At 48.9% G+C, this 280,414-nt stretch overlaps 11 protein-coding genes and 5 non-coding genes across 20 annotated transcripts; 11 read left to right on the top strand and 5 right to left on the bottom strand.

Moving 5' to 3' along the window:
- The first annotated feature begins 10,295 nt into the window (after nt 1-10,295).
- LOC121457025 (F-box only protein 47) lies at nt 10,296-37,300 on the top strand. The gene is made up of 12 exons (XM_041665650.1): nt 10,296-10,418; nt 10,700-10,785; nt 14,144-14,348; nt 15,782-15,949; nt 19,181-19,257; nt 22,967-23,044; nt 26,363-26,471; nt 28,973-29,149; nt 32,994-33,140; nt 34,470-34,612; nt 35,325-35,484; nt 36,907-37,300. Exons 3-12 carry the CDS (start codon nt 14,168-14,170, stop codon nt 37,017-37,019), a joined length of 1,353 nt encoding a protein of 450 aa, XP_041521584.1. The 5' UTR covers nt 10,296-10,418; nt 10,700-10,785; nt 14,144-14,167; the 3' UTR covers nt 37,020-37,300.
- A 14,204-nt stretch (nt 37,301-51,504) lies between these two features.
- LOC121456660 (LIM and SH3 domain protein 1-like) lies at nt 51,505-91,715 on the bottom strand. 2 transcript variants are annotated; one of them, XM_041665025.1, is made up of 8 exons: nt 91,575-91,715; nt 90,913-91,128; nt 84,190-84,284; nt 74,928-75,012; nt 65,684-65,791; nt 56,617-56,767; nt 56,148-56,251; nt 51,505-54,084 (listed from the first exon to the last, which is right to left on the bottom strand). In XM_041665025.1, exons 1-8 carry the CDS (start codon nt 91,701-91,703, stop codon nt 53,911-53,913), a joined length of 1,062 nt encoding a protein of 353 aa, XP_041520959.1. In that variant the 5' UTR covers nt 91,704-91,715; the 3' UTR covers nt 51,505-53,910. The 2 variants fall into 2 exon arrangements, with proteins under 2 accessions (XP_041520959.1, XP_041520961.1); XM_041665027.1 differs by lacking the exons at nt 74,928-75,012; nt 90,913-91,128; nt 91,575-91,715 and having other exon boundaries at nt 84,190-84,270.
- A 77-nt stretch (nt 91,716-91,792) lies between these two features.
- Trnac-gca lies at nt 91,793-91,864 on the top strand. The gene has a single exon. It is a non-coding gene; the product is annotated as a tRNA-Cys (tRNA).
- A 1,673-nt stretch (nt 91,865-93,537) lies between these two features.
- Trnac-gca lies at nt 93,538-93,609 on the bottom strand. Its single transcript has one exon. It is a non-coding gene; the product is annotated as a tRNA-Cys (tRNA).
- A 10,206-nt stretch (nt 93,610-103,815) lies between these two features.
- On the top strand, nt 103,816-107,589 carry Rpl23 (ribosomal protein L23). Its single transcript, XM_041664966.1, has 5 exons — nt 103,816-103,892; nt 104,367-104,450; nt 104,775-104,903; nt 107,235-107,348; nt 107,455-107,589. The coding sequence occupies exons 1-5, from the start codon at nt 103,880-103,882 to the stop codon at nt 107,535-107,537; spliced, it is 423 nt and encodes a 140-aa protein (XP_041520900.1). The 5' UTR covers nt 103,816-103,879; the 3' UTR covers nt 107,538-107,589.
- On the top strand, nt 104,483-104,617 carry LOC121457200. Its single transcript, XR_005975699.1, has one exon. It is a non-coding gene; the product is annotated as a small nucleolar RNA SNORA21 (small nucleolar RNA).
- A 3,508-nt stretch (nt 107,590-111,097) lies between the features above and the next one.
- Nucleotides 111,098-115,505, top strand: CUNH17orf98 (chromosome unknown C17orf98 homolog). Its single transcript, XM_041664018.1, has 3 exons — nt 111,098-111,304; nt 114,355-114,454; nt 115,264-115,505. Exons 1-3 carry the CDS (start codon nt 111,098-111,100, stop codon nt 115,422-115,424), a joined length of 468 nt encoding a protein of 155 aa, XP_041519952.1. The 3' UTR covers nt 115,425-115,505.
- Nucleotides 115,506-117,587: 2,082 nt separating this feature from the next.
- Nucleotides 117,588-117,659, top strand: Trnac-gca. Its single transcript has one exon. It is a non-coding gene; the product is annotated as a tRNA-Cys (tRNA).
- Nucleotides 117,660-119,645: 1,986 nt separating this feature from the next.
- Nucleotides 119,646-141,955, top strand: Cwc25 (CWC25 spliceosome associated protein homolog). The gene is made up of 10 exons (XM_041665841.1): nt 119,646-119,785; nt 123,145-123,317; nt 129,293-129,529; nt 131,929-131,998; nt 133,558-133,685; nt 134,360-134,423; nt 135,819-136,021; nt 137,295-137,384; nt 139,386-139,547; nt 140,012-141,955. Exons 1-10 carry the CDS (start codon nt 119,768-119,770, stop codon nt 140,124-140,126), a joined length of 1,260 nt encoding a protein of 419 aa, XP_041521775.1. The 5' UTR covers nt 119,646-119,767; the 3' UTR covers nt 140,127-141,955.
- Nucleotides 141,956-142,804: 849 nt separating this feature from the next.
- Nucleotides 142,805-172,500, top strand: Pip4k2b (phosphatidylinositol-5-phosphate 4-kinase type 2 beta). The gene is made up of 10 exons (XM_041664891.1): nt 142,805-143,121; nt 155,037-155,134; nt 157,450-157,546; nt 160,156-160,308; nt 162,626-162,772; nt 164,078-164,116; nt 164,571-164,684; nt 166,422-166,686; nt 167,088-167,191; nt 168,745-172,500. The coding sequence occupies exons 1-10, from the start codon at nt 142,963-142,965 to the stop codon at nt 168,823-168,825; spliced, it is 1,257 nt and encodes a 418-aa protein (XP_041520825.1). The 5' UTR covers nt 142,805-142,962; the 3' UTR covers nt 168,826-172,500.
- Nucleotides 172,501-174,142: 1,642 nt separating this feature from the next.
- Psmb3 (proteasome 20S subunit beta 3) lies at nt 174,143-182,840 on the bottom strand. Its single transcript, XM_041665149.1, has 6 exons — nt 182,740-182,840; nt 182,292-182,476; nt 179,073-179,180; nt 175,689-175,866; nt 175,140-175,234; nt 174,143-174,255 (listed from the first exon to the last, which is right to left on the bottom strand). The coding sequence occupies exons 1-6, from the start codon at nt 182,740-182,742 to the stop codon at nt 174,207-174,209; spliced, it is 618 nt and encodes a 205-aa protein (XP_041521083.1). The 5' UTR covers nt 182,743-182,840; the 3' UTR covers nt 174,143-174,206.
- Nucleotides 182,841-183,713: 873 nt separating this feature from the next.
- On the top strand, nt 183,714-183,787 carry Trnan-guu. Its single transcript has one exon. It is a non-coding gene; the product is annotated as a tRNA-Asn (tRNA).
- A 2,258-nt stretch (nt 183,788-186,045) lies between these two features.
- Nucleotides 186,046-198,035, top strand: Pcgf2 (polycomb group ring finger 2). 3 transcript variants are annotated; one of them, XM_041665384.1, is made up of 10 exons: nt 186,046-186,341; nt 192,882-193,035; nt 193,505-193,601; nt 193,779-193,834; nt 193,916-193,966; nt 194,198-194,306; nt 194,420-194,474; nt 194,554-194,649; nt 195,673-195,753; nt 196,348-198,035. In XM_041665384.1, exons 2-10 carry the CDS (start codon nt 192,924-192,926, stop codon nt 196,717-196,719), a joined length of 1,029 nt encoding a protein of 342 aa, XP_041521318.1. In that variant the 5' UTR covers nt 186,046-186,341; nt 192,882-192,923; the 3' UTR covers nt 196,720-198,035. The 3 variants fall into 3 exon arrangements, with proteins under 3 accessions (XP_041521318.1, XP_041521315.1, XP_041521317.1); XM_041665381.1 differs by lacking the exon at nt 186,046-186,341 and adding an exon at nt 186,988-187,116; XM_041665383.1 differs by lacking the exon at nt 186,046-186,341 and adding an exon at nt 187,378-187,443.
- Nucleotides 198,036-198,061: 26 nt separating this feature from the next.
- Cisd3 (CDGSH iron sulfur domain 3) lies at nt 198,062-200,788 on the bottom strand. Its single transcript, XM_041665385.1, has 3 exons — nt 200,532-200,788; nt 200,125-200,244; nt 198,062-198,436 (listed from the first exon to the last, which is right to left on the bottom strand). The coding sequence occupies exons 1-3, from the start codon at nt 200,643-200,645 to the stop codon at nt 198,257-198,259; spliced, it is 414 nt and encodes a 137-aa protein (XP_041521319.1). The 5' UTR covers nt 200,646-200,788; the 3' UTR covers nt 198,062-198,256.
- Nucleotides 200,789-203,209: 2,421 nt separating this feature from the next.
- On the bottom strand, nt 203,210-224,684 carry Mllt6 (MLLT6, PHD finger containing). Of its 2 annotated transcripts, none has more exons than XM_041664618.1 (20): nt 224,118-224,684; nt 222,818-222,897; nt 222,335-222,389; nt 222,051-222,160; nt 220,953-221,056; nt 220,482-220,575; nt 217,965-218,186; nt 217,341-217,439; nt 215,290-215,425; nt 213,629-214,243; nt 213,064-213,245; nt 212,824-212,932; nt 211,700-211,766; nt 211,428-211,573; nt 210,626-210,823; nt 210,449-210,537; nt 209,068-209,417; nt 208,645-208,735; nt 206,039-206,395; nt 203,210-205,332 (listed from the first exon to the last, which is right to left on the bottom strand). In XM_041664618.1, the coding sequence occupies exons 1-20, from the start codon at nt 224,224-224,226 to the stop codon at nt 205,291-205,293; spliced, it is 3,255 nt and encodes a 1,084-aa protein (XP_041520552.1). In that variant the 5' UTR covers nt 224,227-224,684; the 3' UTR covers nt 203,210-205,290. The 2 variants fall into 2 exon arrangements, with proteins under 2 accessions (XP_041520552.1, XP_041520551.1); XM_041664617.1 differs by having other exon boundaries at nt 215,206-215,425.
- A 33,539-nt stretch (nt 224,685-258,223) lies between these two features.
- On the top strand, nt 258,224-260,552 carry LOC121456104 (elongin BC and polycomb repressive complex 2 associated protein). Its single transcript, XM_041663935.1, has one exon. It carries the CDS (start codon nt 258,669-258,671, stop codon nt 259,788-259,790), a length of 1,122 nt encoding a protein of 373 aa, XP_041519869.1. The 5' UTR covers nt 258,224-258,668; the 3' UTR covers nt 259,791-260,552.
- The last annotated feature ends 19,862 nt before the right edge of the window (nt 260,553-280,414 follow it).

Genomic DNA, 280,414 nt, shown 5'->3' on the forward strand with positions numbered 1-280,414 from the left:
CCAAGAGGTTGAACTACTTGTATGCCCACGGCACCAAATGACCCTTCCTTTCTCTTTGCACATTCTCCAGCCATTTGTGTTATCAGTGTTAGGGACGTGGCCAGTCTAATGGGTATAGCATTGTATCTTGTAGTACTGTACACTTTCTGTTGCCCCCCCCACTCCCCCACTGTATGTGTGTGTGTGTGTGTGTGCGCGCGTGTGTATGTGTGTGTGTGCGTGCGTGTGTGTGTATGTGTGTGTATGTGTGTGTGTGCGTGTGTGTGTATGTGTGTATGTGTGTGTGTGCGTGTGTATGTGTGTGTATGTGTGTGTGTATGTGTGTGCGTGTGTATGTGTGTGCGTGTGTATGTGTGTGCGTGTGTATGTGTGTGTGTGTGCGTGTGTATGTGTGTGTGTGTGTATGTGTGTGTGGCATCTTTTTGCGGTGGAACGTGTGGAGGTGCTTGTAGAGAATCCCTGTCTCATGTCCACATTGGGTATTGTTCTTCCACTTCTCACAATCTTTTTTTGAGGCAGGGTCTCTCACTGAACCTGAAGCTCATGTGTTGGGCTAGGCTGCGTGGACAACAAACTTCAGAGACTCACCTTTCCCCAAACCCTTGTCCCCAGCACTGAGGATTGCAGTGTGATTTCTAATTGGTCTTACTAATAAAATCCCAGAATCATATATCGGAGCAAATGTTGAGAGATCAGAGAAGTAAAGGACCAGGCACTAGAGAGACTTTTTACCTCTGCCGAATTCTCAGACCGAAAGGGCAAAATCCTGTCTCCACAAATCCTCAGGCTGAATGCAGTCTCTATGAAACCTCAGACTGAATCCTGAGCTCCTATCCCCTCCTGCCTTATATTCCTCTCTCTGCCGAGCCATCTTCCTTCCTGTCTCTACCTCCCTAGTGCTAGGATTAAAGGTGTGAACCACCACTGCTTGGTTCTGTTTCTCTTTCAGACTGATTCAGACTCACTAGCCCAGGGTAGCCTTGAACTCACAAAGATCCATCTGCCTCTGTCTCCCGAGTGCTGGGATTAAAGATGTGTGCCAACAGCGCCTGACCTCTATCCTCTGTCTCCCGAGTGCTGGGATTAAAGATGTGTGCCAACAGCGCCTGACCTCTATGGCTAACTAGTGTGGCTAGCTCCGCACTCTGATCTTCAGGCAAGTTTTATAATTAAGACACAAACAGATTACCACCACTAGAGGCCAGAGCGGCTGCTGTGAGTGTTGGTTCCACTTTCCAACATGGCAGAGGTCTGTTTACCACCAGCTCCGGGAGCCATGTTTACCACCCCAACACTGGGAAGCCTTTGGCTCATGCTGCCATCAAGCAACTTGCAATGTGCTGCCCATAAGCCCCATTCAAGGGCTCCAAAGGAGAACCTCTCCAAAGATTCCCTCTGTGCTGTCAGCAGGAGACAGGAAGTCATTTCTTAAAGAAAAGGCACATCTGTTTGCCTCCAACAAACAGAACCTATCTGAAAAAAAAAATGCGGCTCTCATTTTTGTGAGTCTAGAAGTCCTCTTTTTTTTTTCTTTTTTTAAAGATTTATTTATTATGTATACAACATTCTGCCTCAATGTATGCTTGCATGCCAGAGGAGGGCGCCAGATCTCAGTACAGAGGGTTGTGAGCCACCATGTGGTTGCTGGGAATTGAACTCAGGACCTCTGGAAGAGCAGCCGGTGCTCTTAACCTCTGAGCCATCTCTCCAGCCCTTTTTTTTTTCTTTTTTCTTTTTTTTTTTTTTTTAAGTTTTTTGGTCTTATATGGATCCATGCAAGATGATGGATGCCTTTTGTAAATGGAGATCACTTTTGTTTCCTGGCCGCCCTGATTCAAATAATCACACAGAAACTATATTAATTACAACATTGTTTGGCCAACGACTCAGGTATATTCCTAGCTAGCTTTTATATCTTAACCCATATTTATTATTTTATGTTTTACCATGAAGCTTGTGCTCAGTTACGTCTTGCTTCTTGGGCATCTACTTGGCTCAGCCTTTTTTCTTCTATCTCTGCTTGGACTTCCTGCCTTGCTATATTCTGCCCAACCATAGGCCAAAGCATCTTCTTTATTAGCCAATGGTAACAAAACATATTCACAGCATACAGAGGAGAATCCCACATCACCTGAGTAAGCAGGAAGTACAAGCAAGTAACTTCCCAAATATATGAGATATGACAGAAATGGCTGGCTGCCTGGACAGTCACCCAAGGTTCCTCTGCAGTGTTGGAGCAGCCAGCTTCAGCCTACAGGCTAGCATATCTGACAGGCCTTTCTGTGAAGCAGATACTGGAAAGGGCTGTCCTACCTTGTCTTGGTAAAGTTCAGCAGACCTTTATTTTGTGTTCTGCTTGTCCAATTTGGACAGCATATTGTCAAGGCAAGTATACTTCTTGCCTGTGGCTTACTTTTGCCACAAAGAAAGTAAATTCCATAGGGAGTTTCTTTGATGCCCATCATTTTCTCTGAAGTAGATTGGTGCTGCCAGAAGCAGACATGTCTAATTGTCATAAAAAAAAGAACCTATGTTATCAAAACATCTTAAATGCCATATTCTGTAGATCTCAGAAGTGTTTGATGATTACCTATCTATTTAAAATATATCTCTGTTTGACCTTCAAAACATACCTAATATAACTACAAGTCAATTGTAATAGATGACTAATTACTTACCTGCATTTCCTTATTATTCTAAATAATTGGTAATAATAACTCTCAAGGACTAAAAATTTAAATTAAATTGTTAAATCAGCTATATAGGTAAATAACCTTAAATTTGTATCAGTATACAAAACTCCGTATCAGTGTAAAATATTTAAAACTAGTAGTTGCTTTTTTGGTTTAAAAGTATATTCAACACTCTACCTTTTAGCCTATTTGTATATCCCCCCCTTTTCTTTTCAGGATAGATTCAATAATCTATTGTTATATCCTGTCATAGCTATATCCCCCTTTTTTCTTTTCAAAACAAGAACCCTGAAGCTGAACTCTTCTTAAAGTTACTTCCTGATGTGGGGGGGGGGGGGCACTTTTAGGGGATCTTGAAAAGAAAAATTTGGGTTAATTGTTAACTCCTGGGAGAGGTAGCTGTATCATTTGTTGTTCAGTCTCTACATAATGGGAAAGAACAGGGCTTGTCTCAAGACCTGGCTAGAGTACTCTGTGAGACTGGATCATCTCAGCTAGCCACCTCAAAATTATCCTAGGCAGTTTGTAGTCCAAAGCCAATCTTTAGGTAACATTTGTCAGATTAGTGGTGTTAACACAGTGCTGGTGGAATCATTGTTGTGGGGCCCCATCCTCCTTTAGGAGACTTCAGAGGTTGATGTTAGGCATGATCTTGGTTTACTGCAGAAAACTTCAACATTTTAAATGTCATATGCAGGACTGGAGAGATGGATTAGCCATTAAGGGCTAGACTCACAACCAAAAATATAAATGTCTTATGCAGCAGATCTCAAAGTTGTTAAGGATCATATTTCATTATATATTTCCAATATGCAAAAATTTAATTTCTAGTTACCTGTTACCTGATATAGACTCAAACCTGACATCATGTACAGGAAATTAGATGAAGTTAGATGAGTACTAATTCTAGTTATATGACCATTAATATAATGACAAAAAGTTTAATATATATATATATCTTATAATTTATTTATTTATTTACTTATTATGTATACAATATTCTGTCTGTGTGTATGCTTGATGGCCAGAAGAGGGTGCCAGACCTCTTTACAGCTGGTTGTGAGCCACCATGTTGTTGCTGGGAATTGAACTCAGGACCTTTAGAAGAGCAGGCAATGCTCTTAACCACTGAGCCATCTCTCCAGCCCATATCTTATAAATTTTGAGATAATATTTATACCCCAAGAAAAGCTGTTAGAGAATCAAAATAAAACCAAAGGATTATGAGATTAGAGGCAATAAAATAATATTTTAATTTTGGTTTTTCTTCTGTCTCATATCAGGTGGCTCTTCTGACATGAGACAGAGATTTTGGGTTTTACTTTAACAAGCATGCTTGAGTCTAGAGAAGAGGAGAATCATGCTACAACTCCAAAGCCAGCAAAAAGATAATTTGCATTATGTCTTTGTAGAGAACAACAGAAACAAACATTTGGGAAGATTTATGAAGTCTTATCCTGTTGGAGATGTGATAGAACAATTTATTCATTTTCTTGGCACGTTTTTTCTGGAGAATTTTTCCCTTTTCTTTAGATGTCTCATTTGTCCAGTGGTCTTCAGATTCCTTAGCTGTATGTCTTCATTTTCCTGAAAAAACAGAAAACAAAGCCCTTCCCCAATCCTAATCTTGGAGAGGTTCCTTTCTGGCAAGTTATATCTGATCAAATGAAAAGCATTTGTTAGTTTTATAGGTTAGTTTGAACCTATAAACTATGATTGAACAGCCATGTTGTTTGATGAACTGTCATCTCTTTTAATTAAGAGATCTTTCTTGTTCAAATCAAACCTTTATCAACCTTGATGGTATCCATAGCTTTTCTTCTCCTGTGGAAACAAAAGCAAAACCCCTTCCCCAATGTAACACATGTCCTGGTTTCCATTCTGAGGTCAGTACATCTTTAAACTATATCAGCTGTTTTAATTCCATAGTTTTTTCTATTATCCAATGTCTCTCTGCAGCTTTCCACCTTATTTTCTGAGACAGGGTCTCCGAGAACCTGGAACTCACCATTTGGGCTAGATTGGATGGCCAGCTAGCCCCCAAGATTTGCCTGTCTCTGTCCACTGGCTCAGGGCTTACATAGTGCACTGCCACAGCTGGCTTCTTACATGGGTGTTAGGGACCCAAGCTCAGGTTCTCATGCTTGCACAGAAAGTGCTTTATCGGGGGCTGGAGAGATGGCTCAGAGGTTAAGAGCACTGCCTGCTCTTCCAAAGGTCCTGAGTTCAATTCCTGGCAACCACATGGTGGCTCACAACCATCTGGAATGAGGTCTGGTACCCTCTTCTGGCCTGCGGTCATACACACAGACAGAATATTGTATACATAAGAAAGAAAGAAAGAAAGAAAGAAAGAAAGAAAGAAAGAAAGAAAGAAAGAGCTTTATCCTTTCAGCCAGCTCTCCAGACTCTTGGGCGTTGTTTGTTTTGGGACTGTCTTCAGTAGTCCAACTGTCCTTGAACTCATTAAGTAACAGAATCTGGTCCTGAACTCTGACAGGTATTGACCAACTTTCCCTGACAGAGGCTCATTCTTATTGTAGAGGGATTGTTTTGTCTTTGTTGTTGGGTCTTGTATGCATCCCACTCTGACTTTAAATTCACTGTAGAGTAAGAACGATCTTGAACTCCTGACACTCCTGCCTCTACCTTCCAAAGGCTGAGATTGCAGGCAGGCACCACCACACGCAGCTGGTTGTCCCTAAGGCTTTTTGTTTTGTTTCATTTTATCGTTTTGTTTTTTGAGACATAGTCTCTCTACATACCATACCCAGTTACTATTGCCCCTAATTTTAAAAATAAAACTCCTGCCTGGAGCAATGGCACCTGCCTGTACTCTCAACGCTTTGGAGACAGAGGCAGGGGGACCTTGTGAGCCAGCACAGGTTACACAGTGAGTTCCAGGCCAGCTAAGGCTGCATGATGAGACCCTCTCTCCAAGAGCATACCAATTAACCAACAAACAAAAACATATTCATCCAGAATTCCCACCCACCATAGTGTTAAGATATAAGATGAATGAATGCATGAATGAATGAATGAATGAATGAATGGACTTTCTGAAAGGAGTTTCTGATTCCCATTATCTCAGGATCCAAACCCTATATTTTCTAAAAGTGTGTGTTGGGAAGGGAGCTCTTCTGAGAGGGAGTCTGGAAAAGACCTTGGGAAAGCAGACAACGCCCACGGCCCACTCAAGGCTGTGCTGTTTGCCCCACTGCCCCATGAATTCCCAGACAGCTGTCATTGGCCTGCATATTTTAATATTTCCATTTATTGCAGTTTATGATGACATCCATTTAAAAATATCTCCAAATACTTTCCTCCCCTATCTCTTCCATTTGTGGTAATGTACAACAGAACATAGTTTAAATACTTTTCCTAATAGATAAAACACTATGGGTTTGGGAGCAAGTTTAGAAAACTCAGACATAAAATATAGAAAAACATAAATCTCTCTTAATCTTTTTTTGTTTTTGTTTCCTGAGACAGGGTTTCTCTGTGTAGCCCTGGCTGTCCTGCACCTCACTCTATAGACCAGGCTGGCTTTGAACTCACAGAGATTCCCGCTGCCTCTGCCTCCTGAGTACCAGGATTACCAGCACATTACAACTATAAAATAATATGTAAAGTATTCTACTGCATGGCATAACACTATACATATTATTTTATAGTTGTCTTTTTAAAATATACACTTTCCGTCCAAATTTAATGTGCCCCACATGTAACGAATGAAACTGTTGAAAGTTTTGGGGAAGACATTGACCTTCTTGGAATTTGATGATCTCATCTAAAAAAAAATAAAGACTTTCTAATCATAAAGTCATTTTTTTCTTGGTATGAGCGCTCTGTCTGTATGTAAGCCTGCATGCTAGAAGTGAGCACCAGATCCCATGATAGAGAGTAGTAACCCACCATGTGGGTGCTGGGAATTGAACTCAGGTCCTCTGAAAGAGAGGCCAGTGCTCTTAATCACCGAGCCATCTCCCCAGCTCCCCCATAAAGCTATTTTTATTTATTTTTTTTTAATATTTATTTATTATGTATACAATATTCTTTCTGCCAGAAGAGGGCACCAGACCTCATTACAGATGGTTGTGAGCCACCATGTGGTTGCTGGGAATTGAACTCAGACCTTTGGAAGAGCAGGCAATGCCCTTAACCGCTGAGCCATCTCTCCAGCCCCCTAAAGCTATTTTTATAGCTAAGTCTATTTAAGGATGAAATCTAGTCAACATGATATACTCTAAGACTCTGGGGGGCTGGAGAGATGGCTCAGCGGTTAAGAGCACTGACTGCTCTTCCAGAGGACCCGGGTTCGATTCCCAGCACCCACATGGCAGCTCACAACTGTCTGAAAATGTAGTTCCATGAGATCTGACACCTTCACACCAACGAACATAATAAAGTTAAATAAATAAAAAGTTAAAAAAAAAAAAAAAAAAAAAAAAGACTCTGTCTGCAGCAGCCCCTGGTTCCACACACTCTTCACTTGTATATGTTTATATTTTCACTGTTGTTATTGTTGTTTGTATAAGATCTTATTGACTACAATGGTACCATATATTGTTAAACCCACTGCAAACCAAAAACATAACTGCAGAGTTGGAGAAATGGCTCAGTAGTTTGGTGCACTGGCCGCCCTTCCAGAGGACCTGGGTTCAATTCCCACACTCACCTGGCAGCTCACAGCTGTCCATAACTCCAGTTCCAAGGGATCCAACCTCATCTTTGGCCCATGTGGGCACCAGGCATGCGTGTGGTACACAGGCATACACGCAGGCAAAACACCTATACACATAAAATAGATAAATTAAAATTTTAAAAAAGAAAAGAAAACGGAAGTTTAAAGTTGATTTCAAGGGCTGAAGAGATGCTCAGTGAGTAAAATGTTCACCAGGCAAGCATGAGGCTGAGAGTGGGATCCCACCACACCTCACTGTGTGCTGTGCACTTGTAATCCCAATGCCAAGGATGCAGGGATAGTAGATCTCCGGTGGTCACTGGCTAGCCAGCCTAACCTACTTGCTGAGTTAACAGTCAGAGGGAGACCTGTGTCAAAAAAACAAGGTATATGGTACCTGGGGGATGACCTAAGTGCAAGAACACACATGCTGTAGAATGATCTTTTCGTACACTGTGAAGATGTGTCTTTGCCAAGGCACCCACCGATTGGTTTAATAAATTTCATACCTGAGTAGAACTGTCAAGGGGCAGTTGGTTTTAAAATCTGAATGTTGCGAGAGAAACTCCGAACTAGAGACAAAAATTCAACATGGTGATGTTAGACATGGTGATGCACACCTGTGATCTCAGCACTCGGGACGCTGAGGCAGAAGGATCACAAGCTAGAAGCTAGCCTGAGTTACACAGAGAGAACCTGTCTCTAACTATGAATAGATCTGCTTCCTGAGTGTGAATGCAGTATGATCAGCCAGCAACGGGTTCCTGCCTTGCCACGCTGTTGCCATGGCCATGATAAACTCTATTTGTCTGGAACCATAAACCAAAGTAATAAGCCCTTTATCCATAAATAAATAAATAAAGTCTGCATTAAAAATGCTCCTTCCTCTGTATATGTCAGTAATGTGTTTCATTTCTACTGACTTGCCTGGAATTCATTCCTGTCTTCTTCATCTTCTCTCTGCCAAGCCTGATGACTTGTGTTTGATCCCAAGAAACCATATGCTAGAAAGAGAAACGGGCAGAGCATGATGGCCCATTCCTTGGGTCCTAGCACTCTCAGCTCACACGAGGCAGAGGCAGGAAGATCCCTGTGAGTTTCAGGCCAGTCTGGTCTACAGAGCAAGTTCCAGGACAGACAGAGCTACAAAGACACAGATAAGACACAGATGTCTTAGGATTTCTTTTTGCTGTTGTTTTGGTATTTTTTTTTTGAGACAAGGTTTCTCTGTGTAACAGTCTTGGCTGTTCTGGAACTCACTTTTTAGACCAGGCTGGCCTTGAACCCACTGAGATCCACCTACTTCTGCCTTCCAAGTGCTGGTATTAAAGGCATGTGCCACCATCGCCTGGCTTGTCTTAGGATTTCTGTTGCTGTGAAGAGACACCATGACCATGGCAACTCTTATAAAGGGAAACATTTAATTGGGGTGACTGCTTGCAGTACAGAGGTTCAGTCCATTCTCATGGTGGGACATGGCAGTGTGCAGGCAGACATGGTGCTGGAGAAGTAGCAGCTACATGTTGATATGCAGGCAGCAGGAAGTACACTGAGACACTGGGTGGTATCTTGAGCATATATGAGATCTCAAAGCCTACCTCCATAGTGACACACTTCCTCCAATAAGACCAGACCTACTCCAACAAAGCCACACCTCCTAATAGTGCCACCCCCTTTGAGCTCATGGAGGGCCAGTTATATTCAAACTACCACAACACAGAGACCCTGGGGTGGGGGAGAGAAGAAAAAGAGCTAATAAGAAATCACGGATAGATGTTTGGAATATTGATATGTATGATATGATATTGATATGTATGACAGCATGTCAAATTAATCCAGATTTGTTTGCTAGGGTCTCACATGGCCCAGCTTCAGTCACAGTGTGCCTATGCATGTGCGTGTGTATATAAGCACATGTGTGCGTATTTTGTTTATACATTAAGAACTTTTGGCTTTAATATAAAACTGATCACTCTGAAATAAGAGAATCTTTTCAGTCTTCCTTCAGCCTGTCCCCAATGGGTGCCTTCTCCATCAATTTCTCAAATTAATTATCACCTTCCACAAAGAGACCTTTATAATCCAGTCCATCTCTCCTAGCTCATCCTCCAACACATGTCCGTGTCTGTTGCCTTATTTCCTCTGTAACCCAGCTACTTTGTTCATTCTTTTTACTGCCACAGTTTTTAGTAAACTCCCTTACGGCAGGAAACATATGTATCATTCTCTGTGTCTAAGCTTCCACAGACACTGAATCAATCCCGGAGTGTTGGTATATGCCTATAATCTCAGTACTCTAAATGGCTAGAGTCAGTGTTCAGGCTAACCTAGGCTACCAAAGGAGATCTTGTCTCAAAAGGGGAAAAAAAGTAGACAAGGAGGAGGAAGAGAAGAGGAAGAAGAGGAGGAGGAAGAAGAGGAAGAGGAGGAAGAGAGAGAGAGAAGAAAGAAGAAGAAGAAGAAGAAGAAGAAGAAGAAGAAGAAGAAGAAGAAGAGAGAAAGCCACCACAGGATCTGTAAATACATGAGAACTTAACATTGTTTTGGGGGTACAGGGGTTGAAACAGGCTCTCAGATAGCTCAGGCTGGTTTAGTCCTCCTGCCTCCATCTTCTCTGTGCAGGGATTATAGGGACGTGGCATCCGACAGCCTTTGAGAAAAGCTCTGTGACAAACCCTGTTGACTTGGGGGCGGAGGGAATTGAAAACGGCCTTAAAACCGAGTGGAAAGAACGAAATGGAGGCCGGGTGGTGGTAGCGCAAGCCTCGGGAGGCAGGCGGATCTCAGTGAGTTCGAGGCCAGCCTGGTCTACAGAGCGAGTTCCAGAACATTCAGCTACACGGGGAAACCCTGTCGGGGGGGACGGGGGGAGAAGAAGGAAGTAGAACAAGGAAGTGGAGCGGCGGGCATGTTCCGCTCCCACGTCTGAACTCTTGTTTGACACCTTCGCTCCTCCGGACCATAACGGTCCGCAGCTGGGCGCTGAACCGAGGCGGCAAGGCTAGCGCGTCAGGCGGCGGAGGGCATCATGGGAGCCTCGGGTGAGCGTCCCCGCGGGGCGGGGCCTCCGGGGGTTTCCTGGGAAGGCGGGCCGGCCGAGGTCCCCGCTGTAGGCGAGGGGGCGGGGCCTGCGCCCGCGGGGGCTCCTGGGAGAATTCTAAAACACATTTGAGGCGCCGGGGGCGCCCGAGAGCTGAGAACGCAGCTCTGGAGCGGGGCGGAGCGGAGCGGTGCCGGATCCTCCCCTGTTCTCTGGCGGGAAAAACCCTGAGGAGATTTTCTTTCTTTCTTTTTTTTTTCTTTTTTTTCTTTTCTTTTTAAGTTTTGTGAAATCTGAGAATGGGGAGTGCAGACGACTAAATCCCACTTTCCTGTGATACCGTAGCCGGAAAACTGTCGAGAGCTGTGGTAAAGAGTGTTTTATCTTCCCCGATACTGTCCTGTGGAAATAGTTCCGTGTTCTTCAGCGCCTCCTGTTTGGCTTTCGTATTGGTCAGTTTCCCCTGTGGCCCCTAGATGACCTCTTTAGAGACAGACCTTTAGGGCTGACGTCGGAACGTTCAAACAAATCCCGGTATTTTGCTGGGTTCTTTACCCCCCTCCGGAAGGGAATCGGGGGATAGGGACGAAGTCCAGGCCCTAGACACCCCTCCCCCTCCCCCCCCCCCGCGCCCCTTAGTGGGTGGGACGAGCTGGCCTGTGACCCAGCTCTGCCGAAGGCTGAGTGAGGCAGACAGGAGAGTCAAGAGTTCGACGCCAGCCATCCAAAAGGGGGGAAAAATACCCTACTGTCATTTGAGTTCATGAGCTCCATACCCTAAAAGGCTAAGAGGAAACGAGAAATAGTTTGGTGGATACCGTTAGTGTTTCAGAAAAACCTGCCTTCCTCCATCTCTAAAATAGGTCAGAGTGAGGAAAATAAGAGACTTATGGCTTTTGGGTTTTTTCGAGGCGTCTCTGTATAGCCCTGGCTGGTCTCGAACTCACTGTGTAGACCAGGCTGGCTTTGAACTCACAGACATCCGCCTGCCTCTGCCTCCTGAGTGCTGGGATCAAAAATATGCCATCACCTCCTGATCGAGACTTAAGTTTTGAAATAACTGGGGCCGTTATTTTTAGTCTTTCAGAGATTTAAATGAAAAACTATACATACACATTTGTGTACACCGTTAGCAGATGATAAAGCCCCTTGGGGGGAGGCGGTCAATGTCCCTTTGAAGGGCCCACAAACCCCACCAAGTTCCTGGAAGAGGCACAAATCAGAAACTAAGTCAAATTTATATTTTGTTATAGTGAAAATACTTTAAAATTCTGTTAAAAGTTAAAATTAACCCGGGTGGTGGTGGCACACACCTTTATTTCCAGCACTGGGGAGGCAGAGGCTGACAGATCTTGGTGAATTTGAGGCCAGCCTGGTCGACAGAGCGAATTCAAGGTAAGTTAGGGCTATGTAAAGAAACCCTTCTCAAAAAAATAAAACAAAACAAAAAAGTTAAAATTTAAAAACAACACTGTTGATTAAGTCAATCAGAATTCTTTCATTTGGAATTACATGAAAATACTAAAATACATATTCTTACAGAAAAACATGTATTGGCACGTAATTATAACTGTTACTAACAAATTCTAGAAAGGAGGAAAATGTATTGTTCAGCTCCTGTGTAACCTTATTTTTAAGTATTGCATCTACAGTTATTGGGTATTTTCCACTGATGCAATAAACCAAACCAGCCATGTTTTAAAATCAAGCTGAATTTAATAAACAGAGCAAAGCAATTCCCAGGTAGCTCTCAGAAAGACAGGGGAGAAAAATCACTTGTCGGGGCTGGCAACCAGGTCTTAAATACCCTGTAGGCGTGGTCACGCACAGCCCCTGGGGAGGAGCTAAGCCTTGGTGGGCTGTCTTTGGGCGGGGTCTGGAGAGCTTGGAGCTGCTGAGGGAGCTGTTGGAATGTTTTTCACCCCCACCCCGCAAGCTGGAGATCCCCAGACACTTTTAACTTTAATTTTACACAAGATGCTTGCAGTGGTAATACAACTTTTATCCCAGTACTTGGAAGACTGAAGCAAGAAGTCATCAAATTTGAGAACAACCTGAGCCACATAGTTAGATTCTATTCTCAAATCTCCTTAAAATATAATTGATCCGACCGGCAGTGGTGGCGCACGCCTTTAATCCCAGCACTCGAGAGGCAGAGGCAGGTGGATCTCTGTGAGATCGAGTCCAACCTGGTCTACAGAACGAGTTCCAGGATCGGATCCAGAGCTATCCAGAGAAACCCTGTCTCGAAAAACCAAAATAATAATAATAATTGATCTGAATAGATATTTCCAGAATGTCATTGCTTATCTGTGTATCATTCAGTACAGTTTGTAATAGTATTGCTCCCAGCTTTAATTTGTTAAAGGTGGTACATTCAAATTGCTCTAAAATTAAAATGTCTCTTTTTCTTTGTTTTTACTGCTTGTAACAGAAGACTGTCAGAACACAGTTTTAATGAAACATAAAAATATTTCTTAAAATATTTAAAGCTACATTAATACTTTAATTTTTTTTGTCTATAAAAGTTGTAAAAGTAAGCCAGCCTAATGGCAGAGGCCTTTAATCCCAGCACTCGGGAGACAGAAATAGGCAGATCTCTGAGTTCAAGGCCAGCCTGGTGTACAGAGTGAGTTCCAGGGCTAAGCAGAAAAACTCTGTCTGAGGAGGGAAAAAAACTGTAAAAGTAAACCTGGCCTGATGGTGCATGCCTTTAATTCCAACACTCAGGAAGGAAAAAACTCTCTGTGAGGTCGAGGTCAGCCTGATCCACACAGAGGTTCCAAGACAACCAGTGCTAAGGGAGAGAACTGGTCTCAAAAACAAAACAAAAAGAGTAATAGAAATATATTGATGATAGATGTTACATTATTGGGCTTTGTTGCTTTAATTTTGTAAGGCTGAGATTAACATAGGGGCTGAAATACTCAATGATTACTCAGTCACTGAGCTGTACTCCATCCCCCATAGCTATTGACTATATTTTTGCTGTAATATATTTTATGTCAATTTTTTTCTCTTTCCTCTCCCACCATGTTTCTTCATACTTAACGAAATTCATATTGGACAGTGAATTCAGGTTGCCAAAGGTCTTTTTTGTTTGTTTTACACATAGGGTCTCAACAACCCTGCCTTGCCTTGAATTTGTGATCCGTTAGCCTCCACCTCTGGGGTTATGAACATGTGACTCCACACCTAGTTTTGTTTTTTATTTTTTTGAGACAGAGTTTTTCTGTGTAGTTTTGAAGTCTTCTGGAACTTGCTCTGTAGACGAGGCTGGCCTTGAACTCACAGAGATCCACCTGCCTCTGCCTCCCGAGTGCTGGAATTAAAGATGTGCACCATCACCGCCTGACTAAATGTTTAATTTCTTACTAAAAGTCTTATTCTATCTAAAATTAGATAGGATGCCAAAAGGTGCTAAGGATTTAAAAGTTTTTTCAAATAATGCCAAGATAGATAAGTTGACTCCTGATGAGTGTACCACAGTTACACATCATAGTAAGTATCTTCTAATGTGGACAGGCAGGTGTGCCCATCACAGTGTGCACCTCAGACTGGAGCTGGACCTCACTTGGTAGAGTGCTTGTCTGGCCTGCCTAAGGCTCTGGGTTTGATCAGCAACACAAAGAGGGGGGAGGGGGAGTGTGACTCCCAACCTAAAAAGAAACTACTTCATTGTCTTAATTTTTTTCTTTGTGTCTTGTACTTTATTTTTCTAACCAGGACAAATTCATGGAATAAGAAAAGATGGCGTCTAGAGTAAATACCAGTTTAACTTTGATACCCAACCAGAAATGTAAACGTACTAACCACCAATCCAGCTATTTTTTCAACAACCCTGATTTAGACCCTCAACTCTTATCTACACTTGGAGATTTTAAAGTCTTACCATTGGAAATATTCCACATAATTTTAAGATATTTGTCAGGTGAGATTTGGGGATTAGAAATGTTATATAAGATATTAGAATATTATAATTTCCTTTTTATTTCAGCTACATTAATACCATTTGAGAATGTTGATAACATTCATAATGAGTTTATTTTTCTAAGGGTCCACCACCCACTTCTCTGTCTTTTAGCTAAGTTTACGTGTAAAGTTCCACCATTCTTGCTCCCTCTCCTCTGTCTCTCTCCTCTCTGTTACTTTTTTCTACAGAAAAGTTTACTTAGGAGACTACAAGACACAGCCGGCGTGGTGGTACCATGAGGACTGTCCACAATACTATTCAAATTTTGTAAAAAAAAAAAATCGTAGGCAGGATACAACACTCATCTGTAGTTTCAGCACCAAGAATGCTAAGGCAAGATCACAGTATCAGGCCAGCTTGGGTTACATAACAAGATCCTGTCAAAAAACAGAAGCCTTGCCAGGCATGGTGGTACATGCCTTAAGTCCCAGCACTTGGGAGGCAGAAGCAGGAGTATCTCTTTGAGTGTCAGGCCATTCTGGTCTATATAGGAAGCTTTAGGACAGACAAGACTGACCCAGCCTCAAAAAAAAAAAAATCGACACCCAGCAAGTAGTGGCACATCCTTAAATGAAGCATTTAAGGGCAGAGGCAAGCCTGGGCTACAGAGTGAGTTCCAGAATAGCCAGGACTACACAGAGAGACTATTTCAGGTAAAAAACAACAACAAAAACCCGCCAAAACCCAAAACAACTACTACCACCTCTAAATTATAATGTGGTAGCTCGATTGTTATTTCCCAGCGTGTTTCTAATGAGAACTAGGTTTAAGACAATGTTAAGATCTTTTTAAGCATTAGGTTTCTTTATTTTTTTTATTTTTTATTTATTTATTTATTTATTTATTTATTTATTTATTTATTTTTGATTTTTTGAGACAGGGTTTCTCCGTAGCTTTTGGTTCCTTTCCTGAAACTAGCTCTTGTAGACCAGGCTGGCCTCGAACTCACAGAGATCCGCCTGCCTCTGCCTCCCGAGTGCTGGGATTAAAGGCGTGCGCCACCACCGCCCGGCTATTTTTTTTTTTATTTTTTTAAAACAGGCTTTCACTCATAGCCCAGGCTTATCCTGGAACTTACTCTACGGCTCAGGCTGGCTTCAGACACCTGGCAATTTGTCTCCCTCAGCCTCCCAGGTACTGAAATTACAGTTGTGAGTCAACACACCTGCCACTGGGTTCATTATTAATAAGTTAATATGTAAGTTAATAGACTGTAGTAATGGTGATCTTTTGTATTTAAGTCATTTGTATTATTAGTGAGTTAACCCAAGTTAACAGAGTATTAATAGAGTATACTAACAGTGATTTAGATCATTTACACCCATATTTTATATACATTTATTTGTTTTTCTCTTTGGTTTTGTTTTAAATTTATTTATTTTTTTTGATAGTGAAGGATATTGGCATGTTAAGCATGGTGTCCAAAACAGTCAGCCAGCACATAATTAATTATATCTCAACCTCATCTGGAAGTAGAAGACTTTTAATCCAGAACTTTCATAACCTTGATCTATCTGGCACAGAAGATACTCGTCTACGGGAGCACTACAAAGCTCTAGGTAATTTATGAAATGCAAACTGCAACAAAAAATATGTATATTTTATTATATAATTCTGTAAGAATATTTCCTGGAAATTTTCTTTTTTTCTATAGTATTTTTATTTTCAATGTAAAAGTACTTAACAGTAGTCCTACATACTTTAAACATGAAAGCTGAACACAGTAGCTCACACTTGTAATTCTAGCATTTGAAGAACCAAAACCAAAGAATCATAGTTTGAGCCTAGCCTGTGCCTCATAGTAAGTTCATGTTCTAGGTCAGCCTGGACAAAGGTGTGAGACTCTGCCTCCAAACACCTTTCTACACCTAAGAGCCTAAATTCAGTCTCCAACTGCACCAAAGAACAGGAGGGAGGGAGAGAGGGAGAGAAGGGAGGGAGGGAAGGAAGGAGGGAGGGAGGGAGGGAGAAGGAAGGAAAGAAAATAGTCTGGGCTGGAGAGATGGCTCAGAGGTTAAGAGCACTGACTGTTATTCTGGAGGACTTGGGTTCAGTTCTCAGTACCCACATGGCAGCTCACAACTGTCTGTAGCTCCAGTTCCAGGGAATCCACCACCCTCTTCTAACTGCCTCAGGCGTGTGTGTGTGTGTGTGTGTGTGTGTGTGTGTATGCATATACATATATATGCATACATATACAGGGAAAACATAGACAAATAAGTAAATTTTTTAAAGAAAATAGTCTGAATACAGTGTTGTTGGTTCAGTGTTTAGAAGTAGATTTGGTAAAGCTTGGAATTGAATATGGCAAGTACTTGATGATTGTTTTTTTTAGGTTTGGTCTAAAAGAATTTTTTTTTACTGGCCAAGTCTTAACTGCTTTAGCAAACCCAATGATATTGTCTGGGAATTGAATCCAATGGCAGAGTACTTGCCTAACTTGTAGTCCAAGCTTATTAATCATAACACTGTGGAAATGAAGGCAATAGAGTGAGAAATTCAAGGCCAGTTTCAGCTACATAGTAAATATATGGCCAGCCTGGGCTACCTGAGATGGTCTCAAATAAATAAATAAGGCCCTAGGTTCTAACTTCAGCACCACATTGAAAACAAAAAATAATTACATGGGTAACTCAATTAAAATACATAAACATTGACCTTAATACCTAATCTTCAATAAAGGTTTGATTAATATATTAGCTTTAATTTTCTGTTCAGGTTTTTGTAGATACCTGCTTTATGACTGGTTCTTTTGGTAAATGTTTGACTCACTCAGCATTTTCCCATGCTTTCCTTCTTATTTGATCTGTTCCTGTTTTTAGATATTTAAAATAACATTTTTCAGAATCTTAACTTTGAGGATTATAAATTTAATTTGCATTTTCTACTGAACAGAGCAGTTGGCCAATATGGAAAGAATACTGCATCTGACATTATTTTACTAGGAGAACTTAAAAGAAATTGGTCTCTGAAAAAGAGTACCTGTGTTTAGAAAAAAAGTCAACTAAACAGTAAGGTTTTATGGTAAACCGCAATCCTTAAAAATAGGAAATCTGCAGTAGAAAAGGCAAGCAGTATGCAATTATAGCTTGCAGTCCCCACTATGATATAGCATGAGACACAATGCCAAAACATGAAGGGAAAAGAATGCAGACTAAAGCCAAACACTGAAAATACTTCCTATAAGCAAGAGAGTTTATGTTTAAAGTTCAATTCTGGTCATTGGTGTTACGCAAACATAGCAACTTCTAAAATTAAATGATTCCTATAGATCTTCAAGATTATATAAGCATTGTATTATGTAAAGAGTAAATGTAGAGAAGTGGTGGTTATATTATGTAAGGAGTAAAGCTGGAGGAAGTGGTGAGATTCAAGAGTATCTTCCCCTACCACACATACCATTTTTAGTGAATGCCATTTGTCCTTACAGGAATGTTAACAATGTATTGTCATTTTAAGAAAACAAACCATTTAGGGGAAATAAATTATACACTTCTTGTCACTATAGTTCAAACAGCATCTTACTGAGAATTGGAAGGTTTTTTTAAAAATTGTTTTCAATGTCATGAAACAAAATCCTACACCTTATTAACATACATGCCCTGCGAAATATCTTAGAGAAGGAGAGATAGTTCAGTGACTAAGAGGACCTGGGTTTGGTTCCCGCACCCACATGGTGGTTTGCAAGTCTGTAACTCCAGTTCCAGGGGATCCAATGCCCTGTGCACATAGCATGTGTCAATGAAACACTCATACATAGAAAAGTTAAATAAAGCCAAGTGTGGTAGTGCATACCTTCAATTCCAGTCCCCTGATGCAAAGGCAGGCAAATCTCTATGAGTTCAAGGCTAACCTCATCTACACTGCTAGTTTCATGACAAACAAGGTTACATAGAGAAACTCTGTCAAAAAAAAAAGTATAACTCTTTGGATCTTTGGAGAGAGATAGGTATTTAATCCAATCTGTATTATTTATGTTAGCAAAACTGAAACTGACTTGTAACCTCTGAAATTTTAAATACTTAATGACATTTAAGAGAAAAAATTTTTTGAGACAGAAAATATATAGCTCTAGCTGGCCTGGAACTTAGTATGTAGACCAGGCTGGCCTCAACTCACAGAGATCCTCCTGCCTCTGCCTCCCAAGTGCTGGAATTAAGGGTGTGCACCACCACTACCTGGCCAACATACTTAATTTTAAGGAAATGTTGTACTAGGCTGTTGCAGAATATTACTTTAACTATCTAAAGGTGTGTTACATTTGTTTATACTGCCTTTGTTTAACTATGTAAAGATGTGTTGCTATTTCACCTTGCCTGCCTAAAGTACCTGATTGGTTTAATAAAAAACTGAATGGCCAACACCTAGGCAGTAGAAGGATGGGGGGGGGGGCTGACAGGCAGAGAGAAAAGTAGAAGGAATCTAAGGGAGAAAGAGAGATAAAGAGTGCACATGAGAGAGAAAGAGAGGGAGATGCCCAGGCCCAGTCAGGCAGCTAGCTGCCAGAAGTAAGACAGACAGGAAGAAACAGGAAAGTAGGAAAAAAAGAATGAAAGATAGCTAAAAATCCCTGAGGCAAAATGTAGATGAAGAGAAACAAGTTAAAATAAATTTTAAGAGGTAGTGGGACAAGCATAAGATAAGACCAAACATTCATAACTAATAATAATAGGTCACAGTGTCATGATTTGGGGGCTGGCAGTCCAAGAAAGTCTGCTACACTATGCTGTTGATAAATTTAATTAATTTCAATGTTGTTGTTTTTTTCTTATGTCTCTTTCCTTTCTCAGGTCTACTATTTAAAAGATGCACCTTGCTGCTTCCCACCAAGGACAGACTAAAATACATTCACAAGATACTCTCAGAAGTAAGATCATATACCAGAATTAGTTCACAATCTTGTGTTCTAGTAAAGATAGCTTATCACTAATGTCAAATATTATTTATAAGCCTATCTTTTAAAATTATTATATGTATGAATGTTTTGCATATGCATCATGTGTGTACCTGGTGCCCATGGAAGCCAAAAGAAGGCATCATATCCCCTGAAATTGGATCTACAGGCAGTTGTGAGTCACCATGTCGATGCTGGGAATCAAACCTGGATCCTCTGCAGGAAAAGCAAGTGCTCTTCACTGAGCTATCTCCAGCTCCAAACCTATCTTTTAAAAACAGGATTTATTTTATTTTTTAACTGCATGTAAGTGTGTGTTTCTATTTATGTGTGCCAATGGAAGTCAAAAGATGTCATATTTTTTGTTTGGTTGGTTTTGGTTTTTTGGGGTTTTTTTTTTTTTTGTTGTTGTTGTTTTCAACACAGTATTTCTCTGTGTAGCCCTGGCTGTCCTTGAACTCACTCTGTAGACCAGGCTAGTCTGGAACTCACAGAGATTCTCCTGCCTCTGCCTCCTGAGTGCTTGGATTAAAGGAGTGTGCCACCACTACCCAGCTAAAAAATGTCAGATTTATAAATTAAAGCTTATCATAACTATGTACATTTAGGGAAAACATATGGAGAGATGACTCAGTAGTTAAGAGTGCATACTACTCTTGAAGAGGACTCAACTTTGATTCCCAGTACCGTAGTGGGGTAACTCCCAATATTCTGTAACTCCACTGGCAGGTGATCAAACACCTTTGGTCTGTGCCGGCACCTGTACACACCTACACACACACACATACAGATAATTAAAATGAAGCTGGCCAGTGGCGACTAAGACTTTTAATCCCAGCAGCAGTTTTAGCTGTCCTGGAACTCGCTCTGTAGCCCAGGCTGGCCTCGAACTCACAGAGATCTGCCTGCCTCTGCCTCCCAAGTTCTGGGGTTAAAGATTTGCACCACCACTGCCCGGTTGGCAGTCCTCTTCTTCCCATGGATTCCAAGATTGAGATCAGGTTCTCCTGCGACAAGCACTTTACTCACTGACCTGCCTCTCTCACAGTCACCAAAGTTATTTAAAGTGCTGACTTAGAGGCTGGGTGGTGGTGGTGCATGCAAGAGGCAGGAGGATCTCTGTGAGTGAGTGTGGGGCCAGCCTGGTCTACAAAGCAAGTCCCAGGACAACCAGGGCTACACAGAGAAACACTGCCTCAAACAAAACAAAACAAAAAGGGTGACATCGGGGCTGGTAAAACAGCTCAGTCCATAGAATGTTTGCTTATAATTTGGTCTCTAGCACCTCTTAAACTAGGTACAGTGGCACAGGCCTGTAATCCCAGCAATCAGGAGGCAGAGGCTGAGGATCTGGAACTCACAGTTTCAAGGCCAGGCTAGACTACTAGAGACCTTGTCTCAAAAATAAAGCAAAGCAGTCCTTATGAGCCACCATGGAGTTGGCTGAGGAATCAGATAGGTACAGCTTTTCCTCTTCTATCTCTTTCTCCCAGATGTGGGGCAGAGCCTCAGCAGGCTTTTTGAATCCTGTGGGCTTCCTTTTTTTTTCTCTGAAGCTGGCTGCTCTCCATTGGTTATCTGCATGTGACTGACCTCCATGCCAACTTAAATGGCATGACTTTTCTTCCTTCTCTCCTCTCCTCTCCTCCTCAGTTGCTGAGATTTATAGCTTGCCTGCCCTGGGTGTTTTTCTTTTAAACTTTAATAAGATTTAAAAGGAAAAAAAACCTAAAGATTTAGGTATTTTATTAAAGTGAAATAATTTCTAAATGTTAAAATCTTTATGTAAATGTACTAAACAATAAAGATTTGGGATTTTTGTTTTGTTGTGCTGAGATTAAAACTTGGGCCTCTTGTACTCTTGTGTGCTATATAACTATAACTGAGTTATACCCTTAGGCTGAAATTGTGTGTGTATGGTGTTTGTTGTTGTTGTTGTTGTGTGTATTCATACCTGTATATCAATGTCATGGCCACAGTTGATGTCAGAAAACTTCTTGACATTTTGGGGGGTTTTTTTGTTTTTTTTTTTTTGTTTGTTTTTTTTTTCTGGTTTTTTTGAGACAGGGTTTCTCTGTGGTTTTGGAGCCTGTCCTGGCATTAGCTCTTGTAGACCAGGCTGGTCTCGAACTCACAGAGATCCGCCTGCCTCTGCCTCCCGAGCGCTGGGATTAAAGGCGTGCGCCACCACCGCCCGGCCTTCTTGACATTTTTGTTCTTGTTATTTTTTTTTTAAGATTTATTTATTTATTATGTATACAACATTCCTTCTATGTATGCTTGCATGCCAGAAGAGGGCACCAGATCTCATAATGGATGGCTGTGAGCCATCATGTGGTTGCTGGGAATTGAACTCAGGACCTCTGGAAGAGCAGGCAATGCTCTTAACCGCTGAGCCATCTCTCCAGCCCCTGGTTTGGGTTTTTTATTTCTGAGACAGGGTTTTATTATGTAGCCTTGGGGAGCCTGGAACTCTATGTAGACCAGGCTAGCCTCAAACTTAGGGAGATCAGGCTGTCTCTGCATCTCAAGTGCTGGGATCAAAGGTGTGTGCAACCACACTTGACTCCAGCTTATGTTCTGGGAACATTTGTTGCTGAACCTGGAGCTCCAGCTTGCTGTTTCAGGTAGTCTGGCAGACCTGAAAGCCCTGGGGTCCACCTGTCTCTCTCCAAACCCATCCCTAGCACTGGGTTACAGGCTCGCATTACCATACTCAGCTGTTATTACATGGATGTTGGGAATTCTGCCTTCCTCTACCTCACAAGAACTGGGACAAAGGTTGTGCCCACCATGCCCAGCACTAATTTTTATTAATAATTTTTAAGTTAAAATATAATCATATCATTTCCCCCTTTTTCCTTTACCCCCTCTCATATACCCCCTTCTTTATCTCAAATTCATGCCTTCTTTTTCTTCTTCATACACGCACTCCTAAATATATAAATATATATATAAATATAGCCTTCTCAGTCCATATACTGTTATTTGTATATACATTATTTTAGGGCTGACCACTCGTTATTGGATAACCAGTTGGATGCCTCTTCCCTGGGGAAGGCTATTTCTCTTGCTATTAGCATTCCTTAGTTGCCTTTTTTGTCTAGGTTTGGGGTCCCGTGACATTTCCCCTTTCCCTGTCAGCCTGTCTATTAGTGTCTTCCTTGTTCAGGTCTTACTTAGAGAGCCACGGTGATGAGACTTCATGGGTGTGGCTTCCCTGATATTTCTAGGAAACACTCTCACAGCAGAGTTCCTGTTCCCTTGACTCTCCACAATCTTTCCATCCCTTCTCCCTAGATGATCTCAGATTTGGTGCAGGAATTGTGTTGGAGATACATCATTTGGGGCTGGATACCACAGAATTCCTTGTTGCTCTGCATTTTGATTTGTTGAGATTTTCTGCAATGGTCTCTGTTGCAAAGTTTCTTTCTGTAATAAAAGCTAGACCCTGTCTCAAAGTACCCCCCATTGCCAGGCTTGGTAGTGCACAGACCTTTAATCTCAGCAGAGGGAAGTAGAGGCAGGTGGGTCTTTGAGTTCAAGGTCAGCCTAGTCAGCCAGGGCTACACAGAGAGACTGTGTCTCAAAAAATAAAAACAAAACAACAACAAAAAGGTATCTCCAGTAAACCGACTGTAAAGTTATTGTATAGATCCACTAACAGTCGCTCTCTTTATAGGTTTCCTGTTTTAAATTCAGCGGCTGTTCAGCTCCTTTGCAATGTTTAGGATTACCATGTTATGGCATATTTTTACAGGTACATTGTTTAATGAAAGAATGACTTTGAACTGTTAACAAGAAGAGTATAGAATTCCTATGTACATTAATAGAAGCTCTAGTAATCTTAAAGCAAAATAACATTGTAAAAATTTGTTAAGAGTGCCGGGCGGTGGTGGCGCACGCCTTTAATCCCAGCACTCGGGAGGCAGAGGTAGGCGGATCTCTGTGAGTTCGAGACCAGCCTGGTCTACAGAGCTAGTTCCAGGACAGGCTCCAAAGCCACAGAGAAACCCTGTCTCGAAAAACCAAAAAAAAAAAAAAAAATTTGTTAAGAGTATATTTGACTTTTTTTAACTAGTGAGAATGTTTAGCATTTACTTACTTTATACAAATGTACTTAAATTTTGTTTGGTTGGTTTTTTTTTTGTGTGTGTGTGTGTGTGTGTGTGAGAGAGAGAGAGACACCTGGGAATTGAGCATAGGTCCTTAGGCATAATAGGTAAGCACTTTATCTCTGACCTGCAACCGAAGCCACTAGCCATAGCAGACTAAAGGCACAGATGTGTGCATGTGTTTGTAATTTATTTCCTTAGTCATCGTCTCACTATGTGGCCCTGGCTGTCCTGGAACTCATTATGTAAACCAAAATGGCCTCAAACTCAGAGATTTACTGCCTCTGCCTCCCAAATGCTGGGATTAAAGGAGTCCATCGTTACACCCAGCTTTTTTATGAGTATTTTCAGTTTAAATTTATGGACTAGTTTCCTGGAAAGTGACTTTAGAAATCAGATTATTATTTCAGTAATATTTACTAATCTCTTTTAAACAGATAAAAGTTAAAGGTGTCATTTATTAAGTTTTATACTATGTGCCAGACACTGTCCTAAACAGTCTTCATGAATTATCTAATTAAAACTTATAGTCACCTTAGGCTCTTACCACATCCCTCAGGACTACCTGAAAGTCATATGCTGTATCCCAGGCCGCCAGCACCCAGAGTCTAGGACCCTACTGACAATCTTACAAAACACTTTTTTACTTTTTTCCATTTGTGTTGTACTTTCTATCTTTGGATTAAGTATTAAGATATGCATTCATGTAAAATTCAAAAGGAACAAAATATTTATAAAGTAAAAAGTCTTCCTCCCAGGCCTACCTCACATCCTCTGATTTCCTTTCACCAGAAATAGTCACTGCTTAGCAATTTCTCTCATTCTAGAAGGAATAAAGTTAAATCATGGGGTGCTGGGATTGAAGACTATTTTTGATGTGTGTAGGTCTGGAGAGATGATCAGCAGATACGGGTTGGCTGTTCTTCCAGGTTTAGTTCACAGTATGCATACAGTGATCGATAACCATCCCAGTTCCAGTTGAAGGAGGTCCTACAGCCCTCTTCTGACCTTCTTGGGCATCAGGCCCACACATGGTACATATACATATATGCAAGCAAAACATTTATACACATAAAATAAAATAAATCAGGCCGGGCGGTGGTGGCGCACGCCTTTAATCCCAGCACTCGGGAGGCAGAGGCAGGCGGATCTCTGTAAGTTCGAGACCAGCCTGGTCTACAAGAGCTAGTTCCAGGACAGGCTCCAAAACCACAGAGAAACCCTGTCTCGAAAAACCAAAAAAAAAAAAAAAATAAAATAAAAAAAAAAATAAAATAAATCAAAAATTTTTTAAAATTTGTATTTGTGTCACTGTAAGAGTGACAACTTGTAGGAGCTGTGCTCCCTCCAATGCACTGTACCTGATGAGCCATCTCACTGTCCCAGAAGATTATTTTTTTTAATATTTTATTATTTATTATGTATACAATATTCTGTCTGTGTGTATGCCTGCAAGCCAGAAGACTCCATTACAGATGGTTGTGAGCCACCATGTGGTTGCTGGGAGTTGAACTCAGGACCTTTGGAAGAGCAGGCAACGCTCTTAACCTCTGAGCCATCTCTCTAGCCCCCCAGAAGATTATTTTTTAAACCACTGAAATCCAGTTATTTTAGGATTTATATGGGAGGCTAAACGTGTGGCGAACACCTTTAATCCCAGTACTCAGGCAGAGGTGGAGGCAGAGGCAGAGGCAGAGGCAGAGGCAGAGACAGAGGCTAGTCCAGTCTACCTAATGACTTCTAGGTCAGTCAGGGTTATATAGTGAGACCTTGTAAATAAATAGTAACAAGTAGGTAAACAATAAAGTACATGATTAATGAATGTATATAATTGTATGCTTTTTAAATCTACGTTTTATATGTTTGTATATTTTTATATGTTCCAGACAGTTATTAAATTTTGTCTGTTTTTTCATTTATTGAAAAACAAGCAAGTTATAATTAATTGCCATATTAACATAATATCATGATCAGTTGTAAGCAATATCGAAATGGCAGATGTAAAAGTCTTAGACAGTTACTGTAAAACCAAGCCACAGAGGCTGAAAGATGATCCAGTAGGTGAAAGTAATTGATGTGTAAGTTCGAATCCCCAGCACCCCCATTGTCATGGTGACCTGTAATCTCATCCATGAGGCTTGCTGGCTGCTAGCACAGCCAAAAACTACAAGTTCTACGTTTGGTGAGGGAGTGTCCCAAAAAAATAGGAGCATGTAGAGGAAGACACCTGACACCCTTCTGTGCTGTATGCTCTTTGGTCATACACACACATATACACAAAAATTAATTAATAGTTAGTTTAGAGTGTGATTTAATTTAAGTTTAAAAACTGATTCACAAAACCAGGACAAGAGTCCCATTACTCAAACTTCCTGCAGGCAGAGCTAGGGTTTGAGGCCACTCATAGCACAGTGGAGAGAGAGATACAAACTGAGAGAGCTATAGAGATCGGCTAAGAATACTTGATGTTCTTGCAGAACACCAAAGATTGGTTCCCAGCAGCACAGCAGGGCAGCTCACAATTGTCTGTAGCTCCACTCTTCTTGCTTCCACAAGCACCTTCACTCATGTGACATAACCTCACAGAGACACATACACACATACACATCAATAAAAATAAATTTATAGAAACCTTAAAATTTTTCTGGGTATTTGTGGCACATGAACTCAGGAGAGGCAAGCAGATCTCTGAGTTCGAGGCCAGCCTGATCTACATGGTGAGTTCCAGGATCTTGAAAAAAAAAAAACAATAAGTAAATAAGTAAAACTTTCTTCTAATGAAAAAGAAGCAAGATTTTGGAGAATTTCTAGGTTGTGACTATATAGATTTCTTGTGAATTGAGAGCAAAAATTGCACATCACTTAGATCATATACTACAAACAGCCTGTTTTGCCTAGGAAGTAGGGGCTTACCCTTCCAATCTGTGTCTGAACTTGTGCAATGTTTCTTCTGTTTTCCTCAGATCTTAACAGCAGGTTGGGATGAACTCGAGTGCCACCGTGTTTATAACTTCTTATGTGAGTTGACTAATCTCTCCCGTAAGATGCAGACTGTTGTCTGTAACAAAGCAGGTAAAGAACTTCACTTCAAAGATAATATTGTATAGAAATGAAATGTTAAGAAGAGGTAGCGTTCAAAAGTATACATAAAACAAGTCGTGGAGGGGTGGGCTGTAGCTCAGCTGGTAGTGGGTTCGATCCGATCCCCAGCACCACAGAAACTAGGATAGTCTACTTCCTGTTGGTTATTTCTCTGACAACATAAAAGGGACAGGGACAAACTCTAAATCCAAGATGGTGATTCTTCTGGGGAAAGTGATTGGAATTGATAAACTAAAAATTCAACATTTCTAATATTTATTTATTTTAAAACCCCAAAGCAAACATAGATATGAAACTTTGACTAAATTACTTGATTTGTATACTGTATTTCTCATTCTATTTTTACTTTTCTGTCAACTTGAAACATTTCACTTTTTAAAAAAGTGATGATTCAGGCCGTGTTGGTGCACGGCTTTAATCTCAACACTTGGGAGGCGAAAGCAGGCAAATGTCTGTGAATTCAAGGCCAGCCTAGTCTACAGAGGGAGTTCCAGGACAGCTGAGGCTACACAGAGAGAAACCCTGTCTTGACCCCCCCCCAAAGAAAAGGTGATGGATAAAAAGGCAGATTTATTTATGTCTTTGCCTGTTATGTCTCATGTTTCTTTCCTGCTGAGGATTGAACCTGGGATATTGAATGTGGTACAGTCTACCGTTGGGCAACATTCCTAGCACTAAGAGTTTTCCTAGGGTACTGAATGTGGTGGGGTCTACAATTAGGCTACTTCCCTAGCATCAAGAGTTTCACTATAGGGGCTGGAGAGATGGCTCAGAGGTTAAGAGAACTGACTGCTGTTCCGGAGGTCCTGAGTTCAATTCCCAGCAACCACATGATGGCTCACACCCATCTATAATGAGATCTGGTGCCCAGAACCCTATATACATAATAAATAAATTTAAAAAAAAAAGAGTTTCACTATAGCCGGGCGGTGGTGGCACACGCCTTCAATCCCAGCACTCGGAGGCAGAGGCAGGTGGATCTCTGTGAGTTCGAGGCCAGCCTGGTCTAGAAGAGCTAGTTCCAGGACAGGAACCAAAAAGCTACCGAGAAATCCTGTCTCGAAAATCAAAAAAAAAAAAAGTTTCAGGCCGGGCGATGGTGGCGCACGCCTTCAATCCCAGCACTCGGGAGGCAGAGGCAGGCGGATCTCTGTGAGTTCGAGACCAGCCTGGTCTACAAGAGCTAGTTCCAGGACAGGCTCCAAAACCACAGAGAAACCCTGTCTCGAAAAACCAAAAAAAAAAAAAAAAAAAAAGAGTTTCACTATATAGCACCGGCTGTCCTCCAACTTAATATGTAGGTCATTATAGCCTCAAATTTACAATCCTCCTGCCTTGACTTGATAACACATTTTTGAGTTTTGTTTGTTTGTTTGTTTGGGGGTTTTGTGGGGGTTTTTTGGTTTGGTTTGGTTTGGTTTGGTTTGGTTTGGTTTTTTGAGACAGGGTTTCTCTGTCGCTTTGGAACCTGTCCTAGAACTAACTCTGGATCTGGCTGGCCTCAAACTCACAGAAATCCACCTGCCTCTGCTTCCTGAGTGCTGGGATTAAAGGCATGTGCCACCACTGCCTGATGATAACACAATTTCACATGCATTTCCTCTGATAAAAAACTTCTTCCTAACATATTCAAAATAAAAATCTAAGCTATATAAACTAACCTTCAGATTCTGGTCCCCACCTACTTTCTCAAACTCATTGCACAGACCTTTAATCCCAGCATTCAAGAGGTAGACTCAGTGAATCTCTGTGAGTTTGAGGCCTGGCTGGTCTATGTACTGAGTTCCAGGATAACCAGAGCTACACAGAGAGATTCTGTGTCAAAAATAATCAAACTTCCTGTCCACTGTTTTAGTCTAACTTGAGCATATTGTTCTTTCTGTTCACTGTGTCTCCAATGTCCTTGATGCCTTTGTCGTATCTCACTGGGAACTTTTTTCATTTTCTCATTTTCCTAATACTATTTTTCTATCTCATGCTTTAAGAGTCAATTTGGGGTCTGGACATATAGTTCAGGTGGTGGTAGAATGCTTTCCTAGCCTGCCCCAACACTAAATAAAACTGATCGTGATGATACATGCCTATCACACCTGCACTTTGGAGTGGGAACCAGGTGGGCCAGAAACTCACAGTCATCCTTAGCTATATACCGAGTCCAAGGCCAGCCTGGGATACAGGAGACCCTGTCTAAATACATAAATCTAAAACTATATAAGATTCTGGTAAAATTGAGTATGGATTTGACTTAACCATTATTCAAAGTATTGAAACTAAATAAGGAAAGTAAGCACAAGAAGAAAGCCAAACTCTAAAGTTAGGGCACCTTTTACTTCTTGGTAACTTCCTGTTTATACATTCAGTTTATGATCTCTCTTTTAACCACAGTGGTTAACACCTGGCTCTGATCACTATCCACTATGGAACTTACCTTTCTAAAAAAAAAAAAATGATTTACAACTTTTTATCTATAGGAAGTGCCCGAAAGCTGGAGTTAAGGATTAGACTATTCTGTAGAAATGTCCTCCTTGATCACTGGACACAACGAAGTGATTCTGCATTTTGGTTGACTCGAATATTAAAACCATGGCCAATGGTGAATCAGGCAAGATTGCTATATATTATCTTTGGACCAACATCTCCTCAGGATGGTAAGCACCATTTTTTTTTCAAGGATGTATGTTATATACCTGGTTAATTACTTTTTTTTAAATTTTACTTTTATTTTTATTTATTTTTTGTTGTTGTTGAAAAAAATTGCCGCCTTCTCCCAGCCTCCCATTTCCCTCCCCCTCCCCCCACTCCTCTCCCCCGCCCCCCCAATCCTCTCCCCATGGTTAATTACTTTTACTTTAGAAAGGCTTTTAAAAACTCTACTGGTTGATGCACAGTTTTAGTCCCAGCACTCCTCAGGAGGTAGAGGCAGCAGGTTTCTGTGAGTTCAAGGCCAGGCTATTCTACACATCTTTTTACCACTCTAGAGGCAATGGGACCTGGAAGAATGGAACCTAAAAATGAGGCAGACTAAAATCTCACACAATAGCCAACTTTATTCAGAACATCAGACAATTTCTAACTCTGAGGGTTAAAGAAGAGTCACATGAAGCCAGGCGGTGGTGGTGCAAGGTTTTAATCCCAGAACTCAGGAGGCAGAGGCAGGCAGATCTCTGTAAATTCAAGGCCAGCCTGGTCTACAAAGTGAGTTCCAGGACAGCCAGGGCTGTTACACAGAGAAACCCTGTCTCAAAAAGAAGAAGATTTACATTAGTAAAGTGTTGTATCACAAGGACAAGCCATACATGGTAAAAACATGTTTTTCCACAGAGGCATATAAACAAATAACAGTTTCTATTTGTAATGAATAATCTGAAATAAACTCACTTCTGTTGCTACACCTGGGAAAAGCATGAAAACATATCCCAAGAAAAATTTCATACTTTTGAAGAAACTGAGTCACTCGGCTTGTTTTATTGGAGTTTTCTCACAAGCACTCAGAACTCTTCTCACATGGCTCCATTCTTGGACTGTATTCTGACACATAGAGTTCCAGACCAGTCAGAGATGCATAGTGTCTTAGGGTCTATAGCTGTGTAGGGACACCATGGCCACAGCAACTCTTATAAAGGAAAGCATTTCATTGGGGCTGGCTTACAGTTTCAGAGATTTAGTCCATTATCATCATGGCAGGTGGTATGCAGGCAGACACAGTGTTGGAGAAGGAACTGAGAGTTCTACATCTTGATTCTCAGACAGTAGGATGTGAACTGTGTCACACGTGGACATAGCTTGAACATATAAGACCTCAAAGCCTGCCTCCACAGTTGCACACTTTCTCCAACAAGGCCATACCTCTTAATAGTGCCACTCCCCATGGGCATTCAAACCCATGCATCTCTGGGGGTCATACCTACTCAAACCACCACACAGTAAGACTTTTTCTCAAAAATAAATAATTACCATCTATTTATTATTTTGTATGTGTGTAATGTGCATGTCTGTGGAGATCAGAGGACAACTTGCAGGCATCACTTCTCACTTTTACTGTGGGATTCTGGGATGGCCGTTAGGTCATCAGGTTGACAGCAAGCATATTTACACCTTTACCCACTGGGCCACGTTGCAGACCCTGGGAAGGTCTTTTGTCTTTACTCAGCTTCATCAGTGCTAGTTTAAAATGTGCTTCACAGTTTCAAAACATACCGCATTAACTTGTGCATACCCCAAGCTTCAAGACAGGAATTGTTCTTCTCTGAGTCAAAACCAGGTATATTCCTGTCCTCCCCTCCTTTCTTTTTTTGAGAGAGGGTTTCTCTGTAGCCCTGGCTGTCCTGGGTCTCACTCTGTAGACCAGGCTGGCCTCAGACTCACAGATCTGCCTGCCTCTGCCTTCCAAGTGCTGGGATTAAAGGTGTGGGCCACCATACCTGGCTGCTTTTCCATCTTTTTTTTTTTTTTAAAGATCTATTTATTATGTACACAGTGTTCAGCCTCCACGTATGCCTGCAGGCCAGAAGAGGGCGCCAGATCTCATTATAGATGGCTGTGAACCACCACGTGGGTTGCTGGGAATTGAACTCAGGACCTCTGGAAGAGCAGTCAGTGCTCTTAACCTCTGAGCCATCTCTCCAGCCCCTGCTTTTCCATCTTAAACATTAATGTAACTCAAAGTTATATTTGCAACTTGAAGGGGCTAATGGTACTAAAAAACAAAACAGTGGTCCAAATTGATGATTTACTTAGTGTTAGGTTTTCAGATTCATAACTTTTTAAAAAGTTTATTACCTAGATTGTGCTTACATTAGTATCAAAAATTATCTTACATTTCCTTATTCAACTTTTATCAATAGATAACCAGTTTTAATGCATATTGGTTAGCAGCCAGGACTTTTATTTTAAAATGAAAATGTTGTTGTGTATAAGCTGCAGAGAAGATTGTGAGAGATAAATAAATAGAAGACGACTGAGCTGTTCTGTTGTGATGTAAATGTTTGAAAGATACTAATAGAAGCAAGCACCTTTCTAGAAGGATACCAACAGATTTGACTTGATTTTAGTAAAATTATAGCAGTTGATATTCTAATCTATATTATAGGGTAATATCACTGTTCTTTGAGGCTGGGAGATAGTTCAGTATTTAATGTGCTCTCTGTGCAAACATTAAGAACTGACTTTGGTCCCCAGTACCCAGATAAAAATCTGGGTGTAGGGGCTGGCAAGATGGCTCAGCAGTTAAGAGTACTACTAGCTGCTCATCCAGAGGACCTGGGTTTAATTCCCAGAACCCACATGGCGGCTCACAACTGTCTATGACTCCAGTTTCAGGGGATCCGGCATCCTCACACAGATAAACATGGAGACAAAACACCAGTGCAGCACATAAAATAAAAATAAATTATAAAAAAAATCTGGGTGTAATGGCTTGCGCTAGTAATCCCAGCACTGGGGATGTAGCAATGGGCATATCCCTGGGCCTCCCAGTCATATTAACCTGAGAAGTGAGCCCCAGGTCCCAGTGAAAGACTCTGTCTCAAAAAAACAAAAATAAAAAAGTGAATGATTCTTAAGGAAGGACACCCTAGCCTTCATATACATGGACACTCACACATGAAAAGGACAAAACAAATAATAAATAGATAAAAACACTTTTGTTTTATTTTGTTTTGAAGCAGAATTGGGGCTTAATAAAGATATGTTAAACCGGGCAGTGTTAGCACACTCCTTTAATCCCAGTACTCGGGAGGCAAAGGCAGGTGGATCTCTGTGAATTTGAGGCCAGCCTGATCTACAAGAGCTAGTTACAGGACAGGCTCCAAAGCTACAAAAAAAACCCTGTCTCAAAACAAACAAATAAATATATGTTAATATAAAGGGTTGGAGAGATGACTCAGTGGCTAAGAGCACTGACTGCTCTTTCAGAAGACCTAGGCTTGATTCCCAGCACCCACATGGTAGTTCAAAACTATCTGTAACTTCCATACATACCAGGGGATTCTGACTTCTGCTGGCACTAGGTGTACACATGTTACATAGACATATATGCAGGCAAACATTCATACGCATAAAATAATATAAAGCAAAACCTCTATAATCCCCAAAAACAAAAATTTAAATTAAAAATATATGTTAATATAGGCTTAAGCAGAGACTTTAAGAGAACTCTTTCTTAGAAGAAAGTAACATGGCAACATGGGTGTGGGTTTCTCAGAGAATTGTTGAAAGGAAGACTTACCAGAGCATGGGTACAAGCTCCTCCGGAGAGAGGCACAAACACACTGTTCTTCAAGTTCAAGTTGCTTGGTTTAGAAATTGTTGCTGTGTTTCATCACAGTTAACAAGAAACTCAAATTTATGATGATATTAGAATTTACATTTTAATGGTGAATGTAGTTTATATAAGTAATAGGATTGTGTAATCCTTTCCATTCTAAACAAATCCTGAAGTCTTTTTCACAAAACTATCTATTCTGTCATAGCCTACTTATTGTTTCAATCCAGGGCAGGTGATTTGGCAGGAAATGGTGGAAGGGCCCACAGATGAATCCAGTCTGAAAGGTTTGGCTGATGCCATTAAGCTGCTGTATGAAACAGGTACCAAAGAGTGGACAGCAGATGATGTTATCAGTCTTGTAGATGAACTCTCAGGTAAAATGTGTATTTACTAATATAGAGTAATAGAAACTTATGCTTAGAATACAGCTATAAAATTATATAGAAAATCCCCTAGATAACAATGAAGAGAGTATTAGAAATCACTAATTGCTCAATATGTAGTTTTAAGTATGTTTTGTTACTTACTGCTCTGAAACATTTTCAGTTTTATGTTATGTTTGTGTGTGTATAGTATGTAAATACATGTGGTTTAAGAATGTGTTTATTTCAATTTGCAATTTTTTAAATTAAATTTGTTCTTTGGCAATTTCATGCATTTATATATTCTGATTACTCTTGCTCTTTGCCCTCTTTTAGCTCCCTCCCCCCATAGACTCCCTTCCTCCTCCCTATAAGACTTTCTCTCTATCATGTCTTTTTGTTTTGTGACTCACTAAGTTTAACCAGGTCTGTCCACATGGAACTGTCACTCGGAGCCTGGTAGACTCCCCAGTGGGTACACAACTGAAACAATGTCTCCCATTGCCATAGCATCCATCAAAGCCAACAGTTCCCCAGGAGGGATTCAATTCCCAATTTTATATATAATATAATTAGGTCACTTCATAGTTTAATGAGTTTTCTTGCTCTCATTTACAAGTTCTTACACATACATACCTTCTAGATTATATAAAAGCCCTCTGGTGCTGTATGGGAGGGTTAAGTAGTTACTCTGACGTTTACAAAGACTGTGTCCTTACATGTCTTGTCACTTTGCCTGCTGAAGAATGTGTAGAAAAATTGATTTGACTCAGCTATGGCAGCACAATGGTAAACACCATGCCGGGCGGTGGTGGCACACGCCTGTAATCCCAGCACTCGGGAGGCAGAGGCAGGCAGATCTCTGTGAGTTCGAGGCCAGCCTGGTGTAGGGAGTTCCAGGACAGGCTCCAAAGCTACGGAGAAACCCTGTCTCGTAAAACCAAAAAAAAAACAACAACAACAACAACAAAAAAAAAACCCACAATGATAAACACCATGACGTGGGGTGATCCCTGTCTCTGGCTAAATGCTGTAACTGAAAAACTAAAATATGACAGACATGGTGGCACACACCTCTAATCCAGCACTCATGAGGCAGAGATAGACAGATCTCTGAAGCCAGCCCGATCTACAGCGTAAGTTCCAGGACAGCCAGGAATACACACAGAAACCCTGTCTCAAAAAGGAAAGAAAGAACAAACCTAAAACATTGTTTCTGAGTATTTCCCTTGGCACTAATTACATTTCCAATAAGTAATATAATATTGAATGTGTTTAAAGATGTTTACTACAGCAATTGTGTAATTTATCATTAAATAACTGTTCTTCCTCTGATAAAAGTGGTTCCCAGGGAGTGGCTTCTGGAGAATAATGCACGCCTCCTAATCCTGAGTGGGAACAACATCTGCTTCACGTTCATGGCTAGTAAAGCTGTGAATGGAAGGGCCATTGAGCTGGCAAGGCTCATAGTCTTTTTGGCTTTGGTAAGTAGAAACTAAGGTTTTCTCTGACAAGTTATTTAGCATTCATTTGACCCAGCAATGGAGCTGCTTCCCTGGTGCTTACAAAGCCCCAGCCCCCCCACCCCCTCCCCGCCTCTCATACACACACACACACACACACACACACACACACGCACGCACAGTCTACCAGGAACTGAGATTTAGAGAAAAAAAATATTAAAAAATTAAGTATTGCTGGGCAGTCATGGCATACACCTTTAATCCCAGCACTCAGGAAGCAGAGGCAGGTGGATCTCTGTGAGTTCGAGGCCAGCATGGTATATAAGAACTACTTCCAGGACAGGTTCCAAAGCTATAGAAAAACCCTGTCTCGAAAAACAAAAACAAAAACAAAAACAAAAAAAAAAGGAAGGAAGGAAGAAACTCTGTCTTGAAAAACTAAATAAAATAAAAATATTACATATTAAAGTACATATTTTATTTGTTTGTTTTTGGTTTTTGAGACAGTCTTATATTGCCCAGGCTGGCCCCAAACTCACTACGTAAGCAAAGGTGACCTTGAATTTGAGTGCTGGGATTACAGGCTTTTACTGAGCCTTTCCCTTTGCCGACTCAGTGGGGTATCTTAGTCAGTAAACTGCTACGTTGTAAGCTGTCATTGTCACCACCACTTTAAGCTTTACAGCTTTTTTCACGTGAAGACCGACAGTAGTGCTTTGTGCATGTGACTCAGGTGTGTGAGAAGGAGCTGTACTGCATGGACTGGACAGTGAGGATGATGCAGAAGGTCTGCAAGGTCTTCAGCACTGCAGCAGAGAGAAAGAGCTTCCTGCAGAGTGTGGCCAATGCCTTTGCCTGTATCACCATGGAAATGCTGCAGCCTATCATGTCTGGTAAGTGAGAGTGTAGGCAGCACATAGGAGTGAGTGATAGTGCCTTCAGGTCTCAGCCTCAGATGCAACTAGTGTGGCTTGGTTGTGCACACCTATGGTCCATCTACTTGTGCCTGAGCAAAAGATCTGAGGTTTGAGCCAGCCTGGGCTACATAGTGAAACCGAGCCTGGGAGATTGGGAGATTGATTTTGGTTTTGTGAGATAGGGCGTCTGTCTTTCTGTCTGTCTCTCTGTCTCTCTGTCTCTCTCTCTCTCTCTCTCTGTCTCTCTGTCTCTCTCTCTCTCATCTGGCTGACATGGAATTCGCTATGTAGACCAAGCTAGCCTTGAACTCACAGATAGGTAACTGCCTCTGCCTTCCAAATTCTGAGACTAGAGGCATGAGACTACCACACTGGACCTTTTATAGGTTTTAATAGATACTAATTTAGTTTACTAGGGGACCAGCATGACAATTAACCCTGTTTTTTGTTTGTTTGTTTGCATGGTTGGTTGGTTGTTTTTTGTGGGTTTTATTTATTTGTTTGTTTGTTTTTTGTTTTTCAAGACAGGGTTTCTCTGTAGCTTTGGAGCCTGTCCTGGAACTGGCCTCAGACTCATAGGCACCTGCCTCTGCCTCTCATGTGCTGGGATTAAAGGCTTGCACCACCACTGCCCAGTTTACCCTGTTTTTTAAAACAGCTTTTTTTGGAGCTCATACAAATCCACCTGCCTCTGCCTCCCAAGTGCTGAGATTAAAGTTGTGCACTCTACCACCTGGCTTCTGCTGTTGTCGTTTCATTTTGCCTGCATCTGTGTCTGTTCACCGTGTGCATGTCTGATGTTGGATCCCTTGGGACTTTATAGATGGTTGTGAGTCGCCAAGTGTGTGCTGAGAATTGAACCAGTGTCCTTTGCAATAAGGTACTGGCTAGTGCTTGTTTTGTTTTGTTTTTGTTTTTGTTTTCCAAGACAGGGTTTCTCTGTAGCTTTGAAGCCTGTCCTGGAACTAGCTCTTGTAGACCAGGCTGGCCGCGAACTCATAGAGATCCGCCTGCCTCTGCCACCCGAGTGCTGGGATTAAGGCGTGCGCCACCCCCACCCGGCTCTGGCTGATGCTCTTAACCAATAAGCCATCTCTCCAGCTCCTAATTAGCCCTGTGTTATAGATGAGGAAAAGGAAACACAGAAATAACCTGACTTTCCCAAGGTCATAAATTTAAAGATGCTAAAGCTTAGACAGGTGTCCTTTCCTGTTTTTTCTCTAGTGTCTAATTTCATAGCTTTAGTGATGAAAGTCTGGTTTAGTAAAGACCATCAACAAAAATTCTTCTCTTTAAATATTATTAGAAACACTTAGAACAACTTACATTCCTAAGCCATGTGCTCAGATGTTTAACTCTTTCCTCTCCCTGCTGTCTGTTCCTGTATATATGTCACAGGAGAGCGCGATGACGATGACAGAGGCTTCCTGAATTTGTTCCATCTTCTGCATGCTCAGGCGAACTTCCATAAGGAGGTGCTGTACTTGTCCATGAATACTTCCTCTTCCTAAGTCAAGACCCTCGTCACTTAAAGACTGTGTCACCAGACTAGTCCTTAGGAGAGTGATGATTTTTCACATCCAAGGGTAGCACCTGTTGGACTTTTGACAGTCTAATTAACCAGAAACTCCAGCTGCACAGGATTTTAGCTGTAACTGCTTTACTCTGATTAATGTTATATAACAGCAAACCCAAGAATGTGCTGTGACTCTTCTAGAAAGTAAGCTCTGCCTTCCCAGTCTTGGTAACTCACAACAGGATGTTAAGATGTTCAGAATCTGCAGCCTGCTCAACCTATTCGTGTGACTCTTTGAAACAGGAGCTAATTCTGCTTTATTCAGAACAGATTCACAGTTGCTAACTAGTGCTATCTGTTCATTTTGCTTAGGTTGAGCAAATATGGCGCAAATGTTTGTGAGGATCTATAATGTTTCAGAATGTGCTTTATGTAAGTCACATTCTTCACCACCTTCTCAGCATATGGTTACAAAATAAATCTTATATTTCATTTATAATTTGTATGAACTAACAGAATGCATACATGTATGTATATTTCATACATATAGACACATATACATATATTTTCTGCAAAACAATCATACAAAAGGTCTACAAAGAGAGGATCTTCAGATAATGGAATCATCTTGTAACTTCCCTGGGGATTAGAGCAGAGAATGCAAGCAGGAGATAAACATAATGAAAGTAAATTGCCTGAACATCTTCACAAGTGACTCCCCTTCTTGGTAGGCCTGTCCTCCCTATCCCAGAAAGTAGGGTTTGATGATGGGAGCTGAAAACATACATGCTCAGAGTAGCCAGAGAGCGGAGACAGGCAGAAAGAACTCCAGCCCGTTGAGTAGACCTACCACCTCCCTTCATCTCCACTTCCTAGGAAGGGACCTGTAACGCAGGGACTCTGGAGCTCTTGCTTTCTCTTCCTGCCCCTGGCCTCAGTCTCATGCAAGGCTTTGTATGAATAAAGGAGCACTCTGCCTCTGAACTGGATCCCTAGCCCACCAATACCTTCCGCTGGACTTCTTTTATAAACCTCATTCATTTTCTTCTGCTCAGTTGAGGAAATGATCTGTAGCAATCAGCCTGGGCAGCTTTGGTAACAGCACCTACTAGAATACAAAGTAACACCTCACAGCCCTTCATATTTCCTCTGTCTGTGATATTTCCATAACCACTGTGGAAAGATAACTATTTTGACTTCTGAAGCACTAGTGATTTCAATGTGACCTTATCTTGAAAAGAAAAAAAATCAAATGTTACTATAAACAGTATTTTAAAGATTATACTTATTTATTTTTATTTATTTTTGATTTTGATTTTTTTTTTGACTCAAGAGTTTCTCTACATACCACTAGTTGTCTTGAAACTCACTCTGTAGACCAGGCTCGTCTCAAACTCACAGAGATCCGCCTGCCTCTGCCTCCCGTGTATTGGGATTAAAGGTTTATGCCACCACATCTGCCTCTAAAGATTTTGATAAATAGATTATTTCATTTTCTGGGGCTAAGAGCTGACTGTTCTTACAGAGAACTTGGGTTCAGTCCCCAGCACCCACATAGCTTAAAACCATCTGTAACTCCCATTCCAGGGGATCCATGCCTTCTTCTGGCCTCTGCAGACATACACATGGTGCACATCCACCTATCCATCCATCTAGGCAAAACACCCGTACACACAGGATAAATATAAATCTTTTTCTAAAAGATAATTTTATTTTCTTAGAGACAGAAATGTGTAATTATGACGTTTGCTTTAATTCCTTGAATGACATATAAGTTTTCACCAAAGTCGTTTTTAGAAATTTTATCAAAGAAGCTTTTATTTTTTGGTTTTTTTTTTTTTTTTTGGTTCCTGTCCTGGAACTAGCTCTTGTTGACCAGGCTGGCCTCGAACTCACAGAGATCCACCTGCCTCTGCCTCCCGAGTGCTGAGATTAAAGGCTTGCGCCACCACCGCCCGGCTACAAAGAAGCTTTTTGTTTTGTTTTGTTTTGTTTTTGTTTTTGTTTTTTTGAGACAGGGTTTCTCTGTAGTTTTGGAGCCTGTCCTGGAACTAACTCTTGTAGACCAGGCTGGCCTCGAACTCACAGAGATCCTCCTGCCTCTGCCTCCCAAATGCTGAGATTAAAGGCGTGCGCCACCACTTTTTTTCTCTCTCTCTAAAAAGTAAATTGACAAGTTTTTCATGTAATTGTTAATAGACAAAATAAATTTGGAAACAAATTTGTGATTTCCACAATTGTGATCCAGTTGATTTTGCTGAGTACATTTATCATCAGAACTAAAGTGATTTTGAGTTTTAAAGAGGACGTTAACTGAAGGAAGCATTTGTTCAGGGGGATAAGTAACAGGCCGTCTAATTAACCACAAAATAATGGAGCCTTTGAGAGTGAGGAGCCCAGAGCACTAGGACTGCCTAGACTAGGACGGCCACAAAACACTGCGCCCATTTTCCACCAGAGACACAATGTCTCCCGTCTCTCCCACACCACATCAGTCTCCACGATCACTGGAGACCCAGGGTCCCAGCACGCCTTTCCTTTTCCCAGGGCTCCCCTTGGCTTTGGTTTCTAGAGTGGGCTTTCCTTTTCCATCACAACACTGCTCTTGGTTGTTGGTGGTGCACACACAACATAACTATTTTAGAACTGAAGTTTATATCTTGTGATGACTCTTTTAACCATGTGAACCTATAAATTTCTCTCACACTGTTGTGGATGACACCATCTGTCCCCTCAGTCGTATGTGGCAGTTGGTAGGATCCAGCCAAAGTTCGGCACGGCTCCTCAGCAGCTGCTTCTGAGTTCCTTATCCTGGGCTGACTCCGTGGCCCTTTCAGGACTTTGCTCACTTTTGGAGAGCAGAGCCAGCATGAGGTGCCCAGGAGAAGGTGTAATGGCAGAACAATTTTATGTCTAAGAAATAAACACTACCGTCTTTGTGGGATTATTCTCAAGGTCAGCATCCTTATGTAAATAGTACTCAATCAAATGATTGCAGGTTTGAACATGCCTTTGACAGCCTCTGTGTGTTCTGGAAATCTTATTAGCAGTCCACTAGCCGTGTGCACTGTTATCTCAAAAGAACTGTGTTGTGTTAAATGTTTTTGATACCTAATATTGTATTTGCTAAATTTTATTTAATTCCTTATTCATTTTAATAAAATTAAGTTTAAACTGGAAGTATTTTGATTATGTTCAGAGTTTGTTATTATTCTAGTCATTAACTTTCTTGAAATGTACTTCTTTCTTTAAGCTGTTAATTTTTGTCTCTCTGTTTTTAGACAGGGTCTTACTATGTAGCTCTGGCTGGACTGGAACTATGTAGACCAGGCTGGTCTCAAACTCACAGAGCTCCTCCTCTGCCTCCGGAGTGCTGGAACTAAAGGCTCCTGCCACCACTGCCTGACTAAGCTATCAATTAAACTCTACAGTGATTTTAAAAACTGAATTTTAGAGCTGGTTGTGTGCCTGTAATCCCAGCACTTGGGAGGAAGGGGCAGAGGCAGGAAGATTGCTGCTAATTTGAAGCCAACCTGATGTACACACCAAGTTTTAGTCCAGTCAGAACTGCATCCACAGCAAGACCTTGTCTCAAAACAAAACAAACAGCCCTGTTTTCAAACGCTGGGGTGGGAGCCGAAGCCAGCACCTTGCACATGCTAGGAAAGCTCTGTTCAGGAGCTGAGGAGGGAGCTCAGGGCCTCAGGCGTGCCCGACACCACTCTACTCCTAGGCTACAGTGCAGGCCCCAGGGAAGCAGACAGTTCTAATGTATCTATCTTATCCTTAATAGTATAACATCCAGAGATTAATAACTTCATTTGCTAGCAATTTCTCATGAACTGAGCAGTAATCTGTAAGGAGAACACTGTACACTGTTCTCTTTTAATTCAAAGAAATCTCCAAACATCATTCCAATTGCTACTAAAACAGAGGTATTAGAATTATCAGTTTAACCCACTTCCAAACCCCTAAGTAAATATGGTATGTTACCAGTAACTGCCTGAAACTTCAAGATTTCAGTGTGTGTCTGTATCCCTTCCTTCAGTGGGATGGAGGCAGAGACAAACCAGGACATTGCCCAAGATAGCTAAGTGATCCTTCTGTGTTTTAGTTGGGCATAGTGGTGCAAGCACTTGGGAGGCAGAGGCAGGCGGATCTCTGTGAGTTTGAGGCCAGCCTGGTCTACAGAACAAGTTTCAGGCTAGCCAAGGCTACACAGTTAAATCTGGTTTTAAGAAAAAAATATTTGAAGTATTGATTCTAGGCCTAACAAAAGCCAAGTTCAATAAATAGACAGTTTCCACCTCAGCTCTGCTAAAGTTTCTAAGGGAAAATGTTATTTATAATTTCAAGTTTAAATGATATGTTAAAGGATTTTAAATTTTGAATAATGCTAAATTTAAACAACTTTTTTGAAAAGCAAGGTCTCTTCTGAAATTTAATAAATGTTTTCAGCCCCATTTCAAGTATAAACTTCCAGTTTGAATTCACATACTCAGAAAAATACATTGAAGGTGTCTGGCTTTGCAGCATTTCATTCCTTTATTTAACTTTTTTAGAATTTACCCTTTTAGGGGCTGGAGAGATGGCTCAGCAATTAAGGGCATTGACTGCTCTTCCAGAGGACCAGAGTTCAATTCCCAGCACCCACATGGCAGCTCACAACTGTCTGAAGACCCAGTTCCAGGGGATCTGACACTTCATAGCAATGCACATAAAAACTAAATAAACTATAAGAAATATTTTTTTTAAAAAAAAGAATTTACCCTTTTAATAATGTTCCTAAAATAAATTATATCACTTTCTAGACTTTCATCAAAAAATATTAGTGTAGAGCCAGGTGGTGATGGCACACGCCTTTAATCCCAGCACTCGGGAGGCAGAGACAGGCGGATCTTTGCAAGTTTGAGCCCAGCCTGGGCTATAGCACAAGTCCCAGGACAGGCTCAAAAGCTACAGAGAGGGCTGGAGAGATGGCTCAGAGGTTAAGAGCACTGGCTGCTCTTCCTAGAGGATCTGAGTTCAATTCCCAGCAACCACATGGTGGCTCACAACCATCTATAATGAGATCTGGTGCCCTCTTCTGGAATGCCAGCAGAACAGTGTGTACATTATAAATAAATAAATCTTTAAAAAAAAAAAAAAGCTACAGAGAAACCCTGCCTCAAAAAAAAAAAAACAAAATTAAACAGTTAGTGTAATATTTCTTAGGATTATGTCATCTTAATTTTTTCAGCATAATTTTTAGTGATTTAGATCCGTTTTACCGCATTGGCATGAGCCATATTTAACTCCCATCTTTCTGGACATGATGGCACTGGAACAGAAATCTGTAAAATGTATATAAAATTTTATATTACACAAATAAAAATTTTAGTGTTAGGAGCTGGAGAGATGACTCAGCGGTTAGGAGCACTGGCTGCTCTTCCAGAGGACCTGGGTTCAGTTCCCAGCACCCACATGGCAGCTCACAACCATTTGTAACTCCAGTTCCAGGGGATCTGATAGCCTTCACACCAGTGCACATAAAAAAAAGTTAAATAGCCAGGCAGTGGTGGCTCATACCTTTAATCCCAGCACTCAGGGAGGCAGAGGCAGGCGGATCTCTGTGAGTTTGAGGCCAATCTGGTCTACTAGAGCTAGTTCTAGGACAGGCTGCAAAGCTACAGAGAAACCGTTTTATAAAACCAAAAATAACAACAATAAAAAGTTAAAGAATTCATATAAAGAATTCATATAAAGAATTCATATAAAGAAAAAGAATGTTAATAAAAAATTTCAGTATTTTATGGTGCTTGAGAATGCCAATATACATGTAGTTTAAATATGAAATATAGCATTCTCCAGCTAGACATAGTAGTAGTTTATGCCTGTAATCCCAGTACTTGGGAGTCTGAGGCAAGAGGATTGTCACAAATTCAAGGCCAGCCTAAAGTACATAATGGATTCTAAGACAGCTAGAATTAAAAAAAAAAAGTTTACTTTTTTCTAACTATTGGAGAGGCAAGAAGATGACTTAAACCCAGAAGCTTGAGACTGACCTAGACAGAGTTTGGAAACTATCTTAAAAATAAAATAAAATGTTATCTGGATAGTGGTGGTGCATACCTTTAGCCCCAGCACTCAGGTGGCAGAGGCAGGTGGATAGTCTGTGAGTTTGAGGCCAGCCTGGTGTACAAAATGAATTTCAGGATAGAGAGACCCTGTCTCAAAATATATATATACACAATATATTATTATGTATAATATTATATAATATTTATTATATATTATATTATAAAATATATATAAATTTTATTTATATAAAAATAAGTATATATATAATAAATAAGTATTGTATATAAATAAAATGTTGTTTTGATTTGTGTTTTTGAGATAAGGGTCTCACTATGTGGCCTGGGAATTCACTCTGTAGACCAGGCTGGCCTTAAACTCACAGACCATCCACCTGCCTCTGCTTCTTGCTGATTAAAGGTATGTGCCACTATGGGAAAAATAAATTTATCAGTGCTGGAGAGCTGGCTCAGCAATTAAAAGCAATAGCTGCTCTTGCAGAGGACAGAGTCCAATTCCTAATACCACTTGTCAGCTCACAATTGTCCGTAGCTACATTTCTAGGAGACACTATCTTCTGACCTTTGCTCCATGGGCACCAGGCACACGTGTGGTACACAGACATACACGCAGGCAAAACACCTGTATACATAAGATAACAATATAAGAAATTTTAAAAATAAGTAAATTTATTATAACAAAACAATTTTAGCACTGGGGAGTTTGAAACGGGAAGATGAAGAAGATGAGGCCAGTCTCACTGGGCTATTTAGTGAGACCTTGTCTAAGAAAGAGAGAGAGAGAGAGAGAGAGAGAGAGAGAGAGAGAAAACACAACAAAAACCTATTGTTATTCCTGAGTGTTTTATTGCATGAGTGAGTAGGCACAAAGTAGAAATTCTTTCTCTTTCTTTCTCTCTCTCTCTCTCTCTCTCTCTCTCTCCTTTGGCTTCTAGATATGGTTTCTCTGTGTAGTCTTGGCTGTCTTGGAACTCACTTTGTAGACCAGGATGTCCTCCAACTCACAAAAATCTGATTGCATAGGCCTCCCGAGAGCTGGGATTAAAGGTGTGCACCACCATGCATGGCCGAAGTTTATTTCTTAAAACTATGGAGTAGACTGATGAGACATCTCAGTGGTAAAGGTGCCCGTCTGTCACACCTGACAACCTGTTTGAACCTCTGGACCCACATACTGTCAGGAGAGGACAGACTCCCACATACAGACCGTGGTACCCATGCATACACAGACCCACATACTGTCAGGAGAGCACAGACTCCCACATACAGACCGTGGTACCCATGCACACACAGACAGACCCACATACTGTCAGGAGAGGACAGGCTCCCACATACAGACCGTGGTACCCATGCACACACAGACAGACCCACATACTGTCAGGAGAGGACAGACTCCCACATACAGACCGTGGTACCCGTGCACATACTGTCAGGAGAGGACACACAGACACACACTATTTTTTTCAGCTATGATGTTTTATTTTATAAACAGCATTTGAAAAAAAGGCTAGTCTGGGACTGGAGAGATGGTCCAATGGTTAGGGGCATTTACTGCTCATGCAGAGGACCCAAATTCAGTCAGTTCCCAGCACCCACATAGTGGCTCACAACCATCTGTACTCCAGTTCCAGGGGATCTGACACCCTCTTCTGACCTCCCTGGCTCCAGCAGAACATTGTGCATAGACATACACTCAGGCATGCAACACTTACATACAAGTTAAATTAAAAAAAATTAGAGGATAATCTTTCTGTTCTTATGTTGGGCCCATGTCTAGAGACTTATGTCACCTTGTGTATAACAGAGATCAGCCCTGCCCTCCCACTGAGTTACTGACAAGGTGTTTCAGTTTCATATTGATACAGACTGCAGAACTTCGGTTTCATAAAACTTCAGAGTGAGCTTGATTAGAGACTACACCATAAAAATTTAACCACCGTAATTAACTCTGGACTTTGGATTCCTTCCAATCTTGATACTTGCTTAGGTAAGGATACAGAACTGCTATCTTGGTAGAAAATTGTAGTTTGGGCCGGGCGTGGTAGTACAGACCTGTAATCCCAGCTCTCGGGAGTGGAGGCTGTTAGGATTTCAAGTTTGAAGCCAGCCTGGGCTACATAAGAAGACCCCCCTCCCAACTCCCGTCTCAAGAAAAAGGTTAGGTAAGGAAGGAGAGGGAGGAAGGAAGGAATTGGAGCTTGAAATAATAAAATTATGCTAAAGTCAGAGAAATAGTTGAAAGGGGAAGGTCAAGGTGCCCATGAAGGTCACCCCTAAATATATCAGTGTTTAAGGTCATACTTATTACATTGGTGAATCTGTGGGGTTCTTGTCTCAGATCCACATGGTCACGTAGGTTTGTATTTGGTAATGTGCTAACACCACAGACAAATTATTGGACATAATATTTGCAATAAATAAGTAGATTTCCTCCTCAAATTTATCTTGCAGTTGCATTTTCATTATAAGGTACTGTGTTAAGGTGGGCACACACCTTGTCACTTCAGCACGAGGACTGAGTTTGAGGCCAGCCTGAAACAAAACCATTTGGGGAAGGATGAGAGTCTAGGGACACTGCGCTAGGTGCTCTCATTTCTGAAGATTGTGTAGCCAAAAGTTTTAGATTTGTTTTTTGGGTTTTTTGTTTGTTTGTTGTTTTTTGAGACGGAGTTTCACTGCAGTTTTAGAGCCTGTCCTGGAACTAGCTCTAGACCAGGTTGGCCTTGAACTCACAGAGTTCTACCTGTCTCTGCCTCCTAGTGCTAGGATTAAAAGCTTGCGCCACCACCGCCCATCTATTCTTTGTTCTTTGAAACAGGGTTTTTTTGTGTAACAGTCCTGACTGTCCTGGAACTTGCTTTGTAGACCAGGCTAATTTTGAATTCATAGAGATCCACCTACCTCTGCCTCCCAAGTACTAAAATTCAAGACAAGGTTTCTCTGTGTAACCTTGGCTATCCTGGGACTCACTCCATAGACCAGGCTGGGCTCAACTCAGAGATCTGCCTCCTCTGCCTCCCGGGTGCTGGGACTAGCCATGCAGCTCTGTGAGTTTTAGAATTTTAACATGAGAAAGGATAGAAAATCTTTTCCAGTCTAGGAGTGAACTAAAGCCCTAAAGTTTAAATGTCATATTGAAGGTCAGCAGCGTTTCTTGCCTGCATTTTATCATCATTACTTGTAAGATGTGAGGATCTTGGGCTGAAGTTGGGGGAGTGGTAGAGTGCTTGACTAGAATGGACGAAGCCCTGGGGTCAGACCTGAGCACTGCAAAAGTAAAAAATGGGAAGAGGTGAGGTCTTCCTTTGCTGCTTAAGCGGTCCTCCTGTCTCATCTGGAGGACCACAGGCTTGCTCTCCACCTTGTGCGGTCTTGTCCAGGAAATTATTTAAGATACAAACTTGTGATACAAATTACACAAATTTCAAACCGGGTAGTGGTGATGCACGCCTTTAATCTCGGCACTCGGGAGGCAGAGGCAGGCGGATCTCTGTGAGTTCAAGACCAGCTGGTCCATAAGAGCTAGTTCCAGGACAGGCGCCAGAGCCACAGAGAAACCCTGTCTCGAAAAACAAAACAAAACAAAAAAAATTAAACAAATCTCAATCTCGCTTTCCTTCTCAATTTATTTATTTATTTTGAGACAGGGTTTCCCTGGTTGTCCTGGAACTCACTCTGTAGACCAGGCTGGCCTTGAACTCACAAAGACCTGCCCTCCTCTGTCTCCCGAGAAGGGGGTTAAAGGTGTGAGACACTTTTAAATTTTATGTGCATTTGTGTTTTGCCTGCATATATGTCTGAGTGAGGGTGTCAGATCTTAGAGTTTCAGACAGTTGTGAGCTGCCATGTGGGTGCTGGGAATTGAACCCCAGTCCTCTGGAAGGGCAGGCAGTGCTCTTAACCACTGAGTCATCTTTCCAGTTGTGGGTTTGAGGCCAGCCTGGTCTACAGAGCCAGTTCTAGGACATCCAGAGCTCTACAGAGAAACCCTGTCTCAAAAACCCAAATAAATAAATTCAGCAACTGGACAAAATACTATCACAAGAAATTCTTAATTAATCCTTTTTTCCTTGTTTATTCTTACACTAGAGAAGAAAACCAATATGGAACAATTACGATGGGGTCTCCAAGGGAATAACAGACACCACAGATGGGGGCCAAATCCACTGTTTCCTAAAACATGGGTTTTTTTCCCCAACCCTAACTGGACAAGGAAATATGAAAACAGTTTTGTTTTGTTTTTAAACCAAAAGAACATTTAACAATCAAAAAAAGTTTTAAAACCCCATCCTTAGGGGTAAAACTTATTTTCCTAAATTAGTATAGACATTTGTTTCAATGCTTTATAGGTAACCACAAAGAATAAGAACTACACAACCACGTCTCTCATCAAATAAGAAGCTGGGGACATATGGGGTCAGGAGGGAGGAAATGATAAATCTTAAAAACTGCAAATGATAGGGGTTTTGGGGGGGAAGGCTGGAGATCGAGGGAAACCACACAACCTCAGACTGTACAATCTATAAAGACGCTGATAAGACAGACAAGCTGAATGTGCCCTTGAGTTTACAAGGGAACGCCTGCTCGTGAAGATAGAAAGGACAGAAAATTTTGGCATCGTGTGCAGTTACTGCGTTTAGACCGAAGGAAAGGCTGCCCACATGAAATGTTGGGCAGTTCTCCACTGACTTTACTGGTTCTGCGTTTCAACCTTCCACATTTTCCGTGCACCCTGTCTACAGCTTAAACACACGCAGCAGCTGCCAGTTGTGTCCTTGAACTCCTGATGTCCCCAGGAGCCCCTCTGCCTCACAGAGCCCCTGCTGGCCAAGGGTTAGCCGTCTCCGGATGGACGCACTGGAAGAAGCCAGGACCTCAGCAGTCCTGCTATTGGGCAGAGCCCTCTTGCTGGCCGGAACACCGGAGCTGTGGGAAACCCAGAAAGAAAGTGCTCAGCGGGTCAGGAAACCCCTCCACATCAAATTCCACAGCTGGGAAAAGTGGGCACCTCCCCCAGGCCTTACCCCAAGGAAATGTCATTCGCTATTGTTTCTCGAGTGGGAATGAATCACTAGTGAGTTAATAGTTAATGAAAGCAGTTATGCGGGCAGACTTGGAAACCACCGCGCCCCATCCATAAGGATGTACTGTAGTCATTGCCAGTAGAAAATGTCCGAATGGAAGAGGAACTTAGGACATGCTAGTCCCTCTCTTCCATACACCTCCCTCCCTCCCTCCCTCCCTCAAACCCAGTGCATTGTGAAGTTTATTTTTAATTTTAAGAAATCACAGTTTAAATTGGTTCCCAAAGGAACCTTGCCTTTCTTGTTCTTTTCAGACTGATCCAAGAAATGCTACCTCAACGTGTCTGAGAAATAGATACAAAGACAAGCTCTCTTTTCATTTTGTTTTTGAATCAATACCCGAATAATGCCCAGAAGCAAAACTCCACCGGTGCGTCAGCAAGCAGGATGCTCGGCGCTTCGGCTCCATCCTTCGCCTCGCAGCCCCTGCAGCTCCAGGCCACTAGAGCAGATAGATAATGTAAGACAGAACCACCAGGCCTATGATGGCAAAGAACATGAGGATGAAAATATCCAGCATGGCGCACTACTAAGCAATGGAGCCGCCCGGGTTCCGGGAAAACGGGAGCTGCAAGCGTGGAGGTCGGTCAGCGCAGAGAAATGGCTCCTGTTCCCTCCCCCTTCCTGTTCCCTCCCCCACCTCCCGGGGACCTGAGGTTAAGGGATGCTGCAACTCCATCAGCCGCTTACTCTCCACCTCCATCATCACGGTCAGCCAATCACAAAGCCCACGATGGGTATCCAGGGAACAGCTACTTTTAGACCAGGCAAAACCGGAGAGGTTCAGTTTTTTTTCCCAGGAAGCCAGCCCCGCCCCTTTGCGTGGAACCGCTATCTGTATTTAGATAGAGTTTCCGCACTGAGTGGGCAGCTCGGGGAGCTGAGTGGAGAATCTCTTCAGACCCCTGAGGATCGGATTCTCCTGCCGGCCTTCCTTCTCCCTCTCGCACCTCTGGCAATTTATTTCAAAAACAAATTGTTACCAGTTGTGTGGGCCATCGGCTAGTTCAAAGGACTCACGTGGTCTCAGGGAACATCCCTGGCACCAACACAAGTTTTACACTGTGCCGGGTATTGCACACATGGGGTAATTTCAACCTGTCTGAAGTCTGTATAGCCTGGGCTCAGAGGTGGTCAGGAGTTTAAGATATTTCAGTTTGTCAACAGGGGGCAGGACTCAAAGCAAGGCTCTCATTTCTAAATTTATTTATTATTATTTATTTACTTATGGTTTTTCGAGACAGGGTTTCTCTGTGTAACAGTCCTTGGCTGTCCCGGAACTTGATTTGCAGATCCTCCTGAGTGCTGGTATTAGAGGTATGAGCCACCAGGGCCGCCACCATGGCCTGGCCTAGATCCGTAGTCCCCTCACACTGGCTTGCACTGTTGGCCTGGGAGAGCCGAGAGCCTAGGCTCCTTTGTGTTACATGGCGTTCTGTCATTACCTGTATTTGCTTTCTTTGTCTCTTTAGAGAGGCTAGCCCAGGGTCATCCTCAGAGAAGACCCTGAGAAACCCACACACCCACTCCTGGGTAGTGAGTGTCCAGAAATGCATAGTTAACTGGAGTTTTTTTTCCCATTTTTTTTATTGTTTTGTTTTGAGAAAGTCTCATGTAGCCCAGGCTGGCCTTGATTGGATTTGCCAGCCTCCACCTCTCAATCTCCTGAGTGTTAGATTACAGCCGGCTTTCAAAAATCTTTTTCTGAGGGAGAAAAGATGGTGTCTTATTAAAAATCAGTAGCATCGCCGGGTGGTGGCGGCGCACGCCTTTAATCCCAGCACTCGGGAGGCAGAGGCAGGCGGATCTCTGGGAGTTCGAGGCCAGCCTGGTCTACAGAGCTAGTTCCGGGACCGGCACCAAAGCTACAGAGAAACCCTGTCTCGAAAAACCAAAAAAAAAAAAAAAAAAAATCAGTAGCATCAGAACCAACAAAAGGGCTCAGAGAGCAAAGGTGCCTTGCACAAAGTCTGACGGCCTGAGTTCGATCCCTGTGCCCCACATGGTGGAAAACACAGAACCAACTCCTGTAAATCGTCCTGTGATGTCACCCTGTGGTATAAAGACATACACATTTGCACACACACGTACACTGAAAAAAACCACAAAAAACCCCACACCTCAGTGATATATATTTTGTTGACTTCTGCTGTGTGCACCAACTGTTTATTATTATTTATTATAAAAGGGAAATTTTCCTGTAGGCCACCTCTGAGGCCTACATATTTTATTTGTAGAGCCCAAGCTTTGAGATATTAGTTATCCCTTTTAACAGGAGGCCTCAAGAACGTAGGCCACTCCCAGAAAAGGAGCCTTCCTTGAGCAGGCAGTTCAGCAGGTAACAAGTCAAGCTTCCAGGATGGAACCTGGAGCAGACAGGCACATAGACGCCAGGCGAGCAGGCTGTTCTGCTGCTGTTTGGAACCACAAGCTGACAGCTCCTTGAGGGTTAGCTCAGCACTGCCTGGAGCACTCCCCACCCTTGGAGCACTCCCCACCCCTGGAGCACTCCCCAGACTCCTGTTCTGCTGGGTTCAGTCTGGCCATTCCCCTGATGACATTTAGCTCATTGCCTCTCATCTACTGCTCCCCTGGGGCCAGGGAATCCTGTGTGGCCCCAGTAGAAAATGCCCCTCCCCACAAAGCCTCCGGACAGGTAGCTGATGACCAGGAGCCGGGGTCCAGGAGAGCTGTATCGCCTACCACAGGTCCCTTCCCAGACCCACTGAACAAAGAGGCTGGTTATAGTGCCTGCGGTCAAGCTGGCTGGGGACATCACACGGCTGGGAGAGGAGGTAGGAAAGTGGGAAGACTGCCTTGTGTTGCCTGCCAGGTTTATCCAGGCTCTGCGGCACTGTGCAGTGTCCTAGTTGTTAGCATTTTACACTTCAAATGAGGCGGCGGTACACACTGGGCTAGACTGTGCCTCGCTGGGCTGAGCTCACTGGCTGCCTCGAGTGCTCCTTCCCATAGCCAGACACCAGGAACTCGAACGAGCTCAGCAAAAGACCCTGAGTACCCTGGCTAGGAGGGAGGAAGATGCTTAACAGGGGGGACAGAATGAGGGGTCTCAGAAAGCAGGGAATGCCAGCCAGCCTTGCGCAGGGAAAGCCGGTCTTGGACCGTCTCCCACGGCGTCACTGGCGGAAAACACTGGAGGGCGGGGCCACATCCTCAAGGCGGAGGCAGGCCTGATGAAGAGCCAGCCCTCCTTTAGTTTCTGGGTCAGTCCTCCTCTTTGAGGGGTACCTGGGCTCACTGTCGGGGAGCAGACAGGACACACACAGAAGTTACTTTTAGAGCCAAAGAGAAAGCCCAGTCGCAGGTAAAAATTAGATTTTTATTTGCGTCACCAGGATAAAGATTCCCTTTGTGGTTCAAGTCAATGTTCAGAGTCATTACAGGCCAGAAAGAACTGATCCCGAGCACAAGGCCAGGAGGAAGGGGACCAAACAGACCAAGGAAAGATGACAACCCCATAAAAAAGATGAGTGGGTGGCTTCACACACACACACACACACACACCACGCGCACGCACACACACACACAGATGAAATGTTGGACAGAGGCAAATTTCACAGGGTCACTTGTTTCCTTTTAAATACAGGCTTTGTGGGGTGGTACTTTTTATCTTGTGTCCAGCTATTAACAAAGAAAATGTTCCCTGGAGGGACGTGAGGGCGGAAAACAGGAAGCGGTGTGGGGAGAGTTCAAGTCCCTCACCACAGGGCTTCTCGCATTGCAGGATTGGCCCACAAAAGTTAAGTTCACAGTCTAGCCAAGGTGCCTTTCTTTTCCTGGGTTTTAACTGGCTGAAAAACGTTTCTGAAGAAAGAGACGTGGGTTTGGGGATCCTGTGCTCTTCTAGGGGTGGATGCTTCTGGAAAAAGAATATGGACTCCAGCTGGGGCCCTCAGCACCAATAGATAGTTCTTCTTCCCTCTGCGGGCGTGTTAGAGTCTCCCCCATTTCTAGGGCAATAGAAGAGCAGCTAGCTTGACATGTTGGGAAGGAGGCTCAGCTGACTGGAACCAGGCTGGGGGCACCTCCCAAGCACAGGCCCTCTGAGAGCGAGTCCCTGACCTCTGGTCCCTGGAACCACATTGTGCTTTGAGATCAAGAAGAAATGGAATGGACTGGCTGACGCCTCCCCGGGGGCTCCTGATGCTTCGGCTCACCCAGGTTAGGGTCAGAAGGAAAGGTGACCAGGAAGGAGGGTGGTCACTAGCTCATCTAGCAAGCCCTCGCAGGTTGTCCTGACCACATTGCTGACCTGACCAGTGCCTTCAGGTTCAAACCTCATCTGTAGCAGGGTCTGTGTGCTGTGCAGGGACCGGATACGAGACTCAGAGTGAAGATGAGAGTCAGGAGACCCAGGAGAGATGAATGAAGCCACGTGAGGACTGTCTCAGGTCCCAGGTGCAAAGGAGGAACCTGAGTTTAGCACCGGTCCAGAGATGGTGCTGCCTACCAGTTGTGGAACCCTGGACTCTCCCCCTGGCTCCAAGGACAGGAGAACCTCGAGGGAGATGCCACAGTGTGGGTGACTTGGTCCTACTGTACTCTGTAGCCTCAGACACTAGGACAGGAAAGCCTTCTCACACCTCCCCAGAGAGTGAGAGAAAGGATGGGGCCTCCCGTGTGGCCGGGAGACTGTTTTAACTTTCTGGCTTCGCAGAGCTACAAGCCCAGCCTTGTTTCAGGGATGGAAGGCCACAGGTGACCCAGGGACCTCTTCCCAGGGGAGCAGGAAGGAAGAGCTCAGTTAACTCAAGTCCCAAAGGCATCCCTTGCTCTACCCTTCACAGCATGCTCCTGGCCAGGGAGATAAAGAGAGTTCCTGGAGGCTGGGGGAGGTGGGAAGCAAACAGGCCTTGGGAGAACACCCTGTTCCCTCCTTCCTGCTGCTGCCCCTAGAACTAAGGCAAGAACTTGACCCAAGCTGTGCTTCCCAAGGAGTTCTTTGGCCACCCTAGGTGTGTGTGTGGGCAGGACAGCACACTCAGTGTGTGAAGGAACACACACAGGGTCAGGAGGGCGGACTAGCTGAAAGGTAAACTCACCACATTGGTCCCAACATAAATGAGGCCTAATACCTACCCCCGGGGAATGTGCAGAACCCCATCTGGAGGTATGAGGAATATGGGGCTCATCCCAGCCCTAGGATGTAGGGTGCCAAGGGAGCTAGGCCAGGGGTTCTGAAGGCAGGAAGTGAAGCTGGAAGCTAACCAATCCTCCCCTCCCCCACACAGGGTCTCACCACATAGCTCAGGTCGCCCTGGAACTCAGGATGTAGACCAGACTGGCCTTGAACTCTGAGATCTGGCTGTCTCTGTCCCCCAAGTGCTGGGACTAAAGCTGTATGCCACTATGCCTGCCTAGCCTATCCGATCTCTTTAACGGGTCTCCCATCTCAGCCCACCCTTGTGAGCCCACCCTCCCCAGAACAATCCTGCCCTCCCCAGAGTGCCCAGCCTATTCCATCCAGAGAGAAAAATCAATCAGTCGGTTGGTCCAAGGGAAAATCTGCCGGAGGAAGGAGCCCGAGACAGAGTGGCAGAGCAAGGCTTGGGTTGGCAAAAGAAGCCGGAAGGAGGGGTGGGGATGAGGAAGCAGTTGCAGGTCTTAAGACAGAGACACTGAAGGGTGGGTGGGTCAGGCTCCAGGACAGACGTGATGCCATGGAATGCATTGAAAACAGAGGGTGGGGTAGCACAGGCAGGGCTCAGATGGCCTCCACGTAGTTGGCTGGCAGCATCCCCGTGTCGCCGGTGCGCTCCACGGTCCCGTACATCCAGCCGTCATCGATCTGCTGCACGTTGACGATGGTGTCCCCATCCTGGAAGGAGACCTCGTCCTCGTCGGCGGCACTGTAGTCATACACGGCTCGGTACCGTTTCTGGGGAGCACAGTCAACAGTCAGCCTGGGAATTGGATGGGGGCTCTCCCATACCCAGACCTTCCTTCACCAGAGCCAGGCAAGGGTTCAACCAAGTGGCTCCCAGACCCCTCAAGGACCTCAGGAGAACAATGAACCAGAAGACAGGGCTTGGCTTGGGGATGGCCTCTGCCATGGAGTGCCTTGTACCTGTTTCCACAGGCCAGCAGTAAAGTTCCATAGGCTCAACGCTAAGATAGTGGTTTTAAAATGTGACTAGCCAGCCAGGCAGTGGTGGTGCACACCTTTAATCCCAGAGGCAGGGACAGGCAGATCTCTGTGAGAATGAGTCTACAGAGCAAGTTCCAGGACAGCCAAAGTTACACAGAGAAATCCCGTCTCCAAAATGCAAAACTCAAATAAAATGTGATACGCCACACTGGATGTGGTAACAGAATTTTTAATCTCAGCATTCAAGAGACTGAGGCAGGAGGATCCTGAGTTCAAGGCCAGCCTGGGCTACATAGCTATCTGAAATAAAACCCCTGGTATGCTCGGGTCTTGGGTTTGATTCTCAACACCACAAAACAAAAAGGGGTACAAGTGGCCACTACTATTTGAAGTGTTTTCAGTTGCAATGTTTTCTTTTTGAAAGCATTATTAGTCTGACTTCAGTCCCAAGTAGGGGACAAAAGCATCTCAGAGATTCCTCCTTCCAAACCTATCACGGCAGGCCAACAGATTCTGTCTGTCTATTGACTGTATCCTTCTCTCCAGAGGAGTTGCCTGTTGTAGGGTTAAGTCAGCCCCTTTAGGGGACGGGGTTTTCCTCGGGCATTTGTTGATGGATAAATCGAGGCGCGGAGGCTGCGCCCTCCCTTTTTTCCTGCCTCCTGGGAAACCGGCTCCACACTGGAACCTCGGTTCTGTAAGTTTGTTTATATATTAAAACTATATATATATTCTTTAATATCTGCCTTTGCAATTATTTACGGCGATACAGCCTGTTACAGCCTACGGCTATGCTTCAGCACACCAGCCCCCTCAGGCTGCTACCGCATCTTTCCCCACACAGGCACCAGGGAGAACTTTCTCTTTTCTGTCTTTAAAAAACAAAAACAAAACAAAACAAAACAAAACAAAACAAAACCAAACATACCTTTAATTTAATCCCAGGACTCGGGAGGCAGAGGCAGGAGGATCTCTGTGAGTTCGAGGCCAGCATGGTCTACCAAGCGAGTGCCAGAACAGCCAGGGATACACAGAGAAACCATGTCTTGAAAAAAACCAAAACCAAAAACAAACAAAAATCCTCCCAAAAAAACCAAAATTTTGCCGGGCGGTGGTGGCGCACGCCTTTAATCCCAGCACTCGGGAGGCAGAGGCAGGCGGATCTCTGTGAGTTCAAGACCAGCCTGGTCTACAAGAGCTAGTTCCAGGACAGGCTCCAAAACCAAAGAGAAACCCTGTCTCGAAAAACCAAAAAAAAAAAAAAAAAAAAAAAAAAAAAAACCAAAATTTTGAAATAATACCTAGCTATGTAACCAGGCAAGCCTTGAACTTGCAGTAAGCTTCCTGCCTCATACTCCCAAGTGCTGAGATTACACTCCTATCCAACTCCCAGGGTGATTTTCATGAAGCAAGAGTCAAGCGCACTGGTCACAAAGGCTTCCTTCCCCCTGGCCTGATCTCATCTGCTTCCTTTTCCCCTGTCTCCAAGAACCTGGACCTCCCCAAAGGATACTGGGCCTTTCAAGGATGCTCTGCCACAGGGCCTTTATACCTGCTGCTCCCTGTACCACTTCCTTTCTTGCTCTAATAAGGACTGTCAGGAAACGCTATAGCTTGACTCTGCTGTTTGAGAGCCCTTGCCACGCTGTGTGCGTGCTATAGGTCACTCCCTATCTGAGCCTTCACCCAGCCTCTTGGGGCCACCTATCCCAGGCTAGTTTATTTGGCTTCCACTCCGACATGAACTGCTTTGAATGTCCAAGCGCCCAGCATGGAGATCAGCCTAGAGCACCCTAGAGGGAGGTACCCATGAACATCAAGGTGAGCAAGTTCAAACCCAGACAGATACTCACCCCGCCACCACCTGGGGCACAACGCGATATGGAGACAGGGGCTGCAGGCTCCTTGTAGCCCCCGTAGGACTGGGTCAGCTGCTGCTGCTGGGGCTGCTGGTAAGCTAGAAGATGGAAGAGAGAGGACTCAGGAATTCTGTATCTTCCCCCAGGCCCTAGGAAGCCGAAGGCATGACTTTTCAATCCCACCAGCCTTGTTCAGCAACCCCCTCCCCACAAAGGATTGATGCCTAGGCGCACACACTCATTAGGGTCTTGGACCTTCATGAGAGCTGCATGCCCCTCATATTGGGACCACTTTCCCAGATCCCCTGCACTCACACCCTGAGCAGAGACGGCAATGCGATTCTGAGGAGCAGTCCTACAGGCACAGATGTCTGTGTGTGTGTGTGTGTGCAGCCACTTTTCACTGCCCCACTCCCCTGCCAGAGTCCCCTCAGACTGCCCCAGATCCCAGACTGGCACTCACCAGGGGCACTGGTTGGGATGTGATGTGGCTGTTGCTGTTCAGCTGGCCTCCGGTAGCTGCTGCTGTCCTGGGGTTCTCGGCGCTCTGACTCCACCCCTTCACCTCCACTCGGTCCCATGCGGCTCTTTTCAAACTCCTCATGGTATTTGATCTGCAGTGCAGAAGGAACGGATGAAGGGCTCCATTGCCAGCCAACCAGTCCTCTCCCACTGCCGCTCAAGCTGGGTGTGCTACCTGTCATCCTAGCAACTGAGGCAGGAGGAGGGAGGAGCTGGGAACTAAAGGCCAGTCTGAGCAACATAGTGAGACCCTTACACACCACACACACACACACAAAGAGAGAGAGAGAGAGAGAAAACATAAGAGACTTCTCCTGGAGAGCTACAGACAGACAGAATGCCAGCTGTCTAAGTAACCAAATAACCACGACAAGCCTCAGCTAAACCTCTCTTGTTTTTCTTCCTTCCTTTCTCTCTTCCTTTCTCTCTTCCTTTCTCCCTTCCTCCCTTCCTTCTTTCCTTCCTTCCTTTCGAGGCAAGGTTTCATCACATAGACCAGGCTGCCCTTGAACTCAACAGATGTTCACCTGCTTCCTGGCTTAGCTAGACCTCCTTAAAATGGATCGCGGATGTGTATGCTACAAGTTACTACAGGGGTAACGAGATAAGAGCCAAGTTCATGCAAGGACCAGCTTTGTGTCTTGAGGGCTGGTTCTATAATTCAGGTGATGGAGTGCTTGGTCTATTACAGCATGCACAAAGCCCCACATTCTGCACAAAATCAGCCGTGGTCTATACCTTTAACAGCAGCACCTAGCAGGCAGGGACAGGTGGATCTGAGGGTGAGGCCGGCCTGGTCTACACAGCCAGTTCCGGGATAACTAAGACTGCACAGTGAGACCCGATCTCAAAACGACCAAAAGTTCAAGACCATCCTTGGCTACACAGAGAGAGCAAGAAGGTGAGGGAGGAGGGGGCACGTGGTAGGGGCTGAACCTTTCTAGCTCCCGCTATGGTCAGTCCTAACCACTGGAGTCACGCCTTAGGTTCTCCCTATGGTCAAGCCCTGTGGTACATGCTGGGTTACTATCGCAGCCTGCTCATTTTACAGGATCAGAATGTGACACAATTGTGCCAGCCCCTGTGCCTGACAAAAGACTAGCGGAATACTCCCTCGAGCGACGTTAGCCAATCCTCAAGAGCACATACTCCTTTAAGGATAACACAGAAACAGCACTGTACTGACAGAGTGTATCCTGGAAAATGTGCACAAGCAAAACTATCGACGCGGCAGGTGGGTACAAAGGTTCTAAGTGTGCTTCCCACACCCTTGGGGGACACCTTCCCGCTCACCTTCCCGCTCTCTCTGGTGGGGAGACCACGCAAGGGGACAGGAGAACTCCCGTTGAAGGCACGAGGTAGAGACAAGCTGCTCCTCATCCCGGGGAGAACAGTGCCTGACTGTTGCATCCTAAAGGGGCCTCAGCTCTGCCTTGGAGGCTATTCCTTGCTTGTTTACCAGGACCCTGCCCTGCCCTTTCCTGACTCTGGAGAATGACAGTGGAAAGGAGGAGTAAGGGAGCTGGGCAAAGCCCGTTTATTTTCTTAGGACAGAAAAGAAAGAAGTGGGGCTGGAGAGATGGCTCAGAGGTTAAGATCACCGACTGCTCTTCCAGAGGTTCTGAGCTCAGTTTCCAGCAACCACACGGTGGCTCACAACCATCTGTAATGAGATCCGGTGCCCTCATTCTGGCCTGCAGGCAGAACATTATACACATAATAAATAAACCTTAAAAAGGAAAAAAGAAAAGGAAGAAGCGGAGCCCTGGCTCTGGAGTCCTGGTGAGGGCTGTGACCGTCCACTCCCCACGCGTTCTCTGCTGCCCCCTCTCCTAGCATTCTCTGTGCACAGTTAGCAAGAGGCACGGAGCTGTGGCCAACTGGGATCACCTGGATCACCACCACTGGCTAAATATAATGGTTATTACTGTAGCCCGGGCTGGCCAGGGCAGCAGCTGGCATGGAGTGTGGGAGGGGTGTCAGCTAGAGGCAGGAAGCTGCTCACTCTCAGAGTTTGGGTGGAGACTAAGACCTCTCCTTTTCATGCCCAGATGGTGAGACAGGCTGGGATAAGACAGCCGGCCCGGCTGGATTCAAACTCCACAGGGTAAACCCCTAACACCACCCAGAAGGGCACCCAGGCGTGAGGCCTGCACAGAAGAAGGGTAAAGGGGGAAATCCCTTCAGCTCCAGTTCCTTATTGCTCCATGGCCAAGGAGCGAACAGGTCTGCACCTAAGCCCTGGGTTCCAGCTGGCGGCTGCAGAGCAGTTGGCCCTGCATGAAAACCTTTCCCTGGGTGGGGCTCTGTGTTATCAATGGGGTGAAAGGGAGCTTTAAAATGCATGCAGGAGCCGGGCGGTGGTGGCGCACGCCTTTAGTCCCAGCACTTGGGAGGCAGAGGCAGGTGGATCTCTGTGAGTTCGAGGCCAGCCTGGTCTACAGAGCTAGTTCCAGGACAGCCAGGGGCTGTTACACAGAGAAACCCTGTCTTGGGGAAAATAATAATAATAAACCAAAGAAAGAAAGAGAGAGAGAGAGAGAGAGAGAGAGAGAGAGAAACCACGCATGTGGGGCCCACAGCTCCTCCTCCACAACAAGGGCTCTTGGGGAACACAGGGCTCCATCACTGTCCTATAGGCTCACAGGGTAGTAGGCCCCGCCCACACTCATTCTTGAAAGACTGGTAATCTGCACTGTTTACTACTGCCTTGCGTCTTCACTCATGAGGGAGGCAGCAGTACCACCTACTCCCATGTAGTCCTGGGGATGCCATCAGTGCCTAAGGCAGGTGTGTGGACACCTGTGTTTCCACATTAGCTTCACCCACCGTACTCCTTAGAAGTCATTTCGTGCTGCTAGGCATGGTGACATACGCTTACAAACCTAACACTCAGGAGGTGAATACAGAATGCCACAAACTTTGACGGCCAGTCTGGTCTAAACAGTGAGCTCTGGGCCCGACAGGGCTACATAGAAAGACCCTGTCTTTAAAAAAAAAAAAAAAAAGCTGGGCGGTGGTGGTACACGCCTTTAATCCCAGCACTAGGGAAGCAGAGGCAGGCGGATCTAGACCAGCCTGGTCTACAAGAGCTAGTTCCAGGACAGGCTCCAAAGCTACTAAGAAACCCTGTATCGAAAAACAAAAACAAAAAAAAAAAATGTTTGCCGGGCGGTGGTGGCGCACGCCTTTAATCCCAGCACTCGGGAGGCAGAGGCAGGTGGATCTCTGTGAGTTCGAGACCAGCCTGGTCTACAAGAGCTAGTTCCAGGACAGGCTCCAAAACCACAGAGAAACCTTGTCTCGAAAAACCAAAAAAAAAAAAAAAATGTTTAAGATGTGTATAAGAGCCGGGCGGTGGTGGCGCACGCGTTTAATCCCAGCACTCGGAGGCAGAGGCAGGCGGATCTCTGTGAGTTCGAGGCCAGCCTGGTCTACAAGAGCTAGTTCCAGGACAGGAACCAAAAGCTACGGAGAAACCCTGTCTCGAAAAATCAAAAAAAAAAAAAAAAAAAAGATGTGTATAAGATTAGATCCCAAAAGCTCAGGCACGGTAAATAGTAGCAGCCTGAGCACAAGACGTCTTCATCCTCCCTTGACCCACAGACACCATTTGCCACTGTCAAATCAATAAATATTGGCAAATCAGGCAGTGGTGGCACACATTGGAGGCAGAGGCAGGTGAATCTCCGTGAGACCAGCCTGGTCTACAGAGCGAGTTCCAGGACAGTCAGGGCTACACAGAGAGACAAAACAAAAATATTGCCAACCTTAACGTCTGCACAGCTCTTCACACCAAGGTCATAAAAGCATCCCACGCATTATCTCCCTGGCCCAGACAACAGTCACCCTAAACTATAAGCAGGGGGCTTTTCAAGGTGTCCTCTGACCTCCACAACACACAAGCTAAGTAAGCGATAATTCAAGACGGAGACACACTTTCATTTTCATTTCAGAGAGGAGGGGGAGGGAGAAGGGCTTGGAGAGCTCCATGATGGGATCTCACTGGGACAGTGGACACTGGGGACAAAGTCCCAGGTAGACAGACAGGACTTTGCCTGAGAACAAGCGCAGGGCGGAGCTGACTGCACGCCTACCCATCACCCTCTCTTCTGCCCAAACACTGAGGGTACCTCTAGCCCCCTCAAAATGGGAGGACCTAGATCTGCAAACAAGAAGGGGAAGCATGGGGCAGAATGGCTGAAAAGCGAGACCCTGCTCAGGCTGGCCACTACCTCTACTTTCTCTCCAGCAAAACAGGGAAGCTGCATGACTGCTCCTGGCCCACTTAGAAGTTTCTTTAGCAAACAGGCAAAGCAGCATCCTCCAGACGGGCCTGTGACCGTGACTCACGTGTGACTCTGATCCTTTCGCTTTCCCTAACTCTATTAGTTTATGTGTGTATGTGTTTTGTCACATGTCACATGCTTGGTGCCTTCAGAGGTCAGAAGAGGGCATTGGACCCCCTGCAACTGGAGTTACAGGTGACTGAGAGCCAGCATGTGGGTGCTGGGAACCAAATTAGATTCTCTGCAAGAGTAATTAGTGCTCCCCACAGTTCTGATCCTTTTTGTGTGTGTGGTGGAGGGGTAACCCTGACTGTCCTGGAACTCGCTCTATAGACCAGACTGGCCTCAAACTCAGAGAAAGAGCAAATGAGGACAGACGAAGTCCAGGGCCTCTAGGGAAGGAAGCCAGTCATCTACTGTCCCATGAGGTCTCCACACATGTGGGTTTAGTGACTAGGGCTGAACGACTCTTATTGGGCAAGCCCTTGGTGTGACTAGGTGGGTCCCCTCCAAGGCTGGCTGGCTTATGTTCTGCTTTCTGAAGCACCTGCTTCCTGGCTGCGGTGGAAAAGTCTGACTGGCCATATGTCTGTCCCCACATGACGCTGCGTCATGGCTTAGCCAGTAACATCACGCTGTAAATGGAATAATCGGCTTGCTCTCCTGAGCCTGCCCTTTTGTGAGGGAGGCAGGGTGCAGTCCTACTTTGTGCCCTAATATATTACTCCTCTACTTTTCTCCCCTAGGCCAAGAATAGCATTTCATGACTGTCCTCATTCCACAGATGGGGAAACCAAGGCTGAAGAGACAGGGAAGTTAAACAGGCTACAACAGAACCTACTACTAACCTAAGAGCCTTAGTTCTGAACCACCATGTAATATGGCTTCCGATCAGAGACTCGTGTCCCACCCCACCTGAGACAGGGTTTCTATGTGTAGCCTTTGCTGTCCTAGAACTCACTCTGTAGACCAGGCTGTCCTCAAACTCAGAGACCCACCCACCTCTGCTTCCTGAGTGCTGGGATTAAGGGCGTGCACCATCACCGCCTGGCTTTTTTCTTTATCTTTAAGTGGTACTTAAGATCAGGCCCAAGAGCTCATGTATGGAAGGCAAGTGTTCTACCATGGCTTGACACCCCTAGTCCTTGATTTGCATAGTGAGAGGAGGAGCTGTTTCTGTGCCTGTGACGGTGTGGCTCGGCTCACAAGGGGGTAAAAGACACAAAATCGGGGCTGGAGGTACAGGTGTGTGAACAAGGGAAAGCAAGGCTTCCACAAAAGGCTTCAGCAAAAAGCCATTTCTTATTCATTAAAGTCCTCAGCGAGAGTGGAGAGATGGCTCAGTGGTTAGGAGCACTGGTTGCTCTTCCAGAGGACTCGGGTTTAATTCCCAGCAACCACAGGGCCCCTCACAACTGTCTGTAACTCCAAGATCTGACACCCTTACACAGACATATAGGCAGGAAAAGCACCAATGCACATAAAATAAGAATAAATAAACTATTTGTTTTGGCCCTGTGGAGCCGACACAGGACCTCCAAAAATTGATTAGGATCTTGTTTATAGATACAAATTTATAATAAACTATTTTTTAAAATTAATAAAGTCCTGAGCAATCTGGAGCAAACACGTATGTGAACTTTAAGCTTCTGTACACAGCACAGGGCCAGGGCACACGTCCAAGAAGACAGAATTATAAGAGATATCCAGTTCCCACCCTCCTCTCCCCCGGAGATGCACTCACGGCCTCATACATGCTAACTCCACAGTCTGCCTGAGAGCCGACCACCTTTTCTCAGTGTAGAGGAGCTAGCTCTGCCTCTGAACACCGCACTCAGTATGCCCCCAGCAGTCACGTGACTACTCTTTTACAGAGGAGTAAACTAAAGCTCAGAGCAGTCTAGGGACTGTGAACGGGCAAGACGCGAGCCCTCACGCCAGCCGGCATGCCCACGTCTCCCTCACCCTCTCGCCTTACACAGCAAATATCACCATCCCAGGAGGACAGGCACTGGTTTTCAACCGCTCCATCTATAGGACGGCCTGACCTTTGGGAACCTGTCATTAGGCGCTAATCTGGGAAGGGACGAGCCACACACAGGGATGTCATTTTCGAACCACACTACAGGGTGGCTCTGCACAGCAGCCTTCCCAGAGTTCTGCTGGAGGTTGGCACAACTTAGTCACAGTTCTGCCTGCGGTTTAAAGTTCCCTCAGGGTTCTGGGACACAGCCAGGCCTGGCGTTCTGACTGAGGGGCTGGTGAAACCTTTGGAGTTGAAGTGACAACTCTCTCTCAGTAAGGCTCACAGTAAGCCAGGGGATGTGTTTACAATGCTGAATCTCCGGCTCCAGGCCAGGGGTGCCAAACCAGAATGCTGGGGGAACAGAGAGCCTGCATTTTCACCAAGCGCCCTATGATAGCCGGGGACCCTTTGTGCATACAGGGAGGAAACTGAACCCATGGGTCCTTGTGCATGCTAAGTGCTCTACCACCGAGCTACAGCCCAGCTGACTTGGGGGTGGGGGGCCCTGACAGAGACAGACTTTAAGCAAAGGCTTCTAACGTCCTCCCAGCTCAGGCTCCGTCTGGTGGCTTTGAAAGCCCAGGTCAGGTTCAAGGTACCTCCCCCAGTTCAGAACCAGGACAATCAGCTAATTGCAGCCCTGAGGTGGCTGATAAGATGCTATCTAGCTCCCATGTGGATATCTTGGACACAGCCAGTGTTTTGTTACCAGAGCTTCTCAGGCATTAATGTCTCCACTGTGCGATAGCAGGGTGCAGGAGGGCAGGTGAAACAGACTGGGTGTCAGAAACCTCCCAGCACGGGATGCAGGGAAGACCAGGGCTTCACTTGTCTCACCTGAGTCTCCAAACTCACCGGAAAGAATGCCCCAGAAGTTGGCAGCATCGCCTGGAGGTATCTCAGGACACAAAGCTACAGATTCCAGCCCTGTGAGCCATTTCACGGTTTCCCAATCACCCTAGACCAGACCACTTCCCTTCTTTCCGTCTAGGGAGAGCTCCCTGACACACCCTTTGGCCCTTTGTGTGGTCTGAGCCAGAAAGGAAACTCCAGGGCTGGTGAGTCTGCCCCAGGCTGGAAGAGGGCAACTGTAAGAGGGTTTCTTGCGGGCCAGACCATGCCTGAAACAGTCTGAGGCTCACTCTCCAGCCCAGGAGACGCAGTCCATGTTCTCAGGCCGTTCATTTTAGACTTCAGCTCAACAACTGGGTTGTAAAACTCACTTTTGGTTAGACTGTCCCTGGAGGTTTTTTTTTTATGAAACAAGAACAGAAAGTATCTGAATGAGCACTCCAACTACAAAGCACTTATTCATAACAGTGGTTTCCTTTTTTCCTCTTTTTGGTGCTGAGGAGGGCACTCTGGGCCCGATGCATGTTGGGTGAATGTTTCACCACGAAACTACATCCTCAGTCCTCCTCCAGGAAGTTTTCTTTGTTTCATACAGGCATGGCTTCAGCCTCTTGATCTGTGCCTCAACCTCCAGAGAGGCTTTGAATCCATGACTCTCCCGCCTCAGCCTCCCAAGAGCGGGGATTACAGGCATGTACCACTAAACAAAGGAAATGTTTTTTTTCCTAGACAGAGGGCAGAATTTGAAAGCTATTACTCTGGGCAGAGGCGGTTCTGTCTCAGGGGCGCTGTGTTTATGGAATCTCCCTGACCCTCCACTGTAGCTCACCAGGGGAACATCCCAGCTAGCTTATGAGGGTGGCAGGATGGAGAGGGTTGTGGAACCTAGAGAGTGGGAGCATAGGTGGGCCATCTGAATCTGGATCCTATCCACCCATCCCAGTCCCTCAGCCCAGAGTGACAAGGGCACCTGGTGGACCCTTTCCTGTTACAGACAGAAGGACAACGGCCTGCCTCGTCCTTCATTTATGAGTCTTGCTGCAGCTGACTGGCCATGTTCTAAAGTTCCGTGCCCAGGCACGTGCCCGTACTCTGTGATGTCACTCACGGCAGCACCCGACTCCCACGTACACCAAGTCAGGCCCCTGCAAGCCCAGAGTCACCCCAGCTGCTAGTCTGTGGCTACGCAAAGGAGGAAACTGAGGCCCGTTCTCTAACCCCAGATGCTCTGAGGGACCACACAGAGATTGTCACCACACCACCCACTCTCCACTCCCGCCCATCTAACAGCTGACACCCAACAGACTCCGGTGACCAGCCCCAGCTCCGGCCTGAAAAGGCCAGGAGGCGGGTGTAGGGCCGGCCGGCGGGCAGCGCCAGCTGGGTTTTCACACAGGAAGGAAGAGCAAGCTGAGGTGGGAGGCTGGCGAGGGAGGGCGGAAATGACTGCAGTGTTAGCACCAGAGGCAGACAGGAGGCTCAACCCCCCCAACCCCAGCTTTGACCCTGGTGCTAAAGCAAACATCTGATCTGTACTCTGATCCCCACCATGCCCAGGCGGTGAAGGGAGCCTGCTCTAGAGAGCGGAAGATAACTCCACACACCACACACACACACACACACACACACACACACACGCATGCACACTAAAAGGCCAGTCTCTTTAAGGAGTAAATGCTACTTGGGCAGAATGCCTAGCAAAGAGGGGGAGCAAAGAAAAGGCACTTGGGAGTCTCCACTTCTCCCTTCCCTCTATTCAAACCACCATCGCCCAGGCCCTCCTGGGGAGCAGATGAGAGAGGAGGACAGTTTGGGTAACTTAACAGGGGGCAGAAGCTCACATTGCTGATCTGGTCCTGGGTCTTCTTGATTCTCTGTAGCTCGGGTGTGTCTGCCACCACGCTGAAGCCTTTGCCCTTGTTCTTCTCAAACTCCTCCTTGTAGCGCACCTGGAGGCCAAGAGGGAAGAGAAAAGCCTGAGGTCAGGAAGAATGCGAGATTAGGCAATGCCCAGCCTGAGGCAGAAACCCCCATAGAAAGCAGAAGCCTGAGGCAGAAAGGGTCAGAGCAATGATAACCACCTATCTAGACGGTTCTGAGGGAAGGTCACACACTGAAGGCCTGCCCATAAAGAAGCAACTTCTTGGGGCTAGAGAGATGGCTCGTTAGTTATGAGTACTATCAGCTCTTCCAGAGGACCTGCAGCGAGCACTTAGAACACAAAATAAAGATGGAGGCATTCCTGACATCAGAACATGCTGACACCAGAAAACATCTGGGCATGGTGGTCCATGCCTTTAATCCCAGCACTCGGGAGGCAGAGGTAGGTGGATCTCTGTGAGTTTGAGGCCAGTCTGGTCTATAGAGCGAGTTCCAGGACAGGCTCCAAAGCTACAGAGAAAGCCTGTCTTGAAAACAAAACAAAACAACAACAAAAACAAAAACAAGGAAAATACACACACACACACAAACCCAGAAGTCTGCAAAGATGAACTCCGGGCAGTTTGGGAGACTCTGGTTTCCAGTGTACCTCAGTGCACACAAGCCGTGAACTCTAGTGACAAAGGACCCTTTCAAATGAATGGAGTTCCCACCAGGATCCTGTGCCTCTCTGCCTGGCTCTGACCTTAGTGACTTTGGTGACCCCTGAATGTTAGACTTCCTGGTTGACCTGGCTAAGTATAATTGAGGCCTTGAGCAGCTGTCTTTTCCCCAGCAGGGGACATGGTGGCCTGCTGTGCAATAGGCTTGCACAGGACTTGCAACCTGCTTATACCAACTCTGCTCACTGTGAGTGGATGAATATCCAGATAGCCGTGGATCTACTCACTGTGAGTGGATATCCAGATAGCCGTGGATCTACTCACTGTGAGTGGATATCCAGATAGCCGTGGATCTACTCACTGTGAGTGGATATCCAGATAGCCGTGGATCTACTCACTGTGAGTGGATATCTAGATAGGCGTGGATCTACTCACTGTGAGTGGATATCCAGATGGCCATGGATCTACTCACTGTGAGTGGATATCCAGATGGCCGTGGATCTACTGATAGCCGTGGATCTGCTCACTGTGAGTGGATATCCAGATAGCCGAGGCATCAACCTAGAGCTACAGAGCTAGATTCATTCGCTGGAGTTACTCACTTTCCCTAAAGTGTGACATGTGACCAATAAACCATTCATTCCAAAAAGACACCAAAGTGCCTCTCGGGTACATGTAACCCACGTCCATTCCTAGAACCCACGTGGTGGCTCACAATCATCTGTAACTCCAGCTCCAGGGGCTCCGGGGCCCTCTTCTACTCTGAGGGTACAGGGCACATACATGTTACACAATAGGCAGGCAAAACACCCAGATACATAAAATAATACCTTTTTGTTTGTTTTGTTTTAGAAACAGGGTTTCTCTGTGTAGCCCTAGCTGTCCTGGAACTCACTCTATAGACCAGGCCGGCCTCCAGAGAGCTGGATTAAAGGTGTGTGCCACCACTGCCCAGCAATACATACACATACACACACATATATATGTTTTATAAAAAAAGATCATGTCTCGCTGGGCAATAGTGGCGCACGCCATTAATCCCAGCACTCGGGAGGCAGAGGTAGGTTGATCTCTGTGAGTTAAAACAGGCTCCAAAGCTACAGAGAGAAACCCTGTCTCGAAACACACACCCACACCCACAAAGTCACTTCTCCAGCCTGAGGTCACATGACTTAGCAGCAAAGTCCTGAGGTTCCCGGGACACCTGGCTCCTAACATTCTCCTCTTGCCTAAAGCTATAAGAAAGTCCTTGCCAAATCTGAGGATTCAGCAGCCCACAACCCAGCCACAACGTGGCGGAACCCACGAAGAGCGTGAGGGAGTTTTTCAGCAACCAACTAGGCAAGTTGGCCCAGGAGAGTGACGACCCCATCACCGAGTCAACTTCCTGGAGCCTGCCAAGATGGAGGGAACTACAGGACAGAGAGACAGCTGCACAGGCAGAACCTCAGATCAGATCAGGGATACGAGCTCTGGGGAGAGCCCCACGCCACTGCTGTCCCTTCTCTTAAGAACTCTGTGGAAAACTAGAGGCACTCAGGAGATACTACGGAAAGGACTTCCCCGACACTGAAGGAACAGCTTGTCCTTCCCTGGGGATTTTAGAAAACAGAACAGAGGCTGGGAAACACTTGCAGGACAGAGAACTGTTTCTTGGCTTCGAATATCCACGGTTCCACCTCAGTGTCTGTTCCAGGCAGCACCAGCTGCCTGCATTTCCTCTACAGTGGCTGCACTATCCTGAAATGGGTCAGCCCAGGACAGAGGGGCCAGGATGTTGGGAGTTTCCAGGAAGCCCAGGCAGCTCCCAGGCCTGGAGTCACTGGTCACACACTGAGCTGTCGCACGGAGGATTTACAGCTTGTGTGTTCTGTCCGGTCCTCCACGGTCAGGATCACAATTTTGGTGCATCCTTCCTCTTTTATGCAGATTCAAAAAGAAAAAAAAAAAGGCCTAAACCGGTTTGGTAGCTCAGGCTTGTAATCCAACATTCAACCGGCAAGATTAGGATGTATCTAGAGACCAAAAATATCTGCGGTTTGAGTGCAGTGGGTTCACAGGAGACAAGGAAATAAACCTGGACTGACAGGCTTGGGAGAAACGCCTGAAGCTACAGGAGAAAGGTTCAGACCCAGGCCACCCTCCAAGGAAGGCCTGAAATATCACATGACCACTAGAAGGCCCTTCAGAAAGAGACATCTGGAAAAAGAAGAAAAATGGAGAGCGCAGAGACCAGGAAGGGTCCTACCCAGCCGTAGATTCCTGTAAAAGAGCCATCACAGACACTGGTTAAAACATGAGAGACGTCAGGGATGGCAATACATGCCTATAGTCGCGACTCTCGCAAGGTAGAGGAAGGTAAGAGTTCACGGACATCAGGCAGTGGCGCACAACTTTAAGACTTTAATCCCAGCACTCGGGAGGCAGAGGCAGGTGGATCTCTGTGAGTTCAGGTCAGCCTGGTCTACAGAGTGAGTTCCAAGACAGCTAGGGCTGTTACACAAAGAAACCGTCTAGGAAAGGAAAAAACAAAAAAGAGTTCACGGACAATCTAGGATGTGTGTGTAGATTAGATAGATAGATAGATAGATAGATAGATAGATAGATAGATAGATGAGACATATCAAAGTCAGTTTGAAGCCAGCCTGGTCTATATGAGACCCGTTTCAAAATATGCAGTCACAAGCACGCACACGCATGCACACAGCTGGGTTTGGTGACGCATGCCTGTAACATTATGAATAGAGGGAGAAGCAGGAAGATCATGAGTTTGAGGCCAGCCCAGTTTAGACAATGAGATCAGATTCTCTCTCCTTCATTTCAAAAGACAGGAGATTTTCCTGTCACTAAATATTGGCCCAGAACCAGAACCTGCTGCATAATCTTGGACCGGTGGCTTAACCCCTGAAGTCTCAGGTTCCACATCTGTAAAATGGGCAATTGTCGGTGGCGCCAGTGCTGAGGCAGAAGTGCTGTGTCGCACACCACATGAGGGCAAGTGTGCAGGCGCTCTGTCAACGCCAATGTGTGAACGCCAATGTGCTGACCCAAGGCCAAATCCTGCTCCCTCCAGTTTCCTGGCTCTGCTCTGCAAGGGCCAGGCCCCTAATCCAGGGAACAATTACCATGGCAACACTGCGATGACATCAGCTGGTTCCCAGGCTTAGGAATGGCCTTTCTGCCTCACTGGAAGGATCATCCATTTCGCCCTAACTGGGTGCCACACAGTGTGGCTACAGGTCCCAAGGCAAGCCAGGTCCCCTCTTGAGGTTGGGATGCAGGGAAGGAAAGCTGGCTAGCCAGTCTCTAAGGTCCACTGGTTCTGAAGTCGCTTCTGGCCTTAACGGACTAGAGGTGAGGAAAAGTTCTGAGAGCTTCCTATTGCTAAAAGGGGTAGGCGGTAGAGCCTCGGGGAGACTTTCCCTTCACCCACACAGGAGGGCCTGCATTTCTCTGGATGGCTCGGCAGCTGTGACAAGGAAGCAGGGGACAGAGTCTGCCAGGTCACTCAACCCAGTTGTCAGTTTGGCTACAACCGAGCCTGAACTTCGGCCAGATGACTCCAGCCCTGCTGGTGCTGCCAGGTCCTCCCTCTCTGGAAATTCCCACAACAGCACAGGGCATGACGCCCAGACTGCCGGTGTCCATGAAGCTCTACCTTTCTCAGGCAGGTTTGGTTACCCTCTCATTGATCCCAGCTGAGAGCAGGCACATACCAGTGTTTGCCGGATAAGTAAACAACGAACTGAATCCATCCATATACATCATCCACCATGATCCGGCATAAAGAGCCAGGCCCGATAGCACACAGTAATCCTAGCGAGGCTTGGGCCAAACTGAAAGTTCTAGGCCAGCCTAGCTATGTAGCAAGACACTGTACTGTCTCTCTTTCTCAAAAAAAAAGGGGGGGGAGTGTGGGGACAGGGGCATGTGCACACCTTTAACCCCCAGACAGGGGCAAGTAGTTCTCTCTGAGTTTTAGGGACTCTTGGGCAAGCCCAAGGCCAGCAGGGGAGGGGGTATGTATTAAGAATGTCTTAAAAACACAGACACACTCTACCCACCAATTCCTCCGCACTGCAATGCAATGACCTCATCCTTGTGTTGGACCCACACTACGTAACCCGTTCCCTTCTAACAAAAAAGCAAGTGCATTTTATTTACATCAGACCCACGGCCGGCCGCAAAGAGCTGGGGGTGGGGGTGGGGGTCACAGTCATTGCGTCCATTTCCTCTCCCTTCAGAGAGAACAGTAAAAGGAAACATTTATCAAGCCCTGGCACTGTGCCAAGAGTGGCTGACACCTAACACATACTAACATCCCTACAGCCAACTCCGGGGGAGATGATCCCCACTTTAGACAGGGCGGCCCCGTGGCAGGGTGGTTAAATAACTAGCCCCGAGTCACAGCTAGTGGTAGCGATTTAAGATTCAGCCTGTAGGCTGCGGCCTCTGGTGAGAATGAGGTAAGGTCTCAGTACATAGCCTAGGCTTGTCAATCCTCACCCTCCTTGTGCACCTCCAGGAGGGGCTCCGACTATTAGAGCATCTTTAGAAGATTCATGTACACGTACGCGTGCATGTTCATGCTTGGGTGTGCACACGCGCGCACGCGCACACACGCACACACACACATCCAGCACGCGTGCACACAAGCACCAAGCACAACCTCAGATGCTTCCTCACGGATACCCATCCTCTTCCTTTGAGACAGGGCTTCTTATAGACCCAAAGCTCACCAATCAGGACAGAGTCCCAGGAATCCATGGGTCTTGGGCTCGCAGCAGAGGGATTTCAAGCAAGAACTAACTACTCCGGCATTCTTTATCTGGGTCCCGATTACTTGAGGGGGCAAGGTCTTTACCACTGAAGCTTTCTCCCTAGTCCTTTAGTTGGGGATCACAGATAGGTGCTACCACACTTAGTAAGAGTGACACTCTTCGGGGTGTGACACTTTAGTGCTGGTCATGGGACCCAAGAAGAGTGGCAGGGAAGCACCCGCCACACACTTCCCTCCCCTCAAGGGCATTTCCTGAAACACACTATGAAGGTGACAGGGAAGAAAAAACCCAGAGAGACACTCCCAGCACTTCTGCCTGGGAGAGGGCCTGGACTCAGTCACACACACACACACACACACACACACACACACACACACACACATCCTCTACCCAGCCCCACACCAAAGTTGCTGCCTCCGTTTGGTGGGGTGCAAGTAAGAAGAGGGGGACCTGGGGACAAGTGCCAGCTTTGACAGCACCACTTCGAGTGTCACTACTGGGCAGTTCTGGGGCTGGAGAGGTTACAGATATCCCAAACACCCAAAGTGCCACTTTGGGAACTAATGTAGCCGTGGGGAAACAAAGCTGAAATGGTCTGGGCAACTCCCCAAAGGAAGAAGAACCAACACACTGAAGCCAGGCCAGGAAGGAGCCAGCCCTGGAAGGAGTCCATGACACCCTGCTGGGGTGGGGCAGCACAGGGACAGAAGGCTCCCACTTTTCTTCCAGTCACACAAAGCTCTCAGGAGCCCTACCCCCCAGCAGCCACAGTCCTATAGCCAGGCCAGCCAGGCCAGCCAGGCAGGCCTGTCCCTCCAAGCCTCATAGCAGGCCCCACCCCCAGCGTCTCGGCAAATGGGTCTCTGTTGTCCCCATTTCACCACTAACAGAGGTGGAAAAAAAAACTATGAGGGGGAAAAGGGAAAAAAAAGCCTCAGACGGCACAGATGGTAGGAGGTGGGAGAGGCACACGCTGCAAAAGGGACCAGGCTCTTGGCTTTGCGCATCCTCCTCCAGGTCCCCGGGTCCAGGAATAGAGCTGTGCCCCCAGTGGAGAGGTCAACGCCCTCGCCTCCCACTCTGTTGACTGCCACGGATCCTCCAGTGTGGCACCATCCCAAAGCTCTACCCAGCTCCCACCTAGTCAGCAGCCCAGCAGAGCAAGCTTCCAGAGTGCCCTAGTCTGGGCATGTTGGCACATAACCCTCAGGAGGCTGAGCTTGAAGGATTAACGGGGTTTGAGGCTAGCCTGGGTGAACCTCCCGTAAGCTGGTGCTATGGGAAGTCAGCCCTATAGAGCAGTTCCAGCCGTATACTCTGAGGCCCGACCAGCTAAGCACAAAATCTGCCTGCCTTGGGCCCCTCCCTGGTCAAGTGGTGTTGAGAGACAAGCCATTAGATTCCCCAGTAGGCAGAGAGGGAGCAGGGGCCGTGACTGGATAACAAAGATGCGTCAGCATGACCTCCCCAAACCTCAGTGGCCCCCTTCTTTATAATAGAGACAATCCCTTCTTAGGCTAGGAGTGGCGGCTCGCACCTAAAATCTCAGCACCCAGGAGGCTGAGGCAGAATTCCAGCTTGAACTACATAGGGAATTTCAGACCAGTCAAGGAGAAAGTGAGACCCTGGCTCAAAAAAAAAAAAAAAAAATCTCAACAGTTGGCCGGTCAGTGGTGGCACACGCCTTTAATCTCAGCACTTAGGGAGGTAGAGGCAGGCAAATCTCTGTGAGTTCAAGCAGCCTGATCTACAGAGTTAGTGCCAGGAAAGGCTTCAAAGCTAGAGAAACCTTGTGTCGCAAAAACAAAACAAAACACCAAAAACCAGAGAGGGAGCCCCTCAAAAAGGGAATTTTCCCTTTTTGACATCATGCATGTTTGTGAAGACTGATGCACACAGATTGTGTGTGTGTGTGTGTGTGTGTGTGTGTGTGTGTGCAGGCCTGTCCCTTACCAAGAACCTAAAAGAATGACGCTGTTTCTCTTACCCGCAGGAGTCTACACCAGGCCCCTGATATAGTCTAGAGCATCCAGATCTGTGTTTGGTGAACAGAACAGCCCTCCCAACTGCAACCCCAGCCCTTGGTGCTTACGTAGAGAAGCAGGGGTGGATAAAGGGCAGGGCTGGCTGGTTCCTGATATCGGCCCCACCCAATAGGGGTAAAATTCCAGAAGAAAAAAGGGCTGAGGGTGAGCTTGGGCTCACAAGGGCAAGGGTGCTGAATCTCTCCTTGGAGCCGGACGTAGAAAGGACAAGAGGATAAGAAGTTCAAGGTCACTTTTTCCCCCCTCCTAAGATTGTTATGTACGTTGGTGTTTTGCCAGGGGTGTCGGATCCCCTGGAACTGGAGTTAGACAGTTGTGAGCTGCCACAGGTGCTGGGAATTGAACCCGGGTCTTTTGAAAGAGCAGCCAGTGCTCTTAACCACTGAACCATCTCTCCAGCCCCTCTATGATTTTTTATTTGTTTTTGCTTTTGGTTTTGTTTTGTTTTTTTCTCAAGACAGGGTTTCTCTGTGTAGTCCTGGCTGTCCTGGAACTCATAGAGATTCGTCTGCCTCTGCCTTGGTATTTTTAAGACAGGTTTCTCTGTAGCTTTGGAGCCTGTCCTGGAACTAGCTCTTGTAGTCCAGGCTGGCCTCGAACTCATGGAGATCTGCCTGCCTCTGCCTCCCAAGCGCTGGGATTAAAGGCATGCGCCACTACTCCCCAGCTAAATATCTTTCTTTCTTCTTTTTTTTAATATTCAATTATATGTAGGTGTATGTGTCTCCATGGGGCTACCTGGATGTGAATACAGATGTCTGTGGAGGCCAGAGACTTTGGATCCCCAAGAGCTGGAGTTACACAGGATGTAATGACATGCATTCTGAGCTGTCTTTCCACACACACACACACACACACACACACACACACACACACACCGCCAAAGGCAATTTTTTAAAAAGGGCTACGTGACATAATCATCTCAAAACAACAACCAGAACAAAAGAACCACCAAAAACAGTCCTGCGAAGGACGCCACCTCAATTCTCATGGATGAGGAGTGAGTCCTTGTGGCCCAGCTGGCACCACCCTGGGCACCGTGCCAACCCAGCAAATTCCCCTACTTGTATTCTCATTTAATCTTTTAATCCTTGCTGAGGCAGAGCAGGCTGGTTCCAGGCAGGGTTTGTTAATAAGGTCTCAGGGCTCCAGGCCACCCAGCTCACTGTAGCTCAGTAACCCTAAAGGACAGAATCTTCTCTGAGCCAGGGAAGACGATGTCCCCTTCCGTACTGTAGGAGCCTGTGCCACTCAGAAAAGCCAGGCTAAAGAACACGGGCCTCCTCACACTGTCCTCTCTCCTAGGGATGCAAAAGTCATCCAGACATCTGGTTACAGAGGACAGGCTGTGTAACCCACACTGGCAAGTTTCTGGTTGGCTCCAAGCCCTTCTGTGCCAGGTGTGAACGGAGAGGCAGGCAGAGGACAGCTTCCTGGATAAGGCGGGCTGTAGGAACCCTAGCAAAGTCAAACAGATGCCCACATTTCTCCAACCAACTTCAGGTAGGTAGACAGTATCCATCCCTCCCCACCGCCCCCCACCCCCCACCCCACAGAAGTCAGGAAGTGTGAAGTAACTGAGGAAAGGTGGGGGTGGGAAGTCAGCAGGGCCCAGGATTTCAGCATCTCAGGCCTCACAGAGACCACAGGAGCCCTTGCCCAATCCGGTTACACAGGCCCTCCCCTTCTCCCAGCCACAGAGTGCCCGCCCCTCACCTGACTCTGCAGCTCACTCTGTTGCTTGAGGCGGAGGTTTTCCGGAGTGTCAGCCACCATGGTGAAGGACTGCTTGGGGTAGTGTCTGCCGGACAAAAAAGAAGATCGGACATCACTCACTCTGGGTTTTCCAACCCTTGAACAACCCCTGCCCGCTGAAGGGAGTCAGGAACTTCCCAGACACGGCCTAGGCTAGCTGAGTGGGCAAGACACAGCAGGCCCGAGTGACTGACTGGCCGACTGAACTGTCCAGAGCCACAGGAAGGCTTCTAAGGGTTTCTGATTACCCTTGTTTCAGGTAATCCATGCCTTGGAGTCTCCCATACAGGATCCCAGGGAGAGGTCACCCAGGAGGAGCCTAGTCAGCTGTGCAGATGGGCACAGGATCAGGACTGAAGGAAAAGTGAATACCAAATACCCAGAAGGCTCCCTGTCAGAACTCTCAACTGGTGCGCTAAAAGAATGCAAGTGCCGGGTGGTGGAGACACACGCTTTTAGTCCCAGCACTCGGGAGGCAGAGGCAGGAGGATCTCTGTGAGTTCCAGGCCAGCCTGGTCTACAGAGTGAGTTACAGGACAGCCAGGGCTACACAGAGACCCTGTCTGGAAAACGAGAGAGAGAGAGAGAGAGAGAGAGAGAGAGAGAGAGAGAGAGAGAGAACAGAGAGAGAAACAGAGAGAGAGAGAGAGACAGAGAGAGAGAATACGTGTCCAACATGGTGTTTCAAGGGGTTGATAGCGTCCAAATCACAGGGTAGCTGGGAAGATCGGCTTGTGGCTAGTCACACTCCAGTGACAGGTAACAGCTGTTAATATTGTCCTGCGCTCGGGGCTTATGTGAGTTAGTTTATCAAACTCGCTGTTACTTCATGAACTGCTGTCACTGTCCTCTGACAGAGCAGAGGCTAGAGAGGCTGAACAGTATAGCCCAAACACACAGAAATGGGTCAGAAGTCTGACCCTGAGAAAACGGTCCCTTAGAGGTGGCCCAGAAGCCAGCCTGCAAGAACCTGAAGGAAAATGTCCTTACTGACAGAGGTAACAGTGTGTGGTACTGGTGCTTGCCACTCAGCGGTCTGAGTTCATGCGTTCATCACACCGCCACTCTCTGCTCCAGTTCTCCACGAAGGGAGGACAGGGTTTTTGATCACTTGTCTATTGATTGATCTAAGCTTTCCAGAACAGCGGTTGAAGCTCAACAAATACTCGAAAGAACAAGTGTCACGCCAGGTGTTGAAGCTGGGTCATGACTAGAGAACTCCTCCACAACCTCCTGTGTCACAGTGAGGTGCTGACGGGCCATGATCTGTGTCTGGTGCTGGAATGTGATAGGTAGGGTCCACATGGACCTCACCCATCTCAGGGACTGGTGGGTGGCTGCTCCAAGCAAGAACTGTATTGACAAGTCTGACTTGGACGTATTTAGCTCTGGGTGAGTGCACGTATCACAGCAGTGACCAGTACAGACCCCCTGACTCACAGGCAGCCAAACACCAGGTAAGAAAGGGACAGATGGCCCAGTGGGGCCTTTTTCTAGGTATGACCTATGCAGGCTGGCCGACATGCTCACAGCAGGTCATGAATTACCGCATGCTGGATGCTTTAGCCAAACCCAGCATGTTCTCCAGTCACCTGTACCAAAATATGACATGCCCCTGGGCCACTCTGGATAGAGAGGACAACCAAAGAAGGTGTGTCTAGAAGGGGCACAGTCTAGAAGGGACACAGTGACGGGCTCCGTTTCTAAGTGACCATCTTCACCCCCTTGCTGATGTCACTGTTCTAGGCCTAGGTGATGCCCATGTGGGTCCTGGCCATCCATCCCAGTTAGCCAGAGGAGGGAGATGATGGGAAAAGCAAACACAGGTGCCCACAGCTGGCAGCTGGCATGGCTGTGGATAAAGGCAGGCAAAGGCAAGGTCCCACCCCCAGGTCTGGCCCAGTGCCTTGCAGCCAGGCCACCCACAGCTCAGGAGCCCATCCAAAAATTCCTGCTCCTGCCCAGGGCCAGGAGGATCAAGCAGGATTCTGTTCCTAGAGACGAGACGTGAACAGAAGTGAGCTGTCTGGGTCCTGAGAGCCTGGGAGATAAGACTGCAGAAAGGACCCGCCACACAAACTGGGCCCACTCTGAAGGGAAGTGGGACACAAACCAGGGTGAGTGGGGCATCTGTCAGCAGAGATGCATAGAGCAGAAATAGGGGATCCAGGATCCAGGCAGCTCTGGCCAGCTGGGAGGGGTCAAGTCTGAGAACCAGCTAGCATTCTCTTCCTGCGGGGCAGAGTGGAGGCGGCCTGGAGAGAGAAGGCAGGAACCCAACAAGCACACAGACACAGAAGCCCACCCACAACCCTGCGCATTGTTCTCCTTTGACCACATGCACAGACTTAAGGCAGAAAGCCATCTCCATCGGCCCAGGGATAACCAGACACGTGCAGACAGTCACACCCCCTCCCTAGTTCTGCAGCTTCCCGTACACACAGCAGCCTCCTCGGGAGTGATTAACACATAGGTGTGTCCTCTGAACTGAAAAGCATTTCCTGGACATGGAGCTGGCAGCTGTGGACCCTCCATGTTCACATGGCTCCTCCACTCACCCTGTCCCTCTGCTACACCCTGTACCCCATCAGAAGATCCCAGGAGCCCCTCCAACAAGCACCAAATCCTTCGCTCTGGATGGGATTGGGGGTACTTCATCACCTCTTTGTAGCCACCCCCTAGAGCAGGAATATTAATGGGGGGGCCTACACGTGGATTGCGGAGTGCTAGGGACAGGAAAGGACTTTAACCCTGTATCACTGCTAGCGGATTAAGGAGCTCCAGACAGTCCAGTGGGCGGCTACACCCAACCCCAGGGCTCCACAAGGGTGCCACTGCATCCCTCCTGATGGGTTAGCCCAGTCCCCTCCTCACAGCCCCCAACCCTGGGTGAGACAACCCTGCCTTTCCCTTCTCCTGCTAGCTCCTGTGCTTCAGGTTCCCATGGCAACCTCATCCTCAGCTCCAGGCAGGAGAGCAGAGAAAGGGAGAGAGGAAGGAGGGAGAGAGAGGTCTATGGGGTATGGGGGCAGGGGAAGACAGACGGCAAGAGTATCCTCAACCCAGAAGATGCCCAAGGGGCCTGGGCTGGTTTCTTGTAGACAGCTGTGCTCAGGTTTGTTTCTAGAATGCAGGACACCAGAGCCCCAGCGCAGCCCCTCCCCCAATATGGAGGTCTTTGAAGAGGACTCCAAACGACCTTCCAGAAACCATTGCTAGGATTCTACTTTTCTCCTCCTTCTCCGACCCGGGGTGAAGTCACCTTTCACCTTCAGATTCAGGGAGTAGGGATGAGACAGAAGCACACCAGTGTGGAAGACCACAAGACCCTCCCACCCCAGCCACATCTCCAGGCTACAACAAAAACAAAATGAGAGGCAGTGTAAAGGTACAGAGGCAGAGCTGAGGCCATAGAGCACAGCTGCTTTGTCCCTTCCTGGGCTAGCCCCTTATCAATCATTCCCAGAGACTGTGGTGCCTTCGCGAGCCACAGACCTGTCTTTGCCTATGACAGCTCTGGCGGAGGTGGGAGGTGGGAGAAATGACACATAGAGAGGCCAATAGGACAGGAAGCTGGGTTGGGAGGGACAAGGAAGCTACCTGGCATCCAGGAAGATGAAAGCAGGAAAAGCCTGTGGTATCCAGAAGGTAGTTGGGGAGCTGGGCAGCTTGTTTGGGGGCGGGAATGGGGAGGCATAGACACAGACGCCACAAGTTCACAGCTCAGCTCCTCCACGACAACAAGTTCACAGCTCAGCTCCTCCACGGGCTGTCAGGTGCACAACCCTCCTCAAATACCCAACGAGGCTGGAAAGGGCAGGCATCACCTGGATGACAACTTTGCATACAAACCGAGGCTTGGAGTTGAGGAGAGAGACTTAGTTTGGTGTACTGTCCTCTGCCCTACAGCTGCCTGGCCAGCTGAGGGCATGCAGACCTGTTAGGGCAGATGGTTCTGGTCCGGCTCCAGCTCCCAGAGCTCTGTGAAAGCTATCATAGGCAAGGTGGCTGCCAAACACTGTTTCACCCTTCAGGCCCAGCCTATTTCCCAGTCTGACCTTTGAAACCCTTGAGACGACAACGACCCAAAGCATCAGAAGTGGCCTCCATCTCAGGCAACGAGGACCTAAGACACTCTTCCACGGCAGGAAAACATCGTGAAGCTGCTCCAAGATGACAAGGGGTGTGTGGGACAGCGTGGGCAAGAGTTGTATCCCAGAGACTGAACAAGGACAGGCTACAGACTCTCAATGCCCAGCTCCCCATTTTTGCAGGGAGCATCATCCCTTCTAGGCTGGGACTTCTTCAAAAACCACAGCTTTGTGTTCAAAGAGAGGAGTAAAAAATACATCAGCAGAATACAAGGAACTTTGGTTTCTATCAAAAGGAAGGAGGGGACTGGAGAGATGGCTCAGCGGTTAAGAGCATTGCCTGCTCTTCCAAAGGTCCTGAGTTCAATTCCCAGCAACCACATGGTGGCTCACAACTATCTGTAATGAGGTCTGGTGCCTTCTGGCCTGCAGACATACACACAGACAGAAAATTGTATACATAATGAATAAATAAATATTTTTAAAAAAAAAGGAAGGAGAGAAGAAAATGGCCTTAACATCCGGCCTCTGGCTCCCCACAAAGCCCCTGCTGGGAACACTGCCCATAAGCAGGCAGAGAGGGCGGGTCCCATTAGCCCTGATTCTTACCAGCTACCCTCCCACCCCCACATCCCCACACCCCAGCCTACAGGACTGAAGTGTTAGGGGTAGGAAAGAAACAAGGAGGCATTGTTTGGCCAGAGGGTCCAAGTGAGCAATCAAGAAGATGAGGGGTAGCCTGGAGAAAGAGCTCAGGCTTTGCGGACAGAGTGAAACCCTGCATCCTTTCCATTCTTTTTTCATTCACTAACAACTTTAAACAATGGCCATACTTTTCTCTTAAAGAGAAAAAACTGTGCCAAGCTAAGTAAGGCGTGGACATATTGGGCCTCAAATTCCTTATCAATAAAAACGGGGCTTTGGGAGAGAGAGTGGTCCCCATGATTCCTTAAGGCCCTGACTGTCTACGTGAGGGGGAGTGTGGCAGAGAGTGTGGCTTGATGGCTGCATTTGACACTGTCTCCCTGTTTCTGCCGGCCTCCTTCACCCCCAAATATACCACACACACCCCTCACCCCTGTTTCTCCCAACTCCCCAACATATTTGATTCAATTTTTCCAGTACGAAGCAGATAATTTGGGGGAGGTAGGCAAGCCTGAGATGCCACCAATGCCCCCAACCCAGGGCCATCATAGCGAGGCATAGGACCCCATGCGGAAAGAGAGAACCCACTCCTGCACCCATCAAGCTCTACCCGAGTGCACTGGCATGTGATTGCGGGCACTCAGACCTGCACATCTTCCCCTCTCTCTCTCTCTCTCTCTCTCTCTCTCTCTCTCTCTCTCTCTCTCACACACACACACACACACACACACACACACACACACACAGAGTTCGAGGTCATCCTTGGCTACACAGCTTAAGGCCAGCCTGGGCTACCTGAGACTGTTTCATGCACACTGGGATTGGGATCCGGATGCTAGAATAGAGTGACTGGATTCTACTGCCAGTTTCGACCCTGGAAACGGGTAGAGTCACAGTCCCCAGCAGGAAGGACATCTCCACTCTTCTCAACTTAGCCCCTCACCCCACAGTTCAGGTAAACTGAATCAGGAACCCAGATTTCTGCGGTCACTCTGAGGGGGAAGGTTCTACGGAGGTCTCACTTCCTTTCCTAGCCTACAAGCCGGCCTGCAGGTCCCCAAGGCAATTAGTTCCCATTGTCACCCCAACCCCAGCCCTGACCTCCACACTCTGTGGCTTCTTTGCATAGAACCAGCGGGAGGAAAAAGGTTTGCAGGAGCCAGGGTTCCGATGATAATGATGACAATGATGATCCAATTTACAAAGCAAATAATCCAGGGCATAAATATTTCTCTAGCCAACAAAGCGGGCCCACTCCACCCACCTGGAAGCTTCCTGAAAGAACAGGTGAGCAGGCACCTTGGGCTGCTGTACAGGTAGGAGTGTGCCCCACCCCCACCCCCCAGTGAATAGCTGACTTGCAGGAATCTCAGTGGGAGCCCAGAGGGTGCCCAGCGGAGAGTGCAGGGCCACTCCAGGACAGTGTGTAACTGCATGACTGTGGCTCACCACACCAGGCAGGCTGGTTGCAAGCACTAGCCTGTGTCCATGCCCCTGCCTCGACCTCAAACACATCGCTGCAAGGAGAGAAATAGAGCCCTTTCCACTCTTCAGTCACTTTCTAAGAAAGGCAGAAGGGACGCGCGGCTTTCTTCCCTCATTTCCTCGTCTTCCACAGGAGCCTAAGCTGCCCCCAGGCTGACACTAGCCAGGAATAGGCAGCACACAGAAATTCCCTGCACACCAGATTCAGCCCACACTCCCTGGGTGGCCTAGAGCCTTGGCAAACTGCCAAGAGACGTCACCTGGTCCTGTGTGTCCCCACCCTAGCCAGGCTTAGTCTGGTGGAGGGGAGTAGCACCCTGCAACAGGAGGCCTACCCTGGGGTCCACGGACACACCCAGGACCGAAAGGAGTCCGGCGGCAGCGTGCAGGAGGGAACTAGTCCCCAGAAGCCCTGAGATTCAGGAACCTGAATGTACATGGGCTCAGAGTCAGCTGGAAATGGGAGAGAATAAAGTGACCATTTGACCCAGGGCCTTGCACACAGCAGGAATCTGGTCTAGGGCAGGGGAAGCCCTAGTTCAGACAGGTGCAGGGGCCACCTATCTGTGTTTGGCCAGGGACAAGGAGCTCAGCAGACAGCAGACACAAAGCCAGCAGGGTGCAGCAGCCAAGAGGCTGATGCAGCTGGGATGAAGTGCAGCACAGCTGAGACACACACACAAGCATGCCAGCATGCCAGCACACACACAAGCATGTACGCATGCCAGCACACACACAAGCATGCAGGCATGCCAATACACACACAAGCATGTACGCATGCCAGCACACACACAAACATGCCAGAATGCCAGCACACACACAAGCATGTACGCATGCCAGCACACACACAAGCATGCCAGCATGCCAGCACACACACAAGCATGTACGCATGCCAGCACACACACAAGCATGCAGGCATGCCAACACACACGACTCAGTGCAGGTCCTTTCCAGCAAACACCCACTGGGCCAGAGGTCAAAGGTCACCTGTATAGGGCCAAAGTTAGGAGAGATACCAATCTGTTCCCTAGCCAAATGTCAGGAAGGGGATAGGACTGGTGACTGGCCAAGCAGGGAAGACTTCAGCTCCTGCTTCTCCCAGAACCCCAAAGTCTTCAGGCTCTCCTCCTCTCCTTTTTGCTGCCCGTCTCCCCCAAGAAGACTAAATTAGAACTCCGGTACCAGGGCTACGGACATTCTTATAGAAAGCATTGTCTCTCCAGAGCTCACCGGGCAGCAAGTAAACTCTCTAGAGAAGAGAGCGGAGAGCTACAGCCTGGGCTCACAGAAGCTCAGTCAGACTTCTGGGAAGTGGAGGCCCGCCCAGAAGATGCCCGCAAAGGAGCCTGGCAGACCAGTCTGAAGCAGTCCAGCACCCAAAGAGTTAAGTGCCCTGGTTTTTCTGAACCCCACCCCACTCCCCAAAGGAGGGAGGAAGTGGCAGAGAATCAGGGTTTGTGTGAGCCCTTAAGAATTCAAAGAATGTCCCATTTCCCTTGGGGCTGGGAGGGCTGGGGGGGCTGGGTAGGCCAAGGAGCCATAGAAATCAGGAGAACTAAGGGGCCAAAAAATCTGTGGGCCTTCCTCTACTCAAATCCACCATGGCCTGGGCCTTTAGAAGGAACAATGGTCATGCTGCCTCTTGAGTTTGAGATTTTATCAGAAATCAGGTTCCCAGCACCTGTGACAGGTTGGCATACAGCAGAGGGCAGGCAACAAGTGTCTGGTGAGCGTTCAAGCCCCCAAGGTCTTGGGGCATATGGTCTATCCTCAAAGAGACAAGTCTCCAGTTTCCCTTCGGGTAAACTTTGGCTAAGGAGAATTCAATTAGGAGACCAGCTGGTCATGGTGAAGGGTGTTTAGAAACCCACACATCTGGAGGGGAAGGCGTGGAGGAGTTTAAGGTTATCTATCCTCAGCTACAAATGAGACTAGACTAGCCTGGACTATGTGAGACAAACGAGTACAGAAACTTAATTGATTACGGATCTTGCCACCTACCTCAAAGCCCAGCCCTTGCAAGTGGCCTGAGGTCACCTGAGGTCAGCTACTGCACCCGCTCTGGACCTAACGCCGAGGTTGCATCTGCTACTCATGAGTCCCCTTAGAGACAGATTTTCAACCCTATCTCCTCCTGGATGGTGTCCCTCTAGGGTGGGAGACAGTGGCCTCTCTCCCCAAGCCCTGCATCCAGTTGGCCCACAATACAGGATTCTATATAAGGAACAGAACCCAAGCTAGCAACTCTCAGAATAAAGGACAGTGTCAGGCCACACCCTTCTCCATCTCAATAATGATAAGGGGACTAAAGAGGTGGCTCAGTGTTTAAGATCACTGGCTGCTTTTGCAGAGGGCCTGGGTTCAGTTTGCAGCACCCACATAGAGGCTCACAACCATCTATAACTCCAGTTCCAGAGGATCTAATGCCCTCTTCTGGTCTCCATGTATACCAGGCACACAAGTGGTATCGTACATATATGCAGGTAAAACATTCATATACATAAAATAAATGAACAAATCTTTTATGTTTTTGTATTCTCAAAAACAAAGAAAAGAAGCAAGAGGTCTATAGAACCTTCTAGAAGGGACAATAGAGAAAAGAACCACCCAATGAGAAAAAGCCAAGGGGAGACTCACACTCCCAAGCCTGGATACAATGCAGCAGGCATAGAACAGGCCTCTTAATCCCTGCCGTGCCCTTTGCACAACAGGGTACAATGGAAGCAGCCCACTGGCTTTACAGCCCAGAGGCGGTCTACAAGCCAGCCTCACGTTAGCCTTGCCAGATGATCCTGGGAAAGTCCCCTCCTGCCCCGCGCGCGCCTGTTTTCTCATCCGTAAAATGGGGACAGAACACTCTGCTATGAAGGGACAATGTGATCACAATCTATCAAGTAGGGTGTGCAAGTGCTACAATGTCACCTTGGGCTATCAGAGGGGAAAGGAGAGCTTGGGAGGGAAGTCATGTGCCTGGAAAACGCCTGTGTTCCCCTGAAACTCACGCATTGCAGTAGGGCTTCTTCTCGTAGCCCTTGTAGTTCTTCATGTTCAGGGTCATCTTGCAGATCTCGCAGTGAAAGCATGCTTTATGCCAGAACTGGGCGGGAACAGAAGGGAGACGTGATTGTTAGACAGCAGGACTTCCCTAGGCACTGGGCACTCAAGTTCTCCACCCAGGTAGGACCCATGCCCAAGGCTGTAGGAACACCTGGGGAAGCTGGGTGGGGGTGCGCATCTTTAATCCCCGGGACTCAAGAGGCAGAGGATCTCTGAATTCCAGGCCAGCCTGGTCTACAGAGTGGAAAGTTCCAGAACAGTCTCAGGGCTACACCGAGAAACCCTGCCTTTAAAAAAAACAACAAAAAAGCAAACAAATAAAAAAAAAAAACCAAACACACCACCTGGTGAACAGGGCCATTTCAGGTCACGGGCTCCGGCGGCTGACACGCCCCTCCCCCCATCAGGTCCCACCAGGCAATTACTTAGCTGTCTGGACAGCGAGTAGATCAGATCCGAGAGTAAGGGGCAGGGGTGGGGGGAGAAACCCAGTCATGAAGGAGGTAGCAGCCCCCAGAAAGGCCATCTCCACTTCCCCAGACCACTTCAGGCCAGAATTGGATGGGCCTCATTGATTATGCAAAGCGGCACTCCGTTGCTAAGCAGCACACTGGGAAGGAGCATGTCCTCTGTTACCAAGCCTGGAGAAGAAAGCCCAGGCAGTGGCACAAAGCCCAGACCAGGGCACACCTATCCTCCATCTAAGCGGCTGACCCTCTTAAGCTACCCTCCAGGATGCTCCAGCTCAGCTGGCTCTCACTTCCCAAAAGATCCCAACTAGAGGAGTCCCAAGTGCCACAGCCACACCCACATCCTGTCCAGTGCCGCCTCTCCCACCCCCATCTGGAGAAGGGTGGGAGACACCCTGCAGGGACAGAAGAGAGCTTTGTCTTAAAGTCCTGCAGCTAGACTCCAGGTGTGTCCACGTCACCACCCCACCCAGAGAGCTGGATGACCTTGGCCTCACTCCTGTCCACACCGCACCTGGGAGTCAGATTCTACTTCCTGTCTGCAGAATACGATATAGTCAGTCCTCCTGGGACTGTTAAAGATTCATGAGAAACCACCTGCCCCCAGCAAAGCACCTGGCACCTCCTTCTTCCGTGCAGGTGCTGGACACTGGAGGCGTTCACACAGCCCAACTAGAGCTCATGTGTACGTGGGACAGAGGAGCAAGCCCGGTAGACCCAGAGTTCTAGAACGGAGCCAGTAAGACTAATCCAGGGTGGTTTGGGGGTGGGGGGAACCAAGCAGAGAGACTCCATTCCAGAATCTAGGCTGGCTGGGCATCTGGCTGCTTGTATCTGCCTGTCTCAGCAGTCAATGGAGACACTCCCGATCCCCAAAGGAGGTAACCAGAGGCCAGGGAGGGGCCAGGGAGACCTCAGAAAGTGCCTGAGCGAACGGTAGGTCTGACTCCCAGGCATCTGTCAAAGGACTCCGGCAAAGTCCTTTTTAGAACACGTTTCCCAAACTGTGAGAGTTTCGACACACTTGGAGGAGGGGCCGGAAGAAAGGAAGCTCAGTCGCTGGGACTCCGCCCCCAAACCTCAGCACACTTCATCCAGACACCAGGGTTATTTCTGGGGGCAATCGTCCTCTATTGGGACATTTTTCCTATCAAGGGGACCCAAAGGGGGGAAAAAATCTAACAGGGAATGTTAGCAAGGCAATGTGGGAAACGACTCTTTGGGAAGAAAGCCAGCTGTATGTCTGGAAGTAAAGGGTCGGCTGGTCTGAGCTTGGTCCCACCCCCCACCTGGGTCCACCCTACAGTCACTGTCTCCTTCCCCACCCTCGGTAACTTTCAGAATCTTTACTGTTTGGGGGTTGGTGTCACAGAACCCCAACATAAAAACCCCCAGAAAAATCACAACAGGGTGGTCCTTCCCCCATAGATTCCCCTGACTGGGAGGCATTGGCAGATTGCCCCAGCTCTGTCACCAGCCAGTCTGCGCCTCTGCCTGCAGGCCCCTGCCTGGGCCCCTGCCTCCCCCATCCCCGCAGGGGCCTGCCAGGAAAAACATTCTGCAGAATCCAGACCATGACCCACTTTCACACGGTAGGCAGGAATACACTGTCCTAGGGCTAGGGACCTCCAAGGCCACCTCCTGTCAGACTCTGGATCAGGAAAGAGATCTCTGGCAGATGGCCAGGCCCTCACCCTAAAGCCAAGCCCTGGGAGGAAGAGCAACACCTGGCCTAGGGTTCCCTCAGGAGACTCCAGGCTGCCCCCAAGAGTTTGCTCCCGTTAGCGGTTTACCCCTAGAGATCCTAAGGGATCCAGTGTTCTCAATCTGATACATCAGTCTGGGACAAGGGAGAGTGGTTATCTGTCCTTTGTTGGGCTGCTCAGGAGAAGAGTAAAAGAAACTCTTTTGAGGATCTGCTGGGTGACTCACCAAGGGAGAACTAACTCCACATCTGTAAAGCAGGGACACAACAATTATCTCCCCCAGGGACTGTAGGAGAATCAAAAGGCCACTGCTTTGGGGAGGCAGGAAATGGCCATTCATTCAATAATGCTGATGAACCAACTCCAGAATGAGAGAAACTTCATCCCGTCTCTTGTCGGGTATGGGGGAAGGACGCTAAGAGAAGAAAATGGTACTATCCCAAGAGGGCCTAGGAGCCTTAGTTCACAGCCAGAGTGACCGTTTGCAAGGTTGGGACAGGCTTTGAGCATGCGCTCCCGGGATCTGTGACACACCTGGGGACATAGTGCTCCAAAGGTGTCCCTTGTCACAGGTGATGCTGCTCAGTCAGACCCCAGGCGCCAGGACAACCTCCCTTCCCGTCCTGTCGGAAATGCTGTGTAGGATGGTGATTCCACAGAAAGACAAGCAGGCCAGTGGGGACAGAAGCCCCCACAAGCATCCCACTCTCTGGAGCCAGACTCTGTGGCTCCAAGACTGTAGAGGAGGGCAGAGGAGCTTCATTCAGGTCCCTGTACCTGCAGCCTGTCACCTGTTCCCTAGGGTGACAGTGACTCAGGGCTGGAGTATGAGACTCCTCCCTTCCTGTAGCCTAGAGTTAGGGTCACAACACCAGCAGCACCCAGGCTTGGGCCTCCAGCCTAACTCGGCCCCCAGCTTATAAACCCAAAGCACTTCTACAGTTCCTTTCTAGTTAACCTGAAGCTTCCTGAGCCACAGCCCTCAGGGTCCCAGGACCACCACTCATTCCCCAGACAGGGTTTCACTGCGTAGCTCTGTCTGGCCCAGGAATACACTATGTAGTCCAGACTACTGGCCTCAAAGATAAAATCCTGCATTCACAACTCAGCACTGCAAAAACTGTGTGTGGTGGCAGAATTCATCTGACATCCAGCACCTGGGAGGTAGAAGCAAGAAGAGGTTTGGGAGTTCAAGGATAGCCTGGGCTACATGAGACCCCGTCTTTAAAAAAAAAAAAAAAACTTTGCAAGTCATAGTAACACATGACTATAATCATTTAGGGAGCTGAGATAGGAGGGCTAAAAAATAAAAGATAAAACTTCAGCTAAAAGGAAGGAGACTGACTGTCCATCAGCCTCCTCCCTCTGGGTGGGGAAGGTCATCGGGAAAGTGACAACACAACACAAAACAGTAAACTTGCTTAAAACAGTATGAGAATTTTTTTTTTTTGCAATTTGAGCAACTTCATTGTATATTTCTCTATCAAGAACTTTGTTTTTTTGTTTTTTTGTTTTTTTTTTTGTTTTTTTCGAGACAGGGTTTCTCTGTGGCTTTGGAGCCTGTCCTGGAACTAGCTCTGTAGACCAGGCTGGTCTCGAACTCACAGAGATCCGCCTGCCTCTGCCTCCCGAGTGCTGGGATTAAAGGCGTGCACCACCATCGCCCGGCTATCAAGAACTTTGTAATGACAGTGTCTCGCCCCAATGTCAAAAGGCAGGGCGGGACACACTTGCTCATAGGGCTCATAGCCTATCTATCGGAGCTACCTTCCTCGAACCTCACCCCCATTTGCCTGACAGCCATTTAGGGCAGGAGGCCCTCTCTATTGGGCCATTCCAAAGCAGCTGTCAGTGGGCCAATCCCCTGTCTCCGCTTGTTTTCAGAAGCTGAGGGAGACAGAAAGTGAGAGAAAGATGTGGCAGATTCTCAACAGTGTAGGTCACTGGATACAAAGTAGGTGCTCAATAAATATTTGCTAAATGAATGAGGTCACCCTGGCTCTCCTTCCTGCTCTAATCCCAGACACCCTCCTTCCTCAAACACCACCACGGGTACTACCTATCTATCCAATCTCTGCACCGGTACTACCTATCTATCCAATCTCTGCACCGGTACTACCGGTTGGGGACAGAGTGGCTTTCCTTGGTGAGAAAGTTTACCCACTTCTGCCTTTGAGCGATAAGGCTCAAGGAAGAGAAAGACTGCCATCAAGGACACAGCCCTGCTCCAGTCCTGCTCCAGGAAATCAGGCCAGCCCACCTGACTCTCCCAACTGTGGAGCAGAAAGGAAGCCTTGGGAAGTTGAGTGGCGCCCCGGCCTGTGGGACTGAGCTTTCCCCAAACCCAAGGACTCAGTTCAGCACTCTCTTCCCATCTGTTCTTACTGCCTGGAGGGCACGGAAGGGAGAGAAGGGACAGCAGGATTTTCCAGTGTGTGTGTGTGGGGGGGGGGTTAGGAGAGAGGCAGATGCCTGTCCGGGGTCACTTCCGCTAGGGGAAGTTCTAAAATCGGGAAGGAATCACCCACTCCCACTTCCCAGGGCAACCCCAACTTAAGTATCCTCTTCTAGCTGGGACACATAGGATCCCTGCCCCTTTCCCCGTGACACAGAGCACTGAAGGTCTTTACAAGGAGTGTGGCTGGAGTACTGGGCAGAAAAGAGGAGAGAACAGCCTTGACCACACTCCCTGCACTGCTCACCTCCAAGGCAATGACATCATCAATACACATTTGGTGACAGGGAATACGGAGGCCTGGAACCATTCATAAAGCTCATGGGCACAGACCTGGAGCTAGAACTAAGTCCCCCACTTCCCAGGCTAGCAATCCCTTTCACCGTTCATCGCCTCTTGATGGCCTAGGGAACTGCAAATGCAGGGGTCAAAATACCTGGCCAGGAACGGCAAAGACCTTCATGTAAGGACAGTTTATCTCTGGAGGTTTGGGGTTTTTTTTGGGGGGGGGTCTCAATCTAGTAGTAACAAACTCAAGCCCTACCCTCCAGGGGCTAGTACAGTGACTGAGCAGGTGGGCACCTTCCATAAACTCCTCCAAGCCTCCTGTCTCGCAAACCCCATGTCACTTTCCTCCAGAAAAAAAGTTCAAATGTTTCAGAACAACGAGTCCCCCACACACACACCTCCTAACCTGAACTTGGGGGTCAAAGGTTCCTCAGAATGAACTAATCTTAGCACGGAGAGGAGAGACACAGTATCCAATGAAGTATCCATTTTCAACAAAACTAGATCCCCTCTTTCAGGCGCCGGCCTATAGCCTGTTCAGACATAAAGGTGGGAATAGGTAAACTCCGATTCAGCCTGGGAAGCTAGATACAATGTACCTATGAGGAGCCAAACCACAGAGGTGTCCCTGTAGAAGGGTACACAGAGAAGGAACAAGTTGCCTTAGGCAGAAGGGTCCTACCTCAAACTATACCGGAAACACCCAGATCTGCTCTTCAGTCCCCTTGCAAAAGTGTAATGGCAACCAGATGAACGAGTCCAGCCTGGGCTGGGGACGTGTAAGAGCCCCTAGGGGACAGCTAATTTCCAGAAGGTTACCCTCTCCCCACGCTAAAAAAAAAAAAAAAATCCCCCTTTCCTTGGCTTCCCCAGAAGTCAGCCAATCCCACCCTCCATCGATGAAACCAGCTCTGAAAAGTTAGCTCTTTGTTCTCCAAGCTGGTCTCCAGGCTGAGCACAATTTCAGATTTCGGAGAAGCGTCCTCTCCAACCCTCCCAACCCCAGCACCCAACCCCGCCCAGCTCCTGCTGGGCTGCCCAGCACCCAGAGTGGCTTGCAATTTGAATTGGGGATTGGGAAAGCTACGAAGAAGGTCTGCGGGTTCCCCAACCACGGAACCGGCAAGGGGGGGCAGTCCAGCAGGTCGTTCAAAAGAGGGGGGTCTCAAAATGAGATTCCAGTCCTGCCCCTAAGTCCTTTTCACCACAATTGGCACTCGTTGGCCGATGGACCCGACCCAGCTTCCAGGCCAGGAAGCTGGACTACCAAAGCCCAAGCCCGGAGGGTTGTGCTGGCCCCAGCCTCCGCCCCGCCCCCGCAGCCCCCTCCCCCCCCCCCCCCACCCCAGCGCCCCGCGCTTCCGCCTACTTGGCGCTGGGCGCCGCGGGGAAAGGGAGCGGCCGTCTCCTCTCTCACTCCCGGCCCCGGAGGGGCGGGACTGCACCTCTAACCTCCAGCACACACCCCAACGATCCTGGTTCCCTGATGCCCTCCCGCCCTCCCAGCCCTCTCAGCCCCAATACACAGAGCCCACCCACCCTTCTCCAGCGGTGGCTGCCCACCGCCTCGCTTGGATTTCCCGGGTTCCAGACTGGGGTCTGTGCCCGCACCCCAAGTCACCTCCCACCTTCTTTCCCTGCTCAGAGGATCACAGGGAAAAGCCCACAAGGACCCCGTCCCTCCTTCCTGCCCCGATTAAGAGCTGCACTGGAACTGCCTCGCCCGCGGCGCCGAGTGCCGGAGCTCACCTTATCCAGACAGTTCACCTTCTCCGTGGGATACACGATCTTGCCGCACCGGGCGCAGTTAGGGTTCATGGTTCCGGAGAAAGACTGGGGCGGGGATGCCCGAGATCGTGCGCGTTCCCTTTTCCTTGGGCGAGCAGTTGAGAGGCGGTGGCTGCAACTGTGCAGGCGACGGCGACTGGAACTGGGGAACTGGCCTCCGCCTCCGCCCTCCTTCCCCTAATAAACACGGTGGGGAGGAGGGGCTGCACTGGCTGGGGCGGGGACGCGCCTCGGACGCGGAAAGGGGCGCGCGCGACGAGGCGCGCTCCCCGGGCGACGTGGGGGCTGCGTGGGGGCGGGTTCCGGGGAGGGCTGCAGGACGTGGGTGCTGAAGCCCCTAAGTCCCTGGGTTCCCGCGCCCCTAGGCTCCCCGACTGACTGCAGCCCCTGGCCACGGCCCTTCCTCCGTTGAAGACACGTACGCCACTGCGGCAAAGCCAGATCTCCCGTGAGAGAGCCGACCCCACGCACCAGACAAGGGTGGAGATGATACGGATTCTCCAGATTCGGGGACTTTCTTTATACCAGTGGGTACCCAGGGTGAACCTGCGGGGAACCCCACCTGCCCCGCCCCGTGCCCCAGCTAGTTCCCTTCCCGCCCACGTCTTCTCCTACATTGGTACCTGCCCCTTTCCCTTTGGACTCAGCGCGTCCGGGTGTTCACGCTCGCTACGCCTCTGAACTGCAGCATTCCTGGGGTTCCTAGGATCCAGACATCCTTTACTTTTAGCTTGACCCCTTTGCTCTTTCATTCTTTTCCCTTGCCCTCGTAATATCCGTGTAGCAACGACAACAGTATCTTACTACTGAAAGGAATTTGCTCCAAGCCGTGTTGCGGCGCGGGGGTATAGCTCAGTGGTAGAGCATTTGACTGCAGATCAAGAGGTCCCTGGTTCAAATCCGGGTGCCCCCTCGGAGTCTTTTCCTCACTTTAATAGCCAAACAAAAATATTTATCATTTCAGATGTGGTCTTGATTCAATCCTGGGTTAAAATGTGTAAAGAAGAGATTAATATTATTGTTCATTTTACAGTCTAAGCAGAAAACCTTCATTTTGCCTTGTACGCAGCAGAAGAATGCCGCGTGTTTATGTTCAGCTGTCAGGAACAGAAGTTGCGCGACTTCATTTGACTGGCGCCAGAGTGGTAGTTTCTACCCACGGTAGCCTTGCGGGTTTTGATTGGATGGTTCCACACTTTGGGTTCAGGAGTCAAGGTCACTCCCGAGGTTGGCGTTCTGTGTCCCGTGAGGGTAAGGGTAAGGGGTAGGTCAGAAGAGGGAAACTCACCGACATAGCCCTTCTCCAACCTAAGCTTTCTTTTTTTCCTGTTTCTTTCATCCTGTGCTCTTTATTATTCTATGTTCTTCTCTAGCTTCCTTGTTGTTTGGTGATGTGGACCAAGTAAAAGCGCTTCCAGAACGTGAAACCCGCAAATGCGAACCCATCAGCTCTCTACAGAGCCAAGGAGTAGGATCCCAAAGCCAAGAAATATGAATTAATGCGGTGGTCTTCGAACTCGGGCGTGCTCCAGAATGACCTGGAGGGCTCATTAAAACATCCCCGGTTTCCTATTGTGTAGACCTGGAGTGGTGAGGCCTTGCCAGTTAACTTTGACAGATTTTCCAGGTAAGGCACTCAGGGACCCGAGGACCACTCTGAAGATCACAGGAGTGTTCCTACACAGCCATCGGGTTTAAAATCCTCAAAATGGGGACAGGTGTTCATCCGCCGAGCGTTTGGCTTAAGGTACCTGTGCTGGAAGAAATCTGGGTGAGAAGAGGGGATCAAAGGCAGCCCCCTCGACTAGGTTTTGCCCAAAAAAAGGCAAAAGAGACGTGCAGAGGCGTGCTGCCTGGGTCAGGGTGCGGCTGTGGTATTTTAAACACGGAATCTGGTTGTGTCATCCCAGGACCCCAGGGGAATACTCTCGTGCATTTTTTGCCTCCCAGTTCCCACTGCGGTTCTCTGCTGGGCCGAACAGGAAGGGGGATAGAACAGAGCTGCAGGGCAAAGCCGAGAAATACCTGACTAGTGCTTCTCGCTTCCCAGCTTCCCAGGCACTGGACTCGAAATTGTACTTTTCAGGCCTCAACTTCTCAGTGAAGAAGGTTCTCATTTTTATATCTTTTGATCATGTCTTTTCTTCTCCCCTCCCTACAGATGTCATGGAGCCCAGGCTGGCCTTCATTTTGATATACAGGCCCTGGCTAATCTTATACTCCCTTGAAATCTGATCCTCCTGTCTCTGACTGCCACCAAAGGCTGGGAGTAACAGGCACATACAGCCGCACCTGGCTGTAACACATCTTAAAAAAGTATATAAACATTCTGCATCTGGATTCATCCTTTGTCTTTTGAGTCAGGAGATAAACTAGGTAAAAGTAATACTGCTTTCACACCTCAACACTCTTGTGGCCCCAAAAAAGAAGAGAAAGATGTGACCAGCACTAGCCCACCACGTCAGAAGTGCATGAGGATTGCCGATTCTGGAGTGCCAGGAACATTCTGATGGGGAAATTTTGAAGGGTAGGCGGCATTTTTTGTATTGCAATGGGATTATATAGGAAAAATATCTATCACCTTTAAGGGGGCACCCGGATTTGAACCGGGGACCTCTTGATCTGCAGTCAAATGCTCTACCACTGAGCTATACCCCCTCTGGTGGTGAATGCTTAGAAAATTCTTTTTACATAACTTGCATACTTTCATTTTGAGACTTGTTTATACTTTTAAAAGTAGCGTGTTTTTGCTAAGTAATATTGAATTCAACCAATAAAAAGGCATACTTTTTTTAAAAAAAGGAACTATAAAAACAATTTTTTTTCCGAGACTGGGAATCCTCTGTGTAACACTAGTTCTGTAGACCAGGTTGGCCTCGAACTCACAGAGATCCTCCTGCCTCTACCTCCTGAGTGCTGGGATTAAAGGCATGCGCCCCCAGTGCCCCACACACTAGCAGTTTAAAAACATGAATTTAGGTTGCAAACTCCTTTTTTTCTTTTTTTTAAAGCAGTGTTTCATAATGTAACTCCATCTGACCTGGAATGCAAGCTCCTTTTGCTAGGCTTAATACTTTATCCAATCTCCATTTATCTTTCTCCTGCAAAACAGTATCCCCCTGCTTTCATCAGAATACAAATGCCACCACAATCAGAACACCCACCGAGAGGCATTTGTAGTTTAGTCTTAAAACATTTGAGTCTTAGAACACTCAGTGTGTCGGTCAGAAGCAGAGCAAACTTTTTTTTAGATATTCATTTATTATGTATACAATATTCTGTCTGTGTGTATGCCTGATGGCCAGAAGAGCACCAGACCCCATTACAGATGGTTGTGAGCCACCATGTGGTTGCTGGGAATTGAACTCAGGACCTTTGGAAGAGCAGGCAATGCTCTTAACCTCTGAGCCATCTCTCCAGCCCCAGAGCAAACTTTGAACTAGGATATAGAATGATCCTAGCTCTCTCTGAGTTCACAATGTACCAGAGACAGACTAGAAATAAATGCACAGATGAATTAACATAAATACTTGCCAGGGTAGTGGTGGCATCAGCGTGTGCGTTTACTCCTCATGCTCCGGAGGCAGAGGCAGATGGATCTCTGAGTTCGAGGCCAGCCTGATCTACAGAACGAGTTCCCAGACAGCCTGGACTACACAGAGAAACCCTGTCTTGAAACCCCCCCCCCCCCAAGAAAAAGTCCTCAGTAGTGATAAGGAGAAACAGTTAAAAAAAATTAAAAAGGTGTGCCCAGCTAGTGGTGGTGCCACGGGGTGTGTTTAGCACTGAGTTCAGCCATGACTGAATAGCAAAACTCCACCAATAAGTAAATAATACTAAAAGCAAGATACTCAGGAGAGTACCAGAGGGTTATTTCGAGCTAGATAGCTATGGAAGGACTTTCTTCTTCTTTCCTTTACTTAGAGTGATGGGAATCAAATCCAGGTGTCACATGAGGTGGCAAGCACTTCACCATTAAAATGCCACCTTCCCAGCTGTGTGGAAAGCTGGGCTACAATTTGGCAGTTAAGACCAGAATAGTTAAGATCAGAATGACATTAGAAGGGTGATCTGCGTGCAGGGTGGATGTTCTAGGCAGAGAAATGACCGCCGGGCAGTCCTTAAAGCTGGGGAAGGTCAGGCCAGGGAAGAACAATTCAAGAGCTAAAGTATCAGGTGGCACACATCTTTAATCTCAGAATCCAGAAGGCAGAGACGGGAGGATCTCTGAATTCCAGGCCAGCCTGGTCTAAGTAGATAGCTTGAGGTCAACCAGGGTCACACAGTGAGACCTGGTGGGGGTGGGGGGTAAAGTAGCCAGGATGGTGGAGAGTGAGAGCCTTGAGACCACAGCAAGAATCATGGGTTTTATATAAAATGAATGGAAATGTGTGAGGCTGTTTAAATGAAGAGAGATTACATCATCATTGAGACTAATACAGAAATTTATGGGGAGGTGAATGGACCTGGAGAAACATCCTATACAGTGTTATTAGTCTCAGCAAAGACATTCTGCAACATGCAACATGATGGATTTTAAGGACCTTAGGCAGAGTATATAGGGAGACCGTGTGTGTGTGTGTGTGTGTGTGTGTGTGTGTGTGTGTGTGTGTGGAGAGAGAGAGAGAGAGAGAGAGAGAGATCCAGACACTGCATGATTCCAGTTACAAGCTATGCAGAGAACCACAGAAGTAGAAAGGGAATGGTGGTTAGTAGGGTCTGGGACAGAGAGAAAGAAGAAACTGTTTCATTTACACAAAGGTTAGTGAGTTCTAGACAACTGTTATAAAGCTCTGTGGTGCCCTGAGCCCTGGGGTGTGGCTCAGTAGTGGGGGGTGGGGCTTGCCTGACAGATGACACCAGGCCCTGTGCTGGGTAGGCAACAAGAAAAATCCAAGATCAGTCTCGTGAGGTTTGAATTCAAGGTGTCTAGGTGTGACGGCACAGACCTGTAATGCCAGCACTGTGAGCATCAGAAAAGCCAGCCTCAACTACAGAGGTGGTGGGTCACACCTCAGCACTTTGAAGGCTGAGGAAAAAGATGGCCAGATCCATTCTAGGTCCAGTCTGGGCTACATTGTATGACCCTATCTCAACAACAGCAATAATGAAAGTCTCCTTCAAGAGAAAGCGATAAATGCGTGACCCCTTGAGGTCACATGCTGGTGCCACAGTCAAGACTCAGTCTACAACCAAAGCGACACAGAGAACCCCCCTGCTGTGTGTGTGTGTATTCAATGTTTTTAGTCTTTTTTTTTTGTTTTGTTTTTTTGTTAAGTGGAGAATTTATTGAGAGAAGGGGGAAGGGGAGGGAAGAGAGAGAGAAAGTGAGAGGGACTCAATGTTTTTACTCTTGATGACACCAGGGACTGAGCTCAGGAGTTCAGCATGTCACGTAAGTTTTCTGCCACTAAGCTATATACAGAATAGAGACATTGGATGGACATTTAAGGCAGATGTTGAAGGCAAGGGCCACTACTGCTTCAGGATATTCTTTTTAAAAAGATTTTTAATTACTTTTATTTTTCAGTTCACATGTATTGGTGTTTGCCTGTATGAAGATGTCGGATCCCTTAGAACAGAAGTTACAGATAGCCGTGACCTGCCGTGTGGGTGCTGAGAACTGAACTCTAGAAGAGCAGCCAATGTTCTTAGCCACTGAGCCATCTCCCCAGCCCCGCTGTGTGTATTACCAGCACGGCAGTTGGCAACCCTACTAGTTTAGGTCCTCTATAGTTACTGTCTACCATCACACCCTGCAACTGCTTTCTGCAGAAAGGAACGGGCGCGCTCTTCAGCTGGGAGGTTCAAAACAGGAGAAGCCATGTGGTGGTCATTTTGGAAAGGAACAAATTGGACATACTTTTTTTTTTAAAGATTTATTTATTTATTATGTATACAACATTCCTTCCATGTATGCTTGCATGCCAGAAGAGGGCACCAGATCTCATTACAGGTGGCTGTGAGCCACCATGTGGTTGCTGGGAATTGAACTCAGGACCTCTGGAAGAGCAGTCAGTGCTCTTAACCACTGAGCCATCTCTCCAGCCCCCAAATTGGACATACTTGGGCAGAGGTCTAGGAACGCTAGACAAATCTTTGAGAGGTGGGCGGAGTGACACAAACGTGCTTTTTCTCAACAACACTCAGCCGCTGGGTGCAGTCACGGAGCAATCCTGTAACTGAAGTTACGTAGCTTGTAGATTGGCAAGGAAATGCATCCTAAGGTTCACAGTGAGCCAGGCAGGGCGCCAAGCAAGGACTTTGGAGAACACAAAGGATGCAAAGTGATCCAGTACTCAATAAACACACGGTCCACCTGGGCTTGGGGTGGGTGAGACAGCTCAACAGGTCAACAGGTCAAGGTGTTTACCACCAGACCTGTCGACCCGAGTTCAGTCCCTGGGGCCCACGTAGCGTGAGGAGAGAGTCAGTTCCCACAGCTGTCTTCAGGCTTACACACACACACACACACACACACACACACACACACACGTGCGCGCGCATGCTTGCGCGCGTGTTTTATTTTATTTTTTTTATTTATTTATTTATTTTTTTGGTTTTGCAAGACAGGGTTTCTCTGTGGTTTTGGAGCCTGTCCTGGAACTAGCTCTTGTAGACCAGGTTGGTCTCGAACTCACAGAGATCCGCCTGCCTCTGCCTCCCGAGTGCTGGGATTAAAGGCGTGTGCCACCACCGCCCGGCCTGCGCGCGTGTTTTAAATGCAATTTAAAATATTGGACACGTAAGAAGTACTCCAAGCTGGGCGGTGGTGGGTATGCTTCATAATCCCAGTACTCAGGAGGCAGAAGCAGGAGGTTCTCTGTAAGTTCGAGGCCAGGCTGATCTACAGAACAAACCCTAGAACAAGCTCCAAAGCTACATAAATAAACCCTGTCTCGAAAAACAAACAAACAAAACAAAACAAGTTCTCTAAAATCAAAACGCATAGAGAACATCTAAGACAGGTCTTTGATGATGAAATCTAAGACTTTACACTGAGGGTTAGTGCTCTAACAGATTTTTACTCACATAAATGTAATCTTCACCCCAACCAAGGAAACTTCTATTTGCAATAGAGACCATTACAGAAAACACCACCAATCAAAATGCAGAGTTGTGGAGTAGAGACTATTACAGAAAACACCACCAATCAAAATGCAGAGTTGTGGAGCCCAGGCCTAATGGATTCAATCCGTCTACATGTGTTTATTGAGTACCGGATCACTTTGTATCCTTTGTGTTCTCAAAGTCCTTGCTTGGTGCCCTGCCTGGCTCACTGTGAACCTTAGGATGCATTTCCTTGCTATGAAACAACTCCTGCACCTAGGTCTCAGGGAACACTGCAGAAGAGGGGATGAGAGATTGATTGTAAGAGTCAGAGGACCAGGGAATTCGCTGTGAGATTGTGTCACATCAGAAGCTACATCCCTAAAGTCTCACCAACATGACCACCCAAAAGTGAGCTGGACAAGGACAATATCAATGAATATGCTAAACTGGACAGGGAAAACCCCACAAGGCCTCAATCCTACATAAAGAATGTCAGAGCCAGGCGGTGGTGACACGCACCTTTAATCCCAGCACTCAGGAGGCAGAGGCAAGTGGATCCTTGTGAGTTTGAGGCCAACCTGGTCTACAAGAGCTAATTCCAGGATAGGCTTGATTGATAGCTACAGCAAAACCCTGTCTTGAAAAAAAAAAAAAAAAGAAAAAGAATGTCAGGCAATTGAGTAAAGCTAGAAGCAGGAGAGCTGGTTCTCCCCAGGGACAAGTACAACAATTGGTTGTCCAGTTCCAAATGGTAAGTCTGAAAACATGTGTACAAGTAACATCATATGGGTGAGACAGGTTATATTTAGAAAAATAAATGTATATAGAAATACACATATGTATGCAATAACAATGGTAAAAAGAGGCAATGATTTTCAAAGGGAGCAGTATATGGGAGGGTTGGAGGGAAGGAAAGGAAGCAAGAAATGTAAGTTCCAGTCTTAAACAAACACATATCGCTGAAAGGCTGGGCTTTGTGGTACACATTTGCAATCCCAGCACTTGGAAATCAGAGGCAGGAGGACCAGGAGTTCAAGTCCAGTGAGTTTAAAGCCAACCTGGGATACAGGAGACTGTCTGGAAAAAAAAGAGGTTAGTACACCTTTAATCTCAGCAATCTCAGGAGGCAGAGGCAGGCGGACTCTGTAAATTCAAGGTCAGTCTGGTCTACAGAGCCAGTTTCAGGACAGCCAAAGCTACAGAGAAACACAGTCTGGGGGCAGGGTGGACGTCAATGACTGTGGACAGGAATGTTGCAGGTCCCAGTCAGATTATCTTGGGCTATCTCATCCCCTAAATAGAGGATTACCCTTTAATTGCAGACGTCTATGAGTGACCTAACATCCTTGTGACTATTAGGCAAATCCTTCTGGAATGTAGGAACACCAATCAAAGGCTAAGAATGTCATCAGAAAACATTCCAGCACTATCCAAGGGGTTTCCCACCTTGACATCACTCGCCTCCCTGGTGTTTTCACCAATTCCTTTTAAAAGTGTATTAAGAGCAGGCATGAAGGCACATGCCTGTAATCCCAGGACAAAACAAACATACAAAAAAAGCTTTGATTCATGTTTTCTTTGTGTTTTTTTTTGTTTGTTTTGTTTTTTCGAGACAAGGTTTCCCTATAGCTTTGGAGCCTGTCTTGAAACTAGCTCTTGTAGACCAGGCTGGCCTCAAACTCACAAAGATCCACCTGCCTCTGCCTCCCAAGGACTGGGATTAAAAGCATGTACCACTACAGCCTGGGAAAGTCCACTTTTCACCAGAGGAGTCCCCCAGATCGGCATCCAGTGCGAACATCATCTCCCAGTACCCAAGTGCCTGGCACTGCCTCAGGGAAATGGTCTTTCCATGGCTCCAGCATCCTGTGGTTTGATTGAGAAGCCCTAAGTTGGTTCTGAGATGGTGGTTTAAGGTGGATGTGTGACATACCTTTTGCTTTCAGATGGAGATATTCATTCTGTTTGAAAGCATCCTGGGTGTCTGACCTTTCAGTTTACTTACAGTTTTTGTTTGTTTGGGTTTTTGTTGTTGCTTTTGTTTTTTGTGGGTTTTTTGGTTTTGGTTTTTTTGTTTGTTTGTCTGTTTTTTGGTTTTTTGTTTTGTTTTTTTGAGACATGGCTTTTTCTGTAACAGCTCTATCTGTCTTGGAACTCACTTTTTAGACCAGTAGACCAGGCTGGCCTTGAAACCTTACCTGGAAAAACCAGAAAAGAAAGTTAAAAAAAGAAAGTATCTCCAAAGAACTTCATCCAGATGAGAGTGGTGGTCCATCTTCAAAATGCATGGAAATAAAAGTCTGGAAAGGATTTGACAAAACATTCAAGTCAGACACAGAATAAAGCCAGCAGGAAGAGGTAGGTAGCATGAAGCATCAGACAACTTCTTTACCTGTTTCACCAGCCATTCTGTGAAGGGGCAGGTGAGTTAGAAGAGGTCATCAAAGGTGATGTTTGGCAGTCAAACAACTTGGCTGGATAGGTTTTTTTGTTTGTTTGTTTGTTTGTTTGTTTTTGTTTTTGTTTTTCGAGACAGGGTTTCTCTGTGGTTTTGGAGCCTGTCCTGGAACTATCTCCTGTAGACCAGGCTGGTCTCGAACTCACAGAGATCTGCCTACCTCTGCCTCCCGAGTGCTGGGATTAAAGGCGTGCCCCACCACCGCCCGGCTGGATAGGTTTGTTGTTGTTGTTGTTTTGGGGGTGTAGATAGGATTTCACTGTTTAGCTTTGGCTGTCCTAGAACTCATTTTGTAGACCAGGTTGACCTTGGACTCACAGAGATCCACCTACCTCTGCCTCCTGAGTGCTGGGATTAAAGGCATGCACCACCACTGACAGGTTTTGTGTTGTATAGTTTTATGTCAACTTGACATAAGCTAAATCACCAGAAAGGAGGGGCCCTCAATTAAGAAAAAGGCTTCATCACATCAGGCAAATCTATGAAAGTTCAAGGCTAGCCTGGTCTACAGAGTGACATCCAGGAAAATGTCTTTATAAGATCAAGCTGTAGGCAAGTCTGTCAGGCATCTTCTTAATTAGTGACTGATTAAGAAGGTGGGTGCTGGCAGGCCTAGTTCTATGAGAAAGCAGCCTGAGCCGGACATAAAGAGCAAGCCAGTGAACAATACCCCTCATGGCTTCTGCATCAGCTCCTGACTCCAGTCCCTGCCCTGCTTAAGTTCCTATTTTGACTTTCTCCAATGATGTGGAACCCTGTCCTCCCCAACTTGCTTTTGGTCATGTTGTTTCATCCCATCAATAATAACCCTAAGACAGTGGCTAACACATTTAATCCCAGCACTCAGAAGGTAGAGGTAGGTGGATCTCTGTGAGTTCCAGGACAGCCTGGTCTAGAGTAAGTTCCAGGACAGCCATCCTTGTCTATATAGTCAGAGGTACACAAAGAGATCCTGTCTCAAAAAATGTGACATTCATTCAAATCCCTTGCAAAACTATTTGGTTGCTGATACAGATGAAGAAGGAGAAGCGGAAGATGATGATCATGGAGAAGAATTGGAGGACATTGATGAAGAAGGGGGTGATGAAGGGGAGGAGGAAGGAGAACTGGAGGAAAGAGAAGATGGCTACTACAGAAGAATACTGGTGGATTCCAGCCTCCATTTTAGGTTTTTATTTTTCTGTTTAAATTTTCTCTAGTCGCAGGGAGCAAGTCACACTCATTTTTCGTTTATCACCCCTGTGCTTGGTTCCTAAGATCTCTCTTCCCGACATAATGGTTCTCTTATTTTTTTTTAAATATTTATCTATTTATTATGTATACAATGCTCTGTCCGTGTGTATTCTTGAAGACCAGAAGAGGGCACCAGACCTCACTACAGATGGTTGTGAGCCACCATGTGGTTGCTGGGAATTGAACTCAGGACCCCTGGAAGAGCAGGCAATGTTCTTAACCACTGAGCCATCTCTCCAGCCCCAACATAATGGTTCTCAACTGATTGTGGAGAAAATACCTTGTTCCAGGACAGCCAGGGAAACACAATGAGATTCTGTGTCAAAAAAAATTAAGAGAGCCGGGCGGTGGTGGCGCACCGCCCACCACCCAGCACTCGGGAGGCAGAGACAGGCGGATCTCTGTGAGTTCGAGACCAGCCTGGTCTACAAAGGGAGTTCCAGGACAGGCTCCAAAGCTACAGAGAGACCCTGTCTCGAAAAACCAAAAAAAAAAAAAAAAAAAAAAAAAAAACAAAAAAAAATTAAGAGACCAGGTGATGGTTGCACACCTTTAATCCCAGCACTCAGGAGGCAGAGTCAGGTGGATCTCTGCGAGTCCAAGGCCAACTTTGTCTACAAGAGCTAGTTCCAGGACAGCTAGGGCTATTACATGGAGAAATCCTGTCTTGAAAAAAAAAAGCTGAGCATTGTGGCACAGTTCAATAATTCCAACTCTCTGAACCAGGAGGATTACATATTCAAGTCCTGCCTGGGTCACAGAGTGACCTCAAGGCTATATGGAACACTTATGGAGCAAATTATGAAAGACCCTGTGTTTTTTGAACTAGCTTGCCTCGAACTCACAGAGACCCACTTGCCTCCTAAATGCTAGGATTAAAGGCGTGTGCCACCACCATCCAGCTTCCCTCATAGGTTTTTATATATGAATGCTTGGATCCTAGTTGGTGGGGAACTGTTTGGGGAAGGATTACAGGGTGTGGCCTTGTTGGAGGAGGTGTGTCCCTAGGGGTATGCTTGGACGTTCTGAAAGCTCCTACCAGGCCTAGTTAGTCTCTTGTTGCCTACCTCCAACTTGTGGTGAGATGTCAAACCTCAGCTGCCTCAGGTTCTCCTGCTGCCGTGCTCCCTACCATAATAGTCATGGATTTATCCTCTGATCAGGAAGCCAGCCCCCGCTTAAATGCTTTCTTTTATAATTTGCCTTGGTCATGCTGTCTCTTCATAGCAATAGACAGTAACTATGACAGGGGGGTCAGAGGAAAACTTTATGGAATTGGTTCACTCCTTCCACTTTTACATGGGTTTTAGTGGTCAAACGCAGTGGTCTGGCTGATGTGTCAAGCACCTTTATTCATGGAGAGGTCTTTCTGACCATGATTTTACATAACAAAAACACACACACAGACGACACAGAAATAAAAAGCAAAAAGGAATCCCCCCCCCTTTTTTTTTTCAATATTTTCTGGACAGCAAAGACAGCTAAGTCTACACAAAGAAACCCTGTTTCGAGAATCCGGGGGGGGGGGGGAGTATTCTTTCTTCACTTTGAAAAACAAAACAAATAGACTGTAATGGTACCAAACACACGGAGCGATTTGTAAGCGCTCCGCAGCCATTGTTCCACAACCTAATGAAACCATTCTGAGCTCGCTCTTTCCTCAGCTTTGTCTGTTCTTTGGGAACCCTGACAGAGCAATTCATTTTTATTTATGTAGCTATTTGTTCTGAAAAACGACCTCATTGGGTAACTCAGGCTAACGTCGAAATCGCGGAAATTATCCTGCCTGTTTCCCAACCCTGGGATTACCAGAGTGTACCACCACGCTCGATGAACGAATTATTTTTGAATTCCCGGTATCCGGAGACCTGCTTAGCAACGAAGCTCGAAAGAAGCGGTTGGGCCAATTAATAAAGACAAGAAACAATATCTCCACGCCTCCGGTTACTTCCGAGGGTGATGGAAAGGGAACCAAACTCATTTGTGCCTAAAAAATGAAACCACAGCTTGCAACTCCCTGATGCCGCGAAGAGGCCCCAGGGTTGTGCGTCATTTAGCTGCGACACGGCGGTAAGAGGCGGGTGTGAGCAGGTCCGGTCACGTGGATGACTGGGCGGGGCTTCCAGTTCATATCCCAGTGTCCCTTGTAATTACTTCCTTTTTGACTCTTTCCGGGCATTCAAGATGTCGAAGCGAGGTGAGCGTTCGGGTTTCGGGGGATCCGCTGGCATCCGCCGCTCGGGGCGCCCGGTCTCTGCTGTGGCGACAGCTCCGGGCGGCGGCGGTGCTTTGCCGTCCTTGGGCCGGAGAGGGAGAGGATGGGCGCCGCGGAGGCTTTAGAAAGCCCCGGGAGGAGGGCGGCCGAGTTGGGGCCTGAGCTGGCAGGAGCGGAGCGTGGGGCTGCACGGAGCCCATGAGGTCGCCCCGCGTACGGCTGCAGCAGTGACGTAGCCGTCCACCTGGTTGGGGCTGCTAATGCGATCCCGCGCCTTTCCCGAATGTAAAAGTTGAGGCGAGAATGGAATCGTTCCATCCCCTTCCCCTCGACAGGAGGATGGTAATATGGGAGGCAGCCGAGGATAGGCTAGTCTTGCATAGTTTGGGGTTGTGATGGGGACTAGGAGCCCTGGAAACAGTGGCCATTAAATCTTGTGTCTTTCCCTCCACACAGGACGTGGTGGGTCCTCCGGAGCGAAATTCCGGATATCCCTGGGTCTTCCGGTAGGAGCTGTGATCAACTGTGCTGACAATACAGGTGAGGCCTGGTGCTGTGCCCGGCGCGATACCCCCCTTTTAAAAGCACTCAGTGGGCCTTTTGCTAGTGACCCACTGAGCCGTCAAGAAGGGGCAGAGTGAAAACACCACTTTTGGGTGAAGTGACAACATGGTGTGTTGCTTACTTCAATCGGTGTTGTGACACGATACTTGTGAAAGACTGCTCGCCTGTCTAGTGAGTGAGGGACTTGGGAAGCATTTAGGACTCGCTTTTGTTTCTTTTGGCTTTTTGAGGCTGACTTACCTCATTGGCCCAAACTGGCAATGCTGCCGTCTTTGTTTACGTTTGTTTTATTTCCCGTAGGAGCCAAAAATTTGTATATCATCTCTGTGAAAGGAATCAAGGGACGGCTGAACAGACTTCCTGCTGCGGGTGTGGGCGACATGGTGATGGCCACGGTTAAGAAAGGCAAACCAGAGCTGAGAAAAAAGGGTGAGTGCTCAAAGCAGTTGGCATTCTCCGTGTGGCCAAAAACCTCTACGTGACATTAAGTTCATAGGCTGTTGATCAGTGCCTCTCCCTGCTGTTTGGGGACCTTTTGAGACGATGTTTTAAATGTTGAGCTGGGCCTCAGGATTGGGTTTACAGGCACGGGACCAACTGCTTTGGTTTATGGAACATCCTGTTGTTTTCCTAGGCAGGTTCTAGTGTAGGCTCACTGGCAAGGTTCATCCGTGCATATGGTCATACTGATGGGTGTGTTGGTGTGCACATGAGACAAGCACAGCTTTAAAGGCTCCTGTCACCACAGGCATGTTTCTTTTTGTGACAGCAATAAACAGGGAGTGATGGACAACCCTGAAAAGTGTTCCCATAGGTATGACTTAAAAAGCACAAGACTCCAAGCCCCCCCTCCCCCTTGAGCTGTCTGACTTTAGAGCTCTAGAATTTCATTGTAGACCTGGCTGGCTTTCATTCAACTCGGTTTTCCAGCTGCTGGATTTAAAAACACGTGCCACCAAATTAATGTTCTTTTTTTTTCCCAGGGAAGTTCTGCAGGATAGTACAGATATTCCATGTTGGGTTGTGATTATTGTATTATAGCAACACTGTACTGCCGGTGGCGGTGGTGTCACGTGCCTTATACAATTGCTCGAAGGCAGAGACAGCGGGTCTATGAGTTTGAGAACAGCATGGTCTATAGAGCAAGTTCCAGGACAGCTAGGACTACAGAAACCCTGTCTCACAAAAAACAGCCAGAAAAAAAATGAAAGGACACTTTTTTTGTTCCCCTTCATACTTAAGGGAATGGTGGGTGTATCTCCAAGGGCTGGTCCTCTTCTCAGAACACATCCAGGGTCTGGTTGGTGGCTCTGGAAGCTGTCAGGGAAGAGCAGAGCACATGCCCCTTACTTTGTGGGTCGGATGACAGCCAGATGTACTGTTGTCGGCACCACTGGTGGAGACACCTTTAGTTTCTGTCAGAGTTAAGAATCTCCAGTGCCTTTGTAGGTGGGTGTCAGGTGGGAGAAAGGTAGTCAGAATCTCTGTCTTTGGGAATTTAGTCCTATTCTGCACACAAAGATAGTACTTAGATTTGAAAGTGCAAGAAAGAGAGGGGGCTTTTAAAGAGATAACCTCGAGCTTAGTTCTAATTATACAGTAAAAATGGGAGCCAGGTTAGGTGGCAGAGGACTTCATTCCATCTGTTCTGGAGACTTAGGCAGAATGGTTCTGAGTTTCAGACTTGCATGGGCAACTCAATGCTAAGAACATTTGACCTGGTGTGCAAGGCCTTGATCCATTCTCTAACACAAAGCAGTTGGGGGCACAAGAAACCCAGCTTTTAGGCTTTGAAGAGATGGTGGTTCATATTATGTGTCCTGTCTGATGTCAGTAAGGTCCCAAAGTGATCTGGGTTTTTCCTTGTGTTGATGGACATTACCACATGGTGACTGCTCTATATAAATAAGTAATTAACAGGTGTTTAATGCCATTGTTTTCAGAGGTGGTTAATGGGCAGCCTGGGATAAGTCAAAGATCAAACTTTATAAGGACTTCATCACTAGGGAAAGTAACAGAATGAATGGCTTGTCATTTCTGTACACATAAAGTCTAAGAAAGCCGGGCGGTGGTGGCGCACGCCTTTAATCCCAGCACTCGGGAGGCAGAGGCAGGCGGATCTCTGTGAGTTCGAGACTAGCCTGGTCTACAAGAGCTAGTTCCAGGACAGGCTCCAAAACCACAGAGAAACCCCGTCTCGAAAAAACCAAAAAAAAAAAAAAAGTCTAAGAAAACATCCTGTCCTTAGTAAGGAGTAGTGTGCTGTCACTGCATGCTGGGCATCAGTTGGGAAGTTAGGGGTAACACATCAGACATAGTAACGGGTTCTCTGGGTATGTTAGCTGTGTAGACAAATACATTTTTACTGCCTGTACTTAATGTTTGAGGCTGTTGTGAAGGTTACAGGCATGTGGGCACGTCCACCACATCTGATGATGTGATGTGCTGTCAGTAGAGTCACTGCATCACCCTTGCACACAAGGCAAATGCTATCAACTGAGCCCTGACTTCCTGTGGTCCTAGCTTGCTAGATAAGAGAGAGGTGTAGTAGACAGTGCTTAAGTTTGTATTTTGGAATTATCCTTGGGAAGGAATACCTATTTCTGCACAAATATGATGGCTGTTAAAGGGTGGTGGGTTGCATTGAATCTTCGCCTTGCGGTAGGTGATGGGAACCTAGTGGTGAGAGACGTTCTGTGGAGAGGGCTGCATGCTAGGACTTCACCGGGTAATAACTGCTGCCCTGTTCTTCCTCCTTAGTCCATCCAGCCGTTGTAATTCGACAACGAAAGTCATATCGAAGAAAAGATGGGGTGTTTCTCTATTTTGAAGACAACGCAGGGGTCATAGTAAACAATAAAGGCGAGATGAAAGGTAGGAGGCAGTTCCCAGCATCGCCTGTGTCTTGGGCTGGGTGATTCACTGTTCTAGGAGCATCAACAGGGAGCCCTTTGTCTAACCTGTCTTCTGTTCTGTGCAGGTTCTGCTATCACGGGTCCAGTTGCAAAGGAGTGTGCAGACTTGTGGCCCAGGATTGCATCGAATGCAGGCAGCATTGCGTGACTCCGGTGCATTTGTAAAATAGATTCATTAAAAGGCTTTCTTGACACCTTCACCAATGCCAGCTTTGAGATGGAAACTGCTGAATGCCAACTCTGTGTGTGACCTTCACTTTTTTTTGGTTTTTCGAAACAGGGTTTCTCTGTACTTTATTTTTTTTTTTATTTTTTTTTATTTTTTATTTTTTTTTTTTATTGTTTTGTTTTTCAAGGCAGGGTTTCTCTGTAGCTTTGGAGCCTGTCCTTGAACTAGCTCTTGTAGCCCAGGCTGGCCTCAAACTCACAAAGATCCGCCTGCCTCTGCCTTCTGAGTGCTGGGATTAAAGGCTTGTGCCACCAACACATGACGGGACCTTCACTTTCTAACTTTTGTGAGGATTATCTTTAGAGGCTGGAGGTGGATCAGCTGTAAAGAGCACTGGCCCTTCTTCCAGAGGACACGGGTTCAAGTCTCAGCACCCACATGGTAGCTGTAACTCCAATTAAGAAAAAAGCCATTAACTTCAGGCCCCTTCTGGTATTAGACACACACATGGTGTGCAGGTGAACATGCAAGCAGAAACATGTGTATGTGAAATAAATTCTTTGTCTCTTGAGTCCCTAAAACAGAATGGTGCGTTGTGTCTCCTAACAGATGACCTATGGTGTGTACACTTCTGGTTAGTGCTTAGTGCTCTAGCACCCTGTAGGAGGCTATGCATTGGTGTATCGCCATGGGTGTCTGGATCCTTTGAACTGCAGTTAGAGTTGTGTGCTACCATGTGTGTGCTTGGAATTGAATCCTGAGTCCTGGAAGACCTGGTGCTACTGAGTCTTCTCTACACCTTGCCGTCCTCTTTTATTTATTTATTTTGATAGGACGGGGAAGTAGCCTAGGTGGTGGTGGCTTATGCCCTTAATCCCCATGCTGGGGAAGGAGATACAAAGTAAACAATAAAGGTTATAGTAAACAACTAGGCATTAGAGGCCAGCCTGGTGTCCAGAGCTAGTACCAGGACAGGCTCCAAAGCTACAGTGAGACCCTGTCTTGAAAAGGAAAAAATGGGGGCTGGAGAGATGGCTCAGAGGTTAAGAGCATTGCCTGCTCTTCCAAAGGTCCTGAGTTCAATTCCCAGCAACCACATGGTGGCTCACAACCATCTGTAATGGGGTTTGGTGCCCTCTTCTGGCCTGCAGCATACACACAGACAGAATATTGAATACATAATAAATAAATATAAAAAAAAAGAAAAGGAAAAAATGGGAAAGCAGTATCCATACAATGATGCAGGGTATTTTTCTGTATTTTTTGAGCTTGTCCTGGAACTAGCTATTAAATACCAGGCTGGCCTCATCTACCTGTTTAGCTTCCCAAGTGCTAAGATTTAAGGCATGCACCACAACTGCCTGGTGAGACTTGGGGGGGGGCAAACTCTTGGTATATGTAGCATGTTTTTGCTGGGGTTAAATACCATGCCCAGCCTAAAATTTTTCAGGTTAATTTTAGGGCTGTGGGTGTTAAGACTATCTACCATATTTGTACAGTGCCCTGCCCTTAGTTAGGCCTGAAGGTTAGTCAGCTCTTCAGAACTGTAGTTAACTATGGTTGCTGGGAACTGAAGTCAGGACCTCTGGAAGAGGAGGCAATACTCTTTCCACCTGCCTAGCCCTCCAGAGTGCTGGGATTAAAGGCAAGTGCCACCACTACCCAGCAACCAGCAATGTTCTTTTTTTTTTTTTTTGGTTTTTCAAGACAGGGTTTCTCTGTGGTTTTGGAGCCTGTCCTAGAACTAGCTCTTGTAGGCTGGTCTCGAACTCACAGAGATCCGCCTGCCTCTGCCTCCCATGTGCTGGGATTAAAGGCGTGTGCCACCACCGCCTGGCACCAGCAATGTTCTTGAATGCTGAGCCAACTCCAACCCCAAGTCAGCTATTTGCTCCATCCACTACCTCACTAGTGCTGGGATTATAGAACACGCCTACACCTGGCAAACCTTTTCCTCTAATGTTGGAAGATCATTTCTATACAACATTGAACAGAAAAGCCCTTAGCTGTTTTTTTTTTTAAGGCAGGGTTTCTCTCGTTTTTGGTGGTGCCTGTCCTGAAACTTTCTGTAGGCCAGGCTGGCCCTGAACTCACGGCCTGCCTCTGCCTCCCAAGTGCTAGAACTAAAGGCGTGTGCCACCACTGCCCGGCCTTAGCTGTGTTTTGTGCCTGGAATCTAGAAGAGGTAAAAGTGCAGTGAAAGGGCTGGAGTGTGCCATAGAGCGCTTCCCTGTCTGACACCATGGTTTCAATCCCCAGGAATACCCAAAAACCTTCCAACCTGCTTCAGCCAGAATGAATCTGCGGTAGGCAGGGTTGGAGTGGTGAGCAGAGGCATGTGTGCAAGGCAGTGCCGCTATTGTAGTAGGGCTTCATTTTTGGGGTGGGTGGTGAACTGGGGAAATGAGCAGCCCCTGTGTGTAATGGTTAGCGCTCTGGACTCTGAAGTCAGATCGAACTCGCAACCTGTTCCACTCAAACCGTGAAACCCAATATAAACGGGTTGCCTATGCATGCTTCAGCATTGTCAGGCATGTGTCACTACTTAATGTCTGGCAAAGAATTGCATGTCTTTTTTTTTTTTCTGTCTGGAAGACAAGAATTGGTTCCAAGTGTAACACATACCTGTAATCCCAACACTTGGGAGCTATCAAAAAATAAGGCTAGCCTGGGGTATCTAAGATGATTTAAAAAGTGGGATGAGAGAAACAAGGGCTCTGAGGGTCCTGCACAGAGGGTTAGAAAAAGTGAGTTGTGGTTTTTGGCTCTGCAACTACCTTGGGAACTGGGGGTTGGGAACGGGTCTATCTGAAGTAGCCCAGTCTAGTTGAGTTTGGCCTTGAGCACGTTGCAAATGTACGAGCCCCACTGGACTCTCAATTCCAGTACTCAGGAGACAGAGGCAGGCGGATCTCTGAATTCAAGACCAGCCTGGTCTACAGAGCGAGTTCAGGGACAGGCTCCAAAGCTACAGAGAAACCCTGTCTCGAAAAATAAATAAAAGCCTGGAGGCAATGGCTGGAGATGTTAAAGCCGCACTGCTTTGGAGGGGGACTAAGTTCCGTCACCACTTTTTTTTTTTTTTTTTTTTGCTTTGGTGTTTTGAGACAGGGTTCCTCTTTGTAGCCTTGGCTGTCCTGGAACGCTCTGTAGACCAGCCTGGCCTCAAAATCAGAAATCTGCCTGCTTCCACCTACCTCCCTAGAGCGGAGATCAAAGGCGTGCATCACCATCGCCTGGTCGGGCGCACCTACACTCATGCATATAAAATGTTTAAACACTTATGGATGTGAAGTGTGCGCGCAGAGGACTGGACACGCAGTACAGTCTGAAAGAGTGCTTGTCTAGCACATATGAGGCATGAAATCTTGGGTTAAATCCCAGCACCACAGTACGATGGGCGTGGTGGGGAACCTGAAATGTAGAACTATACGGTTGGTTCGTCTCAGAGAGGTCCTTGACATACGTAACAATGCGCAGTGAAATACCCATCCAGCGCTCTTTTCTCCTGAAAGCATTCAGAGGCTGTGGTGGTTGGGATGTCTTGTTTTTGTGAGTGTACTAAGCGACTCGAAAAGGGCTTTGTTTTGGATGGGGTGGCTGTGAGCACAATGGCCCAAGCCTACAGCCTATCGAGGCCCAAGGTGTGGTCCGCGATTCCACCGTACAACCCACAGCAGGACTACCACACTCGCCAGTACTTCCGGAGCCACGTGGTTCCGCCCATTTTGCGGAAAACTGATCAGGTGGGTTTGGGAGTATCCCGGAGGACCCCGAGACTTCTGGCAGCAAGTTTTTTTGGGGTTTGACCTTCGTGACCCAGGACTTTGAGGTTTCGCCCTTCCGTGACTCTGGGCCTCGCCCTGCAGGGCGCTGGGCACCTTTGAGGTCGGCACCCTGCGGCGGCTGTGCTGGTGAATTGGGGAGTGAAGGGGTACTGTGACGGAGGAATAGAGGTGTGAGCACGAGGTCCTTTCCATCCAGAACCCCATCCACAGTCTCATTTCTTGTTTCTGCAAGAGAGACGAGGGCACAAAGCCTGTCTGTCTCTCCCAACAAACAGGTGTCTTTGTGATGTCACAGCGGGCGCCTTAGAGTGATCACCATAGGTCCTTAAAACCCGAAGAAACTTCCATAGAGCTCTGTGAACCAAACAAAGGGGACTGTCTTAACCTGGCACCTCAGTCCCATACTGTCACAGTTGCAGGGTTAAGGCTGGCTCACAACACCTGTGAGCCCAAGTAAAGGGAGCCCCATTTCTGCAGACAGCCCTCTCCAGCAGTTTTTTGCCCAGGATTGTAGACCCTTAGGCTGTTGATTGACAGTTCCATTTCCTCCCAATGCTTAATTTTCTTTCTTTGTTTTTATTTATTTTATGTAGTCGCCCTGTCTCCCAGGCTGTCCTTGAACTGGGAGTGGGGCTGAGAATGTAGTTTAGGGGTACAGTACTTGCCTCACTTGTATGAGGTCCTGGATTGACCTCATTACTGCATCCCTTTCACCACCCCCATAGAAGGTAAAACCAGTGGCTGGGGGAGTGCAGGACTGCAGCCACATCGCCTGGCAGGCCTTCCGACACCGTTGCCTTAGTGTCGGCGTTGATTTCAGTGGTGTGAAGGCAAAAAGGACCTACCAGGCTGCACTTGGAAGAGATCGTGGGGATTTTTGTAGTCCTTAGCGTTGTGTGTGTCCATATGTGTACAGTGCCAGTACACAGACACACAATCTGTCTCTCTGTCCCTTGTATAGCATGAGCCGGAGGTGTGTATGTCTAACAATGTCAGTATATTTATTTATTTATTTATTTATTTATTTATTTATTGTTTTGGAGTCACAGTCTGGCTGTGTAGCCCAGGCTGGTCTCCAACTTGAAATCCTTTGTCCTCTGTGTCCTGAGTGCTGGGACTACAGGCCCATGCCACCTGACTTGAATTTTCTTTATTTAATTTTTTATTTTTATTTATTTATTATTATTTGTGGGGGTTCAAGAGAGCGTTTCTCTGTGTAGTCATTATAGCTGTCCTGGAACTTGTTCTGTAGACCAGGCTGACCTCAAACTCAAAGATCCACCTGGCTCTGCCTTCTTAAGTGCTGGGATTAAAGGTGTACACCAACAACAACTAGTTTATTTTTTACTCTTATTTTTGTTTATTTACTTGTTTTTGAGATAGGGTCTCACTATGGGTCTCTGGCTGGCCTGAAACTGGCTATATAGACCAGGCTGGCTTGGAACTCACAGATCCAGTCGTCTCTGCCTCCCAAGTGCTACTACATTCAGCTTCAAACACACACATGCTTACACACACACATACACACACAGAGACATATGCTTTTTTGCCTACACATATGTCTGTGCACCACTAGTGTGCCTGGTGCCCTTATAGGAAAGAATCGGGTGTTGGATGTCCTGTACTAGAGTTACAGACAGTTGTGAGCCTTCGTGTGGGGGCTGGGAATTGAACTGGGTCTTCAGGAGGAGCCTCTAGTGCTCTTAACCACTGAGTCATCTCTCCAGTTCTGCCTCCAACTTTCTTTTAAGGCAGAGTTTCGTGTAATTAGACTGGTATCTAAGTCATTCTGCAGCTCAGTTGCTGCTGAACTTCTGATCCTCTTGTTTCTACCTCCTAAGTGTCAGAGTTCACGCACTATCATACTCAAGCTTTTGTTTAATTTTTATTGTATGTTTGTTTGTTCGCTTGTTTTTTGAGATGGTCTCATACTTAGTAGGCCAGGCTGGCCTAGAATTCACTATGTAGCCAAGCTTCAAACTCGAAGCCTCCCAAGAGCTGCCAAGTTGCCACATGCCCGCCCGTTATAACTAAAGTTATATCTGTGCTGGGTTTTTTTTTTTAAAGATTTATTATGTATTCAGTGTTCTGCCTGCATGTTATCCTTGCAGGTTAGAAGAGGGCACTAAAGCTCATTACAGATGGTTGTGAGCCACCATGTGGTTGCTGGGAATTGAACTCATGACCTTTGGAAGAGCAGGCAATGCTCTTGGCCACTGAGCCATCTCTCCAGCCCCCTGTGCTGGGTATTTTTATTTGAATAAAGATGTAAGAAAATCAGGTGGTAAAAAAAAAAAAAAAGAAAAAAGAAAATCAGGTGGTGGTGGCACACACCTTTAGTCCCAGCACTCAGGAGGCAGAAGCTGACGGATCTCTCTGAGTTCAAGGCCAGCCTGGTGTACTGAACCAGCCCAAGGACAGGTTCCAAAGCTACATAGAAAAACCCTGTCTTGAGAAAACAAACAAACAAACAAACAAAAAACCAAGATATTTGAATTGGATGAGGTGGTACGCGCACTTGGGGGACGTTCAGGTGAGGGTCAGGATGTCAAGGTCATCCTCAATAGCTTTAAGGCTTCCTCTGACCTACGGGAGTCCCTAGCATTGAGGAAAAAACCCACCACCAACAACGTGTAACAAAACAGTAACAAAATGTGTATTTAGCCTTTATTATAGTAGGTCTTTTATCTAAAGCAAGTCATGGAAATCTCATGGCCGCTTTCCAGTTGGTCACTAATGATAAATACTGAGGGCAGGAGCTCAGCAATTGGCCCGTGAGCACACAGCTTGCTGGTAGCAGAGCTGGACTTAGGACCTACAGTCTAACGTCGGAGCCCTTACCTGTTGGTCACACTGCTGACTCTGCAGATTGTTAGTGCGTTTACATTTAATGTGTCCCCCAGTTCCTTCTGGCCCTCTTTGCCCTTCCCCAGTGAAGCCCCAGGAAGTTTGCACCTCACCCAACAGAAACCCCAACTGACAATCTTCTCTTTCCTCTTCATTTCCAGGATCGTGGCGGTACAGGAAGGGATGGCTGGATAGTGGATTATTTCCACATTTTCGGTCAAGGACAGAGATATCTGAACAGGAGAAACTGGGGAGGGGCAGGCAAGTGTCATCTCATGTGATCCCGTCATGGAAAACGTGTTCCCGAGAGGTTAGAGAAGCAGGTACAGAGAGGCCAAGAGGGTCAAGGACTGTATCCTCCTGGCTTTCCTCTCCATACATGAGCAAATAGTGTTCAGTGTACCTGCTATTCATTCCTGGAGCAGTTACTGTGTGTTAGGTACCTGTCACCCTCATTTTATCCCATGGCACAATTCAGACACAGTGTATGATTTTAAACCGACTTGCTAAGAAGGGCTGAGATGGCGGTTCAGTTTCCCTCCATCCACTCTACATCCTGTGTGCGTGTGCATGTGTGTGTGTGTGCGTTGCATGTGTGCATGTGCGTGTGTGCAGTGATCGCCCCTACAGGCACTTAGGCTCCCTGAGCATGCTCAGTTTAGCAGCTGCGGGATGAGGAAGATTAACTTTTTCTGGCATCTTTTTCCTTCATCTTTGGGCTCAAGATTACCATAAAGTCCTCTGCGTCATGTGATCAAATGGATCCATTTATTTTCTCCAGATGGGACAGAGGCGAGGTTAAAATCCTTACAGCTCCTGGGAGCCAAGTCCAGGCCCAGCACATACCATTCATTCATTCTCAGTTCTCATGTAAACTCACTTGGGGCAGGGTTTGATTTCTAGGATACCTCTGTCTCCCCCGACCGCACTGTTGGTTTCTTTCAAGGGGCTCAGAGCCTCTGGGAAGGAGGCCTCCAGCTGTGGGGGTAGGGATCAGTGACTCACTGGGTTTAAGTGGGGAAGGCGAGAGGGTACTGTCTGCACGCTCAATCACTCTTCTCTTTCCCAAGGGCATTCCCTCCAGCAGGTGAGTGGACATGACTACTACAATGCCAATCTGAAGCCCATAATGACGGGCTTAAACGGCCGATTCGGCTACCGCAGGAACACTCCAGCCCTCCGTCAGCGCACGTCAGTGTTTGGAGAAGTCACTCCATTCCCTGTCTTCTGAAGATGTTGCTTTACAGTATTTGACATGAATCTCCAAGACAGATGTTTAGATGAGCTGTCAATGCTATTCTATATTTTTTAAACATGCATTTGTGTCTCCAGGTGTGTTCTTTCTTCTCTGGGGTAGAAGGCGGGAACAAGTTGGTTTCTATACACTCAGCTTCACCTTTGGAGGGGAGAGGATCAAGGGAGCCTCTGTTTCCTTCTAGGCTGGGGTGATGAGACGGGCCCATATTTGTCCATCCTCCCTTGGCAGGGACAGGGATTAAACCTGTGGTCTAGTGCATGGAAACACCAGCATTCTGCCACTGACCAGCCTCTCTAGCTAGCACTAGGTACTACGAGCTCAATCCTCAACAAAACACTGCTCCAGGTACCAGTAGGCTCCTAGGTCAGAAGCTGGGAAGGGAGCTGTGCTTGAAAAACTGAGTTAGATTCCCAGCACCTACAGGGTAGAAAGAGGGTACTGACTTGTTGCACAAATAATAAAAATCCAGAGATAGATATAGGGGTTCCAGCTGAAGATCAGAGAACATCAGTAATCCTCAGACTCCACACTCTACTGAGTCCCTGTCTCTTCCCCTTTATATTCCTCTCTCTGCTCAGCCAAATTACTCTCTACCTCCTTAGGGCTAGGATTAAAGTTGTGTGAGCCCAAGTACTGGGATCACCCTTGTGTGATCTCTGTTTCTCTCTCTCTCTCTCTTTTTTTTTTTAAGATTTATTTATTTATTTATTTATTATGTGTACAGCATTCCTTCCACGTGTGCCCGCAGGCCAGAAGGGGGCACCGGGTCTCATTATAGATAGCTGTGAGCCACCATGTGGTTGCTGGGAATTGACTCAGGACCTCTGGAAGAGCAGTTAGTGCTCTTAACCACTGAGCCATTTCTTCAGCCCCCTCTCTGTTTCTCTTTTAGACAAATTCAGTCTTGCGTAGCCCAGGGTGGCCTTGAACTCACAGAGATCTGTCGCCTAGGTCTCCAGTGTCCTGGGATTAAAGGTGTGTGCTACCAGTCCCTGGCCTATATGGCTGACTAGTGTGGCTGCTATGCCCTCTGATCTTCAGGCAAGCTTTATTTATTAAAACACAAATAATTTACCCCATACTGACTGCCACAAATTGTTCTCTGGGTACTCCCTGTGCTCCGTGGCAGGTGTATGCCCATATGCATACATGTGCTCAAACACAAGAGACATAGAGAAAACAAACCCAAATAAACAAAGGCAAAAATACACAAGGAATCGGTTGTGGACCCCTAGCTGGATGTGGTGACACACACTTGTAATCCCAATACTTAGGAGCTGGAAATGGGAAGACCCACACAACTAGGAAGCCAGACTAGGTTACATAGTGGGAGTGGGTTCCAGACCAACAAGGACTATAGACAGACCCTGTATCAAGTGTCAAAATAATAAATGATTTCCCTGATTTATTTTTATCCCCTCTAAAAAAACAAACAAAACACATCCATAGCTTTTGTTTTGTTTTGTTTTGAAGACAGGGCCTATCCTGGAACTAGCTCCTGTAGACTACTAGGCTGGCCTCTAACTCACAGAGATCCACCTGCCTCTGCTTCCAAGGGCTGGAATTAAACGCGTGCGCCATCACTGCCTGGCAACAAAATCCTAACATTTTAAGTGGGCCTCGGTGTTTTGTCTCTAATCCCAGCTAGCCAAGAGGCTGAGACAGATGGACACAGGGTCAAGTCTAAACTGGCCACATAGAGAGACTTTAAAGAAAAAAAGTCCAGGGACATAGGAATATAGCTAGATGATAAGAGCATAAACAATTTAGTTAGCATTTTTGAAACCTTAAGTTCAATTCTTAGTTCTAAAACATAAACAAAAAACCCCAACATCATACACACATCTCCTTCCTACACACAGCTCATTAGAGTAGCAGGGAGCGCGATGACATCGGGGATACTTACTCGCCCAAATCACAGGATTTTCTGTTCACGATGTCCATTTCCTTTTCAACCAGTTGTCATTCTTTTTTGTTCCCACCATGATTCTTGGTGGCCAAGCAAAGCCAAAGCAGAAGATAAACACAGGCTTGAGAGGCTTGAGAACACAGAGCTCTCCAGGGCATCAGTGTGGGTGGAACCAGCTCATAGTGAGTCACCATAAGTGGACAAGGGAGAGGACTATGACAAGGTGAGGGGGTATAGCTCAGGGGTAGAGCATTTGACTGCAGATCAAGAGGTCCCTGGTTCAAATCCGGGTGCCCCCTTCCCTCCTTTTATTCCCACAAGTATGAGTAAGACCCAGCATCATTAAAAAGAACAAGGAACTTGTATATTTGGTCTTCTGGATAAGGAATGAAGATATGAGCCTGCCTGTGCTATGGACAAGAACTTTCAAGCCATTCTTGCCCTGAAATACATGTTCCTCTCATTTTCCAAGGGACCAATAAAAGACAGTCACTATACCCCTCCACTTGAGTTTCAGTTAACACAAGGTCCCTGTACTGGGGCTCTAGCTCAGTGGTAGGGCACTAGCTTAATATTTGGGAGGCCTGGTGTAAGACTGGATCCTGAAAAGAAAGGAAGACTATCTATAGACATCTTTTCTCCTCCTCTCCTTTTCTTTCTTTCCTTATTTCATTTTTTCTGTTATTTATTTTTGCAGCCCTGGCTACTTGAAATTTGCTACATAGACCACGCTGGTCTCAAATTTAGAGAAATCCAACTGCCTCCTAAGAGAGTTGAGATGACAGGATAGGCTCTAAAACTACGGCAAAACCCTGTCTCAAAAAACAAAAAAGTTGAGATTAAAAGCATGCAACAACACGCAACACCACCACCATTTTCTTAAAAAAGAGTGTGTGCGTGCCAGGCTGTGGTGGCACATGCCTTTAATCCTAGCACTCGGGAGGCAGAGGCAGGTGGATCTCTTTGAGTTTGAGGCCAGCCTGGTCTAGAAGAGCTATTTCCAGGACAGCTCCAAAGCTACAGAGAAACCCTGTCTCAAAAAACCAAAAGAAAATAAAAGTGTGTATGTAGGTCGGGCCGTGGTGGCGCACCCTTTGATCCCAGCACTGGGGTGGACGCAGAGGCGGGCGGATCTCTGAGTTCGAGGCCAGCCTGGTCTGCATTGTTCCCAGAAAACAGCCAGGGTTTTACATTGAGAGAACCTGTCTCAATAACAAAAAACAAAATAAAATGAAGACTATAAGAAGCAAGTAGCCAGGCCGTGGTGGCGCACGCCTTGTAGCCTGGTCTATAAGAGCTACAAACCCTGTCTCGAAAAACAAAACAAACCAACCAACCAAACAAACAAACAAACAAACAAATAAAAAGCAGCAGCAAGTAGGCAGATTCTAAACTTGGCCGAGGATGTAATCGTGATTTCTCTTTCTCTTTTGTTTTTGGTGACACGGTTTCTCTGTGTAGCTTTGGAGCCTGTCCTGGAACTTGTTCTGTAGATCAGGCTGGTCTCAAACTCAGAGATCCTCCTGTCCCTGCCTCCCAAATGTTGGGATAAGAGGCATGCGCGCTACCATCGTGTGTGTGGCCAATTTTGGCCTCTCCCCCCCCCCCCCCCAAGACAGGGTTTTTCTATGTAACCCTGGAACTCACTCTGTAGACCAGGCTGACCTTAAATTTACAAAGATCTGTTGGCCTCTGCCTCCCTAGAACTGGGATTAAAGGCACATGCCACCACGCCCAAACAGCCTTTTCTCTTCTTGAAACCGGTTGTTTTAGACCAGGATAACCTGAAACCTGGCTTTGAACTCCTGATCTTCCAGTCTCCACCTCCCAAGCGCGAAAACGGTGGGAGCGTGCCACCACGTCTGACTTTTGGAATTTTGTTTGACGGTACCTATGTCTATAAAACAAGCCGGGATTGAGGGAGTTGGCAGAAAGCACAGTTTTAGAAGTTGGTTTGGAAATCCTGGTGTTGCGGCGCTCTAGGAAGGAGGCCCTAAATTGGCGGATACCGACGTCTGACAGAGCCGCGTTTCTACAGCAGGGCCCTGATGCGTTACCAAGGCAACAGAACCTTTCCTACGGCTTTTCAGCAGTTGGGGGACCTTAGACGAGGTGGTTACGTGAAGCGACCAAAGTGAGACCACCTAAGCCCTGAGAGTGGGTAGAAACTACCCACAGCTTTAGCTAGTCACGTCGATTTAGGGCTAGCACCCGAACGTCATCGCCCCGAGACGCTGACGCAGGTACGTGACGCCACTCCCGGAAGTGCGGGCTAGAGCGGGCGGGGAAAGGGCAGCTGGTTCCTTTAGGGATTAGGTCCTGAGAGGCGGTCTCAGAAGTGAGACCGTTCCTCTCCATCTTCGCTGAATCTTTCAGGTCCACGGACTGAGGAAACGTCTCCACCGTCATGGGAGGCGGAGACCTGGTAAGTGCCGGAGGCCTAGGCGGTTAGGATTTAGGCCCGAGACCCACTGGCGTCGGGAACGGAAACTGGCAGGGGTGCGGTAGAAGTCGGCGGTAGCAGTGGGTAACCCTGGTAATGAGGTCTTGTTTTCAACACAAAGGGGTGGTAAACCTGGAGACAGAACACATTGGTTAAGACCACGGAAGGACTGGGATGAGACTGGGGAAGATGTGCGCCAAGTGATGTCTGCTGGTGTCTGTGTTTGATGATTGGCGGGGGACAGGGGGCTTCCAGGCGGGGAAGTCTGAGTTAGGGAGGGGGACAGTTGGACTCATGGTACGGAAGGAGGCAGATCTGGGTACACAGACTTTATTTTGTGTATGTTATCTTGGAACACAGCCCCTTTTCTTAGCTAGAAGTTTACACTTGTATCGTGGACCTGGACTGTCGAAGGATGGGCTCCGGTTCTCCCGGATTCTGAGCTGTGCTGTTTGGAGGAGTCCGTTTTAAATCTTGTCCATCATTGTTTCATCCCCTCCATCAGTGCTTTGCTTTGATCTGTAGTGACAAGGCAGCTGTCTTCTGTATTTATGTATTTTATTTAAAGGCTAAGTGGCAATTGCTTTTTAAGTCGTGTAGTTCATTTGTGGGGAACTAATACCTTAAATAAAGTGGAAGTATCCACGAAGCACAGAGCTAGATTAGAAAACTATCGATCTTCTCAAAGTGAAGCTAATTGAATCAATAAATGTATTAGTTTAGATATCCATCCATTAGGCTGAGTTTGCTAGGTATCCTTAATTTGATCAAATTCCAGGACTCCATCAAAGTTGGTTTACTTTAGTGTATTCTTCATGTAACTGTGTTGATGGACAATGTATTGGTTTGTTTCTCTGATGCTTTGATAAAACCAAAAGCAGCATTCGGAGGAAAGGGCTTATTGCATTTTACAGGTTAGAGCACATCGTTAAGGGAAGCCAGGGAGGTGCGCAAGTAGTAACCTGGAGGCGGGAACTGAAGCAGAAACCATGGAGGAGTGCTGCTTACTGGCTTGCTTCCCTTGGCTTACTCAGCTACCTTCCTTAAACAGCTCCGGCCCACCCACGCAGGGATGGCACCGCCCACAGTGGGCGGGGCCCTCCTGCATCAATTAGCCATCCAGAAAAATGCACCCACGAATATTCCCACAGTCTGGTGGAGGCGGTTCCACTATTGAAGTTGACAACTAAAACTAGTCATCCCTGACAGGATGGTGCTAATCTAGAAATTCTTTTTCTTTTCTTTTTTTCCTTTTTTTTTTTTTTTTTTGGCTTTTTGAGACAGGGTTTCTGTGTGCAATGGTGTGAAGGTGTCAAATTGCCCAGGGACTAGATTTATACACACTTATGAGCTGCCATGTGGATGCTGGGAATTGAACCCCGGTCCTCTGAAAGACCAGTCAGTGCTCTTAACCACCGAGCCATCCCTCTAGCCCTAATCTAGAAATTCTTAACCTCAGAGGTATTGGCAGTTTGGGCTCGATAACTGTGCGGTGTGGGGCTGTCCTGCACATTGTATATTCAGCCCCAGGCTGCCATTAGCACTCGAATCTCCCTCAGTTGTGACATCTACAACTTTCTCCAGAAATGATTGTCATCTGTGCCCTGGGATGGAAAGGAGGACTTTTGTAGGACAAAGTAAGGGTATGTGTGTGTGGTGGTGGTGGTGAAGAAAGTCCTGCTCAAAGGATAGAATGTAGAAAGGAAGAAGGAAGGAACAACGTGGGAAAGGGGGAAAGGCAGTTAAGGGCAAAGAAGGCAAGCAGATGGTACATGCCTTTAGTTCCAGTGCTTGGGAAGTACAGTCAGTAAGAGCTTGAGTTGGAGGGTAGCCTGAGCTAGACAGCAAGGTCATGGCTTGCACGCATGTGTGCATGCCCACACACACCTGTGTTCTCGCTGACTTTGTGCTTTGCGCCTGCAAGGTACCTTGTGTATTTGGTCTCATTTGGTCTTAACCGGTCTCCAGTTTTGTGCCTCTCCCATCCATCCTTCACATGATAGCTGGACGTGCTCTTGCCTGCATCTTTTCGGTTCTTGCTTCCTGCCATAGATGGTGAAGTTCAGTTCCTTCACATACCTATAAAGGATTTGGTCTGACCGGGTGACGCATGCCTTTAATCTCAACCCTTGGGAGGCAGAGACGGGCGAATCTCTGTGAGTTCCTGGACAGGCTCCAAAGCTACACAGAGAAACTCTTTCTTAGAAAAAACAACAACAAAAAAGCTCCCTTCTTAGCTGGCTTTATCTCATACCCTCCTCCATTAGCTCTTATGCCACCGCCACCTTTGGCCACAGTGAATTATTCATGCTATGTTCTTTCTCATCACCGGGACTGTAGATGTGAGGCCATTTCCTCGTACAGTGCTTCCCAGTCACCAGCTGTTTATAACCATCCTTAGCTGCTGCTTCCTCAGGGAAACTTCCTATTATCACAGCTTGAAGCAAAGTAGTGAGAGGAGAGGGGAGAAGCATTCACTGAAGGGGCAGGGAAGAAACAAGGGGAATTCCCAAGAAGGAAAGTTGAACAAGGTCCAGGTACATTGTAAACATGCTAGTGTAGACACAGGAGTCAAGTGTACTCAATAAAAAGAAAGATGTTTGAACTGGCCGGCAGTGGTGGTGCAGCATTTGGGGGGAGGGGGCAGAGGCAGGCAGATCTCTCTGAGTTCAAGGCCAGCCTGGTCTACAGAACTAGTTGCAGGTCTTCCAGGGCTCCACACATCCTGTCTCGAAAAGCCAAAAGAAAAGAAGGAAAGATGCTTGTATAAGAATGAATGTTCTTGGGGGCTGGAGAGATGGCTCAGGGTTGAGAGCACTGGCTGCTCTTCAAGAGGACCCAGGTTCGATTCCCAGCACCGCATGGCAGCTAAGAACGGTTTGTAACTCCAGTTCCAGGGAGATCTGATGCCCTCACACAGACATACGTGTAGGCAAAACCCCAATGCACGTTAAAAAAGAGAATGAACGTTCTGCTCCCCTCCTGTCTTGCTATTGTCATCTCCCATTTGAAGCATAGCAAGTGGAGTTAAAGACATTTCCGACAACCTCATGCATGCTAGCCAAGTACTCTAGCATCGAGCTGCATCTCCCACCTGCCGTCTTACCTTCCCTTCCTGAGAAGGTGGGTGAGGCACGGTGGGTTGGTTAATATGGTTAATTTTAACTGTCTTCTCGACATAATCCAAAATCACCTGGAAAGAGGATCTCAATGAGCGTTGTCTTCATTGGGTTGGCCTGCGGATATGTCTGTTGGGGATTGTCTTAATCATTGTGGGAAGACCCTTATCCCCTCTGCCTACCGCCCTCTGAATCCTTTCCTCCCTCCATCCACTCACACAGAACCTGAAGAAGAGCTGGCACCCACAAACCCTTCGAAATGTGGAGAAAGTGTGGAAGGCAGAGCAGAAACATGAGGCCGAGCGGAAGAAGATCGAAGAGCTGCAGCGGGAGCTCAGAGAGGAGAGAGCTCGGGAAGAGATGCAGCGCTACGCTGAGGATGTTGGGGCTGTCAAGTAAGTGCGGAACTGGGTGTTCGATGCATGCCTGATGCAGGGGCTGCAGAGTGGTTAGGTGATTCTGCATATGGGTTTTGGAGCCTGACCAACTTGATTCTAAGATTGGCTTTGCGTGGCTTAAGTTGTGTGCCTGAGAGAAGGTTTGGGAGCCTTGGATGTCTCGGTACTCGAGTCTGTAAGGGTTGTCGAGGACCAGATGCGGAAAGAGGTAACCAACTTAGTGCAGGCCATGCTCCCACTAGATGGTTGACAAATAATGAAAGTTATGACTGAGACTCGCTGTCTTCATGCTGCCCGAAGCCTCTGTGAGTGTATTGCAAGCACATGTTCTTGGGGGCAGTGAGGTTAGTGGGAATAAGTAGATAGGGTATCTATCAATTAAAGCCTTGCTGTGGCTGTGGACAGTCTTGCCGAATTTTACCTTTGGTCACTTCCTTATACAATTCGGGGTAATAGCAGATAATTACCCTACTCATCTCATGAAATAAAGGGGGAGAGTGTATGTCGAGAAATAAAAAGCATAAAATGCACTCTGTAGTGCAATCCTAAGTCAGGATGATACAGAAACAGTAGAGATTGAAGTCAAGTCACCTCTACTGCTCCCCATGTTGGTGTTTCATGGGCAAGCCTTCAGGGTGAAATGTGGCTTACTCTCCCCATGGGATATCATAGGGGTTGCCTTCCTTTCATGGCAGAAGGATTTGTTACATCCATAGTTGTGAGTGAGACTTAGTTTCAGTACATGGCCCCTTAAGTAGGGGAAAGTCCTATTTTTTCAGGAAATGCATAGGGAGGTTCTGATGTTTTACAGTGAATGAGGTTTTATGGAGCTTTTAAATTAAATACAATGTATTTAGGGAATGGTGATGGTAACTGTTAATTGTGAAATTTGACAGAATACAGAATCCCCTAAGATGGGCCTCTGGGCACACCTGTGGGGGTTATCTTGATTTTGTTAGTTAAGATGGGAAGAATCACCTTGATTGTGGGCAGAATTATTCCTGCACTGCTGATCCGATTCAGCAAGCTGAGTGCTTGGCTGTGGATACGGTGTGCCTACCTGAGTTAGCCCTGCAGTCCTGATTTCTCTGCCATGATGAGAATGTTTAGCATAAGAACACAAAAATAAAACAAGACAGGCATTAATACAAAAATAGAACAAGAAAATGATTTAGCAGGTTGGTGATGGTGCATGCCCTTAATCCCAGCACTTGGAAGGCAGAGGCAGACAGATCTTTGAGTTTAAGGCCAGCCTGGTCTACAGAGTAAGTTTCAGGATAGCCAAGGCTATGCAAAGAAACCTTGTTTTGAAAAAAACAAAATCAGCCATGTTGTGGTGGCACATGCCTTTAATCCCAGCACTCCTGAGGCAGAGACAGGCAGATCTCTGAGTTCAAGACCAGCCTAGTCTACAGAGGGAGTTTTTCAGGACAGGCTCCCAAAACTACAAAGAAACCCTGTCTTGAAAAACCAATAAGAAAAAAAAAGGGGGCTGGAGAGATGGCTCAGAGGTTAAGAGCATTGCCTGCTCTTCCAAAGGTCCTGAGTTCAATTCCCAGCAACCACATGGTGGCTCACAACCATCTGTAATGGGGTCTGGTGCCCTCTTCTGGCCTTCGAGCATACACACAGACAGAATATTGTATACATAATAAATAAATAAATATTTAAAAAAAAAAAGAAAAAAAAGAAAAAAAAAAGAAAGAAAAGGAAATTGTTTTGTTTTGTTTTTTCAAGACAGGGATTCTCTGTAGCTTTGGAGCCTGTCATGGAACTAGCTCTTATAGACCAAGCCACCACCTAGTGACCTGGCTACCTTTTAAAAATTTTTTTATTTTGGGACTGTTGAGACAATTCATTGGTTAAGAGATCTTGCAGAGGACTGGGTTTGATTTTCAGTACACACACTGGCTCACAAGCATCTATAATTACTTGTAATTCCAGTTCCAGAACATCTGACACCTTCTGGCCTCTGAGGGTACTACACACATGTGGTGCACATACATGCAGGCAAAATACATAACATTTAATTTTTTAAAAAGTACAGGCAGGCCGGGCGGTGGTGGCGCACGCCTTTAATCCCAGCACTCGGGAGGCAGAGCCAGGAGGATCTCTGTGAGTTCGAGACCAGCCTGGTCTACAAGAGCTAGATCCAGGACAGGCTCCAAAACCACAGAGAAACCCTGTCTCGAAAAACCAAAAAAAAAAAAAAAAAAAAAAAAAAAAAAAAAAAGTACAGGCAGGGCCGCACAGTGGTGGCACACACCTTTAATCCCAGCGCTTAGGAGGCAGAGGCAGGTAGATCTCTGTGAATTTGAGGTCAGCCTGGTCTACAGAACTAGTTCCAGGACAGCGGGGCAATGCAGAGAAACCCTGTCTCAAAAACACAAAAACAACAACAAAAAAGTGCAGATGAGTCTCACTGTAGCCCAGACTCGCAGTCCCTGCTCAGGCTCCTCTGTGTTGGCGTTGCAGGTCATCTGTCACCATGCTCATTTTTTTTTTTTTAAGTTTGAGAACAGACAGTTTATTGCAAGTTTAAAACCAAGGCAGACAAACTATAAATCTCCCAGTTGCTTGGAGATGGAGAATGAAGAAAAGAAGGGGGGAAAGGCCATGCTGTTTGGGATAAGCCAGCATGGAGGTCAGCTTTATGGCTGTACACAGCTGTAAGGTGGGGAGAGGATCTTTGAAAAACTGGTCAGACAGCCCTGAGAGCTGGAGAAGGCAAACTTAGGTCTGCAGCATCCAGAGGAAAAGACAGAAGAGAACTCAGGACTCAGAAAGGCAGGCTGCCGACCCTGCAGTACCTCATGCCAGCCGCTAGGGACTCCCCACTCCCACCCTGCTTTTGTAGTTGATTTACTTGGCCATTTGGCTGCTTTGAATGCTTTGTGTAATGATATGCTTTGACTTTCTCCAGTTGAACACCATTATGGGTCAAGTGATCTTCTCTGCGCTGCTCTTAGAGCAAAGAGAACGTCTCATACATGTAATGTTGTTCATCTCCAAATCCTTCTGGAACTGGGGATCAAACCCAAGTCCTCAAACATGCTAGGCAAGTAGTTGTCTACCACAGAGCATTAGAGGATCTCTTTAGTATTTGCTGATACTGCTACATGGCTGCAGTTCCTAGACTGTGGCATTGGATCCTTGCATTAAATAGATAAAGATGTGTTGTAATAAGAGCAGCGGGCTATGTTCCGGCACCCGGCCGCCTGCACGGCTAGCTTTACCTGAAATAATTACACGGACACTGTATTCTTTTAAACACTGCTTGGCCCATTCTGCTCTAGCCCTTACTGGCTAATTCTGATATCCTGATCAACCCATCTCTAATAATCTGTGAGCACCGGTCTTACGGGAAGATTCTAGCCTACGTCCATCCTGGGTCGGAGCTTCATCGCGTGTGTCTGCCCGGGAGCGGGGCATGGCGTCTCTCTGAGGCGTCTGCCCCCCGAGAGGAGACTGTCGAGTCTGAGCTCACTTCCTCTTCCTCCCAGCATTCTGTTCTGTTTTCTCCACCCACCTGTGTTCTAACCTATGAGGGCCAGCCAAGCAGTTTCTTTCTTTTTTTTGAGACAGAGTTTCTCTGTGGCTTTGGAGCCTATCCTGGAACTAGCTCTGTAGACCAGGCTGGTCTCGAACTCACAGAGATCCGCCTGCCTCTGCCTCCCGAGTGCTGGGATTAAAGGCGTGTGCCACCATCACCCGGCTTATTTTTTTTTTTAACCAATGACCTTCTTCCATCAAAGATGGGCCAATTCCTTCTTCAGCCAGCTTCTGTAGAGTAGAAGGGACTTTAAGGGGAATCTGTGTTTTTTTTTTTTTTTTTTAATTTATTTATTTATTTATTTATTTATTTATTATGTATACATTATTTTGTCTGTATGCTTGAAGGCCAGAAGAGGGCGCCAGACCTCTTTACAGATGGTTGTGAGCCACCATGTGGTTGCTGGGAATTGAACTCAGGACCTTTGGAAGAGCAGGCAATGCTCTTAACCACTGAGCCATCTCTCCAGCCCGGGAATCTGTGTTTTGAGCCCTTGTCTCAAAACCAAAAACAACAGCCAACCAAACAAAAGCAAACTGGAGGCCTAGGCAAGAGCACCTCTGCTTTGAGGCCAGCCTAGATAACAATGAAACCTGGCCAAAAAAAAAAAAAAAAAAAAAAAAGCAAACAGCTCAACAGAACAACTTCTGCTGAGATGGCTCAAGGTTAAAAGCACCTGCAGAGACCCAGGTTCAGTTCCCAGCACCGGTGTGCTTGCTCACAATCACCTACACCTCCAGTTCAAAGGATTCACATGCCCTCCACCTCACGCACATACATATAAATAAAATTTTTAAAAAGTTAAGGACTGGGGCTGGAGAGATGGCTCAGAGGTTAAGAGCACTGGCTGGTCTTCCAGAGGTCCTGAGTTCAATTCCCAGCAACCACATGGTGGCTCACAACCTCCCTAACGAGATTTGGTGCTCTCTTCTGGCCTCTGTATACATAATAAATAAGTAATTCTTTAAAAAAAAATTAAGGACTGGAGAGATGGCTCAGCGGTTAAGAACTTGTAGTGCCTTTGCAGAGGACCTGAGTTCCCTTCCCAGCACCCATGTTAAACAGCGAACACTGCCTGTTCCAGTTCAGATCCACTTGTTTCTGCCTTCTGAGTGCTGGGATTAAAGGCGTGTGCCACCACCGTCCAACCACAATCAATTCTTAATTACAGACTAATACTTTTCCAAACAGATCATTTATATCTTTTTTTTTGCCTATTAAAAGGATCTGTCATGTTTGTATTGGTTTAAATTATTTTCATTAAAAATATCCAGGGAATCCATTGCCCTCTTCTGGCCTCTGAGGGTGCCAGACACTCAGTGCACAGACATATGCAATCAACACACTCATACACATAAAATTAAATTAATTTAATTAAAAAAGAAGTTCAGCATTCTGTTACTGTCTATCACATAAGGTTCCATTTTTCACACCTTTTGCCTTCCCACAAGGAAAGAAATGATGTTAAGCATAGAAGCGTGATGCTGTGACATCATTGAGGTCCTCTCTTTGTGTTAAAGCATCACTTACTTTTCTTTTGTTGTTGTTGTTGTTTTTTGTTTTTTGTTTTTTTGAGACAGGGTTTCTCTGTGTAGCTTTGGAGCCTGTCCTGTAACTTGCTCTAGATCAGGCTAGACTCAAACTCACAGAGATCCATCTGTCTCTGCCTCCTGAGTGCTAGGATTAAAGGTGTGTGCCACCACCGCCCGGCTTTTTTCCCCCAGTGCATTCATCATTTACTTTGTAGGTATCTCTGGTCATTTCTCTTTTCTTCTCAAACATGTAGCGCCACTGGGGCCACTGTGTGCAGCACAGAGCTAGGCATTGAAGACAGCTGCGTGTGGGGTTGCTGACGTTCATGCTGAGGTGGATATGCTGATTGTTTTAGGTTATCTTTGACATGAAGGGATAGCGTATAAGCCAGGGAGTGGAGGCTGGGTAACTAAGTGGAGATCTATGCCTTAGCTGGAGGATTCTGGTGTTTCCTCATTGATTGGTCTTTGTGAAAATATCTCTCTTCATTTTTTTTTTTTTAAAAGATTTATTTATTATATATACAACATTCTGCCTCCATGTATACCTGCGTGCCAGAAGAGGGCGCCATATCTCATTACAGATGGTTGTGAGCCACCACGTGGTTGCTGGGAATCGAACTCAGAACCTCTGGAAGAGCAGCCAGTACTCTTAACCACTGAGCCATCTCTCCAGCCCCATCTCTCTTCATTTATAAGTGTCATTTCTTCATGTCTGCCAAGTCGGGAGTGGTGTTTGGGTTCCCGTAGGTATCTGCAGAGGGAGTCCAGTGCTCACCAGCTCAGGTTCTGTGTGGAGTTTGACAGGAGTCTCCATTCCCTGTGTGTGTGTGTGTGTCTGTCTGTATCTATGTTATCTATATTTATATCTTTTTTTCCTGAGCCAGGAAGAAAGAAGAAAAGTTGGATTGGATGTACCAGGGTCCTGGTGGGATGGTGAACCGTGATGAGTACCTGCTGGGTCGCCCCATTGACAAGTATGTTTTTGAGAAGATGGAGGAGAAGGAAGCAGGCTGTTCTTCTGAGACGGGACTCCTCCCAGGCTCTATCTTTGCCCCTTCGGGTGCCAATTCCCTTCTTGACATGGCCAGCAAGATCCGGGAAGATCCTCTCTTCATCATCAGGTACCACTGGGGCTGAGGAGGTTCTTACAGAGATGCCTAGGGGCTCTATTTTCCACATCTCTGTCTCCATTTGTGCTCTGGCTGGAGCAAAGATTCCTGATGTAGGCCATATGGAAAAATACAGACAAGATTTATCCGTCTCTCTTTAACCTTTAATAAAAAAGAGAGAAAGCTGGGGATACCGCTGCTGTTTAGAGCACGTACTGCTCCTGCAGAGGACCTGAGTTTGGATCCCAGTACCCATGTCAGGCGACGTAGAGATGTTTGTAACTCCAGCTCCAGGACGATCCAAAGCCTCTGGCACCCATGGACACCAGTAGTTATGTGCCTCGAACTTGCAGGTTCGTACACACACACACACACACACACACACACACTAAAGATAATAAGAATATTATTAAAGTTAAAAAGGAAGTAGAAGCAAGATGTCAAACATTTGCTTGTTCCGTGGAAATTTGGGAAATTGGTATAGAGTTAACTATGAGGTAAATATTTCCTCTTAATACTACTACTACTCCCTTACTATTCCCACTGCAAATGTATAGCCAGTAAATGACTCTTCATTCCTTTCTCCTTTAGCCTCCTTCCTTGCTTTTTTATTTTTATTTGTTTATTCCTGGATGTGTGTGTGTGAAGTGTGGTTAGTATATATATGTGTATGTATATGCTTACCCGTCTGTGGAGGCTAGAAGTCAGCATTAATGCCTTTCTCAATCACTCACCTTATTTGTATGTGTACGAGTGTGCATGTGTGTGCACACATGTGTATACATGCCATAGTATATGTGTGGAGGGATAATGTTTGGGGATTGGATCTCTTCTCCCACCTGTGGGCCTTAGGAATTTGAACTCAGCAGCTGGGCTTGGCAGGGAGTTCATTTAACAATTCTCTACCAAGCCCTCTCTGCATTACTTTTTGAGACAAGACAAGGTCTTTTGCCAAACACGGAGCTTGCTGATTCATCTGTACTGGCCAGCAAGCCCCAGGATCGTCCTGTTGCTGCCACCAGAGCACTAGGATTATGGCCATGTGCCGCTCTGCTCAGCTTTCTGCACCGTTACTACCGGCTTTGAGACAGGGTCTTAACTATGCAGCCTTGGTTGGCCCCAGTGCTGCCACACCTGACTCGCTCAACTTTTTCACGTGGGTCTGGGAGGTGGAAGTTTAGGTTCTTATGCTTGTGTGGCAAACACTTTGCTGACAGCCATCTTGCTACCCATTTTTCTTGTCTGTTTGTTTGAGACAGGGTCTCATGTAGTTCGGGCTAGCCTCCACCCTGTAGCTAAGGATGACTGAACTCTCTAATACGTGTCACCACGCCTGGCTTTGCGATTTATTGAGACAGTAGCCTTGGCTCAGCATCTTCTCCCCTCAGCCTCCGAGTGTTGAGTTCTGCGCTGTCATGCCCAGCTCTTCATGAACGCTTGCTTGGTATCTCTTGTGTGTGAGTGTTTTATGGGCATGTGTTTCTGAGTACCGTGTCCATGTCTGGTGCCTACAGAAGCCAGAAGAGTGGAGTTACAGCCGGTTGTAAGCTGCTATGTGGGTGCTGGGAATTGAACCCAGGTCCTCTTGAAAAGGAGCCAGTGTTCTTAACTGCTGAGCTATTTCTCCAGTTCCCAGCACAAATGTGTGTACACACACACACAGTGTCACACATTCACTTCTCAAAAGAAGAACCACTGTAGCCAGGCAGTGATGGCACATGCCTTCAATCCCAGCAGAGGCAGGTGGAGCTCTGAGTTTGAGGCCAGGCTGGTCTATAAATCAAATTCTAGGACAGTGAGGACTGTCTGTTGCACAAAGAAACCCTGTCTCAAACCCCCACTCTCCCCCCCAAAAGGAACCATTATGTGTCTATATGTGTGTGCGCACATGCGCATGCGCACACACATACATACACACACACACACACACAAACACACACTCTCACACACACACACACACACACACACACTCCTCAAAAGAAGAACCATCCTGTTGTCTTTATTTCGCGGATGATGAGGCTGTTTTTATGCTCAGTGGTGAAGGTTGTTTTGAAATGTTGCACTTAGTGAAGTCTAGGTCCACACCCGATTCCTTCACCATGAGGGAAGCCTTGTGCCGAAGCCAAATGAGAAGCAGATTGACCTCACTGTCATGCACTGCGCTGGCCCCACCCACATCATGTTCTTCAGTACTTGCTGGAGCTTTGTGGCTTCTCCACCGTTCTCTGTAAATTCACTGTCGGTGTAAACTCTGTGCAGTTTTTGTTTCGTTTGATTTGAGACAGGTTCTCGCTCTGTAGCCCTGGCTTGCCTGTGCACGAGTTTTGAAAGGGGTTATTAAATAGCATTTGGTGAGGAGGAAACATAATTCCCTTTGCAAAAGAGGCACTTAAATTTTTTCTTCTATTTAGGAAGAAAGAGGAGGAGAAAAAAAGAGAGGTACTGAACAATCCTGTGAAAATGAAGAAAATCAAAGAGTTGGTAAGTCATCCATCAGTATGTGCCTAGATGGGATGGGGTGTGTGTGCCCGCATGGGCGTCTGCACTGTGTGAATGTATGTGTGCCCGCACGGGCGTCTGCACTGTGTGAATGTATGTGTGCCCGCATGGGCATCTGCACTGTGTGAATGTATGTGTGCCCGCACGGGCGTCTGCACTGTGTGAATGTATGTGTGCCCGCACGGGCGTCTGCACTGTGTGAATGTATGTGTCTGCACAGGCGTCTGCACTGTGTGAATGTATGTGTGCCCGCACGGGCGTCTGCACTGTGGGAGGTTGTGGTACCTGAAGAAGCTGGCAATGGGCGTCAGATCTCCTGGAACTGGAGTTACGGATGGTTGAGAGTCGCTCTGTGGATGATAGGAATTGAACCCTGGTCCTCTAGAAGAGCAGTACCTGCTCTTAAGTGCTGAGCCTTCTCTCTAGCCCCTCCTTTAATTTCTTAGCATCAGGCCCCCTTTCCATTTCCTCTCAGGCAAGGAAGTAGCCTGGCTTTGCTAACTACTTTTCTGTGTTCTTGAGACAGGACTTATTGTAGCCCAGACCAGTCTGGAACTATAATCCTCTTTTTTCAACCTGAGTTGTAGGATTACGAGGCTTAATTTTTTTTTTTTTTCAAGACAGGGTTTCTCTATTTAACAGCCTGGAATTTACTCTGTAGACCAGGCTAGCCTCCAACTCAGAAATATGCTTCCTTCTGCCTCTGCTGGGATTAAAGGCGTGCACCACCACCACCTGGCTCAAATTTATTTATTTATTTATTTATTTATTTATTTATTTATTTCACGACAGGGTTTCTCCGAGTAACACCTCTAGCTGTCCTGGAACTAGTTCTTGTAGATCAGGCTGGCCTCGAACTCACAGTGATCACCTACTTCTGCCTCCCAAGTGCTGGGATTAAAGACGTGCGCCACCACCACCCGGCTATCAGGTTTTTTTTTTTGGTTTTTCGAGACAGGGTTTCTCTGTGGCTTTGGAGCCTATCCTGGAACTAGCTCTGTAGACCAGGCTGGTCTCGAACTCCCAGAGATCTGCCTGCCTCTGCCTCCCGAGTGCTGGGATTAAAGGCGTGCGCCACCATTGCCCGGCCAGTTTTTGTTTTTTTACATACTATCTCCGGATGATTTTATGCTTCCTTAACTTAATAGCTTAATTTCCTTTTGGTTGGGAAAAAGCTACATGTCTTCAGTTCCTTTTTTTTTCTTTTATTGCATTTACTTGTGTATGGGTGTTTGTGCCATGGCATATGACTGGTCCTGAGAATTGAACTCAATTTGTCAGGCTTGGTGGCAAGTGCAGCTAATCAGTGAGTCACAGGCTTGCCAGAGGTACACAGTGAGACTTTGTCTCAAAATAATAATAATTTTAACATGTGGATCCTTGCTCACTTACCAGATAATTATTTTTAGGGTGTCTGGGGCATCTGTGCCCAACATGGGTGCCCTGACAATGCCCTTGACCAGTGTGTGTGTGAGCCCTTCCCTGCACCAGGTACATACGGGTCTCAGAGATCTCATGTGGTTGTGTTCTGGACATTTCAGTTGCAAATGAGTCTGGAAAAAAAGGAGAAGAAGAAAAAGAAGGAGAAGAAAAAGAAGCACAAGAAACACAAACACAGAAGCTCCAGTAGTGATCGCTCCAGCAGCGAGGATGAGCACAGCCAGGGCAGGTGAGCAGATGGTGCCAGGGCCAGGTGGGCAGATGGGTGCCAGCCTCCCGCAGCAGGACTTCTTGCCCATTCACTTATCCATCCCAGGGAGGCGCTGAGCGCCAGGCACTGGGGTTTCGATGAGGAACGTGCAGATGTGTGCTCAGTACTGCCTAGCTGGCCTCTGGCATTAAGAGTTCTTCGGAGATGCTAAGTCTGTGTCTCCTGGTGCACTCTGGGATAGGCTGGCCTGCCCCTCCCAGATCTTAGGTCAGAGCTCCTGACAAGACAGTTTCGTATCAGTTTGAGTCTTCGGAATTGAAGGGCGTTCTCTGTAGTCTCTCTCCCTCTTTCTTAAAATATGGATTAATGGGACCGTGTGGGCCCATTCTGCGTCTTGCCGCAGGGACAGTCGGCTCTGTTGCTGCTGACTCACGATTAGTTCCCGGAATAGCAGCATGAGGTGAGAGGAGAATGTGCAGGCGCTGAGGCTGAGAGCTCTGCCCACAGCTTTTCACAGGAAAAACTTTACTGCGCTGATGTCTTCCAGCGAAGACAATCCAAATAGAGAAGGGTGCTGCCAAGCAGTGACTGTAGTAGCCAGGGCGGGGCGGGGCTGCGCTTCTCAGCGGCGGGTCAGGCTGGACTCGTGCCTTTTCTGTTTCAGTGAATGTGTATGTGTTTTAATCTCTTAGATCGCAAAAGAAGATGGCAAATTCCTTTCCTGTTTTGTCCAAAGTCCCCGGATATGGCTTACAGGTAGAGATGTGGGCTTTTCAAAGGGACTGACTATGGGACCGTGCAGTTTGTCACTTTTTTTTGTTTTGTTTTGTTTTGTTTTTCGAGACAGGGTTTCTCTGTAGCTTTGGTTCCTGTCCTGGAACTAGCTCTTGTAGACCAGGCTGGCCTCGAACTCCCAGAGATCCGCCTGCCTCTGCCTCCCGAGTGCTGGGATTAAAGGCGTGCGCCACCACCGCTTGGCCAGTTTGTCACTCTTGACCCCTGCACACAGCAGGGCATTTTGGATAGTGGAGGCTGGGCCTGCTGGAGACCAAGCCTAACCTTATCCTTGAGCCTTTTTCTGAGAGTCCTCTAAGTAGAGAAATCACTAGTGGAGCACTTACCTTCCTGCCAACAACTGCAAATAATTGACATGAAATGTATACATTTTAGTGATTTTTGACCAAAAGACATCCCTCACTGTTTTAATTTTTGTGAGGTGCTTGGGATGGACCCTGGGCCTTGTTTATGCTAAGCCAGTATTTTATGAGTGAACTACAGCCTCAGCTCTTGGTTCACTCATTCATTCACTCACTCATTCATTCATTCACTCAGTCCCTGGCTGGCCTGGAACTTACCTGCCTCTGCTTCTCAAGTGCTGGGATTAAAGATGTGAGCCAGGGCTCCATAGTCTCAAAGGAAACAAACAAGCGAATGAATGAATGAGTGAGTGAACCAAGAGCTGAGGTCGTAGTTCACTCATAAAGCTCTGGGCTCCTGTTTGCTTGTTTGATTGTTTTTTTGAGACAGAATCTCAAAAATTCTGAATTCGGGGCTGAAGAGATGGCTTAGTGGATGAGAGTACTGACTACTCTTCCAGAGGATCTGGGTTTAATTCCCAGCAGCCACATGGCAGCTCACAGCTGTCTGTAACTCCAGTTCTAGGGGAGGACTCCCATGGCACAACACCTATGCACATTAAAAAATTTTTTTTTTTTAAATTCTGAATTCTTCTGTATCCCGAATGCTGGGATTACAGACATGGAAGGTAACTCTTAGCCTTTCTGAATAGAATTTCCATATATAGTTCAAATTGTTCTCAAACTTGATCTTCATGCCTTTGCCTCCTGAGTTGGTAGGGCTATATGTGTATACCATTATGCCCCAGCTTGCTTTTTTTTTAATTTTTTTAAGACAGTCTCAGAATGTAGCACAAGCTGGCTTTGAATTTACAGTCCTCTCCCCTTAGCATTCTGAGTACTAGGATTCAGGTATGCCTCGCCTCCCTACACCTCATGCATCTGCATAGCCATCGTGCCTACTCTTGGTGGTTTAGAGACTCTGGTTGGTCATTCTTTGCCTTGCTGTACTGCGTTTCTGTTGGAACAGCTAGCTTTTCCTATGGATGTTCTCGTCTCTTCCTTAATGACATAGGTGAGGGACTCTGACCGTGACCAGGGGCTGCAGGGCTCTGTGATGGCCGAGCAAAGGGGGATGAAGAACCATTCCCGCTCAAGAAGCTCCTCCCACTCCCCCCCCAGACATGTCAGCAGGAAGAGCTCCAAGGAAGAGAGGTCCCGGGACAGGAGGTCTCGATCCCTGGGCAGAAGGTCACGGTCCCCAAGGTCCAGCAAACCGTGAGTGTGGGAATTCACTGGGAAACAATCTGTGACCTTAAGGGCCTGGTCCTGGCTGGTATTTGTTTTGGGTGACGTTCATCATTTCCAGGTTCCTAAGTGTCAGCTTTATCTCCTCTCCTCACTCTTTCCAGCACCTCACTGAAATTACATGCGATCATAACAAATCACATTTGTAGGACTTTATCGCTGGCAGAATTTCCCCTCTTCTTTGGGTTGTACTTTTCTGTATGTGTGTGGCGTGTGCACACGTGTGTGGTGCACATATACCATTCTCTACCTTATTCCGTTGAGGCAGTCTCTCTAAACCCAGAACTCACTTTTTTCTTTTCTTTTCTTTTTTCTTTTCTTTTTTTTTTTGGCAAGGCTAAAAGCTCACAATTCCCAAAAACCCTGTTTCCTCCCCTAGTGCTGGGAGAACTGTGTCTAGCTTGTTATGTGGGTGCTGGGATCTCAATTATGGTCCTCGTACTTATCTAGCAAGAAATTTTAACTACTGAGCCTCCGAGACCCCAGATTACATTTGAAATAAATTGTGTGTGTAGGGGCTGGAGAGATGACTCAGTGGTTAAGAGCACTGGTCTTCTACCAGAGGTCCTGAGTTCAATTCTCAGCAACTATATGATGGCTCACAACCATCTCTAGTGGGGATCTGATGCCCTCTTCTGGCATAAAGGCGTATATGCAGAGAGAGCACTCATACATAAAATAAATAAACTTTTTTTTAGTGGGGGTGGTTTCGAGACAAGGTTTTCTCTTTAGCTTTGGAGCCTGTCCTGGAACTAGCTCTTGTAGACCAGGCTGGCTTCAAACTCACAGAGATCTACCTGCCTCTACCTCCCGAGTGCTGGGATTAAAGGTGTGCGCCACCACCACCCGGCTCAAATAAATTTTTTGGCTTGCTTTTTGTTTTTTGAGACAGGGTTTCTCTGTGTAACTTTGGAGCCTGTCCTGGAACTAGCTCTTGTAGACCAGGCCTGCCTCTGCCTCCTGAGTGTTGTGATTGAAGGCATGCTCTGTCACAGTCCAGCAAAATAAATAAGTCTTAAAAAAAATTGTGCGTGAATGTACACACTATGTGCTTCTGGAGATCAGAGAACAATTTTATGGATTCCCAGAGATTTGAACTCAGGTTATCAGGCTTGCGGCAAGTGCTATTGAGCCATCTTTTTGGCCCCAGCCTGGATTATACTTTTAAGGGAGCTCCATTGGTTGAGGGATGTACTAATAATCCCCCAAATTAAAAGGCATGTCCCCTCTGTGTCCATTACAGGCATGCCTCTAAGGTAAACAGGAAAGAGAGAGATAGCCCATCACCTAAAAAGGAGGTCTACCAGAGGCGGCATGCTTCCGGGTACACCAGGTAAGTCAGGAGCGTACTAAATGTCAGGTTTTCCGGGTACACCAGGTAAGTCAGGAGCGTACTAAATGTCAGGTTTTCCGGGTACACCAGGTAAGTCAGGAGCGTACTAAATGTCAGGTTTCGTACTTTAGTTTGTTTCTCCAGGTGGGCACTTTTTAAAAAATTGAACTCTTTAAAATCTTGTATCACAAACCATGTACAAACTATAACATAGCCTTTTTAGGAGCAGCAGCTTTGGATGTCTGACCTTGTGAAGTGACGACTAATCTGGTTTGGCACTTCCTCTTTCTGTTCTGACTTCATTTAGGATGAACACCGTGAAGAAGACTCCCCCCCATTATATTCTGAGGCCAGTCGTTAAGTTAGGTTGCTGACTTCTAGCTTCATCCCAAAGTGGTATACTCTTGAGTTGTATCCATGAATATGTGTGTTGTGTATACCCCTACTCACACACAGGGAGGTCCTGGGCCGACAACCAGCTCCCAAATAAAGACAGAGAGACTTATTATTAATTATGAATGCTTGGCCTTAGTTTAGGCTTGTCCCATTAGCTTTTTTTTTTAATTTGATTTATTTTTATTTTATGTGCACTGGTGTTTTCCCATGGGTGCTGGGAATTTGAACCCGGATCCTCCAGAACAGTAGGCAATGCTCTTAACCACTGAGCTATCTCTCTAGCCTCCCTCCCCCCAGCTCTTTTAACTTAATTTAACCTGTTTCTATTCATCTATGTTTTGCCTCGGAGATTTTTACCTTTTTTTCATTCTGTGTGTTCCACTTTCCTGCTTCATCTGTGTCTGTCTGTCTGGCCCCTGGTGTTTCCCTGGTGTCTCTTTCTATTTTCCCAGCCTAAATTCCTCCTGCTACTTACTCTCCTTGCCCAGAAGTCCTGCCTATACCTTCTCCCTCTCTATTGGCCATTTAACTTTTTATTAGACCAACCAGGTATGTTAGGTAGGCAAGGTAAAACAGCAACATAATTAAACAACTGCAACACATCTTTACTGAAACAAATATTCTGCAACGTAAATGCAACACATCTTTACAAAGTTAAACAAATGCAACACATCTTTACAAAGTTAAACAACTATTCCACAACACTCTTATTCCCAGAGCCAGGTCTCTCATTGAGCCTGGAGCTCAATGATTTGGCTAGGCTAAATGGCCAACCAGTTCCTGGGATTTGCCTGTTTTTTCCAATTAATACCAGGGTTACAGGCATATGTGGTCATGCCCAGATTTTACAGTGTTGCTATGGATTTGAACTCAGGAACTCATTCTTGCACAGCAAGTGCTCTAACCCACTGAGACATCTCAACATCTCAATCCCCGTACCCATGGGTTTTTGGTTTTGACTTTGTTATTGTTGTTTGCCTGTGTGAGGCATTTGTCTGTGTGAGGGTGTCAAGTACCTTGGAACTGCAGTTACAGACAGTTGTGAGCTGCCATGTGGGTGTTGGGACTTGAACCTTGGTACTCTGGAAGAGCCATCTCTCTAGTTCCTTCCTTCTTTCTTCTTATTCTTCCTCCTCCTCCTCCTCCTCCTCTTCTTCTTCTTCTTCTTCTTCTTCTTCTTCTTCTTCTTCTTCTTCTTCTTCTTCTTTCTTCTTCTTTATCCATAGGTTCTTAAGCATCCTTTATGTAGTAGGAGGTAGCAACAATCCCATGGATGGTCCAGTCCTTTGTTTTGTAAGTTGTTAGTAGTGAAGACACACTTTCTGTAAGGTTAGGTTCCTCGTTAGCTCTCAGTCTTACTATGTTAAAATAATTATCCTAGAGATTAATGAGAGTGATTATGAAATCCTTCACCAAAAGTTTTCATAATTTGCTGGGAATCACCTGACTGAGACATCAGAAGGCAGGAAACTCACCCTGGCATGGCACTGGGCCTTTTTTCTCTTTGGAGAGCCACGAGCCTGCGGACCTGCCTGCGTGCTGTGCTGCTTGTTTGTTTTGCTAGGGAAGGGGTAGAGGCAATTGGATGGTTTCTGTGTTCCACAGAAAACTCTCAGCAGAGGAACTAGAGCGGAAACGGCAGGAGATGATGGAAAATGCAAAGTGGAGGGAGGAGGAGAGGCTTAACACCCTCAAGAAACACGCCAAGGAAGATGAGCGGGAACGCAGACTGGAGGAGTTAGACTCTCGCTCTGGCAAGTTCATCCAGTAAGTGCTTGAGGCCATGTAGCAGCCGGGCCCACTGCCTGGGCTTGGTGGTGTTCTCATCTTTGTCCAGAGACCTTGGAACTTAGCTTGGGGCCAATTTTGGTGCTGCTCCCAGTTTCTAGCCAGACAGTGGGGAGAGTTTTTATTTGAAATAGAAGAAGTGATTCCCCCCCCCCCCAAATCACTGAAATTCTTTGACTTTCATTTTAAGTAAAAATTTATGGCTCAGAAAACCTTTTTCCAGTGAGACTTGACTTGTTTTCTAAAAACAGATGAGTTTTCCCTTATGGACATTTAAAAACCCTGGTTCCAGATGGAGTCATTTGAAAATTGTCTATGTGGGCTGAGAAGAACTTGTGTCTAAAGCTGCTTCTGACGACAACCCTGTTTCTTGCAATTCTGCCAGAGGTGACCACTTGAAAAAAACGTTCTTTCCCCCCGTTCACCTGTCTTCTCTTCCCTAGGCGTATGAAGCTGGAAAGTGCATCTACTTCCTCCCTGGAGGACCGGGTGAAGCGCAACATCCACTCTCTGCAGCGAACGTCAGTAGCTCTGGAGAAGAACTTCATGAGAAGATGAAGACTAGTTCTCTTACTGGTTTTCCTGAATTCTCCAGGGAGGCTGCTGACTCCTAAAATTCTCTTTATAAGAGTTCAATAGCTTCTTCTACAGATGAAAACCACCACTGTTCAAAGTGTCCCTTGTCCATTGACTCCTGAAACATGGTACATTCTTTAAAAACCAATGTGACTTGATTTGGCTGTCAAGGGAACATTGGCTGGCTGACTGTGGGCTTTGACTGTGTTTTAATGGATGGGCACTGGGCTGTCCTGGAAAGCTTGGCTGCTTGTCATACCTCTTCCCTCCCACCGGAACCAGTGGATCAGACCTTCCAGAGACCCCTCTCCACGGCCACCCAAGTAGTAGATAGACTCTGCATACTGGGATAAATGAGCGTTGACCTTAGTAGATTTTATGACAGAATAGCCAAGTGTTAGGGAGAGCCAAGAGAGTGTCAAAAAACTGGAAGATAAAACAGTACCCCAAAAAAGTCCTATATTTGCTCTTTGAGATGTAATAGTATAATGTGTATATGTACAAATGTATAATTTTATACATGCTTTTTTAAAAGGTAGCTTTGTGAGAACGTTTTGTTTGATGATTTTACTATGTGGAAGCCACTCTGAACCCTGTCAGGAAGTAACATGGTAAGGGGCGTGGCTTGCTTCTCTGCTTCTGGTTTGGATGGAACTTTGGGGTTAGTGTCAGAATCTCGCTGGGGTAGCTAACCTTTGACATTTGGACGTAACCTTGCCCTCTACAAATGTGTTAGGTTGCATTCATAGCTAGATGCTGGCTTCGGGAAGTACACACCTGCCAAGTATGTGTTCCCTTTTGTTCCTTAGGGTTTTATATTGGGCCGCCCAGTGGTGCAGGGAACAGGACCATATTGCCAGTGTGCTTGTGCCTAAAAGTAACTCGGAAGCTATCTATGTATTTCCTTGGTACTTTTTGTTGTTGGTTTTGTTTGTTTATTTTGAGGCAGGGTCTCTTGCTCTGGCTAGCTTTGAACTTGAGACCCTCCGGCCCTCACCTCCTAAGTGCCGGTGATTACAGCACCACACACAGCTGGTGGGTTCGGTGTCTGTCTTTTGAGATGGGGCCCTTCAGGCTCAAGTGGCCTGGTGGTGTCTGTCCTGCTTTTACCTCCTGAGTGCTGGGATTCCTGGCATGAACCACATGCCTACCTTCCTAGTTTCTCTTTTATCCTATAATAATTTAACTAAAAATCTAAGACAAGACTCTAGGGGCCACTCCTGTGTTTATACTGCCATTCCTTTTTCTGTTATTTCACCAGAAGCTCTCCTTTGGCTAGGGAACTTCTAGGTTCCCTCATTTTAAAAAATAAACAAATCAAAAACAGATTTATCCTAGTCCAGGCTGACCTTGAACTATAGATCCTCCTGTGTTAGCCTCTGGAGCTGCGATTACAGACCTCGAGGCCCTCTTAACCCACACATTATTCAAGCCATTCTCTCTTCTACCAATTCCTACTTCTCGCCGGGCAGTGGTGGCACACGCCTTTAATCCCAGCACTGGGGAGGCAGAGGCAGGTGGATCTCTGGGAGTTCGAGGCCAGCCGGGTCTACAAGAGCTAGTTCAGGACAGGCACCAAAGCTACAGAGAAACCCTGTCTCGAAAAAAAAAAAAATTCCTACTTCTCCTAAAACGTATTTGGATTTTTATTTTCAAGCACTAAAATGCCAGGCACTGTAATTCTTAAAACCATTTCCCTCCCAGAGAATGTAACACTATTCATTTAATCACTTCATCCTGCTGCCTGTGCTCTGGGTAATTATGGCTTTTATTTTATTACTTGGTAATAAAGGCTACATTTATTTTTGTAACTGTGTAAAGAGCGAACGACCACGTGCGCGGTACTGAGTTTTCATATCCTCACACAAATGTTGACCTGTGATTTGTGTTGAATACAGAGATTCTTCGTCCAAGAAGGATTACGTAATAAGCCCTGGGAGGTTTACTCAGATTTTCTAGCGCAAGAATGAGAAGATTATTAGGCTACACGTCCGCAGGCGCTAGCGGTCTCTAAACTTGACCCTCACTTTAGAGAAGGCTTGGTGGCAGGTGGGTGGGCGCGCGGCCCATTCATAAAACCTACGATTCCCGGCCGGCTCCTCTGATTGGCCTCGGGAGAAGGGGGCGTGCCCGCGGGTGGAGCGCGCCGTCGGCCCAGGGGAGTGGGAAGGGCCACGCTTGGGTGGAGCGAGGGGGCGGTCCCTGGTTTTCCAGGCAGGACTTCCTTTTCCCAGGCCGCGTTATTCCTCTCTCCCCCGGGGTGGGCATGGTATGTCCCAGCCTCCTCGCAGGCCGGCCCCTACGCCCATCCCGGAGCTGCGGCGCTGCCGCCATCTTGATGTCTCCGGTTGAGGCAAAGCCGAAGCCCGGCTCTGGGAGGGCCCGAGCAAGGAGCTTTCCTTCGGGAGTGCCTCAAGGCTGTGCATTACCCCTTCTTCACTCCCGCGCGTGAACACGGCTGGGCTCCTGGCAGAGCCGGGAGGAGGGGTGGGCGGAGCAGCCGCAGGCGCCCCGGGGCGGGCGGTACCATTCCGACAGGGAGGGGGGGCCGGGAGTAGGTGGGCGGTGCCGCCCGGAGGCGGGGTGAGGAACGGGCTGGCCCGGTCCCCGGGGCGGGGCGGGGCGGGGCGGCGAGGGCGGGGCGTGGGGCGGACGGAACCACCGGGGCGGGGTGGGGAGGTAACGGGACGGGCGCGACCATGGCTCCGTGAGGCAGCGGGGGTGGGGATCGGTTCGGGGGAGGCCTGGGGCCGCTCGCTGGTGCGCTGTCTCCGCCACCCCCCCTTTCGCCGCCGCCGCCGCCGCCGCCGCCCCGGGCATGTCGTCCAACTGCACCAGCACCACGGCGGTGGCGGTGGCGCCTCTCAGCGCCAGCAAAACCAAGACCAAGAAGAAGCATTTCGTGTGCCAGAAAGTGAAGCTATTCCGGGCCAGCGAGCCGATCCTCAGCGTTCTGATGTGGGGGGTGAACCACACGGTAACCAGCTTCCCCATGCGCGCCCCTACTCCCCAGGGCCTCGCCACGCTTGCCCCGCGGGTGACGCCTGCAACCCCTCCGCCGAGCCACTTGCATGCCCGCCCACCCGTGCACGCTGTCCGGCCGGGCGTGCACTCCGCGTTCGACACGCGAGGCCTGGTGTCCCCGTGCTATACCGTCGCCGTCTCCCCTTCGCTCCAGCTCCTCTGGCTTCCTGCGTCCGAATGCTTGCTCTGTGCAGCCCCCGGATCTCCGAGGGAAGGCCTGGGTGCTGCGACGCCGCCGCTTCTAACCTCAGCCTGCTTGTTGCATGGCTATCCCCCTTGTCCCTTAGAGCTGGCTGCCAGATCATTGCCCAGTTGACAGGGCAAGTGGCACTGGCTTGCCTGACTATTTCTGTTTGTGGTTGTTTGGTTGGTGTGGCTGCTCAAAGTTTCCCATCCTCTAGGCCTTCTTACCTCTCTCTGGCTGTGGAAATCCTCTCTGGGTTTCCTTTTTCTTCTTCATGAAGACGTACACCAACTGGAGAAGCAGAGGCTTCTCTGAACCACAGGCTCTTGACTTGGGTCCTTTTGGATGAAGGAGAAGAGTGAACAGAAGGCCTGAGAGAGTGTAGACCTGGCTGTAGAAATAATAATGTCTACTCCGATCTTCTGTGGTGTTCATTTCAAAGACGTTGCATTCTTGTCTATCCCATGGTTTTCCAGGATGTGATAAAGGCGATTGTTGTCCGAGATGCGTGGTCCCCCGGGTACTGGGTACTCTGAGACTGTGCAGTAGCCTCTGCCAAGAAGTTGGATGTGGACAGTTTGAGCTGGTTGACTGTTTATGTGTGGTTCGTTTAGGGTCTGTCCTCTTCCTCTCTGAGGGCTTGCTCCTTGCCTTCTGGCCGTTCCTTTGTGAGTCCCTCCACTGGGAACAGGCAAGTGAGAGGACCCTAAGTTCAGAATGAGGGCAATATGAAGTGTTGGATCTCCTGTGGATCTCATTCTTGAGACTCCCTGGCTCTTCTGGACACTTGAAATTGTAAGACCAAACAGTAACTCAGGGGCCCAGGATCAGCAAGACTTCATCTTCTGTTGCGTTGGTAGAAGACCTGGAGAGGTCTCTGGCTGGAGATTGAGGAGCTGCAGCCTCAGCCAGCGTGTCAGACCTCTGTGTCCCAAACAGCAGAGCACGTACAAATGAGGGGTCCTTGCCAGCCTCTTGGTCTTGGGCAGGTTACGCCTTCCCTGTCCGCCCTGGGGTTAATGAGTATCCTGGCAGGGCAGTGTGATGCTTGGACCTCTAAAGCTGCTGGAGGTCAACAGTGAACAGAGTTCGTTCCTCTTGCTTCCTGTTGCTGCTGGGGTCATCTGACATTTCCCGGGAAACTGGGTCAGCAAAATGTGAACCCTAAATCCCTTTCTGGAGGTCAGTCCTTGATTTTGTTTGACATACTCCTTTTCACTAGAAAGCGTCTGTCTGGGCAGAGAGCTGGTAGAAGCCTGAAGGTGGTTAACTTCGGGTCCCTTATTTCCCATGTGAGACTGAAGCCTTTGGCAGAGGGTAGTATGCTTGTGGTCACCGTAAGACCCGTTCCTTGTCCAGCTCCAAGAAGCTTTGTTGGTTAGTGAGTTTTTTGTTTTTGTTTTTTTTTTTTAAAGACAGGGTTTCTCTGTGTAGTCCTGACTGTCCTGAAACTCACTCTGTAGACCAGGTTGACCTGGAACTCACAAAGATCTGCCTCTTCCTCTCAAGTGCTGGGGTTAAAAGCGTGCACCACCATCACCTGGCTATTCTTGAGTGACAGGTCTCTTGTTCCTTTTACTCTCTCAGCCATGACTGAGGTTAGATGATCCTCGGGGAAATTGTGTGTGTGTGTGTATGCACACATGCTTGTATGGAAGTGTGTATGTGTGTGTTTGTGCACTTGGGTGCGCCTGCTGTGGTGTGTGTGTCTGTATGCACACATGCTTGTATGGATGTGTGTATGTGTATGTCCGTGCACTTGGGTGTGCCTGCTGTGGTGTGTGTGTCTGTATGTGCACATGCATGGATGTGTGTATGTATGTGTCCATGCACTTGGGTGCTCCTGTTGTGCATACCAGTTCCTGGGAGTGTATATAGTATTTGGTTTTCTCATGGGCAGTTAGAAGTCGACAGAGATGTGGGCATGTGATGGAAGACTCAGAGCAGCAAGTAGACTGGGCGATCACCATTTCCCTTGGCTAACTTTGAGAAAGTGTGATGGGCTCGCTGGAAAAGCATTGACTTTAGGCAAGATCCGCACACTTCTGAACTCGATGCTCCCGGGAGATGGGAGGGGGGTGTGGAGCATCACCTGGACAGGCGAGCTTTGAAGGCCAGTTACCTGTCTTACTGCGTCCTGGCATACAGCATGGTGCACAGGCTGCGTGTGAGTTAGGTACCCAGAAGGCCATTTCTCCAGGGGATCAGGGTTGCACTGCTCCTGCTGGGTTCCTGGCCTTTCCTGAAGATTCCCTGTCTCCAGAAGCTTCCTGTTACTCCTCTTCACCCCTTCAGACTTCAGACATCACCTTTTCTTCAGGTCTTCATTGGCCATTGAAACCTTTAGTCGTGTTGGTCTGGAGCTAAAACAGTACATTACCTGTGAATGCCGGGTCTCTGCAAAAAACCCTTACCCTCTCATGAGTCGGTTGCTTTACTTCTGGGTGGAAAGAAGAAGCCCTTTTAAAGGAGCTGGTTTGTTTTGTTTGTTAAGAGAGGCGTTTGAACTCAGTGTTGTCACTGGAGTCCCTGGATAAGACAGGCAGTCACTGATCTCTGGAAGGAAAGAGGGTAGAAGCCATTGGGCCGGACAGGGCGGAACTAGCGAGGAAAGACAGAAAACTGGGGTTTTAGCGGATGATAACCTTGTTCCAAGGGTCCGGGATGAGGGAATAGGTACTTTCTGAAGGAACACGGAACAGGAGGGCTGCCCTGCCGGTGTTTGTGTGCCCCTAAGAAACAACACACATGCAGAGCTCACCAGGAGGAGTAGTAGCAGTGATGGGAACTCTGTATTTACTCATCTGAGAAAGCGCCAGCTCTTCCCCAGAGTGGCTAGCCCATTGTACTTTTCCACCAGCAGCATGTGATGTGATTGCTCCAGATCCTTGTCAACACTTGTTACTGTCTTTTTTAGCACAGGCATCCTAGTGGGTGTGAAACAGTATTTCATTGTGATTTTGATTTGCATTTCTCTGGTAACTAATGATGTTAAGCATCCTTCCATATGCGCTGGCCATTGTATACTTTCACTGGAGACTGTCTATTAAATCCTTTGTGCATCTAAAAACAAATTGTGCTTATTTATTTATTTATCTATCTATTTTGCAGTCCTAGAATATGGTTATAAATCCAGAGACTTGTACATGTTAGACAGGGAAGCACTTTTTTTTCTTTAACTTTAATAAGCTCACATCAGGCTTCTGAAGAAAGAGAACCTTCAAGAAGGGCTGGCAATCCATCAGGAGCAATGCAGCCTTCTTCTTCCTGGTTCAAGCTGGCCCCAAACTCTCTTTGTAGTCTAGGATGACCTTGAACTTCTGAACCTCCTGCCTGCACCTTCTGAGTGCTAGATTTACATGCATGTATCATTACTCTCAGTTTTATGCAGTGCTGGGTACCAAACCCAGGACCATGTACAAGCTAGGCAAGTACTCTGCCAACTGAGTTATACCCTTAGCCTCTTTCCATTTTTCTTCTTATTATTTTAAATGGGATCTCACTTAGTTGCACTGGGTGGCCTAAACTTCCTCTGTGTTCCAGGCAGGCCTTGGATTTGCAGTCTTCCTAAGTAGCTGGGGTTATTTTCTTTTGAGCCAGGATCTCACTGTGTGGCATGTAACCTGCCTGCTTCTTCCTCCCCGTTGCGGAAGCGTGAACCACTGTGCCCAGCCTTGCTTCTTACTCAGCCTGTTTAGCCTCTGCATTATTTATGCTCATGGCTCGTGGAATTAATCATGTGGATAATCCAAAAGCCCTTTTTGTGAGGAGATGCGACAGACTTGCCCCCCAATGCGGTGTGCTGAGCCTGGCATTCAGATGGGTCTGTGTTCTGTGATGCTCTTGATGCTGCAGAAGAGACAGGCTCTGGACCGTGCAGACGGGAAAGCAAGTGCACCTCTTCTAGACCGTGCCTGCTATAAAACTTTAAGTTCCCTTTGTCTACCAAGTAAAGCTTCTTTTTATCTTTCTGCTACTTGAGGCTTCACGCTCCAGCCATAGCCTCGGCAGCTAACCCTCCCTTCCTCCAGATGAGCAAATACCGGCACTTACAGCAGTCTTGCTTATCTCTCCCTTATCCTCAGACCCCAACTCCCTTGTTTTTTCTGCTCATCCATCCCTCAGCTCAACATTTATCAAGCAACTTTTTAGTTCCAGTCACACACTAAGGGTTCGCAGCCAAGCAGAGAAATGGACATGTAAAGAAATAATTACTGCCAGGTGGTGGTGGCGCACGCCTTTAATCCCAGCATTCTGGAGGCAGAGGCAGGTGGATCTCTGTGAGTTCAAGGCCAGCCTGGACTACAGAGCTGTTCTGGGACTGGCTCCATAGTTACTGGGAAACCCTGTCATGAAACCCCCCTCAAAAAAAAAAAAAAAGAAAGAAAGTAAAACAATTACTTACCCTGGCCTGTGAGATGGCCTAGCAGGTAGTGTCTGCTGCCAAACCTGACCATATGCGTTCAATTCCTGGGACTCACATGGTGGAGGACAGGGGAAAACGGCCCCCATTCATTGTCCTCTAACCTACACACATGTGCCTTGGCACTCATGATAAACAATAAATAAATAAGTAGATGCAGTTTTAAAAATTACCCTAAATGTGACACTTAGCTCGTGAAGATGCGCAGAGGAATGGGTAATTAATTAAACCTGGGGGAAGCAGGGAGCCTTTCAGGCATGGCTGACTTTTAGCCAGATCTTGGATTATTTTCATGGTCTTTATCCTTTTCATTCTTTTTACTTATCCTTTTGTTTTGTTTTACAACAACAGAGTTTCTCTGTGTATCCCTGGCTGTCTGGAACTAGCTGTGTAGACCAGGCTGGCCTTGAACTCACAGAGACCCCACTGCCCCAGCCTCCCATGCGCTGGGATTAAAAGCGTGCGCCACCGTGCCCAGCACCTTTTCATTCTTATCGCCCTTACCTACCGTTTGAACTGTTGCAGTGGGCCATTCAGTGACTTTCCTGCACATTGGGGCACACATGCACACAAAATAAGTAATTGAGGGAAAAAACACATAGAAAAGAAAATTATTAAATATATTGATGTTACAGTCTTAGAAAGCATCAACCTGGGATTTAGTCAGTAAAAGCACCTGTTATTTTTGTTATTAATTAATCTTTCATGGCTCTGGATGTTGAACTCAGAGCCTTGCACGTGCTAGGTAGGCAAGTGCTCTAATACTAAACTACATCCCCAAACCTCATTTTATTATTTTTATTTTTTAACCTGGCTACCTTGCCACCCTGACTCTTTTTCATTTGATTTTAAAACATTTATTTATGTATTTGTTTGTTTGTTTGTGATCCTGTGTGTGTGGAGGCCAGAGGGCAGGTTTTAGGAGTCAATTTTTTCTCCCAACAGGAGAATTCCAGGGATGGAACTCAGGCCACCAGGCTTCGTAACAGGTGTCTTTACCTGCCAAGCCATCACCCTGGCCCCACAGCCCACCCACTCTCCTGCCCTCTTTTTAAACTCTTTGAGACATGTTTTTCAAAACTGCCCTTCAACTTGCTCCGAAACCTAGTGCAGACTGGTCTCGAATTCATGATCTCTCCAGGTTAGCCTGCTACACCACAAGGTCCAGTTAGCTGTTACTGATATTCCTAACGTGATGGAGCATTTACTTGTCTTGGCTCTGTCACCCCACCCCCACCCTTTGCCCCTGACCTGTAGTGCTGCCCCCCCACCCCCACGAGTGCTTGCACACTTACTGCTCCAGAAACACGCGCGTTATTTTGAACCTGAGGCTTGGTGCTCACTATCCCCCCCCACCACTTGGAATTCCCTTCCTCTGGCTTGTTTTGGAGAATGACTCTAGACCTTACCCAGATGCACTTCTCTGTCCCTGGCTCCAGCAAGCAGAGCTTTCCCACTCGCGGGCAGAGCCAGCGAGTCTGTTTTTTTTTTTTCATCTCCCTTTATATTCCGCGCAGTTCCAGCGCTCATCACATCGCTTCTGTTACTTGTCTGTCTTCCCAGCCAAATGGAAAGATGTCTTTTTGTTTGTATATCCCGAGCTCTGGCCTCAAGTCAATGGAGTAGAAGTTTGGCAGAGACTGAGCCAGACCAGGAAAGGTATTGAATGCTAGGCTAAGGAATTACAGCTTTGCCCTGACTTGATGAGGAGCCTTAGAAGGTTTCTTTGTTTTGTTTTGTTTTTTATTGTTTGTTTGTTTTTTGCTTTTGAGATAGGGTTTCTCTGTGTAGCTCTGGCTGTCCTGAAACTTGCTCTGTAGACCAGACTAGCTTTGAACTCAGAGATCTGCCTGCCTCTGCTTCCTGAGTGCTGAGATTAAAGGTGTTTTTCACCACCTCCTGGCAGCCATGAAAGATTTTTAAAAAACAAAACAAAACAGATTAACTTCATCTTACATCTTGTTCCTTCTTTTCTTTTTTTGTTAGAAAATTTATGTTTCATTTTACATACCAACTCCAGTTCTCCCTCCTTCCCCTTCTGCCCCCTACCTACTCTCCCTTCCCACCCCCCTCCACTCCTCAGAGTGCTTAAGGCCTTCTTTGGGGAGTCAACAAAGTTTGGCATACCATCTTGAGGCAGGACCAAGTTCCCCCCCACCCCTATATCAAGGCTGAGCAAGGTATCCCACTATAGGGAATGGGCTCCAAAAAGCCAGTTCATGCACCTGGGATAGGTCCTGGTGCCACTGCCAGGCTCCCCTCCCCAAACAGATCAAGCCACGTAACTGTCACCCATCATAAAAAAATTTTAAACAGAGATGTAATGTAATCTTATTGTAGGCTCTTCCAGTGTGGAGTATTCTTGGCAGTGCTTGGAGAGGCTTAGGTGCCCTGTCTCTAGCCTGAGGTGTCAGGGCCAGAGCTGCCCTTAGAACCTTTGCTCATTCTCTTCGAGAGAGTCCCTGTGTCGGGTTAGTTTCATGCCCCCAAGAGCATAATGTCTTGTTTCTTTTGTGTGTACAATATCCCGCTACCCACCCTCCTCCTGCCACGTATATATCTAAGATGGAAAATCATATAGTGGCTGTTTTGATAAGTACTGTTCAATTGAAATTGAATAAAGCTCTCTAGGGATATAAAATTTAGCACAACTAAGTGGGGGTTCTTACTTCTGATCCCTAGAGTGAATTACCACCTGTGTATGCGGCTCCGTGGAAACAAAGGTGAGATCTAGATTGTTTGCCATTGTTTTAGCTGCGTTGAAAAGTTCCGTTACGAGGTTGTATACTCAATAACGAGGATGAAATTGAAACCCAAAGCTCGCCAGTGTACAGCCATTTAAACTTTCTTACAGTAAGAGTTCCATGAAGGGCTGGAGAGATGGCTCAGGAGTTAAGTGCTTGCTTGCTGCTGTTTCAGAGTACTAGAGTTTGGTTCCTAGCTTCTGTGTCTGGTGGCTCACAGCTTCTGTAACTCTAGCTAAAGAAGTGTGGGCTGCTCTTGCAGGGGACCCCCCAGTTCTGCTTTCTATTTCCAACCCTGGAGATGAGTAGCTCCATCCCCAGAGGATCTGACACCCTCTTCTAGCCCCCTCAGCTACCTACACTCATGTACATATTTATACACAGACATACACATATATGCATAAAATAAAGCTTTTTTTAAAAAAAAAGATTCGGAGAATTAATGAGTAACGCATTCCCTTGTAGGTCCTGTTAGAATAATTCAGCCTGGTCCTATTAGAATAATCAGCCATGGTTAATAGACAGTCTTTTCTAGTTCCAGAAGTGTCAAGCCCTGGCCTTAGCACTAAGTTTGTGTCTTAGACAAATCTAGAATCAGCTTGTAGCAGCGTATATAATGTTTGGGAGTAAACATATTCTCTGAGCCAAGGAAATGTTCTTCCTAATGGAGGGATGAACCGGAAAGCCAGAAGTGAAGTTTGGTATGTGCATGACGGTGATCTGAGCACAGGAAAACAGAGGCAGTAGGGTCACGTGTTTGAGGCCAGCCTGCTCTACACATCAGATGCCAGGCCAGCCTGGTCTGCATAGGAAGGCAGTGTCTCAGTAAAGAAAAGTCAGAGTTGCATAAGAGCCCTACACTCCGTTTTCTGTAGTGCCCTTTGTTTTTATGTTTTTGGTTTCCTTTTGTTTTGAGATCGAGCCTAACCACCCTGCAGGCCTGAATGGCCTGGAACCAGCTTTGTAGACCGGGCTGGCCTCCAACTCAAACAGATCTGCCTGCTTCTGCTTCCCAAGTGTGGGAATCAAAGGCAGGCCTGCTTGCTTCTTTGTTTTTAGTGTTCATGGTCTCCCTGTCGGATTCACCCTCCTGTCTCTGCCTTCTTGCTGCCAGGATCCAGGCATGCCCACCACACCCACTCTTTTCAGACAGAATCCTTCTGTGTATCCCAGGCTGGCCTTAAACTCGAGGTCCTCCTGCTTCAGCCTCCCGAGTGTCTAGTTCTCTTTTAACTTTGAGAGTAAGGCTTGAAACGTCAGGAAAAGGATGTGGGATAGCCACCATGAATTAATTGTCTCTGATGGCAGGAAAACCAGGAAACGGGCTGGTTTCCGCTGTAGGCACAGATTAGACGGTCATGTTCTCTTGTGAGCACCCTTGCAGGGCAACTGTGCTTTTGATTGCTGGAAGGCGTAGCCAAGAAAGGTCATCGCAGAAGGAGATGGTGAATGGAAATTATAAAACTTTACTTATCAAGGAAAACTGGGCCTACAATAAAGCACAAATTTTTAATGTGCAGTTTACTGACTTCTGACAAAGAAGGATATGCTCATGTGACCAAACAACAGGCTTCTTAGGAGGGGAGGGGATGAGGGATTTGTGACAGGGTTTCTCTGTGTTAACAACTCTGGCTGTCCTGGAACTTGCTTCATAGACCAGACTGGCCTGGAACTCACAGAGATCCAGTTTTTTGGTTTTTTTTTTTTTTATATTTACTTTTTATTTATTCTGCAGTGCTAGGGATCGAACCCAGGACCTTGTGTATGCTCTGCCAATGAGTTACATGGCTAGCCTTTTGCCTTGTTTTGTTTTAGACAGGGTCTCATGTAGCTCAGTTGGCTTTGCACTCTTGATTTTTCTCTTCCCAAATGCTGGGATTACTGACATGTGCCACCACTCCTGGTCCTCGATGATTTTCATTGCCCTGGAACATTCTGTTGCTGCTTTTTGGGTGGTTTAGTTGGTTATTTGGAGACAGGGTCTTTCTTTGTAGCCCTGACTGTCCTGAAACTTGCTATGTAGACCAGGCTGGCCTCGAACTCATAGTTTCCACCTCCCTCTGCCTCCCGAGTGCTGGGGTGCTCCTAAAGGTGTGTGCCACCATGCCTGAGAAGGAACATGTTTCTTATGTCGGCTTCCTCTTGGCAATTCCTAGCCTGCCCAGGCTGTAGTGTGATTTCTCATGTAGATGGAATTACTTGGCATGTGCTTCTGTGTCAGTTCCAGTCAAGGCTTTGCCAGCCGTGGGTTGAATACCCCCCGCACACACTCCGTCTTCCTCAGTTTACCTGTAAGTGCAACGGGCTTTTCACCAACTCTGGGGAAATGGTTTGCTAACCCAATTAACTTGAAACTTACTCCATCACCTGACATTTCGAAGTAAAAGAAGATTTAGACTATAAAAGGAGAAGCAAATTAAATACCGGTTCCCCCATTTGTACTCCTGATGGAGTCCTAATGACTATAGGTTATCCCCTTCCTGCCACATGGGGCCTCCTGTAGATAATAGAGGTTCTGCAAAGACCGTGTCTGGGAGACCCAGGCTGTGCCCCTCACCCCCAGTCCATTAAGTCACGACTAAGGTTTCCGCAGTAAATCCTGAATGCATTAGATGCATTAGTGGCCACTGGGTTGAGGGTCAAATGTCAAATGCTCTGCTGTGATAGCGGAGGACATCTGTGGCTGATTAGACCACTAATTGGCTAAGCAGGATGAGGAAGTGCAGGATCTTCCCTCAGCTCTGCACCAATGAGGAGCCGGCCCCTGTCCAGGCCTCTAGGGGCGTGTGTGTGTGTGTGTGTGTGTGTGTGTGTGTGTGTGTGTTGTCTCCCTGGCTCCCCATTCAAGCCTCTATTTGAATGTGGTGTGTGTATGTGTGCATATATGTGTTGTGTCTCCCTGGCTCCCTGTCCAGGCCTCTATTACCTGGGGGTGGGGTGTGTGTGTGTGTGTAAGTTGTGTCTCCCTGGCTCCTCATCCAGGCCTCTATTACCTGGGGTGGGATGTGGGTGTGTGGGTATGTGGGTGTCTCCTGGCTCCCCGTTCAAACCTCTATTATCTGAATGTGGTGTGTATATGTGTGTATGTATGTGTTGTGTCTCCCTGGCTCCCCGTCCAGGCCTCTACTACCTGGGGGTGCGTGTATGTGTGTGTGTGCATGTTTGACACTGAGAAGGCTTGTTTGTAGTAGGGGCAAGGTATCTCCCCAACAGTTCAGCATAAGCAGGTTGTTGCATGGTGAACTGGTCTTGCTTTCGTTAGGAGGATCAAAGTGAGCCAGGGCCAGGTGTCTAACTCCTCAGCTTACTAATCTTTTTTTTTTCTTTTTTTCCTGAGACAGGTTCTTACTATGTAGCCTTGGCTAGCCTGGAACTCTATGTAGATCAGGCTGGCCTTGAATTCAGGCTGCCTCTTGAGTACTGAGATTAAAGGCGTGTAACACGCACCTCGATCCCTTTAATTTTAACCATTATTCTCTGGAGATAGACGTTATACCCACAAAGATCCACCCATTTTTTTCCTAGCCATGATCTAGTGTCTTGAGTGGTCCTCGGTTTGTACTAAGATAACCAAAGGCTTCAGTTAGTATGCACTGAGGTTGTAGGGCATTCATTTATAAATGTATTTATTACGGTTGACTAATATTTATCGAATAACTCTCAGGTTAAGTAAGGGTGCCATCATGGAGTCCCCAGAGGTCCACTAGGTGATCTCTGCTAGCACAATCAGTGGCCTGGCACGTGGAAAGTTCTGGAGTTGACCTCTAGCACTAGAAAGAAAAGAAAGATCAGTCATGGCCTTGCCTAGCTGAAGTCCAGCAGGCCATGAGGTTTATCAGCATTAACCACAATATTTGGGAGGCCTGGGGAGCAAGGAAAGCTTCGTGGAACATGTGCCCAGCTAACTCAGTCAGTAGAGTATGAGACTCTTACCTCGGGGTCATGGGTTCTAGCCCCAGTTGGGCACCATTTAAATAGAGACTCTTCTTTCGTTTTCTGGCTGCCCGGACCCGAATAACCACACAAGATCTATATTAATTCCAACACTGTTTGTCCAATGGCTCAGGCAAATTCCTAGCTAGCTCTTACATCTTAAATTAACCCATTTCTACTAATCTGTGCATTGCCACAAGGCTGTGGTTTACTGGCCAGAGTCTGGTGTCCTTCTTCTTCGGGAGCTACATGGCTTCTGCCTAACTTCACCTTTTTTCCTCCTCGATCTTCGCTTGGATTTCTCACCTTGCTATATTCTGCCTTTGCCATAGGCCAAAGCAGCGTCTTTATTAACCAGTGGTAATATAACATTTACAGCAGACTGGGGGGGATCCCACATCGAACTCCACCTTGTTAGGCAGAGGAGACTCAACAGGTGGAGGTGTGGCTGGGAATGAATTACTCCAAAGAAGAGCAGAAGCAGGGGAGAGAGCCTGGAGGGGGAATACAGTCCGAGTTGCACCTTCTTGTCTCTAAGGCTGTGACCTCCTGGTTAAGTCCCTCGCTTTGGCCTTGCTTTCCAGATCAATGAGCTGAGCAATGTCCCTGTCCCTGTCATGCTAATGCCAGACGACTTCAAAGCTTACAGCAAGATCAAGGTGGACAATCATCTCTTCAATAAGTAAGTAGGCTCCTGTGGGGAGGGCTGGGTTTTGTGGACAGCCTTTTACTTCCTTGAAGTGCCTGACTTGTGTCACAAGTACACTTGTTGGCAGAGTTGACAGACAGGCCTGGAGGATGCCATTAAAATGTGATTTCCCCCATGCATGTCATCTTCCTGTATCAGCTACTGCCAGGGTCCCTTGGGGCTGTAGCTGGGCCCCAGGTGATTCGCCCAGGACCAGCTCTGGAGAAGGGAGCTCTGAGAGCTGAGGTAGCTAGTGTACCCATCTTCATCTCCGCTGCCAGGCATGCCCCTGCCCCACCTGTGTGTAAGCCACAGGCTGAGCTTGGTGCTCAAGGTCACTTCCCAAAATAAACTCTTCTCTCTTTTGATTTTGTGGCCTCTCGGCCTCCATACCAATGTCTCGAAGTTGTCTCAGGTCACTTTTGGAGAACTTCAAGTGGTCAGCTCTTATCCAGCACTGCCGAGGACCTGTTCTAAGCCATTTGTTTGTTTGTTTTGAAACAAGATTTGTCTGGGTAGTCTTGGCTGGCATGGGGCTTACAATGTAGACCAAGCTAACCTTGAACATCAGTGAACTCCTGCCTCTGCCCCCTTGGTGCTGAGATTATAAATATATACATATACCGATATGCTGGCTTAGCCCAGACTGGTGTGAATCTTACGGTGTAGACAAGGTTGACCTCAAACTTCTGGCAGTCCTCCTGCCTCAACCTCCTGAGGTACAGATGTGACACACCTGCCTCTTGCTGCTGCTGCTGCTTTGAGACAGCATCTCATGTAGCGTAGGCTGGATCTCAGTGTGTAGTCTGATCTCAGTCCATGCCTCGAGCTTTTGACAGTCCACTCGCCTCCACCTCCCAGGGCTGGAGTTTCGGTGTTCACCCCAGGGCTGGAGTTTCGGTGTTCACCCCCACTCCTGGCCTTTTTTGTAGCCTTAATTTTACGTTTCACCATGGGCCACACCAGAAACCTTGAGGCACTCCACTGTGCTCTATTCTGCATGCTCCCCTTGGGTCCTGCTGTCCATGGTCCTTAGTCTCCACCACCTCACCAGCTGCACAACCATCACCCCCATTTCCAGACTGTCAGCTCTGAGGACAAGCTTGGTTTTCAGAACAGCTTCTAGTGGTCTTTCTCTGCCACAATAGGCAGGAGCATCTCGTTCTGGAAGCCATCGGTCTTCAGGACGGCCACCTCCCAAGTGGCCTCCTAAGGAATGGTTGGTAGCCGTCAGCTCAAGCTGGTACAGTTTGAGAGGTTAGCACTCTAGGGGCAGACATCACACACATCCCGTTCCAGGTCTCTGGTCTCCCTCATGCCTTGGTCCAGAACAGAACACTGAGCTCTTAGACTTTTCTTTCATCTTCGCTTTGGCTCATTTCAATAATCCGAGACGTAATGTCTATTAGGCAACAGTGCTATTCTAGAAGATGTGTCGGAGGCTTCAGGAGGAGCCACTTATTTTGATTTTCAGGAAGTCTGTGTCCTGGAATAGCCAGAGGGCCTCAGTCTCGAAGGGGGCCTCTTGACAGAGTTACCATAAAGGAAGAGCCCTCATTTCTAGACCATTTTCTCTTTTTAGGAGTCTGGACTGACTAAGGAATGGCATGGCTTTGTAAAGGTGTGGTCCTAGGGCTGGGTCTGTAACTCAATGGTAGAACAGTTGCCTTGCATGTGTGGGGCGCTGGGCTTGGTTCCCAGTACCACAAAACTCACAAACAAACCAAAAAACCGGTTCCTCGTCAGCTGACTGAAGACCTCTTCAGTACAAACCAAGCTTGTTTAGCTGAGGTGTCTCACATGATGCCCAAGCTGTTCTGGAACTTACCTAGGTAGCCCATGTTGGCCTGATGCTCTCAGTGTCCCTCTGCCTCAGTCTTCTGAATGCTGGCCCTGCAGGTGAGCCCATGGCTCACGCCAGCTTCACCTTCACCTGTGGACATGCAGCAGGCAGGGCGTCTTGGACATGAGCATCTCCAGGATGTTTCCATGGCAGTCTCCCAGAGAAGAGTGGCCTTTTGATGAGAGCAATCGTCCCAGCATGCTGTGAGAAGGTGCACACTCTGGGTCTCGCTGCCCAGTGGATACGCTTTGCTTTTCAATTTTAAGGACAGCGTTAAAAACAAAACCAAGTCATACAGATTCTAAGTGTACAGTTTGATGAATTCTACCCAGCCAGAATCACTTACAGTGTTTGCTGGAAATGCAGTTTGCGACTCCAGAGTTTATACGGGCCACACTTTGAAGGGCTCTGGTGTCACTCAGGCTGAGTAAGGGCAGCTCACAAAGTGTGTATCTACTTTCCCCAGGGAAAACCTCCCCAGCCGCTTCAAGTTCAAGGAGTACTGCCCTATGGTGTTCCGAAACCTCAGGGAGAGGTTTGGGATTGATGACCAGGATTACCAGGTATGGGGCTGTCTGGGCACAGCTGGAGGGTTCAGGGATGAGGGGGTTAGGAGGTTATAAGACAGGCAGGGGGCAGAGTGTCGGTGGTCCCTGAACATCTCCCTGTCCAAGCTCGCTCCAGTGCTAGCAGACAGGGCCAGTGGGGTATCGGGAGCTTCTGGGGGCGGCCTCCAAAGCTCTTGTTGGGGGAGGAAGAGGGAGAGCAGCAGGAGGGAGGGGGTTGTATAGGGAGCAAGCAGTGAGCCTTGTTATAGCAGATAAAACAGATTAGGAAAAAGACACGTAGGGTCGTGCATCCTACTGCCAAGTATGAGCGAGTGTCCCCTGAATATGTCTGCTGTCCTCATGGTGGGAGGAGGTAGGCATGCCAGAGTGACTGCGCTCTCCAGAGCATGATCCTGTCACAGAAGCCATCGGCCTAGAGGGAATGTCCTTCAGGCTGAGCCGCCATGGCTCCGCACCTTCTCTGCCTTGCACTCCGAGCCCCTTCTTTCCTGGCACATGGCCAGCTAGAGAAGGTGGAAGAGATTGTCTTTGCCCTTCAGCAGTAGGACCATAGCTGACTCTTTCCTTGTCCATGCTGATACCACAGTGAGATCAAAAACAAATGCTAAAGCCCCGAAGCATTTTGTAAACCTTGGAGAGTTCCAAGGAGTGTGGGGCGAGTCTGGAGACAAGTGCCCCCCTTCCCCTCAGCCCCCCTTCCTCTCCTCCTCCCCCACCCCTCCTCAGCTCAGGAGTGCTCTGATGAGGAAAGGAAGAGTGGATGCCAGCCTTAAGCTCCCAGGAATGTCCATGACCGAGATGTCCCGAGGTTTCTCCAGCCCCTCTGCTGGGGCCAAACCCTGAACCAAGTCTTAACCTGAATGTAGTCCACTTTTCTGAACCGGTCTTGCCATTTTTGCCACCCCGTGTTGTGTGGCTCTGTTCCTACTACACGGGTTGTTGGCTGTCCCTGGGCCGTCTCACCACGTCCTCTCTCTGTCCGTGTCATGCCTCTGACAGCCCCGCGGGCACATGACTCTGCTCAAGCCTGCTGTTCCGGGATGGAGAGTCTTGGGGTGCTGCTAGACACAAGGCGACAGACCTGTGGATCTCCACTTGGCTCGCTGCTGCAGGGCTAGGCAGGGAGAAAGGAGACTCATTTATAAAGCCTGCCCACTTTTTTGGGGATTGGAGACTCATAGGGTGTTCTTTAACTTAGCACCCTTACTGCAGAATGTCCAGCATGCCTTACCTCTCCATGTTGCCCCTATGAAGGCAGTGCTGGTCCTCCATGGGTTCTTTTGTTTGTTTGTCTTTTTAACTCATTGTGGAGATGCCCTGGAACTTGCTATGTAGACCAGGCTAGTCTTGAACTCACAGAGATCCACCTGCCTCTGTCTCCCAAGTGCTGAGATTAAGATTAAGGCCACCATGCCTGACCTCTTTTTTTTTTATGTGTCTGTCAGTGTGTATGTGTGTCTGTCTGTGTGTCTATGTGAGAGTGTGGATGCCCATGGAGGTCAAAGGCATTGGATTCTCCTAAAATAGGAGTTACAGTTGAGTGCTGGGGGGGTCAAACTCCAGTTTCCTGCGAGGCTGGCATGCACTTCAGACTGCCAAGCCACCTCTCTGGCCCCTCCAGAGGGTTCTGTGAGGTTCTATTAAGTGAGCAAGTAGGGCTTCATGAGATTGGCAAAGAGCATTCCCGCCAGCAGGTCCCAGTGGGTGTGTTTCCAGGAACCTGGGCAGCAGGGATCTCCCCTTGCCCTTACCTCCCAAAGTCACCTGCCCCACCCTTTTTGGGCTTCTCTGTCTGACCATAATGGGGCTCGGGTCTTGAAGAGGACCAGAGACAGAGCCACAGGGGCTCCTAGGACGGCCTTCCAGCCTACACAGATGAGCAAGGCCTATACCCAGGAGGCATGGGGAGAGAGAGAAGACCAACTTCTCTCCTTAGGAGGTGTTTTCAAGCGATGGGATCAACACACAGAAAAGTGCATGGTTACATAGGAAAGTACCCATTGCTTCCACAATGGGCCTTCTGATTCATTCCTACGCTTTGTTATCTGTGACACTCAGGCAGTCGGTCCTCTTGGTCCGTCTCCCTGTGTTTCAAGCAGGGAAACTTAAATGGCTCACTTGAGGCCACACTGCTTGTGAGTGTCAAGACTGGAACTCGGTCCCCTCCCAATGAGGCAGTTCTGGCTTTTAGGCAGCTCTCTGGGTCAGAACAGAGTCATACACACGGCCTACTCTGAGGTCAAGGGTGGGAGCAGCTCTTATCTTCGGGAGGTCTGTAAGTACTCCAAGTGAAAGGGGGTTGGGGAGGTCCACCCTGGGGACCTCTGCCAGGGCACTTGTCGGTCTTTAAGCGATTCAGTCCATAGGAAAAGATTCAAGAGTTGTGGTCAGAATCTTAGGGATGGAGAGGTAGGGTGTGGTCAGAAGCTTAGGGATGGAGAGGTAGGGTGTGGTCAGAATCTTAGGGATGGAGCGGTAGGGTGCTCGCCCAGCATGTGCAGGCCCCGGGTTCACCTCTTAGCCCTGTGGGAAAGAAAAAGAAAATAAAAATAAAAATACTGCATTCCTCATCAAAATCAATGGCTTTCATTTTGTCTCCTCAGAACTCAGTGACACGCAGTGCCCCCATCAACAGTGACAGCCAAGGCAGGTGTGGCACCCGTTTCCTCACCACCTATGACCGGCGTTTTGTCATCAAGACGGTGTCGAGTGAGGACGTGGCCGAGATGCACAACATCTTAAAGAAATACCACCAGGTATGGTGAGTCCCAGCCTGGGCTGCAGAGGATGGGTCGGGAGAGAGAGAGAGCACTCCAGTGGGGCTTGGCCGGGAGGGCCTGCTCCGCCCTGGCAATGGCAGCTGCTTCCTCATGCCTTAGTTCCTTTTCTCATCGCGGTGGCAGAATAACTGACAGAAACAGTCTCAAGGATAGAAGATCCGGGGCCTGTGAGGTGCTTAGTGGTAAGAGAGTTCACCATCGAGCCTGATGGATCAGTTACTTTCCTATTGCTGTGGTAATCACCAGGACCAAGGCTCCTTAGAGAAGATTTTATCTGGGCTTACAGTTCCAGACAGTTAGCATTCATGATGGCAGAGTCGAGGTGGCAGGCTTGGCAGCTGGAGCAGCAGGAAGCTGAGAGAACAGACTGGGAATGGTGTGTAGCTTTGAAACCTCATAGCCCACCTACAGTGACATACTTCCTTCAGCAAGGCCACACCCTGTAAACCTACCCAAATGTGTGACCAACTGAGGACCATGTACGCATATCTCTGAACCTGTGAGGGACAGTCTCGCCCGGACCACCACGCCTGACGGCAGGAGTTCAGTTTCCACAGTGGAGGAAAGAGCCGGTTCCCACAGGCTGTCCCCTGCCTTCCACAAGTGTGCAGTGCCACAAGAATAAGTCAATAAGATGTAATAAAAAACCACAAGATGGGCATAGTAGCGTACACCTTTAAGCCCAGCACTCAGGAGACATAGGTGGGCGGATCTCTGTGAGTTCGAGGCCAGCCAGGGCTGTTTTACAGAGAAACAAAACAGAAATAGAAAGGAGGAGGATGTATTTTGGCTTGTGGTTTCAGGGAGCTCGGTCCCTTGGCTGCACTCGGGCAGAGCAGCAGAGCGCTGGAAATGTGTAGTGGGGACAGCTGCTTGCTTCTTACTTCGGGCAGGCTGGAAGGAGGAAAAGGACATGCAGGAAGTGGGCAGGGCAGGACTCAGCTCCTGAGGACAGCCCCTAGTTATGTACTTTCTCCAGCTGTTCCCATCTCTTACCTTTCCCACTTGCCAATAATGTCATCAATAGATTAAATCATTCCTTAGATCACCTGTCCCTTGCCCTCCCCCCGCCATGGTCTTATTGGCTCTGGAATATCACCTATAGCCCCAGAGGTATGTTGTACTAATCTCTTAGGTACTTTTGTTGTTATTGTTGTTGTTGTTTTGGTTTTTCAAGATAGGCTTTCTCTGTGTGACAGTTCTAGCTGTCCTGGATCTGGCTCTGTAGACCAGGCTGGCCTCAAACTCACAGAGATCCGCCTGCCTCTGCCTCCCAAGTGCTGGGGTTAAAGGCGTGCGCCACCACCACCCAGCTCTTAGTTTTTTTTTTTAAATTAATGTAAGTTTAGGTGTATGGGTATTTTGTGCGTGTGTGTGTGTGTGTGTGTGTGTGTGCGCACCATATCAGCGCCTGGTGCTCAAAGAGGCCAGAAAGGTGTCAGAACCCCTGGAGCTAGAGTTACAGACAGCTGTGAGCTGCCATGTGTGTTCTGGGAAACTAATCAGGTTCTCTGAAGAGCAGCCAGCTCTCTTAACCATCTCTCTAGTTCCCTCTTAGGTGCTTCTTACAGTGGTTTGGTTTTTGGGTTTGGAGTTTTGTTTTGTTTTTTCTGAGATAGGGTTTCTTTGTGTAGCCCTGGCTGTCCCGGAACTCATTCTGTAGACCAGGATGGCCTCAAACTCACAGAGATCCGCCTGCCTCTGCTTCTGTCTCCTGAGTGCTGGGATTACAGGCATGCACCACTATTGCCTGGCTTCTTAGTTGCTGCTTCTTTTTTTTTTGGTTTTTTGAGACGGGGTTTCTCTGTGGCTGTGGAGCCTGTCTTGGAACTAGCTCTGTAGACCAGGCTGGTCTCGAACTCACAGAGATCCGCCTGCCTCTGCCTCCCGAGTGCTGGGATTAAAGGCGTGCGCCACCATCGCCCGGCTAGTTGCTGCTTCTTAATCCTGTTCAGTTACAATCAAAGTTAACCACTACACCTGGTAACCAGGCAGTGGGAAATGGTGACGGGAACTTACGGTCTCTGACGTGACAGCAGAAGCCCTGGATTTTAAACCGTGATATAGCCAGCGTTGTGGGTCATTTGGTCATATGGCCGTTTAGCTGTCCTCATGTCCTCTAGAAGGACAGCCAGGGCTCTTACACTCAGTTCTCTCTCCAGCCCCTCCAGAGCCTCTTGTCAAAACCACTAGTCTGAAAGTAGACTCTCGGAGCATCTTGGTCTGGGAGAGTCCTCGTCCTAGGTGCTTTCCTGCCCCTTAGCCTTCCCTCTCTTCCTGCCCTCCATTCTAGTTCATAGTGGAGTGTCATGGCAATACCCTCCTGCCGCAGTTCCTGGGCATGTACCGCTTGACTGTGGATGGCGTGGAGACCTACATGGTGGTCACCAGGAATGTGTTCAGTCATCGGCTCACTGTACATCGCAAATACGACCTCAAGGTAAAGGGCTCCGGTTCCCTTGTGTCCAGGAGAAGCTGCTCTCCCAGCTTCACGTATTGGGAAGGCTGGTGCGTGCATGTCAGCGAGATATACAATGCTAGAGTTGATGTGTAGACCAAAGGCTGTTTGAAGTCAAGGTGATAGTAATGAAGAGACTATTTAAGCCCTAGGTAGGCCATATGTGTGTGGCAGTTGGTGCTCCTCAGTTCCTGTCTGTGGGCAGCGGAGTGGGGACAGGCTGTGCTGATGCATACACTCTGGCTTTTGTCCAAGAGCCACGAAGTGACACACAAGTGCATATCTAGGCACCGAGAAGGATGCACTTAAGGCTGTGAACCGGCATACTCTGCCCTTGAACCAGGCTTCCTGACTTCTGTCACCTCACATTGCTGTCCCTTCCCTCTGCTGCAGCCTCACTCATTCCCTTCCTGTCCCTACAGCCCTGCCTCTCCCCCTAGCTGGGATTTCAGGTTCCCTCCCAGCAGCCCTGTACCCCCAAACCTCCTCTTTCCCCTAACTAAACACTTCCTGCTTCCCACCCGGAAGTAGGCCCAGCCACTGCTGCCCTCCAGTCCTGGCCCAGCCCTGTGGTTCATGCTTGGAGTGTCTCCTCCCTCTACCACTTAGCACCCTGTGAGAAATGATTTGGCTACTGCTATAAGGAACTGAGGTCTCCAGGGCAATCTCGTTTACTGAGTATCTGCCATGTCTTTTAGTCATAGCTCAAGAAATGCCTGTGCCTGAGTGGGCCAGGGCTGCCTTCTAGCTCCTCTGAGACACCATCCCGTCTACTTCCACTTGCTTGCTCACTGTGTCTGGTGTCTCACGTACATTGGCTTGTTCGAAAGAGTTTGCCTCAGGGACTAGGGTGAGGGCTAAGTGGGTCAAGCATGAGGACCAAAGTTCAATCCCCACTTCCCAAGTGAAAGCCAAGTGTGGGGAGCAGAAACAGGAAGGTCACTGGGGCTTGCTTGCTGGCCAGCCCAGCTAACTCTATGAACTCCAAGTTCAGTAAGAGACACTGTGCAAAAGAAAAAACAAACCAAAACAAAAAAAAAAAAGGCAGAGATCCCAACACTGGGGAGGCAGAGCAGGCTAGCATGGTCTACACAGTGAGTTCCAGGGCAGCCAGGGTACATAGAGAAACCCTGTCTCAAAAAGCCAACACAAGCAAAGAAACAAAACAGCAGAGAACGCTCTGGCCCCTAACACATGTGCAAGTGTGTTGCACTTCCGTTTGCACACATGTTTATCTGCAGAAGGCGTTTACCTCAGCGGGACTTCTAATGGCTTTTGTCCTTCCAGGGTTCTACTGTTGCCCGAGAAGCCAGCGACAAGGAAAAGGTATGTTGGCGCTGAGCAGGGGTGAAGGGTCGCTTGCAATCGGTAACACCTTCTGTTGGCCGTCTGTCACCTGCCCTCTGTGACCCCCCCAGCCCAGTCCCAAGCATGCAGTCCATCACCATGAAATGTTGTGTGTCCTTCGGCACCTGCCTGTCCTTGGCATAAGCAGCATTTTACTTCTTCTGCCTTTGCTGGGTTTTTTGTGGTTCTGCTGGGATGAAGAAGGCTTCTGGGCCATCGTCCAGCCTGAGTCGGTTAATAGCTCCCTGCAGCTCAGCAGGAGCGGATCCTTCTTGCTCGGTCCTCACTGTCCAATCCGTGCCTCGTTTGCGCCATTGTCTGTCTCATGCCTGAGTCTGTCGGCTCCTGGGCTGAGCATCTCCTGCTAAAGACCCTTCCCCTCTCTGCACGCTGCTCCCATCCTGCCTGCCTGACTGTGCTGTTTCTCTCCCAGGCCAAGGATTTGCCAACATTCAAAGATAATGACTTCCTCAATGAAGGGCAGAAGCTGCACGTGGGAGAAGAGAGTAAGAAGAACTTCCTGGAAAAACTGAAGCGAGATGTTGAGGTACGACCTCACCGTTGCCTGCCTCTTCTTCCCAGATCAGGGCCTGCTTTAACCTTTGGCAAATGTAACTCATTGTTCCCAGGAGTCCACTGGACGGGGGTGGGGTGAGCAGCGTCAGTTGTGCCGGTGGGAGGTGCACCTCCAGCATTCCATAGGGGCGTGACTTTATCAATTCCTTTTCTGTGACAAAAGCGCGTGAGGCTACTTTTAGAAGAACACGTTTAATTGGCTTACAGTTTCAGAGAGCGGGAGTCCATTATGGGCTAGAACAGCTGAGAGCTCACGTCTAACCACAAGCAGGAGGCAGAGAGCATGGTGGCAATGGCCTTCGGAAACCCCAAAGCCCACCTCAGTGACACACCTCCTCATGAGGCCACACCTCCCAATCCTTCCCAAACAGTTCCAGCAACTGGGGACCAAGCTTTCAAACACATGGGCCCATGGGGGCGTTCTCATGCTAAGCTCCACACATACCGTTTTACCAGTGGGGCATTTGTGAGCCGGAATGGCATGCTTCCTTCCTGTCTTTACGAGTCATCTCCACACATGGAACGCTGGGAAGCCAAGCAGACTCCCTGAGTCCCCAGGGGAGGGTCCAGAATTCTTCTCTGCTCCACATGGCTTCTTTTGACTTTAGGTGGAGGGTGATGGGCTGGACTGGAGCTACCTTTTGCTTCAGTTGTTTTATTTTTTTGATTTTTTTTTTTCCGAGACAGGGTTTCTGTAGTAGCCTTGGCTGTCCTGGAACTGGCTCTGTAGATCAGGCTGGCCTTGAACTCACAGAGATCTGCCTGCCTCTGCCTCCCAAGTGCTGGGATTAAAGGCGTGTGTCACCACCACTCAGCACAGCCCGTGTTCTTTTTTTTTTTTTTTTTTTTTTTTTTTTTGATTTTTCGAGACAGGGTTTCTCCGTAGCTTTTGTTTCCTGTCCTGGAACTAGCTCTTGTAGACCAGGCTGGCCTCGAACTCACAGAGATCCGCCTGCCTCTGCCTCCCGAGTGCTGGGATTAAAGGCGTGCGCCACCACCGCCCGGCACAGCCCGTGTTCTTAACTGCTGAGCCAGTTCTTTAGCTTGGTCCCACGTGTTAAATACATTTTTAAAAATTCTTTTTTGTTTTGAGACAGTCTCTCTTTTTTTTTTTTTTTTTTTTTTGGTGGCGGGGACAGGGGAAGTTTGAGACGGGGTCCCTCTATGCAGCCCTGGCTGTCCTCGAATTCACATAGATCTCCCTGCCTCTGCTTCTGTCTCCAGAATGCTGGGGGAAAGAAATTGTGCATGATCACACCCAGCTGATAAAAACAATTCTGAATCCCAGCCTGCTCCATTGGCTCGAGATTTGTGGTCTGAGATAGACCACTGGCCGGCCCAGTCTCTCCACAGTGCGGCATCCTCTATGTCTGTCCTCCAAGCTGCTTCTGGCAGCTCTTCCAGCAGTGAGCACTTTGACCTTTACCCTCCAGCCTGTGCCTGAGGAGCTCTTCTTCATCCTGCATCCTTGTGTCTGTCCTCAGGGAGTCCTCTCACCCCACTGCCTGCCTTATATCTCCTTGTCCTGCTGAGCGATTGCCTGCCCGTAAACACCACTCTCATGGTAGAGACAACAGTGTCCTGCTCCCGCTCCATTTTTGAAGCCTGTATAGAAGTGAATGGAAAGGGTTGCTTTCTTTCCTTCTGGATGCCACCGCGGCATCCCGTGTAACTGCTTCCTTCCATCTTCCTGTTCTCCCCTCCATAGTTCCTTGCCCAGCTAAAGATCATGGACTACAGTCTACTGGTGGGCATCCACGATGTAGACCGGGCAGAGCAGGAGGAGATGGAGGTGGAAGAGCGAGCAGAGGACGAGGAATGCGAGAACGATGGGGTGGGCGTGGGCGGTAGCCTTCTCTGCTCCTATGGCACGCCTCCAGATAGCCCCGGCAACCTCCTCAGCTTCCCCCGATTCTTTGGACCAGGCGAGTTCGACCCCTCTGTCGACGTCTATGCCATGAAAAGCCACGAAAGTAAGTAGGAGCTTGTGCCACTCTGCCCAGCCAGCCCTGAGTGCTTCTGCTCCCTGTTGGGGTTTGGGGTGTCTGCATCCCTGCCTCATTCCTTGCTGACTTGCCACCGCCTGCCTACAGGCTTCTGGTTAAGGTCACCCTGAGAACTGGAACCTGGGTTGTGTTTTTTTCTCTCAGGTCCTTGTCATCTCTCTGGCTGTCTTGGGTAATAAGACCTAGGTCCTAGGAAGGACAAGCCTTTTTGTATGGCAGCTTTGGTCCCACGGAGTAGCTGACGGTCGAAGGAGATGGGACTATAAGGGATCCTTTGCTTTCCTGACTCCAAATGACCGAGAAGTTCTGAACCTTGGGTCCAGGGGTTATGGGTGCTTCAGCCTTTATCTGTTGTCTCTTTTGTCCAGGCGCCCCGAAGAAGGAGGTCTATTTCATGGCCATCATTGATATCCTCACACCGTATGATGCTAAGAAGAAAGCTGCACATGCTGCCAAAACAGTGAAGCACGGGGTGAGTTCAGTCTCCTACCAGGGCCCAGCCCAGTGGAGAGCATCTGCACCCTCCTCAGAGTGCCTGGGAGGGCAGTCTTGGCCTTCTTCCCAATAGAGAGGAAGAGCAGCCTGACTGCTTCCCCCCCCCCTGTGCTCCCTCCTGCCTTCCATGTGCTCCCTCCTGCCTCCCCTGTTCTCCCTACCACCTCCCCTGTTTTCCCTCCTGCCTTCCTGCATGCTCCCTACCACCTCCCCTGTGCTCCCTCCTGCCTTCCTGCATGCTCCCTACCACCTCCCCTGTGCTCCCCCTGCCTTCCTGCATGCTCCCTACTGCATTCAAATGTTTCCTACTTACTGCCTTCCCTGTGCTCCCTACTGCCTCTCCTTGTGCTCCCTACTTACTGCCTCCCATGTGCTCCCTACTGCCTTCCTGTGTGCTCCCTTCTGCCTTCTCCGTGCTCCCTATTGCCTCTTCTTGTGCTCCCCACTTACTGCTTCCCCTGTGCTCCCTATTGCCCTCTCAGTGCTCCCTACCATCTCCCCTGTGCTCTCTCTTGCCTCCCCTGTGCTCCCTACTGCCTTCCCTGTGCTCTCTCCTGCCTCCCCTGTGCTCCCTACTGCCTTCCCTGTGGTTTCTCCTGCCTCCCCTGGGCTCCCTACTGCCTTCCCTGTGCTCCCTGCTGCCTCCCTGTGCTCCCTCCTGCCTTCCCTTTGCTCCCTGCTGCCTCCCTGTGCTCCCTCCTGCCTTCCCCTGTGCTCCCTACCACCTGCCTTGTGCTCCATTCCCTGCCTAACCAGGTAATAAACAACTTGTTTTTCCCTAGAGTTGTCTGGCCTTTGGGCCCGAGCTGCCAGTTCCTTTTCCCCCGGGCGGCCGGGCATGCTGTGCATCTTGTTAGTTACCAAGAATAGCCCTGTTTCCATGCTCGCACTGCTCCCCACAGGCCAGTTCTCCTTGGGCTGCTAGCTGCTACTCTTCACACCTGGCCCTCACAGAGACCAGAGCCTTTGTTTCTACTGCTTCCGTGGTCCATCAGTCAGACAGCTCTGATGTGATACATGCGCCACTTCCTGAGGTGGCCTGTGGTCAGGCTCACGGCCTCATGACACATTGGTGCTCAGGATGCTGAGGCAGGAAGACTGTGTCAGTCAAGATTAGCATGAAACACACATCCAAAACTATCTTTAGAACAATTGTTTTTTTGTCTAAGACAGTGGTTCTCAGCCTGGGGTTTGCAACCCCTTTGGGGGTCACATGACTCTTTCACAGGGGTCGCATATCAGATGCTTACATTACAGTTCATAACAGCAGCAAAATTTTAGTCATGAAGTAGCAATGAAATAATGTTATGCTTGGGGGTTAGCACAACACAAGGAACTGTAGTAAAGGGTCACACATTAGGAAGGTTGAGAACCACTGATCTAAGATTAAGTGTTTTTTTTTTCATTTGTTTGCTTGCTTTTGTTTAAAAAAAGAAAAGAAAAGGAAACAAGTAGAAAGGCTCCATCAGACTCGGTCCCCTCAGCTGTCCCCTCCCCGTCTGACCCGAGTCTGCATCTTGTGTGTTCCAGGCAGGGGCTGAAATCTCCACTGTGAACCCGGAGCAGTACTCGAAACGCTTCAATGAGTTCATGTCCAACATCCTGACGTAGTCGTCTCTACCTTCTGCCAGGGCCAGACCGCTGGACAAGGGGTCGGGGTCGGGAGAGGGAAAGGGTGTGTTTGGGCTAGAGAGGGTAGGGAGCAGAGGGGGGTCAGCCTGTGACACAGGACACAGAGCAGCGCTACAGGGAGACATGCTGTTTGTGCGTGTGCCCATAGGATGTAGCCTTCCTTCCTGCCCGCCCTTGATAGGCCCCTCCGGGGTTCCCTCTTTGGTATCTTGTAACCTTTGTGATACCTTGGGGCTAGAGATGACTTGGTGGGTTTTTTGGGTTTGTCTCTGAAAATCATCGCTCCGGGTTTGCTATTTATACTGCTCCACGTCATCACCCTAGCCGCCCTCCCTGTCCTATCTGGCTCTCGGTTCCCTTCAGTTAAGGCTGGCACAGGGGCCATGAGCAGCAAGTGCGCTGACCCCGCGAGAGGAGGCCAGACTCCTCTGGCAGCCATGTTTTGGTCTCTCCTAGATGGACTTTTGAATTTCCTGGAGTATTGTGCATAGTTTCCCTCCGTGTTTCCACCTTGGGTTCAAGTGAACTGTTGCATCCACTTCTTCATGCGGAAGAACATTGTAGGCTGACCCCAACATCTTGGACCAGAGTCAGAGGCCTCAGGGGGGAACAGGTTCATCTTCATGAGATGGTGTGTGCCCGGAAAGCAGCTGGGCCCTCAGACAGCTGGTTCTCAAAGAACCCGGTGTTCACCAACCCAGCCATCTGCGCCTCCGACCTGGAACTTTGATGTCTGTCAAGCCTGCTTCCCACCGGCTCAAGGGGAACTAGAGAGCATCTTTACATTATCAGGACCCCTGTGTTTCAGTGGCTGTTTCTTTTTGGATAAAAATCCCAGAAACTAATACAGGTCGTGTGCATCATCCACATCCTAACTCCTGACCTCTGCGTGCAGTCACCTGTAACTGGCCTTGGTCAGGGGCAGAGCCCTAAGTACCTGGGTGCTCCCTTCAGAGACACCACTCCGAGCCCCGGCCTACCGTGTAGGTGTCTGGTACCCCCCCCCCCCCCCGTGCCTGTGATTTCTCAACCTGGACAGCTTCAGCCAGCAAGGTGCTCCACCTGAGCTTGCCTGAGTCATTTGAGGATGTGACCCAGGAAAGCCTATTTGGAGGCCAGATGTGGGGTTTGACCCATCCCCAGCCTCAGGGCTGATTTTCCTTGTTGCCCCTCACCCTTTCTGAACTTGGGGTCTGCCTAAAGGCCTCCTTAGGAAAGAGCGACGCACCCTGCAGCCTCCTTCGGGATTCCGGCCCAGGGCCTCAGAAGGGAGCCACACAAGTCATTCTGATGCCACCAGAGCAACTGGTGGCCAGGAAGGAAAATGGCCCTGTTGGGCTGCACTGGGAGAGGTACATTCCTGCCTCCTCCCAACCCTCAGAAGGAATCAGGAATTTAGGATGAGATGGAAAATGTGTAGATAACCCCAAAGATGTGAAGCGGGTTTGTGGAACTATCTCGGGTGAATAGTTGACTTCCTGTGACTGCCCCCCAAACTAGCCGAGCTCAGCTTTGGAGAGCAGGAGCCTTTGTGCGGTGTCCTCCCTACCCAGCGCTAAAGGAAGCAGTCTTGGGCTTCGTTCTCTAGGCTGCCACATTGGGTCGAAGGCCTTCTGGTGAGGCAGGTGGGAGCCACACTTCTTCCCAAGAAGAGTATAGATAAGGTTCTGGGGAGCAGAGCCACAAGGGTCTTAGGGAAGTACTCAGAACCAATGGTTTAAGGAGAAATGTTTTAATTTAGGAGAGGGTTATATAGGAATAATGTCTGGACGTGATTTCCTACCTAACAATCAAGGGTGAAAAATCCGGATCCGCTCCAGTAGCCCCAAGCTTGGAAGGTGAGGTTCCTGGCTGATCCTGTTGTCATGCGTATGAAAAGTGTAACAATCTTATCATGCAACTATCAGATCTAACTTGTTTAACATTGAGTTTGTGGGGATTTGTTTTTTGTGGGTTTTTTTTTTTTGTATATTGTTTACAATTTTGAGAGGTAGCATTCTGTTTCAAATGCTCTTTGTTTTCCTGACAGTATTGTTGAGTGGGTCAAAATATTTGAGCTGTGGTTTGGTGGACTTTACATTGTTTTTTTTTTAAAAGGTCATTCTCTGTGCTGTCTCCACAACCTCTAGTTTGGCCCTCTGATTGCTTTGGCATTCATATTCATATGTTTAAAAGCTATTTATCTTGGTTCATACAAGTTTTCTTCCTCTTTGTGACAAAGATGTGCTATTTGACTTCAATCAAAGTGATCTCTCTCTCTCTCTCTCTCTCTCTCTCTCTCTCTCACACACACACACACACACACACACACACCTACCTGCGCCCTCTTCTGAGATCCCACCATTCACTTTCTGGACATCAAGCAAGAGCCAGGAAGAACGGCCCAACCATCTTATGGCATCCAGAATCATTTTGGGTCTTCCAGGAGTAGAACTTTAAGAGTAAAGACCCAGACAGTTGGGTGAGGCCTGAGTGCAGAAAGGGGACGGAATCCTATCTCATCAGGCCACTTACCGTGTAGTGTCCAGTTACAACTTCTCTTGTCCCCGCCCCTCTAGTGGAGAGTGAAGCGGAGAAAGTACGTGTCACATCCAGCTGATGTGAGGGTACTGTGAAGACTCTAACAGACTAAATGGCCTCAGGCTGTGTTCCCAGTGGAAGCCCTTGCCTGTCGGGCGTGCAGGGCAGGGCTAGGAGCGAGGCTCTGCAGCAACGCTCAATCTCTCCTCATCTAGCTCAGGGGTTACTGGTCTGTAGCTGGCGCCATGAGTGGCCCCCAGGCTGTTCTCAGTGGCACTGTAGTTCCCCCCCACAGGCAGCTCTTCCTCTTCCCTCCCCAAATCATTTTTCTTCATCCTGGGCTTTAGGCATGAACAGGTCGGGTCCCCTGGTAGTGCTCAGGGCAGAAGCCGCTGGAGTCCTGCCGAGCCCTGCCCTCTTCAGTGTGCCAGGCCTGCCTGGGGAGGTGGACCAAAGACCCGGGACTTCCTCAGTAGCCAGTTCAATCCCCCAGTTGTCTTTATCGATTCAGGTTGAGAGGGAAGAACATTAGCTGTTTCTAGCACTTGACCTTCTCCAAAGTGTGACAGTGGCTGTGGTTTCCTGAGTTTAGAGACCACCTCTTTGTGGCAGTAATGGGGGCTGGGGTCCAAAGGGAAACACATTTAGACAGCTGCTCAAAATCTGCCAGCCTAGTCCTCCTCTGAAGTATGCCACTTAGGAAGAGTGAGTCAAGGAGAATAAGACTCAACTGTCCATCAGCAGGTTGACACCAGGAAGGAGGCTGGGGAAGGGAATACTAGAAGAGCTTGTCACTTCCCTGCCTGCAGCCAATTCTGTTAAGGGGGAGTCCTTACATTTGGGGAGGGGCATCTGCTCAGCACATCTTGGCAGCAGGTCAGAACATTGAACACACAAAATGTGAATGAAGTCTGGATTCGCCTTTGGGATCGCAGGATTAAAGTACCACCCACCACCTGTGACTTCTCCATTTCCGGCTGCAAGTTCCATTTTTTTTAAATAGGAATTTTCACCCCTGTGCTTGTCTAATGTCTGCTCTGAACAGTTCGAGCCCCTGTTACTGTTTTAAAATGCATGCGTGTTAAAATGAATCTCCAACTGGAGGACAAAATAAAACTCAAAAAGCTTTGTGTACATCTGGTATGTGAGTCCTTTGATGCAGCCACCCCTCTAAAATTAGAATCCTGTCCCCGTTTTAGGGCAAAGTCAGTGTGTGGTTTGGAGAAGCAATACAACAGCCCACTCTAACATGCAATGGTCTGGTCCCAGCTCTGGGTGGGACACTCTGTTGCAATGGTCAGGTCACAGCCCTGGGTGGGATGCCGACAGATAAGCACCATGTAGCACCCCTTCCCTCACTTCAGCTATGGACAGTGGCTAGGAGCCGTATCTCCCAACTGGCTGTGGCCTTGACTGCAGCATCCCTGTGTGCCTCCAACTTTCCATCTGCATGTGTGTACCTTATAGTACTTGGGCTGGGGGTGTTTCTCAGTGATACAGTGCTTGCCTAGCATGTGCAAGGTTCTTGGTTCCATTCCCAGTGCGTGCGTGTGTGCATGTGCACACACACACACACACACACACAGTTTAGTAGCTCTCAATGTGGATCTGGACCAGCCATTATTAGTGGCACCTGAGATTCAGAAACAAAACTCTTAGCTCAGGCTGGAGAGATGGCTCAGCGGTTAAGAGCATTGCCTGCTCTTCCAGAGGTCCTGAGTTCAATTCCCAGCAACCACATGGTGGCTCACAACCATCTGTAATGAGATCTGGTGCCCTCTTCTGGCCTTCAAGCATACACACAGAAAGAATATTGCATACACAATAAATAAATATTTAAAAAAAAAAAAAAACAACTCTTAGCTCATCCCAGACCTTCTGATTCAGAAAAGTTAAAAAAAAAAAAAAAAAAAGGGCAGCCAGATCCCACCATGGTTGTGTGTATGGAAGGCAGACACAAGGCTGTGGTTAGTGGTAGACTACTTCCCAATATTGAAGGCCTTGGGCTCGATTCCCCCCGCCCACGCACTGCAAACAATTATTTTAAACAGGAGTGAGTTTGAATGGGCCTCCAGACAATACAGAAGCTGCCCGGGAGCCATGCAAACATCCACTTACTGGGGCACTGAATCTGCTGCAGGCTTCAAGATAAGCTACTGTGAGCCAGATGGTGCTCCAAGTACTCAGTCAATGAAATCATCGTGAAGGAGGAGACCACGCCCCACCATCCCAGGTGATGAACTGAAGACGAAGATAAAAGCTGACCTCGATTGTTCATGGGTCCTTGGCCAGATTCCACTGTTGCACTGAATAATGGAAGACTGCCAACAGAGCTTCATGAAGGAGGTCTAGGTTTGGGGGTCAAACAAAACACCAGTTCATATTTTTTTTTTTTTGGTTTTTCGAGACAGGGTTTCTCTGTAGCTTTGGAGCCTGTCCTGGAACTCCCTTTATAGACCAGGCTGGCCTCGAACTCACAGAGATCCGCCTGCCTCTGCCTCCCAAGTGCTGGGATTAAAGGCGTGCGTCACCACCGCCCGGCACCAGTTCATAATCTTGCAACACCACTTAGCAAGTGGATTTGGACACTTGTGTGAGTGACCAGGCCAGCACAGCGCAGGCGTCAGCTGGTGACCAGGAAGGAGACCCATGTGTGCCAACGAACCAAGGCAAGTTCAGAGAAAACGGCTGGGGTGTAGCTTGCTAGCAGGACGTGTGCCCAGCATGGCCAAGGGCCTGGGTTCAATTTCTGGCACCAAACAAAGACAAGCAGGAGTGAAAGAAAAGCAATTTTATTAAAAAGAAAAATAACAAAAGGAAACCAGGACCAGGGCGCAGGGTTAGTCCATCCGGGCCTTCAGTGTCCTGGTGGTGATCTTGTCCTTTTCGCTGCCAAGGGAGAAAAATCACACATGCAAATAATGAGATCTACTGTTCTCCCCAGCTGCCTCCCCTCGGTCCTCAGCTGTAACACGGGCAAGGCTGCCTGGCACCTGCTGCCCTCAGGCCGTTATGAAGGCAGCATGGGCAGGGCAGGTGAGTTTTTCTCCAGACATGGTTTGGGCTGCACCGAGACACCCTCTAAAGGAGCAGCGCCCCCGGGCCTACAGAACACCCATGCCTCACTGCAGTGGGCACAGGAACTCAATTCTACTTTTCATGGTAAAGACACTATTCCATTCTGTCAGGTTCCTGGTGAGAGCCTCGGACAAATGGAGAGCTTCTCGGGTCTGGCTAGGGACTGGGATGTGGGACGGGAACCATGCGCACAGCTCTGGGCTGCAGACCGGAGGGTGTGTGGAGGAAGCAGAGCCGCAGGCACTCAAGTGGCAGGAAGGCACTGCCCGTGGTCATCCCTGATATTGTGGGGACACTATTAGGGAAGGAAAGAAATGCCCACTGTGAGGAGACTCAGGGTCCCAGAGTGCCATCCGACAGGGGCCTGGAGGGTCTAAGCAGCACCTAGCTGCCTACTCTAGCAGAGCGCTCGCCGACTGTTGGCTCATTCCTTCCTCCTTCTCTGTCCCCTTCTTATTTTGAGACATGGATTAACTTTTTAGCTCAGGCTAATCTTGAATTCAAAATCCTCCTGCCTCAGCCTCCCCAGTGCTGAGAATAGGTATGTCCCCACCTTGCCCCTCTCACCACGCTCTGCCTCCAGAGGCACCCCGCTAGCCTGACACTGCTGAGGGCTCACAGGGAAGTAGTGTGCTGGTGGGGAAGGAGGAGCTCAAGCGCTAGAAGGTTCTAGACTCCTCCCAGCTCATACTCACATGATGTGGACAATGACGCCCATGCCCGAGACAGCATCCCGGTCCACGGCGTTCAGCATGGCTTGGGAAATGGTCTCAAACAGGTGTTCTGGATCCTGCCAACAGAGGGGGGCTTTCAGACTGGGGCGTGTCCCTTCCCAGCCCTCTTAGTTTTGAAACCCCAGCTGCCCTGCTCTAGTCCCTGCCGTGCGTGGTGTGAGGGCTGGGTCCTTGGATATGGGAACTTCTCAGCTCCTTCCTCGGGACGAAACAGGATGAAGGAACACTTCAAGCCTGAAAGCATGATCTTGGGCAAGTGTCATAATTACATCCTCTGACAGAGCCTCAGTTCCTCCACTGTAAAATGAAGAGTAGCTCTGCTTGGTTCAGGGTGGGTCAACAGAGGCGACGCTCCTCCCAGCCAGCCAGCCCAGGTGGAACTTTTGGAGACCCTCAAACGGGGCAGCAGCTTGCTCGTTTGCCACACCCTCATCTCCACTTCCTGCTGCACAACATCTGTCTATGAGGCCATGGTTCAGGGGCCAGCCCTGCGAGGGGGTGCTAACTCACCATGTTGGGCTCCCAGAGAGACTCGCACATCCCATACATCTGTTCGGAGCAGGTACCACTGACCACAAAGTCGTCAGTTACCATGGGGCAGCCAATGAGGTCTAGAGAGCAAATGAAGGGCTTAAAGGTCTTCGGGTCCAACCCGGCAATGACAGGCTCTGTGTAGTAGGGACCAAACCTGTGGCGAGGGTGAGAGAGAGTCCAAAGGTCAGGGTTTCACACTCGTCTGTTCAGACCAGGGAGGCTATCGAGAAACTGAAAGTGGCTGGATGTGGTGGCACGCATCTCATCCTGGTATCCAAGAGGCAGGAGGACTGAGCTGGACAACCCACACTACAAACAAAACCCTCTGGGATCTGAATGGCAAGTTCAAGCTAAGCATGGTGACACACACCTTTGATACCCACATTTGGAGGCAAGTGCATCTCTGTGATTTTGAGGTCAGCCTGGTCTACATAGTGATTTAGAGTTCAGCCAGGGCTATACAGAGACCCCGTCTCAAAAAGTAAACAGACAAAAGACAAAAAAAAAAGGTTGAATACTGAATGGCCAGTCCCAGTACAAACTACCTGTGTATCTCCTTGGTTTGTAGCACTTTTTTTTTGGTTTGTTTGGTTTTGTTGTTTGAGATAGTACTTCTGTGTGTTCTAGAACTCACTCTGTAGACCAGGCTGGCCTCAAACACACAGATATCCACCTGCCTCTGTGCTGTAGGATAATGCTCTTGTACACTGTAAAGATTTGTCACTGTATTGGTTTAATAAAATGCTGATTGGTCAGAAGCCAGGCAGGAAGTATAGGTGGGGCAACCAGACTATAGGAATAATTCTGGGAAGGGGGGGAGGGGTCACTAGCCAGACGCAAGATAAGAATGCCTTAATGAGAAAAGGTACCACGTGGCTAAACATAGACAAAATTATGGGTTAATTTAAATTGTAAGAGCTAGATAATAATAAGCCTAAGCTAACAGGCCAAACAGTTTATAATTAGTAAGCCTCTGTGTCTTTCTTTGGGACTTAATGGCTGCTGGACTGGGCAGGACAGAAACTTCTGTCTACACCTCTGCCTCCTCCCAAGTGCTGCCTGATGGTTTGTGGCACTTTTTTTTTCTTTCAACACAACAGTTTCTCTGTTTAGCCTTAGCCGGCTTGGCACACACCTTTAATCCCAGCACTCGGAAGATGGAGGCAGGCGAATCTCTGTGAGTTCAAGGCCAGCCTGGTCTACAAGAGCTAGTTCCAGAACAACCAGGGCTGTTACACAGAGAAACCCTGTCTCAAAAAAACAAAACAAGCAGGGCGATGGTGGCGCACGCCTTTAATCCCAGCACTCGGGAGGCAGAGGCAGGCGGATCTCTGTGAGTTCAAGACCAGCCTGGTCTACAGAGCTAGTTCCAGGACAGGCTCCAGAGCCACAGAGAAACCCTGTCTCGAAAAAACAAAACAAAACAAACAAATAAAGGTGTGTACCACCACTGCCTGGCTTGTAGCTCTTTATAAAATTGAGTGTGTGTGTGTGAGGGTGAGTGTATGTACAAGTGGAGGTCGGGGCAACTTGCATAAGTTAGTTTTCCTCCCACCCATGTGGTCCTGGGGATTAAACTTGGCTAGCAGTATTTCTGAGGACATGGGAATCAGTAATAGCAAATTCCAAGACAGCCAAGAACAGCTATACAGAGTAGAACACCTGCCTAGTCTGTTAGTCTGTGCAAGGTCTAGGTTCTATCCATGCACTGACTAGGAAAAAAGCAACAACACAAGTTTGAGGGGCTGGACAGATGGCTCAGTGGTTAAGAGCGCTGGCTGCTCTTCTAGAGGACCTGAGTTCAATTCCCAGCACCCACATGATGGCTCACAACCGTCTATACTGGGATCTGATGTCCTCTTCTGGCGTAATGTACATGCAGATAGAGCACTCAATATGTAAAATAAATAAATAAACCTTAAAAAAAAAAAGGATGCTTCTCTGCCCCAGACGGGCTTGTGGAGCCGAAGCCAGGCAGCCTCCAACTTTATATGTATCTGATTTTGAACTCTTGATCCTCCTTCTTCCAACTACCCATGCTGTGATGGCAGGTGTATGTAACCAGGTCAAACAGGATAATTTGATGCTCTTAACCGATATGCGGCCTCTCCAGCCCTGCCCCCATTTTCGGTTTTGTGAAGAACCTTTCTATAAACCTTAAAGCACTTCAAAACAAAAGGCTGAGGAGAAAAGAAAATGAGAACAACAAACCACACTTCAGGGCTGGAGAGATGGCTCAGTGGTTAAGAGCATTGCCTGCTCTTCCAAAGGTCCTGAGTTCAATTCCCAACAACCACATGGTGGCTCACAACCATCTGTAATGAGGTCTGGTGCCCTCTTCTGGCCTGCAGACATACACACAGACAGAATATTGTACACTAAATAAATAAATATTTAAAAATGTGGGAAATCCAAGTTTAAAAAAAAAAAAACACTTTGATTTGTATCCTAGATGGGAGGAAAAGATACCCATGGGGTCTCCCTTGAGCTCCACCCCAGTTTCTGTGTGTAATTTTACTAATAAAACTAACACACTGGGGCTGGAGAGACAGCTCAGGGGTTAAGAGCACTTGCTGCTTGGGGCTGGAGAGATGGCTCAGCAGTTAAGGGCATGGACTGCTCTTCCAGAGGACACGGGTTCCATTCCCAGCACCTACATGGCAGCTCACAACTGTCTGTAACTCCAGGTCCAGGGGACCATGACACTCTCACCCAGACATACATGGAGGCAAAACACCAATGCACATAAAATAAAAATAAACAAATCATTAAAAAAGAGAGAGAGAGAGAGAGAGCACTTGTTGCTCTTGCAGAGGACCTGGATCTGCTTCCCAGCAACCACATGACACCAGTTACAGGACAACAGGGTGCACATCCATGCACATAAAAACAAAAAGCAAACCTAGGTCAAATAATGTTGCAAAACTCCCAGCAAGTTCATGTGTTATCTGGATTCCCTGCTGCAAGATTCAAGCAAGTTCATAAGCTACCTCATTCCCTGCTTTTGAGGTCACTCCTTCTGTTCCTATTTGATTGTCAGACAGACCCAGAGAACTCAGAAGTATCAAAGAGACTTCTGCCCTTTGGAATGGGAAGACAGGTCATATGAGCCAGATAGCATCAGGGCCAGCCTGGTGTATGTGAGATCCAGGCCAGCCACGGCTAGAGTGAGTCTGTCTCAGACAGGAAGGATGGGGGAGAGGGAGAAGGAGAAAAAGGTGAGAAATGCAGGAAAGAGGGAGGCCAGGGAGAAACTGTCCCCACAGCCCCGCCCCATTACTCCACCTCACTAAGTCTCTGCACCTCCACACTCCTCCACTGCCGGCCTTGCTCCCACTCACCGGCCTTGCTCCCACTCACCGCTTCTCATACAAGAGGTTGGCCACCATGCTCATGAGGGTGTAGGGCTTGATCTGCCGACCTTCCTTCAGCTCATACAGGTTCAGCCGGAACTTGAGGCGCTGAGCACTGGGGTAAAAGTAGGGAGTGAGTCATTGCTAAAAGGCCTTCAGCTTGCTGGGTCATGAGTAGCACAGGAGACATCCCATTTCTGTCCCGACCAAGGAAGGATGGAGCCAGTGCATACAAAGGACGACCTTGTGCTCCCCAGGCCTCCTCAGAGTTCCAGCATGGTCCCCACATAGAACACACCAAAGGTGGAATTAAAATAGAAAGATAAATCAGGGCTGGAGAGAAGGTTTTTAGTGGTTAAGAGCACTTGTTTTCGAGGCCAGCCTGGTCTACGAGAGCTAGTTCCAGGACAGGCTCCAAAGCTACAGAGAAACCCTGTCTCAAAAAGCCAAAAAAAAAAAAAAAACAAAAAAACAAAAAACAAACAAAAAAAACACTTGTTTTTGTGAAGGACCTAGGTTCGATTCCCAGCACCCACATGGAGGCTCACCACACCCTCAGGCACCAAGCAAGCATGTGGTGCACAGACACACATGCAGGCAAAGCACTCATGAATAAAATTTTTAAAAATTAAAAAAGTTGCCGGGCGGTGGTGGCGCAAGCCTTTAATCCCAGCACTCGGGAGGCAGAGGCAAGTGGATCTCTGTGAGTTCGAGGCCAGCCTGGTGTAGAAGAGCTAGTTCCAGGACAGGAACCAAAAAGCTAGAGAGAAACCCTGTCTCGAAAAATCAAAAAAAAATTAAAAAAATAAAATAAAATAAAATAAAAAAGTTGGGGCTTGGCAGTGATAGCGCATGCCTTTAATCCCAGCACTCGGGAGGCAGAGGCAGGCGGATCTCTGTGAGTTCGAGGCCAGCCTGGTCTACAGATTGAGTTCCAGGACAGCCAAGGCTACACAAAGAAACCTTGTCTCAAAAAAAAAAAAAGTTGGGGCTGGAGTGATGGTTCAGCACTAAGAGCAGTGACTGCTCTTCTGGGGGGACAGGGTTCGATTCCTAGCACCCACATGGCACTGACACCCACACACAAGCACACGTGCAAGCAAAACACCAATGCACACAAAATAAGAATAATTATTAAAAAAAAATAGGGGCTGGAGAGATGGCTCAGAGGTTAAGAGCACAGACTGCTCTTCCGGAGGTCCTGAGTTCAATTCCCAGCAACCACATGGTGGCTCACAACCTTCTGTACTGAGATCTGGTGCCCTCTTCTGGCCTGCAGGCATACATGGAGGCTGAACACTGTGTACATAATAAATAAATCTTAAAAAAAAAAAAGATAAAAAAAATAGTTGTCTCAGAAAAAAAAAATCACCACCTTTCCCTATAACATGTGACAGCCTAACTACTGGATCTCAATCTCCACCTGCTCACAAGAGGAACTGTCTTGGAAGTGTCACTTGACAACAGACCTGCTGCGCACTAGACTGGATTCCTTATATGAAATGGCCTTGTTTCAGATCACTTTTTAATATGGAACAGTACCCGGGGTTTTCAAACACCCTGGGCTCCGATGTGCTGAGACAATGTAAATGCCATGAGAATGGTCCTTCTAGCCCAGTGTCTGGGAACACCGACAAGAAAAACACTGAGCATATTTAGTACAGATGCAATCTTTTCCTCTGGCTCTGTAGCCCAGGCTAACCTGGAACTCACTAGGTATTCCAGCTAACCTTGAGGTAGGTGTCATTCTCCTTCCTCAGGCTCGCTAATGCGGGATTATACACAGGAACCACCATGATCATCTTTTTTCCTTTAGCAAATGCTAGAGATTAAACCCGGGGCCTTATGCTTGCTAAACATACATTCTCCCATCAAATTATAGCCCCATTCCAGCAGAATATTTTCATTCAAATTAGACCGATATGATACAGAACCTTTAGACACAGAAGGTGGGCTGCATTACATTTAAAAGGCCCTGGAGGGGGCGGGGAGAAGGGGCTGCCTGGCTCAGTGGGTAAGAGCACTGGCTGTTCTTCCAAAGAACCCAGGTTCAATTCTCAGCATCTATACAGGAGCTAACAGCCTTCTACAAGTCCAGTTCTGGGGAATCCAACAACCTCTTCTGGCCTCTGGGGGCCGACATGCAGATGGTGCACAGGCGTACATGTGGCAAAACACCCATACACATAAAATAATAAAATAAGTCTAATAATAATAATAATGACACGGGGGCTTAGGCATGAGGATGTAGCTCCACAGCACACCACATGTTTAAGCATTTAAATCCTGGTCTCAGCTTCTTTGGCCTCACAACAGTCACTGAGGCCAATCAGTGACAGTCTGCAGGGTACCATCCCTGAAGACAGTGAGTTGGTCAACAGGCAAAACCACCTAATACCAAGCCTGCCTAGTCCAGTTCCTAAAACCCACTTGGTACCCTGACCTCCAAACACACATGGAACCTGAGCTGGAGATACGGCTCAGTAGTTAAGAGCACTGACTACTCTTCCAGAAGAACTGACTTCTATTCCCAGCATCCACATAGCCGCTCACACAACCACTGGGGGGGGGGAGGGCAACTGTCCAATGCCCTCTTCTGGCCTCTACAGGTACTGCATTCATGTGGTACACAGACATATATATAGGCAAAACACCCATACACATGAAATAAAAATAAGAAAAATAATAATAAATATATTTTATTTTTCAAAGTCCCATCCTTGCTTTCCCCCATCGCCAACCACAGCAGTCAAAATCTGCACGCTCGGGCCACCACAAACCACGACCTTTTGGCTTCCCCTTTTAGACTCTTCCACTTAACCACTGTCAGCTAGGTAAGAGGGCAGTTAACACCTACCAGCTCATCAGAATTAGTTACTGCTCTGCCACCTAGTGCTTTAGGGAGTGCGCAAAGCCTTTCGCTTCAGAGAGACCAGCCCTGGGGTCCTGGCTGGCATTCATTAAAGTACATCTTGAACAAAAGGCTCTCTGAGACTCTCAAGTTCTTCATCTGCAGAATGAAACAGCTAGCGAGTAGTATTAAGACCATGATTAAAGGACTCCCTGAAAAGATGCTGCCCACAGGGTCCAGCACAGAGTAAGGCTGGAAAACGTAGGTTGGGACGCACCTCCGTATCGCTATAGTGTCCAGCTGCGGTGGTATTTGGCAAATGGCTCACATCAGAATGCTCAACGAAGGGTGAAGGCGGGGCCCTGGAACACTTACACTGTCTGGACGTCGGTGGCCAGCCCGGCCAAGCCTATGTACAGCCTGTCACCCATGGGAAAGATCTTCTGGAAGTCTGTGGTCACCATCTGGGCCTGGATTCCGAAACGCCTGTCTGCGGCGATGGCCACACAGTTCTTTCCCTTCATGGCCATGACGGCCCCTCCGTTATAGGACATAATAGACTAGAGACAGACAAATCAAGAGGCTCAGTTCATGGAGCTAAGTGTTGCCATAACCTTAAGCCCAGTCTCCGGAGGTCCCTGGACGCCCGGATCTCCGGCACTAAGATGGGCCCGGTGGGGCACCCAGGAACCACACTCATCCGCACGGTCCTGCTATGCTCATTCTACCGACGACCAGGCCCTCTCCGTCCCGGATGCAAGCCTTTCCCGACCACGCTTTCCATTCCCTTCCCAGTCTCCTTCCCTTCACTCCCCAATCTCACCATGATTGCGCTTTAGTAAGACTCCGATCGCCACTGCGATTCTTGTAAACCGGCTCTGGCTTTCTCTGGGTCAACGCTCTCGCTGAGCCTCCCCATTGGCTGGTGGGCCGACTCTGCCTGACAACTCCAGTTTTCTATTGGATAAGCATCCCGTCAGTCACAATTACGCATAGTTTGGTTGAGACACCAAAACGGAGGTATGGAAAGCGGAAAGTGAAAAGTCACTGTGAGTGCGGAAGAGCCTGCGGTCCGGGGCATGTCGGGATCTTGGCGGACCTGGACTCCCGCTCCCACCCCTGCCTTCCCGGAGGGGGGCGGAGCTGGCAGCACGTGGGATGGGTACGCGGCCTTGTAGAGCTTGGGCTGTGTACTCAGAGGGTATCCCTGGGTTTGCTGTGGCGCTGTAGGAGATGGGCATTTTGCTCTTGCTAGCTGACTTCGTATATTCATTCACAAATCCCTACAGCTCTTGTGTACCCGGGCACTTCGCGGAGCTGCGAATACCCACTGGCGCCGAGTTTACTGAGGGCGCTCATTCATTGCAGAATGGGAAGAGGACCGAGGTTTCGTGCTGCGAGGGTTCAACAGCAGAGGAGGGGTTGTTTCGTCGTTGGTGGATCTTTTTTGGGGGGTGGGAGCGCTACATGTTTTTCAGCTTCTGGAGTCCTTCACCCCCATCCCTGCAGGTCTCTTCACTTTACAAAGGAACGTTCCGTGTCCTTCCACATCTAAGTCACTAACCGATGATAATAGCCTGGGCCAACCACAGGGTAACCCAGGTGGGACGTGCGTGTCCTTCGCCTTCTCCTCCCGAGCCCAACACCCCAGGTTCTCAGGCCACGACTCCCTGTTCTTCGGGATCTCAGTTCTTTCGCTAGAAAAGCTACAGTGACTGCTTGTGCTATTGCTGCTCTTGCGCCATATCGCGGTCGCTCCTATTGACTCGGCTCTCTGCCTCACCAACAACTGTCACCGTCTCTGTGGCGCAATCGGTTAGCGCGTTCGGCTGTTAACCGAAAGGTTGGTGGTTCGAGCCCACCCAGGGACGGCTGAGTTTTTTTAGTGTAACTTTTATCTTTTAAATCGCAAATGCTCAAACGCCAAATTCTGTTGCGAGAGTCATTGTAAGTAGAAATCTGTTGTGGTCAATGACAGGATTCCCTACTAGCGTCTCGCCACTGCTACTCACACTCTTTTCCCAAATCTTGATTACCGGAAAGCAAAACACAGGTTTCTGTCTCGCTGCCATGTTTCACAATGCATTTTTCCTAGGATTCAGAATGAATTTGCTGTGGAGGTTGGACAGCTTTCCATTGTCTGTGTTAGTGGCGATATAAACTTGAAATAGGACATCTGTTTCGAAAGAAAGAATCGGGAAAGAAACCTCGGGGACAAAGTGAGGGCTAAAGGGGAAAGAAAGAATCTAGCGGTGATCTACAAAGAAAGGAATATGAGGGGGCTGGAGAGATGGCTCAGTGGTTAAGAGCATTGCCTGCTCTTCCAAAGGTCCTGAGTTCAATTCCCAGCAACCACATGGTGGCTCACAACCATCTGTAATGAGGTCTGGTGCCTGCCTGCTTCTGGCCTGCAGGCATACATGTAGAAATTGTATACGTAATAAATAAATATTTAAAAAAAAAAAGAAAGGAATATGAGGAGGGGACCTACGGGGACATAAGCGAGAAGGACGAGGAAACAGATGCAGAGATGGACAAAGGGTATTGTTTGCAGGAGGGAGAGGTGTGAAGGACACAGAGGTAATGCCACACAGCAAAGCAGTGGCCATTGTCACCATTTTACAAGGGATCTTCTCCTTGCAGATCTCCTGTACACACTGGAAACAGTCCTTGTCTTGACGTCCCAGGTTCCTGCTCATTGGGACATGTTTGATAGTGACCCTCCCCATGAGTAGCTATCGGCTAGAGGACCAATAGGATACAGACAGCATGGAGGGAAGTAAGGGTTCTTCATGCTTGTAGAGGTGCGCTGGCGGAGGTGGGCAGGAAGCCGCTGCTTTCCTTGAGGAGAACGTGCAGGGGACTCTCAATCGGTTGTCTGGACACTTGGCTCAAAGGAAGTCTCTTCTGCACTCTCTCGTGTTTGCATACCCATATGCACAAGCCTAGAGGACACCTGGCGCTTCAAAAGGCGAAAGGAGAAGGGTCTTTTCAGGCAAGACCTCAGTGGTCCTGATCTATGTCAAAACCCAGCCTACCTACTCTGCCTAAAGCAATACTTGACAGTGGCACGTGTCAGGTGCTTCTAGATGCCTACTAGAATTAAGACAGAAAAACTAGAGAACTTCGGATGTGGGAAGGGTTGTTCTCCTGATAAACCAGAGAAGCTGACCAATGTCCCAGCGTCGATGATTTACTGGCGTTTTAGTGGGCAGTGGGTCTTCAGCATGCTCCCCCTCTCCAGCGGTTTACACGGAACTGGAATCTAACAGCTGTTTGAGGAGTAAGTGGATACCCATTTAATAAGCAAGGCAGCCAGGGGCAGCCAGACCTTCCCGGGTGCCGGTGTTTGATGGAACCGAGATTTCCAACGCCCCTTCAGGTTTCTCTTGTTCGGGAACTTCTAGTGAAAGAATGGCAGAGACGGGGTCCCTGTTGTGGTACCCTTCGTGCTGAGCACTTGTGGTTGTTATAGCAGAGTCCAAGATACGGAGACCTACTGGTCCCGATGACAGTGGGCGTGTCTAATTCGAGCCCCCTTTCCACTCGAGCCTGTGCGCTCCTAGTACCCGATAAAGGGACCGAGAAGGTAGCAGGTGACCCATTCTCCCGGGGCCTCTCCCACTAGCCCTGGGATCACCCGGTGTAGGTCGAAATTCCTCCCGCCCTTCCTCTGAACCCACATTCAGCTAGCGCGGACTGAGGGCTGAAACTGTTGGGGTCACAAGGCTCCTGGTAAGCCAGCGTGCAAAAGCATGCAGTCCGGAGCCTCCCCCCCCCCCCCCCCCCAACTTCGGGGCTGCTTTAGGCTTGGGACAAGGAGAGGAGGCGGGCGCTCCGAAGCTCAACGAAGATTCGTTCCCTACTCGAGCCAATCCACGGTGCTGGCGCTTAAAGGCATTTGAGGCCGGATAATAGAGCCCTTTGGAGGGAAAGTCAAGTGGCTACTCCCAATAAATCAGAAGGAACGAATAAGCGAAATCGAGCGACCTAATGAGGCCCAAGGTTCTCGTGGTAACGCAAAATCGATTCGCTTCCTAGGCGCCGTCTCTTCCAGCTCTCCTTCCTCTCCTGCCTGGGGCCAGGGCCGCTGGGGACCCGAGAGCAAGCGCTGGGTGGAGCCGAGAGTGACCGTCGGAGTCGGTTGGCACCGGCTGCCTTCGCGCTCGCTGGCTCCCCCACGGCGGCGAGGGAGGCGCACCGGCGGCGAAAAGGCGCGCGTCCTCTCTCGACTCCTCGCTTCCTACTGCGCCCGGGCCTCTCGAATTCGGCTAGTTATTGTGTCTCTGGCCCAGCGCCCGAGTTCGTGTCTCGGGCTGCTCTCCCCGCCCCGGATTGCGTTCCATTCTTCTCCGCCCGAGCACGCCGAGCGCGCCAGCCTCGGCCACAGTCAAGCCCCCCCGGCCACCGTGCGCTCCCTGCGAGGTGCGGAGTCTCCGCCGTTTCGGGGGAGGGGGGAACGGACACGCTCCGGGTCTCTCTCTCACACACACATACACACTTAGGAATCTCAAGGGAATGTCAGCTGGAGTGAGTAAACCTCGCTCGGACGCGTGGCCGCCGGGGCCCTGTCCCCCGCCCAAACGCCCTTCGGTGGCGGCAAGGCAACGGGTACTGCAAAACACATTTCCGCCGAGTCTGCATCTCACCATTTTCCAAGCTCCCCAGCTAGAGTAGGGATCGCAGGGTCGGTGGGAGAGGGGGGACACACTTATTTTAGGAGGAGGAGGTATCATGACCGGAGGTAACACAACAGGATCTTCCCTCCGGGTTCAAGGGATCTGTTTGAATAAAAGGGGGTCTCGGGTTTGGGGGAAGCCCAGAGCACCGAGAACACGGTGAAGAACAGCTAAGCTAGCCTCTCCCCTCCTCTTTCCCTCTCTGCAAACATCCTGAAGGAATGAGGTCACGTGGGTGAGTAGTGGGCGGGACCTACTCTTGTCTGGAGGAAAAAAGCCATTTTGTCGCCCCCCCTCCACGGCCCCTCCCCTCCAATCTCGTCCCCTCCCCTCCCCTCCCCTCCCCTCCCCTCCCCACTCTCCCTCCCACCCCAAGCTGCTCTTACAAACTCCTTTCTTACCATAGGTTTCTCCCCTCCGGCCGACCAAGCGAGAGAGACAGGGCTGTGGCCCCCCTCCCCTCCCTTCCCTCCCTCCCTCCCATCCCCCCCTCCCTGAGACCCACTGGACCCCGAAGCCAGGTAAGCGGACGCCGACTCGCGCCTGCCTCCTTGCTACCTCGTAGCGTTTGGGGCTGGCGACTCGGGCCGGTCCACCTTTCCCCGCAGACCCCAGTAGGAACCGGGAGCCCCGGCCTGGCCTGCCGATCGCGTCCCCTTCCCGCCCCGCCAGCCGCTGTCCAAGCTCGCCCCGTCCGCCTTTCTTTCTCCCGTTCCCGGTCTCGCTCTCTCTTTTTTCCCTTTCCTCCCTTCCAAGATGGCCGAAGTGGATTCCCCCTCTTAACGATTTGGCGTCTCCCTCGACCACCTCTTTGTGCAGCAGCCCCCTGCTAAGACCCTGCTCGCGAGGTATCGAGGGGGAGGGTCCGGGCGGCCACGAGGGCTTTGGGGACACTCGCTAGGGTGGGTCTCACCCCCACCCCAGTGTCTCCACCAGCCGGAACAGAGTGGCTCTGGCAGATCAGCCCCCTCCGAGTCGGGCAAGGGTCGCCTCTCGCGTGGGCAGTGAGCGTGGTAGACGCTCGAGGATTTGAGGCCCGGAGGAAGGGGACTTGGCCTTCTGGTGGCTGCGAGGCCGGGGGAGGGCGCCCTAACTGCTGGGGTCCGGATCTTGGGCACCTCCCCCAGAGGTCCCTTTCCCCAGTCCTGGTGCGAGGCGCCCCGCCCCCTCCCTGAACCACCTCGCCAGAGCTTTTCCCCTACATCCCTCCTGGGGCCCCACCAAAGTTTGGCTCTAGGGAAAGGAGGGAGTGGCCACTCGGTCACTGGGGTGCCTGATCCTTTGACCTGAGCTCCGGGGGAAACGGGTGGAGCGGGTAGAATGGGAACGAGGAGAGATTTAGCATGCTCTCTCCCTTTGACCAGTAGTGGCCAAGGGGTCTCATGAGCTGCTCCTTTTTCCATGGAGTGGCGGGAGCAAATGGAAGCGGCTACTCTTTCTTCCCTGAGCCCTGGCGTAAATAGCTCTGAAAGCTGGGGAACCCTGGGCCTGCAGACACCCTGCACCCTTCTTGTCTCCTAGGGGCTTCTAGTCAACCCCCCGCCCCACTCCCCGGGTCTACCTAAAATTGCTGTGCTTGGCTTGAGTGAGGAGGGTATGTATGTGTGAATATTAAATGTTTAAGTATATACAGGTGTTACCTCGAGTTTTCCCTGCGTCTTTGTCTCTCCTGGCCCCCAGCCTTGCGCCCGCCATCCCCCCATGCTGCCTCAGTCTCTCTTGGCTCCCTCTCATTGAGGGAGGGGTTTCTCTTAGCCAGCTCACACAGTCCTGGGCCTCCCACTCTGGACTTCTTGCAGTTGTAGCGTTCCTGAAACTCATGACCCCCCCCAAACACACACACCCCTATCCCTGCTCCAAGATGTTATTACTGTAATCGGAGGCGCATAAAGCCAGCTCTGTTGCAGCGTTTTGGTGGAAAGGTTTTCCCAGGGGCTCCCCTAGTTTAAGGTTGGGGCTTGTGCACTTAGAACCTGTGTTTGGAATGAGGTAGGAAACAGGCTCACCATCCAGTCTGGCTGTCGCCTGTTTCTGTTCAAGTTAAACTATTGGGAGGTGAGCAGAGAGGAGGGAAATGACTCCCTGAGATCTTGGTTGATGGAGCTGTTGCCATGGGAACAGAGAGCCTGAAGTGGAAGAGGTTACATACTGTATAGGTCAGATGTCAACCGTAGGCCTCCAGCCTCTGGCCTCAGAGCAGAGTTGGGGGTCGAACTGTCTTTGTTGCTGGAAGGCTTAAATTATAATTTACCCTGAGAAGACCAGGGGTTCATAGAAGGTTAATGTTGGTGGCTCCGGTTTCAGGCGGCATGCGATGGGGTAGATGGGAATGGTTTCTACATCTGTGGAGTGGGAGTCTGACTCCTGTCTATCTGCGCATGTGGTGGTGTGTGTCTGGCCAAGTGTCTGTGTGCCTTGTGTGTGACCGTCCTTATCTGGTTCTGGGTGCTGTGGACGGGAGACAAAGGGGGTGTGTCTGGCTCTGGATACCTATGCGTCTTGCAGTTGTTGTCCTGCGTATATTCTTTGGGGTTTTGGAGTTTTTGTTTTTTTGTTTTTTGTGTTTTTTTTTTTACTATTATTATTTTCCTTTATTTTTTCTTTTAAATTGTCTTCAGGAGCTGAGTGGTGGGGAAAGGAGGCTTCCAGCCTTTTTCCAATGTCAAAGGGCAGGAAAAGACGAGAGGGTGTGCTGGTCCGTACAAGAACACACGAGTTCTGCTTAGTTGGGACTATGAAGCTGGAAGAGGAACCAACACTAGGAATTCATGTCTACACACTATACTCTGGCTTACTCTGTCCCCATGGTGCCTCAGTTTCCCCCATACTGTGGGAGTGGTGTAGGCATTAACTTTTGCCTCCCTTTCAGCAGACCCAGTGTATGGGGCTTCCTGCCCACTAAGTAACTACCCTCCACCCTTCTACCACTGGCTCAGCTTGTCAGTAGAGTAAGCAGCACCCTCTGGGTACCAACGTAGAGCATCACAACAGGAGGCTTTGTCCCCCCCCCCCCATTTAGATGTGTGACCTTGGACAAGTCACGTCTGTAAAACAAGAAGACTGCATAACAGGCTTTCAAAGATCACAACCACCTCTGCTAGTCTGGTGCTAGGATGTGACCTTGAATGACCTCTCACAGCCTGGGGCTCGTTTTGCTCCACCAGTGAGGCAGAGGGCTGTGGCTGGTGTCCCTGGGACCTCTATCTGCCTTGACAGAGGCCAACACCTAACTACAGGAGAGGTGGGAGGTGTCTGTCAGCAGGGGCTGGGAGCACGGGGAGAGAGACACACTTGAGCTCTGACGACAATGAACTGTGAGCTAGGTGCTGACCAAGCCCCTTTCCTGCCTGGGGCCCCTAGGAGCCAAGAGCTAGGGCCAAAGAGAACTGGAGACCAAGACTTCAGATAAAGCCACGCATGCACGGTGTGTGTGTGTGGGGGGGGGGTTAAACAGATGTAGTTGGGGCTGGCCTCTTCAGCTTCATGGAGACCAGTTGCAAATGACCTCCGCCCCGTTTCTGCTTCTTGGGACCTCTGCCTTTCCCTTTTCCTTCCGCGAGCCCTTTGTCCCTTTCCTCTGTCCCCTCCAGGCTGTCCCTTCCATAGTGATACAGTGCGTCATTTCTTTCCCTCTTCTTCCCCCAGCACCACAGCCCCTTGCATGGGGAGGAAGGAATACAGGTCCTGATACTGGGCAGGGAAATGGGGAGGGGGTGCTCTGGGAACTCAGACCTCCTGTTTACAGACACTCTTGGCACCTGCTGACAGGGCCCTGCAGGTAACCATGGCAATCAGGTGAGGAGCCAATCAGTGCCTCTTGTGGCTTTCTGAGGCCCCTAGGGATGGGGATGGGGAACAGGGAGGCTCTCTGCTCCCAGGGGAGACAAGGAGCTTTTCTCCTTCCCTTACTACCCTGAGCCCAAAATGGGACCCGGGGTATTTCACACAAATGCTCTTGTGTGAAACCTCAGAAAGATAGATGAACCGAGTGGGGTTTGTGTGGCTTCTCTATCTGCAAACAAAGTGAGTGTGTGCCTGAAGTGGCTGAGGCATTGTGAAGAGCGTGTGTGTGTGTGTGTGTGTGTGTGTGTGTGTTGCACGTGTCAGGGAGACCTTACCGTAGCAACCGAGATTCCCTGGCTGGATCCTACTCTGATAGTTTACATCTCTGTGTGCCTCTGGACGCAGACACACACACACAAGGCAAGCAGTCACATGAAGTACCTTTGGAAGCCCAGACAGCACGTACACACGGTGGCTATTACCCACGCTCAAAGAGACATCCTCTGGATGGTTGTAATAATATTTGGGCTTCTTGCCAGGGACTATGTTACCATGGAAACAACTAAACAGTAGAGTAGCCAACAGCCTCTTTGAAATTGTGAAGGGGGACCCATGCAGGGAGGACCAGCTAGGGCCACCTATAGGAGCAAAAACTTTGCAGGCCAGGGGTGGCTGCCTCAGCGCCTCTGGCTGGCTTGTTCCCCTCTTTCTTTTCTGCAGCTTGGTGTCTGTACCAAGTGTGGCCTTTGTGTCTACCCATCTATCCCAGTCTCTGGCCAGGTGCCCTGGGGCCTTACTGGCTGTTTGGGTCCAGGCCAGGCTCATCCTGGGGTCTCTATAGAAACTGCTGGTCCTGGCTGTGAATTTCTTGTCCTAGAAAAGCCAGCGTGGTGGCTTTAGAAATCTTTCTGGAAAAGAGAGAAGGATGTATGTTGTAAAGGAGTCGCTGGGGCTTAGCCAGCCTCTCAAGCCCGTCTCCTAGACTTTTGCTGTGGGAGAGACGGAAAGAGGCAGCCTTCTCCGGTCGAAAGTCAGAGCCAGCTTTGAAATGACTTTGGCCTGCTAAGGCCTGGCCAGGTGCACTGGAGAGCTGGGGACAGAGAATGCTCGCTGCCCAGTTTTGGCAGGTGTCTAGGAGAGCCTGTGGTTTGTTGGTGGATAGGTTGTGAACGGGTGGGAGAAGTTAGGATGTGGTGGGATCCCAGCAGCACAAGAAGCAATTCTGTGTGTTTGTGAAAGTAGGTTCCTGGACCACGCACACACTGGAGAGCACTCAGTGTGCTACTGGGAGACGGATACTATGGGGGGGGGGGGTTCTCACACAGGGCAGTAAAGGTCTTCTTGCCAGGCTCTTGGACTACCTGTAGAGTCCAGTGCCAGGCTGGGCCTGCAGTTCCTTCAGAACTTGAGACATAATGAAAACCAGCTTCAGGGTTTCCAGCCAGAAGGCCAGGTCAGCACATGGTAGCCTTGCAAGGAGCTGTATGTGTCCTAATGTCCCTCAAGGCTTCCCCATGACAAATCTCTCATTGCTGGGGCAGCGATTCATTTTGGTCTGTGAACGGAGTTGTCTGGGCAATTTCTCATAGCTGTTAGTACTTGGTAAATATTTGACCACTTGGCCGGGTGATGGTGGCGCACGCCTTTAATCCCAGCACTCGGGAGGCAGAGGTAGGCGGATCTCTGTGAGTTCGAGACCAGCCTGGTCTACAGAGCTAGTTCCAGGACAGGCTCCAAAGCCACAGAGAAACCCTGTCTCGAAAAACCAAAAAAAAAAAAAAAAATATTTGACCACTTGAATAGATATGGTTGGAATCAGAATATTGTTAAATTTTTTTATTACATTTAGTGCATGTGTGTGTGCACGCACGTATGCGCACGTGTGTGTGCGTATGTGTATATATTTGCAAGTAGCCAAAGGACAACTTGCAGCCCTTGTTTTTTTCTCTCCTTCCACCATGTGGGTCACTAGGCTTGGCTGCAATCACCTTTACCTAGTGAGCCCTCTCACAGGCCCATGGCTCCCAGGAAGATCTTTGCAGGGCTGGTGGTTGAGACAGGGTTTCTCTGTATAGCTTTGGGAACCTGCCCTCGAACTCCACCTGTCTGCCTCCCAAGTGCTGGGATTAAAGGTGTGCACCGCCACCGCCCGCCGGTTCCCAGGGAGATCTTTTAAAGCGCCGTTACCTTTCATTTTCCCGCCCTCCCACATCTATCGTCAAGAGTTGGTTAGTGCTTCTTAAGGTCTGGCTTCAGTCTTTCCTACTGCTTCTGAGATGGTCCACAACCTGTTTCTCAAAGTTACAGACACTTCCCAAGCCCCCAACACCCAGTGAACACTCAGAGGGAGGCCCAGAAACAGCCAGCCTCAAACACGTGCCTGGTTCCACATCTGAGACAGAGAAAATGGGGGGCAGAGGGGCGTGGGCTCAGGAAAGCTGCTATATTGACGGAAGCAGTGCGGGGAAGTGGCTGCGTTTCTGATCTCATTTCTGTTTCCCAGGGTGACACTTCCCAAGTCTCCTCAGTCCTGACCCCTGGCATCATGCATCGAACCACACGGATTAAAATCACGGAGCTGAACCCTCACCTCATGTGTGCCCTCTGTGGGGGCTATTTCATCGATGCCACCACCATTGTGGAGTGCTTGCATTCCTGTGAGTTCAGTGCTGGGGTGCTCAGCGTGGGGACGCTGCCTGGGAGAGCAGACCCTGGGTCACCAAGAAACTACAAAGGGACAAAGTGGGGGTAGTCCTGGACCCAGGGACAGTGTTAGGAACCTCCCCTTTCTCTGATAGCTCTGCCTGAAGTTTGACCCCTGAAGGCTCGGGGGTCACTCACTTGTACTGTCAGATTGGTCACAAGAGATCCAGGACCTGTGGGATGTCTTAGCAGGGTTGGCTAAGAGGAGCCGAAGGCTTGGTACACTGTGTATGTTAGGCAGGACAAGGACACCCTCCTGTTTCACACAGAGACATTGGGCCTAAGGGTAGACAAGGCACAAAAGGCCAGATGTGTGAGCACACTGCCATGTTGGGTCTGGGAGCTGTCCTGAGCTCCTAGTCCTGGTGGGAAGGCCTGGGCAGAAAGGGGTTCTGATTGTCCTCTCTCTGTCCACACCCCAAGTCTGCAAAACCTGCATCGTGCGCTACTTGGAAACCAACAAATATTGCCCCATGTGTGACGTCCAGGTTCATAAAACCCGACCACTCCTGAGCATCAGGTGGGCTTGTGTTCCCTTACCCTGCCTCCCAGTGATTTCCAGCTTGACCTAGGCTAAGAAATGCCCGACTGAGAACCTGCATGCCTGGGTGCTGGGTTTAAAGGGGTACAATGCTGAGCCCAGGCTGGAGGGATGAAGGTCCCGCGGCTGCCAACGTTCATGTACGTTCCTTCCCAGGTCGGACAAAACCCTCCAGGACATTGTCTACAAGTTGGTGCCTGGGCTTTTTAAAGGTACCCCGAGCCCCTGTGCTGTCCTGCTCACCTCCCCCATTTCCCAGTTGTTGCCTGCTCATGCCCGCCTCCTTCCTCTAGATGAGATGAAACGGCGTCGGGACTTTTATGCGGCATACCCCCTGACGGAGGGTGAGTGTGCCCACTCTCAAGCAGGTTCTGGTTCCTGAGAGCCTAGAGCTGCCCCAGCTGTGAGGGTTGAGGGTGCCAGCTGTGGCCCGTCCATCTCCACCAGACCTCCCTGCTAGAGAAGGTTGTCCAGAGCAGGAAGGGCTCAGCTCTGAGCCACCCACTCCCATTCCCTAGGTCCTCAGTCCCTTGCTCTATCTTTGACCAACCCCTCTGAGCTGTCTCCCTCTACAGTCCCTAATGGCTCCAACGAGGACCGCGGCGAGGTCCTAGAGCAGGAGAAGGGGGCTCTGGGCGATGATGAGATTGTCAGTCTTTCCATTGAGTTCTACGAAGGAGTCAGGCAAGTTCAACCTAAGCCCTTTTTTCACCCTGGCCCGTCCTCCAAGACCCCGTCAGACCTGTGCATTTGACCCAGCAAGTGCACGATCTTTTGCTCCCTTCTGTCTCCTCCAGGGACCGAGAAGAGAAGAAGAGCCTCGTGGAGAACGGGGATGGGGACAAGGAGAAGGTGAGTGTTCAGGCCTTCTCAGGCGTGAGCTGCGAGTGCCATGGGGATAGACCTTCTCACAGGGACCTCTTCCCCACAGACAGGGGTGCGCTTCCTGCGATGCCCAGCAGCCATGACTGTCATGCACCTCGCAAAGTTTCTCCGCAACAAAATGGACGTACCCAGCAAGTACAAGGTGAATGCCTGCACCGTCTTAGACATCGGGGGTCCATCAGTGTGTCTGGTTGGTGGGCATCCATCCATCACATGGTTATATAGCTGGACCTGCAGGAACGGGTAGGCTAGCCCAATTGTTTAAGGATAAGATAGTCTGTAATTGTTGTAGCTGGTGTGCAAAAAGCCCAAGACCAGGGAAGTGTACATCCAAAAAAATGTCAGGCCTTCAAGAGGGTCAGGGAGACCGGAGAAATGGCTCAGTGGTTAAGAGCACTGGCTGCTCTTCCAGAGGACCTGGGTTCAATTCCCAGCACTGACATGGCAGCTCACAACTGTCTGTAACTCTAGTTCCAGGGGATCTGACACCTTCACACCAGTGCACATAAAAGAAATAAGTTAAATAAACTAAAAAAAAAAAAGTGGGGGGGGCGCTGGAGAGATGGCTCAGAGGCTTTCAGAGGTCCCTAGTTCGATTCCCAGCAACAACATGGTGGCTCACAACCATCTGTAATGAGATCTGATGCCCTCTTCTGGCCTGGAGTCATACATGCAGACAGAACACTGTGTACATAGTAAATAAATAAATCTTAAAAAAAAAACCCAAAAACCGAGGGTCAGGGAACTCTTGGACACAGTAACACAGGCTCCCTTGTAGGTCTGAGTCAGCTGACCCTCCTTCTTTGACAGGCTGAGATGCTGCTCCTGCGAAGGCTTCACTTAGCCCACCCCTGCAGCAGGGAGACAGTAGGCGCTGTTGCTTTCACCAGTTAGGGCAGATGCAAGGGGGGGGAGCATCACAGGCAAGGACCTCAGTCAAGGGGGTCCCTTTGGCCTTGCTGGCTCTCTAGGAGACCTAGAGCGAAGCTTCCCCCTCCCCACCAACAGGTTGAGGGACAATCTGGAAGGGAAGTCACATGCACAGTAAGGAGGGGCCTCCTGCAAGCCACCTTTTGGTTTGCTCACGTCCAACCCCCTGGGACTCCCACCCTGGCTGCCAGGGGTGCAGCTGCCAGGCCTCATGGTGGCATTTTTTCCCCTCCAGGTGGAGATCCTCTATGAAGATGAGCCCCTGAAGGAATATTACACCCTCATGGACATTGCTTATATCTACCCCTGGCGGAGGGTGAGCCTGTGACCAGGTGGTACAGTTGGGGGCAGTACCAGGGAGGAGGTCCTACTGGGCCTGGCACTGGTCAGTGGCCACAGTGACATGAGACACCCTCTTATGTCAGGCAGTTCATCCCTTGTCTCTGGAGCCAGGCCTGGCCCTGGGGGCTCATCATACCTGGTCAGCGCTGGGCCATTTCTTTTTTTGCTTGAGATAGGTTCTCTCCTTGGCTAGCCTCAAACTTGGTGTGAGGTCCAGCCCTCTTGCTTCATCCCCCAGCCCACACCCCACCCCACACCCCACCCCGAGTGCTGAGTACCACACCTGTTGCTGATGCCCTCCGCTGGCTCTGACCACCCAGACTTGGGGTCAGCAGTAAAGGTGGCCACTGTGGCGTATGACGGCCTTACACCCCTGCCTCCATCCCTTACACTCCTTCTTCACTGGGTCTGCTCTCATTTGACTCTCCATTCTGCAGGCCCCTCTCCTCTTCAAAGTTCAGACCTTCCCCTCTGCTCCTGGTTGGGTCCTGATTTGGATGCAGGGATGGGTTGTTCTTTCTGCTGACATTTTCTTTTCTTATTGCTGGCCTCTTCCTTTTCACCACAGAATGGACCTCTCCCCCTCAAGTACCGTGTCCAGCCAGCCTGCAAGCGGCTCACCCTGCCCACAGTGCCCACTCCCTCAGAGGGCACCAACACCAGCGGGGCATCAGAGTGTGAGTCTGTCAGCGACAAGGCTCCCAGCCCTGCCACCCTTCCGGCCACCTCCTCCTCCTTGCCCAGCCCTGCGACCCCATCCCATGGCTCTCCCAGCTCCCACGGCCCCCCAGCCACCCACCCTACCTCCCCCACTCCACCTTCGACCGCCTGTGGGACCACAGCTGCTACCAACGGGGGCACTTCGAACTGCCTGCAAACGCCATCCTCCACCAGCAGGGGGCGCAAGATGACTGTTAACGGAGCTCCTTGCCCCCCTTAACTTGAGGAAAGGGACCCTCTCCCGCAGCAGCCACCTCTCCCCTTCCCTTCTACTTTTTCTGGTCCCCTTTTTCCACCTTTGACTTTCCTGGTTCCTCCCATCTTCAGAGTGGGAGGTGGGTTTTATAAATAAATCTATCTATATATATAAATATATATATGTACATAGGAAAAACCAAATATACATACTTATTTTCTATGGACCAACCAGATTAATTTAAATGCCACAGGAAACAAACTGTATGTGTGTGAGTGTTTGTGTCTAGGGGGTCTTCTGTAGTTTGCTCTACTCTTCTGGGGGGGGTACCTGGTGGTCTTAAGAGGCCACTGGAAGTATTAGAGCCCTCCCCTGTATTCGTTCCACTTCCCAGGGCAGAGGGCATTTTGGGTCTCCTAGCTGACGAGATAATGGGGTCCACCTCTAAGCCCCCCATTGTTGAATGTCCAGAGAATTGCTAAGACAGTGCCTTTAAAAAGTGCGGTTTGTCCTCTGGCTGCGAGGATCAAGTGGCCATGGAGAAGGCATCTCCCTCACCTCCTTGGACAGTGGGACCCTTGTGCAAAGAATAGATGGTTCTATCTTTTTTATCCCCTGCCCCCCTTCTTTTTTTTCTTTTTTCCTGTGTGTGGCCTTTGTGTCCATCATTTTTATCTTTATGGAGGAGAAGATTCAGGCTGTGGGGAGACCCCAGCCCTGCAAAGTCTATGTGTGACTTTCCTTCTGCCCTACCTTGACCCAGGAACCCCTACTAGCAAGACTGGAGGTAACACTTCACTGGGGGCCTAGAGTGAAGGGTTGGGGTGTGGAACCCCGGACAAGCACAGGCTTGAGTTCTGCCAAAGGCCAACAGCTTTCTAGTCCACTTCCCCTCCCCTAGCCGAGGCCAAGCGGGGACAGGACAGAGGCATTAGAAGCACAAGGAAATCAAGTGGAAGTTGACCCCACTCTACCTAGCGGACCACCTACTAGGGGCCGACCTTGCCTACCTGGTTTTCCTCAAGTGTACATAGATGGGGGGGAAGATGGGGAGGTGGAGACCAGGGTATTGGCTCGGGTATGTGAGGTCCTGAGCCCCTGGGGTCTCTTTGCACCATGTCCTGAGTCTGAGGTTCTGTGACTGTACCCACCTGTCCTGGGTCATTTGTATCTCTTGGTTTTGTAATAAATGCTGCATACTCTTGAGCCTGTGGTTCTTTGGGGCAGAGGGAGGAGGTGCTCCCTAGCCCTACCGTGCTGACTGAGTAGATCTGAATGGTCCCCCTTTGGCCAGCTCTGTCTCCACAGATTATGCCCTTGCAAGAGGCTGTGGGAGGCTTCTCAGTGACCACAGGGACGCTCAGAGGGTGGTCTCACTGTTTAATGACAGCTTTGCCAGGGGACCCAGGAGGCCTGCTCTCAACTGTGTAACAGGAGAAACAGGGTTTTCAGGCGACAGTTGCTAACAGCAGCCCACGGTCCTTGGAGCCCTTTCTCCATGCCTCAGCACTGTGGCCGTCACAGAGAGGAAGCTTGCAGCGGGCCAGGAGGCACGGACCCTTCAGAGTGGGGAGCCCACTTCTGCTTTCTGTACCTGCTCGCTCTTGTGGGTACCATCGCAGTAAGGAGGACGCTGGGTGGCCTTGCAGGTACACAGGGCCACTGTGCGAGTCTCTTGGACTTTGAACTTGAGCGGAGAAAGGCCGGTGCGCTGGAAGAAGTGGGAGCCGTCGCAGAAGGGCTGGTGGGAGAAAAAGAAGTCAGAGTGGGGCAGGAGGAGAGCTGACCACAATTATTGTTCCCAGCCCTGCAATGTCGGGGTCACAGGAAGGCTGACATGAGGAAATAATGGCCACCATACGGTAGTATAAGTATTTCTCATTGTTCGTCTTTGGGAAAGCCAAAAAGCCAGAACAATTCAATTCGGAAGGGGAACTGGGCCTCAGGTAGAGGCAACGTTAACACTAACAAGGCTGGAGTTTTGTCGTTTGGCTTTTACATGTTTCAAATTTGGTGTGTGTGCGCATGCGAGCACATGTTCGTGCCCACACACAGAAGTCACGGGGCGAATGTGGGAGTTGGTTTTATCCTTTCACCCTGCGGGCACTGGGGATCCCACAAGTCAGCCAGGCGCTCTGACAAGTGCCTCGAACCGGAACCGCCGAGCACCTTACCAGTTCCCCTCTTTTATTTCCAGATAAGTTCTCCTGCAGTCCAGGCCTACTTTGAACAGGCTCTGCTGCCTGAGGCTGACCCTTAACCCTTATCCTCCTGCCTTCACCTTCCAGGTGCTATGACTTCAGACGGGTGTCACACCCTGTTCATTCCACGTGGGGACAGACTCCAGGGGCTTCCGTGCCCACGAGACAAACATCTAACCGCGGGGCTACATCCCACCCAGAGTTTTGTTTTATTTATTTTTTTAGTGGCTGAGTGACTCATGAAAGTGACATTCTTCTCAATGTCCCCCCAGGATGAGAGAGCCCAGCAGGCCCAGGGCCTTTCCAGAGTTCAGAAAACAGCAAGGGGTATCTGTGTCTGCCTGCCTGCCTGCCTGCCTGCCTGCCTGCCTGCCTTCCTGGAGTAGCATCAGTAATGCGTGCACCGTGTCCCTCCAAAGAGGATAATGAAGACAGGCCCAAAGGGGAGAGGCAGACCCACACCCTCCTAAAGGGCACAGAGTAGGTGTGTGCAACCACCCCACCCACAGCCCTCTGGCTGGCATGCCCTTGAAAGTGCCCCACCCTCTGGAATATCTGTTCAAAGGCCAAAACAAATGTGTGGCAAAGTAAGCCTTGGGATCTGGGCTTCTCACGCCAATCACAGGGCAGAGTTCTCCAGAAAGAGGGAGGCTCCCGCTCCAGCAGCAAAAGAAGTCCTATCTGAGGTAAAAAGAGGGCAGGCAGAGAGACCTGAGGAAGACGGCAGAACGTTCCCAGCAGTGAGGTCCAACGCCTGGTGTGTGAGCAGGGATGCTGCCCACGGGGAGGGAGAGGGAAAAACATTCAAGTCCTTGGTGCCCCGGAGCTGGCCCCAAAGTGCACACACAGGGAGGAGGGGCTGGAAGGAGAGGAGACTGAGCCAGTCACAGCATAGGCATCTTCCTGTCTCTGCTTCGAATGCTTCTCAGACACAAGGGATACACTATGAGCTGGTCTTTTGCTATCAACCCCCGCCTTGTATCGGGGTATATACAGAAAGAAGGGAAATAAAGAGGGGCTGAAAGTTCCCATGCTGACCCCAAGCAAGAGAGAGAGCTGTGGAGACACTGGTGTGTGTGTGTGTGTGTGTGTGTGTGTGTGTGTGTGTCTCGCATCTCCCATCCAAGCACTAATCAGGCCCACCCCTGCTTAGCTTCTGAGGTCAGGCTTGTTCAGGGTGGTATAGAACTGGGTCACAACCAAGTGAAAGGCAACTGGAATAACTCACTTGTTTCTTGCTTCGGCCACATACACACCACCTGTAGGTTTTTCCTGCAACAAGCTCCAACTTGATGGGTGTTTTCTGTGCCACCACGGGCTTGGCTGGTTCTTTGGGGAACCATCGGGCCTATGGCCAGGGAAGATAAGAGGCTCAGGGTCATCCCAAACCTTGGAAGTAGTGTAAGTTTGCATGATCCCAGCTACCTTCTTCTAACCCTGGGGCTTGGGTTATCATGTGGCTGACCTCCCCTCAGCCCAGAAGACTTGGCTCCTTGTCTTCTGCCCTCTGGTCCACCAAACCTTCCCTAGAGCCGGCTGGGAGCAGGGGTGTCCCGGTCGCTGTCTTCGATGTAGCCCTGAGATCCCGGAAATTGACGGGACTTGTGTCCTGAGAGAAGGCGTTCTTGTACTCACCAGCCAAGAGGAGATTTCCCGCTTCTGGCACAGCTTCGACAAGGCCGGCAGACAGATGTGATTTGGAAACAGAAAAATAAAATCAGTGGAGAAGGGTGGACGCCGGAAGCCCATCTGGGGAGGAAAAGATCACGGGCTAAGGGGACGTGGGAGCGACAAAAAGATTGGGAAAAGGGTCACAGTAGAGGCAGGTCTTGGCATCCACTAGGGGAGAGTCCTCTGGAGAAAAGACTGCCCCGAGGGATCGCGCGGCCGAGAGGCGGAGCCTGGCCCTGGCCGGGGAGGCGGGGCTGATCCGCCGGGGTCAACAAAGAGGGGACGCTCACCGAGGCCCCGCGCATGACCACAGCGTGCATGTTCGTCCCCACGCCGCCGCGCATGGGCGTTCTGCGCACCGCCGCGGCCCGTCCGGGTCGCCACCCTCTCCGCTCCTCCTCCCCCATCCCTCTCTCTCCCCTCCCGCTCCTCTTCCCCCATCCCTCTCTCTCCCCTCCCGGAAGACGCCGCCCGGCCCCGCGCAGGAGGGGCAGGCAGTGCAGCCCTGGAGCCCGCAGGTGCCACCCTGCGCCCTGGCCCTGCGGAGTCGGAGGCAGTGCGTTTAGAAACACAGGCAGTGTGATCTATCACCCAGCAGGGCTCGGGTGCCTGCATCTTCACCTGCACCGTGTATGATGTGCCTTCCGGTTTAAACTATTCCTCCAAGTACTTGAAAAAAACTGGTCACTGACCATATACACCCATCTTCCTCCTCCCACGGGCCCTCGGAGTTGGCACCCATCTTCCTCCCTTCAGTGAAGCCAGACAAAGCAAGGTCTCTTTGGTTTGTTTTTTTTTTTTTTTAGTAAAACATTCTTTTATTAAAAGAACAAGTGCTGTTTACGAACTGCCCTTCGTACAAATAACATCCGTTATACAAAGATACAAGACCCAGGCTATGCACAATTCCAGGCTTGGAGGTCGCAAGGGAACACTGCCTCTTGGGCTGAGGATATAAAGGTTTCAGAAAAAAATGAAAAATGAGCCCCTGGGTTTGCAATCTGTGGCTTCCCTTCCTTGCTCCCCTAGGAAGGGTCTGCTACATGGAAACAGGCTGGGATGGAAGGAAGAGAGCCTGAGTTCGGTCTGCAGCCCCAAGTGGGGCTGGAGAAAGTGAACACAGGAGAATGGGGGTGGCCCTCAGTCTCTACCTCTTCAGTAGGTCAAGACAAGGTGGTCTGGTGGATATTTGAAACACACCCGCAATCAAGGAGGAAGTGAGTAGAGGGATCAGAAGGGCTCCCCGGCCCCACCTTCCTCCAAGTGGGTGAAGTTCCGTCCACTAGGCACCCCTCCCCAGGAACCAGCTACCTGTTTTTTCCCTTTGGCCCACTGCACTCTTAAAAGATGTTGTTGGAAAGCAGCAGGGGAGCCTGTGTCTTTGAAAACCTGTCAGCATCCCAGTTTGGGAGAGGGAAATGTAAATGTCGCCCTTTGGGCTCCCCTCATTTGTCTAGCCCCTTCCTAGGAGTCTAGAGTGGGCACTCCCTGGGTCTCAACACAGTAAAGGGAACGGGTTACCAGCCTCAAGATCAGGGCACCTAGGGGCAGCGGTAGACCCAAGAGCCTGAGGGAGAAACAACAAGCTGGAATGAGGGAGAGGGGATGGGGAGATAACAATTTATTCTTTTTAAAGGCAACCCTTAAAGTGTCATTGTCTATGGAGAGGATTCGTCAGCTCGGAGCTAAGACAGTCAGTGCTACATAGATACCTTCCCACCATGGGCACCATCCTAGACTCGCAACCGCACCATCACACACACCACACACACACACAGGGACAGCCAGCCAACTAGATGCAGCTAGAAGGCTGGACAATGGAACAGGAATGACCAGGCTAGGTACTGAGGCTCATCGCTTCTGTCCCTCCTAGGCTTAGAGCAATCACCTGTAAAGTCAGCTCCAATGACCTCCTAACTACAGTGGAATCCCGTTCAGCACTGAGATCCACCAGCCATGACTGCCCTGGTGGGCACAGACTCGGCATGCATTGCTCATTCATCTCTTCTGAGGGTGGTGACATCAAGATCCACTCATGCGTTCTCAGACTCCACTTCCGCTCTGCAAACCACATCCTCCCCTTCCCCCAGACAGAGATGGCTCCAATTCTGCATCTTTCCCCTTACCCCACCAAAGCTCTTTATCAAAAAATGGACCAAAGTCAGACATGGTGGTGCACACCTTTAATCCCAGCACATAGGAGGCAGAGGCAGGTGGTTCTCTGAGTTTGAGGCCAGCCTGGTCTACATAGCACGCTCCAGGACAGCCAGAGCTACATAATAGAGTAGACCTTGTCCCAGGAAAACAAAAACAAAAACCACTAAGACTGTAAGATGTGAGGTCATTCTTGCCACCTGCCATGTACTCTGTTCCTAATTTTCCCTATGTCATTTCACCAAGAATGTCACAATTTCCCTCTTGTCTCAGTACAGGGGCAACACCACCTAGTAGTAGTGGCAGTGCACGCCTTTAATCCCAGAACTCAGGAGGCAAAGGCAGGCAGATTTCTGAGTTTGAGTTCAGCCTGGTCTACAGAGCAACTTCCAGGACAACCAGGACTACAAAGAGAAACCTTGTTTTGAAAGCTAAAATGGTGGTAGTTGGTAGTGCACGCCTTTACTCCCAGCACTTGGGAGGCAGAGGCAGGCAGATCTCTATGAGTTCAAGGCCAGACTGATCTATAGAGTGAGTTCCAAGAGAGGTTCCACTACACAGAAAAACCCTGTCTTGAAAAACCAAAACCAAAACCAAACAAACAAAAAAAAGAGCAGCACCAATCTATGCAAGGCCCAGAGCTCTCAGCATCCTGGCCCAAAACAGGAAGAAGAGCTCTGCAAAGTTGAGAGCAGAGTTCCAGAGATCAGGGTGACTGGGGCCAAGGAGCATCTGGGGCGGGGCACCTAGGGCTCCTACTTACTCCACACGTGACAGCCTTACAGATATCACAGCAGAGACTACTTGGTTCTGAATGGTGGCTGGGTAACGGTGTGGGCCTGGATGAGCAAACCGCCTAAGAATCTGGAGAATCGCTGGCTTTTAGACTAGGAGTTAAGAGCTGAAAAGATGAGGACCATGCCTTCCCGATACTAAGCAGTTAGAAAAGTATTTCTGAGGTCAACACAACTGACCCCTCAAATAAATCCTTCCTAGTGCCAAAGAACTTGCTCCTGAAGGTCCCCAACCCACCCTAGTATCTTACAAAGTCTTATCAACAGGAATATTATTTTCCATACCAGAAAAAAAAAACAGTTGAGCAGCACAGGCAAAAATATATCTGCACTACGTTTCTGTCATTGCCAAAAATATACACATCTTTTTTTATTACAAAAAAAAAAAACCCAAAAACAAAACCCAAACAGAAACACACCAAAATGCACACATGCAAAGGGACCCACAGACATGAACATCAGGGAAAACTGGCCCTCAGTCCCAGCCAGTGCAACCAAAAGGGACACAGGCCTCCATGGCTGCGCTTCCATGACCCACTCAATGTTCCTCACAATGGCCTTGGGCAGACCGACTCTGCTGCCTACGACCACAGCCTGGAAAACAGCTGGTGGGTGAAAGGGACAGTGGCTAGCTTAAGTGGCTCTCCTAGCTGGTGAAGGTGGGGCTGAAGAGGCAGGCTAGCTACTTCAGGGAGGGAGACTTCTGCTAGAAGTGGTGCTTTACCCCTCCCTAATCTCTTATGCCAGCAAAGACCAGATACGGGGGGGGGGGGGGGGGGAGGCCCTGAGGGGCCCTGAGACAGAGTGGGGTCCAGAGGAGGGAAGGTAGGATATTACCCTGATTCAGAGCCTTCAGCCCCCAGGAATTCTCCAATATTGGAGTACTGTTCTTTTTTTTTTAATTTTTTTAAGTTTACAATTCATGCCCTGGAAAAGGACTAGAGCTGAGAAGGGGGTACAGGCTACAAGAGCTAGGAAGTCCTGCTCTGGTTCTGGCCAATGCTCCTGTCCTTGCCCTTGGCTGCCCCAGGTCCAGAGAAAGGGGTGACAGACAGACAGGTTAAGCAGACTGACCGTAAACACACACTCACACTCACACACACTCTCACGCTCTGTGGAGTCAGGCAGCTCCCTCTCCCCACCCTCGGCACTCCTCAAGCCAATAGTGCAAAAAGGGGCAGGACACCAAGGACAGTGAGGGATGACCCCCACCCCCTGCCCAGCCCCATCATGGGGCCCCAAGAGGTGCTATCCTGCCCTTCCTCAGCCCCCCACATCTGTAGGCTTTTCCAAGCTCAGCTTGTGACCCTCAGTGGGGAGGGATGATGGGAAGCAGTCAAAGGGACCCCTTCTGCTGGGAAGACTCTGAAGGTCAACTGGGACCAGCCCTTTTTCCATAAGGAATACCACACAGGGGAGGCCCAAGGGCCTACCCTGCTCCTTCCCCATTCAAGTGCTGACTGGTTTACATGGTAGGTCCAACCAACTCTCCACTTCCTATGCCATGACCTGCTTTGCTCTTTGGGGGGGCTCCTAGGCAGGCTTGGAGCCTGTCCTCCCCGATCCTCGCTCCTGGAGCAGCCAGTGCAGTACGGGAACAGGCCAGGTGGAAGGGCTTCCCTCCAGTCTCTCTCCACAGCACCTGGAACTCCAGGCACACACTCCCTGGGCATCAGCACAAGCTCTGGGCCTGGCCCTCTAAGAGTCCGGGCCCAGGTACCCATTCCAGGCAAGGACCCTCAAGCCATGTAGGGGTCAGGAGAGACAGGGTCGAGTTAGCCTTTTTCCTGGCTGGCTGAGGCTCCTTTGTCAGTGGTCTGGAAAGACAGGAAGGGAGATTTTGAATATTGGAGGCATCTGGCCCTATTGCCCAGGTAGAACAGCTCCCAAGGACGGCAGAGGCTACTGGAGCAGAGTATGGAGCAGCCAGGCCTCTGCCTGTCCGCAGTGTGTGGAGTGAGAGTGCCTGACTTGTGCCCAGAGCTGGCTTCCTGGGCTCAGGTGAGTGAGTTCTCCAAGAAGAAACAGGCCTGCCCAGAAGGGCATCTCTTTCTAACTGCTGCACACAGGAGGGAAACAGCATTTTCTAACTATTCCTCCCACTGGAAAGCTGGTTTTTAAAATAGACTTTAAAAGAAAACAAAAAATCATAGTCAATGTGTATATGCATGTGTACACACACATGTGTGCACAACAGAGGACAGATTCCCCGAATCCGCTCTCTCCTCCAGTACATGAGTCCCTGATCAAATTCAGGTCATCAGGTTTGGTGGCAAGCACCATTTTACACTTTGAGCCATCTCACCAAGCTGGAAGGCTGTTTTCTCTAAATGGCTCAGAGCGGCCTTTCTTGCATCTGAAGAAGGGAACCCCAATGGACACGAGGTCCTGCTGTCTGCAGCCGGCTATCTGGTTGACCTAGGGGTTGCTGCCTCCCACTACAGATCTATCTGATGTCACTGTAACTATCCCTCTCTGCTTGTCCCTTAGAAGGGACAAAGAAGACCCAGGCCCCTTACTCACCCCTCCTTTGGGGCCACTCCCACTGGCATCTGCCCCGGGCAGGCTGAGAAAGGGGTTGGTCTGGGCAGTGAGGACTGGCGGTCCGCCTGCTGCTGCTACTGCTGCAGCCGCAGCTGCTGCAGCCATGAGACTTGTATTGCTGCCGAGTGAAGGGGCCACCAGGGCTCCAGCAGGCAGCAGGGGTGGGGCTGATGCTGTAGGCAGCAGGCCAGGGGTGCCCGCAGACAGCAGTGGGGTGGAGCTTCCAGCCAGCAGACTGGCCATGGGCAGCTGGGAGCCCCCAGCCATCTGCAGCCGTTGCAGCTCCCGTTTCTGCTGAATCTGCTGGATCATCTGGTAGACCACAGTCTGGTGCTCCTGCAAGGATAGACTGCTCAATGGTAGTGGCCCTGCTGTCTTCCCCAAGGCTACCTGCCTTGCCAGACCAGGGCCCCTCGTACTGGAACCCTAAGGCCCACGACAGGAAGACCAAGAGTCTGTCTCTACTTTGGCACTCTGGGCCTCTGTCTCCCCCTCTGGACAAGTAAAGGACTACCTGTGGCCAGGTAAGCAGCTGCCAACTGAGCACCTGGGCAAGTGCAGGCCGTACACAGCTCTGGCCCTGCCCACCGTGTCAGGTCCTCAGTCCCTATGACAACCACACTCCAAACAGAAGGCATGGAAGTGGAACAACAATCACCAAGCACTTCCCTTCTTTTTTTTTTTCTTTCTAAAAACTAGTTTGAAAGACTTGGTGGCACTCATGCAGAAGCAGAAGAATCTCTGAGTTCAAGATCAGCCTGGTCTGTAAATGGAGTTCCAGGCCAATCAGAGGTTAGTGAGACACTGCCTCAAAAAACAAAAACAAAGAAAAAAAATTTGTCTGTGGCCAAGAAAGATGCCTCAATGGCTATTCTTCCAAGGGACCTGGATTTAAGTCCCAGCAGCTACAAGGTAGCTTTCAACAATCTGCAAACAGCCTAGCTCCAGGGTACCCAATGCCCTCTTCAGGCCTCTGTGGGCACTGCACACACGTAGTACACAGGCAGATACATAAAATAAAAATAAATGGAAAAGGGGGTGCAAAAAGTTGCTTTGTTTTTGAGGCAGGGTCCCATTCAGGGTTGGCCTCAAACTTGATATGGAGCTGACAATGACCTTGAACTTTCGGTTCTTCTGCCTCTACTTCCCGTGTGCACACTGAGATTATAGGCATAAAACGCCATCCCCAACTATTTATTTTTATCTAACTTTAAAAGGCATTTATTTTCAGTGTCTCAAAAACCAAAATTAAAGCCGGGCATGGTGGCACATGCCTGCCCTCAATCCCAGCATTTGGGAGGCAGGAGCAGATGGATCTTTGTGAGTTCAAGGCCAGCCTGGTCTACAAAACAAGTTATGGGACAGCCAAGGCTACACAGAGAAATCCAGTGTGTGTGAGAGAACAACAACAACAACAACACACACGGAGAGTAACATTCTGTTCCCACAAAGTAATCGGTTCAACTGCTTCTCTTCTTGAATAATTATTTGTAAATTACACTTATTTACTTTCTGTGTTAGGGGGTATAACTGGTGGTCAGGGACTCTATTCTCCCCTCTCACCGTGTGGGTTCCACGGATGGAACTCAGGTCACTAAGCAGACAGCAAGGTCCATCTTAGGGGGTTCTGAAACAGGGTTTCTCTGTAGCTTCGGAGGATGCCCTGGAAGTCTCTCTGTAGACCAGGCTGGCCTCGAACACAGAAATCTGCCTGCCTCTGCTGCCCAAGTGGTAGGATTAAAGGCGTGTGGCGCCACCACCCAGCTCTGTGGCGTCATCTTAACAGACTTCTTACTGTTTGGGGTTTTCGTTTTATTTTTTTTTTCTTGGTTATTTTATTTCTTTAAGACGCATGTCTTAAAGCTGGGTGGTGGTGGCGCACACCTTTAATCCCAGCACTCGGGAGGCAGAGAGGCAGGTGGATCTCTGTGAGTTTGAGGCCAGCCTGGTCTACAAGAGCTAGTTTCAGGACAGGAACCAAAAGCTGCGGAGAAACCCTGTCTCGAAAAACCAAAAAAAAAAAAAAGACTCATGTCTTACTCTAAAGTCCTGGGCAGACTCCAATTCATTATGTGGCCCAGGCCCACCTTGAACTCATGGCCATTCCCCAGCCTCAGGCTCCAAGGCTCCAAACTGCTTGGAGTACTGTCATATACCACACACCACACCCAGCAACCTATTCATTTTGTTTGTCTGCCTTGAAGGGGATGCAGACAAGGACCTAATGCGTGGGGCGCCACTAAGTCAGACTCAGCTTCAATCCTCATTTTTAAAAGGTGGTCGAGAGAATGTCACCTGCATAGAAACCTCCCCGAGATCCTGGAAATCCCCCAAAGACTCTTGGGGCAGGGACTGCAAAACTCAGTTCCTACTGGACCTGCCACTCTCCAAACTCTGTCACTGCAATGTGACCCAGCAGCCCCAGCCCAGTGCCCAAGAGGCCCTGAAAACAGTCTGTCTTCCAACTGCTCACAAACCCCCCAGGTTCAAGCCCACCAGCCTGGAGACCCTCTCCATGGTTGCATTCTTGGAGGTAGGCTCTTTGGGTAGGGCTGGCAGGGGATAGCAAGGGAGGGGGTACTCACTGGAGTCAGCTGTGGAGAGGCCAGGAGCTGCTGGAGCTGCTGGAGCTGCTGCTCTTGCTGCTGAAGGAGGTGTCTCTGCTGCTCTGTCAGGCTGAGGCCGGTATAACATAGATAAGAAGGTACCAAGAGAAAGACCCCACACCCACGAGTTCCCAGAAGCCCTCAAGCCCAGGCAGATGGACAACCTGTCCAGAAGACTAGCAGTAGGGACATGATTCAGATCTTGTCCCCTGAACTACTCCTGTCCAGATACACCCAGAGCTAAAATCTGAGGAGTCCCTAAAGTCAACAGACTGCCAGAACTATAAATGCAATAGGGCCTAAGGGTATTTTTTTACTTTGGGTGGGACAAGGGGGTACTGGGGGGCATCCCTCCCACATCCAGCCTCCCATTCCCTTCCCTAGGGCTGAGCTCTCCCTCACCTGTTGAGACAACCTGGCAGTTGAAGCGTGGGGGCCCCGCCAGCCTGGCTCAAGCCCGCAGGGTTGGGAGCAGCAGCCCCATTCAACCCCCCCAGAAGCCCATTGAGGGGCAGGCTCCCGCTGCCAGCCAGCCCACCCAATAGCCCCTCAGCCATGGGCATGGCCCCCAGCCCCGCTGCTCCGGGTGCCCGGCCCAGCCCATTCTGTGGTTGCGGTGGGAGCGGGCCAGGGGCCCCGGGCAGGGCCAAGGGCAGAGCGGCAGGGCTCTGCTGGAGCAGGGGCAGCGGTGGGGGCGTGCTGTGGAAGGACAGCGATGAGCTGCTGCGGCTCGGGCAGCCTGAGTGTGGGTCCTGGGGAGGAGGGGGAAGGGACAAGTCAGAGGGCAGGGGGCCAGTATGACCTTTCTGGCCCCCAGCCCAGTATCCACCAGCATTCTCTTGAAGCAAAGCCCTCTTAAGGCTCCAGGCACCCTGGAGAAACAGCAGGGCCCGGTGAGGAGAGCAAAAGGCTGTAGATCATGTTTACTGGCTACCTCCAGAGGCCCAGCACCCTTTGCTAGTCTGGCTTCATGACGAACAATGGTAATGGTACTGATTTTCCAAGGGAACCAGGTCCAGGGGTGAGTACGGACCTGTACTCATTTCACGTCACGGCTAAAGTCACTGACGTTACCAGTTAAGGAACTCTGCAGCCAAGAGCAACGGAACTCTGACGGGAGCGAGAGGCTCAGGTTCAAATCCCACAACTCAGGGCCTTGGGTAGGTAGCCCTGGGTTCAACCTCTGCCTCGGTTTATGTATTCATACACTGTATGTGACAGCAATATCCTTCCACAAGGTCGCTGTGAAGACTAAGAAACTCTGCAGGGCAAGCTTGCAACTGGTGTTGCTTTTATGATTATGACTGCCCCAAGTCAGAGTAAGTAAGTGGCAGAGAAGAACCAAGCGCCCGGTTTGTTGGATTCCAATAATAACCACAACATAACAATAGCAACTGCTATTCCAACCGCCACCAATTACACAGGGATTAGCATGTGTGAGGCACTATGAGAAACCCTTCACAAAGGCTTCTCAACACTCCCTCCCCAAAACGGCCGCCTTCTCTCGGGCTCCTTTAGCCCTTAATTGAGCTCATCTTTCTATTATTTCTCCTTTGCAATTTGCTGTTCTCTTGGGTTCAGCCCATCTTCGGGAGGCCTGGGTCTACTTCATTCACTGCTTACTTAGTCAGGGCCCTGTATTAAGGAGGCAGCCACATATACTACTTATTTAAAATAACAACCAATCCTTTCAGTGGCCAGTTTCCAACAGCTGCTGGGTAGAACTAGACTGAAAGGACCTCTCTCCAGTTCCTCCTCCCTGTCCCCTCCTTGCAGTGCCCACCTCGGAAGACGTGGACAGGGAATTGTCCAGGCCAAGGCTGTTCTTCCCTGGAGGGCTCTTGCTGGTGCTCAGGGAGTCGTTGCTGCCCACTAAAAGAGGGAATATGGGAGATGCAATGGGACCAGTTCAAGCCACCGGGCAGGAATTCCTACCACAGACTGGACTGGATGCCCTCACCTTGAGGATGCAGCCCATAGGGCCCTGGGACAGGGCCATTCGCGGCAGGCAGGGCAGCAGGCAGGGCAGGGAAGGGCACAGAGAGCTGCACATTGAGGATCTGCAGTCGCTCCTTCTTGGCTGTCAGGCTGAGGATCTGCTCCTGGAGCCGCTGGTTTTCCTTCTGCAGTGCATGCAGGGCCTTCAGCATCTCCACAACTTCAGAGAGAGAGGAGGAGCCTGAGGTTAGTGCAGCACGCATCACAGAGGCAGGGCCAGTGGGAGGGACTGGGTCTAGAGGGCAAAGGCTACCCAGACAGATGCCTTTGGGGAGGGAGATCTAGGATACAGAGGTTTGAGGACTGCAGGAGGCTCCTGATGCTACTGAGATCGAGGGGAGTGGGTACAACCTGGGGTTTGGTTACAACTTGTGCCAGGAGGTCATGAGGAACAAAGGTAGAATTAGCATAGGTGGACGGAGAGCACCACCTATGCAAGGTTAAAGATGAGTCCTGGGGCAGGGGTGAGGGGTGTGTGTGTGTGTATGTGTGTGTATGTGCCATATTCAGACTTAATGTGGAGGGGAGGGACTTGATCCTGCCCCAAATTAATGTGCCAAACTGTGTCAACTCTTCATGGGAGCCCTTGCCTGTTGGGAGGAGTGGGAAGGGGGTGGCAGGAGAACCTTGGTTGGAATGTAAAATGAATTAAAATATAAATGTTTAAAAGAAATAAATCAGCCCTGGAGCCACTGGCTTGAGTCCCTAGGGAAAGGGGAAGCAGTGGCTGGGACAGGCCTCCCGTCCCTGTGCTCCCCGCTCACTGTTGACACCAGCCTCTCCATCGCCCTGCTTCTCCAGCAGCTGCTCCATGTTAGTTGTGCCCGGGGCCGTGGTGTCTAACTGGCCACCCCCACAAGGCGCCGCTGTTGTCTGGTCGAAGAGCGCAGGGAGGCTGCTGATGGGAGACCTGAGGCCAGAGGAGACGTGAACTCAGGCTCACCTAGCATAGATTCCAGCCCACCCCCACCAAACAGGAGGTCCTCAATCCTGCCCCCACCCACTCCTCCCTCCACCAAGGTGCACCCTCCCTCACATGGAAGAGAGACTCTCCTGTGGGGAGGTCCCGTGACACCGGAAGCTGCAGTCTTCTAGGTCTGGCTCTTGGAAGGAGAAGGGATGGCAAGGATCAGGGGGAGGGGAGCTACCTGCCTCAGGGCCCTCCCTGGAAAGTGGGTGCTGCTCCTAGGACCTCAACACAGCCCCCTTTTTCAGTACCCCCCAAACCTAGGCTGGTAGCTCATAGTGGCAAGGAGCTGAGCTTGGCAACCGCATCTCAGAAAAGCTCTTCCCTTCCTACAGGGCTCCTGCTGTCTGTTTCTAGATCTTCCAGTTACAGAAACTGAGGTCAAGACAAACCTGGAGCAACTGAACCAGACACTGGCTGTGTGACCTTGAAATGGTAACCAGCCTCTGTGTGTAGCTACCGTTCTCAGGATTAAAATAAGGTCGTAAGAGTGCTGGGCTTAGCTGGCGGGCTCAGCAAGCACAAAGCAAGCCCTTAATCATTGTATTATCATAATTAGCTTTGACTTCTTATATTCATAAACTCAGATGAGAAAACTGTTGTCAACAGGAGACACACACACACACACACACACACACACAAACGTGCTCTGGGTTATAGAAAGCACACCAATTTTACCCAACCAAGTCCTGAAACAGAAGTCAGATTTGGTTTTAACTCAACTGGCAGCTTACAGCCAAGCCCCGCCCCAAGGCTGACAGGCCCCCAAGTCTCTGTTCAGCTCTCAGGGGTTTAGTAGACTCTGGGGAGAAGATGGAGGAGCTTGCCTCCCACCCCCTTAACTCCTAAACATGTGGAGAGCAGAAAGCCCAGCTGGTGGGACCTCTGTGACCCCGACTACCACTGCACAGGAGGGGTCGGGGAGAGGGCAAGCGTACTGGGCTGGCACTGCCTTGTCTTAGCTGGCTTTGCCATTCTCTACCTAGGGCTTTGAGCAGGTCACTTCTCTTCTGTGGATGGGGCAGGACTGCCCTGCTGTGCCCAGCAATGCTTTCCCTAAGGTGTCCCCTGGCTGGAAGTGTGTAAGATAAATGTTTAGGCAGAGGAGGCAATGGCCGGAGGGAGGGGACCCTCATGCTTTCTACAGCCATGTTCTTCAGAAGAAAAGGGAACAGGAGCAGGGGCCAGCATACCTGTGTGGCTATTCTCGGCTTGGGTGAGGAGGGGGTTTACAGTGCCCACGGGGGTTCCAAAGATGTGGGAAGAAGGGAGACTGAAGGTAGAGCCAGCCAGAGAAAAGACCTGTTGGGAGGACCAGACTCCAGCCTCAGTGTGCTCGTCCTCTACCACAGCTGGACAGTGTGGTAGGGCACACTTGGAGAAGAGAGGGCACACTGTAGGTGCTGTCCCCACCTGCCCAGGAAGTGTCTCACCTGAGTGGTGGAGATGGAAGCAGAAGAGGATGGGAGGGTGCTGGTGAATGGGGAACGGCTGAGACGGGGCAAAGCTGAGGTCCCTGGAGGCCCCAGCAGGCTGGAAGAGAGTGGGGTGCTACAGACAGCCCGCAGCATCCCTCCACCATGAGAGATGGGGTCTTTATTACTGGTGTAGATTCCTAAAAATACAAAGACATACAGGAAACCCTAAGGTCCCCTTATCCCCCAGACTCCTCTTCAGATGGGAAGGCAGCCCCTCTTCAGGGAATACTGCATGCCTGGGACTCTGGCCTTTCACTTCTACTACCCCGCCTTGGTCTGGGCAATTCTGAGCTTTTCTTATTTTTCTATTAGAACACTCCTGATCCTGTTGGCGTCTACCCCAGTCTCCTCATGCAGACGACATCTAAGAGAACATCTTAGAGCTAATGGTCACCTCCATTCTGTCTTTTGGAGCAGTTTCTACCCAGCTACATTTCCTCTAACTCTTCCATTTAAGTTCCTGCTTTCTCACAGGACTGGTTAGTCCTTGAGATGTTCTTTAACTACAGGAGTCACTAACCTGCCCCCAGCAGAGGGGATTCCAGGCTCAGGCTGGGCAAGCTTCCTGAAGGCCCAAAGGTCCGGGAGGCCAGACCCCCAAGGCCGGAGCTGACCAGGGAGCCTCCAGAGAAGGGCGAGGCAGCAGTAGCAGTAAAACCAGCCAGCTGAGCCCCAGGGAGGGAGGCAGTGGGGCCTGTGGCACCCTCCTTGCCTCGGCTACCCTTAGGACGGCCTGGCCCGTGGCGGCTCCTCTTGCTGGCTTTGTGCTTCTTCTCCTTCAAGCCTGTCTCAGGAGCCTCCTCGGCAGGTCCAAGGGTGGCACTCAGTGCAGGCATCCGCTTATGGGTGCCGCCTGCTGAGGCCCCAGCTCCCGAAACATGGGGAGACTTGTAGTCCCCAGGTGAGGGGGCTCGGGCCCGGCTGGAGCTGGAGGAGGTGGCAGAGAAGCGCATGACGGGCCCAAAGCCAGAGAAAACCACCTTCTGCTCGAAGAGGTCAGCCTTAGGGGGCTCAGGGGCTGTGGGCGAGGGAGGGGCTGGCGGAGTGGGGGCCGTGGGCTTGGAGTACTTGTCTTCCTCAGGCTGCTCCAGCTTGGGGAATGCCACGAAGTCAGGAGAGCTTTGCAAGGACGAGCCTGCAACAAAGGAAGGGGATTGCTGCTGGACCACTTACCTCCCTCGTTCCCTACCAGCTTGAGGGAGAACACTAGCCGGGGAATGAAGCCTTGTGTGTTCTAGGTTAACAGCCCCTGCTGGAAACAACAGGAGGGAAGCCACTTCCACCCTTGAGTGAATTACTGTCACATTAGCACTGGCAGGGACAGGTTTTCACTCTTCAGCACAGGCCGGCCTCAAACTCAAGCAATCCTGCAGCTCCCAAATGCTGGGATTACAGGCCGCCATGCCTGGAACTAATATTGGTGCTTCTGAATGGCCCCTTTGGCACAAGAGTAGGGGACATTACTGCGGGGCTGGAGGGGTTGGCCCTGAAAGGAACAGATGAGCTCTGACTTAAGAAGGGAAAGGTGAGGGCTGGAGCACTGATTGCTCTTCTAGAGGACCCGAGTTCAAGCCCCAGCACTCCCACGGCAGTCTATAACCATCTAGCTATAAAAGTATCTAACACATAGCCGGGCGGTGGTGGCGCATGCCTTTAATCCCAGCACTAGGGAGGCAGAGGTAGGCGGATCTCTGTGAGTTCGAGACCAGCCTGGTCTACAGAGCTAGTTCCAGGAGAGGCTCCAAAGCCACAGAGAAACCCTGTCTCGAAAAAAAAAAAAAAAAAAAAAAAAAAGGTATCTAACACATATTACCGAAAGCAAAATAAGGTATCTAACACAACTACCTATAACAGGACCTGACACAACCCATCTTTAACGATCCTATGCCCTCTTCTGGTGTGCAGACAAAGCACCCACATGCAAAAATAAATAAATCTTAAAAAAAAAAAAAAAGAGGGAAGGGTGGAGAACCCAACTGGGAACTGAGCCTCTGGGGGAGGGAGGAATTCCCTGTGAAGCACCAATCCCTTGCCAGCCACAACAGCATATGACAAAAGGCTCCCCCTCCCGGCCTCCTCCATGACACCCATACTCACCTGCAGGCTGAAAAGACCCCCCAGAGGAGGAAGAAGAGGAAGAGGAGGAGGAAGAGGAGGAGGCGGAGGTAAAACTGCTCACACCTTTCCCACTGCTCAGTTTCTTCCCCTTATGACTCAGGCTATGGCTGGAAGACTTTTTCCCCTTTGAGTCCCTGCTGCCCTCAGAGGTCTCCTGAGTGCTGGCCTCATGGTGGGAGGAAGTCGGAGCTGAGGAGACCTAAGGGAGAGACAACAGAGGCTCATTGCCAGCTGCACAATCCAGCTCAGCCTGATTTGGGGATGAGGGTGAAGGCACAAGACCTGGGCTCAATTGTCTCCAGGCAAGGAGCTGTGGGAGGCTCTAGAACAGTGAGACAGGAGGCAGCTGCAGAATTCTAGGGAATGTCCTGACCTTGTCTTTGCCCCAGGACCCAAGAGAGACCAGTCCACATTCCGCACTGACCTACTCAGCGAAGGCTCACTAGGAAATACCTCTGGCCTAAAGATTGGTGCTGGTCTTGGGCCCTCCAGCTGTTACCACTCACAGCCACCTGGCTTCGGCCCATCTCTGACGACTGCAAATTCTTGCTGGAATCCCCAAGCCTGCACACCAACCCACCACAGGGCAGCCTGTCTTTGCTCCTCCAACACCCAGCTAGGAAGCCCCAACTCTAGGAAGCCTTGCTACACACCTAGGCGAATAACCTGGTCTTACTCTCAGGCTGAGGTGCGATACTCTGGGAGGGCAGGGTGTTGGGAGGCTCTGCCCTCCTCACCATGGTATCTCTGTTGTGTAGCCTCTGGACCTCGCTCAGCAGTTACCATCCTTAGGAGCACATTCCTGGGGGTCAGGAGCAGCTCCGTGCCAGAGACACAGCAGAGGTTCAGTAAATAAGGCGTCTGATGGCAGTGGTTGTTACTAGTGCCTGTGCGAGCACAGCCCTTCAAGCCAGACCACTGTGGTTGAAAGCTTTCCCGCTAGCTGTGTGCTTTTAGACAAATTATGTAACTTCTCTGTGTTCTCAGTGTCACTGAGGAAGTGGAAGTGACCTGGCAAGGCACCTACCACACTGGGTTATTCTGACGACTAAACTAAGTCCTCCCCATGTGCCCCTGCTCTCCCCTGGTTCCAAAGACAGTCTGGCCTCTATGTAGTTGTGCCTGAGTACCTGAGAAGGTGAGCTCTCTTTAGGGTGGATACCAAGTATTCAAATTGAGCCCAAGGAGCGAATGAGAGGGAAGTGAGAGCTACCCTCCCTGGGCGGAGCCCTTGTCTCTGTCTTCCTTTGTTCTTTTCAGCAGCTGGAGTTCTGAAGGGAGCCAGATGTGGTTCGGAAAGCCACCAGGAAGAGAGGAGCTGGGGGAAGGGGGTCTAAGTATTGGGATGGGTTGTGAGGGGATAGGCAAAACTCTACAGCATGTCCAAAGGTAACCCCCATTGGTAGGGGACCCCCGACAGGTCTATCTGCCTGAAGGTTCCAGGGAAGGTCAGACCAGCTTTCCCAGGTGAGCCCAGGGAAGCAAAGCAGGAGGGGAGTTACTGGGACAGTTGCCACAGCAACATCACCCTGGAAACCTGATACCTAAGCCTCCTGCTAAAATGCCCAGTGCCCTGCCAACCGTGTGAGGGAGCAGAGGTGACTAGCAGTAATTGGACGAGAGGGAGTGCTTTCTCCAGGCCCCCAGGAGACTCACACAGTCTGCTCTGGCTTGGATTAGCACTCTCTGGCCTAGGGTAGGGCCTGCCTGTTGCTCCTTCAGATGCTACCCATTTCTACAGCCAAGCCAGCTGAGAGGGTGGGGTGACTGGGGATTTCAGGGTATTGCCAGAAGCCGCTCCCACCCAGCAGGAAGTGGGATCTAGCCGTCCCCCAGTGGCAGGAGTTCTCAGCCTATCCCGCAGGGAAAACAAGCCCGGGGGCCACACCTCTGCTCTCCAAAGACAAGAGCCCAACGCTGAGCCTCAGCTTGGACAAAGGTGCCCACATGGCAGTTAACAGGCAGGGAGGCACCCCCACCTCACCCATAGCATGTGTCGGGGCTTGCTGTGAGAGGATGCCCAAGCAGGCCCCTGCTCACCCTGACCCTTCACACTACATACACAGTCACCCCCGGACTAGCACACTCAGCATCCTGAGAACAAGCAGTAATACCTTATCAGCAGTGGGGACCACAGGCGGGGTGAGGATGCTGGGGGGGGACTCAGGCCGCTTCTTGTGCTTCTGTTTAAGGCGTTCCTTATCCTTTCGACTCTGGGGAGGAAAAGGGGACCAGATATTGATGGAAGGGGAGTTTGAAGGAGGTTAACCATGACACGTGAGTGTAGGGGGCTCAGTGAGTCCTCTCCCTCCACAGAGCGATGGAAGACTCCAGCTGGACAGGAGTGGCTCAGGCAAGATCCTCTGAGAGCCAAGAGCCCCTCCCCCATCTTCCCTCCTGCTAAAAATAGCCTGTCCCATTATCGCGCCAGTGACAGAGCACCACCACATGAGCAGGCACTCACAAGGGTGTACCCCTGGAACACACATACACTTCTTGGCATGGGGATAGGCTAGAGATGTGTGCAAACATGTAGGATCACAAAATCATAGGTTGGGGACACTGTCACGTCGTGAGGAAAACAGAGAATTAGGCAGACGTAGAAGCCAGGTCCCAACCTCTGAGCCTCAGGGTGTACCTCCTTAGCTACCTCTTCAACCTCAGTGGCCTCCGGGGAAGACCTAGGCACCTGGTGGGAGTCTCTGAAAAGAGCTATGTCAGACAGAGCAGGCCTTCACCTTCTTCTGGCCCTTCTCATGGTGGGTAGGGTGCTTCTCCTGCTGTGTGGACGGTGAGGCTGACCGGCTTCTCCTGCCAGTAAGGAAGCTGTTGCTGCTGCTGCCGCCGCCGCCGCCTCCCCCTGAACCACCTCCACCACCGCTGGTACCACTGCTGCCACCTCCTCCACCGCCTCCACCTCCTGTTCCTCCTCCTCCCCCGCTGGAGTGCCGCGAAGTCTTCTGAAGGTAGAGATTGAGAGGAATTGCCAAACCTTTCTTTCATTAGCTTAAGGAAGGTTTCTGAAGGTCGCAGGATCCCAGAGCCGGTCCCTCTGCCCCTGCAGGTTACCCCTGCCTTCTGTGATTCGCTGGTCAACCTAGAAATCCTAGGGCTTCCCCAGCTGTCTTTTGTTTTGTTTTGTTTTGTTTTATGAGACAGGTTTCTCTGTGTAGCCCTGGCTGTCCTGGAACTCGCTCTGTAGACCAGGCTGGCCTCGAACTCACAGAGATTCAGCAGTCTCTGCCTCCGAAGAGCTGGGATTAAAAGCGTGTGCCACCGTCTTAACAATGTACAGATTTGCCGGGCGGTGGTGGCGCACGCCTTTAATCCCAGCACTCTGGAGGCAGAGGCAGGCGGATCTCTGTGAGTTCGAGACCAGCCTGGTCTACAAGAGCTAGTTCCAGGATAGGCTCCAAAACCACAGAGAAACGCTGTCTCGAAAAACCAAAAAAAAAAAAAAGAAACAATGTACAGATTCAACCACAGAGGTCAGAATCATAAAGAGGCACGGACCAGCCTTAGCCTCCAAAGAGGGACAGTGAGGTTGGGCATGGACCTGGACCCAGGACTTGGGCCTCTTGCTGCCTTCCCATATTCCAGTGCTCTCCTAGCATCTCAGGCAGCCTGAACCACAGCCTATGGCCACCTACTTCCCTTAGAAAAAAGGTACGCAGAGGACAGTCCGGGAGGAGCCCTGGCTCCCTGAGAACTCATTTCTCTCAGAGCCCTCATATCCTCCTCCTTGGTTCTGCTTCTCCTCTCTGCCCAGCAGTCTAGGTCCATACAGAAGATCTGCTGCCCTGAGCCGGGGGCTGCTGTCAACGAACACCAAACCACCTCCCTGGGATTGCCCTCCTTGTGCCTGGTCTGACAGCTTTACCCATCCTAGGCTCGCAGCTGCTCCCTATGACCACCAATGAGTCCCCAGTTGCCAAAGCCTAGGATTAATTTCAGGCCTCGCCAGCTTGGGCTCTGCTCCTACTTCATCAAGTCCCAGATCTTTTCTCCCAAGTCTCTTTCACATCTGGACCCTGTCTATTCTGGACACCCACAGAGGCAGCTTCAGGCTTGTAACCTCTGCCTGCCCTTGCCACCCTGCCTGGGGACCCCCACCAAAGTCTACCTACTGCCACCTGCAAACCTGCAAATGCATCAGAACTCCTGACCTTGCCCTAAGTGGCCATCAAACTCTAAAAGCACAGTGACTGTGTAATTAGGAGCAAACCAGGACACCGCTGAAAAGAGAAGGGGATCTATTAGTCATCAAATGGGGGAAACAGGCACAAAACAAGATGGTCTGGGTGGACCGAGGTGTGGACTCCCTGAGAGGCCAGCGGCCCCCTTCCTAACACCCCCAGGGACCCACCTCTCCCCACCCAGTGGTTGGCTACAGCCTGGATCTTACTTCACATTCACCTCCGCTTCTTGACCACTCTCATGTTTAGACAAGCACACCTCCAGGGACTCCAGCATCCAGCCTCTCGTCCCTGTCACCCGCCCCTCTGCTTGCAGCTGTCTCTCGACCCAGCTTCCTGGTTGCTGCCAGGATAATCTGACTATAACACAAATCTGATCATATTACTCTCTGGCTTCTCAGGAGCTCTCCAAGCTGTGGCCTGGGGCACAGAGTCCTGGCTGCAGCCTACTTCTGCAGATACATCCCAGCCTGGGGAAGCTCCTCGTCTGTTCAGCCATGACAGCCTCATCTCCTCCCTCAAGCTCACTACCTGCCTGGTCCCATCAAACAGCCTTCCCTCCGGCCCCAGCACAGGCTCCCCCTCACCTTATCTTATCTACCCCTGGCATGGCCAGTTCCTGAGGGCCTTTCTGATGGAATTGTTTGTTCTGCCTCCCACCCACCAGCTGGGAGACAAGCTATACCATCAGGGACGCTTAATTTACCTATCTGTGAAATGGGACACAGGCAGCACATTTGGGCCATGGGGGAGGATCACACACGGTCAACAAGAGCCTCATGAACGCAAAAAACACCCTGTCCCAGCACAGTGTTATCCTACTTGTCCTCCTAGCTCTAACTAGCTTAAAGTTTCCCAGATTGACAGGTGCGAGGGGGAGGGTTCTGTCTCCTAGCCTTGACTACTCACTTGGGCTAGTTCTGATTTGCACCCCGCAGAGCTCCCAGAAAGCAGGGACTAGGGGGCACGGGGGGGGGGGGGTGTCTTTCTTCTTTCTGCCTTCCAGCACCAGGCACAGGTGTCCCAGAGCGCATGTGCCCTCTAGCAGGCAGGACTCACCATCTTGCTGAAGTGGTATTTGCAGTAGCCACAGTACTTGACATTGTCCACCTCCAGCACTTCTTCCTCACACAGCAAGCCTGCCATCTGGGCACTGAGGAGAGGCAGGTCAGCAGGGTGTAGCCACAGACCACAGCTGCCTCCACCTCCTTCCTCCTGGACCCAAGTTCTAAGCATGGCATTGCCACCAGCTCTCACAACAGAGTCCCACTCCCCTCCCCTCCCCCAAAAAATTTATAAAAAGCTGGGCAGTGGTGGTGCACGCCTTTAATCCCAGCACTCAGGAGGCAGAGACAAGTGGATCTCTGTGAGTTCGAGGCCAGCCTGGTTTACAGAACCAGTTCCAGGACAGGTTTCAAGGTTACAGAGAAACCCTGTCTCAGAAAAACAAAAAACAAACAAGCAAACAAAAAGATAGTAACACTCAACAGCCACCACAAAGCCCAGAGCAGCTGGGAATGGGAATCTCACCAGGTGACATGAAAAGCCTGTCGACATCCGTGGCGGTTACAGGTCATGCAGGCTCCTGATGCGGCTTTGCTCTCCCGGCCCTGTTCCTCACAGATGTAACAGGTCTGCAGGGCACAGCACAATGGACCCCTCCTCCAGGGAACCCCACCTTGCCTGCTGGGGGAGTCTCTGGCCTCCCCTCAGTCCCATCCTGCCCTCCACCACCCCAGACCAGTGCTAGCCAATAGAATTTCCGACAGGAACAGAAATGGTCTGGAACCTATACAATGCAAGTCAACAAAAGCGAGTCACAAGGTCATCAATGCAGCTGGTATGCCTGGGGAAATGAATTCTGAAAATTTTAAGAGTTTATTTATTTCTACATGTATGAGTGTGTGTCTGTATGTATACCACACTGTGTGCCTGGTGCCCTCAGAAGCCAGACAAGTGCACTGGATTGATTCCCTGGAATTGGAGGTACACATGGCTGCAGGCTGTCATGTGAGTACCAGGTGCTGAACCTGGTTCTGTGCAAAAGCAGCAAGTGCTTCATCTACCAAGCCCTCTTTCCAGCCCGAGTATTCAATTTTCAAGGCACAGTCCTTGGTAAGGCTCGAGAGGCTGGCATCTATGTTAGCCTAGCTCCCTGATATGCCCACTGCTCCACTTGCTGGACCTCTGCATATGCTGTATCTTTTCATGGAACCTGGGACCGATCCTCAAAGTCAGTTCTTTGTCACGCCCTAGGACGCAGCCTTAACTTCTCCTTCCTTAACCACCTTATACCCAAGCAAGCCTCACTGGGTGTCCTTTATCTAAATGCCTGTTCATCCATCTGTCTTGATTAATAGCAAGCACTGGGTACCTGCTGCACCATCTCGCTCACATACTAGAAACTCAAGAATGCACTACTAACTAAAGGCTGTTCTCTGGCTGTGCTACTTTGGGGGAGCTTACTATTTGCCAGAGTCCACAGAGCAGAGGCATACACCTGTCTGTGCACAGAAGATAGTCCAGCAGTACGCATACTTCTCCTGAGTTCCCCAGGAGAGCTAGAAAGCATAATGGTGGCACCCCAGGACAATAGGCCAGGAAAGGGACTAGTGAGGGGCCACTGACCTTGTTGAAGCGGTCATGAGGGACATACTGCAGCACAATGGGCTCCATGGTGAGCACGTTGGCAAACTGCACCTCTGGGATGTAGAGGGCACACACCACGTGGGCCCAGCCTGGGACAGTGTGAGGATCAGCCTCAGCAGACCAGCAAGCACGAGACCCCACCCCTCCCAGCACCAAGCTGTAGACTGTCCCCTGCTTCCACAACCAGAGCAGGGAAAGCCAGCCCACCCCCCACCTGCTCAGGGGGCCTGGCTGACCTGAGCGGGGGCTCAGGGTCCCCTCACCTCCATTGTCAGTCCTCTTCAACGCCCCATCTTTGTGTGGGCACAGCTCACACCTCTGCCAATGCAAGAAGCACAGGTGTTTGGGGGGAATCTGCTGATCCGGACCCTCCCTGAACTCATCCAAAAGAACCCAAGATGACATAGATCTGGGGAAGGGTGTGCAGAAAAGAGGCTTGGCCAAGAGCTCATAACTGCTGAAGACTGGGTAAGGCGGACCTGAGGTTCATTTACAAAAAAAAAAAAAAAAAAAAAAACAACCCACAAACACACACAAATCAAAGCCCCCCTGCTGGAGGTCTGGAGGTGGGGCAGAGCAAAGTGATGAGCAGAGGAGGGCTGGGCCTGGGGGTGTGTGTGTCAGGAAACAGGATATCCTGAGTGGCAAAGCTTAGTCCTGCCCCAGCCTCAGGGTGCCCTAGCTCAACCTATAGAAGATGCTGTGATATGGGGAAAGAAAAAAAAAAGAACAGAATCTGAACTCACCACCCTGGCTGCTCGCTCCTGAGATTCACATTTCCTGCAGAACCAGGGTCCCGTTGGCACCTGGACGATGCCATAGCAAGCTAAGAGTGGGGGAGGAGAGTCACTGAGCAAAGCCCACAGCCACTGGTTTTTCCCCCCTGAATAACTGGGGGCATGGAGAGACTCAGGAGACTAAAACCAGCCCAGTAGGTGGGGCTGCTCCCCAGACTCCGGGTCACTCTGAAACAGGACCACAAGTAATGTCCAACAGCATAGAGCCAGCCTTCAATCACAGGACCACGCATTCCGAACAGGGGCAAGTTTGACAGGCCTTGACCTTAAACTTCCGAGGATCCTCCTCCATCCTCACCCCCCTACCCCCTTTTATCCCCTGGACCTGTTTTCCATCCTCTGCCCTGACCAGACATCCGAACAAGAAATAGTCATGATTCTAACACGTTTTGTTGTTATGGGGGGGGGCACTTCTTAAAGGGCCAGTAAGGGATGAGGCAAGGAAGTCGGGGGTCCAAGAACCTCATTTTCTGTCTCTATCACAGGTACAGGTCAAAAAGTCAAGGCTGAGCAGGTGCGGTGAAGGTAACCAAGGGAGACTGGCGGGAAGAGCCCTCTGTCACCGCATTAAGGGCTGTCTCAGGAAGGGGGGGGGTTGGTTGCCTGTGCCAGACAGGCAGAGATGCCAGCCTGCGCCCTCGGCAAGATTCCTTAAGGAGTTAACTCCCGATCCATGTGCTGCTGGGGGAAACTCCAAACCTCCCTCTCCTCCATTCCGGGCCCCCTGTACCACCGCTCTCCCAGCCTCAGCTCTTCCCCGGAGGATTTCAGGAGTCCCTTCTCCCGTGGGACCCTTCTCCCTACCCAATTCCGCTCCTCCCAGCATCCGGAAGCAAAGGAGGATGACCCCCCCTTGACCTCTTCCTCCCGGAGCGGGAACCAAAATAAACCGGGTGTGTGTGTGTGGGGGGGGGGATACCTCGCAGGTAAACATTCTCGGGACAGCCCCGAAACCGGCGGTGCGGGTATCAGGGAGTTCACTCCTTGCTCCCTGGACTCTCCCCAAAACTCCTTCAACTTGGGGTGGGGGGCGCGGGACTGGAACAATAGGCAAGAAAACAATGCCTGACCCGGTCCTGGAGGACCAGTCTGGGGCGGGGGGAGCCCACGCCGCCCTTCGCTTCAGGTGGGTGGGGGAGGGGCACGCGCCCCAGGAGGGCTCCGGAGGGCGCGGCCGAGGGCACCCGGTGCGCGCGCCGCCCCCGGGGTCCCGCAGCCCCCCCCGCCGGCCGCCCCCCCTCCGCCTTACCTTGGTGGACGGCCACGCTGCACGCGTGCCCATCGCAGTAGACCAGCGGGTTTTCGGCCCAGCCCCTCTCGTCCGAACATACGCAGCAGCCTCCTACCATCTCCTTCATACTCCCATGAGCTCCCTCCGGGGCTGGGGCTGGGGGCCGGCCGGCGGGGGTCGGGGGTCAGGGGGGGAGGGAGGGAGCGGGGGCCGCGCGCCTCCTCGCCCCCTCCTCCGCCGCCGCCGCCGCTTCTTTTCTTTGCCTCCTCCTTCCTCCTCCTCGGCGTCCTCCTCCTCGCTCGCTCTGTCTGGCCGCCCCCCCCGCCGTGCTCTCGCCCTCATGCCCCGACGGGCCCCCCCCCTCAACAATGAGACTCGCGCGCCGCGCTCCTCTTCCGCGCCGTTCGCTGGCTACCAGGGCCGCCCGGCCACCGTGCAACCCGGGCCCGGCGGGGGAGGCGCGGAGTGGCACATCGCGGGCGCTCGCCCGCCCCGCGCCGCCCGCTCACGCGCCGCCCCCCCGGCCCCCCTGCCCGGCCGCGGCAGCCATGGCCGCGCGCCTCCGCTCGCTCGCTCGCTCCCGGCCCGCCCGCCGCCGGGTAAAGTCTTAGGTTCAGGGAACAAAGCCTGGCTTGGTAGGGAGCTTTTCGCTCGTGCGCTCCGTGCAGCTTTTCCGTTTTTTCTTTTCCCTCTTATTACTCTAGGTGGGTAGTTCCCGAGCCCTCCCCTCTGCAGGCTCTCGGTGTCACATTTTGGGTCTCCGATCACCCGCCCCCAGCCCCGCTTCTTTGAGTGTGTTCTTCAACCCTAAGAAATTAAGGGGAGATTTTAAAAAAAAAAAAAAGGACTCTAAAAGGAATTGGGCGATGTGAACCATTTGCCTGTGCTTGGTGCTCGTTCTTGGAGGCGCGGAGGAATTTCTTTGGATGGCATTCATGGGCGCTGTCCCTGGAAGCCACTCTGGAGGGTAAACAATGTCACCTGTAAACTTTTACTTGCCCTCCAAATAATGGTTTTGTTTTCTTGAGACGGTCTCCAGTAGCTCTGGCTCGCCTCGAACGCACGAACTCGCCGCGTAGGCAAGGATGACCTTGAACTCGGTAGCCTCAACTAGCGGGGCTCCAGTTTAAAGGCGTGAACCACCACGCCAGCAGAGATATTTGTTGAACTCTGGCGTCTCCTGGCCGCCAAAGGAGATATCCCTGGCCTCCGGGAGCTTCTCTTTGAAGTCATTACTTTCTAGGTCTCTAGACACTTTTGGGGTACACCGAAGTACCACCGCTTCTTCCTAGCCCCACCACCTAATTTCTCAAAGACTAACTCCACCTCCAGCCTCAAGGCGTGCGCAAAGATCTAACGCGAGTGAAGAAATCGCTACCTTGGAGGCCCCAGCAAACAGAATTACGCCTGACTTCTGGGCACTCACACAAACACAATAGCGCTCACAACCACTAGACGGAGGATTAAAGTCCCCGAAATTGGGTCTGGGGTTTGGAGGAGGGCAACCCAAGACTCCCCCCCCCCACCATACCAATATAGGCCCAAAGACAAGATCTGATCCCCCTTTTTTTCTTGACAAGGAGGAGACGGCACTCTCACTGGGACCAAAGGTCAAATACCCCCTCAGCGGGAGATTGGGTGGCCGAGGGGAGACGGCAGCCCTGGGGGCTTCATCCACACTTCAAAGACCTCTAGGCCGGGGACGCTTCCTGGGGGGGAGGGGCAGAAGGATCGGAGAGGAGGAGGAGGCGGGCTGGGGGATTGAGGGTGGAGGGGGCCGCTCCCCCTTCACCGCACTGCCCCCCTGGCCGACTCTTCCGCCGGGTCCGCCTCCTTTTCACTAGCACCTGTTCAACCGGAACATCAAGGGGCCAGGGCCCGCAGCTCCCCCCTCCGCGTCTCTTTAGTACCTTTCATCCCGGAAGGGGGGGGGTGAATCCCCGCCCAGGAGGGGGGAGCAGGGCGGGGGAGAACTTGTCCTTGACCTGGTCTGTGGCGTCAGGGATTTACTCCCTTAATCCTGGCGAGGCGGGAGTTTGGGGAGGTCTGTGTAGCTGAGTTCTGGACTGCAACCCCCAAAGCCGCTCTTTGGACCCTGGGAACCCCGAATGCTGCCTGGTCGAAGAGACTGTCTAGAGAAGTGAGTCTGAGGTAGTCCATTTTGTGGCTTCTGAATCTGCACACGTCGAGGGCCGAGATCTCGCCTGTTTTTACTCAGATTGTGAACTTCGCTCATGCGAAAAGTTAAGACTCAGAGGAGAAACCTTACTTGAAGTTTCTAGCCAGCTACGTCTACTAAGAATAGAACTGCAGGAAAACCGCGAAAATGTCTGCCCTACCTTTGCAACAGTTCCAAAATATCGGAGTATTTATCTCTGGAACCCTTACTGTCAAGTGCTCACGGTTATGGGTTTCGCCGCACAAGGGTCACTTTGCGACCCCTTGGTTCCTTTACCCAGGAATTGGTAACTCGAGGACAGGGAACAGAATGCCTGTCTTGAGTTAAGCTCGTGTCCAACATGTCCCCAAAGCTTTCAGGATGAACGTTTGACGCACATTTAGCGTTTTAGGTATAGTTTGGTTTAATTCTCCCCAACTTATTTAATGTAAAGTGGGTGGAAACGTCCTCCGTTTTACGGATGGAGTGACTGCGACAGGCTAAATAATTTGCTCAGAGGCGCATAGCCTCGAAAGCAAGAGCCAAGGTTTGAAGAGAGTCTTGTCTTCTCGTTAGGGCTCGGCTACCGTGACTCCAGCCTGTGGGGAGCTGAGCTGCCCGCCTCGCCCCCACACGCTCTATTGTAAGGGTCCTGGGGAACCCTCTGCAGGCTGGGCTGGGTTCGCGGAGCTGTCAGACTTGTTCTCCAACTTCCAACCTTTTCCTGAGCGTCCACTTTGTGCATATCCACAAAAAGCAAGCAGGAGCAGGTCTCGACCAACAAGACCAACAAGTGGTTCAAGTTCATAGTGCTCTCCGTAGTATGACTTATCACTGATTTGAAGTGTCACGCATATTCTGGGCGCACAGCTTTCAACTCTTGGACTCAGCGGGTCCCTCCATAAGTGGGGCGTTACCCTGAGGCGTGAACCGAGAATACCTTCGTGAAGACCAGATACACACAGTAGGCGCTCAATCCCTGCCCTTCCTCTCTCTACACCCGCCGGCGAAGCGCGCTAGAGCAGGCGGCGCGTCCCACTCCCGCCTCCAGCATCTCCGCCCGCCTTGCACGTCCCGCCGCAAAGGGACTAGGGCAGAGAGGGCGAAACAGAAAATTATTTCCGCCCTCTCGGCCCGCCCCGCCCCGCCCCGCCCCGCCCGTCCCCGGAGCCAGAAGGGGATTGTGGGGCCGCCTTGGCCGCCGCCGGAGCCGAGCGGGGCGGAAGCGCGCGCCGTGCTGCTGCTCGGGCCCGACCGCGCCGGCCCCCGCACCTCCCGGCTCAGGCTGCGGGCTGCGGTCGGGGAGGTCCTGGGCCCAGGCGCCTGCCGCGGAGCGCGCTTCCGCGAAGTCTGGCTCGCTGGTTCCCGGAACAGAGCGGGAGAGGCAGAAGAGTGTGGCGGTTTCGGTTTTTGCCCTACGATTGCTTTCGTCGGTCCCCGGGGCTGGGGTTGCGACCTTTCCTCTGGGCTAGTAGACAGACATGGGCTGGAAGAACGGACTACGCGGGTGCCCACGGGCGGGCTTGCTTTTCCTTTACGCCTCCTTTGGGAACTGTTTTCAGCCCTCAAAGCAAAGCTGCTGACCTTGGGGCGCGTTTGGAGAGGTTAAATGCCTTTCTGGAGGTAACCCAGCCAGTGAGGAAGAGCTTGCCAGTGATCGGGTAGACCAAGCTGGCATGAGGTAGAGAGAAGGCGGGCGAGGAGAAGGGTGCCTTCCAGTTGGTGTCAGTTGCCTCCTCCAGCCCAGCCATTTACTGGCTGTGACTGGTTAGAACACCAAAACTGGAACCTTCAGCTTCTCCAAAATACTGTACCCTCCCAAGGGTTGAAAGGAGCAAGTTGCCTATTGCTTATGAGGGTGCGAGGAACGGTGTTTTCCCATCAAAGGTTATATGACTGTCCGCGACCTAGCTAGTGGGGGTAGGGAGATGAGCCAGCAAGTTCCTTCCTAAAACGCAAGTGTTGTGCTAGATGCTGGAGGCCCGTCTCAAGAGGAACCGTGGGAGTCGGGGGACTTTCCCATGCCTTGGGCTGTCCAGAGTCTTCGCTGTTGCAGTGGCCCTGAACTTGTGCTTTTCACACATTTTCGCAGGAAGACACAGCCCTGAAGGTTCATAAGCAATTAGATGCAAATAGCTTTAGTTGGCCAAACTGTGAGGTGGAGAGAATTAGACCCCCTTCTCCAGCCTGCGATCCTAGCAGGTGCTTTAAGAACCCAGTGAGCCTCAGTAGGACCGTGGCCACATCAGGGCAGCAGCGACTTCCTCTAGGGAGTTAAGGTGGGTAGGTGGGTAGGAAGGGGGGAAGTTCTGGGGGGGCGTTAAGAGTCATCAGCTAAAGAGTTTCTTGGAAGCTAGTCCCAGCCTCCCTTCTTAGCCCCTAGTATAGCCTTGTGCACAGCAGTTACCATTGACAGTTGGTTGGGTGGTTTCATGTTGGAAGTCCCCTTGGAGTTAACACTGTGGGTTGGTGACTTTCCAGCCTGGGGGTGACTCATGAGAAGCCTACTAGGCTCCTCTGTGCTACCCCAGACCTTTCTGAACTCTCTGTTCATCATCTTATAGTTACCGACAGGACAGAGCTGAGAAAGTTGAGCAGATAATTTCAGTGAATCCTGGGCTGGCAGAGGGAACTACATAGATAACACCTGACAGCAATAGAGGGAAGTCACGTCTTCCAGATGGTCTGCAGTGGGAGTGGACTACAGTGTTTATGAGGTCAGAGAAGGCCTGAGCTGGGGCCCAGGGGATGAGCAAGGGTTCATAGGCAGATAGGGGCTGAAGAGATTCCAGGCAAGAACCCAGCACGCTCAGAGTTACAGAGACAGGAGCCCCCACACCAGTGTGCTGAAGTTGTGTTTTGTGGCAACCTCATCTCTGCCAGTGTAGCCGGAGAGAGGACGGAGGAGTTGGCAACAGATGGATGATGGGGCCTTGAGTATCTAGTCAGAATGGGTTTAAGCCTAGGGCTTAAGGACAGCACTTGGGGTTCGTAAGGAAATACATGCAAATAGTTTTGGTTTGCAAAACGGTAAATGCAGGTAATTAGGTCACCCTTCTAATGGTGCAATCCAGGAATCCAACCCAGAGCTGGCCCTTTTAGATAAGATGTGGTTGGCCACGTGTGCTCACTGTTTCCCTCAGATACTGCTTAGGGTTGGGTGGAGGCTAGAAGTCGGGAGGTAGCTGTGACAGTATTCTCAATCTTAGACTCTGTGTGAACTCCTGGTTTTTTTTTTATTTAAATGCAGTTTTTGTTTTTATTTTTTTGAAAACCAAAGATACAGGGTTTCTCTGTAGCCTTGGCTGTCCTGGAACTCACTCTGTAAACCAGGTTGGCCTCGAACTCACAGATCTCCTGCCTCTGCCTCCCAAGTGCTGGGGTTAAAGGCATGTGTCACCACTGTCCAGCCTCAAATGTAAATTTTTGTAAATATTTATTTATTTTATGTATGCCTGAGTGAGTGACAGAAGAGGGCACCAGATCTCATTACAGATGATTGTGAGCCACCATGTGGGTGCTGGGAATTGAACTCGAGATCTCTGGAAGACTAGCTAGTATTCTTAACCACTGAGCCATCCCTCAAATGCAGGGTTTTTGGGGTTTGTTTTTGTTTGTGTTTTGATTTTCGAGACAGGGTTTCTCTGTAGTTTTTGGTGCCTGTCCTGGAACTTGCTCTGTAGACCAGTCTGGCCTCGAACTCACAGAGATCCACCTGCCTCTGCCTCCCTAGTGTTGGGATTAAAGGCATGCGCCACCACCGCCCGGCTCAAATGCAGGTTTTTAATTTTTTTTTTAATTTTATTTTAGGGCTGGAGAGATGGCTCAGCGGGTAAGAGCACCATATCCTCTTCTCAAGGACCCAGGTTCATTTCCCGGTATCCACATGGCAGTTCACAACTGTCTATAACTCCAGTTGCAGGGGATCTGACACCCTCATACAGACAGACATACAAGCAAAACAACAATGCACATGAAAAATGAATCTTTAGTTTTTTTTTTTCTTTTAGGTGGGCAGTGGTGGCGCACGCCTTTAATCCCAGCACTTGGGAGGCAGGGGAATTTTTGTGAGTTTGAGGCTAGCCTGGACTGCAGAGTAAGTTCCAGGACAGGCTCCAAAGCTACACAGAGAAACCCTGTCTTGAATAACCCCCCCCCAAAATTATTTTATTTTTTTAGTTTTCTGAGACAGGGTTTCGATAGCCCAGGCTGACCTCAAACTCGCAGCAATCCCCTTGCCTCAGTTTTCTAAGCGCTAAGATTATAGGCCTGTACCACCACACCCAGCCTAAGATTTAGCATGGCTGCAGCATGCACTCAACAGTCATCCAGGAGTGGAGCAGCAGGGAGAGAGCCCTGGGCATGCCCACTCTGTGTCTGCATGGGAAGCGACAATTTTCAGGAGCCACTCAGCTGTTCCAGTCTGACTCTAGGGAGGACCTGTGCTGGAAAGACCCCAGGTTGGGCAGCTCAGCAGGCCATCACCAAAGGCAAAAAGAGTTTGTGTCCTGGAAGACAAAGGCACTTAGGACAGAGGTGGTGGTAGTCACAGGCTAGCAGGAAAGAGGAGAAAGGATTCGAAAAGGAGCAGGTCTAATGACCTCAGGCTGGAAAATTCCAGGCCCTGATTCTGGAGCCTGACAGACTGAATCTCTAAAGAGGATGGGAAATTGGAAAGCAAAGATCTTAAAACCATGGACACACACCCATAGAGGCGGGTGCTAGGAGCTGTGCCAGGCCCACAGGCCTAGAACCTGGCTACTTGAAAGTAGAATTGAAAGGAGATAATTAGGCTGGTGGTTCTGTGTGAGTTCAAGGCCAGTCTGCTCTACACACACAACAAAACCCTGTCTTGAAAAACTAAAAAGAAAAAAAAAAAAGAGAGATGATTAACAGTTGGTGGACCTAGAGTCAGGGGTGACTCCCAGGTTTCCACCTGAGGAAGGAGTAACAGAGGGACAGAATTGGCAGGGTTGATGAGACCTAGTGCACTGTCCAGAAGAGGGTCTTCTGGCATGTTTCATTGAAATTGTTGAAAGGTTCGAGGCGTCTCTGTTGTGTTAGCAGCGGCGGCTTCCCGCCACCCGCTAGCTTTACCTGAAATAATTATATGGAAACTGTATTCATTTAAACACTGTTTGGCCCATTAGTTCCAGCCTCTTATTGGCTAGCTCTTACATATTGATCTAACCCATTTCTAATAATCTGTGTAGCCCACAAGGTGGCTTACCAGGGAAGATCTTAACCTGTCTGGAGTGGGAGAATCATGGCGACTCCCTGACTCGGCTTCTTTCTCTCAGCATTCTGTCTGTCTACTCCGCCTACCTAATTTTCTGTCCTATTAAAGGCCAAGCAGTTTCTTTATTAATTAGCCAATGAAAGCAACACATAGAAAGAAGACCCACCTCCATCATTTCCCCTTTTTCTGTTTAAACAAAAAAGAAAAGCTTTGGGGCTAGAGAAATGGCTCAGAGGTAAAGAGCACTGGCTGCTCTTCCAGAGGTCCTGAGTTCTATTCCCAGCAACCACATGGTGGCTCACAACCATCTGTAATGAGGTCTGGTGCCCTCTTCTGGTCTGTAGGGATACATGTGGACAGAATATTGTATACATAATAAATAAATTAAAAAAAAGCTTTAACTTTAACATACTAAAATTACATATAACAAAACAGTTATCAAGTAAGAATTACAGTTGCAATATTTATATCTACTTTATCTTTTATCATAACTAAGGAAAACTATAACTAACCATTCTTCAACTCCATCAAAGACTCCAGAAGGATATAATATTACCTAAGCAAACATGAAGTCCAAAACTCTAGAAATGACAGAGACATCTTGCTGTCTGGACAGTCACTCAAAGTTCTTTTGTACCGTTGGGGCATCCATCTTCAGCCTACAGGCCCATAGTATCCAGCAGACTTTTTCATGAAGCAGGAAATTTTAAAGACAGTCAGTCATTATCTGCTGTGTCCTGCAGAATGTCTCGCAGACTCTTTCATGAATCAGGAATCCCGAAAGACCATCTCACCTTTAGGCAAGTTCAGCAGTCCTCTCTCTGCGGGTTCTTTGTGTCCAGTTTATGCAACAGTCCAGGCAAGGCAGAGAGCTCAGCTTCTCAAAAGGGAAGACAAATAGGGGAATGAAAGAATTTTTGACTTAGCATATTGTGTGTGTGTGTGTACGTACCTGTGCATGTGTACCTGTGTGTGTACCTGTGTGTGCGTACCTGTGCATGTGTACCTGTGTGTGTGTACCTGTGCGTGTGTACCTGTGTGTGTACCTGTTCATGTGTACCTGTGTGTATGTACCTGTGCATGTGTACCTGTGTGTATGTGTGTATCTGTGCATGTGTACCTGTGTGTATGTACCTGTGTGTGTGTACCTGTGTGTACCTGTGCGTGTGTACCTGTGTGTGTACCTGTGCATGTGTACCTGTGCGTGTGTACCTGTGCATGTGTACCTATGTATGTGTACCTGTGCGTGTGTACCTGTGCGTGTGTACCTGTGCGTGTGCACCTGTGCGTGTGCGTACCTGTGCATGTGTACCTGTGTGTGTCCGTACCTGTGCATGTGTACCTGTGTGTGTACCTGTGCATGTGTACCTGTATGTGTGTACCTGTGCATGTGTACCTGTGCGTGTGTACCTGTGCATGTGTACCTGTGTGTACCTGTGCATGTGTACCTGTGTGTGTGCACCTGTGCGTGTGCGTACCTGTGCATGTGTACCTGTGTGTGTGTACCTGTGCATGTGTACCTGTGTGTGTGCGTACCTGTGCATGTGTACCTGTGTGTGTGTGTGTACCTGTGCACGTGTACCTGTGTGTGTGTGTGTACCTGTGCATGTGTACCTGTGTGCATATATGTAAATGTAGAGGCCAAAAGTCAATCTCAAGAGTCTTTCCTCAAGAACAATCCAACAGACAAGGGCATGTGTGTAAGTATGTGTGTGACTTAATTTAGTATGTGTGTGGGTACAAGAATGCCACAGGGCAAGCATGTAGGGGGCAAAGAACAGCGGAAGGGATTCAGAGTTCTCCTACCATGTAGGTTCTAGGACTCAGACTCTGGTAGTCGGGCTGGCATGCTGGCACTTACCACCTAGGCTAGGCGAGCCAGCCAGAGAGCCCCAGGGATCACCTGTCTTAGTCTCCCCAGCACTGGAGGTGCAAGTGCCTGCCTCCAGATCCAGCTTTGTTGTTTAAAAATTTATTTTTTTAACTAACTATGGGGGCATGTGTACATGCGTGTTTGAGAGCCTAAGGAGTGGTGAGCCACCTGATGTGGGTACCAGAAATTAAACAGGTCCTCTGGAAGAGCACTCAGTGTGCCGAACCATCTCTCCAGCCCCTCCCTGGTTTGTTGTTTTTGTTGGTTTGGTTTTTTTTTTAAACTATGGGTTCTGGGGATCATACCAAACTCTGACTGGCATGCACTTCATCAACTCTCCTCAGCACGAACATTCTTTTAGAAATTTGTCTGCTTTTTTGAGACAGGGTCTTGCTATGTAGACCTGCCTAGCTTGTGGCTCCTAATGTAGATCATGCTGCCTGGAACTTGCTATCATCTTCCTGCCTCCTCCTGAATTCTGTCTGGACTTGTAGGTGGTCATTGCTGTGCCTAACTCTCCACTTCTTATTTTGTTTGTTTGTTTATTTGTTTCGAGGCAGGGTTTCTCTGTGTAGCCCTGGCTATCCTGGAACTCTGTAGAACAGGCTGGCCTCAAACTCACAGAGATCCACCTGCCTCTGCCTCCTGAGTGCTGGGATTAAAGGCGTGTGCCACCACCATCCTTCAAGCTCTCCACTTGTTAAAATCAAATTTAGGTATAAGTATAAAAATAAAAATTATGCAGGGCAGTGGTGGTACACGCCTTTAATCCCAGCATTTGGGAGGCAGAGGCAGGCAGATCTCTGTGAGTTCAAGACCAGCCTGGTCTGCAAGAGTTAGTTCCAGGACAAGCTCCAAAATTACAAAGAAGGGGGTTGGAGAGAGGCTCAGTAGTTAAAAGCACTGGCTGTTCTTCCAGAGGTCCTGAGTTCAATTCCCAACAACCACATGGTGGCTCACAACCATCTATAATGAGATCTGGTGCTCTCTTCTGGCATGTGGAGGCAGACATGGAGGCAGAATGTTATATACATAATAAATAAATAAATCTTAAAAAAAATACAGAGAAATCCTATCTCAAAAAATAAATAAATAAAAATTACAATTTTCCTAAGTTAAAAAAATCAAATTTAGCCGGGCGGTGGTGGTGCACGTCTTTAATCCCAGCACTTGGGAGGCAGAGGCAGGCGGATCTCTGTGAGTTCGAAACCAGCCTGGTCTACAAGTGCTAGTTCCAGGACAGTCTCCAAAACCACAGAGAAACCCTGTCTCAAAAAACCAAAAAAAAAAAAAAAATCAAATTTAGTATGGTATAATTTACATATACTAGAACATACTTTATTTATTTTGCAGTGGTATGGACCAAAGCCAGGGCCTCGCATTAAATAGATTGGCTCTCTGCCACTGAGCCACATCTTCACTCCCCTGAAATTCACTGATTTAAATTTTATCTATTTATTTGTGTCCTGAAGACTGAACCCGAGGTCCTGACACACTAGTCAGGAGCTCTACCACTGAGCACACTTCCCATGTCCCACAAATGGATAAACAATACACTTTGAGCAGTGCAGGTATTGGACGTGATGATGTAGGCTTGTAGTTACAGAATCCAGGATGCAGAAACAAAGGGACGCATAAATTCATGGCCAGCTGGGGGCTGGAGAGATGGCTCAGTGGTTAAGAGCACTGCCTGTTCTTCCAAAGGTCCTGAGTTCAATTCCCGGCAACCACATGGTGGCTCACAGCCATCTGTAGTGAGGTCTGGTGCCCTCTTCTGGCCTGCAGACATACACACAGACAGAATATTGTATACATAATAAATAAAGAAATAAAAAATTCATGGCCAGCCAAAGTTACTCAGCAAGATGATGCTAAAAAAAACAACAACAACAAACAAATCCCCTGGGTACTGGTGGCGCACGCCTTTAATCCCAGCACTCGGGGAGGCAGAAGCAGGCGGATTTCTGTGATTTCAAGGCCAGCCAGCTCTACAAGAGCTAGTTCCAGGACAGCATCCAAAAGCTACAGAGAAACCCCATCTCGAAAAAAATCAAAAAAAAAAAAAAAACAGATTCTGCCCCAAAAGAAAAGTGGCCACAAAAGGAGCTGTTAGATGACTCGGTGGGTAAAGGCTCTTGCTACAAACCTGAGGACCGGAGTTTCATCCCCAGGACCCACATGATAAAACGATAGAACCAACTACCACAAGTTATCTTCTGACATAAATCAGTACGTGTAATAAAAATGAAATGGGCTGGAGAGATGGTTCAGTGGTTAAGAGTGCGTACTGCTATTGTATAGGCCCTGTGTTCGGTTCCCAGCATCCACATCGTGGCTCACGACCACCTGTAATGCCAGTTCCGGGGGTCCAATCCCCAATATTTATTTTTCTGTATGCTTGTTGAATGTGTGCCATATGTGATAGGAACACGAAATCCCCTGTCACAGTCAGAAGACCTTAGTCCCTCTGCTTCGTGGTCCCTGGAGGCCAGGCTGGTCTCCTTGTTTCTCAACATGTCCCTGCCTCTAGAGACCTTCCTGGACTCTAGTTAACATTGTAACCAAGTCTAGTATGGTGACACCTGTAATCCTAGCACTTGGGAGGCTGAGACAGGAGAATTGATAGCTTCAGACCAGCCTGGGCTATAGTGTGAAATCCTCCCTGTGAGGTTTTTGTTTTTGTTTGAGATGCGATCTCTTGTCACCAAGGCTGGTTTTGGTTTTTTTTTTTTTTTTTAAGATTTATTTATTATGTATACAACATTCTGCCTCCATGTATGCCCGTATGCCAGAAGAGGGCGCCAGATCTCATTACAGATGTTTGTGTGCCAGCCAGTGCTCTTAACCACTGAGCCATCTCTCCAGCTCCCTGGTTGTTGTTTTTTTTTATTTTTTTTTTTAAGATTTATTTATTTATTTATTATATATACAATATTCTGTCTGTGTATATGCCTGCAGGCCAGAAGAGGGCACCAGACCTCATTACAGATGGTTGTGAGCCACCATGGGAATTGAACTCAGGACCTTTGGAAGAGCAAGCAATGCTCTTAACCTCTGAGCCATCTCTCCAGCCCCCCCCTCCCCCCCCCCGCAAGTAGATGTTTTAGAGAGGATTGGAAGATGGAATTCTCAGCCTCTGTCTTCCTGAGCAGCCTGGAGGTGAACATGTGGCCCAAGCTGTCCAGGTTTTCATGGCTTTATCTTATATTCAGCTGGCTGTTTCTCCGTGGCTTTTCTGGTAGCTCCATTCAACCGCTGATATCCCTGGGCCTATTCCTGTTGAGACCCCAGTGTGCCTTAGGCTTCCTGGTCCCCAAACTCTGGTTCCAAGAGACTCTTCTCAGTTCCCTGTACTTAGAAACCTGTCTTCAATAACTTTTAACTCTCCCTTTTCTCTTTAAAGACTTTATTTTATGTAGATGAGTATTTTGCACACATATATCTAAATGCTCTATGTGTTTGCCTGGTGCCTGCAGAGGCCAGAAGGCATCAAATCCCCAGGAATTCCAGTTACAGAAAGGTTGTGAGTTGTCATATGGGTGCTGGGAACTGAACCCCTGTCCTCTGCAAAAGCAGATAGTGCTCTTGACTGTGAGCCATCTCTCCAGCCCCTTTGTTTAGTTTGTTGCGTTATTCTCTGACAATTTCACACATGTAAATTATGAATCATTCTTCTCTCCCATTCTCCTCTCACCCCCTCTCTCTCCCACTGAAATACTTCTTTCAAAGCCTTCTAAACATCACTGGTCAGGATCACTCCTCCGTGGAGGTGTCCCTTGCCAGCTGTCAGTGAGTGAAACTTCCCCCTGTTCTTAGCCTCCTCTTCAGACTTTCCCCTCCCAGCAGCAAGCAGAGCTACACACAGACACCTACCACAAGTCCTACCTCGGTTCCCAGCCTCCCTAGACAGAGCTCTGGGAGTCATCCCCAGCTCCCTACCTTCCTCTCTCCGGACCAGCCCACCAGCCCCCATAGAGTCTTCCCTGTAGGTGCTGTCTGGACGCAGAAGGGTCCCTTTTTCTCCTATGTCCCACCCTCACTCAGCTTGAGGGTCCTTGTTTCTACTGCTTCCTTCCCTAGGTCTCTGTCTCCTGTATTTTTTGAGACAGACCCTCTGGGTCACAGTTCTTCTGAACCCTGACTATCTAAGTCACTGTTCATGGCTGTGAAGAGACACCATCACCAAAACAACTTATAAAAGAAAGCATCAGCTGGGAGTTTGCTTACAGTTTCAGAGGTTTCAGTCTGTTATCAGCATGGTAGAGAGCACGGCAGCGTGTAGGTGGGCACTGGGGAACTACAGCCTGGTCCATAGGTAGACAGACACACAGACACACAGACACAGACTGGACCTGGCATGGGCTTCTGAAACCTCAAAACCCATCCCCAATGACACACTTCCTCCAGCAAGGCCACACCTGGTAATCCTTATAATCATTGCAAACCGTTCACCTAAGCATTCGAACACATAAGCTAATGGACCATTCTGTTTGTTTGTTTGTTTGTTTGCTTTTTGTTGTTTTTGTTTTGTTTTCTGGTCAGGGTTTCTCTGCGTGTCACAGCCTAGAACTCACTACGTAGACCAGGCTGGCCTTGAACTCACTGAGAGCCGCCTGCCGCCTCTGCTTCCCAAGTGCTGGGATGAAAGTGTGCACCACTATCGGTTTCCTCTGCATAGCTTTGGCTGTCCTGGAACTAGCTCTGTAGACCAGGCTGCCTTCAAACTGCCCAGTTTGGGGTTCGCTGCCCAGTGGGGGGCCATTCTTATTCAAGCTCCTCTATTGACTGTGTGTGTCAAGCCTCTTCAAGGCAGCACCCTTCTGAGGAGAGATCATACCCCAACATCCTCCCCTCCCCAGCTGACTTCAGCTACCAGGCAGACAGACAGATCACTCACCTTGTTCTCACCTCTTTCTCCCACCAACTTCCACCACTGAGAGGGAGACAACAGCGCCAGGTTCACAGGGTCCCTTTTTGTGGCTCTCATGGAGGACTCCTTAGAATGAATGGGAGAATGTCCTTGCTCTGAATGAGACACCAGGGAAGGATGACTCAAACTAATTGTCCAAACATGCCGGGAGCCAAATTACAGACATTGTCCTGTCATAAACACCATCTCTCAAGAGAGTAGCTCGGGGACATCTGGGCAGCGGCAAGGGAACAAACTCATTATTTTCTCTTCCAACCAGCTTTGTCTCTTCCTCCCACCCAAGACGTGGGGGACTGGGCTCTGCCTCAGCCGGGCTTCTCCTTTCTAGTCAATGCCTAGCTACTGGATCTCCCGTCAAACAGAGTCCCCTCTGATGCTCACCCGACTGCCCTCAGGACTTAGCAGAGTGACTGAGCAAGTCAGAGCCTCCAATTTCCTCCTCTATAAAATAAAACTGATGGAGAAGTAACTTGGATGGCTCCCGCCAGACCACCACCTGGGACAGCATTCAACTGGTCAACAGGCAAATCGTGCTCCCCTTTAAAGCCATTCTGTGGGGGGCTGGAGAGATGGCTCAGTGGTTAAGAGCATTGCCTGCTCTTCCAAAGGTCCTGAGTTCAATTCCCAGCAACCACATGATAGCTCACAACCATCTGTAATGAGGTCTGGTGCCCTCTTCTGGCCTGCAGACATACACAAGACAGAATATTGTATATATAATAAATAAATAAATAAATAAATAAATAAATATTTTTTTAAAAAAAGCCATTCTGTGTGGCACAAGTCCCTGCACCCCACCTCTTCCAAGTCTGACCTACAGCCTCTACACTTTTCAAAATTCTCTGCCGGGTGGTGGCAGCGCACACTTTTAATCCCAGCATTTGGCAGAGGCAGAGACAGGTGGATCTCTGTGAGTCTGAGGCCAGCCTGGTCTACACAGTGGGTTCCAGGATAGCCAGGGATACACAGAGAAACAACCCTGTCTCAAAAAAAAAAAAAGAAAAAGGGGCTGGAGAGATGGCTCAGTGTTTGTTTTTTTTTAAAAAAATATTTATTTATTTATTATGCATACAATAGCCTGTCTGTGTGTATGCCTGCTGGCCAGAAGAGGGCACCAGACCTCATTCCAGATGGTTGTGAGCCACCATGTGGTTGCTGGGAATTGAACTCAGGACCTCTGGAAGAGCAGGCAATGCTCCCAACCTCTGAGCCATCTCTTCAGCCCGATGGCTCAATGGTTAAGAGCATTGCAGATTCCCAAGTGGCTGTAGCAGGCAGTGGGCAGCAGGCCATGGGACCATGCCTCAGATCCCCAAAGTGGCGCAGGCAGCGGGTCCCAAGAGCAGCCACTCCCAGGCAGGGATGGTGCAGTTCCCCAAGTGGCTGCAGTGGGCCACAAGTCCCAGGCAGGGAGCCATGTGGTTGGTGAGAGACCTCAACAAGGCAGCCACGAGGAGAGACAGACAGATGGGCATGCCACGAGACCATGCGGCAGGTCTCCAAAGGTGGCTGGTCCAGGGCAGAGAGTCATGCGGCAGGCGAGAGACAGAGACATGGATAGGCATGCCATGCAGAGTGAGGTTAGATATTTATTTAGTGGGTTATGGAGGGAAAGGGGAGAAGGGGAGAAGAACAGAGAGAAAGAGAGAAACAGAAAGGGTCAAGGGGGACAAGTGGGGAGAAGGGAGAGACAGAAGCTGCCTCTTCAAGAGGGAGAAAGAAAAAGGAAAGGATTCAATCCAGAAGCTGAAGATCAGCTTGCCTCAGCAGAAGGGGGAGGGGGTGGGCATAGCTTGTCTTTTAAAGGGACAGAGCAGACCATTATAGTAGAGAAAATAGATGAATTTGAAGACAGGCAGGACAGGAGATGATACTGAGGAATTATTGTTAGGAGAGTGAGGTGTGATCCTAGTGTTATAGTAGGAAAACTTCCTCAAATGTAATTTTTTGAATTGCCACACAAATTATAAATCACTTGAAATATTTCATCAAAAATAATAAATACGTTAGACATGGGAGCATATATCTCAGTAGTCCCCAGGAGAGGCAGAGGCAAGGGGGTCACTGAGTTTGGAACCAGCCTAGTCTACATACATTGCAGGCTACATAGTGAGACCCTCTCTCAAGAAGAAAAAGTTATAATATTAATTAGTAAATGTAATGGTATGCTCTGTCCCTTTAAGAGACAAGCCATGCCCACTCTCACCCCCCTCCACTGAGGCAAGCTGATCTTCAGCTTCCAGCCTGAGTCCTTTCTTTTCCATCTCCCTCTCGAATAGGCAGCTTCTGTCTCTCCTTTCTCCCCACTTCTCCCCTTCCCCCTTCAGTTTCTCTCTCTCTCTCTACTCTCTCTCTCTCTCTCTGCCTCTCTCTACTCTTCTCCCCCTTTCCCTCCATAACCCACTAAATAAATATCCAACCTCACTCTGAATGGCGTGCCTATCCATGTCTCAGTCTCTCGTGTGCCTCTTGCCCACTGCCTTTGGAGACCTGCAGCATGGTCTCATGGCCTGCCCATTTGTCTGTCTTTCCTCGTGGAACTGGCTGCCCCATCGAGGTCTCTTACCCACCACACGGCTCCCTGCCTGGGATTTATGCCTGCTGCAGCCACTCAGGGAACTGCACCATCCCTACCTAGGACTGGCTGGCTGGGGACCTGCTGCCCGCTGCAGCCACTCGGAGATCCGCAGCATTTTACTTAAACCATTACAGTTAACCTAGCTGATAAATATAAATAGGTCCATTTTATCTGCCATTTTCTGGTTCCAAAAATAAATAAACATAAGAATTTGGGGAGGGGGGGTGGGCTGGAGAGATGGCTCAGTGATTAAGAGCATTGCCTGCTCTTCCGAAGGTCCTGAGTTCAATTCCCAGCAACCACATGGTGGCTCACAACCATCTGGAATGAGGTCTGGTGCCCTCTTCTGGCCAGCAGGCATACACACAGACAGGGTATTGTATACATAAATAAATAGTTTTTTAAAAAAAATATTTATTTATTTATTATGTATACAATATTCTGTAAACTATAAATAAATAGTTTTTTTAAAAAACTATTTATTTATTTATTATGTATACAATATTCTGTGTTTATGCCTGCAGGCCAGAAGGGGGCACCAGACCCCATTACAGATGGTTGTGAGCCACCATGTGGTTGCTGGGAATTGAACTCAGGACCTTTGGAAGAGCAGGCAATGCTCTTAACCTCTGAGCCATCTCTCCAGCCCCCTATACATAATAAATAAATAAATATTAAAAAAAAAAGAATTTGGGGAGTTGGCTGGAAAGATAGCTCAGTCAAGAGCACAAGTTGGCTGTTCTTCCAGAGGACCCAGGTTCCTTTCCCAGCACCCACATGGCAGCTCACAACTATCTGTAACTCCAGTTTCAGTGGACCCAACACTTTTACATAGGCATAAATAGAGACAAAACGCCAATGCAAATTAAATAAATAAATAAAAACAGGTAATGATGGCGCACACCTTTAAGCCCAGCAGTCAGGAGGCAGTCATGTGGATCTCTGAGTTTGAGGCCAGCCTGGTCTACAGAGCGAGTTCCAGGACAGCCAGGACTGTTACCCAGAGAAACCCTGTCTCCAAAAATAATAAATAAATAAACAAACAAATAAAACGAATTTTTAAGCTAGGCATGATAGCCAAGCAAGTTTTAGGAGGACAGCCAGGGCTACTCAGGAAAAATCTGGGGGAAAAAAAACTCGAAGATTTATTGTTTGTTTTTATCTCTCTGAGTGTTTTGTCTGTGTGTATGCCTCCATTCCATGTGTAGGTATGACCTGAAAAAGGGATTGTTGGCGTTACAGATGGCTGCTAACTGTTGTGAGGATGCTGGGAATTGTACCAGGGTCCTCTGGAAAAGCAGCCAGTATCCTTAGTTTCTGAGTCATCTCCAAAACCCTTAAAGATATTTAAAATTTGGGAGGCAGAGGCAAGCAGATCTCTATGAGTTCGAGGCCAGCCTGGTCTACAGAGTGAGTGCCAGGACGGCCAGGACTACAGAGAGAAACCCTGTCTGGAAAAAACAAATAAATAAATAAATAAAATATTCTTAAGTGTGTGTTTCTATGCCTGTGAGTGCAGATGCCCAAGGGGGCCAGAGTTGTTGCCTGCCCCTGGAGTTGGTGTCGTCTTAGGACAAGAACTGAAACTAACTCAGGTCCTCTGGAAAAGCTCTTAATCCCTGAGCCATTGTTAATCCTCCAGCCCCTTGATGGTATGTATGTATGTATGTATGTGTATGCATGTATATGTGTATGTGTGTGTATGTGTGTACGTGTGTGTGTGTGTGTGTGTGTGTGTGTGTGTGTGTATTTTCAATACAGGAATTCTCTGTGTGGCTTTGGAACCTGTCTTGGAACTTGCTTTGTAAACCAGACTAGCCTCAAATTCACAGAGATCTGCCTGTCTCTGCCTCTTGAGTGCTGGGATTAAAGATGTGCACCACCACTGCGCAGGTATTTATTTTTTGAGATAGACTCTCATGTAGCCTAGGCTGGACTCAAACTTGGTAAATAGCAATGTTGGAGCCCACAAGATTATACAGTAAATGTCCAGCTGACAGATTCATAAAGACAGGCCCACAAGTGGACACTTATGGGGCACTGCGTTTTGCAGAGCTGCGGGGACACTTGTCTTTTGGAAAAGTCACTGTCATATCTGTGGGAACCTTGGGAAGTCATGATTCTTCCCTTCAAAATGGAATTCATTCCCAAAACACCTCAGCAGCGTGACTTCTGCAGGGGCAACAGAGTGACCTTGCACTGTTAGTTCCTGACACCAGGAGGCCTTAGAGCGACAACATTCACTCATTGTTCTAACAGTCAAATTTACATAGTCAGTCCCACAAAATTACGTGCTGACAGACCACAGAGAAATTTCTATAGAGGACAGGCACTGAGCAGGAAGGCGGCGTGCCCCACCTTTGCTAACAAACAAATCTGGGTGCCCCAAAGCTGGTTATCACCAAAGAGATTAGAGGAGAATGGGTGAGTCCAGGATTCGTGGGTGTTTAGTAACTTTATCTAATGGTTTGGAATGTCAGGTACTTCCCCTTGAATGCTGGCTCTTTCCTGGGCGGGGTCACCTGTACTCTGCTTTGTCAGCTTCTACCTGCCCCCTTTTGTGATTTTGATAGACACATTATTGTTGTCCTTGTCTATGGAATTTTCCAACTACTCTGTAAAAACTAAAAGCCTCGTGGAGATCAGCCCTTACTCTTCTCCTCACTACTTCTTCTGTTTCTTCCCTTCCCCCTTCTTTCTTCTTATTCTTCCCCTTGTTCTTCTTCTCTGCGCCCCCTTCACTTCACTTTCTCCCCACGCACAAAAAATAAAGAACATGCAGAGGTAGCATACTTGAGTTAATTCTTTTACCCTCGGATCCTTGCCTGCCACAGACATCTAATTCTGAGCCCTGAAGGAATGCTAAGGTTGGTACTCAAGCCCCCCCCCCCCCATATACTAGGCTAATCCTGGATTGTTCACCCTTCCGGTTTCAAGTGCTGAGGTGTCTTATGCCTGGCACTTTTTTTTTTTTAAGATTTTATTTATTATGTATACAGTGTTCTGCCTGCATGTGTACCTGCAGGCCAGAAGAGGGAGCCAGATCTCACAGATGGTTGTGAGCCATCATATGGGTGCTGGGAATTGAACTCAGAACCTCAGGAAGAACAGCCAATGCTCTTAACCACTAAGCCATGTCTCCAGCCCTGAGATAGGATATTTTGAGTATTTAGGGACACAGTTTTTTTTTTTTTTTTTTTTTTTTTTGGTTTTTCGAGACAGGGTTTCTCTGTAGCTTTGGAGCCTGTCCTGGAACTCCCTTTGTAGGCCAGGCTGGCCTCGAACTCACAGAGATCCGTCTGCCTCTGCCTCCCGAGTGCTGGGATTAAAAGCATGTGCCACCACCACCCGGCAGGGACACAGTTTTTATTAATTAATTAATTGGTTGGGTTTTTAGTTTTTATATTATAAAACTCTAGTTTTAAATTTTTTCATGCCTGGTGTGGTGGCCCATTCCTTGAATCCCAGCCCTTAGGAGGCAGAGATGGGTGGAACTCCATGAGGACAAGGCCAGCCTGGGCTATATAGTGAGTTTTAGGCTAGCCAAGATTAAAGACAAATCAGGACCTTGTCTCAATGGGGGGGGGGGGGGGCGGTGGAGAGATGAATCAACGGTTAAGAGCGTTTGCTGCTTTTCCAAAGGACCTGGATTTGGTTCCCAGCGCCCACACAGGGACTCACAACCCTCTGTAATTCCAGTTGCAGGCAGCCAGTGCCCTCTTCTGGCCTCCATGTGCATCTGCGCACACGTGGTACATGTAGATACCTTCAGGCAAGCACACATAAAATAATAATAACCCTTTAAACGGAGTCTTCAAAGTGCCTTCATTACTAACTTAACATCTGAGGCCGTCCCTTCCCACCTAAGCAGCTCATCAATGTGGTCTGCAGGAACGTTTTTTGTTTCAAATGATCATTTCTGAACATGTTAACCGTGATTTCTACAGGAATTATCCCACCCTCCAGAACGCAGACCACTCTCCAGGTCCCCTCAGTCCCTTGATCGGCTGACCTGCTCTCCGTCCAGCATGTTTAGTTAATTCCCACTTCTAACTGAGAGGACTAAGGTGTGTAATGTCTACCAGGAACCTCCTGGGGCCCCAAGGTTTCTGCTCGCCGTTTCTTGTTTGCTTGTTTGTTTTTCATTTCTTGTTGATTTGCTGGCATCCTGGCTGTTCCTTTTTGCACGTTCCCATATATGCATATAAACTTCCTCTGCATGTGGCATGCATGATATTGGCAGGTGACCACTGACACCGACTTCTCTGGTTTGAGGTGACTGAGTGTTCTTTGTGCTTACCTCGTGGGCACACTTCAGTTTTGATGGCATGGGAGACGGAGGATGGAAGAACTTCAAATGCTTAACAGTCCTCCCGTCACAAGGCAGCCAGCTCCTAGATACAATCATTTTGATTAGATAAGGCCTTTGTTATATTCACTGCAGATTATTGCCACAGAAAGCACAGGAAGGGTTGGGGACCCTGCTTAGTGGTTAAGGGCGCTTGCTGCCCTTGCAGAGGCCATGAATGTGGTTCCTAGCACTCGAAAGGTGTTTCACAACCTTCTGCACTACTGCTTGCAAGGGATCTGCTGTCCTCTTGTGGCCTCTCTAGGCTCCTGAATTTACAGGGACAGACAATCACGCATAACATATAATTAAAGGTAAATCTCAAACCAGGCAGTGGTGGTGCACATCTTTAATTCCAGCACTCAGGAGGCAGAGATTGACCGATTTCTGTGAGTTTAAGGCCAGACTGGTCTACAGAGCGAGTTCCAGGACAGGCTCCTAAAGCTACAGAGAAATCACTTCTTGAAAACAAACAATTAAGTCCAAGATAACATTAGAAAACAGGAAAGTTGGGGGCTGGAGAGATGGCTCAGTGGTTAAGAGCATTGCCTGCTCTTCCAAAGGTCCTGAGTTCAATTCCCAGCAACCACATGGTGGCTCACAACCATCTGTAATGAGGTCTGGTGCCCTCTTCTGGCCTGGAGACATACACATAAACAGAATATTGTATACATAATAAATATTTTAAAAAAAAGAAAACAGGAAAGTTGATTGATTGATTTTGAGACAAGGTTTCATTCTGTATCAAGGTTGGCCTAAACTGATGAGCCTCCAACCTCAGGACTTCACTCCGTAGACCTGGATGCCTTGAAACTCACTCTGTGGAACAGGCTAGTCCCAAATTCAGAGACCAACCTGCCTCTGCCTTCCAAGCGCTGGGATTGAAGGTGTGCATCACCATACTGGGCTATGTGTTTGTTTTGTTTTATTTATTTACTTTATGTATGAGTGCTCTACCTGCACATACACCTTTTTTTTTCAGCATACAAAACTTTATTAAAATTGTGAATATTTACAAGCCATATAATAATAATAATAAAAAATACACAGCATCACTTTTTCTTACAGAAAGGTAGGGGAAGACCATGGCAAACAGCCATCTCTGATAATTTTGTTCTTCCTGAATATCCATTGACACTTACTAAGTATAAATGACAAATATGTTATCTAAATTAACACTAAGGCATCATCCACAGGCTAAAACTCATCTAGTAGTTTCTTGGCCTTGTTATTTCAGTATCAATTCCAGAGACATGGAAAGTATGGCCACTGTGGGTTTTAACAGGCGCTGAGGTTCACACTGGGGCAATCTGTCACACAGCAATGTTCACGCTGCCCCAAAGTTCAAAGCAACTGCTTTCAACAAGTTATGACAAATTTGCCTAAGTCTTGCATGTAGCAGAAATGATTTCTTTTGGGGGAGCTCATGCTATTGTGGTAACCCAGTGGTATCTTCTGTTGCTGTTGGGGTCCAGATGGCTACTACTTTGAAGAGGTGGTTTGAAAGTCGGTTGTAGTGATGTGTGTGTGTATACCTGAACTTGGAAGGCTGAGGTGAGAGGATCACTTGAGTCTGCACATTTTAAATTGGTAGGGGCAGCAAAGGAGACCCCCATCTCAAAATAGAAAGTTTTAGTGCTTTAGATGGCAGGACCACGAACCCACTGTGGATAAACAACGCATGCAAACACCAGTGTAAGCCCCATTGCCTCAGCAGGGTCAGGAGTGATCACATAGACCCAGACATATGCCGCGGGTCATTTTTGTTTGGCACGCTTTATTGTTTAGACTGGGTGTGCCCCTCTGTATGTAGCCTGGAGCTCAGGACAACCCTGCCTCCGTCTCTGATTGCTGGGATTACAGGCATGAGCCACCAAGTCCAGTTTCCTTTTATACTCTGCATGTACACCTTTATGCCAGAAGAGGGCATTTGATCCCACTATAGATGCTCTTGAGCTACTATGTAGTTGCCGGGAATTGAATTTAGGACCTCTGGAAGAGCAGCCAGAGCTCTTAACTGCTGAGCCATCTCTACAGCCCTTATGTGTTTGCTTGTGTGTTTTGTTTTGTGTTTTTGAGACTGGCTCCCACTGTATAATCCAGGCTGTCCTAAAATTTGCTATGAAGACCAGGCCAGCCTTGACTTCACAGAGAGATTCTCAGACATCTGCTTCCATGGAGTGCTGGGATTAAAGGAGAGCACCAATCACCAGGCCACACCTCTTTGTTTTTTGAGGCAGGGCTCTCGTAGCCCACCCTGGCCTCAGACTCACTATGTAGCACTGTGTAACCCAGGCTGGCTTAGAACTCCTGATCCTTCTGCCTCAGCTTCCCAGGTGCTCATGTAATAGGCATCGCCATGTGCCAGCTGCACAGTGGAAAAGGCCGTCACCGTTGAAAGTCACCCAGGCTGGAGAGGTGTGGAGCGGTTCCCCCCTGAGAATGGATGATTCTGGGACACTTGTAGGAATGGGCATTGCCCAGAAGGGAGCAGGAGAAACGGGGCCGAGGGGGGGATGAAACAGTTGCTTTAGACACCCAAGGGTACTGAGGGCTGGGAGTGGAAAGAGAACAAACAACACAGGGCAGGAGGAAGGAGAATCCGCTCCCTCTTTCCAGCAGGACCTTTGTGTACATGTCACGCTCACGACTCGCTGCTTGGCTGCACACAACAGTGGGACACAGAAGCATATGACTGAGGCTGGACTCGCTGCTTGGCTGCACACAACACAGTGGGACACAGAAGCATATGACTGAGGCTGGAGAGATGGCTCAGCAGTTAAGAGCACTGGATTGCTGTGGGATAACCCTTCTGTATGCTGTGAATATGTATTCCTCTCACTGGTTAATAAAGAAGCTGCTTTGGCCTATAGCAGGGCAGAATCAGGCTCAGTGGGAAGTTTGAGACCAGCCTGTGCTGTGTGAGACACTATCTAGAAAAAAAAAAAAATCCAGACAGAAAATTGTCCTGAGAAGGGTGTAGCACAATCCAGTTGGTGCCTGTGTACACAATCCCATCTGTGGTTTGTCCTGCTGCAGGACTGACTGCAGAGGTCAGGAGGTCACCAACAAGTCCTCTTGTAGAACTGGATCGAGGAATCATAGTGGTGTTCTTAGCAGCAGGAAGAGGAGGAAGCTGAGGGTTTGGCTCAGGTTTGACCAGATTGGCTTCTGACATGCTCCAAGAGGCTCCAAGGCAGCTGGATATGCAGGTCAGATTCGAGAGGAGAGTTCTGGCTCTAGATGGTGATCGCAAAATGGGCACAGACTCATGTCTGGAGGGCCAGAGTTCTCGCTGGAGGCCCAGGAGCCACCAGCATTTGGTGCTGAAGAAAGGAGAGGCGCCTGCCTGGAGACTTCAGAGGCAGGAGGAGAACTGGAACGGAGGTGGGGCCTGGAGTTACTAGAGAGAGGAAGAAGCCCAGGCTGTGGCTGCTGCAGAGAGGGCAGCAGGGCTGGCGAGGGCCTGCTGGTTTCAATGAGATGGAGGTCAGATGAGATAGAGGCCACTAGAACCGCAACAAGAGCTATTTTGGGGACAGGTGGGGGAGGAAGCAGATGGAAGTGGGTTGAGGAGTAAGTGGGAAGTGAGAAAAAAAGGAAGACAGCCTGCACAGACAGGCTTGGGGAAGTTTGGCTGTGAAAGGAGAAGGGAAGGGAGAACAGACTTTGGGTCAAGAGATTTGGTTGGCTTTTTTCCTTTTTGGTGCTGGGGCTTAGTCCAAGCCTTGAATATGCCAGGCAAGCTCTAACGCTGAGCTGCAGCTCCAGGTTTGGCCTCTGAATAGGACAGACATGCTGGTGGAGGGGGTAGCTTTGCACAAAGAGGTAATCCCAGCACTCAGGAGGCAAAAGCAGGAAGTTGAGGAGTTCAAGACCAGCCTGGAGCATGATGGGTAATACACGCCTTTAGTCAAAGCACTTGGGAGGCAGAAGCAGGAGAAGGATTTGAGTTTGAGGCCAGCCTGGTCTACACGGAGTTCCAGAACAGACAGGATTACATAGAGAAATTCTGTCTCAAAAAAGCAAAACAGGCCGGGCAATTGTGGTTCACGCTTTTAATCCCAGCACTGGGAAGGCAGAGCAGGTGGATCTCTGTGAGTTCGAGGCCAGCCTGGGCTACAAAGTGAGTTCCAGGGCAGCCAGTGCTAAAGAGTGAAACCCTGTCTCGAAAAGCAAAACAAAACCAAAAAAATCCAAAACCAACCAAACAAAAAGCCTACCTAGTCTGGGTTACCTGCCACCTTGTCTAAATAAACGGAGAGATGGCTCAGTGGCTAAGAGCATGTGCTGTTCCTGCAGAGGACCCAAATTCAGTTCTCAGCATCCACAAGAGGCCTCTCACAACCACACGTAACTCCAGCTCCAGGGGGAGCCAATGCCTCTGACTTCTAAGGCCAGCTGTACTCACTTATACATACCCACAGACAGACAGACAAACATACACATGAACACTCACACACACACACACACACATATATACATAAATGAATATTTGAAGAGTAACGGGCTGGAGAGAGGGTTAAGTAGGTAAGAGCACTTGCTGCTCTTGCAGAGAATCTGGGGTTCTGTTTCCAGCACCCACACAGACGCTCACAGTCTTCCGTAACTCCAGTTCCAGGAGTTCCGACTTCCTCTTCTGATCTCTGCATGCACTAGGTATATATGCGGTGTACAGACATACATGTAGGCAAAACATCTGTACACATAAATAAATCTACAAAAGATTTAAATTATTTTTTCTTATCAAAAGCTTCTGAAGGCCAGGTGCTAAGTAAATAGGGCCCCTCACTAAAGTCACTCATGTGTGACCCCCTAGTCTCCAAGACTGGAGACTCCCTGCGGTAGAAATTGCCTGTATGCTGTTTGTGCCTCTGATATTATAACAGTACTCACAGGTAGAGTTGCGACATAAAACATAGGTTTGATGACAGTTAAGGTTTTTTTCTTTGTTTTGAGACATGCTCTTACTATGTATTCCTGGCTATCCTGGAATTTGATGGGTAGACCACTGGTCGTAAATCTACAGAGATCTGACAGCCTCTGCCTACAGATCCTGTGTACTGGGATTAAAGGTGTGGCTACCACACTCACCTACAGTTAAATTTGAATTACAGAACAGCCACTGACAATTTGTCTCATATAAATGTGTTTTGCTAAGCATGGTGGCACTTCTTTGTAATCCCAGTATTTGGATGATGAAGACAGGAGGATGAGAAATTCAAGGTCATTCTTGGCTATATAGGGAACTGGAGGTGAGTCTGAATTACATGAGACTCTGCTTCAAAAAAAAAAAACTCAAAGAGGGCTGGAGAGATGGCTCAGGGGTTAAGAGCATTGCCTGCTCTTCCAAAGGTCCTGAGTTCAATTCCCAGCAACCACATGGTGGCTCACAACCATCTGTAATGGGGTCTGGTGCCCTCTTCTGGCCTGCAGGTGTACACACAGACAGAATATTGTATACATGATAAATTAAAAAAAAAAAAAACTCAAAGAGAGGCCAGGCGCACACATTTAATCCCAGCACTTGGGAGGCAGAGGATCTCTGTGAGCTCAAGGCCAGCCTGGTCTACAAAAGCTAGTTCGAGGACAGGACAGGCCCCAAAGTTACAGAGAAACCCTGTCTCGAAAAGCCAAAAAAAAAAAAAAAAAAAAAAAAGAAAGAAAGAAGAGAAGAAAAGAATGCGCAAGGACAGGCAGTTTGAAAAGCAGTTTAGTGACCAGATGTAGTGGCTCATGCTTGTAATGTAGTGGCTCATGCTGGCAAAATGGCTCAGCAGGTAAAGTTGCTAGTCAGCAAGCCTGACCAGCTGAGTTGAGTCCCTGCAGAGGGATAAACATAGTAGAGGCAGAGAAGCAATGCATGGGAGTTTTCCCTGACTTCCTTTTGCACACTAAGGAACTCAAGCTTGCTCTCTCTCTCTCTCTCTCTCTCTCACACACACACACACACACACACACACGCACACACACGCACACACTCACAAATAAATAAGTACAAAGTTAAACCTAGGTCTGGCGGTGTGTAGCTCAGGGGTGAAACACTTCCTAGCATACTGGGCTCAGGGGCATCCCAGCATTAGAATAACTAAGGCTGTGGGCAGTGGTGGTGCACACCTTTAATCCCTGCACTCTACAGGCAGACACAGGTGGATTGCTTTAAGTTTGAAGCTAGCCTGGTCTACAGAGCAAGTTTCTTGTGTAGAAAAACCAAAATATATGAACGGAAATCCCACTTAATCATCTGGCAATTCCACTCTGACACTTTTTTTTTTTTCGAGACAGGGTTTCTCTGTAGCTTTGAAGCCTGTCCTGGAACTCCCTTTGTAGACCAGGCTGGCCTTGAACTCACAGAGAGTCCGCCTGCCTCTGCCTCCCGAGGGCTGGGATTAAAGGTGTGCGCCACCACCGCCAGGCCGGCAATTCCACTCTGAACTAGATGTGTGAGAGAAATAAAACCTGCACATCATTGTTAATTTGTATTTCTTTTTCTGGTTTCTCTTTCTTTCTTCCTTTCTTTTTTCTTTCATTTTTTTTTTGTTGTTGTTGTCGTTTTTGTTTTTTCGAGACAAGGTTTCTCTGTGTAATAGCCCTGGCTGTCCTGGAACTAATTCTGTAGACCAGGCTGTCTTCAAACTCACAGAGATCCACCTGCCTTTGCCTTCCAGGTTCAGGGATTAAAGGCGTGCCTGGGTTTTTTTTTTTTTTTTTTTTTTTTGAGATTGGTTCTTGCTCCATAGCCCAGGCTGGACAGAACTTCCTTCTACAAGCCAGGCTGGCCTCAAAGTTGTGCTCCTGACTATACCTCCAGAGTGCTGAAATTTGTCTTGAGCCACCACATCCAGCGTTTGTCTTTTGTGATGGGGTCTCTGACGTCTCAGGCTGGCTTCACCCTAGTCTAGGATGATAACCTTGACCTCCTATTCTCCCCGTGCTCACTGGAATTAGAGAAAAGTGCCTCTGCTCCGAGCTGGGTACTGACTCACTGGAGTGTGAGTATGTGTTTCCTCCCCCACTTGGTGGGCATGAGAACTTGTGTGTGTGTACAGGTGTGTGTGTGCATGCACGCACACGTACCTCTGGAGTCTAGAGGTCAAGGTTGGTATCTTCTTCTGCAGATAGTTCATATTGCTTGAGATATGATCTGTATTGACCCTAGAGCTCACGGAATGCCTAGACTAGCTGGCTAGAGGGTGCCAAAGACCCTGTCTCTGGTCGCTGCTCACAGCACTAGGGCTACAGGCTCTTGCTACCTTGCCGAGCTCTGTGCATGGGTGTTGGGAATCCACACTCAGCCCCCACTCACAGTTAGTGCTTCTCTACACTCTGAGCTACATCCCTAGCCCCCCTCAAATATAGGTATATATACTTTTTGTTTTTGTTTTTCAAGACAGGGTTTCTCTATGTAGCTCTGGCTGTACTGGGACTTGTTCTGTAGACCAGGCTGGACTTGAACTCATAGACCCGCCTGTCTCTGCCTCCTGAGCGCTAGAATTAAAGTTGTGTGCCACCACCTCCTGGCACCTAAAATATTTTTTAATCCTATATATACAAATATATTTTCATATATATATAATATATATAATATAATCCAAAATATATTTTGGAGGTAGAGGCAGGAGGATGAAAAATTCAAGGACAGTCTCTTCCACAGTGAGTCTGTCTCAGCAGAACTGTGGGTGTATGTTACTAGGGATGAAACCCAGGCCATCGGACATGCTAAATAAGATAAAATGTTCTGCCATTGAGGTATACAGATAGAAAGTTAAACGCAAGTGTTCATGATTGTATTATTTATAGCAAAGAAAGTAAAAACCGCCTAAATGGAGCTGAATAAACAAAGCATGGTCTACGCACCCACACACTGAGAAGATATCAGGCAGTAGTAAAAAGACATAAGCTACTAATCTGTCACCAAACACCTGGGTACAGATAAAGCCTCAAAAACACTGTGAAAAAAAAAAAAAGAAAAAAAAAAAACACTGTGAAAGAAGCCAGAGGCCAAAGATCACACCATTCCCATTTCTAAGGGTCCAGAGATGGGGGCGCTATACGGCTGGAGAGTAGATTGTTCCCGAGGCTTGGGGACAGGAATGGAGTTACTGTGAGTGGGGAGAAGGAGTCTCAGAAGTGATGTCCTATTAACAAAATTAGATTTTGTTCCAGAGACGGTCCCATGTAGCCCAGGTTGGCCTGCACTGTGCCCAAAGCTGAGGATGACTCCGAGTTTCTGAGTCTCCTGTCTCCATCTCCTGAGTGCTGGGATTACAGGAGTGGCCCACCGTGGCAGATTGGCTTGTTTTATTTTAAGATGATATTTATTTTGCAGTGTGATGGAAGATGTGCAGTAGCTGGTTTTCTCCTTTCTTCACGTGGGTCCTGGGGATTGAACTCAGGCGTGGGCTTGGTGGTGCTGCCTTTGCCTAAGGGGCAACATCTCACTGGCCCTGTACCTTGTTTGATGAAGTCCTAGGAATCCAGACCCAGGGCCTCTTGCATGCTAAGCAAGCACTTCAGCCTAGAATTAGATCGTGAAGATGTAAGTTTACTTTAAAATGTTTAATTAAGCTCAGCACAATGTCACACGCCTTTAAAACCAGCACCAAGGAAGGAGGCAGAGGTAAGCAGAGATCTCCATGAGTTCAAGGCCAACCTGGTCTACAAAGGAAGTTCCAAGTCAGCCAGGATTATATAATGAGATCCTGTTTCAAACAAACAAAACAAAATTTAAAAAAATGTTCAATTAGACGCTGGGTTAAGTATGGGCTTATACATTAGAAACCTCATATCTACCACCTGGAGAGAAGGCTGAACTAGCAAAGTGCTTTCCAGACAAGCCTGAGGGCCCAGTGTGATCCCTGGGACTGCACAGAGGTCAATGTAGAGAGCAGCTCTGCAAAGTTCTCCTCTGCCTTCAGCGCTTGTGCCTGTTGCCATGCATGCCCATATGGACACAATAATAATGCATAAGAATAAAGACTAGTGGGTGGTGGCGGCGCACGCCTTTAGTTCTAGCACTCGGGAGGCAGAGGCAGGTGGATCTCTGAGTCTGAGGCGAGTTTCAGGACAGCCAGGGCTGTTATAAAGGGGACCCAGTCTCAGAAAACCAGAAAAGAAAAAAAAAAACCAAAAATAAAAAATAAAAATGTAAAGAGCGAGCGTGGTAGCTTGGGTTTATAATCCTTATGTAGAGAGGTAAAGACAGGCTGACTCAGGACCTCAATGGCCAGTTATCCTAGCCTGAGGAACAACGCTGAAGGCTGACCTCCAACTTTAATATGTGCACACACATTCAAGTGTATTTGTGTATATAGGAACAGGTGCACTCCCATTCATACGCACAAAAATGAATTTAAGTGGGGAGATGGTGGTGCATGCCTTTAACCCTAGCATTTGGGAGGCAGAGGCAGGCAAACATCTGTGAGTTTGAGGTCAGCCTGTTCTATAGAGTGACTTCTAGGACAGCCAAGGCTACACAGAGAAACCCTGTCTCAAAAAACAACAGCCAGGTAGTGGTGGTGCATGCCTTTAATCCCAGCACTCAGGAGGCAGAGGCAGGCAAACATCTGTGAGTTTGAGGCCCAGCCTGGGCTACAGAGTGAGTTCCAGTACAGACTCCAAAACTACACAAAGAAGCCTTGTCTCAAAAAAACAAAAACAAACAAAAAGTGAAACAAAAAAATTGCTTTTTCAAGACAAGGTTTCTCTGTGGCTTTGATGCCTGTCCTGGAACTAGCTCTTGTAGACCAGGCTGGCCTCGAACTCACAGGGATCGGCCTGCCTCTGCCTCCTGAGTGCTAGGATTAAAGGTGTGCACCATCACTGCCCAGCAAAACAAGTTTTTAAAAAATAGGGCGTACCTGCTGGTAGAAAACTATAATCCACCTCCTTGGGAGGCTCAGGCCAGGAGGATCTGGAGTTCATAGTCAGCATGGGCTATGGGATTGATAGACATCTATAATCCCATCTAATCATATCTAAACTAGAAGGTAGCTATGGGCAATAAACGGCAGAATTCTTATAGATTAGGAAACACAAAACGCTGGGAAGTTCTTTGGGGCTGGAAAGGGTACTCCATGTCCCCCTTCTCAGGAATAAGCTTAGCCAGGGAGGCCCTACCTTCCAAAACCTTAAACAGGGCTCCTTCTGCCTTGTTAAGAACTAGATGGGCTGGGGGATGGAGAGATGGCTCAGAGGCTAAGAGTACTTGTCCCTCTTTCAAAGATCTTGGGTTCAGTTCCCAGAATTGATATGGTGACTCCAGTTTCAGGGGACCCAACTCCCTCTTCTAGCCTCCAAAGGCGCCAGGCATATGTGTGGTACACAGACACACATGCGGGTTAAACACCCAAACAAAAATGAGTAGCTATTAAACAAAAAAACTAGATGGGCAGCCAAGAAAGAAAGCCTTCTGGGTTAGCCCCCGAGGGCTCTTCTTATTTCTTTTGTCCTTTCCTCTGAAGAGGTATAAAATAGGACCCAGAACTCAGTTTGTCTCTGTGGGGGAAGCAGCCACCCCTCCCATAGAAGGCGGAGGGTGAGTCGAGTGCCCTCTACTGTTCACTCTTGGAAGTGCAGCAGCCGGGCCAGCCGATGTGAGGAATTGGTGATGTTCAGTTGAACTTGGTGTTCAGCTCTGCTGTTGATGCTTTGAGAAAAACACAGTTGACCCATTTTACTGAGAGGGACAGTGAAACAGAGTATCTAGGCAATACTGCTCAGGGCTGCAGAGCTGCCCCGCGGAGTCTTCTGAAAAAAAGATGGCGCCTTGACGCCAGTTTTTTTTCCAGTTGTGGCATTACCCCCAGTGTTTTCTTGTTTTGTTTTTTTTAACTGCTTCCAAGTCTTCCGGGAAGGGAAGGTGGAAGGGATTTCTCCTCCAGGGCAGGACTCTTTAACCACACTGACCCCTTTCATTAAAGCCCTAAACTCGGGTTTGGGGAGCTGGCAGTTTTTGGAGTGGGAGATGAAGGAGGCCTGTGAATTGCATTGTTACATAATAGTCGCTGATTTATTCACACAGAGATTCACACCATGCTAGGTGCGGGGCTGCAAATTCCAGAGACTCCAGAAAAAAAGAAAGGACTCTCCCAGGCCGGGCTCCGGCAGAGGGCCGAGGCTGTTCTCCGGTGTTTGTCGCTGCGACCAGAGGAGAGCAGGGAACTAGGTGCCTCTCCCACCAAGCCGAAAAGCCCTGCTGAGGCTTCCCACCCTCTCTCTAGTGCAGATCACTCGCCTTCCGTTCCCTTCCTCCAGCGTGTGCCTGTGTGCCTGTGTGTATTTAAGGTGGGGCCAGGGCTCTAGGGGCAAAGGAACCTCGGAGGTTAGATCCAGATCAACCAGGTGACCTGGCAGGACCCCGGGATCTACCCACTTCAGGACAGCTGTCCCAAAGCTAGGGTTCCGTCTCATAGAGGACACTTGGGATTGGGGAGCTGGGGATCAGAACATCGAACCCTCTCTTCCCACAAGTCCCACTTTGGGCTTTACCTTGGGCCTCCGCCAAGGGCAGGGTGTGGGTATGTGTGTGTGGGAATCCATCCTTAGTCCTTTCCTCCCAGGTGTTATTAGATGTGATTTAGAAAAACAGTGTCCCTATTGTCCCTGGGAGGATGAGGATGCAAGCTGTTCTATCACAGGAAAACCGATTGTGCATGCCGGTAAGTGTAGCGCTCAGAAAGCTGAGGCAAGAGGACGGAGTTCTAAGCCAGCATAGGCTACGTAGTGAGACCCTATCAGGGAGGGAGGGAGGGAGAACATTCCTTTGCCCTGGCCAGGAAGCGATACTGTAACCCTCAATCTCATTCTCTCCCAGACTCCTACATCAGTCTCTTGCAGATGAGAAGCAACTGTATCTAACAACCCGGCGTCACAATGATGAACAGCCCTAGGACTCCTGCATACACCCATTTATTCACAAGCGGTTATTGTGCGGTTTGGGCAGTGGGAATATAGCAGGGATCAAGACTGAATTCTACCGGCTGCCGGGCTCCTTCTGTGCAGATAGGATACTAGCTTATTCTAGACCCTGAGGAGAAATCAGCATGAAGGAACAAACCTCTTCCACAGACTAAGTAGGCTGTGTAGGAGCTGAAGGAGAGACGTGAGAGGTGTATGCATTGTCAGGGATGTCGTGAGAATTCACTTTTCTCTTGTGGAAGGAAAGTAAGAGTCTATGCGCCTCCTTTGGCCCTTTCTACCCATTTGGGGCAGCTCGGGATTCAGAGGGTCGAATCCTGCCATTTGGAGGCTCTCGACTATGCCAACGCGTTGGAATTCCGTTAAGAAGTGGGGTACTTCTATACTTCACGGAGATAAGGAAACAGGCACCGAGAGCGCCAGCTAAATGTCTTCCGTGGGTCTGATGAGACTCCCCTCCTCCAAATTTAATTTTTTCCTTTACACATCTCGCACATACGTAGCGAATTCCTAACCAGTCACTCTACAAGTGGTTTTTGTTTTGAGTTCACTGGGTGCCAGGCCCTGTTCTAGGCCCCCCCCCCAACCCAGAGCAAAGCCCACAGGACACCCTTAAGGGCGATCCCTTGCTGCGCCAAGCTCGAAAGCCATCGACGCTTGGTTTCATCCTTTTTCTTCCACCTTGCTTTTGAGCTTGTCGCTGTGAATTCACGGAGTTCCATCAAGCTGCCAAAGGGCAGAAACAAACTTTCCATTTCACAGATACGGAAAACCTGAGTCTGCTACCGGGTAAACGAGTGGCCTGATCTGCGACCAGGTAAAATGATTCCAGGATGCCAGCAGGACACCAGAAGCTCTGCGTCTGGCCCCTCGCACTTCCACCAGCGCGCGACCAGAACCACGCGCCCCGGATCCCCGCCTTCCAGTCCAGCAGCTCTGGGTCCACGTGTGTGTGTCTGTGTGCGGAATGGGGACGGGGGCCGTGCCGCCCGAGGGGTGGGGTCTGCGTGACGTCACAACAGCAGCGACCAATCAGAGGCGGGCTCGCAGCCGCGGCGCTGGTATTGGGGCAGCGAGGGGGCAGTTCTCTATAACGCGGTCTCCGGAGCCAGCGGGGAAGAAAGAAGCCGAGAGGGCGGAAGGCGCCCTCCCCGCCGTTGGGCCCGGGCACCGGGCGCCGGGCCGGGGTCCTTCCCGCCGGCTGTGAGTACCGGCCGCTTTGTTTGCCCCCGCCTCAGCGTTGAGGGGGGCGCGCCGGGAACGCGGCAGCAGGAAGCGCGACCGATTGCGCCGGGGACGCGAGGGGACCCAGGAGTCCTGCCGCCGCGAGGGCCTCGTGACGAGACCGCGGAGGGACCCGGAGCACCGCCGCGGGTCCCCGGTGGCGGGCCCGGGGCGCCCGTGAGCACAGACCTCCCGTCGACGGGGGGCGATGTTCCCCTGGCCCGCGGGCTCTTCGGGCCGCCGGGGCATCCCGCCGTTGGGACCAGGGCCCCCGCAGTGGGCGACCCCCAAGGCTGCTCCATGGAGACTCTGTGTCCTCCTCCCCGCCTGGCAGTGCCCGCGTCCCCGCGGGGGTCTCCCTGCTCGCCCACGCCCCGGAAACCGCGTCGGGGGACCCCGGAGTTCTCCCCGCTGTGCCTGCGTGCCCTCGCCTTCTGCGCCCTTGCCAAGCCCCGGCCGTCTGCCCTGGGCCTGGGGCCTGGAGAGCTGGCGCCGCGGACCCCGGTACTGCTGGGCCCCCCGGCCTCGCCATGCACCGGCGGCAGGGCTGTGGACAGTCTGAAGCACCTCGGGGGACAGGCCGGGCCACCGAGCGACGTGAGCTCCGCCGCCCGCGAGGATGCAGGAATCGCGGTGTGCCCAGGCGGCGAAGAAGAGGAAGAGGGCGGAGGCGGCTTCCCGCACTTCGGTTCTGGTTCCTGCGCACCTCCCGGTTGCTGCCCTGCTCCCCGGCGTCCTCGGGATTCTCCGACCAGCTCCGCCTGGTCCCCGCCTAGGCCAGCCCCGAGTCTGGAGTTCCAGCCTGATGCAGCTAGCAGTCCGCCTCATGAGCCCAGCTCCCAGTCTCCTCCGCCACCTGCGGGCCTCTCCCCGGAACCTGCGTCTCCGGAGCAGCCTGTGCCGGCCTCGGCGGCTGCAGCGGGTGGAGACCCTGCCCCGGCCGCGCCCGAGGCACCCGCGCTCAGCCCTTCGACGGCAGACGCAGCGCCGGACGCGCCCAGTGATCTCCGCCAGGAACATTTCAATCGCCTGATCCGCCGCTCGAAACTTTGGTGTTATGCGAAGGGCTTCGCCCTGGACACTCCAAGTTTGCGCCGAGGGCCCGAGCGGCCGGCAGCCAAAGCCCGGGTAGCAGCCAAGAAACGCCGGCGGCCAGCGCCTCCTCCGCGCGGAGTGCAGCCCCGCCGGCCCGTCCCGACGCTCCCCACCTCGAGCACCTTTAGCCTCCTCGACTGCTTTCCCTGTCCACCAGCCCTGGTGGTGGAGGAGGACGGAGACTTAGGGCCGGCTTCCTCGCTTCGCCTCCAGGGAGACGAAAAGCCTCCGCCTGCCCACCCGCTGTGGAGGTGGCAGATGGGAGGACCCGCTGTCCCCGAGCCCCCGGGCCTCAAATCCTGGTGGGTCAACTTGGAAGAACCCTGAGCTTTAGACCTTTAGACCTCTTCTCCGGGTTGGGGCCCCGGGCAGTCTGAGGACTCCAGGAGGGAGCCTTGATTCTCAGATTTGTCTGTCTTCTTGCGTTTTATGGACTGTGTGCCGAGGAACCGCAAATGACAGTGATCTTCAAGCACCTGAGAGGTCTGGGTGATAGTCCCTCATCTCCACCAATGAACCAAGGGCTGGCTTCCGGAAAAGCCTTAACTGTAGAAGGCTGCACGACCAGCCCCATCCCTGCCCTCTCAGCGGGCGACCAGGGTCTTTATACCCCAGGGGAGCAAGGCGGCGACTGCCCAGAGACCAAAAGAAAGGGACGGAGGGAAAGACCTTGGTGATGGACAAACCGGTTGTTTCCGCGTTTGAGGGCCAGTTCAGGGACGTGGGGTTGCGGTGGGGTGGGAAAATGATTGACAACTCCCTGGGGGCATCCTCTACCCCCCACGGTTCAGACCTTTAACCCTTTACACCCCCTTTTCTATTCCTAGTCCTTCCTCTCCCCAAGTTCAGGTGATTCTCCCTCAGGCTCAACCAGCAGGGTTGAGCAACTTTACCCTTTTGTCCAGTTTTTGGGGTTTCCCTTGCCATAAGGTTTGATGAGTGGAAGAGTCCTCCAGCCCCACTTCCCTCCTCCCTTAAAGAGGAGGGCAGAGGGCCTAGTTGTGTGGCCCAAGGCTGGTTTATCCTCGGGAACAGGCCAAAAATTCCCTGGGAAGATAATGGAAGGTGGAAGAAATCAATAAAATCAGACCAAACAAGTTGTCTTTCGAGGTACTCTGCCCCAGTTTATGGATGGGGTGGGTTGGAGTTAGAAGGCTACTCTGAATCCATCCTTCAGACCATCCTGACTCAGCCCTTTAACGAGGTGGGTGCAGGCCTTTGGCCTGAGGGCTTGGAGGGAACCTGGGCGGGCAGGCTACCTTAAAGGGTGGAGGTTTTTTTTAGCCTCAGGCATTTTGGGAGTTGTCAGGGATCTGATGGATCAGAAGGGGGCAGGGCCTGGGGATTAGGTTTGGGGTCAGAGGTTCTGTTTTGCAGAGAGGAGCTAGGCCTGGACCCTGCCCCAGTTAGGACTTCTTGAGTCAAGAAGAGTGGAGTGACTTTCTCTACCCTGGGAGATCGGGTTCAGGGGTGGGTGATGTACGCAGGGTGGCAGGACTTTGAGATCTGCCGGTTACGGAGGGTCCTAGTGGCCCTTGTGTCTACGCAAGTAACACCCCTCATCCCCAAAATTGGGCAAGGAAGAACAGTTCCCATGTGACACTGGGAAGGACACTCCTTTTCTGTGAAGACACCCTGTAGAAAGTTTACGGTTTGCATAGCGCAAATCCTTAAGAAAAACTCTTTTGGACCTCAGAAGTGTTCTTAGAGCTGTCCCCCTTTCCCTGGGGGTGGGGAGGGGAGGGATGGGGTGGGTGGACACTTTGCCTCTCTTTTTCTTTAACATCTGGCCTTTATGAACCCTGCTGACCTCCCCTCCCCCCTCCAGCTGTGGCCTGGGGAGAGGTAGGAGAGTGCCTTCCATCCCTCTGGGGCTCCAGAATATCTGTCCGCTCCTGCCCCCCTCCCCCCGGGAATGAAAATGGGAAAGGAAAAGGCCAATTTGGGGAGCTGGCAGAAACACCCTGAAAAGAGGGTGACTGCGGGGAGAAGCTGGTGAGGCAGGTACCTATTTGTGGAGCAGTGTAATGGGCTTTGTGCCTTTTAACCTGCCTGGATCTGGAGGCCGAGAGCGCAGCCCTAGGAGCGCCTTCTCTGAGGGGAGGGGCAGGAAAGACCGGCGAGCTTGGCTCCCCTCCCCCCACTGGAAGGGCTCGTTCTCCACCTGACGCCTTTTGGCCAGACCTAGAATTCCCCTCGGAGCAAGGTTTAACTTGAAGACTCTAAGAGCTCCAGGCTTCCCTGGAAACTTCTAGACATTTTGCAGAGTAGGGAGCAGGGTTTGGTTTCCGATCGACACAGCAAATGAGCACAGGGGTACAGGGGTGGAGTTTTAAAGCAGGGTTTTTTTTTTTTCTTCTTTCATTCACGCTTGAACAGGACAAAATGACTGCGTAGGGGCTCTGCTTTTCCCCGAGGCACTAGGGAGAGTCCCTGCAGTCCAGATTTTAACCGCCCTAGGCATTCCCTGCCTCCTGTTCTGGAAGCTTCTATTCTCCTAAGGATGTTTGTCTTTAATTCAAACTCATTGTTTCCCACTGTTTTGAGACAGGATCTTACAGTGTAGCCCTAGACTAGGCTGAGCTGAAACTTGCTGTGATCCTCCTGCCTCTGTATCTTAAGTGCAGAGTCTGCAAGTGCGTACCATTGACCCTGCAAGAGCCCCATTTCTTACCACATCACAGGTTCTTGAAGTTTAGGACGGATCTTTGGGGATTCTGTCATTCGGTCCACTAAAGAACCATCCCAGAGAAAGGAAAGTGGCTGAGGAAACATGATTGCAGCATGGGCTGGGTTTGGGGTACACACAGATCCTCCCCAACTAGGACTGCAGCCTCGTACAGACAAAGGCCCTGCTCTCCCCCAGGAAGTGCATCGGAACCCCAGAAAGGGACAGGGAAGTGAGCCCTGACATTTCTTCCCTGCTCCCTCCTTTCCAGTTTGGCAGGGTTGACAAGATCACAGGTCTTGGCTTCTTTTCCTTTTTTGGTTTGGTTTTTCAAGACAGGGTTTCTCTGTGTAGCCCTGGCTTTTTTGGAATTTCTCGGTAGACCAGGCTGGCCTGGAACTCAGAGATCTGCCTGCCTCTGCCTCCAAGTGCTGGGATTAAAAGTGTGCACCACCACCACCTGGCTAGGTCTTGACATCTTACCAAGATACTATTTATTTACTATTTATCGAGACAATAAATAACCCAGGCTGATGAACTCACTCTGTATAGTCAAAGCGGGCCTCAAGATGCTCATCTTCCTGCCTCCATCTCCTGGGGTTACAGAGGTAGGTGTACTGCGACTTCCTGCTCCTTAGCTGGGTCTCTTAAGTCCGCTTTTGAGTCTCCAAAGGTTTCCACACTGAGCCTCTGGGTATCCCTCCCTCATCTCTGCAGGGTTCCAGACCATCCTCCTTTCCTCTCATCTTCCCCCTTTCCCTGGTTCTCTTAGCTGCCTCCAAGGCCTTTTCCCTTGCCCCTTAACCTATTTGCAGCCTGACTTCTGTCCCTGAGGCTCCTTTTGTGAGAGTCAGAGCATGACAGCCATACCGATATATCCAATAACCACTTCCTTTCCCAACCTCTGGGCTCCTGTGGCCTCTGACACTGCTGGACATTCCTGACACTGTCCTGGTGCACTCTCAAGGTCCCTTGTCTAGCTCCCTCTTACTTTCTCGGGTGTCTCCTGATGGACAGTGGCACCTTCCACCAGCTAAACTATTTACCAGGATGCTCTCTGTCCCTTGAGCCCCTCTCCTGAGCCTGGCTTCCCTATCTCCAGGTGGGCACTGGCAACTCCTCTTCCTGTTGTCCCTCTGCCCACAGCAGTCCTGGTTAAGTCTCTACCCTGGTTACTGTTTTCCGTTTCTCTGCATCACCTCCAGAAGACCTGACATCTCAGCTTCACGAGAACAATTCTCCCATCCCAACTGTTTCCAGATTGTACCTCACCACCCAAGCTCTATGTCACCCTCTCCTTTTTTCCTCCTTCCTTCCTTTTTTTTTTTTTTTTTTTGGTTATTCGAGACAGGGTTTCTCTGTATAGCCCTGACAGTTTTGGAACTCACTCTGTAGACCAGGCTGGCCTTGAACTCACAGAGATCCGCCTGCCTCTGCCTCCCGAGTGCTGGGATAAAAGGCATGCCACCACCGCCTGGCACCCTCTCTCTTTCCTTCTCTTCTCTGACAGGATCTTCCTGCTTCGGTCTCCTAAGCGTGGGATCACAGGGGTGTACCACCGCTGCTGGTGCCTCCTGTAGCTCTTGCATGCACTTCTCTTCCAGCCTGCTCCCGTGCCTGCTCCCTTCTCCCTGCACCCTACGCTGCTGCTGTGGCAGCTCTATCTGGATCCTGTATTTTCTCTGACTGGTCAATCAGGGTTTTCTTCTTAGCTCCCTGGCTTTATTCAATGTAACCTCCGTCCCCTGTCCTTTGGGGCCCTGGGTTGTTTGTCCTTGACTCCCCTGTATAGCCTGGACTCCTGTACTTCATTTACACACTGTGGGATCTACCACGCTGAAGATCCTTCCTCCCCTATATACTCACTCCTTTATACTCGTTCTCCAAGGCCTATTTGACAGCGACATATTTTCCATGGGATCTTTGATTCTCCTGTTGAATGTGACCTATGCCACACCTAGGTTAGCTTTAGTGTGTGTGTGTGTGTGTGTGTGTGTGTGTGTGTGTATGGGAGGTGGATGTGTGTCATAGAGTATTTGTGGAGGTCAGAGGACAACTTTGTAGGGTTGGTTCTCTCCAGCTTCCTTTCCATGGGTTGCAGGGATTAAACTCAGATAGCCAGGTTTTCATAGCGAGAGCTTTTACAGGAGGAACTATCTCAGCTCCTGAACTCTCCAGTCTTCATTTCCTGGGAGGCACTGAAGAAAACAGGGCTTTGGCGTCAAATGTCCCTCCTCCTCCCTGTAGACAACCTGGGTCAGGATTCTACAGTGCAGTCAATGCCTGTGGTAGGATGGGAAACATAACTTGATCCCCTCCTTAAGGTCTCTCGTAGCCAGACTCGCTGTGCCGTTCTACCTGATAGTCACCGGAGTGGATTATCCTCCCTGGGCTTCCATGTCACCCCCTAAAACTCCTAGGGAACCTTTCATTTCCTGGGGTTGACCTGCGCTGAATGGACATTCACTGACATAGGACATCACCTCAGAATCACTCCTGTAGCTGAGCTGCCTAATTTGACAAGCTCCCTGCAGAATGCTTGTATTTTAAGACAAAGGGTTGGAGCCCGGCAGTGGCAGCACAAATCTTTAATCCCAGCACTCGGGAGACAGAGGCAGGTGAATCTCTGTGAGTTTGAGGCTAGCCTGGTCTACAGAGAGTTCCAGGACAGCCAAGGCTGTTACAGAGAGAAACCATATCTTGAACAAACAGAAAGATAAAGAGTTGGGGCTGGGCAAGTGAGATGGCTGCAGAACCGAAGGATCTGAGTTCAGTCTAGAGACCGGTGGTGGAAGACAGGGCAATGCTTGCAGGCTGTTCTCTGACCTCCACACACAGGCGGTGGTGCAAAGGCGTGTTCACGTGTGCCAGTACACATGCACGCACACGGTCTCTTTCTGCCTCTCAAGCTGGGCATTAGTAACAAGGTAATAATCCTTGTGAGGCTGTCCTCACTCTCCCGTGTAGTCATTTCGTCTCTCTTGTTTTGTTTATGCTAGGACTTGGAGTCAGCACCCTGAACACAGAAGGCAGTGAATGCTTGTTTGATGTTGACTGGGTATCCCAAGGACCGCACCAGAGTCGGGAGCAGCGCTCTACCAGGGTGCAGTTCCACAGTTTTCCCACAAGATGCCACTGTCTGCTAGTACCAGCAGGACACCGGCTGTGGTTTAAGCGGGTAAAGCAGAGATTAGTTTTCACAAGCAATTGAGCATCTTCCCAAGCTGGCCCCTAGGCTAGGGCCTGAGTGATAATGATGACTTACCTGGCCTCTGCTCTCAAGGACTTGAGGCTGATGTCCATTATTTTGCTTTCTCAACAATAAACAGTATGACTCAGAGATGCTAATTGACTTGCCTGAGGTCACACAGCCTGTGGAGGAGAGTTTATTCTTAGTATTCTTAGTTGGCTTGTTTTTCTCCTGATAGCATGCATTTTGATGGCACTTGCAGGGAGCCAAGCTTTGTTCTAAGTGGTTTTGTTTTTTTGAGAAAGCATCTCACGATTTATCCCTAGCTAACTAGGAACTCTCTATGTAGACAAGGCTGGTTTGGAACTCACAGATCCGCCTGCCTGTCTCTCAAGAGTTGGGATTAAAGGTGTATGCCACTACACCTGGCTTATTTTAAGTATTCTCTCTCTCTCTCTCTCTCTCTCTCTCGTGTGTGTGTGTGTGTGTGTGTGTGTGTGTGTGTGTAGGGGGACATGATGCATGCCATGGTGCACAGACATGTGGAAGAAGTCAGTCTGTGCCTATGGCAGCACAGGAAAAGCAGGTCATGCTGGATGGGCAGTGGCACACGCCTTTAATCCCAGAACTCAGGAGGCAGAGGTAGGCGGATCTCTGTGAGTTTGAGTCCAGCCTGGTCTATAGAGCAGGTTCCAGGACAGGCTCTAAAGCCACACAGAAAAGTCCTGTCTGAAAAAGAAAAAGCAGGTCATGTGATCTCTTTTTTAAGATGTGCTTGTCAACCCTGACTCTCTGAGCCTCAGCATTCCCTCCTAACCAGTGGAATTTGTGGCGTGTGTAGTGGGTTGGTTACCTGGGTTGGTTAGTTTTTGCCAGCTTGACAGAATCTAGAGTCACCTGGGAGGAGAGAACCTCAGTTAAGGAAATGCCCAGGTCAGATTGGCTGGTGGCTTTGTCTATAAGAGGTTTACTTGGTTGATGATTGACCTGGGGGGGGGGGCAGCCCACTGTGGGCAGCACCATCCCTAGGTAGATGGATTTGGGCTGTATAAGAGCTGTCTGAGGATGAGCCGGCCTACATTCCTCCATGGTTTCTGCTTCCCTTCCTGTTTTGACTTCCTTTAATGACAGAGTGTGCCCTGAACGTGTGAGATAAAATAAATGAACCCTTTCCTCCCCAAGCTGCTTTTGGTCCTGGTGCTTATCACCATCACCGTGACAGACAGGAACCTAGAACATCTCCCCTGATGAGTTATCACAAATCAGAACCAAAAGAGGAACCGAGGCTGCTGGTTAGTGTAGAGCACCTGCTCAGCCAGCTTGAGGTCCTGGTTTCTGTCTTCAGCACCAGGGATGGAGGTGGGAGGAGGCGTGGCAGGCATGGGGGATGGGGAGGGAGAGGGGAGGGGCCAACGCTGAAAAGACACAGTTGACTATGTCCAGCTTGACTGTCTGGTCCACATCAGAGCTAGGTGCACAGCATCCCCCGGGGCCCACTGCCAGTCAATTGCCTCATCGTTTCGGCTCCTGTATTGGCATGTGGGACGGATTGGGAGTTGATGAAGTTCCACTATGACCCAGGATCTGGCCCAGGGATCCAGGTAGGTCAGCCACTCAAGAGTGATGTTGCTGAAGGGAGACATCAGCACAGGACTGGCCAAGAATAGCCCCAAGAATGTGTGGGGAGAGAGAAGGGACCAAGGACAGAACCCTGACGACATCAGGGGTTCAGGGAGCAGGCGGGGATGCAAGGTGCCCTGGAGCTCACTGCTAATTGTCCACCAATTCCTATCCAGGTCACTCATTCATAGCCTCCCTTGCAGTCAGATGTGGCCGTGTGGTTGCATTCTCATCAGTGGGCTGCAGGGGGCAGTGCTGCGTGCCATCCCAGCCTGGCTATGCCCTTTCCCCTTCTGGCTTGCTGTACACCAGGATGGCAGTCACCCAAGGTTGGTCATGAGACCAGGAGGGTGCCCTAGAGGGCAGTACAGGGGCGCAGGGAAAGAGCTGGGGTTTCTTTTTTTTTAATTATTTATTTATTATGTATACAATATTCTGCCTACACATATGTCTGCAGGCCAGAAGAGGGTACCAGACCTCATTACAGGTGGTTGTGAGCCACCATGTGGTTGCTGGGTATTGAACTCAGGACCTTTGGAAGAACAGGCAATGCTCTTAACCGCTGAACCATCTCTCCAGCCCAGAGCTGGGGTTTCTAAATGGCCCTGACCACGCAGTTGCAACTGGCTGTGTCCACTTGGAACTGGAGGTAGAAATTTCACGTTCTTTAAGCATATTTATTTATTTATTTATTTAAAATAGTGTCTCCCGGGGCTGGAGAGATGGCTCAGTGGTTAAGAGCACTGACTGCTCTTCCAGAGGTCCTGAGTTCAATTCCCAGCAACCATATGAGACCTGGCACCCCCTTCTGGCTTGCAGGCACATATGGGAGGAATGCTGTACACATAATAAATAAATATTTAAAAAAATAGTGTCTCCCTATATATAACCCTGGCTTGGTTAGAATGTATATAAAGCGCAGCCTGGCCTTGAATTTGCAGTGGTCATCCATGTGCCTTTCACATACTGAGATTCAGGCATTAGTCAACACGACTCCTTTGTTTTACAAGCCATAGTTGTTCCTTTGTTCTGAGACAGGTCTACTATAGCCCAGGCTGACTTAGGCTCTAGATGCAACCAAAAATGACTTTGAATTCCTGATCCTAGGAGGTTATACACGCCTGTCTAAGATATAGTTTTTTGTTTGCTTGTTTGGTTGGTTTTGGTTTTTCTTTCTTTTTTTTTTTTAAATAATTATTTATTTATTATGTATACAATATTCTGTGTGTATGCCTGAAGGCCAGAAGAGGGCGCCAGACCTCATTACAGATGGTTGTGAGCCACCATGTGGTTGCTGGGAATTGAACTCAGGACCTTTAGAAGAACAGGCAATGCTCTTAACCACTGAGCCATCTCTCTAGCCCTTGGTTTTGGTTGTTCAAGACAGGGTTTCTCTGTGTAAAAGCTCTGGCTGTCCTAGAACTTACAGAGATCCACCTGCTTCTGCCTCCTGAGTGCTGGGATCAAAGGCTAAGATACAGTTTTTATAGAGATTTAAGTTCAAGCATTAGGAAATAGAAAAGCATTTAGGAAAAGGACTGGGAGGCAGGGGTGGTGGGGTTGGGGGCATGGTGCACGTCTTTAATCCCAGCACTCTGGAGGCAGAGGCAGGTGGATCTCTGTGAGTTCAAGGCCAGGCTGGTCTACAAAGCAGTTCCAAGACAGCCAGACTATTCACAGAGAAACCCTGTTTCAAAAAAAAAAAAAAAAAAACAACCAAAAAGGTCTCCCCAGCCATTGTTTTCTGTTACAGTAATTTAATTAACTAATACCACTTGGCCTAATTAAGCAAATGCAGTTTAGCATAATCCAACTTTATAACTAATTCATCTAATTAGCAGAATTTGTCTAATTAGCCAGGTATGTGCACAAACCCACACACCTATAATTCCAGCATTTGAGAGGCAGAGGCAGAAGATTGTCCTGATTCTGAGACCGATCTGCTCTATGTTCTAAGTTCTAAGCCAGCTAGAGCTTCACATTAGACATGTGTCTCAAAAGGTGCAGAAGCAGGAACAGAAGGGGCCTGGTACGGTGACTCAGTAGTTAGTGCGCTTTACTCCTGGTTGGCGCTGTGTTGGCGTGACGAATTCCACAGCCAAAAGCAGCTGGCGGAGGAAAGGGTTTGTTTGGTTTCTGTGTCCCGATCACTGACCATCTTGAGGGAAGCTGAGGTAGGAGCTCAGAGAGAAGCCTGGAGGCAGGAGCTGCAGCAGAGGCCATGCAGGAGGGAGTTGCTTAGGGACCTGTTCTCCAGGGTTTGCTCTGCTTTCTTACACCCTCCAGGACCACCCACAGTGAATTCAGCCCTTCTAAGTCAATCATTAATTACGGAAACGCCCTGTAGGCAATCAGGGGGAGGCATTTTCTCAACTGACATCCTTCTCTCGGATGACCCTAGCTTGTTTTAAATTAACTAAGAAAACTGACCAGGACACGGCTCTTGCAGAGAACTGGAGTTCAGTTCCCAGAACCCTTATCAGGCAGCTCACAAGTGCGTGTGACTCTGGTTCCAGGGGCCCAAGGGATGCTTCTGAGAAGAGCTGCGTGTGTATTGTGAATGTGTGTGTGTGTATTTGTATATACATACACATAGATCTTAAGTATAAAAAACACAAGTAGGAAGGCTTGAGTAATGGCTCCACAGTTAAGAGCACAGGCTGTTTCTCCGGAGGACCTGGGTTCGATTCCCAGCACCCACATGGTGGCTCACGACTGTAACTCTAGTTTTAGGGAATCTGACACCCTCTCCTGACCTCTGTGGGCACCAGGTATGCACATGGGGCATGGACATACATTTACAATAAAATTATTATTTTGTAATTAACAACAACAACAACAACAAACAAATAGGTCCCTTTTTGATTCATGATCTTAATGATAGGGTGTTTAAGCCATTGGGAACATGTGCTCCTCACCAACCTTGCTGTGGGGGGGTTAGAAACTGGAAGTGTGGCTCAGTGCTGAGGCACCGATCCTTTCTCCAGTCCCTAGCCCACAATTAATAGAAAATTAGCCTGATACAGTTCATCTTACCCTAGGTAGTGTCAGACTCAAGGGAGGGCTGGGGTCCTAGCACAGTGGTGCCTTGCTTGCCTAGCATGTGTAAGGCCCTGGTCCCAACCCTAGCATGGAAGAGCGAGCTGAGGGGTGAATGGTGAGCAGCGAAGAAGAAAGCAAGACACTGGTCGGATGAATGTACATGAAGATCCGAGCAAGAGACCCACAGGCTTTGCTATTGGCGGATCTGGTGAGGCCTTCGGTGGCAGAAGGCAAACCAAGCAGTGCAGACATCTTTTCTGTGGAACTGAAGAGTATGGAAGACAGAGATGGGGATGAGTCCAGAAAGTAACACAGAAACCAGCACCCTCACAGTGAGGTGAGGTGGGTGAGGGGCTGAGGAGTGGGGACACAGAGGGGCTGGGACACACAGGAAGGGGCTTGTGTCCTCAACAGGTTCCTCCTTGCTTACACACACACATACACACACACACACACACACACACACACACACACACACACTCCAGGACTGAGAATCAGATGTGCCTGGCAAAACGTAGGTTGACAGCTGTGGGGAGATGATTTTCTCTAAGAAGGGGGCATCTAGGTTGAAGGAGGGATGAAGCAGGAGAAGGGAGGAGAAGAAGGCATCTAGGTTGAAGGAGGGGTGAGATAGGGGAAGGGAGGAGAAGGGCATCTAGGTAGAAGAAGGGGTGAGGTAGGGAAGGGAGGGGTTGAGGAGCATGGAAAAGGTATTGAGAAGGAAACTACTAACAGTACAGAAAGAACCAGAAACTGGGAGCAGGGGTGAAGGGACCCTCATGTTGTACGGGTTCCCTCCCAGACCCCCATTTAGGCCCAGTCCACACCCAAACCCCGGAGAGATCCTTGATTAAGATGGGAAGAAAAGTAAGAAGTGGCTGCTTTTCTGCCTCGGGCAAAAAAACAGCAGCCATGGCCCTTGCCGGTAGGATTTTTAAGAGGAAAAAGGGGAGGTGTGTTAGAATGGGCTAGGATTCTGTGGTCTGTTCTGGGTGGGCGTGTTAATTAGAGTAGCCAAAGGGGGCTTTTGATTGCTGGGCTTCAATACTTTGATAACTGTACCTTGGTAGCCAGCCTCCGAGGAGGAAGTGGTCATAAGGGAATGGCCCTTGGGGGCTAGCTTTAGGAATGCGATCTGTTTTAGCAAGGCAGAGAGGGTGAGGTTTACCGAGCTCAGACTGGCCAGAATCCCTTCAAGAGGGACCTCATTTCCTGGGCCCGGGGCTTTCCCCTGGGGCTCCTTTGCAGACTAGGAATGCAGCAGACCCAGGGTGGAAACTTCTTTCTATTTTAGGCAGAGAGTGTTAAGGAACTAGAGAGGAGGAGAGACTTTGGGTTGGACACGGAAGGACACTGAAGCCAAGGACCAGGTACTTGTGGGTGCGACTGTGAATCCAATCCTGAGAAGAGAAGTGGAGGGTGTAGAGGTAGGCACAGGGGAGGAGGTCAGAGAAGGCTGCCCAGTGCCTGGACTCTGTCCAACCCTCCTGCACCATACCAGGAAGACAAGTTGGAGAGGCGTTGTGGAAGAGACAGTCCAGAGGTGGGAGGAGCTCCCAGAGGTAGCAGAACACGTGTGACTTCATCTCTCCTTCTGCCCAATGTCTTCTCTGGATTCCCCAGCTTATCCACTTAGGAAGGACACAGCCATACTCCTGCCAGAAAAGTCAGGCGTATCTCTTGTTGTTTTATTGTTTATTTTATTTTATTTTGAGATAGGGTTTCTCTGTGTAGCCCTGGCTGTCCTGGAACTCGCTCTGTAGACCAGGCTGGCCTCGAACTCACAGAGATCCGCCTGCCTCTGCCTCCCGAGTGTTGGGATTTAAGGTGTGCACCACCAATGCCCAGCTGCCATTTTTAATTTTTATTTATTTGTTTGGATTTTTGAAATAGGGTCTCTCTATGTAGTCCTGGCTGTCCTAGAACTTACTGTCTAGGCTAGGATCGTTTTGAACTCACAGGGATCCACCTTCCTTTGCTTTCTGAGTGCTGAAATTATGGGCCACCACACCTGGCCGTTTTTAATTTTCGAAATATTTTTTCTTTTATTGGTTTGCTTGTTTTATGGGGTTTTTATTTTGTTTTGTCTTTATAATATATATTTCTATGTAGCCCAGGTTGGCCTCTGACTTTCCTTAGCTTCAGGAGAACTGGGATTATAGGTGTGCTCTACTAAAATTGGCTTTTTTCTTTTTCTTTCTTTCTCTCTTTCTTTCTTTTTTTGTTCTGTCTTTTCGAGATAGGGTTTTCCTATGTTGCCCTGGCTGTCCTAGAACTTGCTTTGTACACCAAGCTGTCCTTGAACTCACAGAGATCTGCCTGCCTTTGCCTCCTAAATGCCTGAATTGAAGGCAGGCGCCACCACCACGTGGCTAAGCAAGCACTCTTAACCACCGAGCCATTTCTCTAGTTCTTGGGAATCTGCTGCCTCCTTCTGGCCTCCACAGGCATCCACACATGTAACATGCACTCACACAGATACATAGGCACATATGCATATACATAAATAAAAATAAGGCGACGTGTGATGGCACACACTTTTAATCCAAGCACTTAGGAGCCAGAGGTAGGTGGATCTCTGTGAGTTTGAGGCCAGTCTGGTCTACAGACTAGTTCTAGGACAGCCAGGGCTCCACAGTGGTTTCCAGGACAGTTAGGACCACATAGTGAGACCCTGTCGCCAACAAATAAATAGATAAACAAATACAGATTTAAAAATTAAAAAGTAATATCTAAACTGAGTGTGACACATGCCTGCCATCTATTCCCTGACAGGCCCCTCTGTACTTCAGAGACCGAGAGTGGGGGCCCCTTTTTTCCCCTAGACTTCTGTGGGAAATCCTGCGTGTGTGTGTCCTGTGAGCTAGACCCTTGCGTGTGACAGTGAGGAACTGTGGGCCTGTTCAGGAGCCATGTTTGTACGCAGATCGGAGGCTGAGAGTGCTCAGTGGTGTACAGGGTAGCTTCTATGTCATCTCTCCCCCGTGCGCAGAAGCGTGCCTCTGGTTGGGCACAGTGTGGCCGGGAGTGTGTAAAACGTCTCCTCTGCACAGACAGAGGTCAGTCTATGATATACCAGTGCAGACACAGTTAGAGAGGAACTTGCCAGCAGTAACAGGCTTTGAAGACAAAGATTTCTTGGCGGGGGGAAGAATTGGTACCCTTAGACTGGGGGCCACAGCCTCTTTCTGATACCTGCCTTGGGAGGTATGTGTCCAAAGGAAGGGACCAGGACTGTGGGTATAGGGAAGGTGGCCCACTATACTGGTCCTGGCCTGGGGAGAGTGGGTAGAAGTTTGGAACTCTGATTGCAAAACCATGCCCCTTTCTAGACAGATGTGCTAGTGTAGTGGCTGCCTGTAATCCCAGGACCTGAGAGGCTGGGGCAGGCAGAGGCTCAAAGTGAGTTTGAGGCTAGCCTAGGCTAGTGAGTTCAAGATCAGTGTGGGCTACATAGCAAGACCCTGTCTCAAAACCAAACCAAGCCAATGCCGAACTGGAGAAACGGCTCAGCAGTTAGAATCATGCACCGCTTTCCCAGAGGACCCTGGTTCTGTTCCCAGCATCCATGAGGGCCACCTCACAATTACCTGTAACTCCAGTTCCAAGGGACCTGACTTCCCCTCTGGTCTTGGAGGGAAACCCCCTTCACATAAACTTTAAACAATGTATAAGCTACCCAACACCAATGTTGCTAGAGAGATGGCCCCCTGGTTACAAAGTTGCAGAGGCCAGGAGTTGAGTGCCCAGTGCCCACTTCAGATGGCCCATAGCGGCCTCAAAACTCAAGGTCCAGAGGATGCAATGCCTTCTTCTGTGGCAATTTTTCTTGTCAGACTATCTTTGGATCACCAGCTCCTAAACAATGAGGTGGAGTCTTATTATTAATTATGAAAGTTTGGCTTTTGGCTTAGGCTTATCCCCAACTAACTCCTATAACTTAATTAACCCATATTTTAAATCTGTTCAGCCATGTGATTGGTTACCTCTGCTCTGTACTGTATGTCTGACTTCTTCAGAGTCTTACTGGCTTCTCTCTGCCTAGTTATTGGCCATTCAGCTCTTTGTTTGTTTGTTTGTTTTGTTTTTTTGAGACATGTTTTCTCAGTAGCTATGGAGCAAGTCCTTAAACTCACTCTGTTGACCAGGCTGGCCTTGAACTCATAGAGATCTGCCTCTCAAGTGCTGGGATTAAAGGAGTGAGCTACCACCGCCTGGTCCATTCAGCTCTTTATTAAACCAATCACAGTGACACATCTTCATAGTGTAAACAAATATTCTGTAACACACTTCTGGTCTCCAAGGGCACCCATATGCCTGTGCATGCACACACACACATATGCGTGCACACACACACACACACACACACACACACATAAGCAAACATGCATGTACTAAAGTAAAATAAAAATAAAAAATATATCTTAAAGAAGATCCCTTATGCCGGGCAGTGGTGGCACATGCCTTTAATCCCAGCACTCGGGAGGCAGAGGCAGGCGGATCTCTGTGAGTTCGAGACCAGCCTGGTCTACAAGAGCTAGTTCCAGGACAGGCTCCAAAACCACAGAGAAACCCTGTCTCAAAAAAACAAAAAAAAAAAAAACAAAAAAAGAAGATCCCTTATTTCTTGCAAAAATGGGTATCCCTCCTGCCTGGTGCCCTACATCAAGGCCCATCCCAGTCTCTGCTCCTGGGGAGAGCGGTAGGTAGACCTGGGGTGAGGAAGAGGACCCAGTAGCTGACACCTGACCGATTGAGGAATCTAGAGTTAGGCAAGACAAGGTTGTGTCTCCCTCTCCAGCTATTGCCCCACCCCACGTGGGTGGGGGACACACAATCAGAGCACTTGTGCAGGGATCTGCAGCATGGACCGGGCTCCTACCCTAGGAGTAGAGCTCACCAGCTGGGGAGATGCCTGCTGTTTGCCCAGTGCTGGGCACCGTGCCCTGGTCATAACGGGGCTGGAAGTGTGAAGATCAGGGTCCTGCCTCTCAGTTCCTCCCTCTTTGAATTCCTGCCTTGGCAGTGGGTTGTCCAGGTGCCAGGCCTCCTGGGGGAGTGTGCTCTTCCTGTGCCAGGGCGCTGTGCCCACCCATGCCTCTGCTTCCCACATCCTCCTCAGTCTGAGCTGGCACAGTCACAGCAGCACCTCTTCTTAGCACCTTCCAACTGGGCACAGCCAAGTTGCGCTCAGCCCACAGCAGCAGGCAGCTTGCAGCAGCCTGGAGCTGGCAGCCTCCTGGTGCCTGATCCTCTTCTCTCCAGCCCCCTCCAGCCCCACCTTCCTGTCTTCCACATCCTGGGGATCTGAGGAGAGCCCCCCTTCCCAGGCTCACCTGCACTGGGACCCTTCCTGGGTTAGGGGCTTGGTTTTGAGTATTAGTCTTAGCTATGGTGAGTTCTAGGCCACCCTGGGTCAAATGGGTGTCTTTTCTTTGCGGGGAGGTGTGTGTCCAGACAGGGTTTTTCTGTAGCTTTGGAGCCTGTCCTGGAACTCACTCTGTAGAACAGGCCAACTCTGAACACACAGAGATATGCCTGTCTCTGCCTCCCAAGTTCTGGGATTAAAGGTTTGTGCTACCACCACCCAGTTTAAATGGGTGTCTTTTATAGGATCTTATCAGCCCAGGTTCTTGTGGTCAACTAATTCTGAGACAAAGTGAGCTAGCTTCTAAATCCAGCATAGGTTCTGTGATACCGTGAAGCCACATGGACACTTTTGTCACTACAGGCCCTGTGATCTCTTCTGAGTGCTGGCCCCATGAGTGCCCTGAAGCTTTGGCCTAGGTTTTTAGGTCACTGAGAGAAAACATAGGCACTATAGCCCTTGGCCTGCTGGTACTGTGGACAGATGCCACACACAAGGTCACACATATTTGGGGTCCTCCCCTGAGGCTAGCTCAATTGAGTTTTAAGACTCTTGGATTTGTGCCCAGAGTGGTGTCACACGTCTTTGAACCCAGCACTTAGGAGGCAGAGGCAGGTGGATCTCTGTGAATTGCAAGTCAGCCTGGGCTACAGAATGAGTCCCAAGCCAGACAGGGATACATAGAGTGATGCTGTCCCCAAACAAACAAACCAAAAAATCTGGATTCCTGTGGATCTCTGGGATTCTAGAACCTGGCGGATGCCCAGCCCTGGGTGGGTCGGACTTTACATGACACCAATAGTGTTTCTGAAAATGGTTTAGCCCCCCAGTCCCTCCGGGTCAGAGAGGGCTACGTCAATAAGGTTCACTATCAGTTAATGTTAGCCCAGACGCAGGCGTGAGCCCTACCGACTCATCTCTATGCGCTTCATGACACCCTAGCCAGTGCAGTGCCATGTTAGAGGCCCTGTGGCACAGGGAAATTGAGGTGTGCTCCCTGCAACCCTAAATCCCTGCGGCGATAGCCACAGTTTGTTTGTGATCTAACAAAGCTTGCCTGACGATCAGAGTGCAGAGCTAACCACTGCCTGGCCTCTTTAATCCCAGCACTTCACAGACAGAGGGGGACAGATCTCTGTGAGTTCAAGGCCACCCTGGGCTACATTAGATTGATACAGTCTCTAAGAGAAACAGAGCCAGGCAGTGTGGCTCACACCTTTAATCCCAGTATTTGGAGTCATGGGCCTTTAATCCCAACACTAGGGGGGTGGAGACAGGAAGGGATATGGCTGGGTGGAGAGAGGAACCTAAGGCAGGAGGAGACAGAAGCTCATTGCATTCAGTCTGAGGACTTGTAGAGACCCCATTTGGTCAGAGGATTTCCTAGAGGTAAGAACTAGCGGCTGGTTGCTCTGCTCCTCTGATCTTTCAGCTTTCACCCCCTAATACCTGACTCCAGGTTTTTGTTATTTTTTTTTTCAAGGCTCAGGACTGAACCCAGGGCCTTGCGCTCTACCACTGAGCTAAATCCCCAGCCCCCACGGGTTTTCATTATTAAGACCAATTAGATTCGTGCAACAGATCGCCCCTTTTCTCTATTGCTTTTTGGCCTTTATCATGAGGCCTTGCCTCCAACCAAACTCCCGTTCCCTGGCTGAATGGGCCTACTGCATAGCATAGAACACAAGCACAAAGGGCTTTTGTCACCCCACCCTGAGCTCCGCTTTGGGGCTCTTTTTAACCCCCCTTCTGTCAGCCTCCTGCCTCCAACCTCAGGCCACCCCAGCTGGAGGCTGCTGCGGTATTTTTCCACAGGCACTGCTCTGCCTCGCACACGTTGGGGAGAAAGATCCAAAGTCTGTGTCTATATATACCTCCCCACCCCCGGACGCGTGCATCTCCTTCACCGGGCTGCGGTCCTGCAGTCTGTCGCTGGTTACGGCTCTTCTCAGATTTGCGTGTTTAATGTTTTATCCAGGAAGCACTTCTGGCTGGGTGTTCTGGAAAGTGGTGTGAAGCTGACAGAATGTCAGGCCCCAGGATGCTTGCTTATGGCTGCTGGTTGGGGGTGGGGACAAACGTGAGGATCTGGAGAATAGTGACGTTAGCATCTGGTTGGCTGTCGGTGGCTTCAGCATTGTGGTTCCAAGGCAAGGTGGCACTGGGGAGACCATATTGGATATGGGTTTTTGCAGGTGGCAGAGAGAACATCACTTCTTTGGGACACAAACAGTAGTGAAAGTGGCTTCTTGGGTTCAGTCGCTCAATCAGGTCTTGGTCAATTAAGTCCAGGTTGGAGAAGTCTCCAATTGGAAGAAGCCCTTCCCTTCCACTCCATGGGGAATTCACCCATTGCTCGAGGTCCTCAGTGCACCAAACACAGTGAGAAGTAGAGGGCTGGATTTGAGGGTCTGGTGACAGCTGGGGAACATCAGAGTCCCTGAACTCTCTGGGCTTCTGTGGGTGACAGGGATCAACATCTAACTTCCTCGCTGGCAATTTGGGGAGCAGAGACAGTGCCAGCCACACAGAGAACTAAAGACAGGCCCTCTGTTTCCAGCAATTTGTGTACGGCACAGGGTCTGGAGGAGAAAGGAGTGAGGAAGGGGAGGCCATGGCCCAGGGGCACATGGAACAATCTGGAGATGGAAGGGGGTGGGGAGCAGACAGACACTGGCCTTTCATTCCGACCCTTTGGAGACATGAACTAACTGATTGTGCCTGGGTCCAGAGGGTGCGGTGTTTGGGGAAGCCCGTTCCATCCCCCAGTCCCTGGGGAACAAGATCTCCACACATCCCACTGTTCCTCACAACACTCAGACAGAAGAGAGTTCTCAGGCAGTGGGGTGGGGCACAGCCTCTAGTCTGGCTCTACCCCTTGCTGAGTTGCAGGCAGAATTCTGGGGCTGAGTTCTGATGATGGAGGGCCCCCCTCCTATTCCAGGCAGCTCTCTTCCTGCTGTCATCTGAGTGTGACGTCTCTGCATGGGATGCAGTAGGGTAAGCACCCTCACTTCTGCTCTGTACATCACATTCTGACAGGCATGCCTGGAGGCTCGCTCTTCCCATCCTGTCCGTCTCTCTCACACACACATAAAGCCCTTGGCCTTTAGGTACAGTGTTCCTTCTCTTGTGCACTTTCTGTTCCTGCCAGTGGCATGAGCTGGGCAGGAAGCTGAGAGACAACCTCCCCAGAGCCACCAAACCATGCACTCCAGAACAGACGTGTTAAGAAGGGGAATCTTGCCTTGTATGGTGGTGCGCACCTTTAATCCTAGAGCTCGGGAGGCAGAGATAGGTGGATCTCTGAGTTCGAGGCCAGCCTGGTGTGAATTCTAAGACAGCCAAGGCTACACAGAGAAACCCTGTCTAGGGGGGGAAAAAAGAAAGAAAGTAAAGAAAGGGAACTTTTTCGCTTTTGTTTCTTTTTCCCCATCTGACTGTGTGGTTGGCAACTGTCCTTCGGGACTTTTGTCCACTTGGGACTTTTTATCCAAAAGGCATAATACAGAAGTTGAGAGAAAACCAAGAAGCGCCCAGCTGCTGAGCTGGCTCTACTCCAGCCAGTGCCTCCTGTTATCCCTGAGGGCGTCCAGGGTTCCCTCAAGACCCCAGGGCTTGGCAGGGCAGCACTGGGAAAACACCGGTTGGCAAAATTGACTTTCTGAACTCTTGGGAGCTACCTATGGAGGAAGGCATCATGCCCACAGACCCACCGATGCCAACTGGAAGACAGACAGGAGGACAGAGAAAAGCACTCACGAACAGCCTTGCAAACCGAAGGGCTGTGGAGGCATTTCTTAGGGTGACTGAGGCCCAGCAGGTGCTCAGAGGGTGAGCTAGCAATCAAGGCGGGGTTGGTTCTGGGGAAAGAAATTGAAAGAGGGAAAAAAGGTTTTTTTGAGGCAGGGTTTTGTGAATCCCAGGCTGACCTCCATCTCACCGTGTAGTCAAGGCCTTGAATTTGCCTGTAGCTCCAAAGTACTGAGAGTTTAGACCACGTGCTACCACACCTGATTTATGTGGAACCTGGGATTGCACCCAGAGCTTTGTGCATGTATGTATTCTACCAACTGGGCTGTATCCCCAGCCAAGGATGACCTAATTCTTTTTCTTCTTTCTTTTCTTTCTTTCTTTCTTTCTTTTTCTTTTTTTCTTTTTTTTTCTTTTTTTGGTTTTTTTTTTTCGAGACAGGGTTTCTCTGTGGCTTTGGAGCCTGTCCTGGAACTAGCTCTGTAGACCAGGCTGGTCTCGAACTCACAGAGATCCGCCTGCCTCTGCCTCCCGAGTGCTGAGATGAAAGGCGTGCGCCACCATCGCCCGGCTCTTCTTTCTTTTTTTATTGAGACAGGATTTCTCTGTGTAGCCCTGACTGCCCTGGACTCACTCTGTAGACTAGGCTGGCCTCGAACTCAGAGATCCACCTGCCTCTGCCTCCTGAGTGCTGAGATTAAAGGCGCGTGCCATCACCGCCCAGTTTATTTCTTTCTTAAATTTAGACAGTCTTTCTGTGTAACCCTGGCTAAGTTGCAACTTATTACATAGGTCAAGATGGTCTCAGGGGTGGAGCAATCCCCCTGCCTCTGCCTTCCCAGTTTTGGGATTACAGATGTGTACCACCATTGTCTATCGAGAAGAGAAATTTGGAAGCCTGCTCTCTACCATACTAAAGAACAAACATATAGAAAACTTAGTCCTTATAAACCCCTAGTTCAAGGAGTAACTGACTTACGCAAAAGGCTCATGGCCTTAGATATCTGAGTGGCATTTTGTTTTTCTTTGTTTGGTGGTTTTCAGTCCAAGGTCTCATGTAGCCGGACGGCTTCAGGCCTTCTATGTAGCCCTCCCTGCCTTCACGTCCTGGCTCACACCACGCACCGCACCGCACCGTCATGTTTGGCTTGAATGGTGGTTTTCCACCTGCGTACCTCTTCTGTCTATTCCCTATTAGACAACATCAGGGGACATTTTTATTTGGCACAGGTCAGAGGTGGCTATTATCATTTATCTAGTGGGTCAAGCCCAGGATGATGCTAAAGAAAGATGGGAAATATCCAGAATGC

This window comes from Microtus oregoni, unplaced genomic scaffold (genome assembly GCF_018167655.1).
Source record: "Microtus oregoni isolate MIOR12 unplaced genomic scaffold, Mior012 000015F_ref0000493, whole genome shotgun sequence".
NCBI lineage: Eukaryota > Metazoa > Chordata > Mammalia > Rodentia > Cricetidae > Microtus > Microtus oregoni.

Excerpts from the sequence above, each read along its gene's own strand:
- LOC121457025 (XM_041665650.1), top strand. The coding sequence starts at position 14,168 with ATGGCGTCTAGAGTAAATACCAGTTTAACTTTGATACCCAACCAGAAA. Across the intron at positions 15,950-19,180 it reads GGAGCACTACAAAGCTCTAG|GTCTACTATTTAAAAGATGC; the intron begins GTAATTTATGAA and ends TTCCTTTCTCAG. Across the intron at positions 26,472-28,972 it reads TGTTGTCTGTAACAAAGCAG|GAAGTGCCCGAAAGCTGGAG; the intron begins GTAAAGAACTTC and ends TTTTATCTATAG.
- LOC121456660 (XM_041665025.1), bottom strand. The coding sequence starts at position 91,703 with ATGAAAGAGCAAAGGGGTCAAGCTAAAAGTAAAGGATGTCTGGATCCT. Across the intron at positions 84,285-90,912 it reads AGGTGAACTGTCTGGATAAG|TTCTGGCATAAAGCATGCTT; the intron begins GTGAGCTCCGGC and ends GTTCCCGCCCAG. Across the intron at positions 65,792-74,927 it reads AGAGTGAGCTGCAGAGTCAG|GTGCGCTACAAGGAGGAGTT; the intron begins GTGAGGGGCGGG and ends CTTGGCCTCCAG.
- Rpl23 (XM_041664966.1), top strand. Across the intron at positions 104,451-104,774 it reads CAACTGTGCTGACAATACAG|GAGCCAAAAATTTGTATATC; the intron begins GTGAGGCCTGGT and ends TATTTCCCGTAG. Across the intron at positions 107,349-107,454 it reads CAATAAAGGCGAGATGAAAG|GTTCTGCTATCACGGGTCCA; the intron begins GTAGGAGGCAGT and ends TGTTCTGTGCAG.
- CUNH17orf98 (XM_041664018.1), top strand. The coding sequence starts at position 111,098 with ATGTCTTGTTTTTGTGAGTGTACTAAGCGACTCGAAAAGGGCTTTGTT. Across the intron at positions 111,305-114,354 it reads TTTTGCGGAAAACTGATCAG|GATCGTGGCGGTACAGGAAG; the intron begins GTGGGTTTGGGA and ends CTTCATTTCCAG. Across the intron at positions 114,455-115,263 it reads GAGAAACTGGGGAGGGGCAG|GGCATTCCCTCCAGCAGGTG; the intron begins GCAAGTGTCATC and ends CTCTTTCCCAAG.
- Cwc25 (XM_041665841.1), top strand. Across the intron at positions 131,999-133,557 it reads TGAAGAAAATCAAAGAGTTG|TTGCAAATGAGTCTGGAAAA; the intron begins GTAAGTCATCCA and ends TGGACATTTCAG. Across the intron at positions 136,022-137,294 it reads TCCCCAAGGTCCAGCAAACC|GCATGCCTCTAAGGTAAACA; the intron begins GTGAGTGTGGGA and ends TGTCCATTACAG.
- Pip4k2b (XM_041664891.1), top strand. The coding sequence starts at position 142,963 with ATGTCGTCCAACTGCACCAGCACCACGGCGGTGGCGGTGGCGCCTCTC. Across the intron at positions 160,309-162,625 it reads TCTTAAAGAAATACCACCAG|TTCATAGTGGAGTGTCATGG; the intron begins GTATGGTGAGTC and ends CCTCCATTCTAG. Across the intron at positions 164,685-166,421 it reads AACTGAAGCGAGATGTTGAG|TTCCTTGCCCAGCTAAAGAT; the intron begins GTACGACCTCAC and ends TCCCCTCCATAG.
- Psmb3 (XM_041665149.1), bottom strand. Across the intron at positions 175,867-179,072 it reads AACCTCTTGTATGAGAAGCG|GTTTGGTCCCTACTACACAG; the intron begins GTGAGTGGGAGC and ends CCCTCGCCACAG. Across the intron at positions 175,235-175,688 it reads CTCTCTGGGAGCCCAACATG|GATCCAGAACACCTGTTTGA; the intron begins GTGAGTTAGCAC and ends CTCTGTTGGCAG.
- Pcgf2 (XM_041665384.1), top strand. The coding sequence starts at position 192,924 with ATGCATCGAACCACACGGATTAAAATCACGGAGCTGAACCCTCACCTC. Across the intron at positions 193,835-193,915 it reads GGTGCCTGGGCTTTTTAAAG|ATGAGATGAAACGGCGTCGG; the intron begins GTACCCCGAGCC and ends TCCTTCCTCTAG. Across the intron at positions 195,754-196,347 it reads ATATCTACCCCTGGCGGAGG|AATGGACCTCTCCCCCTCAA; the intron begins GTGAGCCTGTGA and ends TTTTCACCACAG.
- Cisd3 (XM_041665385.1), bottom strand. The coding sequence starts at position 200,645 with ATGGGCTTCCGGCGTCCACCCTTCTCCACTGATTTTATTTTTCTGTTT. Across the intron at positions 200,245-200,531 it reads GGGAAATCTCCTCTTGGCTG|GCCCGATGGTTCCCCAAAGA; the intron begins GTGAGTACAAGA and ends CCCTGGCCATAG. Across the intron at positions 198,437-200,124 it reads GTGGCCGAAGCAAGAAACAA|CCCTTCTGCGACGGCTCCCA; the intron begins GTGAGTTATTCC and ends TTCTCCCACCAG.
- Mllt6 (XM_041664617.1), bottom strand. The coding sequence starts at position 224,226 with ATGAAGGAGATGGTAGGAGGCTGCTGCGTATGTTCGGACGAGAGGGGC. Across the intron at positions 221,057-222,050 it reads CTCATGACCGCTTCAACAAG|ACCTGTTACATCTGTGAGGA; the intron begins GTCAGTGGCCCC and ends TGTGCCCTGCAG. Across the intron at positions 217,440-217,964 it reads ATGAGAAGGGCCAGAAGAAG|AGTCGAAAGGATAAGGAACG; the intron begins GTGAAGGCCTGC and ends TTTCCTCCCCAG.
- LOC121456104 (XM_041663935.1), top strand. The coding sequence starts at position 258,669 with ATGGAGACTCTGTGTCCTCCTCCCCGCCTGGCAGTGCCCGCGTCCCCG.